Genomic DNA, 287,526 nt, shown 5'->3' on the forward strand with positions numbered 1-287,526 from the left:
TTCAGGAGTGATGTCAGGAACTACTTCACACAAGGAAGTTCTGCTCCAGCTTTGTGCTGATGCAACATGATTTAATCAGGATTCTTTTGAGTTTGTAAGGAGGCAGTTTCAGATGGTGATCCTGTTCTTAATAATTATTCAGTATCCATTTTCATGTTGCAGAGAATGAGAGTGAAACATGGATTGGGGGTGAGCTGGGTGCATTCCCATCCTGGTCACAGAGTGAACCAGGTTGTGAGGCTGCCTGTAGAATTCTATTCTGTTACTCTTGTGTTGGTTCTGGTCCTAGAATATCAGCAGGGACTACTCACAATGATACTGTACCTTTCACATGGTAAAATGTCTGTTATATCTAGTTTCAGGAGTTCATGAATACAAATACCAACAGAAGAGTTTTGAGTAAGAGTAGACAACTCACTAATAAGATCGTAGTGAATGACTCCACATTCTTTTCTCTGATAACCTTTCACCCCCTTACTTATCAAGAATCTGGTTCCAGCAAGAGAGTTCTAAAGGCTCATGACACTCAGAGAGCAAAGTTTTCCTCATTTGTCTTAAATGAACAAATCCTCATTTTTTAAAAGGTGGCTGCAGTTCTATAATTTGTAGAAATTAAGGAAGTTTCAGTATACTACCCTCACTACCTTTTAGTGCACCTTTATCAAAATCAAATACACCATCTCCACAGGTTCTCTCTCATTCATTCTACTTCTTATGTCCTCAAACACTGTTTCCCTTTCACAAATCCATGCTGATTTTGTGTAATATCATTGGTATTTTCTAAGTGTCCTGTCACCACACCCTTTACAATAGTCTCCAGCCCTTTCCCTGTCAGTTAATATTAGGCTAACCAGTCTGAAATTCCTGGTTTCCCTCTCCCTTTTTTGAACAGTGGGGTGAGATATGTCAGCTTTCAGTCTACTGGGACTGTTTCAGAATTTACAAAATTATGGAAGATGACAACTACTATTTTCATAGTTAAAAATCACACAACACCAGGTTATAGTCCAACAGGTTTAATTGGAAACACATGAGCTTTCGGAGCGTCGCTCCTTCATCAGGTGATGGTGGAGGGCTCAATCCTAACACAGAATTTATAGCAGATATTTACAGAGTGATGTAACTGAAATTATACATTGAAAAATTGATTGTTAAGTCTTTCATCTGTTTGAATACCATGAAAGTTTCACTTCTTTCATGTGTAAATCACAAAACCTTTTTTTAAAAGTTGCATTCTCAGGTTAGCTGTTAACAATGGGTGATAGCTAGATAATATGTTGAAGGTGTTCGCCCCCTGTGCTCTCTGTCTATGCCATGATGTTTAGATTGATTCTAACCTAAAAAGTGAGATAATGGAGTTTTACATGAATTCATGCAGTTTTTGAGCAAAGTACAATGTAACCCTGCAAATACAAATTCACCCCACAAAATATATGTGTGCATGTGGGTCTGTCTCTGTCTGTCTGGGTTAGGGGTTGTGAGTGTGAGGAAGTGTATGTGTGTGTGTAGTGAGTGTAGAGTGTCTTAAGTCTGCGAGGGGGTGCATGTGGGAGTGTGTGTGTCTGTAAGGGTGTCTGTGTATATGTGTGTCCGTGTGTATGTGTGTACAGGAATGCCTGTGTGTGTGTCCGTGTGTATGTGTGTATAGGAATGCCTGTGTGTGTGTGTGTCCGCGCGCATGAGCGTGTGTGTGTGTGTAGGAGTGTCTGTGTGTGTGTATATAGTGCGATGGGGTCACCTGTAATGTGACATGAACCCAAGGTCCCGGTTGAGGCCCTCCCTATGGGTACCGAACTTAGCTATCAGCCTCTGCTCTTAAACTTTTCGCTGCTGCCTGTCCCGAAGTCCGCCTTGGAGGATGGTCACCCGAAGGTCCGAGGTCGAATATCCTGGACCACTGAAGTGTCCCCCAACTGGGAGGGAACACTCCTGTCTGTTGATTGTTGTGCGGTGCCCATTCATCAGTTATTGTAGCCTTTGCTCGGTTTCCCCAATGTACCATGCTTCAGGGCATCCTTGCCTGCAAAGTATAAGATAGACAACGTTGGCTGAGTCACATGAGTATCTGCCATGTACAAGATGGGAGGTGTTCCCACGCGTAATAGTGGTATCTATGTCCACAATCTGACATGTCTTGCAGCGCCTCTTGTGACAGGGTTGTATAGAGATGTCCTGAGAGCCGGGCAGCTTGCTACGAACAATGATCTGTTTGAGGTTTGGCGGTTGTTTAAAGGCAAGTAGTGGAGGTGTGGGGAAGGTCTTGGTGAGGTGCTCATCATCATTGATAATGTGTTGCAGGTCACAAAGAACATGGCGTAGTTTTTCAGCTCCTGGGAAATACTGAACAACTACTGTCGGTTGCAGCATGTGTCTGTCTACTGAGGAGGTCATTACGGTTCCTTGCTGTGGCACGTCGGAACTGGCGGTCGATGAGCTCAAAAACTGCATGAATTCATGTAAAACTCGGTTATCTCACTTTTTAGATTAGAATCAATCTAAACATCAGGTCATAGACAGAGAACACAGGGGGCTAACCCCTTGAACATATTGTCTAGCTATCACCCATTGTTAACAGCTAACCTGAGTATCTCCTCTAGCTTACCAGTCCATTTCAAACTCTCCCCTTCAATAATATGGTCCCTCTCATTTGTAAATACTGAAGAAAAGTACTCATTCAAGACCTCTCCTATCTCTTCCGACTCAATACACAGTCTCCCACTACTGTTCTTGATTGGACCTACCCTCATTCTCATCATTCTCATGTTTCTTACATACGCATAAAAGGCCTTGGGGTTATCCTTGATCCTACCCGCCAAAGATTTTTCATGCCCTCTCTTAGCTCTCCTAATCCCTTTCTTCAGCTTCCTCCTGGCTATCCTGTATCCCTCCAACGCTCTGTTTGAACCTTGTTTCCTCAATCTTATGTAAGCCTCCTTCTTCCTCCCTACAAGACATTTAACCTCCCTCATCAACTAAGGTTCCCTCACACGACCATCTCTTTCCTGCCTGACAGGTACATACATATCAAAGACACGTCGTATCTGTTCCTTGAAAAAGTTCCACATTTCAACGACAACCTTCCCTGACAGCCTATGCTCCCAATTTATGCTCCTCAGATCCTGTCTTGCAGCATCGTATTTACCCTTTTTCCCCCCCCCCCATTGTAAAACCTACCCTGTTGCACGCACCTATCTCTCTCCATAACCAAGGTGAAAGTCACAGAATTGTGGTCACCATCACCAAAATGTTCACCCACTAACAAGCCCATCACTTGTCCCGGTTCGTTACCAAGTTTTCTGTTCCCGTTGCTACTTAGCTCCACCCATGTTGATTCCACGTCTAGATTTTCTGAACCAATATTCTTTTCTTGCTTTTGTACTGACTTCATATTTCACTAAGAATGCCTCACTTTTCCTTTTGTGTCTCTTTTCGAAAGTTTGAATATCCTTAGCAGTTCAGTTCCCAGCCTTTTTCATTGTGCGGCGACATCTGTCTAATCAAAATCATATTATATCTATATGTGCTGTTAATTTGTACACTTCGAATGCTTCACACATTTAGATATACCATTAGATTTGTACTTTTGACATTTTTGCACCATCTATTTGTGTTCCAGCTTTGTTGCTGCTAGCCCTTGTTCCTTCTGCATTTTACTTTTGCTTTCTACTTTTTTCATTTTCATTTCCATCTTTGTTTTCCTCATTCTTGTCTCTCTCTGCTTAGGTTCCCATCCCTCTGCCACTCCAGTTTTAACTCTTCTCTCTCTGTATTGGTGAACATCCCTCAGATGATATTGGTCTCAGAGCTGCTGGGAACTCATAAATTGAATCAGTCGGATGATTTGTGTTCTGGCACAGATAAAAATCATCATGAAAACCCATCTTGATGGCTGTAATTACCAGACTCAGAAATGTGGCACACAGTGAGGGTGATCCCAGTCAACTGCCACAGGGCATGGAGCTAGGGCAGACAAGTGACAGCGAGCATTTAAAAGGAAGAGGTGTGGGATAATAGACTTTTACAGAAGGAATAAGTAGGAGAAGAATAGACTAGTTTCCTCTTGAAGAATCTAGAACTAGAGGTTCCTATTTAAAAATCTGTGATCAACCATTCAAAACAGAGCTGAGGCAAAATCTTTTCTCTCTGGGTCATGAGTTTTAGGAGCTGTTTTGCTGAAAATGCAGTAAAAGCAGAGTCCTTGAATATTCATTTTTAAGGCACAGGTGGATAGATTCTTATTAAGTCAGGGGTGGGCAGGAATGAGGGTATTACATTACCTGACCTTATTGACTGGCACAGAAGGTTTAGGGGGCTGAATGGCCTATTCCTCCCTCTTGTTCATATATTTGTCTGTTCCAAGAACAAATGTAGACAAACTGAAGATAGACATGAAGCTCGGAAGTAGACAAATGCCATATGTTTGACCTTTGTCCTCTCCCTGTCATCCCTCCCCTTTTGCCTCCGCTAAGCCTAGCCCAATGCTATGAACTCCATGAGAATTCAGGGCTTTTGAACTTCTCAGGATTCACTTGAGGGCCAAGCAGAGAATAATGTTTGTGAACAAGTTAATCTCTCTGAAACTGTGGAGCCAATTTATTTATACAGAACTCATTAGCTGCTTGACATATTTATTTTAAAATATTCTTGCCATTCCCCCACTGATATTGTCAAGGTATTTATTTATTAATTTATTCTGATTTGGGAAGTTGTTCAACCCTCTTCTCATTAGCTGGACCTTACTTTCACACAGAGGCTGTTAAATGCTGTTAAACCATTACCTGTTGAATGAATTAAAGCTCCAGGGAAGCATAGGGAGGACCATTCACCAGATCAGTAGTCTGTTTGACAGCTGGATCTGAATTTAACCAGTGCTGGAGTCCACTCTGCCAGTTCTACCAGGTGAAAGCAATAATGAGCAGGAATTGTTGCTGAATTGTGATAGTGGGCAGTTTTTAGGCCTCACCCCACCATAATCACTAGAAGTAGGAGCAGGGTTAGGCTATTTGGCCTTTTGAGTCTGCCCACTCATCAATAAGATGATACTAGTCTGGTTTTGCCTCCAGTTTCCTGCCTGTCCTCCATAGCCCTTGACACCTTGTCAATGAAAAATTTATCTAACTCAGCCTTGAATATATTCTGTGCTCAGTCTCCATCACTGTCTGAGCTAAAGCATTACAAACATGTTTCCTCATCTCCAGTTTAAACTGGAGGCACCTAATAATGAAACTATGCCCCCTAGTTTTCAACTTCCCCAGAGGAGGAAACATCCTCTCAGCATCTATCCTTTTGAACCCCCTGAGAATCTTTTGTGTCAATAAGATCACCTCTCATTCTTTTAAACTCCAGTGAGTATTAGTTCAACCTGTCCCCTTCTTATTTCTCAGTTCTACCCATTTAGCTTCACTGGTCCAGCCCAGACATGTTCTCTCTAAATACTGCTGTGTTGTTTTTCCTAAGCAAAAATGCCACTCCCCCTCCTCTCTTACAGAGTTATAGAGTCATACAGCATGGAAACAGACCTTTCAGTCCAACCAGTCCATGCTGAAATTAATCCCCAACTGAACTAGTCTCCCTGCCTTTTCCAGGCCCATATCCCTTCAAACCTTTGCTATTAGAGTCATTGTCATAGAAATGTACAGCCCGGAAACAGATGCTTCGGTCCAACTCTTCCATGTCAACCAGATATCCCAACCTAATCTAGTCCCATTTGCCAGCACTTGGCCCATATCCCTCTCAACCCTTCCTATTCATGTACCCATCCAGATGCCTTTTAAATGTTGCAATTGTACCAGCCTCCTCCACATCCTCTGGCAGCTCATTCCATATACATACCACCCTCTTGTGTGAAAAAGTTGCCCCTTAGGTCTCTCATATATCTTTTTCCTCTCACCCTAAACCTATGCTCTCCAGTTCTGGACTTGGGGAAAATACCTTGTCTATTTATCCTATCCATGCCCCTCATGATTTTATAAACCTCTCATAAGGTCACCCCCAGCCTCCAATGCTCCAGGGGAACAGTCCCAGCATATTTAACCTCTCCCTGTAGCTCAAATCCTCCAACCCTGGCAACATACTTTTAAATCTTTTCTGAACCCTTTCAAGTTTCACAACATCCTTCATTTACCTATCCAAGTGTCTTTTAAACATTGTAATTGTCCACATCCACCATTTGTTCAGGAAATTCATTCCACACATGAACCACCCTTTGTGTCAAACATTTGCCCCTCTTATCTTTTTAAACCCCTCTCGTCTCACCTATCCTTCCTATAGCATCTATACCCTGGGACATCAAGTTGCCAGTCCTGTCCCTCCCTTGGCCATGTTTCTGTAGTAGCTATGATATGCCAGTCCCATGTTCCTAACTGTGCCTTGAGGTCATCTGCCTTACTTGTCAGGCCTCTTGCATTGACATAAATAGAGTTTAATCCATCAGTCTTCCCTCATTCTCTGCTGTGCTCTTGCCTGTCTAGTCTTTTTAACTTGCTTTTGTTAATTCCTGTACCAGTCTCAATCTTGTTTTGTCTCACTATTGCTTAGAGTCCCAACCCCACTGCATGACTAGTTTAAAGCCTCCCAAGTAGTTCTAACAATTTTCCTGCCAGGATATTGGTCCCCTTCCAGTTCCAATCTGTCCTCCAGTGCAGGTCACTTCTGCCTCAGAAGACATTGCAGTGATCCAAAAATTTGAATCCCTGCCCCTTGCACCAGCTCCTCAGTCACGCATTCATCTGCTCCATCCTTCTATTCCTACTGCCACTAACATGTGGCAGAGATTACTACCCTTGAGGTCCTGCTTTTTACCCTCCTGCCTAACGCTCTATATTCATTCTGTAGGACCTTCTCCCTTTTGTCTACCTATACTGTTAGTAGCAATGCGTGCAATGATCTCTGACTGCTCATGCACCTCCTGAAACGTAGTCAAATAGGACTAGTTCAGATTAGGAAACCTGGTCACGTGACCAATGGGTGTGTTTCCAGCTCTATGACTTGATGTTATACTGGATTGGATGATCAACCATGATTATATTGAATGGTGGAGCAGGCTCGAAGGGCTGAATGGCCTAATTCTGCTCTTGGTTTCTAAGTTACTGTTCCCCCAGTCCAGAAAATAGCAAGTACTCGATCACACTCCTTCCTCGTGCCTTATATTTATGAGATGATTTTTGGGGAATCAGGAAGTGTGTGTCTTGCTACTGAATGCCCAGGGATCTGACTTGCTGTTGAACTATGGCAGTATTGCTATGGCTGGTCAAGTCTGTTTTTGTCATTGGAATGATATATTGCTGGATCATGAATATAATATTTGCTTCTTTATGATGTCAAATGTCAAGATGTGAATACAATGGAGTAAAAGATCCGCTTCAGCAGTACAAAGTCCTGCTTACTCCATACCTGGAGTATTTTGATCAGATCTGGCGCAAAATCTGAGCACAAACAAATCTCTTGGTCTCTGACAGAATAGTGTAGCTCTGCCAAAATGGAGCCCACGGATTAAATTGCAGTGATAGATTATTTTAAAGATGTTAAGGAGAAGAGTTGCCTTCTGTCCATTTACCTTAAGTCCCTTTAGGTCTGGGGTATCTAGGACTAGAAGACACAGCTTGATATTTAAAATGTGATCTTTTCAGGAACAGAAGCATTTTGATGCAAACAGTATTTCCTGCATTTCCACCAGCTGTGCTATTATGCTTTTGCAGAATTTTGGAAATAGGTAATGTAAATAGCAATTAATGGTTGTTCAATTGTTAATTTTAAAGGTGTTTTTGATAGATTTTGTGAACCTAACGTCACACGTTGGTACACTCATGTGCTGCTCAAAAAGACGCATTTCTCAAGCCTTATCATTTTGCACTTGTCAGGACAATTCTCAGTAAATAACAAAGTAAATACCAGAAATAGGAGCAGGAGTAGGTCATTCAGCCCCTCAAGCCTGGCCTACAATTGAACAAGATCACTGCTGATCTGCCCCAAGCCCCCCTCCACTTTCGCAGCAGCTCATCATGGTCTTCAGCTCCTAGATATTTCAGAAATCTCTCTACCTCCTCTTTAAATACTGTGTTATCTAGCCTCCACAACTACCTGGGATAGAGAATTCCAGACATATCACCACCTTCTCAACATCTCAACCTCAACCTAGTCAAGCCCCGTCGGAATCTTGTATTTTTAAGATTCCACCACAAGTCCATTGACTCCTGCAATTATCTGGACTATACATCCTCACATCCTGCATCCTGAAAAGACTCTATTCTACTCTCCCTGTTTCTCCACCTCTGTAACATCTGTTCTGACGATGGCAGGTCCTACAATTGCTTGTGGCATCTGAAATGTCACCTCCTTCCTCAACTGAGGATTCTGCACCAAAGGGCCCTCAATTGGGTCTATCCAACTCCACTTCAGCCCACACCCCTTTTCTTCCCTTTTCCTGACAGTGAGAGAGTCCCCTTGGTCCTCACTTAGACCTCACTAGCAACTAAATCCAAAGGAGCATTAGCTGCTGTTTCCACCTCCAGCAGGATGTCACCATTAAATACATACTCCCCTCTCCTCCCCTCCTTGTCAGCCTCCAACCAGGACTGATCCCTCTGGGTCACACTGGTCCACCCTGACACTCCAACATCTCCCAACACCCCATAGCACCTTCCCATGCAATCACAGAAGGTGTAACATCTGCCCATTTACTTCCTCCCCCCTCATTCTCCAAGGCACCAGAATTTTCAATCTAGTCTAGATCCTGGAGAGTGTTTCTGAACAAAGAGATTTTGGAGTGCATAATTCCTTGACAATGGAGTGCCAAGTAGACAGGATAGTGAAGAAGGTATTTGGTATGCTGGCCGTTATTGGACAGTGCATTTGGGTATAGGGGTTGAGAGGTCATGTTGTGGCTGTACAGGACATTGGTACGGCACTTTTGGAACACTGCAGTGCTGGTCTCCCTGCGATAGGAAGGATGTTGTGAAACTTGAGAGGGTTCAGAAATGATTTAAAAATACATTGCCAAGTCGGACGGTTTGAGCTATAGGGAGAGGCTGAAAAATCTGGGGCTGTTTTCTCTGGAGTGTCAGAGACTGAAAGGTGTCCTCATAGAGGTTTATAAAATCATGAGGGGCATGGTTAGGATAAATATACAAAGTCTTTTCCATGGGGTGGGGGAGTCCAGAACTAGAGGACATAAGTTTAAGATGAGAAGAAAAAATTTAAAAAGGATCGAAGGGGCAACTTTTTCACGCCGAGGGTGGTGTGTGTATGGAATGAGCTGCCAGAGGATGTGGTGGAGGCTGGTATAATTGCAACATTTAAGAGGCATATGGATGGGTATATGAATAGGAAGTGTTTGGAGGGATATGGGCCAAGTGCTGGCAAATGTGACTAGATTAATTTAGCATATCTAGTCAGCATGGAAGAGTTGGACCAAAGAGTCTGTTTCTGTGCTGTACATTTCAATGACTCTATTCACTGCTCACAATATGTTGAAGGATCCTAATGAAGGGCTCCGGCCTGAAACGTCTATTCTCTTGCTCCTTGGATGCTGCCTAACCTGCTGTGCTTTTCCAGCAACACACTCTCAACTCTGATCTCTAGCATCTGCAGATCTCACTGTCTCCCTGCACACAATGTGGTCTTCTCTTCACTGAGGAGGCAAAGCCCAGACTGGGTGATTGCTTTGCAAAACACCTATGTTATGTCCACAAAATGACCCTGAGCTTCCTGTTGCTTGTCACTTTGACACACCACCATGTTCCTTGGGCAACATCTTTGTCTCAGCCCAAGATAGAAAAACAGTTTCATTTTCTGTCTGGGAGCTCTGCAGACTTCTGGACTCAATATCAAGTTCAACAATTCTCCTATGTCCTTACCCCAACCCCCACACACTAGGCCATGGCATCACATGGGCTGCTACCACAACCATCCCATTGTCAGCTACAAATGGTCCCCATTAGCAGCAATTGATTCTCCCAGGATGACCTTTATCCATTCCTTTGCCTGTCCAACTGTTGTTCACTCTCCCTGGGCTCCGTCTCTGCCTATTGTTAACTCTTCCACTCTCCCGTTCCCCATCTTCCAGATATATACCAACCTTTCCCTTGCTACAATCAATTCTGAAGAAAGGTCAGTGGACCCAAAACATTCACTTGCTTTCTCTCCACATGTTTTGCCAGACTTGAGTTTTCCCAGCAATTTCTGTTCTTTTTTTAAGGGGCTTGACAAAGTAAATGCTGGGTGGATGTTTCCCAAGGTTGCTGATGAGGCTAATCTTGCAGCATGTGTAAGAATCCCAATGTATATACATTGGGAGTCACTTGAGAATGTCAGTGAGCAGCTGCCTTTTATTTTGGTAGAGCAGTTGCAATTCTAATCTGTTTCTTGGTAAAAGAGATTGAGTGTTTATTCACATAACTAAAGAGTTGGAGAGCTGCATTGGTGGTAGAAAAGCTTGCATTAGTGTAGTGTCAAGGACTGTTTAATATTGCTATCAGTTTTTTGAATATTGTGTCATGGAGATGTACAGCATGGAAACAGACCATTCAGTCCAAATCGCCTATGCTGACCAGACATCACAAATTCATCTAGTCCCACTTGTCAGCACTTGGACCATATTCCTCTAAAGCTTCCAATTTATATACCCATCCAGAAGCTTTTTAAATGTTGTAATTGTACCAGCCTCCACCACTTCTGTTGGCAGCTCATTCCATACACGCACCACCCTCTGCGTGAAAACGTTGCCGCTTAGGTCCCTTTTAACCCTTTCCCCTCTCAGCCTAAACCTATGCCCTGTAGTTCTGGACTCCCCAGTCAGAAAACAGACCATGTCTATTTACCCTATCCATGCCCCTCACGATTTTATAAACCTCTATAAGGTCACCCCTCAGCCTCCGACGCTCCAGGGAAAACAGCCCCAGCCTGTTCAGCCTCTCCCTGTAGCTCAGATCCTCCAACCCTGACAACCTTCTTGTAAATCTTTTCTGAACCCTTTCAAGTGTCACAACATCCTTCCAATAGGAAGGTCAGAATTGCACGAATATTCCAAGAGTGGCCTAACCAATGTCCTGTACAGCCGCAACATGACCTCCCAACTCCTGTACTCAATACTCTGGCCAATAAAGGAAAGCATACCAAATGCCTTCTTCACTATCCTATCTACCTGCGACTCTACTTTCAAGGAGCTATGAACCTGCACTCTAAGGTCTCTTTGTTCAGCAACATTCCCCAGGACCTTCCCATTAAGTGTATAAGTTCTGCCCTTATTTGCCTTTCCAAAATGGAACACCTTCACATTCATTTAAATTAAACTCCATCTGCCAATTCTTAACCCATTGGCCCATCTGATCAAGATCCCATTGTACTCTGGAGGTGCAGTGGACAGTGAAGAAAGTTACCTCAAATTTTGGTGTCATCTGCAAACTTACTAACTACACATCCCATGTTCACACCCAAATCATTTATATAAATGACGAAAAGCAGTGGACTCAGCACCAATCCTTATGACACACCACTGGTCACAGGCCTCCAGTCTGAAAGGCAACCCTCCATCACCACGCTCTGTCTTCTACCTTCAAGCCAAATGGCTAGTTGACATGTAGATTAGATTAGATTAGATTAGATTAGATTACTTACAGTATGGAAACAGGCCCTTCGGCCCAACAAGTCCATACTGCCCCGCCGAAGCGCAACCCACCCATACCCCTACATTTACCCATTATCTGACACTACGGGCAATTTAGCATGGCCAATTAACCTGACCTGCACATCTTTGGACTGTGGGAGGAAACCGGAGCACCCGGAGGAAACCCACGCAGACACGGGGAGAACGTGCAAACTCCACACAGTCAGTCGCCTGAGGCGGGAATTGAACCCGGGTTTCTGGCGCTGTGAGGCAGCAGTGCTAACCACTGTGCCACCGTGCCGCCCACTAAAGTTTTGCAGGAGAATAGAAGAGTTGGATTAAGTATAACCTTCTTTATGTCGGTAAAACTTAACTTGCTTAGTCCCTACATTGTTGTGTGGATGTCAGGGTTATAGTAACACTAGAATAGGTTGACTAAGAAGCAGATATAGGCAGCACGGTGGCACAGTGGTTAGCACTGCTGCCTCACAGCGCCAGAGACCCGGGTTCAATTCCCGCCTCAGGCGACTGTCTGTGTGGAGTTTGCACATTCTCCCCATGTCTGCATGGGTTTTCTCTGGGTGCTCCGGTTTCCTCCCACATTCCAAAAATGTGCAGGTTAGGTGAATTGGCCATGCTAAATTGCCCGTAATGTTAGGTGTAGGTGGGTCTGGCTGGGTTACGCTTCGGCGGGTCATTGTGGACTTGTTTGGTCGAAGGGCCTGTTTCCACACTGTAAGTAATCTAATCTAATCTAAGATAATTCGATGGATCAGTCTTGGAACTTTGCAGCCAGAATATTATCAAAACTTGTAGTCTTTGATTTATCAACCATTCCCAGCCACATCTTGCTATCACTTGGTGTGAATTGAATTGATTATCAGAGCAGGTTCATGGTTTGTAGCTCTGTAACCTCTTAAACATGGACTGTTCACTTGCTGCTTTGCACTATGTTAACATCTTTAAGGGTGTAACACCATGTAGTTGAAATTAGCATAGAATGATGTGAAAGCATTATGCTATCTAACTCTAATCCATGCTATGGCTGATGGTTCACATTCTAATTTGCCATATTTGATATCTTAGGCCCAAAAGCACTCTCTCCTCCACTGTGGCTTATTGCTGAGATTCTGCACTCATTGTAACCCTACGACTGACAGCTCCATAATCTTTTCATTTTATCTGGCTGCGCTCCTTAAAATCTTCATTCTTGCAGCAGTGCATGGACTGATCCATTAAATTTCACTTAACCCACACTTTTTTTGACATAATCATATTCTGCTTCTTCAATTCTTCAAGGAGAGTTTCTTAATGCCCTAATAGGCTTTTTATCCTTGGTCCCTTTACTGTTCCAAAGCAAATTGTTGTTCAAATTATTTAGTTGATACATGTTGCTACTAATTGGCTTAGGCTATTTTCCCAGTGTCTTTTATTCATTTAAATCACTGATCAGTTTCCATTCATAGATTAGAAATTCTTGTCTCTGATCTCTGCATTTTTGAAATTAGTACCGCTTTAGCAGTGAGCCCTGATTAAGGTGAATTGGTTAGTTTAGTGTGATTCTTCTCCCTTACTAAATCATTTCTTCTTCTTCCTCAACACCTAAATGTTTTGTACTAGAGGAAATAGAAGGCTGTGTGATTTTTTTTAAAAAATCATTTGTGGGGATTTGGGTGTTGCTGGCTGGGCTGGCATTTATTGCCTGTCCCTAGTTGCCCTAAAGAGGTGGTGGTGAGCTGCCTTCTTGAATTGCTGTAGTGCATCTGCTGTGGGTTGACCCAGGATGCCATTACGGAGGGGGGTTCCAGGAGACAAAAATGAGGACTGCAGACACTGGAGATTAGAGTCCTGAGTGTGGTGCTGGAAAAGCACAGCATCCTCGGATGCTGCCTATCCTGCTGTGCTTTCCCAGCACCACACTCTCAACAGGGAATTCCAGGATTTTAACCCAGTGACAGTGAAGGAATGGTGATAAATTTCCAAGTCGGGCAGGTGAGTAGCTTGGGGGGGAACTTGCAGGCAGTGGTGGTCCCATGTATCTGCTGCCCTTGTTCTTCTGGATGTAAGTGGTCGTGGGTTTGAATTGTGCTGTCTGATGATCTTTGCTGAATTTCTGCAGTACATCTTGTAGATAATACACACTGTTGCTGTTAATTGTTTGTAATGGAGGGAGTGGATATTTGTGAATATGGTGCCAATCAAGTGGACTGCTTTGGCCTGGATAGTGTCAAACTGCTTGAGTGTTGATGGGGCTGCGCTCATCCAGGCAAGTGGGGAGTATTCCATCACACTCCTGACTCATGCCTTGTTGGTGATGGACAGGCTTCGGGGAGTCAGTTGGTGAGTTACTTGCTGCAGGATTTCTAGCCTCTGACCTGCTCTTGTAACCAAATGATCCGTCTCTTGAAATTCTGGGAACACATAAGTTATGCAACACTCAAAAATCAATTTTGGTTTTATTTCTGAAGTATTTTTATTAATTAAACTGAAATTTTGAATGTGGTCCTTTCAGGTAGAGTCGCAGTAAATCACGGAGTCACTAATTAATCAAGCCTGCCATTTCCCTGTCGAAACGTGGGATGTGTGTTTGCGTCACTTTACGGGAAATCAGAAGTGAGGTTACTGTTGGTACGAGACTCGAGGCTAACTCATGAATTAGAGGTGAGTTGCTCCAAATGTTTGTGCCTTTTTGGAGATTGTATTTAAGGATAATTAAATGTATCCGTGCTAAAAGAGCTACAGAGGAACCTTAATTATCTGGCATTCGAGTTATCTGAACAAGATCGCACGATCCTGATGCTTGGTTAAACTGTGTTATCTGACATTTGATTATCTGAACAAAATGCTCCCTGCCTGTATTGCTCAGATCGTGGAGGTTCCTCTATTCCGTTCCAAATTCCACTGAGTCTGAGCTGGGGAAGCTGGAGTCTGCTTGAACAGTGGTGAGGGTGAAGCAACGAAATCTTGTGATAATGGGGATAGGTCTCAGCTAGGGTTTCTATTCTAACACAGAAACTAAAATTGTTAAGCGCACATCTACAGCAAGAAAGAAATTGCACTCGTAGAGTTATACAGCTGTGCAGACCAGATATCCTAAATTAACCTTGTCTCATTTGACAGTATTTGGCCCGTACTCCTCTAAATCCTTCCTATTCAGGTATTTATCCAGATGTGTTTTAAATGTTGTAATTGTACCTGCCTCCACCACTTCCTCTGGCATCTCATTCCATACATGCATCACCCTCTGCATGAAAACGTTGCCCCTTGGGTCTTTTTTATATTCTTCCTCTCTCACACTTAAGCTGTGCCACTCTAGTTCTGGACTCGTCTACCTTGGCTCTTCACCCTATCCATGCCCCTCATGATTTTATGGACTTCTATAAGGTCACCCCTCAGCTTCTGATGCTCCAGGGAAAACAGCTCCAGCCTGTTCAGCTTCTCCCTATAGCTCAAACCCTCAACCCTGGCAACATCCTTGTAAATCTTTTCTGCACCATTTCAAGTTTCACAACATCCTTCCTTTAGCAGGGAGACCACAATTGCATGTAATATTCCAAAAGTGGCCTAACCAATGTCCTGTACAGCTGCAATATGACCTCCCAACTCCTATAGAGTCATGGAGATGTACAGCACGGAAACAGACCCTTCGGTCCAAATTGTCCATGCCGACCCAATATCCCAGCCCAATCTAGTCCCACCTGCCAGCACTCAGCCCATATCCCTCCAAACCCTTCCTATTCATATACCCATCCAGATACCTTTTAAATGGTGCAATTGTACCAGCCTCCACCACTTCCTGTGGCAGCTCATTCCATACACGCACCACCCTTGGCGTGAAAACATTGCCTCTTAGGTCTCTTTTATATCTTTCCCTTCTCACCCTAAACCTATGCTGTCTAGTTCTGGATTCCCCCACCCCAGAGAAAAGACCTTGTCTATTTATCCTATCCTTGCCCCTCATGATTTTATAAACCTCTATAAGGTCACCCCCCAGCCTCCGATGCTCCAAGGAGCCTGTTCAATCTTTCCCTATAGCTCAAATCCTCCAACCCTGGCAACATCCTTGTAAATCTTTTCTGAACCTTTTCAAGTTTTACAACATCCTTCCAAAAGGAAAGAGACAAGAATTGTACACAATATTCCAAAATTGGCCTAACCAATGTCCTGTACAGCTGCAACATGACCTCCCAACTCCTGTACTCAATACTCTGACCAATAAAGGAAAGCATACCAAATGCCTTCTTCACTATCCTATCTACCTGCGACTCCACTTTCAAGGAGCTTTGAACCTGCACTCCAAGGTCTCTTTGTTCAGCAACACTCCCTAGTACCTTACTGTTAAGTGTATAAGTCCTGCTCTGATTTGCTTTTCCAAAATGCAGCACCTCACATTTATCTAAAATTAAACTCCATCTGCCAATTCTTAACCCATTGGCCCATCTGATCAAGATCCCGTTGTAAGCTGAGGCAACCTTCTTGACTGTCCACTACACCTCCAATTTTGGTGTCATCTGCAAATTTACTAACTATAACTCTTACGCTCACATCCAAATTATTTATATAAATGACAAAAAGGAGAGGACCCAGCACTGATCCTTGTGGCACTCCACTGGTCACAGGCCTCCAGTCTGAAAAGTGCAGAACATAGAACATGGAACTTGTCTTTTGGTGTTGGAGGATGATTACTGAACGCACCACAGCTGTCCTTCTCTCTGACCAATACATTGGGTATCCTCAGCGTGTTCTGTTTTTAATGATGAATCAGGATGCTTATCAGTCTTCAAGGTTGGTCAAGATACAACGTGCTGGTCCTGTACGTTGCATTTCAGACTTTTCTCCTACCCATTACTGAATGTAACGTTAAATGGATACCCCATCTCCCTATTCAGGTGGGTGCCCTAGATACTATTCCTGGTGCTAATTAAAGATGACTGGGGTCTTTTCTCTGGTGTCTTGTTGCTTCTTGTTTCATAAAACATTGTCAACAGTTCCGATGTGTGAGAGCAGAGTTTTTAAATTTTTAATTAGACAGTAGTTATCCTCTGACAGTGAATTTGATTCTCTGCAGGAAAAGTGTGATTGCATGTTTTCCATCAGTGGATATGATGTAATGTAAACTGAATTTTAATAATGTAATATTGATTATTACTTGTGACTTTCAGTTCCTGATTTTTGAGTTAGAAAGCAGCAGGTTTTTAGTGTCTGAAGTTGATAAAACTTTTAAGTATTTCTGTAACCATGACGATTTCTCTCATAACAGATTTTGATGCCTGGCTTTAGAGAGATTGGGTTGCTAATGGACTTCTGTTTATTTGGATTGTTCTTTGACCCACCATGAAAATAATGGGACCACAAGGCTTTTCAAAGTATTCTGGAACTCGGGTTTTTAAGCTGAATGTAAATACCCATAGTTGAGAGAGAGACTTTTAGTTTCACTTTTGACTTTGAGAAGGACAGTGCTTTGAAGTCTTTTATAATAGAGTGGCTGTGTACGTGCTGACTGAGGAGGTGGTGGAAGCAGATACAGCAGCAGCATCCAAGAAGCACCTGGGCAAATACATGAATAGGAGGGGAATAGAGGGAGACAGATCCTGTAAGTGAACATAGTTTTAGTATGGAAGGGCAAAATGTGGTAGCACAGGCTTGAAGGGCCAAAGGGCCTGTTCCTGTGCTACATTGTTCTCTGTTGTTTAGATCCATTTTAAGAATTTTTCTCCCTGCAAACCTTTCACACTTTGTCCCACTTAATGTTGGAGAAAGTTGAAATCCGCTATCACTATCCTATTACTTTTATACATTTGAAATTTGCCTACAAATCTGCACTTCTATTTCTTTTGGACCAGCGGGCCTATCGTACATCCCAGCAATATGATTGCTCCATTTTGAGTTATACCCATATGGTTTCTTTGAGGATCCTTCTAAAATGTCACCCCTCCTTGCTGCTGTAATAGATTCCCTGATCAATTTTGCAACAATTTATCTCCTTCCCTGTCTATCGAAGACCCTGCATCCTGAAATATTGAGTGACCAATCCTGCCCCTCTCAGTGACAGCAGTGACATTATACTCGTTTTAATCTGTGCCCTTAACTCAGCTGCCTTGTTCATGTGCCTTTTTGCATTAAAATAAATAGCAAGTAACCTTCCTAAGCTCCCTGTGCCTTAAATAGCCTATATTTCTGTGCCTTCTTGATTCACTTGCTATCTTTTCTAATTTTGGTCTTCATCTTGCCCTTCCGCACATGCAGGAGGTGGGATCTAGATGCACTGTTAGTTTATATGCTTCCTTACAGCACAAGCAAATCTCCCTGCAATGGTGCTGGCTCCATTCTGGTTCATAGGTCTCACCACCCTACAAAACAGCCCCAATGTCCCAGAAATCGAAGGCTCTCTCTCCTGGAAACATTTCTCCAGCCATGCATATTGGTCTCAGTAGCAGGAGTACCAGTCAAACAAATAAGTATGAAATAGTAGGGTGCTAGAGATCTGAAATAATAACAGAATATGCTGGAGAATCTCGCAGGTCGAGCAGCATTTGCGGAGAGTTAACATTTCAAGTCAGATATGATTCTTCTTCATAACTGAAGAGCAGTTACAATGAAAAATCATTGGATTTGAAATATTAACTGTGGTTGCCTCTCTACAGATGCTGCCAGACTGCTTGAGATTCTTCAGCACTTTGTTTTTATACCTGGCAAACAAGTTGCTCTTTGCTTTTTGTGTTGTGCTGCTATTCATACTGTGTGGTATCTATTCCATCACACTCTTGACTTGTGCCTTGTAGGAGGTGGAGTGGTCTTTTGAGGTCGGGAAGTGAGTCACTTGTTGCAAAGTACCCAGCCTCTGAAATACGCCTGTAGGTGTGGTGTTGAAATTTAGGAAATGGCTGAACTGTTTTATATCAGACCAGATGGTTGGGCTTTCTTTTTGGAGGTAGTCATTACCTACCAGTAATATGATGCAAATCTTGGTTAGGTAATTGGAAACCCATTGTGTTGGCGGGAGTGGGGCGTTTTTGTCTGTTTTACACAACTTTTCCCATAACTTCATAAACTGTTGAAACTGGAGCTGAACATTAAAGGAATATTTCCCGTAATAAATGAGAAATGAGAAAGTAATTTAACACGCAGAAAAGGACGGGGGAAGGATGTGCTTGCCTCGGATTACTGAAGAAAATCTGAAGGATTTTGCTGACCCTTGCTGTCAGGATATACTGCAACTGAGAAAATGCTGAGGTGTGAACAGGGGCTACCTAATTTGACTCTCCTGTCAGAGCTTATTGTGGAAGCAATTCTTTACTTGGAAAGAACTTGCCTGTGAAACCTGAGCTGAACACTTTCCAACGTTTGTGGAATGTCAGGAGCTGTCTGAGCAGGTTTGTGAAGCATCCTGTGTGTGCATGTAGTATTTTGGTCATTGGTGCTATAGTTGTTTGTAAGTCCAGCCTGTCTTAACGTATAAATATTACAGGAAAGCTCTCTTTCTCACTGTTCTGATGGCCATCTTTTGTTCTACCTTACATTTGCAGAATCTCTCTCTATTCCTTAACGAATTGATTTAACATGCAGAAGGTAGAATAAAAGGTATGTTCGGTCTTGGGGATTTCACAAAGGCTGAGGCACTGTGTTTAAATCCTTGCTATCATTTTACAAACTGTGCGGAGCAGTTTCAAGGGACCAAATGGTCTCATCCTCCTACTTCCAATATTCTTTTCTTTGTTTCCTTTGTTCTGAACATTGTTTCTTCTCTCATTCTTTCTTGTCTTCATTTCACTAAATCTCTTTAAGTTTATCTTTCTTGTGCACTTGCTTGTTCTCTGACCCAGCATGAAAGCATTTCACATTTCAATCCTCCTTCCCAAGATTAATGTATCAGGTGTGGTTGAGTTGATGACACTTGCATGTCTGAGTCTAAAGATCACAGAATTGTTCTGGTGTAGAAGAATTTGTCCATTCAACCAACAATGCCTTCACTGACTACCTCAGCATATTGACTTTGTGCCAATTTGCAGATAGTTTCTATTTAAATTACTATCCAATGTTCTTCTTGAATGCCTCAATTGAACCTGAAATAGGAGGCTGGAAGAACACAGCAAGCCACCGGTATCATCAGGAGGTGGAGAAATCAACATTTTGGGTGTAACCCTTGTTCAGGACCCAACTCTTCTTCAATTGAACCTGCCCCCACCAAATTTCCAGGCAGTACCTTCCAGACCGGAACAACTCACTATGTGAAAATGTTTTTTCTCACCTCGTGCTGGCTTCTTTTGCAAAACATTTCAAATCTGTGCCCTCTGGTTCTCTTAGAAACATGAAGTTTCTCCTGATCTACTGTTGGCCTTCGCCATTTAAAAAAAGCAGTCCAATCCATTCTCATGTAGTTTCTCATTGCAAAGGCCATTCTTGTAACCCTATCCTACATTCTCTCCAATGCCTTCACATTCTCCCTAAAGCTTGGCACCCAATGCTGCCCACCGTTCAGAAAAAGATCCATTTATTTCTACTATTTGTTTCCTGTTTTCCAACTACTTTTCCATCTCTCAGTACCCTACCCCCAATTCCATGTGTTTTAATTTTACATACTAATCTCTTTTGTGTGACTTTGTCAAAAGCCTCAAAGTCCAAATAAACAACAACCCCTTCATCCAGTCCATTAAAACCTCGAAGAATTTGAGTAGATATATCAAACGTTGTTTCTGTTTTGTAAATCCATGTTGACTCTATCCAATCCTGCCATTGTTTTCCAAGTGCTCAGCTATATTTTCTTTATTCACTGGGGTGATGTGGACACCACTGGCTGGCCAGCATTTATTACCCATCCCTATTTCTTTCATAATGAATTCCAGCACTTTCCCCACTGCTGACTGGTCTGTCATTTACTCTCTTAAAGCAAAGAGAATCCAGTATTTCACTTTGTGATGAATGTTGTAGTGCAATAGAATGAGGCAGTGCTAATCTGCTCCTTCCAGTGATTTCAGTGAAATATGCTGCTATGGTGTGAAGCCTGTGGCTGAGCTCAGTGGACAGTCTTCATGTTTCACCCCTCTGCACTTAGCTCCCTGCAGCACAATGTGTGAGAGATTTGTTAATCATTAGATTGGTCATCAGAAAAGCTCAAAGCTGACAACAGGTTGCCAGGAGCTGTTGTACGGAGAGGCTTAGACTGACTGCGTTTGATGTTTTTTGGCACAGACATCAAATACTGCCACTCAAATATCTTTCAGCAGCTTTTGGATGCTTCGGAACAGGAGGTCAATTCTTGAAGAGTTTGTCCCTCCGTTCCGTTAGGTTGTGGTTGATCTGTACTTGAGTTTCTTCATGTGCCTCTCAATTCAGTCCTAAACATATCACCTAACTACCAGCTTTCTAAAGGATTTTGTGTCAATGAGATTTCCATGCTGCTTTGTGTGATTTCTTTCCTGACTTTTCTGAATGGCCTGGCTCTAACTTCAGCACACTTATTCTGGACTTTTTCACCAGAAAAAGTAGTTTTTCTCTCCCTACTTTATCAACTAAAAGCAAATAAGATCAGCTAATACCTTGATTTATGAACTAACTCAAAATCATCGGCCACTTCTGCTGCTAACCTTGCAGTTTTAACTCTCTGCTCTTCCACACGAGTTCTCAATACTTCAGGAAATGAATTTTTGAACTTCTCCAAAATAATAATCTCTCCAAGAGAGTAATATGTTTGATCTATTTTCAATCTCCTTATCAACCTATCAAAGTTACTTTGTTTGATCCATTCAAATTCTTTGTATGTTTGATCAGGCTCCCTCCTTAGATTCCTAAAATGTTGGCTGTCACTTAATGTGCACTTAAGTTTGCTTTTTTCACCTCGTCATACTCTCAGGTGGAGATGCAAATACCTACCAATTTTGTTCGGATCAACAATACCCAAATGGTCACCGGCCATTTCATTTCTTTAGCCACTCTCTCAAATGAAATGAAAAAGGCTTCTACGTCCTTCTCATCAAATGTTGGTAATGCTTGGACATATTTAAACAGATTCCTGCCAGGCTTTTGGCTATGATGGGTTTGCTCATCATCACTATCCTCCTCACTACTTCTACTTTCTACCTTTTTAAGTCGACTTTTCTCTTTCAATGCCAACGTCTGAAGTTCAAACTCTTTCTCTTTCTCTTATGTGTGGGCCATCCTTTCCGTTTTGTCCTGCCAGAGTTTTTCTTTCTTTTTCTTATTCCCTTGTCATTGCCTCTAATTCAAGCTGCTTCATTTACAATTGAATTTTAGCCATTTCCAATTATTCTAAATGCATTCCTGGCATATGTCAATGCTGAGCCATTGTCACAATTATCACCCCTTCCACACCGACATAGACAATTCCAACTTCAGTTTGCTTGCAATTTTGAAAATTTTGTCTTGCTCACTTTGTGTGAACCACCAAATGTAACTACTTCTACCACTAGGAAACTCTTAGCGACTGAAAGAGCCATTATCACACCATATACACTCTGCTTAAACCAACCAGGTGCGACACCCAAAGGTAAAAAAAACACTCGCCACTCACTGTCTTTGAGTCCATTAATCCTAAACCCAACCTAGAATTAGAGATTGTAATTCTGACAAGAGCCCCAATTTGTTATGGACCTGACCAGATGCCCTTCAAATATTTCAAGGAGAAAGGCTGGACTTTAACTTTTATCTCATTTAAAGGCAAATGTATTCCAGATGTAATTCAGTTGATTGCACTATTTGGCTTGAAGCAAAATACATTTTATTCTTACCTACAGATGAAAGAAAGAAGAATTGGTATAACTTTATTGGAAAACTTAACAAAATAATAGATTATTTAACTATTAAACAGCAATTGTTCCAATGTAGTGATATCCCATAAACACACCCTTGGCAAAAGCAACTTCAGTAAAACATTGTTTCACGTGCAATTCTGACAGCCGAGCGAGAGAGCTCCAGCTTTTTGCTGTGGCTGAGAGAGAAGTAGCTGCTTCCACAACCAACTTCAAAACCCCAACAACTAATGAAAGCTAACCTAAAACCCTGGTTTCTCTGGGAGCCTGACTGCACCCATTCATGCTGCTTCTATTCTTCCAACTTAAAAAGAAACAAGCTGTTTACTTAATTGGCTTGAAGAGGACAGCTCTGTATCTATGGCTTAAAACCTCTCTTCCAAAAAAAAAAAGGGAAAAGTACACCTCTTAACGTCGTCCTATCTGCACACCCGGTAAGGATGACAGATTTCCTTCCTTAGAGGACATCAGTCCAAATGGATATATTTACAACAATCGACAGTGGTCTTGAGTGACATTAGACGAGCTTTTTATTCCAGAATTTTATTGAATTCACATTTTACCAATTGCCATGGTGATATTCGAATCCATCTCCCCAGACCTTCAGTTTGGATTATTAGTTACTGACATTACCACTGTCTCCCTAATCTTCTTCTAAACTCAGATGATTAAAATGCAAGTTTATGGAACCTGCCCACGTGATTTAATTGATTAAATATTGGTATTCTACGTTATAGAGTAAAATCACAGCAGCATAGAATGTCCATCTGGCCTTCCCAGTCCATGTTGGCACTCTCTGGGGACCCTTTCTCTTGACCTACTCCCACAGACCTAAAGGTTTATTTCCCATGAGTCCCCATCAAATTTGCCTTTGAAATATGAATATCAGTTATTGAAAACATAAATCCAGATTCTGGTAGACCTGCTGAATAATTCCAGCATTTTCTGTTTTGATGTTTTATTCATCCATGGGATGTGGGCATTGTTGACTTGGCCTGCATTTATTGCCAATCCCTGAGGGCAGTTAAGATTGAACTTCATTGCTGTAAGTCTGGGATCACTGGTAGGCCAGACCAGCTCAAGTAGCAGTTATCTTTCCTTCAAAGACAATAGTGAGCCAGATGAGTTTTCCCAACAATCAACAAGGGTTTCATCGTCATTGTTAGTTTCTTAATTCCAGATTCTTTTTTAATTGGCTTCAAATTCCACTATATGCTGTGGTGGGGTTGGAGTGCAGTTGTACCCCAGAACGTGACCTGAGTCTCTGGGCTAATAGGGTCTGGTGATGATACCACAGTTCTATTGCTCGCTTAATCTTTGATTGCCATGGCTTCCAGCAACCCGATTTGAGTTTCTCTGGCATTCTCATTTTGCTTCATATTCCCAGAACCTGCAGTTGTTTGTTTTAATTCACTACAGGGATTTGAATTAAACTGTAGTGTAGTAAGAGAAGCCAGCCACCGCAGGCAGTAAATCATTACCATTATTAATGGCCTAATTTTATTTATCAAGCCTTTATGGCACAGGGAGGCCATTGACCTCACTGTGTCTGTTTTGGCCATGAAAGAGCCAACAAGCCTAGTTCCCCTTCCTACTTTTCAGACTGTAACTTTGTAGGTCGTGGAGCCTTTAGTTCATAGAACATAGAACAGTACAGCACAGTACAGGCCCTTGGGCCCTCGATGTCATGCTGGCCTTTTATCCTACTCTAAGATCAGACTAATCTACGTACCCTTCATTATATTAACTTAAGTGATTCATTTAAAGAGGGATGAGGGTTTTTGATTCTGCTACCTTTTCAAACAGAGTTCCAGACCTTCGCACCCTTTGGGTGAAAATATTTTCACCTTTCATTCTTCATTCTACCAATAATTTAAAATCGGTCTCTCCTGGTTGGTGATCTCTCCAAGTGGCAACGACGACACTTTTAAAAAGTGCTTCCTTGGCTGTCACACATGCTGTCCTTGTGAAAAACTTGATATATTGCAAGAATTTGTTTTCTTTTTCCTTGTCAAGAGGTCCTTTCTATCTATACTATGTATCCATCTCTATAAATTTGTAATATTCAATTATATTGTTCCTCAGCTTCCCATATTCCAGAGAAATCAAAGTTCACCATTTATTCTGAGCCAAAATTCTCTAGCCTTGTCCAACACCCACCTCCTCTGATTGCTGTGGAGAATGAGTACATCCTCCCTGACCACAGTGCTCTAGCTGCTGCCCAGCTAATGTTTTGCACAATCCCAACATCACCTTCTGGCTCTTATATTCTATGTCTCCACTAATAAAGAGCAGTATACTGTACATTCGCACTTAACCACATTATAACTACCTGTCCTTCTATCTTCAGGGATCTATGCATTCAAACATTCTATACTCCTCTGCACTTAATAATTCATTGCATTTTATGTCTTCAAATGCACTGCCTCACTTATTTATGATGAATTCCATTGCCATTTTGCTACCCACTTGAACAGGCTATAATATCTTTCCTTTGGTTTACAGCTACTCCTCACTATCAATTACATGACAAACTTTTTTTATCATTTAGAAACTTCCTAACCATGTACTCTACATTTTCTGTTGAAATGGAAGATTTACGGGGCCCCCGGTAAATTCAAGCCAAAAAAAAGCATAAAATAAATCTCAGATCCCAGTGAATGGGAAAATTCGAGAGAACAGGTCATGTCTTACAATGTTGATGAGGTGGCCAGGTGTATAGGTGAGGGTAGTGCGATTGATGTTGTTTAATGTGGATTTCATCAAAGCCTTTGACAAGGTTTCACGTGGGAGGCTGATAAAGAAGGTAAAAGCACGTAAGATCCAGGGTAATTTAACGAGATAAATCTAAAATTGCCTTAGTGGCAGGAGTCAGAGGGTGGCGGTAGAAAAATGTTTGTATGACTGGAAAATTGGAGGCTGATGTCCAGTGGTGTACCATAGGGATCAGTCCCTTATTTTTGTGTATATGGTTGAGAATATGGGACAGCGATAAGTAAGTTTGCGCATGCCAAGATGATTGGCAGGGTATTTAATAGGGAGGAAGAAAGTCTTTGGTCACTGGAAGATATTAATGATATGGTCAGACGGGCAAGCCAGTGGCAGATAGAGTGTGACCCTGAAAAATGTGAGGTGATGCACTTTGGAAGATGGAACAAGGCCAGGGAGTACTCAGTTATTGGCAGGACACAAAAAAGGAGGTTCAGGGAAACGGCGATGCATGTCCACAGACCCCTGAAGACAGCAGACAGATTAAGAGTGGTCAAGAAGGCACACGGGGCACCTGTCTTTATTACTTGTGGCATAGATTATAAAAGCAGGGAGGTTATCTTGAAGCTGTACAAAACTTTGGTGAGGCCACAGCTGGAGTTCTGGTACCCACACTATAGGAAGGATGAGATTGCAGTGGAGGAGGTACAGAGGAGACTCATCAGGCTGTTGTGTTGGATGGAGCATTTTAGCTCTGAAGCGAGACTCAGCAGGCTTGGGTTGTTTTCTTTAAAGCAGAGAAGGCGAGAGGGAACATTGTATCAGAATGTGATGCTGTGAGTGACATAGGCAGAGTCAATAGAAAGCAACTCTTCCCTTTAGATGAAGAGTCATTAACAAGGTGAACTTTAAGGGTGAAAGGCAGGAGGTTTCAAGGAAACTCCTCACCAGAGGTTGGTGAGAATCTGGAATGCCCCACATGGGAGGGTATTAGAGGTGAAAAACCTCACAACCTTCGAAAAGTGCTTGAATGAGCACTTGAAATGTCACAACATTGAAGCTATACTTGAAGGCGGTGTTCATGTAGATGGATTGTTGGGTTGAAAGGCCTATTTTGTACTGTCTGACTCTGAGAACAGCAGAGTATGAAAATAAACATCTTAAGAGTTCCAACAGGGAGTGTGAAAAGAAATTTGTAAAGGCTATCATATTAATGGGTGATTTTTATAGTTATAAACGATTGGCCTGGTTCAGAGAATTGGGGAGAAAGTGAGGGCTGCAGATGCTGGAGATCAGAGCTGAAAATGTGTTGCTGGAAAAGCGCAGCAGGTCAGGCAGCATCCAGGAAACAGGAGAATCGACGTTTCGGGCATAAACCGAGAAGGGCTTATGCCCGAAACGTCGATTCTCCTGTTCCTTGGATGCTACCTGACCTGCTGCGCTTTTCCAGCAACACATTTTCAGCTCAGAGAATTGGGGTCAAGATTAGAGTGGTGCTGGAAAAGCGCAGAGGTCAGGCAGCATCCGAGGAGCAGGCAAGTCGACGTTTCGGGCAGGAGCCCTTCATCAGGAATTCCTGCTTCTCGGATGCTGCCTGACTCTAATCTCCAGCATCTGCAGTCCTCACTTTTGCCTGATTCAGAGAATTGCTCAGTGAGAAGGAGATGGAGAGTTGGGGAATGGGCAGGGACTCCAATTTGACAGCATTGTGGAATCCCATAATAATCTGTATTTCACTCACCCATTGTAAAGCGATTAAATTCAGATTAACTGATGAGACAGGATAAATGGCATAGCAAGTAATGTAGATGGAAACATAACTTTGGAAAGAGATATTAATAAGTTGAATGAGTGCCATTGTGGTAACCATTGTGCCATTTTGGAAAGGAATCATAGAGTCCACAAAGAAATGAGAGAGATTAATTGATTGCGCTTGAGTAAGATTTAGTCTCATGTTAGATGAGTCTGAGTAAGGGGGAACACAGGAAAATTATGTTGCATGTATGTGAATGCACAGTGGGGTTTAAAGATCAGGTCGGTGAGCTGCAGATGGAGATAAATGTTTTGGTGTGCCGCCTGGCTGAAAGAAAAGCTAGACTGGATATGAAATATTCCTGGATCCAGGTGTTTATGAAAGACGGAAGGAAGGGAAGGGAAGTAGAGTAACAGGGTTAAGGATTACAGTACTGGAGGGATCAAGGCACAATCCATTTAGGTTGTAAAGACTGCTTTTTTTTGACTATGGACTACAAAATGGGGGCAAGTGCTGCTTTAAAGCAGAGAAACTGTTGAATCATAGAACTTATAGTACAGAAGGAGGCCATTCAATCCACCATGACAGTGCCATCTCCTGAAAGAGCCACTCAGCTTGTCCCATTCTCCTGCCCCATTTCCGTAACTTTGTAACTTCATCCCTTTCAAATATATATCCAGCTCTCTTTTGAAACCTCCTGTGGAATCAGCCTCCACCACTTTCCCAGGCAGCACGTTCCAAATCCTTACAACTGAGTAAAAATGTTTCACCTCATCTTACTCCTTGCTGTCTTGCTGACAATCTTGAGACTGAATCCCTAGTTACTGACATAACCAACTAGTGGAAACAGAATATCCTTCTTTACCCTATCAAAATTGTTCATTATTTTGGTCACTTATTAATCTTCTGTACTCCAAAGAGAATATCCCCAATTAGTCTGATCTATCCTTCTATCTAAAATCCCTCATTCCTGGGATTCATCTACTAAATCTCCTTTGTTCTCGCTCCAGGGCTTTAACATGCCCAAACTGAACATAATTCTCCAAATATGGTCTGACCAAGGATTTGTAGAGATATAGTATCACTTCCTCGCTACTCTGTTTTTATAAACCTCAGGATCCTTTAAGCCACCTTAACAATTGTTTCAACTTGCCTAGCTACCTTCAGGGAGTTATGAACATGAATCCTGAGATCCCACTGCTCCTGAACTCCCCTCAGTTGTACCATTGAGGCCTGTATTGTCTTTCTGTGTTTCTTCCACCAAAATGCATTCCCTCTCATTTCTCTGCATTGAAATTCATCAGCCAGGTGTTGTGGTTCTGTTCGCCAAGCTGGGAATTTGTGTTGCAGACGTTTCGTCCCCTGTCTAGGTGACATCCTCAGTGCTTGGGAGCCTCCTGTGAAGCGCTTCTGTGATCTTTCCTCCGGCATTTGTAGTGGTTTGAATCTGCCGCTTCCGGTTGTCAGTCCCAGCTGTCCGCTGCAGTGGCCGGTATATTGGGTCCAGGTCGATGTGCTTGTTGATTGAATCTGTGGATGAGTGCCATGCCTATAGGAATTCCCTGGCTGTTTTCTGTTTGGCTTGTCCTATAATAGTAGTGTTGTCCCAGTCGTATTTATGTTGCTTGTCATCTGTGTGTGTGGCTATTAAGGATAGCTGGTCGTTTCGTTTCGTGGCTAGTTGGTGTTCATTGATGCGGATCGTTAGCTGTCTTCCTGTTTGTCCTATGTAGTGTTTTGTGCAGTCCTTGCATGGGATTTTGTACACTACATTGGTTTTGCTCATGCTGGGTATCGGGTCCTTCGTTCTGGTGAGTTGTTGTCAGAGAGTGGCTGTTGGTTTGTGTGCTGGTATGAGTCCTAGTGGTCGCAATAGTCTGGCTGTCAGTTCGGAAATGCTCTTGATGTATGGTATTGTGGCTAGTCCTTTGGGTTGTGGCATGTCCTCGTTCGGTTGTCTTTCCCTTAGGCATCTGTTGATGAAATAGCGGTGGTATCCGTTTTTGGCGAATACCTTGTATAGGTGTTCTTCTTCCTCTTTTTGCAGTTCTAGTGTACTGCAGTGTGTTGTGAATCTTTTGAATAGTGTCTTGATGCAACTTCTTTTGTGTGTGTTGGGGTGGTTGCTTTCGTAGTTTAGGACTTGATCTGTGTGTGTGGCTTTCCTGTATACCTTTGTGGTGAATTCTCCGTTCGGTGTTCTCTGTACCATCACGTCTCGGAATGGGAGTTGGTTGTCCTTTTCTTCCTCTCTAGTGAATCGGATTCCTGTGAGTGTGGCATTGATGATCCGGTGTGTGTTCTCTATTTCTGTATTTTTAATGATTACAAAGGTGTCATCCACATATCTGACCCAGAGTTTGGGTTGAATTTGCAGTAAGACTGTTTGTTATAATCTTTGCATTACCGCTTCTGCTATGAGTCCAGAGATGGGTGAGCCGTTGATTTGTTCATATATTTGGTTGTTGAATGTGAAGTGTGTTGTGAGGCACAGGTCCAGTAGTTTGAGTATGCCGTATTTTTTTATAGGTTCACCGTCCTGTTGTCTGTTTTGTATGTCCAGCAGGTTGGCTATTGTTTCTCTGGCTAGGGTTTTGTCGATAGAGGTGAACAGTGCCGTTACATCGAATGAGACCATGGTTTCTTCCTTGTCTCTGTGTATATTTCTGATGATGTCCAAGAATTCCTGTGTTGACTGTATAGAGTGTCTGGATCCGCTGATCAGGTGTTTCAGTTTCAGCTGTAGTTCTTTAGCCAGTTTGTGTGACGGTGTCCCTGGTAGTGATACTATGGGTCGGAGTGGGATGTCTGGTTTGTGCACTTTAGGTAGTCCATAGAATCTGGGGGTGTTGTTGCTTTCAGGTTTCATTCTTTGTAGGTCAAACCTGGTTATCTGTCCGTTTTTTTGTAGGTTCCTCAGTGTGTTGTTTATCCTATTGGTGAGCTGTGGGTTGGGGTCAAACTCCCTCTTTTTGGATGTATGGTGATGGCCTGTTCTATGGTTCGGGTCCATTGCTGATTGGTGGTTTTTGAAATTAAAGAATGAAACCTACAAAGAATGAAACCTGAAAGCAACAACACCCCCAGATTCTATGGACTACCTAAAGTGCACAAACCAGACATCCCACTCAGACCCATAGTATCACTATCAGGGACACCATCACACAAACTGGCTAAAGAACTAAAGCAGAAACTGAAACACCTGATCAGCGGATCCAGACACTCTATACAATCAACACAGGAATTCTTGGACATCATCAGAAATATACACATAGACAAGGAAGAAACCATGGTCTCATTCGATAGAATGGCAATGTTCACCTCTATCGACAAAACCCTAGCCAGAGAAACAATAGCCAACCTGCTGGACATACAAAACAGACAACAGGACGGTGAACCTATAAAAAAATACGGCATACTCAAACTACTGGACCTGTGCCTCACAACACACTTCACATTCAACAACCAAATATATGAACAAATCAACGGCACACCCATGGGCTCACCCATCTCTGGACTCATAGCAGAAGCGGTAATGCAAAGATTATAACAAACAGTCTTACCGCAAATTCACCCCAAATTCTGGGTCAGATATGTGGATGACACCTTTGTAATCATTAAAAACACAGAAATCGAGAACACACACCGGATCATCAATGCCACACTCACAGGAATCCGATTCACTAGAGAGGAAGAAAAGGACAACCAACTCCCATTCCTAGACATGATGGTACAGAGAACACCGAACGGAGAATTCACCACAAAGGTATACAGGAAAGCCACACACACAGATCAAGTCCTAAACTACGAAAGCAACCACCTCAGCACACACAAAAGAAGTTGCATCAAGACACTATTCAAAAGGTTCACAACACACTGCAGTACACCAGAACTGCAAAAAGAGGAAGAAGAACACCTATACAATGTATTCGCCAAAAACGGATACCCCCGCAATTTCATTAACAGATGCCTAAGGGAAAGACAATGGAACGAGGACATGCCGCAACCCAAAGGACTAGCCACACTACCATACATCAAGAGCATTTCCGAACTGACAGCCAGACTACTGCGACCACTAGGACTCATAACAGCACACAAACCAACAGCCACTCTCATACAACAACTTACCAGAACGAAGGACCCGATACCCAGCATGAGCAAAGCCAATGTAGTGTGCAAAATCCCATGCAAGGACTGCACAAAACACTACATAGGACAAACAGGAAGACAGCTAACGATCCGCATCAATGAACACCAACTAGCCACGAAACGAAACGACCAGCTATCCTTAATAGCCACACACACAGATGACAAGCAACATAAATACGACTGGGACAACACTACTATTATAGGACAAGCCAAACAGAGAACAGCCAGGGAATTCCTCGAGGCATGGCACTCATCCACAGATTCAATCAATAAGCACATCGATCTGGACCCAATATACCGACCACTGCAATGGACAGCTGGGACTGACAACCGGAAGCGGCAGATTCAAACCACTACAAATGCCGGAGGAAAGATCACAGAAGCGCTTCACAGGAGGCTCCCAAGCACTGAGGATGTCACCTAGACAGGGGACGAAACGTCGGCAACACAAATTCCCAGCTCGGCGAACAGAACCACAACAACGAGCACCCGAGCTACAAATCTTCTCACAAACTTTGATCAGCCAGGTATCTGCTGATTTTGCCAACTTGTCGATATCCCTCTGAAGTCACTCATTGTCACCTTCATAATTCAGTATTCTCCCTAACTTAGTATCATCTGTACAGTTAGAGATTTTGCCCTCCATGCGCATCTCCAAATTGTTTATCTAAATCAGAAAAAGCAAGGGTCTCAACCCTGGTCCCTGAGGGACACCACTTTCAACTTGTCTCAGTCTGAGAACTACCCATCTATACTGACCCTCTGTTTCCTATCTTTCAGCCACATTCTAATCCATGCTGCTAAGGACCCATTGATCCCAGATGGTTCTCATTTACTAATCAACCTGCCATGTGGCACCGTATCAAATACTTTCTGAAACTCCAAATACACATCATCCACAGCACTGTCCTAATCCACTGCCTGTGCCACTTTGTCAAATAACTCAATCAGCTTTGTCAGGCGTGACCTGTCCTTGACAAAGCCTTGGTGACTGTCAGGCATTAACTTATTTTCCTCCAAGAGTATATTTACCTTATCGTATATTGTGGCCTCCATCAGTTCTCCCACTATTTACGTCGAGCTGATAGGTCTATGGGTTTCTGGGTTATCCTTTACCCCTTTCTTAAACAATGGTGTCATATTTACAATCCACCGCTTCCCCTGGGACTAATCCTGTGTTCAGAGAGGTCTGGAAAGTTTCTTGTCAACAGCCCTGCACTTTGCTCCTTCACCCCTCTCAGCAACCTAAGATGTATCCCATCCAGGCCTGGTGACTTCTCTATTTGGAGTGCTGCCAGCCTTTTAACACTTCTTCTTTGTCCATCACTATACTGTTCAGTTGCTCAACATCCACATTTCCAACCAGGCCATTGTTACCATTTTCTACTTTGGTAAAGACAGAAGCAAATTATTCATTTAATACCTCTGCCATTCCTTTGCTTCAATGAGCAGCTTACTCTGCTTGTTCGTTATGGGTCCCACGCTATCCTCTATTTTAGAGCAGCCTGCCATCCTTCCCTAATGCTTCCTCATGGCCTTCCTTATTCCAGCCGTAGCCTCTCTCCGGCACTTGAGATATGCTTCCTGATTTTATTATTTGGGCGTTCATCAACTGCCTCCTTTCTCTTCCTTATTCTCTCATCAACACCCTGGGTCATCCTGGGTTCTCTAGCTATGAGTACCTCGTATGTATTTCTCATGAGGATGTACCTAGCTTACACCTTTTAGTCGTCATGTTTTTGATGTTCTTCCGTTTCTTATCCACTATTTTATCTGTCAAAATGTGTTTCCAAACAATTTGCTCTAGTTCCACTTTTAGATCTCTCAAATCTGTCCTTTTCCAGCCTGGGATTTTAATCATTGACTGATTTTTATTCTTTTCCAATTTAATATTGAACCTTAATATGTTCTGATTGCTATTTTCCAATGCTCCCCCATTTGGCCTGCCTCATTTCCTAGGACCTGATCCAGGGTAGATTCCCCCCTGATAGGACTAGAAATGGACTGATCCAGAAAGTTCTCTTGCACGCGTTGCAGAGATTTCTCCCCTTCCATGCCACACATTCTATCATTTTACCAGCCTACCCTAGTGTAACTGAAATCATCAACTGTCACAACTCTGCTTGTCCTTCCAATTTCCATAATCTGCCTACAAATGCTCTCCTATACTCTTCCCACCCCCTCTCCCAAAAGAGCCAAAGAGGAAACATTTGCAGGTTTATGGGAAATAGATGTGGGAATGGGCAAGGGTCTTGCTCTTGCTGAGAGCCAGTATGAGCAAGATGGGCTAAATGCTGGCCTCCTGTGCTGTAACCATTTTATGATTACACCTGTATCTCTGGATACAAGTCATTAACTGAAAAACGTGTTGCTGGAAAAGCGCAGCAGGTCAGGCAGTCAGGGAGCAGGAGAATCGACGTTTCGGGCATAAGCCCTTCTTCAGGAATCCTGATGAAGGGCTTATGCCCGAAACATCGATTCTCCTGTTCCTTGCATGCTGCCTGACCTGCTGCGCTTTTCCAGCAACACATTTTTCAGCTCTGATCTCCAGCATCTGCAGTCCTCACTTTCTCCTACAAGTCATTAACGTAAATTGAGAAAAGGCAGTTGTCCTAATAACAACCCTCGGGGCACAGCACTGCAAACCTCTCTGCCTAAAATCACAACAGTTCACTGGTACTCCTTGTTGTGAAAATGAAGAAAAGTACTGAAATAAAGTGTTAATGAAGAGAAGAAGTGGAATAGTAAGTTGACAAGCAGTGAGTGATGACGTAATCCAACTCTAGATTTTTAAAAAAATCATCCCATGAGGTGGGCAACACTGGCTGGTCTAACATTTATTGCCCTTGCATAGTTGATGAATGTGCGAAGGTGGTGGTGAGCTGGCACCCTGAACCACTGCCAGCCAATTGGAGTACATAGAGACGCAATGTCATTATAGAGGGATTTCCAGGATTTTGACCCAGTGACACTGAAGAAACAGAAATATATTTAAGTCAGGATGGTGAGTGGATTGGAGCGGAACTCAAGTGAGCAGTGTTCCCTTATATCTGCACAGCTTCTAGACAATAGTGATTGTGGGTTTGGAAAGTGCTTTCTGAGGAGCTTTGGTGAATTCCTGCGATGTACCTTGTAGATGGTTCACACTGCTGTTCCTGAGTGGATGTGCCAATCAAGCAGACTGAGCTCTGCTTTGAAAGTTTCTCAATATCAGTTAAAACCCATAAAAGAATTTTCTGCTTCCTTTCATCCCAGTGTGATGAGGAAATCAAATTCTGTGCCTTTCAAAAGATGTGTCAGGCCACGACGTTGATCCTCCAACACTTGAGTTTGAATCCGACCAAAAATTTGTCAAATTAATGTCTCTGTTCAAGTCAGCTGGAAGGAGACTAAGATTAAAAGACTTGTTCCCAGTGTAAATAGTTTCAGAGATGAATGACCAGTTCATCTGTTTTTTTTGTCATGTTGGCTCAGGAATATATGTTGGTCAGGTCACTGCAGATAAATCCCAGCACACATTAACGATTGTACTGAGGGATAATTTGCATCTACCCAAAGAGCAGAAGGGGTGCCTCCCAAACATCTCATCTGAAAGATGTCAACTTTGACAGTGCGAAGCTCTGTCAGCACTTCCCCAGTACTGACCATCTGACTGTGTACTCCACAGTAAGTCTGACCCTTGAGAGTCTGGAGTGTGGCTTAACTCCATGAGCCTCTGACTCAGACTTGAGAGGGTTTACTGACTGAGCCACTACTGCTGGTAGGTTGGTGAGATGAAGAGGCTTGTTTTGGAGTCTCTCTCTCCCCTCCCCTCCCTTTCTTCACTGACCACAGTTTCCTAAGCAACTGGTTATGTGACTCATTGTTTTCTCACACTCTGTTCCTGAAAGATGCATTTTTTTTCGATGCAGAATACACAATAAATTCATTGACTGGTAATTATGGTGAGGATTAGTGAAACACAGCCTCTGATATCTCCCAGGCATTCTCAGTTGATCTGTGTGACAAGTAGCTTTGGGCGGGCGGAAACCAGCTTCCTGTTTGGGACCTTGTGAAATTTCCCTTGTCATCTGTCTGGTCTGCCCACAAAGGAAAGCAGCTCCTTGGATGATATCAGTGGGAACAGAATATTTGGAGTTACTTAAGTGTTTCTTTTTCTTTCAGATACTCTTTGCTTCTTAGGCAGGGCCTTTGGATTGAGTCAGTTTACTTCCATTCAGCTTCACTGGGCTCTGAGATGGCAAACGACAGACTCTGCCCCTGGTTGGCCAGATGGGGTGTTTGGAACTCTGGGTGCTCTTCGCCTCTGTGCCCTCCCAAACAAGTTTCTCAGTGTCTTTGGAGCCTTCCCAAATGAACCTTATATATTTTCACGGTAGGGATGTCTTGATGACATTCCTCAAGCATTCTGCCTTCCTCCTCGCAGTCTCCTGTTGTGACTGAATTTTGTATAGAACTGTCAATAGAAGATAAATACTGCAGATGTTTGAAATCTGCAGTAAAAACCATGTGCTGGAGAAACTCAGAAGGTCTGGCAGAACCTGTGGAGAGAAAAAAAACAGTAATTTTTGAGACCAGAATGAATTGAAAGGAGCTGAAAAATTGAGTTTTTTTTTAATGCTGTTGATATGAGGGAGGAGGAGCAAGTGAAGATGCCCAGTGAGAGGCACAAGGCAATGATAATGATGGTACAAGAGAGATAGTGATGTAAAATGTAGCATCAAGGAGCCCTAGCAAAACTGGAATCAGTGGGTGTTGGGGCAACCTGTCTGATTGGAGTCATACCTGACACATAGGAAGATGGTTGTCATTGTTGGAGGTCAGTCATCTCAACTCTAGAACCTCTCTGCAGGAGTTCCTCAGGGTAGTGTCATAGGCCCAACCATCTTCGGCTGCTTCGTTAATGACCTCCCCTTTAGGGTAAGGTCAGAAATGCTGATGATTTCATAATGTTCAGGAGCATTAGCGACTCCTCAGATAGTGAAGCAGTCCATGTTCAAATGCAACAAGATCTGGACAATGTCCAGGGTTGGGCTGACAAGTGGAAATTAACATTCATGCTACACAAATGCCAGGCTATAGCTATCACCAATAAAAGACAATCTAACCACTGCTTCTTGACAGCATTCAATGATGATAATATATTGAATGTCAGCATCCTGGGAGTTATCATTGACCAGAAACTCAACTGGACTCACCGCGTAAACATAGTGGCTACAAGAGCAGGTTCGAGGCTCAGAATACTGTGACGAGTAACTCATTTCCTGACTCCCCACAGTCTGTGCACCATCTACAAGGCACAAGTCAGGGGTGTAATGGAATACTCCTGACTCCCCTGGATGGGTACATCTCAACAACGCTCAAGAAGCTTGACACCATCCAAGACAAAACAGCCCACTTAATTAGCACCGCATGCACAAACATCCACTCCCTTCACCACTGACACTGCAGTGGCAGTGTGTGCTATCTAGAAGATGCACTGCAGAAGTTCACCAAAGATCCTCAGACAGCACCTTCCACACCTATGACCACTTCTATCTAGTAGGATATGGGCACACCTTGTTCCCCTCCAAGCCATTCACCATCCTGATTTGGAAATATATCACTATTCCTTCAGTGTTGCTGGGGGTCAAAATCCCTAAGGGCATTTTGGTCAACCCACACAGGTGGACTACAATGGTTCAAGAACGCAGGGCACCACCACCTTCTCAAGGGACAATTAGCGACAGGCAATAAACACTGGCCAGCCAGTGACACCCACATCCCACAATGAGAAATGAAAATGAAGGTATAAATAGGATAAACTAGATCCACTCTTGCTGGGAGTAAAGCCAAGAAGGCACTAACAATATTGTCTTGGTAGGTGGCCGTGAGCAGGGACACATGTAAGAAGAATGGAAGAGACGCGTCATAGTTGGGGGTTGTGAAACTCCGGATTGCATCCCAAAGTAGAAAATGAGGTGACTTTTACAGCTTGTGTTGAGTTTTGTTGGAAAACTGTTGCAGGTCCAAGATGGAAATTTTAGTGTGGAAGCAAGACAGTTTATTGAAACGGCAGGCAACCGGTAGATTGGGATTCTTCCAATGGCCAAAGTTACGCAAACTGGTTACCTAGTTTGTATTAGATTGATATAGGTCAAAGCCTGGTGTCTGGCATATGCCCTGCCCATATGGTTTTGAGCAATTAGTGCCTCTGTTGGTGGCAGACACTGTTGTCAAACTGCGTTTCTCATCATCGGATTTGGAGAATTACATGGAGGCAACTTTGGTTCTTCTCCATTCTGCCCAACAACCATAATCTTAGTTTCAGGTTTGAGATCCTCGCTCTCAGTATTTCAACAGTTGTATCCTGAGTGGGGTATTGTCTCTGATGTTTATGGCCCATACAGATGCTGAATGGGCAACTAACTCACTTCTCCATTGAATTTATGTCACTTTGGCCTCTGTGCTATTTGAAAGCTTTTGCAGTATTCTCCAACTGTCTAGCTTTAACACTTACATGACATGGTACCACCTACAGTTTATATCCTGGTTAAACCGAAGCCGTTCTCTTCAACATTCAAGAACCTTTCATTTCCCAAGTAGCTACCTCAGCTTCAAACTGTAAGATCTTGAATGCTGACATGAATTTCTGCCATTAACAGTGCTATTAAGGAGCAGTTGCTTAACAATCACCTGCTCACCAACACTCTGTTTAGGATCTGCCAGGCCAGCTCAGCTCCAGGTCTTATTATGGCCTTGCACCAAACAGGGACAAAAAGTGCTGAACTCTAACATGGCAAGTGAGAGTGTCTGCCTGTCAGGTTAAGGCTGCATTTGACCGAGTGTAGCATCATAGATCCCTACAAAACTGGGAATCAGTGGAGAAATTCTCTGCTGGATGGAATCATAACTAGCGATTTTTGAGAAGATTTGTAGCTCATGTTGATGATAATTATGTAAGTTAGCTCGCTGAGCAGGAAGGTTTGTTTTCAGACGTTTCGTCACCATGACGAGGTAACATTATCAGTGAGAGTCTCTGGTGAAGCACTGGTGGTATGTCCTGCCTGTCTATTTATATGTCTTAGTTTCTTAAGGCGGGTGATGTAATTTCTGTTTTTTTTTCCCCCAAGGGAAGGAGTCATAACTAGCACAGAGGAAGATGGTTGTTAAACTTGAAATTCAGTCATCTCAGCTACACCTCTGTAGGAGTTCCTCAGGGTAGTGTCCTGGGTCCAACCACCTTCATTAATGGCCTTCCCTCCATCATGAGGTCAGAAACTTGAGTAAACAGAAATCTTATCAGGTATTCCAGAGAAATCCCGTCACAGCAGTTGGAGCATTTAAATTTAGTTAATTATGTTATTCTTATCAATATCCTTTCTTCCAGTTGAGATGACAACCGTGCCGAAATCCATTAGCAATGGGGTATTTTCATGTGGTACCCCTTGAGCCAGGCTCTGCCATGGGGCTGCATACTGTATGAAGTGGTGCCAGTCTGGGGTACTGGTATGGTGTTGGTGCTTGTTGTCAAGCTGCTGATTATTTAAACCATCTGGATGTGCAGCTCAGAAATCTGCAAGCTGCAAGAAATGTCGTTAACATTCCCACCGAATCTGAACCACCCACAATCTGACGTTTTATTTTTAAACTTGTGGGTTCCTCGGGGACCCAGCTGGGGGAGTGGATTGATTTATTTCACCACCTTTTATGAGGCGTGGCAATGCTGTAGTGGTGATGTCTCTGGATTGTTAATCGAGAACCTCAGGCCAAAGTTCTGGAGGCATGCGTTCGAATCCCACCATGGCAGGTGGTGAAATTTTAATTCAATAAATCTGGAATAAAAACTTGACCCCATGCTGACTGTTATAAGAACCTGTCTGGCTCACTAATGTCTGTTAGGAAAGGAAATCTGCCATCCTTACTTAGTCTGACCTACATGTGACTCCAGACCCATAGCAATGTGGTTGACTCTTAACTGCCCTCTGGGCAATTATGGATAGACTGGCACCACATAATCACTTCATACAGTATGCTGACCTAGCCAGTGATTCCCACATCCCATGAATGAATTTTGTGGAAACTCTCCTTTTCACCTTCTTTTCTCCTTGTGCAACAATTTCACAGATTTCTAGGCTGAGAGAGCCAGTCACTTTATATCCTTATCCTGTCTGGCCCATGGCCCCATTTTATTTTGGCAAATTGTGTTTGATTTGTTGTAGGTATGATAGAACATAGAACAGTACAGCACAGAACAGGCCCTTCAGCCCACGATGTTGTGCCGACCACTGATCCTCATGTATGCACCCTCAAATTTCTGTGACCATATGTATGTCGAGGAGTCTCTTAAATGTCCCCAATGACCCTGCCTCCACAACTGCTGCTGGCAACGCATTCCATGCACTCACAACTCTCTGTGTAAAGCACCCGCCTCTGACATCCCCTCTATACTTTCCTCCAACCAGCTTAAAACTGTGACCCCTCGTGTTAGTCATTTCTGCCCTGGGAAATAGTCTCTGGCTATCGACTCTATCTATGCCTCTTATTACCTTGTATACCTCAATTAGGTCCCCTCTTCTCCTTTTCTCCAATGAAAAAAGTCCGAGCTCAGTCAACCTTTCTTTATAAGATAAGCCCTCCAGTCCAGGCAGCATCCTGGTAAACCTCCTCTGAACCCGCTCCAAAGCATCCACATCTTTCTTATAATAGGGCGACCAGAACTGGATGCAGTATTCCAAGTGCGGTCTAACCAAAGTTTTATAGAGCTGCAACAAGATCTCACGACTCTTAAACTCAATACCCCTGTTAATGAAAGCCAAAACACCATATGCTTTCTTAACAACCCTATCCACTTGGGTGGCCATTTTAAGGGATCTATGTACCTGTACCCCAAGATCCCTCTGTTTCTCCACACTACCAAGAATCCTATCCTTAATCCTGTACTCAGCTTTCAAATTCGACCTTCCAAAATGCATCACCTCACATTTATCCAGGTTGAACTCCATCTGCCACCTCTCAGCCCATCTCTGCATCCTGTCAATGTCCCGCTGCAGGCCACAACAGTCCTCTATACTGTCAATGACACCTCCAACCTTTGTGTCATCTGCAAACTTGCTGACCCATCCTTCAATCCCCTCATCCAAGTCATTAATAAAAATTACAAACAATAGAACCCAAGGACAGAGCCCTGTGGAACACCACTCACCACAGACTTCCAGGCAGAATATTTTCCTTCTACTACCACTCGCTGTCTTCCGTTGGCCAGCCAATTCTGTATCCAGACAGCTATGTTCCCCTGAATCCCATTCCTCCTGACCTTCTGAATGAGCCTACCATGGGGAAACTTGTCAAATGCCTTGCTAAAGTCCATATACACCACATCCACAGCTTGGCCCTCATCACCTTTTCTAGTCACATCCTGAAAGAACTCGATAAGGTTTGTGAGGCATGACCTGCCCCTCACAAAGTCGTGTTGACTGCATTTAATCAAGCCATGCTCTTCCAGATGGTCATAAATCCTATCCCTCAGAATCCTTTCTAAAACCTTGCAGACGACAGACGTGAGACTGACTGGTCTGTAATTGCCGGGGATTTCCCTATTTCCTTTCTTGAAGAGAGGAATTACATTTGCCTCTCTCCAGTCCTCAGGTACGACTCCAGTGGAGAGCGAGGATGAAAAGATCTTCGCAAGTGGTGAAGCAATTGCATTTCTCGTTTCCCAAAGCAGCCGAGGACAAATCTGGTCCGGGCCTGGCGACTTGTCAGGACCATCAAAACTGAGACTGTAGTTAAACATGAAATCACCTCTATTCATGACCAATCAGGTGTAGTGGGTAATTTGCAATAGATTACGTACAGTGTGGAAACGGGCCATTTGGCCCAAAAAGTCCACACTGACCCTCTGAAGAGTAACCCACAAAAACCTGTTCCCTTACCTTATATTTACCCCTGACTACTGCACCTAACCTATGGGCAATTTAGCATGGGCAATTTAGCATCTTTTGATTGTGGGAGGAAGCCAGAGTACCCAGAGGAAACCCATGCAGACACCAGGAGAATGTGCAAGCTCCATACAGACATTAGCCTGAGGTGGTAATTGAATCCAGGTCCCTGGTGCTGTGAGGCAACAGGGCTAACCACTGAGCCACCGTGCCGCACGATATTAATAGGAAATTCCATTCTTGTTTCCATCCCATCCACTGATGCCTCAGCTTATTCACAACCTCTGTCTCTATAACCCTCTCCAGCCTCGAAAAGCAGTGGAATCACTATACCTTTACAGTCTCGGTCAGTTAAATTCCCCATTTTCCATGGTTCCATCACTTAGAATTATGCTTTTAGCTGCCTGGGCCCTAAGCTATCAATTGCCATCCTCTGCCTTTTTGCCTTTCTTGCTTTCAATCCCTTAAGCTACTCCTTGGAACATAACCTTTTGACTAATGTCTTGGCCACCCTTTCAAATTTCTATCCCCTTCCTCCTTCCCATGCCCCTCTTCTGCTCCTTATTTTCACTCTGATTTTTCTCCCAATCTTCCTGCTCCTTTCCCTGTCTTTTTACCCAATCTTGTACCGCCCCATTCTGTCTCCCAGAAAGGTTCACTGGGCTGATAACAGGTATGGAGGGACTATCTGATGAGGAGAGTTTGGGCCTGTATACATTGGAGTTTAGAAGAATGCGAGGCAACCTTATTGAAACGTACAAGATTCTTCGAGGACTTGACAGCGTGGATGAAGAAGTGTTATTTCCCTTGTGGGAGACACTCGGTCCAGGCAATATAATCTCAATAAGGTACTCCTACTTCATGAAAAAGTTGAGAAATTTCTTGTGAATTTCTGGAATTCTTTACTGCCAAGGGCTGTTTAGGCTGAATGGATAACTATATTCCGGGCTAAGATGGACAGGTTTTTAATCAGTAAGACAACATAAGACTATAGAGGAAAGGTAGGAAAATGGAGTTGAGGGTTATCCGATCAGCCGTGATTTCATTGAAGAGTGGAGCAGACTTGATGAAATGAATGGCCTACCTCTCCTATCTATGTCTTATAGCAGTAGCCTGGTAGAACTCTGTACTGTGCTCACTTGTTTGTGTTGTGCTTGGGTCGAACTTGGAAAGCATCATGTAAGAACGTGGATGCAATAACGTTCGTTCTAATCGCTGGGCTGTGTCTAAGGAATTTGAATATTTGGCTCTGTCTTCAGTCATCATTCACTACACTTTCTCCAATTAACTGGGGAGCTCTGTGTCTGCCTACCGACTGCTCAACCATCCGTTCTCCACTCTGTTTGCCCAACCCTTGTTAAGTCTTTTAATGATAATTGTTAGTGAGCTGTGTGATTTCATTCTCCAGTAGTTTCCTTAGCAGGTAAGTATCTTGGACAAAGAGTAGTTTTATGTTAATTTTGTCAATCTACAGATTTGGAGCAAAGTAGTTTTTAAGGCGAAGTGGGTCTGAAGTGGAGTTAACAAATTCTCAGATGAATAGAAACGAATTAATGAATTGGAGAAGAAAACTTGACAGATTTACCGATCGCTGGTTAAAGGATTCGATTTGCAACTGACTGTTTAAAATAACCAATTTAATGTCAGTGGTTAAACTAACAGGTGGCTGGAGCCCAAGATGGACCAGCACCAAGTGGAGTGCGTGCCCTCCTGTAGCATGAAGTCCAGCATGTGGTTAGTTGGATTGTTCATGACCCTCATGGTCATGGAGGAGATTTTGGAACACAAGCTGTGCTGCAGTGGGGCAGTTGGGTTTCAGGTGTGGTAAAGGTCGGCTCAGAATCCTGATAGAACTATGTGACCAGTTGAACTTGGCAACAAACACAGATTCTTTTTGGTAATTTGATTTCTAGGATGGAACATCTGAACTGAATATATATATATATATATATATATATGATCAACTTTGTTACTTAAGGAAAGATATTATTTCCCTGAAGAAGGCAGTTCAAACAACGTTCCTGAGGATGATCCCTGGAATGGAGGGATAGTCTACTGATCAAAGGCTAACAGTTTGGGACTCTACTCACTGGAGTTTAGAAGAATGCGAGGTGATCTCACTGAAACAGACAGCATTCCTAAGGGGCTTGACAGGGTCAATGCTAGGAGAATGTTTCCCTTTGTGGGAGAGTCTAGGACCAGAGGGCATAGTCTCAGAATTACGTGGTGCCAATTTAAGCCTGAAATAAGGAGGAATTTCTTCTCTGAGGGTTGACAGTCTTTGGAGCCCCATGCCACAGAGAATTGTTGGGTAAAGTCCTTGTGTGGATTTAAGGCTTAGATTGATTCTTGATCAATAGGGGAATGAAGGATTATGGGGAAAGGGCAGGAAAGTGGATATGAGGAATGTTGGGTCAGTCATGATCCACCCACTTCATTTACAACTTTCCTTACAGCCACCACCAGTCCTGAAGAAGAGTTATACCTGAAGCGTTGACTTCTCCACCTCATGATGCTGTCTGGCTTGCTGTGTTCTTCCAGCCTCCTGCTTGTCTACCTTGATCCTATTAAATGGCAAAGCAAACTCAAGGGATTGAAAGGCCTACTGCTGCTCCTGTTTCTTATGATCTTATTGTCTTATGATGAATTAATGGTGTCTGGTCACTGCAGCATTTGTTTAGTAGCAGGTTAATGAATCTATTTTACTAAACGATTATTGAAGTTGAGAACCCAATATCGGGCACCGTCTTGAGGAAGTCTGTGCATTACGTGGTTTCATTAATCAGGTTATTGATTTCTCGAGACTGATCTGTAAGATCTAGAATATTGTTAGCCAAATCCTGGAGATTAAAGGCTGGGTCGTAGGTTAAGGAGGTTAGACAGGGACTGGAACTCTGCATATGCAGGTCGTTCTGCTGTAACACATGTTTCATTAACACAAATTTGCTGTAACATGATTGATGAATTGCGGACACTGTTTTTAAAGCGCAAACTTTTAAAAAGTGTGACTACTGTAATGTGATTGCATCGCCAGCATTTTAAGAGCTGTTTCTAAAGTGTGATTGCAAAAGTAGAGGACCTAGCACCTTGTGGCACTCCACTGGTCACAGGTCTCCAGTCGGAAAAACAACCCTCCACCACCACCCTCAGTCTTCTACCTTTGAGCCAGTTCTGTATCCAAATGGCTAGTTCTCCCTGTATTCCATGAGATATAACCTTGCTAATCAGTCTCCCATGGGAAACCTTGTCGAATGCCTTACTGAAGTCCATATAGATCACATCTACTGCTCTGCCCTCATCAATCTTTTTTGTTACTTCCTCAAAAAACTCAATCAAGTTTGTGAGACATGATTTCCCACGCACAAAGCCATGTTGACTATCCTAATCAGTCCTTGCCTTTCCAAATACATGTACATCCTGTCCCTCAGGATTCCCTCCAACAACTTGCCCACCACTGAGGTCAGGCTCACTGATCTATAGCTCCCTGGCTTGTCTTTACCGCCCTTCTTAAACAGTGGCATGACGTTTGCCAACCTCCAGTCTTCCGGTACCTCACCTGTGACTGTCGATGATACAAATATTTCAGCAAGAGGCCCAGCAATCACTTCTCTAGCTTCCCACAGAGTTCTCGGGTACACCTGATCAGGTCCTAGGGATTTATCCACCTTTAACCGTTTCAAGACATCCAGCACTTCCTCCTCTGTAATCTGGACATTTTGCAAGATGTCACCATCTATTTCCCTGCAGTCTATATCTTCCATATCCTTTTCCACAGTAAATACTGATGCAAAATATTCATTTAGTATCTCCCCCATTTTCTGTGGCTCCAAACAAAGGCTGCCTTGCTGATCTTTGAGGGGCCATATTCTCTCCCTAGTTACCCTTTTGTCCTTAATATATTTGTAAAAACCTTTTGGATTCTCCTTAATTCTATTTGCCAAAGCTATCTCATGTCCCCATTTTGCCCTCCTGATTTCCCTCTTAAGTATACTTAAGTGTTCGATAGTCAGCTTTTGCAAGGTAGATTTGTTTAAGATTGTGATTTAAAACAGTGTCAACACCAACGACAGTACTAGTTTCAGTCTGTTCAGTAGGCCATTCTTGGGAAGCATTGCCACCAATTAAAGTGTCATCAATTGATCCTTCAGTTCTGGAAATGACTTTATACTCTTCTAAGGATTCACTCGATCTATCCTGTCTATACCTGACATGTGTTTCCTTCTTTTTCTTAACCAAACCATCAATTTCTTTAGTCATCCAGCATTCCCTATAACTATCAGCCTTCCCTTCCCCCCTGACAGGAATATACTTTCTAAATGATTTGGATGTGAGCATAAGACGTACACTTAGTAAGCTTGCAGATGGCACCAAAATTGGAGGTGGAGTGGATAACGAAGAGAGTTACCTCAGATTACAACAGGATCTGAACCAGTTGGGTCAATGGGCTGAGAAGTGGCAGATGGAGTTTAGTTCAGATAAATGCGAGGTGCTGCATTTTGGGAAAGCAAATCTTAGCAGGACTTATACACTTAATGGTAAGGTCCTGGGGAGTGTTGCTGAACAAAGAGACCTTGGAGTACAGGTTCATAGCTCCCTTGAAAGTGGAGTCGCAGGTAGATAGGATAGTGAAGAAGCCCGTTTGGTATGCTTTCTTTTATTGGTCAGAGTATTGAGTACAGGAGTTGGGAGGTCATGTTTCGGCTGTACAGGACATTGGTTAGGCCACTGTTGGAATATTGCAAGCAATTCTGGTCTCCTTCCTATCGGAAAGATGTTGTGAAACTTGAAAGGGTTCAGAAAAGATTTACAAGGATGTTGCCAGGGTTGGAGGATTTGAGCTACAGGGAGAGGCTGAACAGGATGGGGCTGTTTTCCCTGGAGCGTTGGAGGCTGAGGGGTGACCTTATAGAGGTTTACAAAATTATGAGGGGCATGGATAGGATAAATAAACAAGAATGTCCTACTGAACAGGCTGAAATTAGTACTGTCAGTGGTGTTTTCCCTGGAGTCGGGGAGTCCAGAACTGGGGGACATAGATTTAGGGTGAGAGGGAAAGATATAAAAGAGACCTAAGGGGCATCTTTTTCACGCAGAGGGTGGTACGTGTATGGAATGAGCTGCCAGAGGATGTGGTAGAGGCTGGTACAATTGCAACATTTAAGAGGCATTTGGATGGGTATATGAATAGGAAAGGTTTGGCGCGATGTGGGCGGGTGCTGGCAGGTGGGACTAGATTGGGTTGGGATATCTGGTCGGCATGGACGGGTTGGACTGAAGGGTCTGTTTCCGTGCTGTACATCTCTATGACTCTAAGAACACAACCATCGCATTATAGAAGAACTACTTGTACAGATTCAAAAGATAGTGCAATATTATTTCAGCATGCACCAGTGGCTGAGGTTGATGTGGTGTACGTGATTGGCTTGCATGCAAATGTTGATGTCGTTCAATCGAAAACTACCATGGCAGCATGGATTTTCAACTTTCATTCAGGCTGTGCATGTTACTGGTTGGACAGGTTTCTTATTTCACATTCGTGATTACCCTTGAGAGGTTGGCTGCAGTCCATGTCGGGTAGATACTAACACAGTCCCGTTAAGAAAGGAGGTTCAGGAGCTTACCCAGCAAAACTGAAGGAGTGGATGTATTTCCACGTCAGGAAGGAGAGTGGCTTGGAGAGGAACCTGCAGGTGGTGGTGTTCCCATGTTTCTGCTTTGTTCTTTTAGATAATCACGGGTTTAGAAGGTGTTTTTAAGAGATCCTTGTTGATGATTCACACTGCTGCCACTGTGTGTCAGTGATGGAGGGAGAGAAAAAAATAGAAGGTTGAAGTTATTGATCTCTCTTGAGTCCTGAAGGTTATAAAATGTTTAAACTGAAAGTGAGCTGCTGTTCCTGCCATTCATGTTGAGCCATCCTGACTGCTCCTTCCTTGCTACTTTGCTGGTGTTTGTGACCACCCAAGGGTATTGATACTGTTTCTTTTCTTGGTGTCAGCTCACAAGTTGCCCAGTTTATTTACCCCCAGCTTCCCAACATGTCCTACTGGGGAAGAAACTCTGAATCTTTCACTTTCTCATCCCATACTGTAACAACTAAGTGTCAGTCCTATATTTGACCTCTCACCAGGGTGGGGTAGAGTGCACAAGGACAGGTTAGTACCTATGGGCGTTTTCCAAGTAAGAGTGAATGCCTGCATCTGAAATGTCACTCAGAGAAAGCATCGGAATGAGACAGAGAGCTGCATTATTTCAAGCAGAGGGAATCTGAGAGCAGTTCCTTTGTCCACAGGCAATGTTTTCCAGAAATGAATTGACTGTGTTCGCAAATCCATTCTTCCAGTTGACTGGAGTTTCTGGCCTGAGATTAATTGTGCCAGTGTGAAGTGCCCGCAGGTCACAGTATTTGAGAGTGAACGTTTTGTAAAGTCTGCCCCAATCTGAAGTAGTGTTTTGAAAACATATTTCCTGCCTGAGCCAAGATCGTTATCCCCATGAGTTTCTGTATGGTTCTGCTAGTCTCTGAAACCAAGTGAGTAGATACCTGTCAGCATAGCAGCTGTTTATTGTGACTATGTTAATTGTTGTGAATGTGAATGTACAAGGCATAATTAGTAAGTTTAGCAGATGATACAAAATTAGGAGGTATCATTGATAGGGAGGAAGGTTATCAAAACTTAGAGGGATCTGGATCAGATGGTGAAGTAGGCTGAGGATTGGCAAGTGCAATTTAATACAAATCAGTGTGAGGTGTTGCACTTTGGAAAATCAAGTTAAGGTGTGACTTACACAGTAAATGGTCAGGTCCTGAGGAGTATTGTGGAACAAAGGTACCTAGACATACATGTACATAGTTCGTTGAAAGCTGTGTCATAGGTAAACAGAGTGGTGAAGGAGGCATTTAGCATGCTAACCTTCATTGGTCCATAAGACCAGAAGAAATATGAGTGGAAGTAAGGCCATTCGGCCCATCGAGTCCACTCTTCCATTCAATCATGGCTGATGGGCATTTCAATGTCACTTACCCACACTCTCCCTGTATTCTTTAATTCTTTGCGAGGTTAAGAATTTATTAATCTCTGCCTTGAAAGCATTTAACATCCTGGCCTCCACTGCGCTCCGTGGCAATGATTTCCAGAGGCCCACCACTCTCTTGCTAAGAAATGTCTCCTCATTTCCGTTCTAAATTGACCCCCTCTAATCCTAAGGCTGTGCCCACGGGTCCTAGTCTCCCCGCCTAACACAAATTCCCAGCATCCACCTTTTCTAAGCCATGAATTATCTTGTAATTTTCTATTAGATCTCCCCTCAATCTTCTAAACTCTAACGAATACAATCCCAGGATCCTCAGCCGTTCATTGTTAGGCCTTCCATTCCAGGGATTATCCATGTGAATCTTCGCTGGACACGCTCCAGTGCCAGTATGTCCTTCCTGAGGTGTGGGGCCCAAAACTGGACACAGTGTCCTAAATGGGGCCTAACCAGAGCTTTATAAGGTCTCAGTAGCACATCACTACTTTTACATTCCAACCCTCTTGAGATAAATGACAACATTAAATTTGCATTGAGGACATGCAAGGTCGAGATATTGAGTATTAGAGTTGGGACAATGTTACAATTATATAAGTTGTTGGTGAGGCTGCACTTGGAGCATTGTGTACAGTTTTGGTCACCCTTTTATAGGAAAGACATAATTAAACTGGAAAGAGTGCAAAGAAGATTTACGAGGACGTTGCCAGGACTAGTAGGCCTGGATTATGGGGAGTGGTTGGCCAGTGTAGAACTTTACTCCTTGGGACATAGGAGAATGAAGGGTGACCTTTTTGAGATGTATAAAATCATGAGGGGCATAGATAAGATGAATACAAATAGTCTTTTTCCCAGGGATGGGGAATTGTAAACTTGAAGGCATAGGTTTGAGGTGAGAGGGGAAATATTTACGAGGGACAACGTCTTCACACAGAGAGTGTTGTGTGTATGGATTGGGCTGCCAGAGAAAGTGATTCAGGCAGGTACGATGGCAACTTTTAAAAAAAAAATTGATACCTTACATGAATAGGAAGGGTTTAGAGGGATATGGACTAAATGTGGGCAATTGGAACGAGCTGAGTGAGCACAATGGTTAGCATGGATCAGTTTGAATAAAGGTGAGATGTGTAATTAGGGGAAAATTACTCCTCCAGTTGCAGATTGAAAATAAGGAAATAGGGGAGAATGGAGGTGTTAGAACCTTTGCTGATTTTGCATTATTTTTGCTCTTTTATAAATTTTGAATTGTGAGCTGGAAATGGCAGATGTTTGGACAGCTTGTGTTAAAAGGAAAATAATAAACCACACAAGCTTTGTTTGTGAGGCCAGGCCTGGAGGCATCTAGCAGGTTGAGCCTTGATTTAAAAAGTTCTAAAAGACATGGTTTACCCTGGAGGAGCATTGTATTTTTAAACAGATAGCAGTAGTTGGCTATTAATGAGGTCAGTACCTGAGAATTGGTTCTGAGAAGTCTAAAAGAGATCCTATGTTCATGCAGATGACAGTTGTTGAATGGTAAATGAGGTTAGGAGAAGGCTATCAGGGTGGAATCAAAATTAAGGTTTGTTTTTGAACTATTTCTGAGAGATGGTTCTGAACTGCTGCTGAAACCGCATTAAAAAAATTAATATATTTTCAAATCGCCCTATTCAGAGACATTATTCCACACCTCTGGAGTAGGTGGGACTTGAACCGAACATGCAGATTTGAAAGCTCCCTGCGCAATCTGATACACCTGCAATGAGGGTGGGGAAGGATACATAGTTGAGATGTACAGAAAACATTGGAAACACAAGTATGGAAGGTGGCGTTGTTAGAACAGATGTGACAAATGATGGAAGTGAGACAATAACATTCTGGAGACTGCAGTTCTTGATCATTGTTTCCAGCCCATTGAAGAAAGAAGCAACGCAAACTAATTCTGGGAGAATGAAATGGAGCAGGTTTTAGTGGGGGAATGTTTGGGCAACAGTAATCACACTGTAATTGGGTTTTTGTGACTCAGCCGTTTACAGTACAGGAAGTCATCATTTGGCCCACTGTGTCCATGTTAACAAAGGTCTGACAGCACTAATTGCATTTTTCAGATCTTGTCCATAGCCCTAGAGACTCCGACAAAGCAGTTGAATATTTTAAAACCTATTGCAATGTTACAGCATGTTCTGACTCTCAGGCAGTGTGTTTCAGACTTCCATTGCCCTCTGGGTGAAAATATTTCTCCTCAACTCTTCCCTTTGCCTTCTACCTCTTAGCATAAGTCTATGCTCCCTTGTTATTCCCTTCATTAATGGAAAAGTATCTTACTCTCAAACCAAGCTGTGCCTCTTATAATCTTTTTCACTTCTCTAAGACCCCTATCAACTTTCATAACTTGAAAACAGCTCCAGCCTATCCAAATTTTCTTCATAGCTCAGGCTTCCAGCCCAGGCTGCATCCTGATAAATCTTCTCTGTTCAATCATCCTCCTTATAATGTGTTGACCAGAACTGGAGTTTTCTGGTTATGCTCAACTAGCATGTAATGCTGTTCAGTATAATCTCCCTACTTTTGTATTCTGCACTTGAAGTGATAAAGACAAGTATCCCATATCCTCTGTTAACCACCTTATCTATCTACCATGTTACCTTCGGCGATCTATGCATATGCACGCAACGCTCCCTCTGACCTTCAGCACTTTCCAGGCTCCTGCCATTCACAGTATAATGCCATGCCTTGTTCACCCTCCCAAATGTATTGTCTCTCACTTTTTGAGGTTGACTTCCATCTGCCACGGCCCTGTCCACCCCAACCAGTTCATTGATATCCCCCAGCACTTTACAGTATCCTCGCTGTATGCCAGCCTTCCAATTATTCTGTTCCACAAACTTCTTGATCCTGTTTAAGAAGGGTGGGAACTATAGTCCAGTGAGCCTGACCTCGGAGGTGGGCAAGTTGTTGGAGCGAATCCTGAGGGACAGAATGTACGTGTATTTGGAAAGGCAAGGACTGATTATGGATAGTCAACATGGCTTTGTGCGTGGGAGAAATCATGTCTCACAAACTTGATTGAGTTTTTTGAGGAAGTAACAAAGAGGATTGACAAGAGCAGAGCAGTAGATGTGATCCATTTGGACTTCAGTAAGGCGTTCGACAAGGTTCCCCATGGGAGACTGATTAGCAAGGTTAGATCTCACGGAATACAGATCTCACGCAGAACTAGCCATTTGGATACAGAACTGGCTCAAAGGTAGAAGACAGAGAGTGGTGGTGGAGGGCTGTTTTTCAGACTGGAGTGTCACAAGAATCGGTGCTGGATCCTCTACTTTTTGTCATTTACATAAATGATTTGGATGTGAGCATAAGAGGTACAGTTAGTAAATTTGCAGATAACTCCAAAATTGGAGGTGTAGTGGACAGCGAAGAGGGTTACCTCAGATGACAACAGGATCTGGTTGAGAAGTGGCAGATGGAGTTTAATTCAGATAAATGCAAGGGAAAGCAAATCTTAGCAGGACTTATATACTTAATGGTAAGGACCTAGAGAGTGTTGCTGAACAAAGAGACCTTGGAATACAGGTTCATAGCTCGTTGAAAGTGGAGTCGCAGGTAGATAGGATAGTGAAGAAGGCATTTGGTATGCTTTCCTTTATTGGTCAGAGTATTGAGTACAGGAGTTGGGAGGTCATGTTTCGGCTGTACAGGACATTGGTTAGGCCACTGTTGGAATATTGCATGCAATTCTGGTCTCCTTCCTATCGGAAAGATGTTGTGAAACTTGAAAGGGTTCAGAAAAGATTTACAAGGATATTGCCAGGGTTGGAGGATTTGAGCTATAGGGAGAGGCTGAACAGGCTGGGGCTGTTTTCCCTGAGGCTGAGGGGTGACCTTATAGAGGTTTACAAAATTATGAGGGGCATGGATGGATAAATAGGCAAAGTCTTTTCCCTGGGGTGGGGGAGTCCAGAACTAGAGGACATAGGTTTAGTGTGAGAGGGGAAAGACATAAAAGAGATCTAAAGGGCAACTTTTTCACACTGAGGGCGGTACGTGTATGGAATGAGCTGCCAGAGGAAGTGGTGGTGGTTGGTACAATTGCAACATTTAAGAGGCATTTGGATGGGTATATGAATAGGAAGGGTTTGGAGAGACATGGGCCGAGTGCTGGCAGGTGGGACCAGATTGGATTGGGATATCAGGTCGGCATGGACGTATTGGACTGAAGGGGTCTGTTTCCAAGATGTACATCTCTATGACTCTATCCTCTGCATTTCAGTCCATATCATTAATATACACCACTCGCAACACAGGTCCCAGCGCTGAGTCCTATGGAACCGACGGCAACCAGACTATCGTCACAGGGGTATACCTCTCCTGTCACCCTCTGCTTCCTGCTTTTCAGCTAATTTTGGATCCAACGTGCCACTTTCCCTTTGATCCCATGAACTCTTAATTCTTTGACTATTCTGCCATGAGGACAGAAACAAAACTTTGCTAAAATCTGTCTAGACCACATCAAATGCATAGCCCACATCAACATTCCTGTTTCCCTTCTCAAAACATTGCAGCAAATTTGTCAAGTACCTGTCCTTAAACAAATCTATGCTAATTATTCCTGATCAATGTGTGTCCATCCAAGTGCGGATTATTTATGTCCCTCAAAATTCTTTCTCATAACTTCCCCATCACTGAGTTTAGACTGACTGGCTCTTAATTTCCTGGTCTCTCTCTCATGCCTTTGAAATACTGGAACAATGTTGGCAGTTCTCAGGTGCCCCACCTGTGGCGAGAGAGGATTTGAAAATTACTGCCAGGGCACGTGATATATCCTCCCTTGCCTCCTTCAAATGCCTGGGAGACCTCTCATTCAAGCTTGTGGATTTATCCACTTTTAAGGCTGCTAAATTCTATAGTACCTCCACTCTCCCTTATAGTTATTTCAAAGAACAAGCACAAATCAAATGAGAAGCATTCAGATGCAGGAGGAATTGAAAAGGAATTTGATCAGGCCAGATTGAACTCAAATGTTGCATGTTATGTAGCAAATGAATTTCCAAAAAGAAGGTGATGGTTTGGTACACAGTGCCACAAGGAGTAGGAGGAAGGCTATCCAAAGCCCGAATGCCCAGAATGGTTAAAAAGTATAAATATGAATGTGAAACAGCTGACAAAAGATTGTGATAAGTGGCTGGCTGAAAATTTAGTAGGAACCAAGCTGAATACAGAGGCAAAAGTAGTGAGAAAGGAAATAACAGGAACAAACAGTCTGAGCGAGTACATTTAGTAGAAAAAAGAAACTAAAGATGTATATCAACGCAGAAGTCATAAAGGAGTAATTGAAGGGAAGGGTGAGATGCAGTGAGGACTAAAAAAGATGATCTTGTGGAAATATCGCTGAGCTACTGAATAAATTCTTTGCATCTGTCTTCACTCAAGACAGAGATCACCATGTCACAGTGAAGGAAGAAGCAGTAGAGAAGTTTGATCAAAGGAAAATAAACAGCAACAAATCTTTTTTCAGATTGTGCCCTTAACATAATAGAGGAAGAAGTTTAAAAGTCGGCAATCCTGAATTTAAAAAGGGCAGCCACAGTTGCTGGAGAAAGAAAAGTGAAAGTGTTGCAGGTTTTGGCTACAACTTTCCAATCTTTCCTGGAAAAGGAATTGTGCCAGAGGACCAAAATGAGAGGGTTAATTCTGGCAGGGACAGACCAATCAGCCTAAGGTCATAATGAGGGAAAACTTCGAAGATAATAATCTACGATCAAATTACTCAGCACTTGCCAAAGTATGGGTTAATAATAAATGAAAGTCACCATGATTTCTGAAAGGCATATTGTATTTGACTAACTTGATGAAATAAGAAACTAAGGAGGATTAATTTTGTAAATATTGACTTTCAAAATACCACTTAATAGTCTTGCAAAATCAGAATAATTAGGGATGGGTAATTAATGCTTGTGATGTCGATATGCCATGAACAAGAAAAATTGAAGTCCATCACAATGAAGGGGCTATTGTTGTATGGACAAGAAATTAGCTACATAGCACAAAAAAGAGACTAGTTGTGTACAGATTTGAACAAAATATGCAGGTCGTTCTGCTATAGCGCACGTTTCGTTAATGCAAATTTGCTGTAACATGATTGATGAATTGGGGACATGGTTTCTAAAGCGTGAACGTTTAAGGCACGTATTGGTTTTAACGCGATACAGGCTGCATTAGTTTAAGTGGTGCTGCTATTATGTGATTTGTTTTATATAACACGGGATTGCACAAGAAAGGAACTACCGGCTTATAGCAGAACTGATTGCACATTGGTTTTTCCCCAGGAGTCAGTTCAATGTAATTCTCTTTAATATATGTTTATGATCTGGGTTTGATGTACAGCATGTTTCCAAATTTGCTGATGATTTGGATCTCTGAAATGTAATAAACAACAATGAGGATAGTAATGGACTTCAGGATTAAAAAAGTTATAGCAGAGTCAAATAGCATGTAGGCCTTAATTGAAAGAGGGTTGGAGGAGAAGAAAGCAAAATCTTGCCACAATTGTTCAGGCCTTTTATGATACCACGCTGGAAAACTCTGACATTTTGTCCTCCATTTTAAAGAGCAACATGCTTGCATTATACGCAGTATAGTGGATATTACTAGATTTCTCCCTGTTGAGAGGTTGACTACATTAGACCTACCATCTCTGCAGTTTAAAAGAATGTGAGTTGTGTCTTATTGGAATATATGGGATTCTGGGGGGCTGGATAGGAGAGGTACTGAGACGTTGATTGCCACTGGCTGGACAATGTGAAAAATAAGAACTCAGTTTCATGAGAAGGGGCTAAACACTTTGAAGTGTGATGAGCAATTTTTAATTTAAAGTGTTTCCTTTATTGTGAGCATTGTTGGCTGGGCCAGCACTTATTGCCTATTTGTTATTGTCCTTGAGAAGGTGGTGGTGAGCTGCTGCCTTCAACTGCTGCAGTTCATTTGCTGTGGGGAGACTGAGTGCTGTTAGGATGGGAGTCCCAAGATTTTGACCCAGCAGCACTGAGGGAACAGTGATTTATTTCCAAGTCAGGATGATGAGTGGCTGAGAGGGCAACTTGTAAGGGGTTGGTGTTCCGATATATCTGCTTGTCCTTCTAGATGATGTGGTCATGATTTTGGAAGGTGCAATTGAGGGAACGACAGTGGAGAGTGCAGCAGACACAAGACCATGTCGCTTAGTAGTGGAGCCGGGAAGCATTTTATGAGAGTCACACTTGAAAGATGGCATCTACTTGCAGACTGAGTGCAACCAGAAACAGAAAGTGGTTTCCATGGTGGCAGATTTGCTGTGATACGATCTTCATTGGCCGTTCTCAAGAAGAATGCTGGGAATAAGTCATAGCTCTTTACCTTTTCATCGATCTCATTAAGCCATTCTCCAAGTGGGCAGAGCAGAACTCCACAGGATTTTGGGGAAAATAGGCCATCCATCAAAGCTGCTTAGTCTTATCTGCAACAATACAAAGTACTGTCTACATTTTGGTGGTCACATTTCGAACAGTTGCAAATTGAAAACGTCATCACTTATGGTCTGTGTTTTTGCCCCGACTGTTTGGTATCTTCTTGTTCCCAACCTTTGTACCTTGCAGAAATGGAAGGAGTCTACTTGCAGTGTCTGAGTCCATAAGGCCATTCTTAATTGGGCCATTCAGCCCATCGGGTCTGCTCTACCATTCGATCATGGTTGATATGTTTCTCACTCTCATTCTCCTGCCTTCTCCCCATTACCCTTGATCCCCTTACAAATGAAGAACCTATCTATCGCTGTGTTAAAGATATACAATGACTTGACCTGTGGTAGTGAGTTCCACAGCTTTCATCACACTCTGGCTAAAGAACTTCCTCCTCATCTCCGTTCTAAAGGGCAGTCCTTTCACTCTGAGACTGTGACCTTGGGTCCTAATCTTTCATACTAGTGGAAGCATCTTTATCATATTCACTCTATCTTATTATTCTGTAGGTGTCTCCTCATCCTTCTATTTCACTTTTGATATTGATTCAGTTTCATGTCTTACTAACAAGGCATCCCCACCCCCTCTTCCTATCTGCCTGCCCTTTTGATAGAGTGTGTGCCCTTGGATATTTAATTCCCAGCTCTGATCGCCTTGCAGCCACGTCTCTGTGATACCACACAACATACCTACCAATTTCAATCTGCTCTTCAAGCTCACTTACCTTGTATTGTGTACTGTGAGCATTTATGTACAACACCCTCATTTCTGTGCTGACTGTCCCCCTTCTCGTTGCTGCCCCCTCATCTGTGGCTGAAGTTAATTCCTGACCCTTTCCATATTCTGTCCTGTTACTTGTTCTGGAAACTTTAATAACCTCCGCTGAACTTCCTCCCCCACCCCCAAGGGATTTTGATTCGGTGGAGAAGAAGCTAGAATTGTACATGGAGAAGATTATGGAGATTTGAATGAGGTGCTCTCTATTATGAAGGCTTTTGATTATTTTGATAACTGTTTATCAAGTCTCCTGCCACGAGAATTCACATGGATGGATTGAAGATATTTGGCAAAATAACTGGATGGAACATGAAGAAAACCAATTTGATAGGATGAGGTATGGTTTAAAATCTACTGTTTGATTGGGCAGTGGAAATAGGTCCAAGAGTAAATTTCAAAAGGCAATTGGATAAATGAAGAAAGACTTGTCAGACTCTGAAGGGGAAAATGCAGAGGGGTCAGTCTAACTGGATTGCTATTTCAGAGAATGGGTACAGGCGAAATGTGCTGAATAGCTCCTCTTATAACTGTATGATTTGATTAAGAGTAGATAGGTTCTTCCCAATGACCTGAGTATCATTTACCCTCTGACCAAAACCACTAAAACAAATCATCTGGTTATTTTCATATTGCTCTTTGTGGGAGTTCACTGGGCACAAATTGACTGCAGTGTTTCCGGCCACAGCAGCTCACCGACACTTTCTTCAGTATAATTAGGGATGAGAGATATATTCGTTGGCCTTACCAGGAAGCCCACATCCCGAATGACTAAAATGACAAAATGATGAGAAGTAATTCATTGGCTGTGAAATCCTTTGTGACATGCTGAATGGATCAATATAAAAGTGAGAGCTTTTTCTTTATCACTTCCTGGTGTGATGATTTTTTTTCTTGTAACAATTCCTTTTAGCAAAACTTAGAGATTAGGAGCAATTCTGCATCTGACTTTATTCGTTGCTGTCTCTGTAGTGACCAGATATTTATCTGTGTCAGTGGGGGCCCGTGTTGATTTGTCTGTGGGCCTCTGTAGAGCTGTGTCTGAGTACAGGTATGTGGTACTGTTTGTGTTAATCTATGTGTATGTCTGTCAAGGTTGGTCTCTGTTGATCTGTTTGTATCTGTGTTGAGCTTTTTCTCTGTGTGTGTGTGTGTGTGTGTGTGTTTGTACGTGTGTGGTGAGTATTAGTCACAACCTCTGAATCATCAGCCTGTGAGCTGAATTGTCGACACAGGCTTGTTGCCCTAAGACAGGGAATGACGGCACTCATTCTGCTTTCTGGAAGATTTTGATTTCACTTGCCTATATACAAAGCTGTTCTGTGTGACTAAATTTCTTAAGATCAACCAGAATCTTTCCTCATGTTCATGACTGGATTTATTTACCAATTTGGTAAAGAGTAAACCTCTTGTGGACTGGATGTCTCAGGTATTTGTTTTTTGACTTGGGTTTTAACAATTGCTGTCTCCCTTTGCATGTTCCCATGGTGTTAGACTGAAACATGAGATACTGAGATCATTCTCATGAGTTGAGAGGAAATGCGTGGACATTTTGGAGAGTGTTTAAGTACAACTGGTTTTGACATGGTGTTTGTTTATTCACTCTCCCCTGTGGTTAGGGAGTTAGTGATGAGGGGACATCAGTTTAAGAAAGGAGTGAGTGAGAAGAAATTGCTTCACTGTTACTGGACTACGAAATTCTATGAGGGGGAAAGAATGATTTTCCTTTAAGGAAAGGTGATTTATTTGCAATTTTTTCAGGACAAGGGATTGATAGTCCAGGTTATAGGCTTCATTTGCTTTGGTTCAGCAAGGAGCTGGTATCCATTTGATGGGCTGAGTGGTCCTCCAGTGTTGAAGTTCTGGTTCTTATGGCCTATCAGAGTGTGGGATGGTTATGGATTACTGGCAGCAGGAACCTGGCTCTTCTGTCCAATAGTCCAGTCATTCTGAGGCTATTGTGGTCTTAACTGTTTTACAACAAATGAGTTAACTCAAGATTGTTGTTCTCTCTCATTCCTTTTCCCTTTGCTCTGCTCCCCTGCCTCCACAACCACAGCATCCTGCAGCAATCCCCTCCCATTCTCTAGCTGCTAGTCCCCCTACAAATACACTCAGCTCACTGCTCCTTCCTCTGCTGGTCCACTGATGCTGTTGGCTTCTGCTTTTCTCCCCTTGTTACTGGTCATTCTCTTGTTCTCACCCTGTCTCGCTCTGTCTCTCTCTCTCTAACCTCCACACCTTCCTGTTGGCTGTTAGCCATCATCTCTTGCATGCCACTGCATTTCTCCTTTCCTTTTAGACCAGCTCTGCTCCCTGCTTGCTAGAATTGAATTTGTTGTTGTGTAGACACATATAGTTGGACACATAAATACTATGACCCTCAATGCATATGAACTGGTGTTGACTGAAAGGAGAATGTTGGCTGAAAACTGGGAGGAAATCTTCAAAAATGTCACACGATCTTCAACATGCAGCTGAGTGGGCAAAGTCTGAATAATGACCAATTTGATGATGCATAGTGCCCAAGTTTGCACCTGACAATCCGTTAACGTTTTGGCTTTGGGTCAGTCACTTCATCCCCTTCACTTGGGCAATGTTAATGGTATTGAGGAAACTATTTTTAAGTTATGCAGAGGATGTTGACAATGTACTGAGTGCTGGACTCGATTGTTGAGCTGAGACTTGCTGAGCTTCCTGGTGTAACCTGGCATTACCATGAGACCAATGGACTGGCTCTTCAGGCCTTTTTGTTTTCCATCTATAAGAGCAAAAAAAAGGAAGCATCTCACTGGTTCACTCAGTGTTTATGACTGAGCTTTATTGGTAACTAGTCAGTGTGACATTAAGATATGAAAAAATAATGGGAGGCAGTTGTTAATTGGTTCCATGATGATGTAAGCATGTGACTGACCAAATTTGTGTAACCCCTTTCACCATCAGGATGTTTCAATGTGCGGTTTTGCCAGTGGATTATATTTAAAGTGTTGTACCAGAGACAAAATAGCTTTGAATTTATGCAAAACTAATTGATCTTGTCTTTGCAGCCTTGTGTTAAAGGATAAGAGTATGACTGATCCTCTTCAAGATAGTACTGTGCAAACTTTCACAGCCATCTGAGAGAAAAGATGGCGAAAGCGAGTACTGCTAGAGTCGAGAGTATGGTCCTGGAAAAGCACAGCAAGTTAGGCAGTATCTGAGGAGCAGGAGAGTCGATGCTTCGGGTAAAAGCCCTTCATGAGAGGAAAGATGGCCCATAGTGTGCACACTGGCTTTCCAAACAAAATTCCTGCTCGGTGCCATTCTTCTGCCTTCTCTCCATAACTTTGTCTGTTCTTCCATTTCAAATAGCCTTGTGGTGCAGTGGCTATGTTCCCATCTTTGGGTCAGAAGGTCTGGATTCAAGTCCAATCTGTGCCATACAAGTATCAGAGTATATCTGAACAGCTTGAATTAAAAAAAAACCATCCAATTTCCTTGTCAAAGCCTCAATTGAATCTGCCTCCAACACACTCTCGAGCAGACCCAAACACACTCTGCATGAAAAAGATTTTTGTCAGATTATTTTCACTTCTTTGCCTTATTACTTCAAATCTTTAGTTCATGATCCTATTATCAGTGACAACAGCTTCTCCCTGTGTACTCAACTTGGGCTGAGGTTGTTTCTTTAATTTGTTCAGGGTGAGCAAATAATCAGTCTGTGTGTGAATATCTCAGAGGTCATTAAGTTTCAAGCACACAGTGCAGGATCCCTATGGAGTGGAAGCAGGTCATTTGGCCCAATGAATCCACATTGACCCTCCAACAAGCATCCTCTCCTGTAACCCTGCAATTCCCTGGTTACTTTAGCACAGCCAATCCATCATCTTTGAACTGTGGGAAGAAACCAGAGCACCTGGAGCAAACCCTCGCAGACTTTGGGAGAATGTGTAAACTTGATGCAGTCTGAGTGTGGAATTGAACCCGGATCCCCGACGCTGTGCTGACCACTGAGTTACCATGCCGTTTTCAGTTCAGCTCCTATTGTCAGTTTCTTTCTCTGAAGGGCATCAGCAGTGATTTTTAGAACACAGCAACAGATTTTTGATCACCTTTTCTGGTGCAGGCCAGTGAATTACCAGATTTATTTAAATTGGTTTTATAATTTTTTTTGTGGAATGTGGGTTTTGCTGGCTAGACTAGTATTTGTTGTCCATTCCTAATTGTCTTGAGGGGCTTTTCAAGTTACCAACTGTGTATTGTTTGATTTGTTTTCAAATTGCCAGACTGTTGGAGCAGATTGCGGAAGTCTGTCGATATTCTGGCCATGTACGCGTTCAGTGTCTGTAAGGGCTACAGACTTTGACTAATCTTATTGCAGTGTAATCGTGTATGACTCACTTCTTGTTTTACTCTCATCACCAGTGCAGGAATCATCACCTTTCTTCTCCTTCAGACATGTCATAGTCTTCTTCTGCCAAAGTGAGCAAATATTGATCACCAAGCTAGTAATAAAACTTCTAGAATCTGCACAGTAAGCTCTCTCGCTCTGACTCATGCAGTTTCTGAAATAGAAGTTACCTACTATCTAGGAGAGATATGCCTATGCCTCGCAGAATGTTACAGCCGAAATTAAAGCTTGGAGGCAAGAGCACTCAGTATTTTGTGTAAGGTTGGGCACCTCATTCTCAAAGGTTATTCAGTGTTTATCTTGTTGTGCAGCATCCAAAATAATCTGCTTTCATCACCACCTTTGACTGTGCCTCCAGCTTTTACTGTCTACCACAGCAATTTATCCAAGGTTACTATGATAGCTCTCACCATAACCACAGCTACGATGGATCCAACCACCTGCAGGTTTTCATCCATGCCACTCACCAAATGAGTGTGACAGCCCTTGACATCAATGCTGCATTTGACTAAGCATGGCATCAAGGAGCCCTGGCAAAACTACAATAAATCCGTATTGGGATAAACTCTCCACTGATTGGAATCATACTAGGAATACAGGAAGATGGTTGTGATTATTGGGGGACAGTCATCTCAGCTCCAGGACATCTCTGCAGACGTTCCTCAGGGTAGTGAATTCAGCAGCCTCATCAATGACCTTCCTTCCGTTGTAAGGTCAGAAGTGGGGATGTTTACCAATAATTGCACAATGTTCTACACTATTCGCAACTCCTCAGATACTGAAGTAGTCCATGTGCAAATGCAACAAGATCTTCAGTATGCAGGCTTGGGCTGACAAGTGGCAAGTAACGTTTGTGCCACACAAATGCCAAGCCATTACCACCTCCAGTAGCAGATAATCTAACCATCAGATGTTACCATCACTGAATCCCTCACTATCAACACACTTGGGGTTACCATTGATCAGAAACTCAACTAATTTTGCCACATAAAGTGGCTATAAGAACAAGTCAGAGACTAGGAATACTACGTTGAGTAATTCACCTCTTGACTCTTCAAAGCTGGGCCACCATCTACGAGGCACAAGTCAGGAATGTGATAGAATACTCCCCACTGGTTGGTGGCAGCTCCAACAACACTGAAGAAGCTTGACATCATCCAGGGCAAAGCAGCTGCTTGACCACAGCCACCACTGATGCTTAGCAGCAGTGTGTATTATCTACAAGATGTACTGCAGAAATACACCAAAGATCCTGAGCCAGCACATTCCATCCCACAACCACTTCCATCCAGAAGGACAAGAGAGAGCTAAAAAGAGCCAGGAGACATGAGAGGTCTTTGGCAGATAGAATCAAGGAGAACCCTAAAGCTTTCTATAGCTCGATCAGGAATAAAAAAAAAGACTAGAGTATTAGGGCCAATCGAGCATAGTAGTGGGAAGTTGTTCGTGGAGTCATAGGAGATAGGGAAAGTGCTAAATGAGTCATTTTCATCACTATTCACACTAGAAAAAGACAATCTAGTCGAGAAGAATACTGAGATACAGACTACTAGACGAGAGGGGATTGAGGTGCATTAGGAGGTGGTGTTGGCAATTCTGGAATGTGTAAAAATAGATAAATCCCCTGGGCCGGATGGAATTTATCCTTGGATTCTCTGTGAAGCCAGGGAGGAGATTGCTGAGCCTTTGGCTTTGATCTTTATGTCATCATTGTCTACAGGAATACTGCCAGAAGACTGGAGGATAGCAAATGTTGTTCCTTTGTTCAAGAAGGAGAGTAGAGACAACCTTGAAATTATAGACCTGTGACCCTTACTTCGGTTGTGGGTAAAGTGTTGGAAAAGATTTATAAGAGATAGGATTTATAATCATCTAGAAAGGAATAAGTAGATTAGGAATAGTCAACATGGTTTTGTGAAGGGTAGGTCGTGCCTCACAAACGTTATTGAGTTCTTTCAGAAGGTGACCAAACAGGTGGATGAAGGTAAAGCAGTTGATGTGGTGTATATGGATTTCAGTAAGGCATTTGATAAGGTTCCCCACGTAGGCTATTGTACAAAATATGAAGGCATGGGATTGAGGGTGATTTAGTGGTTCGGATCAGAAATTGGCTAGCTGAAAGAAGACAGAGGGTGGTGGTTGATGGTAAATTTTCATCCTGGAGTTCAGTTACTAATGGAGTACAACAAGGATCTGCTTTGGGTCCACTGTTGTTTGTCATTTACACAAATGACCTGGATGAGGGCATAGAAGGATGAGTTAGTAAATTTGTGGATGACACTAAGGTCAGTAGAGTTGTGGATAGTAATGAAGAATGTTGTAGGTTACAGAGAAACATAAATAAGCTGCAGAGCTGGGCTGAGAGATGGCAACTAGAGGTTAATGCGCAAACGTGTGAGGTGATTCACTCTGGGAGGAGCAACAGGAATGCAGAGTACTGGTAAAATTCTTGGTAGTATAGATGAGCAGAGAGAGATCTCGGTGTCCATGTATATAGATCCTTGACAATTGCCACCCAAGTTGATCAGGTTGTTAAGAAAGCATACGGTCTGTTAGCTTTTATTGCTAGAGGGATTGAGATTCGGAACAATGAGATTATGCTGCAGCTTACAAAAGTGTGGCGTGACCACATTTGGAGTATTGCATACAGTTCTGGTCGCCACATTATAGGAAGGATGTGGAAGCTTTGGAAAGGGTTCAGAGGAGATTTGCTAGGATGTTGCCTGGTATGGAGGGAAGGTCTAATGAGGAAAGGCTGAGGGACTTGAGGATGTTTTCTTTAGAGAGCAGAAGGTTGAGAGGCAACGTAAGTGAGACATATAAGATATTCAGAGGGTTAAATAGGTTAGACAGTGAGAGCTTTTTTTCCTCGGGTGGCAATGGCTAGCACAAGGGGACATAGCTTTAAATTGAGGGGTGATAAATATAGGACAGATGTCAGAGGTAGTTTCTTTACTCCAAGATTAGTATGGGTGCAGAACGGCCTGCCTACAACAGTAGTAGACTCACCAACTTTGAGGGCATTTAAATTGTCATTGGATAGACATATGGACGAGAATGGAATGGTGTAGGTTAGATGGGCTTCAGATTGGTTCCACAGGTTGGCGCAACATCGAGGGCCGCGGGGCCTGTACTGCACTGTAATGTTCTATGACAGCAGATTCTTGGGAACACCACCACCTGCGAGTTCCCCTCCCAGCCACTCACCATTTGACTTGGAACTTTACCTTCTTAAATCAATGTTGCTGGGTCAAAATCCTGGAATTCCCTCCCTCAGAGCATTGTGGGTCTACCCACAGCAAGTGAACTCAGCTATTCAAGGAGGCAGCTCACCACAACCATAGAAAATCGAACGTTACGGTGTAGTACAGGCCCTTCTGCCCTCAAATTGGTGCTGACCTGTGAAACCAAACTGAAGTCTGTCTAACCTACACTATTCCATTTTCATCCCAAGTGTCTATCCAATGACCATTTAAATGCCCTCAAAGTTGGAGAGTCTACTACTGTTTCAGGCAGTGCGTTCCATGCCCCTACTACTCTGAATAAAGAAACTGCCTCTGACATCTGTCCTATATGTATCACCTCTCAATTTAAAGCTATGTTCCCTTGTGCTAGCCTTCACCATCTGAGGAAAAAGGCTCTCACTATCCTCACTATCTAACCCTCTGATTATCTTATATGGCTCCATTACGTCACCTCTCAACCTTCTCTCCAATGAAAAGAGCCTCAAGTCCCTCAGCCTTTCCTTATAAGACCATACCTCCATACCAAGCAACATCCTAGTAAATCTCCTCTGAACCCTTTACAAAGCTTCCACATCCTTCCTACAATGCGGTGACCAGAATTGTACACAATACTCACATGTGCGGCCGCACCAGAGTTTTGTACAGCTGCAACATGTCCTCGTGGTTCCGAAACTCAATACCTCTACCAATAAAAGCTAACACGCTGTATGCCTTCTTAACAATCCTATCAACCTGGGTGGCAACTTTCAGGGATCTATGAATGTGAACACAGATCTCTCTGTTCATCCACACTACCAAGAATCTGACTCTGCATTCCTGTTACTCCTTCCAAAGTGAATTACCTCACACTTTTCCATATTAAACTTCATTTGCCACCTCTCAGCCCAGCTCTGCAGGTTATCTATGTCTCTCTCTAACCTATAACATCCTTCAGCACTATCCACAACTCTACTGACTTTTGTGTCATCTGCAAATTTACTAACCCATCCTCCAACACTCTCAGCCAAGCAGCATTGGACCCAAAACAGATTCTTGCGGTACACCAGTAGTAACTGAACTCCAGAATGAACATTTTCTATCAACCACCACCCTTTGTCGTCTTTCAGCTAGCCAACGTCTGATCCAAACCACTAAATCACCCTCAATCCCATGTGCAATAGCCTACATGGGGAACCTTATCAAACACCTTACTGAAATCCATATACACCACATCAACTGCTTTACCCTCATCCACCTGTTTGGTCAGTTTCTGAAAGAACTCAATAAGATTTATGAACATGACCTACCTTTTACAAAACTGTGTTGACTATCCCTAATCTACTTATTTCTTTCTAGATGATAAATCCTATCTCATAACTTTTTCCAGCTATGAAAAAAGTTTGCCCACAACCAAAGTAAGGCTCACTGGTCTATAATTACCAAGGTTGTCTCTACTCCCCATCTTGAACAAGGGAACAACATGGGCAGCATGGTGGCTCAGTGGTTAGCACTGCTGCCTCACAGCACCAGGGATCCAGGTTCGATTCCAGCCTCAGGCAAGTGTCTGTGTGGAGTTTGCACATTCTCCCTGTGTCTCCGTGGGTTTCCTCTGGGTGCTCCGGTTTCCTCCCACAGTCCAAAAATGTGCAGACCAGGTGAATTGGCCAAGCTAAATTGCACCACTGTGTTAGGTGCATTAGTCAGAGGGAAATTGGTCTGGGTGGGTTAGTCTTTGGAGGGTTGGTGTGGATTTGCTGGGCCGAAGAGCCTGTTTCCACATTGTAGGGAATCTAATCTAATTATCTATCCTCCATCTTGAGGGGCAATTAGGGAAAGGCGATAAGTGCTACCTAGTCAGCAATACCTATGTCCCATAAGTGAATAAAAAACAACTTGAAAATGTATTGCTGTTTCTTTGCTGTCATTGGATCAAAATCTTGGAATTTGCTCCCTAACAGAATTGTACATGTCCCTCCTTCAGATAAACTGCAACAGTTCGAGGAGGCAGCTCATCGTACTTTCTCAAGGCCAATTAGATGGGCAATAAATTTTGACTTTATTTCATCCTCAGGATGGGAACAAAGCAAAAATTGCCATCTACCTCAATTCCTGAGGGCTGCTGGAAACCCTCAGGGCATTCAGTATCAACCATGACACAATGTGTGACATTGGAGCCATGTGTCCGCCAGACCAGGTGGGAGCAGTACTTCCTTTCCTGAGGACATTCGTGACCCAGGAAAAAGGGTAGGCCATTTAGGACTGAGCAGACAAAGAAATTTCTCACTCAGAAGGTGGCACGGTGGCACAGTGGTTAGCACTGCTGCCTCACAGCGCCAGAGACCCGGGTTCAATTCCCGCCTCAGGCGACTCTGTGTGGAGTTTGCACATTCTCCCCGTGTCTGCGTGGGTTTCCTCCGGGTGTTCCGGTTTCTTCCCACAGTCCAAAAATGTGTAGGTTAGGTGAATTGGCCATGCTAAATTGCCCGTAGTGTTAGATGAAGGGGTAAATGTAGGGGAATGGGTCTGGGTGGGCTACGCTTCGGCGGGTCAGTGTGGACCTGTTGGGCCGAAGGGCCTGTTTCCACACTAAGTAATCTAATCTAATCTAATCTAAATTTTGTTGGAATTCTTCTCCCCAGAATGCTGTGGAAGGACAACCATTAAACAAGTTCAAGACAAAAATCAACCGGTTTCTGGAGGCTAATGACGTTAAGGAATTTGACAATCATGCAGGAAAGTGGCAGGGAGTTCCAAAGATTTCCAAAGGCACTGAACCTTCTGGGAGAGGAAATTGCTCCTCATCTCAGTTTTAAATTGGCACCTTTTAATTCTGAGACTATGCCCTCTGGTCCTTTACTCTCCCATGAGGGGAAGCATCCTCTCAGTATTTCCCTGTCAAACCCATTAAGAATCCTGTATATTTCAGTGATATCACCTCTATTCTTCTAAACCCCAGTGAATAGAGTCCCAAACTGTTTCACCTTTGCTCCTAAGACAATTCCTCCATACCAGGGATTGTCCAAGTGAACCTTCTCTGAACTGTCTCCAATGAAATAATATTGGGGACCACAACTGCTCACAGTACTCTGGATGTGGTCTCAGCAGTACCTTGTACAGTTACAGGAGAAAGTGAGGTCTGCAGATGCTGGAGATCAGAGATGGAAATGTGTTGCTGGAAAAGCGCAGCAGGTCAGGCAGCATCTAGGGAACAGGAGAATCGACGTTTCGGGCATTAGCCCTTCTTTCCTGAAGAAGGGCTAATGCCCGAAACGTTGATTCTCCTGTTCCCTAGATGCTGCCTGACCTGCTGCGCTTTTCCAGCAACACATTTCCATCCTTGTACAGTTACAGTAAGACTTCCCTACTTTTATACTCCAACCCTCTTGAAATAAGGGCCAACATTCCATTAGCCTTCCTGATTATTTGTTGCCCCCATGTTCTAGCTTTCTGTATTTTGTACACAAGTACCCCTAAATCCCTTTGTGTTGCAACTTTGTGCAGTTTTTCTTTGTTTAAATTACATTCTGACATTCTGTTCTCCTTTCCAAACTGAATAACTTCTCATTTTCCCACATGATACTCCATTTACCAACTTTTTGTCCACTTCCTTAATCCGTCAATATGTCTTTAAGCTATTTGTGTTCCTCTCATAACTTGCCTTTCTACCTATTTTTGTGTCATCTGCAAATTTGACTGCATTCATTTCCCTCCCCAGAATCGTTAATATATATTGTAACAGTAGCGGTCCCAGTACTGATTCTGCAGAACCCTACTGAGCATAGGTCACCAACCTGAAAAAGAATCCCTTATGCCCATCGTTGTTTCCTGCTCATTAGCCAATTCTCTATCCATGCCAATATCCTACTTCCAACTCCATGAGCTCTTACGTTTTGACTTAACCTTTTGTGAAGTATCTTGTTGAACACCTTTTGCAAGACCAAATACAAACTATCTACTGGTTCCTCTCCCAAAGGCTGTTTATGGAGTTGGCCACGGATCAGCCATGCTCTCATTGAAAGGTGAAACAGGCTTGAGGATTGAACGGCATACTCCTATTCCTGTGTTCCTCTATCCACTCTGATTGAGACCCTTTCAGAAACTTTAATACATTACAGTCAGACAGGATTTTCCTTTCATGAAGCCATGCTGACTCTGCTTGATTAAATTATGATTTTCCAAATATTCTGCCATTACTTCCTTGAAAAACTATTGGAATAAATCATCAACAATAGATGTTGGGCTAATTCGCTTTTTCCCCTCACCCCCTTTCTGAAGAGGCATGTCACGTTGGCATGCGTACTTTGATACTTGTCCAGAATCCAAGGGTTTTTGGAGACTTGTAACCAATGCTTCCACCATCTCTGTAGCTACTTCCATTTCGATCCTTGGTGTAAGCAGTCAGGGCCAGGGGACTTAGCTGCCTTGTAGTTGAGAGTGTGTTGCTGGAAAAACACAGCAAGTCAGGCAGCATCCGAGGTGCAGAAAAATTGACGTTTCGGGCTGGAGCCATTTATCTGCCTTGAACCCCATTAGTTTGCCTCATACTCATCGAGAGTATGATCTGTCATGATCTTTTTAGGCCTTATTTCCTAGATTCTAAATTCATCCCAGTCTTCAGACTATCACAGACGTTTACCTCCTGATACGTTTTTTCTTTCAATCTAATGCGCTCCTTAACTTCCTGTTTCCTTGACTTGTTTGCTGTAAGGGTCTGGTCATACCTGAATACAGTGTGCTCCTCGGATTGAGACATTCATGAGTCACATCATCAACTTGGTTCCCCCTGATAGGAAGTCTGCACTAACTGAGCATCAGAACATTGAGGATTAGAAATAAGAACAAAAACCACACTGGCAGATGGATTCTGGGATATACGGACGAACCTCGATTGTCCGAATGACATGGGTGGGGAGTATTTTGTTTGGATAATCAAATGCTTGGATTACACAGTTTAGCCAAGCATCGGGACCTTGCGATCTTGTCTGGATAATCTGAAATTTGGATAATCAAATGCCAGATAATCGAGGTTCCTCTGTACTAAAGAGCATTTTAGCTTTTATTGAACCCTGTGCTGTTTGATAGAGGACAGAATAGGAGCTGAGCTGGGAGTGATTCACGTTGATATGAAATGCCTAAAATAGAAGATGTTCTATTTGAGGGTACAAATGTACCCCAACTCAATGCACTGAGAGAGAAGAATTGTCACTGAAGTTTGATTTTGTGTTGCTGTAATCGAGTCAACTGGAGTGTGCAGGATCCATGAGTTAGTTCCTAGTATTTGCAGTTCATTGAGGTGCAGGGGTAAATGTACACTTCACTCTGTGTCTGCAGAATATGAAAATACATTAACCTTGGCCGTCTCCTTGAGTGTCAGCAAGTTGCAGCGTCAGTGCTGGGAGAGAATTGGCAGAGACAAAACAGTGGGGGCAGAATTTCTTATTGCAAGTCACTCTTTACTTACAAACTTGACCTCGGCTGAAGTGTTGTTGCAGTATTGCTGACTGTAGTTTAGTTAAAATCCCTGCAGACAATCAGTACCTTTAAACCTGTACCAGATGTGGGCAAGACCGTATTTGTGAGTAGGTCTTCAAAGAATGTTAGGGTTTTCTCTTTCTTACAAATGCCGACTTAGACTAAGTCGTACTTTGTGTCTTGTCCGAGTGCAGTGTAGATGCTTGAAGATATTTGAGTGGCTGTATATTGTCATGTGTGTGTGACTGAGAGAATGTTTGAAAGTTACAGTCGCCTTTGCTTGCAGTGCACTGCTGCACTTGAAAATGAGTGTTCCCAGAACGAATTCAGTTCTTCACTGGTGCGAGTCCCGGCACAAAACTTAGCAGCGCACACGCCCCCTTCTCTTCTGGCACTGAATCCAGCAGAAGGCGAGGAGACATGGTGTTGTGTAGAGAGGGGGAGGGGGTGAAAACGGCATGCGAAGCGGGCTCGGGAGTGTTGCAATTTCCTTTGCAGGCTTAAAGTTGCTGAGAAAGTTTGCTGACTGCAATGAAAAGCCGTAGCTCTGGGCTCTGCTCATTCACGTGAAGCAGGCAGGCAGCAGCAAAGGGAGAGAATTCCACTGGGAGTCTGCACTGATGAGACCATGTCGCAGTAATTGCAGTCGTCAGAGACCTGTTGCTGAAAGCTCCTGTCTCACTTTGTGATTGCAGCAAAAAAGAAAATCGCGAACAGAAGGATGTGCATCTAAATGTTGGTGCATCTTCTGGCTATCACTCTGTGGGGAACACAGAGGCTTTCTTAAAGGCTGAAACACAACCTACAGGTAAAGGCCCTGATGTGGAAATGGAGGAGGTTGATTGAAGCTCAGTGTAGGAGGTCACTGTTAGCCATGTCCTATTGATCTGTTGGAATATCTATTGTGGGTAGGCTGGATTAGGGCATGGTGTTCTGCCAAAGGCTGGGAAGTGCTGAGACTGAAAGTATTTGTGAAAGTGACTCATGATTATATGGGCACCAGGAAGGAACTGTAAATCCTGTAAGGGCTCGACAAAAGCAGAGAAACGGTTACTTTCTACCCAGGGGGCAGACTTGACCAATATGTCTGACGTTAAGCTGGTTTACTCTGTTGTTTTTATAAATCGAAATCTCCCTTCCCTTTTAAAATCCAGTTTCCACCTCAAAATGTTTGCGAGATGTGCTCATGCTTGTGAGCTATGTTAGCCCACAGGAATAATGTCTGCATGCAGCAGACTCAAATACTTTTGCCACTGTCTTGGAGGTGACAGGGCCACTGGACAGAAGTAGAAAGGCCGTTTTAACATTTTAAACCCAAACTTGCCCAGCACTCAGGCGACCTGCAGCATTTCCACATTGAGAAAAGTACTTGCTGGAGACCCAGGGGTCCATTGGCCCCTGCTTTTGAGGTTGGAAACGTTCAGACGTTCAAAAGGAGCTTTCTGCCTTGAAGTTGGTATACGTTTGATAGCAGACTGGGTACCGTGACCAACTGCAGTCTATGCAATACCTGACTTGATACAATTGGTACTGACTTGGCTGAGCTTGGGACACAGGAGTAGATCATTTTATGGGTGGCTGCTGCGGATGATTATTCAGTGACCTGTACCAGGACATGTGTTTAGGAGCAGGTTAGCTGTTTTTGCTGTCAGTCATTTAATGTGCCCGTTAAAGCTGCAGACACGCTAAAGGAGCATCTATCACAAGATCAGTACAATTGCTGTTGCCTTTCAAACGTATATATGAGCAAAGTCATTCTCTTGTGTGTAGATAGTGATGGGGGTGTGTAGTTGAAAGATTGCCACGCCGTCGAGGTGCGGCACTCCCTCGGCACTGAGCCTCGGATGATGCTGAACTCTCCAACTTATATTGAATGATGGAACATCCTTGAGGGGCAAAGTATTTCTTTCCTATTCCAATGTTCTTGGTCTAGTGAGGATTGTCAACACATGACTCTAGACCCACAGCAATGCGGTTGACTCTTGACTGCCCTCTAGCCTATTGGGGATGGGCAATAAATGCTGGCAGATCCAGTAACACCCTCGTCCCATAAATGAATTGAAAAAAGAGTGGCTTCAGGATGGCTGGCTTTGGCTCCTGAGTATTGAGCGGTGCATGAGATTAAAAAAAAAGAAGCTGCTGTAGTGGTTGCAGAGGGGAGTAGAGCTGTTAATTAACAATCGCATTTTGCAATAACTAGAAATGATTTTCATCTTGATATCTGTTAGACCATAAGATCAAAGAGCAAAACCTCAATCCCTTCACTCTTGCTGAGATATTTGTATCATTGATAGTCACAGGTGAGATGCCGGAAGACTGGAGGTTGACTAACGTGGTGCAATTATTTAAGAAGGATGGTAAGGACAAGCCAGGAAATTAGAGACCGGTGGGCCTGACCTCAATGGTGGGCCTGACTTCAATGGTGGGCAAGTTGTTGGAGGGAAACCTGAGGGACAGGATGTACATGTATTTGGAAAGGCAAAAACTGATTAAGGATAGTCAACATGGCTTTGTGCGTGGGAAATCATGTCTCACGAACTTGATTGAGTTGTTTTGAAGAAGTAACAAAGAGGATTGATGAGGGCAGAATAGTGGACGTGATCTATATGGACTTCAGTAAGGCGTTTGACAAGGTTCCACGTGGGAGACTGGTTAGCCAAGGTTAGATCTCATAGAATACAGGGAGTAGTAGCCATTTGGATACAGAACTGACTCGAAGATAGAAGACAGGGTGGTGGTGGAGGGTTGTTTTTCAGATTGGAGGTGTAGCGGACAGCGAAGAGGGTTACCTCAGCTTACAACGGGATCTTGATCAGATGGGCCAATGGGCTGAGGAGTTGGAGATGGAGTTTAATTTAGATAAATGTAAGGTGTTGCATTTTCAGAAAGGAAATTTTAGCAGGACTTATATACTTAATGGTAAGGTCCTAAGGATTGTTGCTGAACAAAGAGACCTTGGAGTGCAAGTTCATAGCTCCTTGAAAGGTAGGTAGGATAGTGAAGAAGGCGCTTGGTATGCTTTCCTTTATTGGTCAGAGTATTGAGTACAGGAGTTGGGAGGTCATGTTGCGGCTATGCAGGACATTGGTTAGGCCACTGTTGCATGCAGTTCTAGTCTCCTTCCTATCAGAAAGGTGTTGTAAAACCTGAAAGGGTTCAGAAAAGATTTACAAGGATGTTGCCAGGGTTGGAGGATTTGAGCTATAGGGAGAGGTTGAATAGGCTGGGGCTGTTTTCCCTGGAGCATTGAAGGCTGAGGGGTGACCTCATACAGGTTTATAAAATCATGAGAGGCGTAGATAGGGTAAATAGACAAGGTCTTTTCCCTGAGGTGGGGGAGTCCAGAACTAGACAGCATAGGTTTAGGGTGAGAGGGGAAAGATATAAAAGAGAGCTCAGGGGCAACCTTTTCACACAGAGGGTGGTACATGTATGGAATGAGCTGCCAGAGGAAGTGGTGGAGACTGGTACAATTGCAACATTTAAAAGGCATCTGGATGGGTATGTGAATAGGAAGGGTTTGGAGGGATATGGGCCATGTGCTGGCAAGTGGGGTAAGATTGGTTGGGATATTTGGTTGGCATGGATGAGTCGAACGGTCTGTTTCTGTGCTGTACATCTCTATGGCTGTCTGACTCTAATCAAGAACCTCTCTCTGTCTTAAATACATTCAGTGTCTTGACCTCCACAGCTTTCTGAGGCAATGAGTTCAACAGATTAAGTACCCTCTGGGTGAAGAAATTCCTCCTCATCTCAGTTCTAAAGGGTCCCCCCTTCATTCTGAGGCTGTGATCTTGTCTCTCATACTAATGGAAGCATCTTTCCACATCCACTGTATCCATCTTCTCAGTATTCTGTAAGTTTCAATCAGGTGCCCCCTCACTCTTCTAAACTGCATGAGTACAGACCCAGAGTCCTCAAACTCTCCTCATATGAAAAGCTCTTAACCCCAGGATAATTCTTGGAAATCTCCTCTGGACCCCTCCAATGCTAGCCCATTCTTGTTTAGATATGGAGCCCACAGATGCTCACAATATCAAGTTGTAAGTTTGCTTCCCATTTGGACTCCATTTACAAGCCTCAGAAAAAGAACCGGAAATGATTTCATCCACCACAACAGACCAAGACACATAAATAGCGAGCGAGACAGAACACCAGCGCTTCATCGGAGGCTCACTGATGATGTTACCTTGTAAGTTGACAAACTTCTGAGAACAAACCGAACAGCTCAGTGAGCAAAGTTATAACCTGATCCACAACCTGAGTTACAAAGTTTCTCCAAAATTGCTCACAATATTTCCAAAGCCTTATACGGCCTCAGCAATACTCTTTTTGTATTCTAGCCCTCTTGAAATCATCAACTAAACCTGCATGTTAACCTTAAGAATCCTGAATTAGGACTCCTAATTCTCTTTGTGCTTCATATTTCTGAGGCCTTTCCCCATTCAGAAAACATTCCATGCCTCTATTCTTCCTACCAAAGTGCATAACCTGTTACTTTCCCACATTGTATTCCATTCTCCATGTGTTTGCGCATCTCATGGCCTGCCCAAGTCCTTTGGCACCTTTCCCAATTCCTCAACATCACCTGTATCTCCACCTATCTTTGTGTCATCTGAAAACTTAACAATGATGCCCTTAGTTCCTTTGTCCAAATTGTTAATGTATAACTTGAATTGTTATGGTTCCAATACTGACCCCTGCGGAACTCCACTGATCAGTGGCTCCCACCCAGAAAAAGACCTCTTTATCTCTACTCTCTGCCTTCTGCCAGTCAGCCAATCCTCTATCCATGCCAGTTTCTTGTGCCTAACATCATGGGCTGTTATATTATTTCACCGCCTCCAGTGCTGCACCTTGCTAAAGGCCTCCTGGAAATCCAAATAGATTGTGTCCACTGGCTCTCCTTTGTCTAACCTACTCATTACTTCCTCAAAGAGTTCTAGCAGATTTGTCAGGTATCACCTTCCCTGACAAAGCTGGCTGACTCAGCCCTATTGTACCATGCACTTCCAAGTACTCTGCAATCTCATTTTTAACATCTTACCAACAACCAAGGTCAGGCTGATAATTTCCCTCCTTCTGACTCTCTCCCTTTTTAAGCAGAGGTGTTGCATTTGTCATTTTCCAGCCGCTTTGCCCCTTTCTGACTCCAATGATCATCACCAATGCTTCTAAAATCTCTTCAGCTATCTTCTTCGGAACTCTGGGGTGTAGTCTATCCAGTCTAAATGATTCATTCGCCTTCAGACCTTTCAGCTTACCCCGCACCACCTCATTGATGGCCACTGCACTCACCCTGTGCCCCCTGACGCTCTCTCCCTTTCCTGCCTTAATTTATTTTTGGAATTTTAGATGCAACTGGGTTCAGGATATGGAAGTATTTTGGTGTAAGTGTGGGGAAGAAATTACAAGTTAGAGCAGTCGACAGGCCCCCTGACAAGTGCAATATGGCACAAAGTGTACAAGAAGTAGGATTGATTGTTTGTGATAAAGAGAGAGCACTCAACATGGTGCCTTAATCTACATCGAAACTGTGAAAGCCAGATTGGCAATAGTGTCCTGGATAAGGTCATAAAATACTTTTGAGAGAGTTTCTTACAATAGCATTTTTGAAGCTGACCTGAGAGCAGGTTATGTTAGACTTGGTATTGTGCAATGTCATAGGATTAATTAGCGACCTCAGAGTTAAGGCACCTCTCAGTAGCATCAAGCCCAGTATGATTGAATTTTACAACTAGTTTGAAAGAGCGAAGGTTGGATCTAAGATTAGTGATTTAAACCTAAATAAGGGCATCTCGGTTGGCATGAATGAGGTAGCTGAAGTGAGATGGGAAACGAGATTAGGAGATAGATCAGCAGAGCATTAGCAGGTACTCAAAAGGATATTTTGGCATCCTCAGAATACGTATTTTTCTATTATTAAAAATATTCAAAGGAAGGAACCATCATTCCTGGTTAATTGAGAAAGTTGGGGAACCTCATATTTATAGAAAAATGATCGACAAGTCAGATATTTGGTTAGAATATGACTGAAAGGGCACAGATTGACTAAAAGGTTAATCAGGATGAAGAAAGTGGTGTTTAAGAGGAAGATATCTAGGAGTGTAAAAAGGTATAGTAATAACTTCTGCAGGTATTTGAAGAGGAATCATAAAAATCAAGTGAGTGTTGGTCCTGTAAAGTCTGAGAAAGGGGAGTTAATTGTAGATAATAAGGAAATGGCAGATGAAATAAATATTTTGCTTCAATCTTTACAACAGAGGATACAAAAAAAATTCCAGTAATAACTGCTAATTGGGATGGATGGGAGAGGAAAACTTAGTGAAATTACAATCAAAAGGGAGGTGGTTCTGAGTACAGTGTATCAACCATGATCACATCGAATGGCAGAGCTGGCAGCAAGGGGCTGAATGGCCTATTCCTACTCTTAGTTTCTGTGTTTGGCTGTGATGAGATGTGGTACTTGAAAATGACATAGAAAAGTTTGTGAAGTGGGCAGCTCTAATGGTGGTCAGTTTGCAAAAGATTGAGGTGATGCATTCTGGTAGGAATAACATGTCTAAAATAAAGGGATTATTCTAAAGGCATGAAGGAGCAGAAAGATCTGTGTAAAGGTTCAAGACCGATTGAGAGAACAGTTAATAAAGCGTACAGTATCCTCGGCTTTATTCATAGGGGGCAGAGACAGCAAGAGCAACGAAAATATATTGAACTTGTATGAGATGCTTAGTTAGTCTTCAGCTGAAATGTTGTGCAGAAAGTGAAGACTGCAGATGCTGAAGATTAGATTCGAATGTGGTGTGCTTGAAAAGCACAGCAGGTCAGGTAGCATCCGAGGAGCAGAAGAGCCGATGTCTCGGGCATAAGCCCTTCATCAGCAATGAGAAGTGCTTATTCCTCATTCCTGATGAAGGGCTTATACCCAAAATGTTGCTTCTCCTACTCCTAGGATGCTGCCTGATCTGCTGTGCTTTTGAGCTAAAGGACTGTGTCGAACTCTGGGGTGACAGTGACCTGGTGGTATTATCACTGGACAGCTAATCCAGAGACCCAGGAAATATTATTTTGAATTTTGCCAAAGCAGATGATGGAATTTGCATTCAATAAAAGTCTGGAATTAAGAGTCTAATAATGACCATGAAATCTTTGTCAATTTTTGGAAAAAAACCCATCTGGGTCACTGATGCCCTTCAGGAAAGAAACTTACCTGGCCTGACCTACATGTGACAGCAATGTGGTTGGCTCCTAACTGCCCTCTGGGATGGGCAATAAATGCTGACCTAGCCAGTGATGCACTCATGCCGTGAATGAGTAAAATAAAATGAAGATAAATTGATTCACCCAGACAGTGGTGAGCCTGTGGAATTCACTATCGCAGAAAGCAGTCAGAACATTGCATCATCTCAAGAAGGAATTGGATACAGTACTTGGAGTTAAAAGGATTAAAGGATATAATGGAAAAAAAAACAGGAGCAGACAATCTATTTGGATGAACAGTCTTGATCATATTGAATAGGGGACCAAAGTCAATTGGCTTACTGCTCTAATCATGCTCCTAGTTTGTTTCTGTAAGTTTAAGTTTGGTGATTGGGAAACTTCTGGAAACAGTAGTTTGGGACAATATGAATACACATATAAAGAAATATGGGTTGGTTAAGGAGAGCCATCTTGGATTTCTAAGGGAAAACAAAGTTTAACTTCTTCGAATTTTAAGGAGAGGTAGTATAGAGGTTTGGTCAGGGCAATAAAGTTGATGTTATGCTCGTGAACTTTTAGAAGGTACTTGCTAGGGTGCCACACAACACTGAACAAAGTTAGAACTCATGGGGGAAACACAAATGAAAGGAGCAAAATGGATACAAAATTAGCTTAGCTACAGAAAACAAAGTAATGGTTTGTGGATGATTATTTTGGCTTGAGTAAAGATTGTACTCTAGTTCCACAGAATCAGTGATGGGCCCTTTGTGTTTCCTGATATATATATATATATATATATATATATATATATATAAAATATATAGTAATGATCTAAACCTTGCTGTACCGGGCAAATTTCAGAATTTGCATATGATACAAAACTTGGGAGCATTGTAAATTGAGGAGGATGCTGTAGCACTTGATAAGGACATAGAAAGATTTGTGGAGTTGGCAGCTCTGATGATCAGTGTGGAAAAAATTGAGGTGATGCACTTGGGTAGGAGTAACATGGGCAGACCGTTTAAAATAAAGGGGTTACTCTAAAAGGGAGCAGAGAGATCTGTGTGTAAAGGTTTAAGACAGATTGAGAGAACAGTTAATAACGTCGACAGTATCCTCAGCTTTATTCATAGGGGCAGAGAGAACAAGAGCAAGCACTTTTGGAAGAATATGAAGGCATTGGAGATAGTGCAGAAGAGGTTTACAAGAATGGTTCCAGGGATGAGGAACTTTGGTTACCAAGATAAATTGCAGATTTTAGGAGCTATTTGCTCAGGAAAAGAGAACACTGAGGAGATATGATTGACTTTTTCAAAACATGAGGAAGAAGAAGGCTTATGTGAGGATGAGATGTGATGGTTCAAATTGTGCACTTGAGAGTTAAAAGTTAGCCAGGAAAGACCTAAAGAAGGAGCTAACAAGAGCCAGGAGGAGACATGAGAAGTCGTTGGCGGATAGGATTAGCGAAAACCCTAAGGCTTTGTATAGGTATATCAGGAATATAAGAATGACTAGAGCAAGATTAGAGCAAATTAAGCATTGTAGTGGGAAGTTGTGCGTGGAGTCAGAGAAGATAGGGGAAGCGCTAAATGATTATATTTTGTCAGTATTCACACTAGAAAAAGACAATATGGTCAAGGAGAATACTGAGATACAGACTACTAGATTAGATGGGATTGAGGTGCATAAGGAGGAGGTGTTAGCAATTCTGGAAAGTGTAAAAATAGATAAGTCCCCTGGGCTGGATGGGATTTTTCCTAGGAGTCTGTGGGAAGCCAGGGAGGAGATTGCAGAGTCTTTGGCTTTGAACTTTGTCGTCATTGTCTATAGGAATAGTGCCAGAAGACTGAAGGATAACAGATGTTGTTCCGTTAGAAGGGGAGTAGAGACAACCCTGGAAATTATAGACCCGTGAGCTTTATATCGGTTGTGGGTAAAGTGTTGGAAAGGGTTACAAGATATTGGATTTATAATAATCTAGAAAGGAATAAGTTGATGAGGGATAGTCAACACGGTTTTGTGAAGGGTAGGTCGTGCTCACAAACCTTCTTTGAGAAGCTGACCAAACAGGTGGATGAATGTAAAGCAGTTGATGTGGTGTATATGGATTTCAGTAAGGTATTTGATAAGGTTCCCCATGGTAGGCTATTGCATAAAATACGGAGGCATGGGATTAAGGGTGATTTAGCGATTTGGATCAGAAGTTGGCTAGCTGAAAGAAGACAGAGGGTGGTGGTTGGTGGGAAATATTCATCCTGCAGTTCATTTACTAGTGTGGTACCACAAGGATCTGTTTTGGGGCCACTGCTGTTTTTCATTTTTATAAATGACCTGGATGAGGGCATATAAGAATGGGTTAGTAAATTTGCGGATGACACTGAAGTCGGTAGAGTTGTGGATAGTGACGAAGGATGTGATAGATTACAGAGAGACATGGATAAGCTGTAGAGCTGGGCTGAGAGGTGGCAAATGGAGTTTAATGTGGAAAAGTGTGAGGTGATTCACTTTGGAAGGAGTAACAGGAATGCAGAGTACTGCACTAATGGTAAGATTCTTAGTAGTGTAGATGGGCAGAGAGATCTCTGTGTCCATATACATAGATCCTTGAAAGTTGCCACCCAAGTTGATAGGGTTGTTAAGAAGGTGTACGGTGTGTTAGCTTTTATTACTGGAAGGATTGAGTTTTGGAACCATGCTGCAGCTGTACAAAAGTGTGGTATGGCCACATTTAGAGTATTGTGTTCAGTTCTGGTCACCGCATTATAGGAAGGATGTGGAAGCTTTGGAAAGGGTTCAGCGGAGATTTACCAGGATGTTGCCTGGTCTGGAAGGAAGGTCTTATGAGGAAAGACTAAGGGACTTGAGGCTATTTTTGTTAGAGAGAAGAAGGTTGAGAGGTGACTTGAGACGTATCAGATAATCAGACAGTTAGATAGGTTGGACAGTGAGAGCCTTTTTCCTTAGATGGTGATGGCTAGCACAAGGGGACATTGCTTTAAATTGAGGGGTGATAGTTATAGGATAGATGTCAGAGAGTAGTAGGGGTGTGTAACACACTACCTGCAACAGTAGTGGAGTTGCCAACTTCGAGGGCATTTAAATGGTCATTGGATAGACATATGGATGAGAATGGAATAGTGTAGGTTAGATGGGCTTCAGATTGGTTCCACAGGTCGGCGCAACATTGAGGGCTAAAGGGCCTGTAAGTGGGCTGTAATGTTCTATGAAGGATCTTGAGAGAGTCAATGTGGAGAAACCATTCCCACTTATTAAAGCTTTGAGAATGAGTGGGTGCAGATTTTATAGAGTTTGTTGAAGAAACAAAAATGATGTAAGGAAACTAGTTCAGCTCTGGATTGCACTGCCTGAGACTGGTGGTAGCGGTCAAAGCTTCTAAAGGGATTGAGATGGTTATTTGGGAAGGAAGAATGCATACAGTAACAGGGAGCATGAACTTGGGTGAGATATTCATTTGGAAAATCAATGCAGACATGATAGGTCGATTGGTCTCTTACACCGTAATACTTATGTGATTCTGGGAATGCAGATTGACTTGATCAGGAATGACAGACTGGGGTATCAGAAGTGAAAAGAGTCATTGATTGTGCTATTCTGCTGTAAAATCTTAATCTCTCTGACTAAAGAAACAAAGGTTATTGGGTGGAAGAGGCCAGTGAATGAAAGTGAGCTAAACACTTATGCTTTGTTGGATATTAGACTGTCCTATCTTGAACAACCTGTGCAGGTCTGAATTCCAGTTCCCAGCTAGCTCATTAACTGCTTTGTATGAGGCATGGTGCCAAGTAACTAAGGTGATCCCAGGAATCCAAGTTACGAAGAAAGGTTTTGGAATTCAAACTTGTTTACTTTCACTCGGCCCAGTTGAGGTTTCTGAGGTTATAAAGCGGATTGATGAGAGTCAGAGCAGTTTAATTGTTCAGTGTTGTGAAATAACTAATAAGGCACGAGCTTAATAATTACAACTGAAGCAGAGACTGCTGTCAAAGCACAGCATGACTGATGTTATGTGAAAACCCAAAAGGTTAGCTAGCAGTGGGAGAGTCTTAGAACTGGAGCCAAGAAACTTTGTTACTGGAATTCAGCAACTTCATAACTGAGGGAGGGAGAATCGGAAGAGGAAAAGACTTGCAAGGTATCCTCGCTACTTGTACTGAATTAGATATTCAGAATCTTGCAACATAGAAATGATAATCCATACCTCTCATGGCATCATTTGGTTTTTTTTTATCATTGATGCAATATGAGCATTGCTGGCTGGGCCAACATTTGTTTTTTGTCCCTGTTTGCCCTGGGATAAGCTGGTGGTAGGCTGCTGCTTTTAGTTGCTGCAGTCCTTTTGGGGTAGGGACACCCAGTGCTGTTAGGGAGGGAATTCCAGGATTTTGATCGAGCAGCAGTGAAGGAACGATGTTATATTTCCAAGTCAGGATGGTGAGTGGTTTGAAGAGGAATTTGCAGATGGTGGTATTTCCCTGTATCTACTGCCCTTGCCTTTTTAAATGGTTGAGGTTGCAAGATAATCCTCTACACAAGCAGCTTCTTGTTCCTCAGTGTTGAGACGCATCTGCTTCAGATGTGAGCTCTGGATATGAATAACAGACTGCAACACTCTTGAAGGGTTTCTCCTTTTGGTTTGTATTCATTGTCAGGACGTAGCTGTTGGTCGGAAAGTCTGTTTGTTAAATCGTCCTTTGTTACTATCTGATTGGCTTTCTGGACTACACCTGAGAAGGAGTGTCTTCTCCCAGACGAAAGCGAATGTCTGAAAATATTTTGAAAAAGAAGTCGGTAGAATTTTGAGATATCGGGGATTGATGGCTTTGTTGAGCTGGCGTGAAAGAAGAGTTGAGGCATGGAGCAGATCAGACATGATCTTATTGAATGGTGGGGCAGGCTTGAGGAGCTAAATGACTTACTACTGCTGCTGTTTCTTCACGTTCAGCTGATGCTTAAGGTTCAGCCACACTGGTGTGAGACAAAAGCAGATAGACCCATCAGTGGACTGGTCCAGGACAGCAATGTCAACAGACAACAAGGTCTTGCAGCAGTCTGACCGCTTCACAGTCACTTTTATTGTGAGCTGCTTCTTATCTCATAGTTTTAAAAGAAAACTTATTTCAATTTCTCTGATTTAGCAATGTATGTTTTGAGCTCACATTCACAGGATTATTAATCATTAGCATGGCTAGTACATTACCCTGTGTATATTCAAAATGTTTCTTGTATACTCTTTCTCATTCAAATCTCAATCATTTGCTTTCAACCCAGACCCTTCGATGAAGGGGAAGTCTCAGCACATGGAGTAGACCTTTTCGCACTGAGGTGAGGAAATGTTTCTTCACACAGAGGGTAGTGAACCTTGGGCGTTCTCTACCACTGAAGGCTGTGAAATCAAAGTCATTTGAACATATTCAAGAAAGAGATAGATAAAATTTTAGATGTTAAAGGTTTCCCGGGGAAAGGGAGAAAGCTGGAGCATTACATTGAGAAAGAGGATCAACCATGATCATATTGAATGCCAGAGCAGACTTGAATGGCCAAAAAGCCTATTCTCCATCCTAGTTTCTGTGTTAATAATTGTACAGGGCCTGCCAACAAGTGGAGAACTATGGCCGTAATACCAGCCATCACAAACAAGTATTCAAGTACATGCTTAAAGAGAAAAGTAAGCAGGAAAGGGAGATAACAGATTAGGTTTGTCCTGCATTTCAGCATGGTCAGCTTTTAATCTGTATTTAATTAGTTTAAATACATTATGACTTGCAGGTGCCGGTGTTGGACTTGTGATGAAGAGGCAGCGCCTTGAAAGTTAATGCTTCCAAATAAACCTGTTGGACTGTAATCTGGTGTTGTGTGATTTTTAACTCAAATACATTGAAATAGAGGACAGCATTCTGCTCACATCTGTTCAGTAATTAATTCATGGCTGATCTGTGCATCACTCCATCTTCTGGCTTGGTTCTGTATTCCCTTCATACCCTTACACAGAATGAATCTTCGCACTTCTGGAATGTACAGTTCACCTCCAATTTTTGCTTTTCTTGGGTTGAAAATGTTTCAGATTTCCACTCTTCACTCCCTTTTGTGTGAAGACGTGCTTCCTGACATCACCCCTGAACAGCCTATTCCTAATGTTAAGGTTGTGCTCCCTCGCTGTGGGCCCTTGTCTCTCCCTATCTCTCGTCCCCCATCCCCACAACAGTTTGTCTTGAACTTGCCCAGCAAATCCTTTAATCATTTTAAACACTTCATTAGATTATAACTTCATCCTGCAATGCTCTATCCCTGAGAAAATGTAAGTCTCCACTGGTAGAGCAATTTTGTCACTGGGAGATGGGAAGCACCACTAATGTAAATGCAGTGAATTTCTAGAATGTATTCAGGACAGTTTTCTAGAACATGATGTTTTAACAGCGATAAAAGGAACAGCCATAACAGGATTCAATGATAAACCCACTGATACAAATGTATCAAGTGAATGGGCAAAACTTTGGGAGTTGGGTTTGTTTTGGGAAACATGCATTTTGATCGGAAGAAGACAGATTGGGCTAGTTGCTTATTGGTGAGAGATTTGGAACTGATTTTGGTGATCATGCACACACATCACTAGGAATAGGACAAATCTGAAAAGAAACAAATAGGTTAATGCAGTTTTGGTATTTATTCCAAGGACACTGGGATTCAAAGACCAGAAAGTGGTGTTTTAGCTGCCCAGAGCCTTGATCAGATTCCCTCTGGTGAACTACATTCAGTTCTAGTCATCATACCTTGGCAATCTAAGTTGTACTATAAAGAGCATACATCAGATTCATCAGAATTGTAACATGGTTTAAAGGAATAAATTATGTTCACGGTTACATAGATTCGCCGTATAAACCCATGCGTTTAGAGGCTGAGGTATGGTTCGTGTCGGTTGAAATGATTTAGAGAATTTAATAGGATAATGAAAAGCTGGTGGAGAGGAACAAAGAATTAAGGTAAACTGTTGAGGAGTGAACTTAAAACAGGCACTATTCCACATAAAGCACAATGGAACTGCGCAAGTCTTCTCACAGCTGACTGTGAATAGGGTGGGTTTGAGGTGGTGTCAGTTGGAGCTTTAAAAACTGAAGATGGATTTGTTTTGGGGTGAGGTATCAAAGATATTGATCAAAAAACAGGTAAGTGGAGTTTAGCTGCTGAAGAAGCACAATCAAATAGATTGGGCTAAGCTCAAGGATCTAAATGCCCTCCTCTTGTTCCTGACATTCCTTGCAGCATCATGGGCATCAGAGTATTGGAGCTTTTGGAACAGTAGTGTTCCTCTGTGGTACACCATGAGGAACTGATGGATAAAATACTGAAGTACTTATGAAATACCGATGAAATAGTTCCTGTTGATGCCAAGGCAGGTATTGCATAGACTGTGGCCATTGTGAATGTGGACATCACATTTTATTGTGCAAAATGTGAAAATGAAAATGAGAAGGAAATAGTGACGATCTTTGTGTTTTTTAAATTACATTTTATAGGTTATGCTGTCCCAAAGACATTCACTGAATTTGCGTGAAAAGGAAAAAGGTTAAAAAGAGATATCTTCAGAAAAGTTGCAGCACCAAGTTGAACAGTACGATGGACTCACCGGTTTCTCCAGAGCTTCACGTCGTTGTTCAATGTGTGAGTATCCATGAGCTTCCAGTGTGGACAACTCACCTGCATCACCCTGAAAAATGAATATTCTGGGGAATGTTAGTGGTGTGGGAAGGTGAGAGTCGTATTCCAATGGATCACAAACAACAGCCTCAAAACAGCAGGAAAATACGATGAGTTAACTGCGCTCTCAGTTATGAGTTTATAAAATATCCAACAGTTTGTTACAATGAGGAGATTCACCTCCTGTTCAGATGCCCTACAAATTGGTAGAGATAAGCTGCTTGACCCTCCACTCTGACCTATCACCATCACTCCCTCCTATCTGCATCTACTTACTGCCTTCTCGACTACCTTCCCATGCCGTCCCACTCCTACCATCATATTTATTCCCCCCACTCCCACCCCATCCCACCTGCCAACCCACCTCATTCCCGATGAAGTGCTTATGCCTGAAACGTTGACTCCACTGTTCCTCAGATGCTGCCTGACCTGCTGTGCTTTTCTCAGCGCCACACTTTTCGAAACTCACATCCTCAGGACATTAGGTAAAGATGTTTCTCATAAGCTGCCAGTTGGATTTATTTGTCACCGACTTTTATACATGAACAAAGAACATTACGGCACAGGAACAGGCTCTTTGGCCCTCCAAGCGTGTGCCAATCCAGATCCTCTATCTAAATCTGCCGTCTATTTTCTAAGGATCTGTATCCCTCTGCTCCCTGCCAAATCACGCATTTGTCCAGATATATTTTTTTAAAATATATTTATTGAAAAAATATTTACTCTTTTACAAAAGGAAAGAAAAAAATTATGAAAATACAGAAAAATAGAAATGATGTCACAATATTTCAGTTGAATAAGGGGAACTATGGAGCTATGAGGGAGGAGCTGGCCAAAGTTCAATGGTGCAATACCCTAGCAGGGATGGCAGGGGAGCAACAATGGCAGGTGTTTCTGGGTATAATGCAGAAGATGCAGGATCAGTTCATTCCAAAAAGGAAGAAAGATCCTAAGGGGAGGCAGGGGTGGCCGTGGCTGACGAGGGAAGTTAAGGACCATATAAAGACAAAAGGGAAAAAATATAACATAGCAAAGATGAGTGGGAAATCGGAGGACTGGGAAGCTTTTAAAGAACAACAGAGGATAACTAAAAAGGAAATACGCAAAGAAAAAATAATGTGCAAAGGTAAACTGGCCATAAATATAAAGGAGGATAGTAAATGCTTTTTTAGGCATGTGAAAAGAAAAAAAATGGTTAAGACTAAAATTGGGCCTTTGAAGACAGAAACAGGTGAATTTATTATGGGGAACAGAGAAATGGCAGAAGAGTTGAATTGGTACTTTAGATCTTCTTCACTGGGGAAGACACGAACAATCTCCCAGATGTAATAGTGGCTGAAGGACCTGAACTGAAGGGAATTTATATTAGGCAGGAAATGGTGTTGGAGAGACTGTTAGGTCTGAATGCTGATAAGTCCCCGGGGCCTGATGATCTGCATCCCAGGGTACTGAAGGAGGTGGCTTTGGAAATCGTGGATGCATTGGTGATCATTTTCCAATATTCTATAGATTCAGGATCAGTTCCTGGGGATTGGAGGGTGACTAATGTTGTCCCGGGTGGCTAATGTTGTCCCGCTTTTTAAGAAAGGGGGGAGAGAGAAAATGGAGAATTATAGACCAGTTAGTCTGACCTCAGTGGTGGGAAAAATGCTGGAGTCAATTATAAAGGACAAAATTATGACACATCTGGATAGCAGTAACAGGATAGGTCAGAGTCAGCATGGATTTATGAAGGGGAAATCATGCTTGACTAATCTTCTGGAATATTTTGAGGATGTAACTCTGAAGATGGACAAGGGAGATCCAGTGGATGTAGTATATACACCTGTATTTTCAGAAAGCCTTTGATAAAGTTCCACATAGAAGGTTAGTGAGCAAAATTAGGGCACATGGTATTAGGGGTAAAATACTGACATGGCTGACAGGAAACATAGAGTAGTGATAAACGGCTCCCCTTCGGAATGGCAGGCGGTGACCAGTGGTGTGCCGCAGGGGTCAGTGCTGGACCACAGAGTTTTACAATGTACATTAATGGTATAGATGAAGGTATTAAAAGTAATATTAGCAAATTTGCTGATGACACAAAGCTGGGTGGCAGGGTGAAATGTGAGGAGGATGTTAGGAGATTACAGGGTGACCTGGACAAGTTAGGTAAGTGATGGATGCATGGCAGATGCAGTTTAATGTGGATAAATGTGTGGTTATCCACTTTGGTGGCAAGAATAGGAAGGCAGATTACTACCTAAATGGAGTCAAGTTAGGTAAAAGGGCAGTACAACGAGATGTTCTTGTACATCAGTCAATGAAAGCAAATATGCAGGTACAGCAGACAGTGAAGAAAGCTAATAGCATGCTGGCCTTCATAACAAGAGGAATTGAGTATAGAAGCAAAGAGGGCCTTCAGTTGTACAGGGCCCTGGTGAGACCGCACCTGGAATATTTTGCGCAGTTTTGGTCTCCAAATTTGAGGAAAGACATTCTGGCTATTGAGGGAGTCAGCGTAGGTTCACGAGGTCAATTCCCAGAATGGTGGAACTATCTTATGCTGAAAGATTGGAGCGATTGGGCTTGTATACGCTTGAGTTTAGAAAGCTGAGAGGGGATCTGATTGAGATGTATAAGATTATTAAAGGATTGGACACTCTGGAGGCAGGAAGCATGTTTCCGCTGATGGGTGAGTCCCGAACCAGAGGACACAGTTTAAAAATAAGGGATAGGCCACTTAGAACAGAGTCGAGGAGAAATTTCTTCACCCAGAGAGTGGTGGGTGTATGGAATGCTCTGCCCCAGAAGGCTGTGGAGGCCAAGTCTCTGGATACTTTCAAGAAAGAGTTAGATCTGTTAAGGATAGTGGAATCAAGGGTTATGGGGATAAGGCAGGAACAGGATACTGATTGAGGATGATCAGCCATGATCATAATGAATGGTGGTGCTGGCTCGAAGGGCAGAATGGCCTACTCCTGCACCTATTGTCTATTATACTACAGTAATGTTAACAACGATAAACTACCTACTACTCTACAGCATATAATAATCTCTTATTTACTTAACTCAAATTAAAATAAATTTGAATAAAATAAAATAAAATTACAACCAAATTAAGTTACATTTCTACATTACTCTACTTGGCGCACCTCCACCAAAGCTCCTGTCCACAGGAGCAACAGATATTATACCTGTATTTACGAGACCTCATAAATATAGGTCCATGTTTATGTAATTTTAAAAGGACTGCTATGTCTTACAAAATTACTCCATTGCATGGTGCACCATACTTGTCAGATAATCTTGGGGGACTCCATCACAAGTCTGTGCCACCCCAAAAGACCTGGCGTTTTTTCTGATATCCATTAGGATGTTCTTCCTAGCACAATGTGTAAGGATGTTAAATGACCTTTTCCTGTGCTCACCCAGAAAGGACAGTCCCAAAAGAAGGATCCGTCTTAACTTCAATTCCCAGGATATCTATATACATGTTAAATGACGTTATTATGTTCGCCTCTACCATCTCCACTGGCAACGCGTTCCAGACACCCACCACCCTAAGAATTTTCCACGCATATCTTCCTTAAACTTCTCCCCTCTCACTTTGAACTTGTAATCCCCAGTAATTGAGTCCCAACACTGGGAAAAGCTTCTTGTTATCCACTCTGTCTATACCTCTCATGATTTTGTATACCTCAATCAGATTCCCCCCTCAATCTCTGTCTTTCTAATGAAAGTAATCCTGATCTACTCAACTTCTCTTCATAGCTAGTACCCTCCATAGCAGGCAACATCCTCATGAACCTCCTCTGTACTCTCTCTAAAGCATCCACATCCTAGTACAATTGCAACATTTAAAAGACATCTGGATGGGTATATGAGTTGGAAGGGTTTAGAGGGATATGGGCTAAGTGCTGGCAAATGGGACTAGATTAAGTCAGGATAGCTGGTCGGCATGGACAAGTTGGATTGAAGGGTCTGTTTCCGTGCTGTACATCTCTATAACTCTCTGGCTTTTTCCATCAGCCTACAACGGGGGAACCTTATCAAACACCTTACTGAAGTCCATGTATATGACTTCTACAGCCCTTCCCTCATCAATCAACTTTGTCACTTCCTCAACGATTTCTATTAGTTGGTAAGACATGACCTTCCCACACATTTTTTTTTCCAAATCTAAATAGATCCTCTCCCTCAGGATCTTCTCCAGCAGCTTCCCTTTCATTGGCGTCATGCTTACCAGTCTATAATTACCTGGAATATCCCTGCTACCCTCTTTAAATGAAAAGGTAACATTAGCAATTCTCCAGTCCTCTGGGACCTCCCCCGTGTTCAAGGATGCTTCAGAGATATCTGTTAAGGCCCCACGTATTTCCTCTCACGCTTCTCTCAGAACCTGCCATCGATCCCATCTGGACCTGGGGACTTGTCCACCTTAATGCCTTTTAGAATACCCAACACTTCCTCCCTCCTTATGCCAACTTGACCTTGAGTAATTTCATGCCCCCAAGAGGAATCTTTTCTATATAGAATGCTTTGAAACTCTTGATAATTTTAAATATCTCAATGAGATCACCTCTTAGCCTTAAAATTATAAAATCATTTGGCCCATTGAATCTGCATCGACGAAACTACTCTCAATCTACACTAGTACTACTTTCTCGCACTTGACCCATAGCCTTGAATATTATGACATGTCAATTGATTTTTAAAGATTTTGAGGTTTCCCCCTCAACCACCCTCCCAGACAGTGCATTTACCCTCTGGGTGAAAAGCATTTTTCTCAAATACTGTCTTCACCTCCTGCCAATCACTATAAAATTACACCCCTTGTTTAACCAAGGGGAACAGCTGCTTCCTAGCTGTACATGCCCTCAATCTTATGCACCTGAATCAGGTCCCCTCTCAGCCTTCTCTACTTTAAAGAAAACAACCCAAGATTTTCACTCTTCCTAGATAAACTGTTCCACCACATGCAAACATCCTGATGGACTTCCTCTGCATTCTCTTCGTTGCAATCACTTCCTTCCTATAGTGTTGACCACAGTTCTCCAACTGTGACCTAACCAGAGTTTGTACAGCTCCAAAATAATCTCCCTGCTCATATAGAATATGCCATGATTAATTTTTTAAAAAGTGTCCCTTCATAGTCACCCTATTAACTTGCCCTGCTGCCTTCAGGGAGCTGTGGACAAACGCCCCAAGATGCCTCTGTCCTTCTGAATTCTTAGGGTCCTACCATTCATTGAATATTCACTTGTCTTAATGTTTCCAAAGTGCATCACTCACATTTATCATGGTTAAATTCGATCTGCCAATCTGACCAATCCATCTAACTTAAGATCTTCTTCCTCACTGTCAGCACTCTGGCCAATCTTTGTGTTATCTGCATGTCCTTATAATTGCTCCGGTATTTTATTCTATATCACATATATGAATAATATAAAGGACCCAGCTTTGATCCCTGTGGTAAACCACTGGACACTGGCCCATAGTCTCACAAACAACCTCCAAACCAGCATACTCTTCCTCTCGCCACTAGGCTAATTTTGGATCCAACTTGCCAAGCTATCCTGAATTCCATGGGCTTTTACCTTCTGTATGTCTCCCATGTGAGACCTTGTCAAAGACTTCGCTGAAATCTATATAAACTATATTAACCTCTTACTAAATAAAAACTGAAAGAACTGCAAATGCTGGAAATCAGAAACAAAAACAGACCTGAGGAAAGTTCACTAGACCCGAAGCATTAACTCTGAGATTTCTTCACAGATGCTGCCGGACCTGCTGAGCTTTTCCAGCAATTTCTGTTTTCATTTTAACTTCATTATCCTCATCTAGAAACCTGGTCACCCCCTTGAGAAAATCAATCAAATTTGGATGACATGATCTCCCTCTGTCAAAGCCATGCTGACTAACCCTAATCAAACCTTGCCTCTCTAAGTGGAGATTAGTTCTCTCCTTCAGAATGTTTTCCAGGAGTTTCCTTACCACTGATAGGAGACTCACTGGTCATAGAGATATACAGCACGGAAACAGACTCTTCGGTCCAACTCATCCATGCCAACCAGATATCCTAACCTAATCTAGTCCCATTTGCCAGCAATTGGCCCATATCCCTCTAAACCCTTCTAATCCCTCTAAACCCTTCTTATTCATGTCCCCGTCCAGATGTCTTTTAAATGTTGTAATTTATACCAGCTTCCACCACTTCCTCTGGCAGCTCATCCCATACACGCACTAATCTCTGTGTGAAAAAGTTGCTCCTTCGATTCTTTTAAAGTCTTTCCCCCCTCACCTTAAACCATGCCATCTAGTTTTGGACTCCCCACCCTGAGGGAAAGACTTTGACAATTCTAGCCTATCCATGCTCCTCATGATTTTATAAACCTCTGTAAGGTCACCCCTCAGCGTCTGATTTTCGAGGGAAAATAGCTCCGGCTTATTCAGCCTCATCCTATTGCTCGAACCCTCCAACCTGGCAACTTTAAATCTTTTCTGAATCCTTTCAAGTTTCACAATATCCTTCCTATAGTAGGGAGACCAGAATTGAATGCACTATTCCAGAAGTGGTCTTACTAATGTCCTGTACAGATGCAACATGATCTTACAACTCCTATACTCAATGCACTGACCAATAAAGGAAAGCATACCAAAGTCTGCCTTCACTACCCTGTTTACCTGCGACTGCACTTTCAAGGAACTATGAACCTGCACTCCAAGGATAGTTTTGATTGGCAATATGCCCCCACTAAGTGTATAAGTCCTATCCTGATATGCCTTACCAAAATGCAGCACCACACATTGATCTAGATCAAACTCCATCTACTCTGCAATTCACTAGTTTTGTATACCACCTTCTTGAGAAGTGGAATCACATTAGCTATCCTCATGTCCTCTGTGGTCAGAGAGCAATTAAAAACTTTATTTAAGATCCCCTGTAATTTCCTCCGTCATCTCCTACAGCAGCCTGGAATAGAACCCATTCGGATCTGGGGACTGTCCACTTTTAAGCCCGCCAAAAGCTCCTCGCTCCCTACATCAATCTGCTCACTTAGCTCACAGTCTCGCTTCTCGAATTCTGTATCTGCATCCTTCTCCTCCAAAGTGAAAACAGACATGAAGCACTTCTATAGGCTGTTCCAGACTGGGTATTGTGCAGTGAGGGTGTTGGTTAGCTCAGTTGGCTGGATGGCTGGTTTGTAATGAAGTACGATGTCAACAATGTGTTTTCAATTCTCACACTGGCCAAGGTTACCATGAAAGACTTTCTTTCTCATACCTCTGCCCTTGTGCAGCCTTGTGGTCTGGTAAGACTATGGCAACTCTCCTTCTTGAGGTAATCTTTTAAAGCCATCCCTGATCAAGCTTGAAGCCATCCATCTAAACATGTCCTTATATGATATGGTGTTGATTCTTAATTTATCATCCACCCTGGGGTGTTTCATTATGGTAAGGGTGTGTAGAAATACAAGTTGTTGACTTGTGTCGTTGAGGTTTTATGTGCTAATTTAAAGATGATGTAAATATAAGATAGAAATGTTGGGAGCATGTGGAGGCAGATGGAGCTGTGGTTTATGAGCAGGGCATGTAAATACAGTGGATTCAAGCAAATCATCATCTCTGTCTTATGCTAACATTGAGACACTCACCAAAACCTGTATGGCTTTTGTTAGATAAGCATGTTAAGGTTTACAAAATCAAGTTGTGTAAAAAAAAAAAGTACTTGGAGTCACAGGTCAGTCAACTAATTGAATAATGTGATAGGCATTTATAATTGAATGGCCACCTCCCTGTTCCTGTAATCCTCGGTGCATTGCAGCTTGCAGCATCAAGAGTAAAACTTCTTGTTGAGATAAGAGGGACTGATGACCTTGAAATGACAGTCTCCTTGAATGGCTGACTGTGTGAAGTTTCTTTGTGAAGCAGTTTCCTTCAGCATTTTACTTCTTGATATATAGTGGGGAAGATTTGAATGTTATAGTTTAAATACTCAAAAGAATCTGTGACTTTCCTGTTAAAATTTCACAGCGTTAAGAGTTTGAGTAAGCAGCCCATGCTCTTCTTTTGATTTTCGCTCAGTTTCTGTCGGAGTCATGTTTGGGCAAAGTACTGGAAAATGGGATCAAAATAGTTCGGCGATTATTTTTGATAGATGCAAACTTGATGGCTGATGGGCTTGTTTCTGTGGGTGCTATAGATCCCTCTGATCTATGACTCACTCAGTAACCCTCTGGTGTCTGAGTCAGAATATTCTCAATTATCCGCCTCTAGACTCTGGGCTGACAGTCCCAGAGCGGTACTGAAACTGTGTTCAATATTTATCTTTCAACCTACGCCTATTGCTATTTGTGGAATCTTGCTCTGCACAAATGGCAATGATGGTAGCATAGTGAAAATGTCAGCAGATTAATAATCCAGCAAACCTGGCTAATGCTCTGGAGAGATGAGTTCATACCCTACCCTATGCAACTGAGGAAATTCAAATTCAGTTCGTTGTGAAGTCTTAAGTGAAAAGCTGCTCTCAGTGACTGTGACCTTGAAACAACTGAATTGTTGTAAATACGCATCTGATTCATTGATATCCTTTAAGGAAGAAATGTGCCGTTCTTATCTGGTCTGACCTACATGTGACTCCAGACCCACAGCAATGTGGTTGTCTTTTAACTTCCCTTTCAAATATGCTAAAAAGCCAGTAAGTTAGAAGACAGCTCACCATTGCCATCTTGAGGGCAATTAGGGATGGCCAACAAAAAGTAGCTTTGCCAGTCTCTCACTCATTCCACTGCAAGAACAAAAGTAATTGCTTGGTAAATTACTGGGTTTAATTACTGCCAAAACAAAGTCAAAACTTGTAATTTTTCATTGATCAGGACTGTGACTGGTAATTACAAATAAATTGGTCTGACTATCCAAGTTTCATGTGCCCTAGTCCTGATGAGTGCAAGATAAAAAGCTTCACCTTTGTGCCCCTTATAAGCAAAAATTGAAGTGAAACAGGTTGATGGGTTCCTTACAATTACTTCAGTGTATATGCCTCACATTGTACTTAATTGGCACTGAACCATTTTGGAATGTCATAAGTTCTGAAAGGTGCTACAGAAATAGTGTTCCAATATAGTGGGTGGCACAGTGGTTAGCACTGCTGCTTCACAGCACCGGAGACCCGGGTTCAATTCCCGCCTGAGGTGACTGACTGTGTGGAGTTTGCACGTTCTCCCCGTGTCTGCGTGGATTTCCTCCGGGTGCTTCGGTTTCCTCCCACAGTCCAAAGATGTGCAAGTCAGGTGAATTGGCCATGCTAAATTGCCCGTAGTGTTAGGTAAGGGGTAAATGTAGGGGTATGGGTGGGTTGCGCTTCGGCGGGTCGGTGTGGACTTGTTGGGCCGAAGGGCCTGTTTCCACACTGTAATGTAATCTAATAACAGTGGATGGACCTTGAGGCTCCATTGTCCTTCAGAGCTTAGACCTCCCTGCCTTGTAAGTTACACTCAGCATTTGGACCTTCAGACCTATGAGAAGGTGACTGCTTCCGTCCCCCTGTCTGTGTGAGGGCTCTTTGGCTCGGGAGCAGCTGATTCCTCAGTGTGCTGTAAAGGACGCCATCTGTAAATATTTACCGTGTGCTGCGGGTGTAGCTTTTTGCATCGTGCTAATGGGTATCCCGTGGTGTGGGACACTGCACCGTGTCCTTCAATAAATGGCATGTTATCGGTCATTGTTAACAAAGCAGCCTGTTTCAGGCACGAGGGAGCTTGTCAGGTTAAATCTATGGTGATAAAAGTGGTTATCGCCAAAAGGCTATTATTTATGCTCTTAATGGGATTTGGCAGTGATGTTCCGACTGCCTTTAAGTCAGCGTCTGTGAGCATTACTAACGGATACTTAAGAGCTGGTTACTAACGCCAGTTATTTTCCAACATGAGTGAGGTAAGGACTGTTTCCACCTTCATCCAGGCATGATCAGAGAACGAGTAGCTTCAGATAACATTTGTATGGTTTTGTATCTGACATGGACTAAGTTGTGCTCAGGTAAAATGTGTAGAGCGAATGCAGAACATCTGACATCACTTTTCAAAGAAGAGTTGATTTCTCCTTATCCTGGCCAGTATTTGCCTTTCAAAGTAAAACCAGACTATTTAGTTCTTTTTGTTTTACTATTTGTGGGATCTTTCAGTGCACGTTTCTAACACTAAAGCTGCATCGACATTTCAAAAGTATGTCATTAGCCCTGAAGGACTTGGGGATGCTGAAATATTTGCATCAGTAATACTACGGATGAGGTGCCGAATGACTGGAGGGGGCTAATGTTGTACCTTTGTTTCAGAAAGGTTGTAAGGAGAAACCATGGACCTATTGACCCATGATTCTGACTTTGGTTGTGGGTAAATTATTGGAGGTGATTATAAAAGATAGGATTTATGGGCATTTAGAGTGGCAAAAATTGATGTGTGATAGTGTGGTTTTGTGCAGAAAAAATAATGTCTCGCAAACTTGATTGAGTTTTTTGAGGATAACGTTTATTTGGATTTTAGTGAAACCTTTGACAAGGTTCTGTATGGCAGACTAATTAGTAAAGGTAGGTCACGTTGGATTCAGGTGTGCTTGCCAATTGCATACATAATTAGCTTAATGGCAGGAGACAGAGAGTAATGGTGGAGGTTGCTTTTCAGACTGGAGTTCTGTCACCTGCGGTGTTCTCGTGATCGGTTCTGGGTTCTCTTTTGTTCGTCATTTCTGGAAATGATTTAGATGAGAATATAGAAGGTATAATTAGTAAATTTGCAGATAACACCAAAATTGGTGACATAGTAGACAGTGAAAAAGGTTTTCAAAGATTACAAAGGGATCTTGATCAAATAGGTCGAAAAATGGCAGGTGGAATTCAATTTGGATAAATGCGAGGCATTGCATTTTGGTACAACAAACAAGGGTAGGACTTAGACAATTAATGGTAGGGCCATGTATAGTGTTGTAGAACAGAGGTACGTAAGGGTGCAGGTACATAATTGTTTGAAGTGTGTATCACATGCAGACAGGATAGTTAAAAAGGCATTTGGCGCACTTAAGAAAAAGTGCGGATGACCATGGAGGAACAATGGCGGATATTTCTGTGTATAATGCAGAAGTTGCAGGATCAGTTCATTCCTAAAAGGAAGAAAGATCCCAGGAGGAGGCGTGAACGGCCGTGGCTGATGAGGGAAGTAAAGAAACATATAAAGTTAAAAGAGAAAAAGTATAACATAGCTAAGATAAGTGGGAAAACTGAGGACTGGGAAGCTTTTAAAGAGCAACAGAGGATTACTAAGAAGGAAATACACAGAGGAAAAATGAGGTACGAAAGTAAACTGGCCAAGGATATTAAGGAGGATAGTAAAAGCTTTTTTAGGTATGTGCAAGGCAAAAAAATGGTTAGGACAAAAATTGGGCCCTTGAAGACAGAAACAGGGGAATATATTACTAGGAACAAAGAAATGGCAGAGGAATTAACTGGGTACTTCAGATCTGTGTTCACTGGGGAAGACACAAGCAATCTCCCTGAGGTAACAGTGGCTGAAGGACCTGAACTTAAGGGAATTTATATTTGCCAGGATGTGGTGTTGGAGAGACTGTTAGGTCTGAAGGTTGATAAGTCTCCGGGGCCTGATGGTCTGCATCCCAGGGTACTGAAGGAGGTGGCTCGGGAAATCGTGGATGCATTGGTGATTATTTTCCAGAGTTCAATAGATTCAGGGTCGGTTCCTGAGGATTGGAGGGTGGCTAATGTTATACCACTTTTTAAGAAAGGTGGGCGAGAGAAAGCAGGAAATTATAGACCAGTTAGTCTGACCTCAGTGGTGGGAAAGATACTGGAGTCTATTATAAAGGATGAAATTACTGCACATCTGGACAGTAGTAACAGGATAGGACAGAGTCAGCATGGATTTATGAAGGGGAAATCATGCTTGACTAATCTTCTTGAATTTTTTGAGGATGTAACTATGAAGTTGGACGAGGGAAATCCAGTAGATGTAGTGTACCTGGACTTTCAGAAAGCTTTTGATAAAGTCCCACACAGAAGGTTAGTGAGTAAAATTAGGGCGCATGGTATTGGGGGCAAAGTACTAGATTGGATTGAAAATTGGTTGGCTAATAGGAAACAAAGGGTAGTGATAAACGGCTCCATTTCGGAATGGCAGGCAGTGACCAGTGGGGTACCGCAGGGATCCGTGCTGGGACCGCAGCTTTTTACAATATATGTTAATGATATAGAAGATGGTATTAGCAATAACATTAGCAAATTTGCTGATGATACAAAGCTGGGTGGCAGGGTGAAATGTGATGAGGATGTTAGGAGATTACAGGGTGACCTGGACAAGTTAGGTGAGTGGGCAGATGCATGGCAGATGCAGTTTAACGTGGATAAATGTATGGTTATCCACTTTGGCAGCAAAAACAGGAAGGCAGACTACTACCTCAATCAATTTATGTAAAGGGGCAGTACAGAGAGATCTGGGTGTTCTTGTACACTAGTCAATGAAGGTAAGCATGCAGGTACAGCAGCTAGTGAAGAAGGCTAATAGCATGCTGGCCTTCATAACAAGAGGAATTGAGTATAGAAGCAAAGAGGTGCTTCTGCAGCTGTACAGGTCCCTGGTGAAACCACACCTGGAGTACTGTGTGCAGTTCTGGTCTCCAAATTTGAGAAAAGACATTCTGGCTAATGAGGGAGTGCAGTGTAGGTTCACGAGGTCAATTCCTAGAATGGCAGGATTACCTTACACTGAAAGACTGAAGCGACTGGGCTTGTATACCCTTGAGTTTCGAAGATTGAGAGGGGATCTGATTGAGATGTATAAGATTATGAAAGGATTGGACACGCTGGCAGCAGGAAACATGTTTCCACTGATGGGTGAGTGCCGAACCAGAGGACACAGCTTAAAAATACGGGGTAGACCATTTAGGACAGAGCTCAGGAGAAACTTCTTCACCCAGAGAGTGGTGGCTGTGTGGAATGCTCTGCCCCAGAAGGCAGTGGAGGCCCACTCTCTGGATTCATTTAAGAAAGAGTTGGATAGAGCTCTCAAAGATAGTGGAATCAAGGGTTATGGAGATAAGGCAGGAACAGGATACTGATTAGGAATGATCAGCCATGATTATATTGAATGGCGGTGCAGGCTCGAAGGGCTGAATGGCCTACTCCTGCACCTATTGTCTATTGTCTATTGACTTGCCTTCATTGCTCAGTCTTTGGAGTATAGGAATTGAGAAGTCATGTTGAGGTTGTCTAGGACATTGATGAGGCCTCTTTTGGAATACTGTGACCAGTCCTGGTCACCCAGTTATACAAAGGATATTATTAAGCTGGAGAGGGCTCAGAAGAGATTTACCAGAATGTTGCCAGGTTTGGAAGATTTGAGTTATAAAGAAAGGCTGGGACTTTTTTCACTGGAGCGTAAGAGGTTAAGAGGCAACCTGATAGTAGTTTATAAAATAATTAGAGGTATAGATAGAGTTAATGGTTATTGTCTTTTCCCTAGGATCGGGGATTTCAAGACAAGGTGGCACATTTTTAAGGTGAGAGGAGAGAGATTTAAAAAGAAGACGTAAGAGGCAAATTTTTTACACTGGATGGTTCACATGTGGAATGAACTTCCTGAGGAAGTGGTGCATATGGGTACAAATACAACATTTAAAAGACACTTGGATAAGGACATGAACAGGAAAGGTTTGGAGAGATATGGGCCAGGAACAGGCAGCTGGGACTAGTCTAGTTTGGGATTATGTTCGACATGGGCTGGTTGGACCAAAGGGTCTGTTTCCATGCTATATGACTTGATGTCCAATGGTTGGGAAAGTGGACGTCTTTCTTGGGAAGTCTTCAAGTAGTTGATTATGTGTTCAAAATCTCCAGATGTTTCTGAGAGGTGAAATAGTGAGGTCCAATCGAATGCACCTGTTGTGGGGGAAATCACCAGCTTCGGAATCAGAGTCTGGGTTCAACGACAGAGTTTATTGTACAAGGAAATACCGGAGCTCCGGGGAGAGAAAGACACCAGCAGCACAATGGTCAGCTGCGAGTCTTCTCTCAACCCGGAGCACATGTCAAGATACTTTTATACATTTTGTAGTATAATAGATCAGTGATGAGGTTATTGTCTTTGTAACATAGTTTGTTTGTTGTAAACATTGCAGAATTGTTGATAGTTTCGGTGCAGTCATTGTTAGTTCCAGCACAGCCTTTGTTAATTTCAGCATGGTCGTTGTCAGTTTCAGCACAGACATTGTCAGTTTCAATGCCTGCACTGAAGTCCATTGCTGTAGTAATGGGCAATAATCACTGTTCCTGAGAAGGACAGTTACTGCAGCCCTGGCTATTATCACTCTGTATTGAGTCTGTATCAAACAGTTAGCATTTCTATCAAAGGTGTTAGCTGGACCCAGACATTTCAGCGGGGAGTATACACTACTCATGTGTATTCTCTCCCCACACCCGCCTTAAACTAATCAACTAGGTTGTGAGTGTATTGTGCTGGCATTCTGGTGGCCCCAGGCAGTACCTGTGTTTGTTCTGCTGTCTGTCTCCATATTGTAGTCTGGCAGCCATCTTGTGTGTCAAGTGGCCAACTTGTGGCTCAGTGGCCATCTTGTGCGTCCGTTTGCCTCGTGTCACCCTGCCCCATGCCATCTCCCACTTCACACCTATGTATCAGTCCTGGCCAGTTTGTACTGTGTGAAGCTTGAACTCTCAGTTGAGATTTGCATTTCCGTGGAAAAGATATCTTCCCACCTCATGGGAGTGTCACAGTCCGAGTAATCCTGAGACTTGTTCAGGGGACATGGATTCAAACTCCGCCATGTCAGCTGATGAAATTTAAATTTAATTTTAAAAAGTCTGAAATTAGACCGAGGTGGTCATGTCAGCACTACTAATTGTCATTAAAAACCCATCTGGGTCACTAATGTCCTTCAGGGGCTACATTTGACTCTGGACCCACAGAAATGAGATTCACTCTGAACTGCCCTTTGAAATGGCCTAACAAGCCACTCAGTTCCAGGGGCAACTGGCCTTGATATCAATCCCCACATCCCAAAGAATGTAGAATATAATAAAAACTTCCAACCTTGTAGTCAAGCTCAATCTGAAAGAATCAATTGTGATATCTAATGTTGAAGAAAGAAAGATTTTTTTTGCCCTGTGAAGATCTGTGCAAACTTTGCAGTTCCATTGCTTAGAACATAGAACATAGAAGAATACAGCGCAGTACAGGCCCTTTGGCCCTCGATGTTGCGCCGATCCAAGCCCACCTAACCTATACTAACCCACTATCCTCCATATACCTATCCAATGCCCGCTTAAATGCCCATAAAGAGGGAGAGTCCACCACTGCTACTGGCAGGGCATTCCATGAACTTACAACTCGCTGAGTGAAGAACCTACCCCTAACTTCAGTCCTATATCTACCCCCCCTTAATTTAAAGCTATGCCCCCTTGTAATACCCGACTCCATACGCGGGAAAAGGTTCACACTGTCAACCCTATCTAACCCCCTAATCATCTTGTACACCTCAATCAAGTCACCCCTAAACCTTCTTTTCTCTAATGAAAACAGCCCCAAGTGTCTCAGTCTTTCCTCATACGATCTTCCTTCCATACCAGGCAACATCCTGGTAAACCTCCTCTGCACCCGTTCCAGTGCCTCCACATCCTTCCTATAGTATGGCGACCAAAACTGCACACAATATTCCAGATGCGGCCGCACCAGAGTCTTATACAACTGCATCATGACCTCAGGACTCCGGAACTCAATTCCTCTACCAATAAAAGCCAGTACGCCATATGCCTTCCTCACCGCACTATTTACCTGGGTGGCAACTTTCAGAGATCTGTGTACATGGACACCAAGATCCCTCTGCTCATCCACACTACCAAGTATCCGACCATTAGCCCAGTACCCCATCTTTTTGTTATTCTTCCCAAAGTGAATCACCTCACACTTAGCTACATTGAATTCCATTTGCCACCTTTCTGCCCAGCTCTGCAGCTTCTCTATATCCTGCTGTAACCTGGCACATCCTTCCTCACTGTCAACAACTCCTCCGACTTTCGTATCATCCGCAAACTTGCTCACCCAACCTTCTAACCCCTCTTCCAGGTCATTTATAAAAATGACAAACAGCATTGGTCCCAAAACAGATCCTTGCGGAACACCGCTAGTGACGGCACTCCATGAAGAAACTTTGCCATCAACTACTACCCTCTGTCTTCTTCCATCCAGCCAATTCCTAATCCAAACCTCCAACTCACCCTCAATGCCATATCTCCGTATTTTCTGCAGTAGCCTACCATGGGGAACCTTATCAAACGCCTTACTAAAATCCATATATACCACATCTACCGCTTTCCCCTCATCAACCTCCTTCGTCACCTTTTCAAAGAATTCAATAAGGTTTGTGAGGCACGACCTGCCCTTCACAAAACCATGCTGACTATCCTTGATCACATTATTCCTATCCCGATGTGCATAAATCCTATCCCTTACAATTCTCTCTAAGACTTTGCCCACAACAGAAGTGAGACTCACCGGCCTATAGTTACTAGGGTTATCCCTACTCCCCTTTTTGAACCAGGGAACCACATTTGCTAGCCTCCAGTCGCCTGGCACTACTCCTGTAGACAAAGAGGACATAAAAATCAAGGCCAATGGCTCTGCAATCTCCTCCCTTGCTTCCCAGAGAATCCTAGGATAAATGCCATCAGGCCCAGGGGACTTATCTATTTTCACCTTTTCCAGGATTTCCAACACCTCTTCTCTACATACCTCAAAGCCATCCATTCTACTTATTTGTGACTCAGTATTCACATCGACGACAATGCCCTGTTCCTGAGTAAATACTGAAGAAAAGTATTCATTCAGTGTCTCCCCAATCTCTTCCGCCTCCACACGCAACTTCCCACTACTATCCTTGACTGGACCTATTCCTACCCTAGTCATTCTTTTATTCCTAAAAGAATGACTAGGGTAGGAATGCTTGTTGTTAATCAAACAATGTTAAAAGACTTTGACATTGTAAGATTCCATCAACCTCCATTGTGCATGGAGTCCAAGGAGATAGGGGAAGCTATAAATGAATATTTTTCGTTCGTCTTCACACTGAAAAATGACAATGTTGTCGAGAAGAATACTAAGATACAGGCTACTAGACTAGATGGGATTGAGGTTCACAAGGACCAATTCTGGGAAGTGTGAAAATAAGTAAGTCCCCTAGGCCGGATGGGATTTATCCTATGGTTCTCTGGGAAGCCAGGGAGGAAATTGCAGAGCCTTTGGCTTTGATCTTTCTGTCATCATTATCTACAGGAATAGTGTTAGAAGACTGGAGGATAGCAAAAGTTGTCCCCTTGTTCAAGGAGGGGAATAGTGACAACCCTGGTTTATAGACCAGTGAGCCTTACTTCAGATGTGGGTGAAGTGTTGGAAAAGGTTAAAAGAGATGGGATTTATAATCATCTAGAAAGGAATAAGTTGATTAGGGATAGTCAACACGGTTTTGTAAAAGATGCCTCACAAACCTTAGAGTTCTTTGAGAAGGTGACCAAGCAGGTGGATGAGGAAAAAGCGGTTGATGTGGTGTATATGGATTTTAGTAAGGCATTTGATGAGGTTTGATAGGCTATTAGACAAAATACAGATTGAGGGTGATTTAGCGGTTGGGATCAGAAATTGGCTAGCTGAAAGAAGACAGAGGGTGGTGGTTGATGAGAAATGTTCATCCTGGAGTTCAGTTACTAGCGGTGTACCGCAAGGATCTGTTTTGGATCCACTGCTGTTTGTCATTTTTATAAATGACCTAGATGAGGGTGTAGAAGGATGGGTTAGTAAATTTATGGATGACACGAAGGTCAGTGGTTAGTACTGAAGGATGTTGTAGGTTACAGAGAGAAATAGATAAGTTAGAGAGCTGGGCTGAGAGGTGGCAAATGGAATTTAATGTGGAAAAGTGTGAGGTGATTCACTTTGGAAGGGGCAACAGGAATAAAGAGTACTGGGCTAATGGTAAGATTCTTGATAGTATAGATGAGCAGAGAGATCTCTGTGTCCAGGTACATAGATCCCTGAAAGTTGCCACCCAGGTTGATAGCGTTGTTAAGAAGGCATACGGTGTGTTAGCTTTTATTGGTAGAGGGATTGAGTTTCGCAATCATGAGATCATGCTGCAGCTGTACAAAACTCCGATGCGGCCGCACTTGGAATATTGCGTACAGCTGTGGTCACCGCATTATAGGAAGGATGTGGAAACTTTGGAAAGGGTTCAGAGGAGATTTACTAGGATGTTGCCTGGTATGGAGGGAAGGTCTTATGAGGAAAGGCTGAGGGACTTAAGGCTGTTTTCGTCAGAGAGAACAAGGTTGAGAGGTGACTTAATTGAGACATACAAGATAAACAGAGGATTAGATAGGGTGGACAGTGAGAGCCTTTTTCCTTGGATGGTGATGGCTAGCATGAGGGGACATATCTATCACCTCTTAATTTAAAGGTATAGGACAGATGTGCGAGGTTGTTTCTTTACTCCAGAGTGGTAGGGGCGTGGAGCACATTGCCTGCAACAGTAGTAGACTGGCCAACTTTAAGAGCATTTAAATGGTCATTGGATAAACATATGAATGTAAGTAGAATAGTGTGGGATAGATAGGCTTCAGATTAGTTCCATAGGTTGGCACAACATCAAGGGCCGAAGGGCCTGTACTGTACTGTAATGTTCTATGCAATATAATAAGTGACCAATCCACTGTCTGGTGTCCTCCAATGCGGGAACACTCAAGCTGCTATTTGAATACACCATATTTATGCTGCAGCTGTTGATTTCTTGTAATGGTGTCACTCCAGGTCAGTGTTTGCTGATGGTCTCTAGTTTGGAGACGAAAGATAGTGATGGACTAGACAGCAGTTTGATATGTGTGCACACCTTGCACTTTGATCAAGAACATTGGTGACGTCACGCTTGGGCTAGACTGGGTGAAGACATCAACTTTCAAATCCCATTCTGACAACACCCTCTATACGGTCTCTTGTATATCCTGGAATCCCTTCCCCCACCATTGGCAGTCATGCTGAAGTTGTCATCTTCCTAAAATCTGGAATTCACTCTCTAAGTCTCTCTGGTTCGGCTGTCACAGAGGAACATTTAGCTCCTGTGAAGCAATTTTGAATCTTTTCTCAATTAGCACAGCTCTGTAATGCAATTTGTGGTTATGGAGGGGACATGATTGAACCAATTGTATTTCAGTGACTTTTCGTGATCCTGTGTGCAGGCCAGTCTGGTTTGACTGGGATTTATGTGTCTTTTGTTGAAGTGAGAGGCTGTTGTTCTAATGAATGGACATTGAACCCAAAACATTGACCCTGCTTTCTCTCCACAGTTGCTGCCGGACCTACTAGATTTTTCGAGCAATTTTTGTTTCTGTTTCAGATTTTCAACAACCTTATACAGTTCTTGGTTTTATTTTGTTTGATATCATATTTAGATTGTTGTTGTCGTTGTCGTAGTGGTCGGCTTGTTACTCTCTCCCCCACTGGTGATGTTGCCTCTGGCGTCCTGTGCTCTAAGCTCTGGAATTCCCTCCCTAAATCTCTTCACCTCTCCACCTTAGTTTCATCCTTTGAGATTGTTTGAAACCTACTGCTTTGACCATGGTTTTAATCATCTGTCCAAATATCTTTCTGTTTGGCTAAGTGTCAGTTACACTGCTCCTGTGAAAAGGTGTTAGAGAGTTCAAGCCAGGAGTAAACATTACCAGGAAGGAAAATGGTCATTTGAGGGTGGCAGAAAACAGCATAGAAACTTAAGTGCACCAGCAGGTAAAGATAAAATTTACAAAAATACTAAGAAGGCAGAACCAAGATCTCTGTATCTGAATGTAAGTCGTATTTGTAAGAAAGCAGATAAATTGACATTACAAGCGTTAGTAATTATATATGATCTGATAGCTATTACAGAGATATGGTTACATGGTGACAAGGACTGGGACCTAAATAGTCACGAGTACATGACATTTAAGAAGGTCAGAAGCTTGATAAAGGTGGAGGAGTAGCTCTCTAACTTAAATATTACGTTGGTACAGTAGAGTGAGATCATCTTATTTCTATAGATCAGTATGCAGAATCAGTTTCAGAAATAGTGAAGGTCAGAAGTTCCTTATGGAAGGGGTTGATAGGTCCCCAAGTAGTAACCGCACTGCAAGTTGGGAAATGCAGGGAAGTAAAGTAAGGACTTGTGAGGAAGTTATAGTGAGTATCATGGGTGGATTTAATCTATTTTGATATTTATTCACAGGATGTGGGTACCACTGACTGAACCAGCATTCATTATGCTTCTCTAATTGCCCCTTAACTTGGCATGCTAGACTATAACAGAGTAGACAGGCAGAAGGCTGGAAGAACACAGCAAGCCAGTCAGCATCAGGAGGTGGAGAAGTCGACATTTCGAATGTGACCCTTCTTCAGGACAGAGGGTGGGTGTAGGTGGAGCTGCAGATAAAGCAGGTGGCAGGGGCAGGGTGGTGAAATGGGGATGGGTAAAAGCAGGCAGAGAGGGTATGACCTGGTTGGTCAGTAGGAGGAATGAATCCGGTTGGATGGGAAGGGAGATTATTTGAAATTTCAACCCCATTCTCCTGCTTTCTCCTGCTCCTCAGATACTGCCTGACTGGCTGTGCTTTTCCAGTGCCACACTTTTTGACTCTGACCTCCAGCATCTGCAGTTCGTACTTTCTCCTATTACAGAGGGATCCCCTTGATACTCAAGAACCTATCTATCTCAGTCTTAAATATACTTCATGACTTGGCAATGAATTCCTTCGATTCGCCCCTCATTGGCTGAAGAAGTTTCTCCTTATCTCCGTTCTAAAAGGCCTTCCCTTTAGGATGTTGTGAAACTTGAAAGGATTCAGAAAAGATTTACATGGATGTTGCCAGGGTTGAGGAGATTGAGCTGTAGGGAGAGGTTGAACAGGCTGGGGCTGTTTTCCCTGGAACATCGGAGGCTGGGGAGTGACCTTATAGAGGTTTATAAAATCATGAGGGGCACGGATAGGATAAATAGACAAGGTCTTTTCCCTTGCATGGGAGAGTCCAGAACGAGAAGGCCTCAGTTCAGGGTGAGAGGGGAAAGATATAAAAGAGCTGTAAGGGGCATCTTTTTCACGCAGAGGGTGGTATGTGTATGGAATGAACTGCCAGAGGAAATGGTGGAGACTGGTACAATTGCAACATTTAAAAGGCATTTGGATGGGGACATGAATAGGAAGGGTTTAGAGGGATATGGGCCAAGTGCTGGCAGATGGGACTAGATTAGGTTGGGATATCTGGTCGGCATGGACGAGTTGGACCAAAGGGTATTTTTCCATGCTGTACATCTCTATGACTACTCTAAGGCTGTGCCCTCAGGTCCTAGTCTCTCTGACCAATGGAGACATCTTCCCAACATCTACTCTGTCCAGGCCAGTTGGTATTCTGTATGTTTCAATTAGATTCTCCCTTATCCTTTTAAACTCCATCAAGCATAAACCCAGAGTCCTCAAATGTTCCTCATATGTTATGCTTTTCATTCCTGGGACCATTCTTGAAAACCTCCTCTGAACGTGCTCCAGGGTCAGGACATTCTTCCGAAGATATGGGGCCCAAAGCAGCACACAATATTCCAAATGTGATCTGACCAGAACCTTATAGAGCCTCAGAAGTACATTCCTGCTTTTATCTTCAAGTCCTCTCAAAATAAATACCATCATTACATTTGCCTTTCCAACTATTGGCTCAACCTGCAAGTTCACATTGTGAGAATCCTAGACTAGAACTCCCAAGTCTCTTTGCACTTCAGACTTCTGAATTTTCTCCCCATTTAGAAAATAGTCCATGTCTGTATTCTTCCTACCAAAGTGCATGACTTCATACTTTCCCACATACTTTCCTCCATCTGCCATTTCTTTGCCCACTTTCCTAATTTATCCAAATCCTTCTGTAGCCTCCCTGCCTCCTCAATACTGCCTGTCCCTCTACCTCTCTTTTGGAGAAAGGCATACTATCTGTGGCTAACAAAAGAAGTTAAAGATAGCAACAAATTGAAAGAACAAGTATATAATTCCATAAAGATGAGTGGCAGGTCAGAAGATTGCAACACCTCCCCCTGCAAGTTCCCCTCTAAGCCACTCACCGTCGTGACTTGGAAATATATTACTGTTCCTTCACTGTTGCTGGGTCAAAATCCTGGAATTCCCTCTCTCAGCACATTGTGGGTCTACCCACAGCACATGTAGGTTCAAGAAGGCACATGTGGATATGATGCAGAGCTGGGCTGAGGAGTGGCAGATGGAGTTCAACCCTGCCAAGTGTGAGATTGTCCATTTTGGAAGGACAAATAAGAATGCGGAATACAGGGTTAACGGTAGGGTTCTTAGTGAGGTGGAGGAACAGAGGGATCTTGGGGTCTATGTTCATAGGTCTTTGAAAGTTGCCACTCAGGTGGATAGAGCTTGTAAGAAGGCCTATGATGTATTAGCGTTCTTTAGCAGAAGGATTGAATTCAAGAGTCGTGAAGTGATGTTGCAACTGTACAGGACTTTGGTTAGGCCACATTTGGAGTACTGTGTGCAGTTCTGGTCGCCTCACTTTAGGATGGATGTGGAAGCTTTGGAGAGGGTGCAGAGAAGATTTACCAGGATGTTGCCTGGAATGGAGAATAGGTCGTACGAGGATAGGTTGAGCGTGCTAGGCCTTTTCTCATTGGAACGGCGAAGGATGAGGGGTGACTTGATAGAGGTTTATAAGATGATCAGAGGAATAGATAGAGTAGACAGTCAGAAACTTTCCCCAGGTACAAGAGAGTGTTACAAGGGGACATAAATTTAAGGTGAAGGGTGGAAGGTATAGGGGGGGATGTCAGGGGTGGGTTCTTTACCCAGAGAGTGGTGGGGGCATAGAATGCGCTGCCTGTGGGAGTGGAGGAGTCAGAATCTTCGGTGACCTTTAAACGGCAATTGGATAGGTACATGGATAGGTGTTTAAGCTAGGACAAATGTTCGGCACAACATCGTGGGCCGAAGGGCCTGTTCTGTGCTGTATTGTTCTATGTTCTATGTTCTAAGGCAACTCACCACCTCCTTCTCAATGGTAACTAGAGACAGGCAATAAATCTGGTCAGCCAGCGACACCCACATTGCACAACATGAATTTTACAAAAAGGAGCATGTAAAAAGAACAGAGCAATAAATATTGGTGACCTTAATCTTCATGTTGATTGGGTTAATCAATTGGAAAGGGTAGCTAAGACAACAAATTCAGATGTATTAGGGATAGTTTCCTGGAACAATGTGTCATGGAGCCTCTTAGGGAGCAGGCGTTTCATGGATCTGGTAATAAGTAATGAGGCAAATTTAATAAATGACCTCAGAGTAAGACATTCCTGGGAAGTATGAAGATTGATGGAATTTGATGTTTTGTTCAAGAGTGAGAAATTTGAGTTGAGGAAAAAAATTATGTTTAACTTAAATCAAGGGAATTACAATGAAATGAGGCTAGAGTTAGTGAAAGTGAGCCTGGCAGATGGATTAGCAGGAATGACAGTAAACAAGCAGTGGCAGAAATTTTAAGGAGGTAATTCATGACCTTCATCGAAACCACGCAGACACTGGGAGAGCATGCAAAACTTCAAGCTCAGTGAGCTAACTTCCATACTTATCATCAACCTGAGCTATAAATCTTCTCAAAAATTGCTAACAGTGAAAAGTTTTGTTTTGTTTGCATAATATATAACTCACAAAGACACAGGGTGATTGAACAAAGCGAGAAATACAAATTTCAGCTGCAAAGAAAGTGCACAAAAATCAAGATAAACGATATTCGACTCAATTCTTGGAGCTGAACCACGGACTGTGAAGCTATCTACTATACTTGAACTTTTAGCTTTTGTCTTTTAATCATTCCTTTTCTGATTGGTTTTAAAAGAATCTCTGGATAAAACTTTTAAGTTCTAATGCCCTAGTCCAAATTCTAGCGTCCACTGGTGACCTTTCAAACTCTGTTCAACTGTGAACATCTGTTAATCATTCCAAAGCTGCACCAATGTGGATCTTCCTAGGTTGAATCGTCTGTCTTTTGCCCCATTGCAGCTGAAACTTTCAGTACTGACTTTGACTTTTTTTTAATAGAATGCTTACAGTGTGGAAACAGGCCGTTTGGCCTAACAAGTCCACACGCACCCACTCAAGAGCATCCCATCTAGGCCCCTATCTTAGCCCTGTAACCCTGCAGTTTCCATAACTAGCGCATTTAACCTACACATCCCTGAACACTGTGGGTAATTTAGCATAGCCAATCCACCAAACTTGCACAACTTTGGATTGTGGGAGGAAACCAGAGCACTTGGCAGAAACCCATGCACACACTGGCAAACATGCAAACTCCATACACGCAGGTGCCCGAAGCGGGAATCGAACCCGGGTCTCTGGTGTTGTGAGGCAGCAGTGCTAACCACGTTATGTCCGAGCCAGTTGTCCACTGATCTAACCTATTTGCTGGAGTTTTTGAAGAGGTAACAGAAAGGATCAGTGAATGTAAAGTTGTTGATTATGTGGTGGTTTGCATGGATTTCCAGGAGTCATTTGATAGTGTCACACAAGAGGCTTATGAGAAAAACTATAGGTCTGGGTATAAAAGGGACAATAACATTGTAGATCCAAAATTGGCTGAGTGATAGAAAACAGAGTAATGGTCAATGATTATTTTTCAGGCTGGAGAACATTTTGTAGGAGTTCCCTCGGGATCAGTATTAGGACCCTTGCTTTTTTTCTGATATGTATTACATTTAAAGCAAAATGAGCAAGGGTAATGTGAAAACAACATTATTCACACAATGAGTAGTTAGGGTACAGAATGCACTACCTGGAAATGTGGTGACAGGTTCAATTGAGACATTCAAGAGGGCAGTGGATTTAAAATTCAGTCATGGGGTGTGGGTGTCACTGGTTAGACCAGCATTTACTGCTTATTCCTAGTTGCCCTTGAGAAGGTGATGGTGAGCTGCCTTCTTGAACCACTGCAGTTCACCTGCTGTGGGTTGACCCACAGTGCCCTTTAGGAGGGATTCCAAGGTTTTGACCCAGTGACAGTGACGGAACACAATATATTTCCAAGTCTGGATGGTGAGTGACTTGGAGGGAAACTTACAGGGGATGGTATTCCCATGTATCTGCTGCCCTTGTCCTTCTAGATGGAAATGATTGTAGGTTTGGAAGGTGCTGTCTAAGGATGTTTGGCGAATTTTGTTTTTTGATTTTGATTTTAATTCACTCGTGCGACTTGGATGTTGCTGAATGAGCCAGCATTTATTGCCAATCCTAGTTGCATTTGAGATATCTTTCAGCTAGAAATGTTGTATAGAACATAGAACATAGAAGAATACAGCGCAGTACAGGCCCTTTGGCCCTCGATGTTGCGCCGATCCAAGCCCACCTAACCTATACTAACCCACTATCCTCCATATACCTATCCAATGCAAGAGGGAGAGTCCACCACTGCTACTGGCAGGGCATTCCATGAACTCACGACTCGCTGAGTGAAGAACCTACCCCTAACTTCAGTCCTATATCTACCCCCCCTTAATTTAAAGCTATGCCCCCTTGTAATACCCGACTCCATACGCGGGAAAAGGTTCACGCTGTCAACCCTATCTAACCCCCTAATCATCTTGTACACCTCAATCAAGTCACCCCTAAACCTTCTTTTCTCTAATGAAAACAGCCCCAAGTGCCTCAGTCTTTCCTCATACGATCTTCCTTCCATACCAGGCAACATCCTGGTAAACCTCCTCTGCACCCGTTCCAGTGCCTCCACATCCTTCCTATAGTATGGCGACCAAAACTGCACACAATATTCCAGATGCGGCCGCACTAGAGTCTTATACAACTGCATCATGACCTCAGGACTCCGGAACTCAATTCCTCTACCAATAAAAGCCAGTACGCCATATGCCTTCCTCACCGCACTATTTACCTGGGTGGCAACTTTCGGAGATCTGTGTACATGGACACCAAGATCCCTCTGCTCATCCACACTACCAAGTATCCGACCATTAGCCCAGTACCCCATCTTTTTGTTATTCTTCCCAAAGTGAATCACCTCACACTTAGCTACATTGAATTCCATTTGCCACCTTTCTGCCCAGCTCTGCAGCTTCTCTATATCCTGCTGTAACCTGCCACATCCTTCCTCACTGTCTACAACTCCTCCGACTTTCGTATCATCCGCAAACTTGCTCACCCAACCTTCTAACCCCTCTTCCAGGTCATTTATAAAAATGACAAACAGCAATGGTCCCAAAACAGATCCTTGCGGAACACCGCTAGTGACGGCACTCCATGAAGAAACTTTGCCATCAACTACTACCCTCTGTCTTCTTCCATCCAGCCAATTCCTAATCCAAACCTCCAACTCACCCTCAATGCCATATCTCCGTATTTTCTGCAGTAGCCTACTATGGGGAACCTTATCAAACGCCTTACTAAAATCCATATATACCACATCTACCGCTTTCCCCTCATCAACCTCCTTCGTCACCTTTTCAAAGAATTCAATAAGGTTTGTGAGGCACGACCTGCCCTTCACAAAACCATGCTGACTATCCTTGATCACATTATTCCTATCCAGATGTGCATAAATCCTATCCCTTACAATTCTCTCTAAGACTTTGCCCACAACAGAAGTGAGACTCACCGGCCTATAGTTACTAGGGTTATCCCTACTCCCCTTTTTGAACCAGGGAACCACATTTGCTAGCCTCCAGTCGCCTGGCACTACTCCTGTAGACAAAGAGGACATAAAAATCAAGGCCAATGGCTCTGCAATCTCCTCCCTTGCTTCCCAGAGAATCCTAGGATAAATGCCATCAGGCCCAGGGGACTTATCTATTTTCACCTTTTCCAGGATTTCCAACACCTCTTCTCTACATACCTCAAAGCCATCCATTCTACTTATTTGTGACTCAGTATTCACATCGACGACAATGCCCTGTTCCTGAGTAAATACTGAAGAAAAGTATTCATTCAGTGTCTCCCCAATCTCTTCCGCCTCCACACGCAACTTCCCACTACTATCCTTGACTGGACCTATTCCTACCCTAGTCATTCTTTTATTCCTAACATACCTATAGAAAGCCTTAGGGTTTTCCCTAATCCTACCGACTAAGGACCTTTCATGTCCCCTCCTTGCTGCTCTTAGCTCTAAAGGGATATGGGGAAATTGGCACTAGGCAATTAAACTGATGCAGGTACAATGGGCTGAATGGCCTCTTTTGGCTCTGTCACAAATCTGAGATCCTGTAAAATGGGCAACTTATATACCAACTAAATACAAACCCTACTGATGAATAGTTCAGTGGTCATTGATCCTTTTGGTCAGACAGAAATGAAAGATTGCCCATGTGGACCTGTAATTCCTGGAGCAAGTTGGATCAGCAGTGGGATATTTCCCGTAGGAAAGCCCATTGCTCTAAAGCAACTGTTTGACCTAGGGAGTGATGCTGAGTGTTTTGTTGGAAGGATTTTTATGGATGATGAGCAAGCAGCAGAGAGAATCCACATCCCAGAATGAGGTTTCTGAGCAGACTGTTTCTGTGCTGATCAGCTGAAAACTGTTGTTTTCTGAGACACGCCAAATGTTTGTGTGTCTTTTTCAGAAGCTACAGAGAAGTGACACAGAGGCTTAAGGGAGATTAGTGAAGTTCGTCTGAAATATGAGCTGCTGTGAAGTAACAAATAGAAAGGCTTGAGAACCCACACAATTATTTATTTCAGATTTAACAAACTATGGGTTGCTGGTGAGTCTCAAAAACAAAAACAGAAAATCTCCAAATAGTCAGCAGGCTGTTTAGTTAAAGGAAGAACAGAGAGGTTAGTTCTTTTTACTGAGACTAATCAGAACTGGTCACCTGTCTTTCAATCACTGTTTTCTGTTTCCATTATGAGTAGGATGTTTTCTAACCTTCAGCTGTTGTTATGGGGTGGGGTTTATAGAAATGGGAATGGAACTAGGTTATTGACTATTTTTTAAAGACTCCCTTCATTTCATTGTTGAATGTTTTGCCAAATATCTTTAAATCTGCCCCCTCTGTTCCTGATCCTCCTGTGTCTTGAGACCCTTTCAGAGAACATTTCAGAGTCGGATAAGTTGGTGTGGAACTGGAGTCAGACATGGGTCAGATCAGAGCTGAAAATGTGTTGCTGGAACAGCGCAGCAGGTCAGGAGAATCGACGTTTCGGGCATAAGCCCTTCTTCAGCATCTGCAGACCTCACTTTCTCCATGGGTCAGATCAGATCTGGCAAGGCAAGGTTCCTAAAGGACTAAGTTGTGTTGTCCCAATAATCAAATAAGTTACTGATTAGTTTTGTTGATACCAAGTTTTTAGTTCCAAATTTTTTACACTGTTTTCAATTTGCCTCGGTGGGAGTCATAGTCTCTGGATAATTCATGCTCTGACACTATTGCAACTCTGCAATACCTTTGTGTTCCTGTGCACTTAATGCCCATCTCCTATAGCCAGTGGCCCCCTTTCCCTTTGCACTCTCATACTCTCTCACCCTCTCCATTAAATAACTGACACATTAATTGTGGGAGGTATGATGTAGTTTGTGGAGGTTACAGCATTTCAACTTGCTGAGTGATGCTAAGTTTAGTGAGGATGTTGTTGGAACTTGTAGTGAGTTCTAATGTTGGGTGTTGCCTGTGGTCTCTCTGCGCTGTTGAATGGGACATAAATTGAGCTGTTGTAAGTCGACTGCAGCTGACTCATATTTGTGAGCATAGATTGTGTTGGCATTGGTCTGCTTTGATTCTGCGCAGAATCTGTCATCATGCCCTGTCAAAGACTGCAGTAATGACCAGGAGCTCTGTAATCTGTACTTGTCACAATAAGTTTAGTAGCATCACAAGTTTGAAGCTTTAAGGTGTGTGATCCAGAGGAGTTGAGTTCACTTGCAGCAGCCCTGAAATGGTTGCCCATATTCACTGAGATTGACCGAGTGAGTAGCACGTGGATGCAGGCGATTAGCACATTCCAGAGTGCTTTTATTAAGAGAAGATTGTTGTAACAGAGGGATTTTGAAACCAGGAGCTTTGGTAGCATACGAAAGAGTGTGGCTTAGAGACTCTGCTGACACAACTATGGCAGTGACAGTATCTTCACTGTTTGATCACATTCAGTTCCAGGTGAGACACAACTTAAGATTTACTACGTAAATGCTGTTGGGGTTGAATTAGTATTGAAAATTAATTAATTCTGATTCTAGTTGCATGTATCCTGACAGTTGAAGTCAAACTTGTTTAAGCAAATAGAGCAGGATAGGCTGTATCCTTGAAGATCTATAAATATGCATGCTTTCCCTGTTTGAGCTTCCTAACTCTGAGTTGAAGGTGGAGTGATGCACATGAATAAGCCCATTACTTGTGCTTCAGCGGGTATCCATCTCACTTCTTGAATCAAAAGGTGAGAGTTTGCGACCCACTTTAAAACTTCACAAAATCAAGGCTGACACTGCCAGTGCAAAGTTACAGGGAGCACTACAATGCTGAAGGGACAGTACTGAGGCAGCACCACCTTGTCAGACAGTGAGGACTGAATAACTGCCACAAGTGGCTGACAATTGACAAGTGACATTCGTGCCACACACGTACCAGGCTGTGACCATCAGCAATAACAGACAATCTAACCGCCATCCCTTAACATTCAGTGATGTTACGATCACTGAATCCCCCTCTGTCAACATTCTGGGGGTTACCATTGACCAGAACCTCAACTGGACCTGCCCCATAAATACAGTGTCTACAAGAGCAGGTCAGCAGTTAGTAATACCACAGTGACTAACTCCTGTGTCTGACTCTCCAAAGCCTGTCCATCATCTACAAGGCACAAGTCAGGAGTGTGCTGGAAAATTCCCCACTCGCCTTAATGGATGCAAGTCCAACAACGTTCAAGAAGCTTGACACCATCCAGGACAAAGCAGCTCTCTTGATTGGCACCATGGTTGGAAACAGTACTCTGGTTTATTGAGATTTAGTGCAGTTTGCCGAAAATTAGTGTAGTAGGCAAAAGGGACAGAAATCAGGGGTTTTCTGAGATCCGGGAAGGGAGAATCCCACAGCAGGGTGGTGTTTAGCCTGGCCACATGTTTTAACAATTGAACACCATCTCCCATTGTTCTTGGTGCATGGGCTGACTAGATATTTCACCTCAGATTCACAGTTTAGGTTGCACCGCCAAAGGATTGCACTGGAGTCTGCTGGAATTAATGATTAACTTCCAGTACATTGCTGCCAGCAAATCCCGGAGAGGGAAACTATGAAAGGGGCCTTTGAAAACACTTTCACAACTTTCTCTGTCCATTCTTTCTTATTAGTTGCAAAAACAAATCAAGAATGGGGTAAAAGTTGTTTCAACTGGGCAGTCAATTGCAAGGATGGAGGGCGTCTGATGATGCCTCTGGGAAATATCAGACCAAATATTGTGACCCAGCACTTGTGAGAATGTTAGAGAAGAAAATGCTGCCATGATCAGGAAGGACTCCTTGTCTGCTGCTGATGGAGTTAATCAGTAACCTATGAGCTGTGACGATCCTCGGCAGGATCAAGCCACACTGACATACAGTTCACCCTCCGGATCATTAGTAACTGCTAATGGCAGGTGCTGTTTACCTTAACCTGCGATGAACTTGAAATTCGTTTGGTAATTGATCTCGCGTATAGTCTGACCCTGGGTAGTTTTCAATGGACTTCCTCTTGACTCCTGAGGTAAGGCCTCGTCAGGCAAATCCAAAAGCTGCAGCAGACTAATTGAGAGTGTGAACTGGGCGAAGGACAAAATTGTATCGCTACAATAGCTCTGCTCAGCTGACTTCTGTTTCTAGATGAGAATATGATTAATGTTTGTTTTTATTCTGGAATAAGTACTCCTGCAACTTGCATTGAGTGTATTTAGAGGTCTCTTCCTGAAAGTTCAATGGAAGAAGAGTCTTTGACTATGTCTAAGGCAGAGTGGATGGATTCTTGTTAACACAGTGAGAGGTGGCGATGTGATCTTTTTGAATGGCAGGATGTGCATGAGGGGCCAAGTGGCCTACATTTCCTAATCCATACATTCCTATGGGTGTTTCTTGGACAGTCATTCTCCCTGCTGTGACTAAGGAATGTTTCTGGCTTTTTGTCATTTTTTTTGAGATCCGTTGAGTCATTTGTATCAGTGTTGGAAAGAAAAAGTGATTCTTACTCCTTGGATTTTTGAAGTCCTGTAATTATCAGGAAACAAAGTTCAAAATATTTGTTATCACGCTCTCAAATTGTATCCAGTGAGACTGTGATCATGGTAAACTGTACCTCCTTATCCTTCTATGTCTGCTGTCAACAGCTTCTGATGTGCTGAGCACACCATTTCCCTCCAGCCCCCCTCGGCTTTTCTCCAGCGAGGAGGGACTGCTCCTATTCATAAAAATCTAACCACGGCTGAAAAGGCTTCTCTTCCTGCTCTTCTACCACTCACTGTAGTGTTGCATCAAGAATCTATCTTTTGCCCCTTCTTACTTTTCACCCATGACAGCTTGGGGTGAGGCGATGACCTACTGGTATTATCGCTGGATTGTTAATCCAGAGACCCAGATGAAGTTCTGGGGACCTGGTTTAAAATCCCGCCATAGTGGAACTTGAGTTCAATTTTTTAAAAATGAAATTAAGAACCTAATGGTGACTGTGAAACCATTGCTGAGTATCTGGCAAAACCCATTTGGTTCGCTAATGTCCTTTAGTGAAGGAAACTTTACCATCCTTACCCGGTGTGGCCTACATGTGACTCCAGACCCACAGCAATGTGGTTGACTTTTAACTGCCCTATGGGCAATTAGGAATGGGCAATAAATGCTGGCCTAACCAGCAATGCACTCATCCCATGAATGAAAAAAATAAAAGACCCTTTGCAAAATGGTCACTTTTGGAATATTGCGTGAAATTCTGGTCTCATTCCTGTAGGAAGGATGTTATGAAACTTGAAAGGGTTCAGAAAAGATTTACGAGGATGTTGCCAGAGTTGGAGGGTTTGAGCTATAGGGAGAGGCTGAACAAGCTGGGGCTGTTTTCCCTGGAGCATTGGAGGCTGAAGGGTGACCTCATAGAGGTTTATAAAATCATGAGGGGCATTGATAGGATAAACAGACAAAGACTTTTCCCTGGGATGGGGGAGTCTAGAACTAGAAGGCATAGGTTTAGGGTCAGAGGGGAAAGATATAAAAGGGACCTAAGAGACAACTTTTTCATACAGAGGGTGGTGCGGGTATGGAATGAGCTGCCAGAGGAAGTGGGAGAGGCAGGTTCAATTACAACATTTAAAAGGCATCTGAATGGCTGTATGACTAAGAAGGGTTTAGAGGCTGGCAAATGGGACGAGATTAGTTGTGGATATCTGGTTGACATGGATGACTTGGACCGAAGAGTCTGTTTCTGTGCAGTACGTCTCTGACTCTGAGGCCCCTAGGTCACTGGCAATACCTGACTGTCTCTCACCACCATCTCACATCTAGTTCACAATGCTGATTGTTTGATTCGCACTGCAGTACTACATGACCAGAAATTCCCTCCAGTCAGATATTAGGAGACTGAATCATTCCCAATCACGATACCATTCTCCAGCAGCCAGTTTCATCCCTCTCGCTGCCCAATATCCGAGCCTGAATCAGAATGGTTGCCACCACTTGGGCTTCTCTGATTATATTCCTTCTGTCATTGGCTGAACCTTGAGCTGCTGAGACCCTAATTTCTGTAACTACTTTCCATCTCTCTCTCTCATTCCTCCTTTGAACCATTCCTGGGTTTTTTCCAAACATCGCTAATGGATTCATCATCATCATTTGATTCTTAATTCCAGACTTTTTATTGAATTCAAATTCCACCATCTGCCAGTAGTGGATTCAAACCCAGGTGCCGAGTTCATTACCTTGGTCTCTGGATTAACAATCCAGTGATAATAACACTAGGCTGTTGTTCCCCCACCTAATCTTGATGGTGTTGCAAAAATACTTTGTTAGTGAAGGAGACGAGGCACTCTATAGAGTGTGTGATGAGTCCAGATTTCAATGCGATGAGAATACAGGGAGAAGTCCTTACTGCCTCTGTGTAGGAATGGAGATTTCAAGTCAGGCTGTTCCTGGACATGAGCATTTATTACTCCAGAGAAGATGGTGGTGAGCTGCTTTCTTGAATCACTACATCCTTAAACCATTACAATATTGCTGGGAAGGGAGATCCAGGATTTTGTCACAGCTACAGTGAAGGAATGATGATGCTAGTACCAAGTCAGGATAGTGTGTAGCTCTGAGTGGAACGTTTTGATGAAGGTGGCTGTGTGGCAGTGCTGTGTTTGTTATGGGTGGGTGAGATGTTTATAGTAAGTTTTTGCTATACATCTTGTATTGTCTGGAATGAATGTTTAAGCTGGTAAATAAGATGTCAGTCAAGTAAACTGCTTTGTTCAGATGGGGCTAACCTTGAGTATTATTGGATATCTTACCTACATTTTACCATTAAAAAGGATTTTGCCTTTAGATCACCCTGGCATTTCCTCACAACCCTCCGTTCCCTTCTAATTCAGTCTTGAACATCTTAACAACCCAGAGTCAATAGCCTCTGTGTTAAAGAATTCCACAGATTTGCTACCCTCTGAGAGAAGTGTTTCTTCGTTATCTTTGTCTCAAACGAGTAGCCCATTTCTCTGAGATTCTGCCCTCTGTTCCTAGACTCTCCCATGTGGGAAAAATCGGTCTCTCCACATCTGTACGCTAAGTCCCCTAAGAATCTCTTCTCCTTATTCGAAACTCCAATGTCAATAATTCTGCTCAATCTCTTTTCTGTCATAACTACCCTAATCAATCTCTCCTCTTAAGAAAATCCACCTCTACTTGGAATCAGCTTACTCAACTGTTTTTCATTGGTGGAAGGAGCAAGAATCAGAGGGCACCAGTTGAAGATAATAGGTAAAAGAAGCAGTAGTGTTTTAAGAAAAAAACCTCTTCATGCAGAGAGTGATTAGGTGTGGATTGCTTTCCCTGCATGAATGGTAGAAGCAGGTACAATTGTGGCTTTCAAAATGGAATTGGATTATTATCTGAGTAAGAAGAATTTGCAGGGTTCCAGTGGGAGAATGGCACGAAGAAAATTGCTCATTTGGAGAGCCAACACAGATACAGTGGACCATATAGTCTCGTGTTGTGTATTCATTCTCTAATTTGCTTGTATTGGAGATAGTTTGCTGAGAGACTAAGCAAAATTTGGGCCTGATTGGTCTGGAGTTTAAAACAATGAGAGGTAAATCTATTCACAAATAAATTCAAACTCTTCTTCCCAGTCTGTTCTCCTCCTGTCATATTTAGCATCTCCAATAAGAGACAATTTAACCTCTACCCATCACCTCTAACCCAGTGTTACCATCACTAAATCCTTTAACATCATCATCCTGGGAGTTAGCACTGACCAGAAACTCAACTGTGTTCAACATGTAAACACAGTGGTTACAAGAGCAGGTGAAAGGCTAGAAATCCGGCAACAAGTAACTCATCACTTGACTCTCCAAAACCTGTCCACCATTTTCAAGGCACAAGTCAGGAGTGTGATGAAATATTTGCCACTTGCTTGGATGAGTGCAGCCCCAACAATACTCAAGAAGCTTAACACCACCCTGGGCAAAGCAGACCACTTGATTGGCACCACGTCCGCAAGCATCCACTCCTTCCACCACCAACACTCAGTAGCAGTAGTGTGTACTATCTACAAGAGGCACTGCAGAAATTCACCAAAGATCTTCAGACAGCACATTTCATACCCACATCCACTTCCATCTTTGAATGTTTGCACATTCTCCCCAGGTCTGCGCTGGATTTCCTCCATGTGATCCAGTTTGCACCCACAGTCCAACAATGTGCAGGTGAGGTAGGTTGGTCATGCAAAATTGCCCATAGTGTCCAGGGATGTGTAGGTTAGGTGGATTAACCATGGGAAATACAGGGTTACAGAGATTGGGGAGGTGCGCGGCTGGGTGCGATGCTCTTCAGAGGGTTGGAGTGGACTCTATAGGCTGAATAGCCTGTTTCCACAGTGTAGGAATTCTTTCATCTAAAAGGACATGGTCACCAGATACTTGGGAATACCACCACCTGCAAGCCACTCACCATCCTGACCTGGAAATATATTACTGTTCCTTCAGTACCATTGGGTCAAAATCCTGGAATTCCCTCCCCAAGGGCATTGTGAATTTACCTGTATCACACGGACTGCGGCAATTCTAGAAGGCAGCTCACCTCCACCTTTTCAAGGGCAACAAGGAACGGGTAAATAAACCAGTCTGCCAACAACGCCCACGTTCCTTGAGTGAATTTTAAAAACAAATCTTGATGAAACATGCTGGCCTGTGAGCTGGCCCTGTGGAATCTACACCACAGGGTAAGGAACTGACTAAAATGGGTAAAACTTGTTTCATTCAGAAGGGTGTGAATCTGTGAAATTCTTACCCTGGGGGTTGTGCATGTTCCATACTTTAGTCTCTTCAAGACTGAAATGGAGAGATTGTGAGGTCTGAGGGAATTAAATGATATGGGGAGAGAGTGGGAAAGATCAGCCAAACTTTTATTGCACCTTGGAGGCTGAACGATCTACTCCTGTTGCAATTTCTTAGATCTTTGGATCTTAAGAGGATCAGACAGAGGCGATAAACTATTTCCACTGGTTGGAGAAATCAGACGCAAAAGTGAAATTGGCAAACGCTGCTACACACACACAATGCTGGATTCATTGTTAATTTTCATCTCCGATTGCTACAGTGCTAGAACAGGCTGAATGGCCTTGCCTTTAACTGTGCTCTCCCAAGGAATGTTTATATTGCTCATCTTCCCCCAGCTGCTCAATCCCCATCATCTTTAAACTCGCAGGTATATTTTACACAATTCACGCTCGATTTCCAGTTCCGAATCTGTCCCAATCACCTTCACTAATTCGTTCCTGATCCTCAGCTCCCGTGTGCTCCTGGCCCATGACACTGCACCACTCTGTTTATTTGGCATGTGGTTTGTGTAACTGCGAGACACTGACAGAGCAAGTCCCTGTTACACTCAGTATGTTAGTGTCAGACTGCAGTATTGTAGAATCAGGTAGTCACACATTGTTCAGCAGCAGAAGTTTAAACAGTGATAAGGCCCTGAGTTATCAGATATTTATGTAGCAGTATTATGCTGACAAAGAACTATTGTTGAAGTTTGATCTCTGGGGCTCTGCTCTTCCGGAATTTTTCTGTTGCTCTCCCACACTTAAGGGAGTTTTGTGGCACATTTTCAATCTGTCTTCCTCACTTTTTCCTCATACACTCCTTGATGTTGTGCGATTTCATGTGGCCCAGCTAGAATGTTGAGGACTCCAAGGGCAACTCCGTCCCATCTGTAAACCCAAATGCCACCTCCTTTTATTTTTACATTTGTTTGTGGGGTGTGGGTGTTGCCAATGAGACAGAACGTCTTTAAGGATGGTGGTGTCTTGGACACTGTAAGGTATGATTTCATGAAATTGACTATGTTAGGCTGTTGGTCAGCTTCTCTGTGAGACAGCTGTTCCAATTTTGTTGTAATTTTGCAGATTTAAAGGAGAGAACATTGCAGGATGAACTGGGCTAGTAGGGTAGTTGTTTCCATTGCCTAGGTCAATGCCTGGTGATTGCTGTGGTTTATTCTACAGCTTTTCTGTAGCAGTTTTGATACAGCTAGTGGCTTGCTTGGCCAATTCAGCGGAGAATTAAAAGTCAGGAAGAGACCCACTGGGCGTCCCCGGCTGCGCTACAAGGACGTCTGCATGAAGGACATGAAGGCACTTGATATCATTACAGAGTCCTGGGAAAGGCTTGCAGCTGACCCCACGAGATGGAGAAGCACCCTGAACCAAAACCTCAAAACAGGGGTAAAGAAGCTGATGAGCTCCGCAGCAGACAAGCAGGCACAAAGGAAGGAGTGCAGCAGTTCTAGCAGATCAACGCCCGCATACAGATGTGACCTCTGCGACTGGGATTGTCACTCCAGCATTGGTCTCTTCAGTCGCAAGCGACATTGCTTCAGGGAAGCAGAAAACTAGAACAACAAGGATGCAACCCATGGTCAGCCATGACCGAAAGGGGCCTCTCTTTAAAAGTCAACCACGTGGGTCTCAAATCAAATGTCAGTTAAACTAGCTAAGGACAGCAGATTTCATTCTCTAAAGGCATTAGTGTTTTAAGATCACAGATTTATTAATTAATCAAATTTAAATTCATAAGTAATGATTTGGATGTGAGCATAAGAGATATAGTTAGTTTGCAGATGACACCAAAATTGGAGGTGTAGTGGACATCAAAGAAGGGTACCTCAGATGATAACAGGATCTTGATCGATGGGCCATTGGGCTGAAGAGTGGCAGATGGAGTTTAATTTAGATAGTTGCAAGGTGCTGCATTTTGGGAAAACAAATCTCAGCAGGACTTATACACTTAATGGTAAGGTCCTCAGGAGTGTTGCTGAACAAAGAGATCTTGGAGTGCAGGTTCATAACTCCTTAAAAGTGGAGTAGCAGGTAGATAGGATAGTGAAGAAGGCGTTTGGTATGCTTTCCTTTATCGGTCAGAGTATTGAGTACAGGAGGTCATGTTACAGCTGTACAGGACATTGGTTAGACCACTGTTGGAATATTGTATGCAATTCTGGTCTCCTTCCTGTCGGAAGAATGTTGTGAAACTTGAAAGGATTCAGAAAAGATTTACAAGGATGTTGCTTGGGTTGGAGGATTTGAGCTGTGGGGCGAGGTTAAATAAGTTGGGGCTGTTTTCCCCTGGAGCATCGGAGGCTGAGGGGTGACCTTATAGAGATTTACAAAATTATGAGGGGCATGGATAGGAAAAATAGACCAAGGTCTTTTCCCGGGGGTCGGGGAGTCCAGAACTAGAGGGCATGGGTTTAGGATGAGAGGGGAAAGGTATAAAAGAGACCTAAGGGGCAACTTTTTCATGCAGAGATTGGATTGGTGCGTATATGGAATGAGCTGCCAGAGGAAGTGGTGGAGGCTGGTACAATTGCAACATTTAAAAGGCATCTGGATGAGTATATGAATAGGAAGGGTTTGGAGGGATATGGGCCGGGTGCTGGCAGGTGGGACTAGATTGGGCTGTGATATCTGGTTGGCATGGACGAGTTGGACGGAAGGGTCTGTTTCTGTGCTGTACATCTCTATGACTCCATGTGGACTCAGGTTAGAGTTATTTGTGTATGAAGCAAAAGTGATATTATGAAATATTATTGCACAGGAAGTGGTTAGAATCAGGAATGTGTGATGGTGACGGACACAATTGAGTCCTTCAAAAGGGAATTATCCAGCTTTTTGACTCAAGGGGAATGTCAGAAATAGGAACGGGAGTAGGCCATTCAGCCCTTCAAGGCAAAAGTGAGGACTGCAGATGCTGGAGAATAGAATCAAGAGTGTGGTGCTGCAAAAGCGCAGCAGGTGAGACAGCATCCAAGGATCAGGAAAATCGATGTTTCGGGCAAAAGCACTCTGTTATCCTCTGCAGACTCTATGTCATCCGCACCACTTACCTTCTCACCTATTTATGTATCATCATTAAAATTGCGACAGGACACACACTTTCCTCATCCAAATCACTCATATAATTGCAGATAATTGTGGTCCCAGCACTGATCCCTGTGGGACTCCATCAGTTGCATGTTACCATCCTGAAAATGCCCACTTATCCCAACTCTGTCTTCTGTGAATTAGACAATCCCCTATCCATGCTAATATATACTACCTCCAACACCATAGTTTCTTTTTAAGCCTAATGTGTCATCTTATCAAATGCCTTCTGAAAATCCAAATCTATTATGTCCATTGCTTCCTCTTTATCCTGCTTGCTACTCCCTTAAGCAATTCTAGCAAGTTTGTCAGGAACGATTTCCCTTCTTGAAGACATGCTGACTGCTTGATCATGATATGTGTGTCTCAGTGTTCTGTGGGTACATCTTTCTCTGATGTCGAGATGCTGGTTTTGGACTGGGGTGGACAAGGTCAGAAGCCACACAGCATCAGTTTATCGTCCCACAGGTTTATTTGAAATCTTAAGCTTTTGGGGTACTGCCCCTTTGTCTATTTTTTGTCTCCCTCCCTTTTTAAATAAAGGTGTTAAGATTGACAGTTCTTTGCTCTGCTGGGAGTTTTCCAGATCCTAAGGATTCCTGGAAGATTACTCTCGGATGCATCCGCTATATCTGTAACTACTACCTTTAATATCCTAGGATGCATCGCATCAGGCAAAGGTTTATTGGTCTTTAGCTCCATTAGTTTCCCTGGCACTTGAAGTCATAGAGTTATAGAGATGTACAGCACAGAAACAGACTCTTCGGTCCAACTCGTCTATGTTGCCCAGATATCTAGTGCCGTTTGCCAGCATTTGACCCATATCCCTCTAAACCCTTCCTATTCATATGCCCATCCAGATGCCTTTTAAATGTTGCAATTGTACCAGCCTCCACCACTTCCTCTGGCAGATCATTCCATACACGTACACCCTCTGCGAGAAAAAGTTGCCTCTAAGGTCTCTTTTATATCTTTCCCCTCTCACCCTAAACCTATGCCCTCTAGTTCTGGACTCCCCGACCCCAGGGAAAAGACTTTGTCTGTTTATCCTATCCATGCCCCTCATGATTTTATAAACCTCTATAAGGTCACCCCTCAGCCTCCGATGCTCCAGGGAAAACAGCCCCAGCCTGTTCGGCCTCTCCCTGTAGCTCAAACCCTCCAACCCTAGTAACATCCTTGTAAATCTTTTCTGAACCCTTTTAAGTTTCATAACATCCTTCCAATAGGAAGGAGATCAGAATTGCACGCAATATTCCAGAAGTGACCTAACCAACTTCTTCTCTGTGGTAGTTTTGTAAGTGTTTCCTCTCTACCTTTTGCTCCTTGAATATTTGTAATTTCTGGAATGCTATTACTACCTTTACTGTGAAGACAGATGCAATGTTTTAATCAACTCATCTCTCATTTCCTAGTTTCATTTAAAAAGCTGTTGTCTTGATATTGCTTTGAGGTTTACCCACAATGTTTATGTTTTAAGAACATAGAACATAGAAACGTACAGCACAGAACAGGCCTTTTGGCACACGATGTTGTGCCGAGATTTAATCCTAATGTAAAATATAGTAACTTAACCTACGCACCCCTCAACTCACTGCTATCCATGTGCATGTCCAGCAGTCGCTTAAATGTCCCCAATGACTCTGCTTCCACCACCACAGCTGGCAACACATTCCATGTATTCACAACTCTCTGCATAAAGAACCTACCTCTGACGTCTCCTTTATACCTTCATCCTAATATCTTCAAACTATGATTCCTCGTACCAGTCAATCCTGCCCTGGGGAAAAGTCTCTGGCTATTGACTCTATCTATTCCACTCATTATTTTGTTTACCTCGATCAGGTCTCCTCTCTTCCTCCTTCTCTCCAGAGAGAAAAGTCTGAGCTTATTCAACCTTTCTTCATACGGCAAGTCCTCCAGTCCAGGCAGCATCCTGCTAAACCTTCTTTGCACCCTCTCCAAAGCCTCTGTATCTTTCCTATAGTAGGGCGACCAGAACGGGACACAGTATTCCAGTGTGGTCTCACCAGGGACTTGTAGAGCTCTAGCAAAACCTTGCGGCTCTTAAACTCGATCCCCCTGTTAATGAAAGCCAAAATACCATATGCTTTCTGAACAACCCTATCCACTTGCGTGGCAACTTTGAGGGATCTATGTACTTGCACACCCAGACCCCTCTGTTCCTTCACACTGCCAAGAATCCTTTCTTTAGTCCTATATTCAGCATTTGAGTTCGACCTTCCAAAATGCATCACTTCGTATTTATCCAGGTTGAACTCCATCTGCCATTTCTCAGCCCAGCTCTGCATCCTGTCTATGTCACACTGCAGCCTGCAGTAGCCCTTTATACTATCAATGACACCTCCAAGCTTTGTGTCATCTGCAAATTTACTAACCCACCCCTCAACCTCGTCATCCAAGTCATTTATAAAACCTACAAAGAGCAGAGGCCCGAGAACAGAGCCCTGTGGGACGCCACTCACTACTGACCTCCAGGCAGAATACTTTCCATCTACAACCACTCTCTGCCTTCTGTCCGCCAGCCAATTCTGAATCCAGATAGTCAAATCTCCCTGTATCCCATACTTGCTGACTGTATGAATGAGTCTACCATGGGTAACCTTATCAAATGCCTTGCTGAAGTTCATACACACCACATCCACTGTTCGACCTTTGTTGACCTGTCTTGTCACCTCCTCAAAGAACTCAATAAGATTTGTGAGGCATGACCTGCCCCTCTCAAAGCCATGCTGACTGCCTTTAATCACACTATGTTTTGTCAAATAGTCATAAATCCTATCCCTCAGAATTCTTTCCAAAACCTTGCTGACCACAGACGTAAGACTGACTGGTCTGTAATTGCCAGGGATTTCCCTATTACCCTTCTTGAAAAGAGGAACACCATTCACCTCCTTCCAATCCTCCGGTACGACTCGCGTGGAGATTGAGGAAGCAAATATCCTCGCCAGCGGCTTAGTAATCTCCTTTCTTGTTTCCCGGAGCAGCCTAGGATAAATCTGGTGACAATCTTAATGTTTTCCAAAGGTTCCAGCACATCAACTCTATCAGTCTTGATCTGGTCAAGACTGTATCCCAGCTCCTCTTAAGTTTTCATTTACAGCAAGTTCCCTTTCCTTGGTGAAAACCGAAGCAAAACACTCATTTAGGGCTTCCCCTATCTGCTCAGACTCCATGCACAAGTTCCCTCCATTACCCCTGACTGGTCTTACCTTCTCCCTGATCATTCTCTTATTCCTCACGTATGAGTAAAATGCCTTTGGGTTCTCCCTAATCCTTCTTGCCAAGCCTTTTTCGTGCTCCCTCCTGGCTCTCCTCAGTCCATTCTGAGCTCCTTTCGAGCAATCCTGTAATCCTTTAAAGCTGTGCTAGATTCTTGCTTTCTCCACCTTACGTAAGCTGCCTTCTTCCTTTTGACAAGAAGTTCCTCTGTTCTCATCATCCAAGGTTTCTTAATCTTACCCCTTCTTACCTGTCTCAGAGGAACAAATTTGTGTATCACTCACAACAACTGCTCCTTAAACAGTCTCCACATGTCTGCTGTGCCCTTTCTGTGGAACAATTGTTCCCAGTCTGTACTTCCCAACTCCTGTCTGATAGCGTCATAATTTCCTTTTCCCCAATTAAATATCTTCCCTCAGTAACTGCTCCTTTCCCTCTCTAAGGCTATGCTAAATGTGAGGCAGTTGTAGTCACTGTCACCAAAGTGTTCTCCCACTGGGAGATCTGACACCTGTCCTGGCTCATTGCCGAGCACCAAATCCAAAATGGCCTCTCCCCTCATCGGCCTGTCTACATACTGAGTAAGGAAACCCTCCTGAACACACCTGACAAAAACGGCTCCATCCAAACCATCTGCACTAAGGAGGTTCCAGTCGTTATTGTGAAAGTTGAAGTCACCCATAACAACAACCCTACTACATCTGCATTTTTCCAGAATCTGTCCGCCTATGAGTTCTTCAGTCTTTCTATTGCTATTAGGTGGTCTGTGGAAAACCCTTAATTCAGTGGCTGTTCCTTTGCTATTCCTAACTTTCACCATACTGACATTAGACAAACCTTCCTCAACAAACTTCGCTTCTGTAGCTGTGATGCACTCTCTGATTAGCAATGTTACACCCTCTCCACCCCCTTTTTCCACCCTCCCTGTTCTTTTTAAATGTTCTAAACCCTGGAACATCAAGCAACCATTCCTGCCCCTGTGAAACCCACGTCTCCGTTATGGCCACAACATCGTAGCCCCAAGTACTGATCCATGCTCTAAGTTCGCCACTCTTATTTCGGACACTCCTTGCATTAAAGCAGACACACTTTAACCGATTCCTTTGTTTCATCGCATTAAAAACCTTCCTGATAGATTCAATATATCCTGTCACTGCCCCATCTGCACATCTGCAACTGACCCCCTCTCAGACATGTGACTCTGATTCCCACCCCCCTGCCAAACTAGTTTAAACCCTCCCGAATCACACAAGCAAATCTCCCATCCAGGACATTTGTGCCCCTCCAGTTCAGGTGCAACCCATCCTTCATGTACAGGTCCCACCTTCCCCAGAAGGTATCCCAATGGTCTAGGTATCTGAAGCCCTCCCTCCTGCACCAGCCTTGCAGCCACATGTTAAGCTGCATTCGCTGCCTGTTCCTCACCTCACTATCTCGTGGCATCGGTAGCAAACCTGAGATCACTACTCGTCCTGCTCTTCAGCTTCCAACCTAACTCTCTGTAGTCACTTTTCAGATCCTCAATCCCTTTCCTGACTATGTCATTGGTGCCAATATGTACCACGATATTTGGCTGCTCACCCTCCCCCTTCAGAATCTTGTAAACTCGATCGGCGACATCTCGGACCCTGGCACCAGGGACGCAACAAACCTTCCGGGAGTCCCGTTCCTGACCACAAAATCTCCTGTAATTCCTTCTAACTATTGAGTCCCCTACCACTAGCGCTTTTCTATTTTCCCCTCTTCCATTCTGAGCCACAGTGCCAGGATAGTGCCAGAGACCTGACAACTATGGCTTTCCCCTGGTAGGCTGTCCCCACCAGCAGTATCCAGAACGGTATACTTATTGCTAAGTGGAACAGCTACAGGGGCTCCCTGCTCTGACCGTCGGTTCCATTTCCTCCCCCTGACAGTAACCCAGTTGTCCTTATCCTGTGTCTGGGGAGTGACCACCTCCCTGTACATCCTCTCAATTTCCCCTTCAGCTTCCCGGATGATCTGTAGTTCATCCAGCTCCAGTTCCCTAACTCGGTTTTCGAGGAGCTGGAGCTGGGTGCACTTCCCGCAGATGTAGTCAGCAGAGACATGTGAAGTGTCCCTCACCTGCCACATTCTGCAGGAGGAACATGCAACTGCCCTAACATCCATATCCCACTACTCTGAAAGCCCGCACAGGATTAAACAAGGGAAGGGAAGGAAAAAAAGAGAAACCTGAAAACTTACCTAGTTTACAGACTCTTAGTAAGGTTAGAGGAGGTGGGTGGGAGGGAGGCCCTATGGTGTAGGGTCTCGGATTTAGAGCTCACCCACTTAAAAACTTCCCAGCAGTTCTTCGCTCCTCCCTCTCACCTCTTGGCAAATGCCCATCACCTATTGGTCATCTGATGTTGGTTTTTAAAACTTGCTCAATCCTCTGCTTACCACTAACCTTTACTCTATTGTATTTTTTTAATTTTGATCTGATGTTTTCCTTACCTTCCCTGGTTAACCATGGTTGGCTTATTCCCTTCCTTGAATCCTCCTTCCTCAATGGAGAATTTTTTTGCCGTGAGCCATGAACTATTTGCCATTGTGCTTAACTATCTTTACTGCGAAACTCCATTCCCAGTCCAATTCGACCAGCTCTTCCCTCATTTCTTTGTAATGACCCTTATTTAAGTTTAGCATGGTTGCTTTTGACCCAAATTCCTCCCCATCAAACAGAATGCTAAATTCTACCATTAACATTAATGCTAGAACTGATCCAGTCCCACCAAGGCCCTATGCAACCGCAGCAAGGCATCCCTGCTTCTATACTTGAATCCTTTTGCCATGAAAACCAACATACCATTTACTGCCCGCTGCACCTGTATGCTTAATTTGAGTGACTCGTGAACAACGATGTCCAGGTCTCATGCACCTCCCCTTTTCTTGATCTATCACTGGACAGGTAATCTGCTTTCTTCTTTTTGTTATCAGAGTTGATAACCTTACTTTTATCCATATGATACTTCTTCTGCCATGTTTTTGCCCACTCACTCAGCCTGTCCAAATCCCACTGACACATCTCTGCATCATCACCCTGTAACCTTGCTTATTGTCATCTGCAAAATTGGGATATTGCATTTTATTCCCTCATGTAAATCATTCATTTACATGTGAATAGCTGGAGTTCAAGCACTGATCGCTGTGGTATCTCACTAGTCACTGCCAGCCACTCCAAAAAAGACCCACTTGTTCCTGTTCTTTGTTTCCTGTCTGCTAGCCAGTTTGCTATCCATTGTCAATGCGCTACCCCAATCCTATTTGATATTGGTTTACGCGCTAATCTCTGATCAACTCTAAGTTACATCTTTGAAGAATTCCAGTTGATTTGTCAAGCATGATTTTCCTTTTGTAAAACTATTCTGACTCTGTCTAAACCTGATACTGTTTTCCAAGTGCAATCTTACATATTTTATAATGGACTCGAGCATTTCCCCCAATACTGATTTCAGGCTAACCAATGTATATTTCCCAGTTTCCTTTCCACTTTTATTTAAACAGTGGGGTTACATTAGTTAGCTTCCAACCCAAAGGAACTGTTCCAGAGTCTATAGAATCTTGAAAGATGACCAGCAATTTCAGCAGCCACTTCCTTAATTACTCTGGAATGTAAATAATTGTGTCCTGGCAATATATTGACCTTCAATCCCAACAGTTTCCCCAACACCATTTCCCAACTAATGCTGATTTTCTTCAGTTCTTCCCTTTTGCTGGACCCTGTGTTCATGAATATTTATGAGATGCCATCCTCTTTGTGAAGACAGAATCAAAATAAGCTGGTCTGTTTTCACTTTCTTCCCTATTATAACGTGACCTTTTTTGGACTAGAAGGGACCTGTATTTGTGTTCATTTATCATTTAATCCTCATATTTCTATATGCATACTGTATATTACCTATAGGTTTATATTTGTCCTCTATTAACCACCACCACCATCTTTTCATTCTTTTGTCCTGTTTTTCTACAATTTAAACTGATTCCAATCCTTGAGTTTGTAACTTTTTTTGGCCGATTTGTATGTCACTTCCTTGGATCTAATACTACAAATTATTAATGGTCTAATTTTCCTTGTTATCCATGGATGGGTCACCTTTCCCGTTTTGTTTTTGACCAAGGTAGAAATGGCCAATTGTTGTATTTCTTTCATACTCTTTAACTGTTTGCTATTGCCGATGCACCATTTTTAAATTTAGAGTTTATTTCTTTTACCTGTATACTCAGATGTGTCTGGTTCTCAGCTGTGCCACTTCAGAGTAAACGTTGATGTTGACCCACAAGCTAGCACACTTGCATGCCAGCCCTCTAACGCACTGACACACAGAAACCAGCAATTGCAGTTGATTTTTAATCCCCTTTCTTGTAAAGTCCTAGAAGAGTAAAACATAAAAGTGTACTTTGCCCAGCACTGCTCCCTTTCAAGTCATATTATGTCCACTATCTAAGGCACAACCCACAGGAAGCTACAGTTCAGTTCTTTACATTGTGTTTGCTGATTTGAAGTGTTACTGTCTGAAGATCCCTTGACAGTATTCAGATTCAGGATTCAGTGTGCATCACATAGGGATTTTAGACAGCTGCTGAATTTACATCCTCTGTTGTCTTTGGAGTTTCTATGTTTTTCTTTGAAAAAAATAAGCATGTGCTTAAAAGTATAATATATCCATAATGCATTTCTGATTATAATGGAATGGATTGTGAACAACTATGGACTGTGCATTAATCTTGGCGGCATCCTAGTAGTAACAGTCTGTCATCCTGAGAGTTATCTGTTTATTCCAAAGGTCTGCTTTCCGTTTGTCATCCAATCCTCAGTCCATACCAGTATATTGCCACCGTAACATGCATATGAATTTTGTTGACTAACTGCGTGTGTGGGTCCTTATTAAAAGGCTTCTAAAAGTCCAAACACAAGCATCAACTGGTTTCCTTAGTCTGTGCAACAAGTAACATGTTTTAACAATTCCACCAGGTTTGTCAAATAGGCTTTCCCTTGCATCAATCCAAGTCGATGGTACCCTGTTTGATTGTTCTTTTCTGAATGCCCAATATTCACATCCTTTAAAGTAGATTCTAACATTTCCCCTGCTACTTATGTTAAACGAACAGATTCATCATTCCCTGTTTTCCTCTCTTCTTAATGTTGGGGTTATAGTTGCAACCTTCCAGTCTGTAGGAAGCATTCTGGAATCTATAGAATTTTGAATGATAACAACCAATGCATCCATTATCTTTCTACCCACTGCCTTTGACACTGAGGTATAGCTCATCTGTTCCAGGGAATTTAACAACTCATGCAGGATCAAAGGGTCAAGTGGCCTACTCCTGCTCTAAGTTTCTATGTTTGGTTATTTGGTAGTATAGATTTGTGCATTGCTAAACAAGGACATGTCTTGTCAAAGCTTTATTTCGTGCACTCATCAAGACAATTCACAAAAATAACAATGTAAAGGAAAAACCACCATTCATACTCAGAGGAAAATACAAGTAGACTCTGATTAATGCATTATTACCGTGGATGATGCATCTGTTAGTGATGATTGACAGTTAACTCCAAGGCTTTGTTTAAATTTTAAATCAGTCGAGTTGACTGCTTGGTCGAGGCATTGTCCTGAGAAATGAACCAGAGAATTGATGGCACCTAATTTATTGAGTTGAGTCAGGTACGGTGTGGTATTTTGTGTCAGCAAAGGAAGTGCTTCTTTGTATTTATATGTGTAGCTTCCAGTGCATTCAGATGTGCTGCAGTGAAAGCCCAAAGGACAATCATAAATTGGTCGTCGGTAAATTTCTTCACATACTCAAAATTATGCAGCAAAATATTATCCAAGTGCAGATTCGCAACTAACATTGGGCAGTATGCTGTGAGTTTTGCATCAGTGGGCTGCATGGATATGGTCAGTACTATGGGTGTTGCAAGCAGCTGCACAAATCCAGCTTTGGTCAAAGCTGTCAATGATGGCATTAAATACTTACCCCTTTCACTGTCAGTGCACCGTGGATGCAGCATCCACCTTTACAAGGTAGATTGTAGCAGAATCATGACTTTCAGAATGAATTGGATTAGTGTGAAGGGAAGAAAGTTCCATGGGGGAAATCTGGGATGTAAGACCAACTGGATAGTTATAGAGTCACGGAAACAGACCTTTCAGACTAACTCATCCCATGCTGACCAACCTTCCCAAACTAAACTAGTCCCATTTGCCTGTGTTTTTTACATTTGTTACAGTTTTTGTTACAGTTCTGGCATGGTATTTTGTAAATGACATTAGTTTTGTTTGTTGTCTGTATGGGGTCTTTCAAGTTCATTAGCTGCTGTTTTAGTGTGTTAATCAAACAAAGACACACATGAGAATTCCTAGAAGCATGGCATTCCAACCGGAATTCTATCAACAAACACATTGAGTTAGACCCCATCTAACACCCCCGAGAAAGAGAACAAGAAATGACATCACCACAGGAAATGACATCACCAATACAAAGAAACCCAAACATATAAATAGAAAGCAGGAATCATCAGGAGTGCTTCGCCCGGAGGCCCACTGAAGATGTTACCTAGTAGGGTGACGAAATGTCTGGAAATGAATTTTCCAGCTCAGCGAGCAAACCTACATCCAGAATCTCGATGTTGGGCTGATGCTGTTATCCTACTCTAAGATCCAACTCACCTACTTACCCTTCATTTTACTGTCATTCATGTGCCTATCCTTAAATGTCCCCAATGTATCTCACTCTACTACCACTGATGGCAGTGCATTCCATGCACCCACCATTCTCCGTGTAAAGAACTGACATCTGATATCTCCCCTAAACCTTCCTCCAATCACCTTAAAATTATGGCCCCTTGTGATAGCTATTTTTGCTATAGTCTCTGACTAATCACTCTATCTATGCCTCTCATCATCTTGTAGTCACCTCTCTTCCTTCACTCCAATGAGAAAAACCCTATGTCTCTCAACTTTTCTTCATAAAACAAGCCCTCCAGTCCAAGTAACATCCTGGTAAATCCCCTCTGCACCCTCTCTAAAGCTTCTACATCCTTCCTTTAATGAGACGACCAGAACTGGACACGATGTTCCACGTGTAGTCTAAATAGGGTTTGATAGAGCTGCAGCATAACCTCGCGGCTCTTAAACTCAATCCCCCACTATGAAAGCCAACACACCATATGCCTTCTTAACAACCATATCAACTTGTGTGGCAACTTTGAGGGATCTATGTAAATGGAACCCAAGATCCCTCTGTTCCTCCACACTGTCAAGAATCCTGCCTTTAACCCTGTATTCTATATTCAAATTCGACCTTCCAAAATGAATGACTTCACACTTTTCCAGGTTGAATTCATTCTGCCACATATCAGCTCAGTTCTGCATCCTGTCAAAACCCATTGTTACCTACAACAGCCCTGCACACTACTCTCCAACCTTCGTGTCATCAGCAAACTTACTAACCCACCCTATCACTTCCTCATATGGTATGCTTTCCTTCATCAGACAGGGTATTGAGTACAAGACTTGGCAAGTCATGTAACAGTTGTATAGGACTTTGGTTTGGCCACATTTGGAATATTGCGTACAGTTCTGGTCGCCACATTACCAAAAGGATGTGGATGCTTTGGAGAGGGAGCAGAGGACGATCACTAGGATGTTGCTTGGTATGGAGGACGCTAGGTATGAGAGAGGTTGCACAGATTAGGATTATTTTCATTAGAAAGACAGAGATTGAGGGAGGGACCTGATTGAGGTCTACAAAATCATGAGAGGTATAGACAGGGTGGATAGCAAGAAGCTTTTTCCCAGAGTGGCAGACTCAGTTACGAGGGGTCACAAGCTCAAGGTGAGAGGGGAAAAGTTTAAGGGAGATATGCATGGAAAGTTTTTTACTTAGAGGATGGTGGGTGTCAGGAACGCGTTGCCAGTGGAGGCAGTAGGGATGGGCACGATAGTGTCATTTAGGATGTATTTAGACAGATACACGAATGAGCAGGGAGCAGAGGGATACAGATCCTTAGAAAATAGGCGACAAGTTTAGATAGAGGATCAATGATTTCCAAATTTAAAATTGAACAGTGCAGTGTTACAGGGTGGTAGAGAATGCCAGAATTAGACCCATGGTTAAAAGCCATGGACAGTTAAAAATTCAACTGCAACATTAATACCAGAGGTTGCACAATTAATAAACAAGTTTAGATAGAGGATCTGGATTGGTGCAGGCTTGGAGGGCTGAAGGACCTATTCGTGTGTTGTAATTTTCTTTATTCTTTGTTCATCCAAGTCATTTGTTAAAAATAACAAAGAGCAGAGGTCCCAGAACAGATCCCTGTGGAATATCGGTGGTCACTGAGCTTCAGGCTGAATACTTTCCATCTACTACCACCCTCTGTCTTCTATTGGCCAGCCAAATCTGTATCCAGATAGCCAAATTTCCCTGTATCCCATTCTTCCTTAGTTTTGAATGAGCCTTCCATAAGGACCCTTATCAAATGCCTTACTAAAATCCATATACACCATATCCACTGCTCTACCTGCATCAGTGTTTGTCACATCCTCAAATAATTCAGTAAGGCTTTTGAGGCATGACCTGCCCTTCATAAAGCCATGCTGACTATCTCTATCTCTAATCAAACTATGCTTTTTCAAATAATCATAAATCTTGTCTCAGAATCCTCTCCAATAATAGTAATAATTTGCCCACCACGTACATAAGACTGACTGGTCTGTAGTTTCCAGGATTATACCTATTCCCTTTCCAGGGTTATCCCTATTCCCTTTCTTGAACAAGGGAATAGCATTTGCTACCCTCCAATCATCTGGTACTGCTCCAGCGGACAGTGAGGAACAAAGATCATCGCCAAAGACGCAGCAATCTCTTCCATTGCTTTCTGCAGTAACCTTGGGTATATCTCGTCTGGCCCAGGGGACTTATCTTTCCTTACGTTTTTCAAAATTTTCAGCACATCCTCCTTCTTGACATCAACCTGTTCAAGCATATCAGTCTGTTTCACGCTGTCCTCAGAAACATCAAGGTCCCTCTCAGTAGTGAATGCTGAAGCCAAGTATGAACTTCCCTACCTCCTCCGACTCCAGGCACAGATTCCCTCCACTATCCCTGATCAACCCTACCCTCACTCTTGCATCCTCTTGTTCCTCATATAAGTGTAGAACACTTAATCCTACCCACTACAGTTTTCCTTAATCCTACCCACTACAGCTTTTGCATGCCTCATTCTAGCTCTCCTAAGTCCATTCTTCAGTTCCTTCTTGGCTACCTTGTAACCTGAAGAAGGGCCTGTGCCCAAAACGTCGAATCTCCTGTTCCCTGGATGCTGCCTGACCTGCTGTGCTGTTCCAGCAATAAAGTTTCTACCTTGTAACCCTCTAGAGCCCTGTATGATCTCTGCTTCTTCAACCTTAAGTAAGCTTCCTTCTTCCGCTTGACTAGATGTTCCACAGCCCTCATCACTCAAGGTTCCTTCACCCGACCACCTCTTCCTTGCCTCAGTGAGACAAATGTATCCAGCACCCTCAGCAAGTGCTTCCTAAGCAACCTCCAGATTTCTGTCATGTATTTCTCTGAGAATATCTCTTCCCAATTTATGCTCCACAGTACCTGCCTCATAGCAGTATAATTCCCCCTCCCTCATTAAATACTTTCCCATACCATCTGCTCCTATCCCTCTCCATGACTACAGTAAAGCTCAAGGAGCTGTGATCCCTATCACTGAAATGCTCTCCCACCGAGCCACCATTTCTTCTCAAAACGTAGAAATTGAAAATAGAAAGAGTGAAACATACAGCCCTTCAAATCTGCTCCACATTAAGATGGTCTGATCATCCAACTCAGTAACCTGTTCCCACTTTCGCCACATAGCTTTTAATGTGTTCATGACTCCTCCTAAATATTCAATGTTGTGTCCTTAACTAAAGTGACAGAGAATTCCACAGGCTCACAGCTCTCAGGGTGAAGAAATTGCTTATTATTTCAGTCCTAAATGCCTACCCAGTATTTTTAGGCTGTGACCCCTGGTTCTGGGCTCTCCCGCTGTCAGGAACATCCTTCCTGCGTATACTCTGTCAAGTTCTGCAATTTGGAGGTTCCTATGAGATCACCCTTCATTCTCCTAAACTCAAGGGAATATAGTACTAAGTGAACCAATCTCTTCATTTGTCAGTCTTGCCACCCCAGGAATACTCCACATCCTCCACAGCCAAAACATTATTCCTCAGATAAGGAGACTAAAACTGAACACAATTCTATGCTCAGGAGTTGGCATATGGATGATGGGTGGAATTGCCTCTTTCTGTACTGTCATCGAGATTGCTAAGCCTCCAGTGCCTCATCTTCACCATGGACAAGCAGTCCCTCTACACCTCCTTCTGCCATGACCAGGGCCTTCAAGCCCTCCGTTTCTTCCAGTACCCTTCCACTGACACTCTTATTCGTTTGGCTGAACTGGTCCTCACCCTTAACGATTTCTCCTTCGAATCCTCCCACTTCATCCAGACGAAAGAGGTAGCCACAGGCACCCGTATGGGCCCCAGCTATGTCTGTCTCTTCGTTGGCTCAGTAGAACAGTCCATCTTCCGTCGTTACACTGGCACCACTCCACACCTTTTCCTCCGCTACTTTGATGACTGCATCAGCGCCACCTCATGCTCCGACAAGCAGTTCATCAACTTCAGCAACACATTCCACCCTGACCTTAAATTCACCTGGACCATCTCTGACACCTCCCTCCCCTTCCTGGACCTCTCCATCTCTATCAACAAAGACCGACTCAATACTGACATTTTTTTCCAAACCCACCGACTCCCACAGCTACCTGGATTACACCTCCTCCCATCCTGCCTGCTGCAAAAATGCCATCCCGTATTCCTAATTTCTCTGCCTCCACCATATCTGCTTCCAGGAGGACCACTTCCACCACAGAACAGACCAGATGGCCTCCTCCCCTCCCATGTGGTTAAAGATGTCCTCCAGCGCCTGTCATCCCACCCCTCCAACTGCAACAAGGACAGAACCCCCTTAGTCCTAACCTTCCACCGCACCAATCTCCGCATTAATCGCATTGTCCGCCGACATTTCCGCCACCTCCAAACGGACCCCACCACCAGTGATATATTTTCCTCCACACCCCTTTCCATTTTTTGCAAAGACCGTTCCCTCTGTGACTACCTGGTCAGGTCCATGCCCTCCAACAACCCACCCTCCCCTCCTGGCACCTTCCCCTGCCACCACAGGAATTGCAAACCCTGCGCCCACATATCCCCCCTCACCTCCATCCGGGGCCCCTCAGGAGCCTTCCACATCCATCAAAGTTTCACCTGCACATCCACCAATGTCATTTATTGTATCCGTTGCTCCCGATGCAGTCTCCTCTACATTGGGGAGACTGGATGCCTTCTCGCAGAGCTCTTTAGGGAACATCTCCGGGACACCCACCACCCTGTGGCCGAATATTTCAACCCCCCCTCCCACTCTGCCAAGGACATGCAGGTCCTGGGCCTCCTCCACCGCCACTCCCTCACCACCTGACGCCTGATGGAAGAATGCCTCATCTTCCGCCTCGGAACACTTCAACCCCAGGGCATCAATGTGGACTTCACCAGTTTCCTCATTTCCCCATCCCCCACTTTACCCCAGTTCCAAACCTCTAGCTCAACATCGCCCTCTGATCTGTCCCATATGTCAATCTTCCTTCCCATCTATCCGCTTCACCCTTCTCTCTGACCTATCACCATTACCCCCCACCTCCAAGCACCTATTGCACTCTCAGCTACCTTCTCCCCAGCTCCACCCCCCCTCACTCCCATTTATCTCTACACCCCGGCTCCCTGTCTCATTCCTGATGAAGAGCTTTTTCCTGAAACGTAGATTTTCCTGCTCCTCAGATGCTGCCTGACCTGCTGTGCTTTTCCAGCGCCACTTTTAACTTGACTCCAATCTCCAGCATCTGCCCAGGATATGTGTGTTGTCCCAGTCAAAATGGTTTCCTCCTTAGTCTGTATGTATAGAAACTGGTGATAGTGGGTCGTGTCCTTCGGTGGCCAGTTGGTGTTCATGTATCCGGTGGCAAGTTTCCTGCTAGTTTGTCTGATGTAGTGTTTTTACAGTTCTTGCACAGTATTTGTTTAGTTTTGATATTTTAGTTTTGCTGGTCATATCTAATGGTTGCTTTCGGTTCATTAGTTGCTGTTTTAGTGTGTTGGTAGGTTAGTGGGCTACCATGATGCCAAGAGGTCTGAGTAGTCTGGAAGTCATTTCTGATAGGTCTTTGATGTAAGGTAATGTGGCTATAGTTTTTGGTTGTGTTGTGTCTACTTTTTTGGGTTTGTTTCTGAGGAATCGGTGGATTGTGTTTATTGGGTACCCATTTTTCTGGAAAATGTTGTACAGATATTTTTCTTCTGCTTTTTGTAGTTCTTTGGGTGCTGCAGTGTGATGTAGCTCGTTGAAATAATGTCTCGATGCAGCTCTGATTGTGAGTGTTGGGATGATTGGTTCTGAAGTTAAGTATTTGGTCTGTGTTTGTTTTTCTGTAGACTCTGGTTTGAAGCTTCTGTTAACTACGTTGAACTGTCATGTCAAGGAATGGGAGTCTGTTGTCATTTTCCTCCTCTTTTCTGAATTTTATGCCTGTCAGGATATTATAGTCCAGTTAGCCTGACCTTGATTATTGGTAAGATTTTAAGGGTCCATTTTTATGGATTAAATTATGGAGAACTTGGAAGTGCGTAGTAAAATAGTACTGAGTCAGCATAGCTTTGTCAAAGGGAGGATATGTTTGACAAATCTGTTAGTTATTTAAGGGGATAATGAGCAAATTAGACAAAGGAGAGCCAGTGGAAGTGATGTATTGGATTTCCAAAGGCCTTTGACAAGGTGCTGCACAGGATAATGCTAAGTGAGGTAAGAGCACAGAGTGTTAGCAGCAAGGATAGACCATTGGCTGATCGGCAAAAGGCGAAGAGTAGGGATAAAGGGGTCTTTTTCAGAATGGCAACTGGTGACTAATGGAGTTCCGAAGGTGTCAGTGTTGGAACCACAACTATTCATGTTGTACATTAATGATCTGGATGAAAGAACTGAGGGCATATTTGCAAAGTTTTCAGATGGCGCAACGATGGATAAAGGCTTTGGTGGTGTTGAGGAAGCAGGGAGGCTGCAGAAGGACTTGGACAGACTAGGAGAATGGCCAAAGAAGTGGCAGGTGGAATACAATGTGGGAAAGTGTGAGGGTTTACACTTTGGAAGGAAGAATAGAGACAGAAACTATTTTCTAAATGGTGAAATCTAAAGAACAAAAGGACTTTAGGATCCAGACTTCAGGATCCTCTTAAAGTTAACATGGAGGTTCAGTAGGCAGTATGAAGGCAAATGCAATGTTAGCATTCATTTTGAAAGGGCTAGAATTCAAGAACAGAAATGTACTGTTGAGGCTGTATGAGGCTCTGGTCAGGCCACATTTGAAATATTGTGTGCAGCTTTGGGTCCCATCTATAGGGATGAATGTGCTGACCTTAGAGAGGGTCCGGAAAAGGTTTACGAGAATGATTCCATATGTAGGGGTTACCACACAAGGAGTGGTTGAAGACTCTGCGTCTGTACTCGATGGAGTTTAGAAGGATGAGGGGAATCTTATTGAAACTTAGAGAATACTGAGAGGATACTCGATTAGAGTGGATGTGGAGAAGATGATTCTTGTGGAGGGCGAGTTTAAAACCCAAGGGCACAGGGTTAGAGTGAAGGGATAACTCTTTAGATCTGAGGTGAGAAGGGATTTCTTCACCCAAACAAATGGTGAACTTGTAGCCTCCACAGTTGCCTGTGGCGAACAAATAATTGAGTGTATTTCAGACGGAAAAAGATTTGTAATTAGTAAGGGGATCAAAAGTTACGGGGAGAAGGCAGGAGAATGTTTAAGAAACATATCAGCCATGATCAATGGGCCAAATAGTCTAGTTCTGCCCTTATATCTTATGGTCAGTACGTATATCTGAAGAATACAGAAATGGTCAGTGCCTGAGGGCTTATTATATCAATCAACATTTCATGCCAGTGATTGGTTTTTAATGAACAGTTTCAGGCCCTTTTCACTGACAGATCTATTTTCAGTCATGCTGACACTAATAAATAGATTGCCCTTCACTCCTGGATTTTATAATGTCATCTGATTCCCGTGATGCAGTTTCTGTCTCGTCATTGCTAGCCATTCAGCATCCCAAGTCTGCAGTATCAGTTACGAACCTTTGTTTTAAATCAATTAATTTAGTATTTGTTTTCTTGGTATTAGATAGTTTTTCGATATTAAACCTGCCCGGAAACAGAATTCAATTTCACCGAATTTGGAAGCTTCAGGTTATCTTAAAACGATCTCTCTGTAATTCCTGCTGAGTCACTTCAGTTGTAGTTACAGGGACTTCGTTTAAAAGCTGCTCCTGCAAAACGCTCTCCAAACCAGTTAAGTCCCTCACCCCAACATAAAGCTATATGCTGAGCTGTGTAGTCCTCTGTCCACCACTTCATTTTTGTTTACAGGGTCATAAAGCATGGTCCAATTCATTCGTACTGACCAGACATCCCAACCTGACCTGGTCCCATTTGCCAGCATTTGGCCCACCCTTGTTATTCACAAACCCATCCAGATGCCTTTTAAAATGTTGTAATTGTACCAGCCTCCACCACTTCCTCTGGCAGCTCGTTCCATACACGTACTACCCTCTGCATTGTAAAAGTTGCCCCTCAGGTCCTTTTTAAATCTTTCTCCTCCCACCTTAGTTTTGGGCTATCCCACTCTAGGAGAAACACCTTGGCTATTCACCCTATTCATGCCCCTCATGATTTTATAAACCTCTTTAAAGTCACTCCATAATCTCCCACACTCCAAGAGAAAGAATCTTTCGCCTATTCAGCCTTGGAAGCATGCCTCAATGTTGTCATCATCTCACTAATGTCAGTAAGTGACATCTCTTGTTGTAAAAACCCATCTGGCTCACGACTGTCCTTTTGGGAAGGAAATATGCTGAGTTTTCCAGGTCTGCTCTGCATGTGACTCCAGACCCATAGATTCTGGGTGAACTGTAACTGCCCTTTGAAGTCCAAATCCATCAGTTTAAGGGCAATTATGGAAGTGGATATTTTGAATTCCCTACTCCAGAGTATTGTGAGTACTCCATTGTTAAATATATTTAAAGCCGGGATGGACAGATATTTGGTCTCTCAGGGAATCAAGGGAGAGGAAAGTGAATGGGAAAGTAGAGTTGAATCCACAGTTCAGAGGTGATCGTGTTAAATGGTGGAGGGAGCTTAATGGGTTGAGTGCTCAACTCCTGCTCTTCTTTCCTATGCTATTGAGTAGATGACGGGCTAACAAAAACAGACATTGCTGGAAAAGCTCAGCAGGTTTGGCAGCATCTGTGAAGAGAAATCAGAGTGAATGCTTTGGATCAGGAGACCCTTTCTCAGTTCTGAAACCCAAAATGTTAACTCTGATTTCTCTTCATAGATGCTGCCAGGCCTGATGAGTTTTTCCAGCAATTTCTGTTTTTGTTTCTGATTTACAGCATCTGCAGTTACTTCAGTTTTTAGATGACAGGCTACTTTAGAGAACTTGCTGAGACCAAATTGGTTGCTGCATTTCCTGCATTGTAAGAGTGTCTATGCCTCAAATTGTACTTAATGGACAGTGAACCATTTTGGAATGCCGTAAGGTTCTAAAAGTCGCTACAGAAATGCAGCTCTCCAGCATAGTCGATGACTTTGAGGCTCCATTGTACTTCAGAGCTGAGACCTTCCTGCCTTGTAGGTTACAGTCAGCATTTGGACCTTCAGGTCCACGAGAAGGTGACTACTTCCCTCCCCCTGTCTGTGTGAGGGCTCTTTGGCTCGGGAGCAGCTGATTCCTCAGTGTGCTGTAAAGGACGCCGTCTGTAAATGTTTACCGTGTGCTGCGGGTATAGCTTTTTGCATCGTGCTAATGGGTATCCCGTGGTGTGGGACACTGCACCGTGTCCTTAAATAAATGGCAATGTTATCAGTCATTGTTAACAAAGCAGCCTGTTCCAGGCACGAGGGAGCTTGTCAGGTTAAATCTATGGTGATAAAAGTGATTATCACAAAATGGCTATTATATGTGCTTTTGATGGGATTTGGCAGTGATGTTCCGACTGCCGTTAAGTCAGAGAGCGTCTGCAAGCCTTGCTAACGGATACTTAAGAGCTGGCTACTAACGCCAGTTATTTTCCAACATGAGCGAGGTAAGGACTGTTTCCATCTCCCTCCTGTTATTAAAGCATGAGATATAATTAATCAGCAGGCCAGGTCAAAGCAGTGGAAAGAGAAATGAGGACAATGTTTCACATCGATAAGTGCTCATCAGAGATGAGTGTGGTGTTGTCAGAGGGTCAGTGTTTTAGAAGTGCTGCACTGTCGGAGGGTCAGCGCTGAAGGAGCGCTGCACTGTCGGTGTCAGTGCTGAGGGAGTGCTGCACTGTCGGTGTCAGTGCTGAGGGAGTGCCACACTGTCGGAGGGTCAGTGCTGAGGGAGTGCCGCACTGTCAGAGGGTCAGTGCTGAGGGAGTGCCGCACTGTCGGAGGGTCAGTGCTGAGGGAGCGCTGCACTGTCGGTGTCAGTGCTGAGGGAGCGCCGCACTGTCGGAGGGTCAGTGCTGAGGGAGCGCTGCACTGTCGATGTCAGTGCTGAGGGAGCGCCGCACTGTCGGAGGGTTAGTGCTGTGGGAGCGCTGCACTGTCAGAGGGTCAGTGCTGAGGGAGTGCCGCACTGTCGGAGGGTCAGTGCTGAGGGAGTGCCGCACTGTCGGAGGGTCAGTGCTGAGGGAATGCCGCACTGTCGGAGGGTCAGTGCTGAGGGAGTGCCATGCTGTCAAAGGGTCAGTGCTGAGGGAGTGCCGCACTGTCGGCCAGTCAGTGCTGAGGGAGTGCCGCACTGTCGGAGGGTCAGTGCTGAGGGAGTGCCGCACTGACGGCCATTCAGTGCTGAGGGAGTGCCGCACTGTTGGCCAGTCAGTGCTGAGGGAGTGCCGCACTGTCGGCCAGTCAGTGCTGAGGGAGTGCCGCACTGTCGGAGGGTCAGTGCTGAGGGAGTGCCGCACTGTCGGAGGGTCAGTGCTGAGGGAATGCCGCACTGTCGGAGGGTCAGTGCTGAGGGAGTGCCATGCTGTCGGCCAGTCAGTGCTGAGGGAGCGCCGCACTGTCGGAGGGTCAGTGTAGAGGGAGCGCCGCAAAGTCAGAGGGTCAGTACTGAGGGAGTGCCATGCTGTCAAAGGGTCAGTGCTGAGGGAGTGCCGCACTGTCGGCCAGTCAGTGCTGAGGGAGTGCCGCACTGTCGGCCAGTCAGTGCTGAGGGAGTGCCGCACTGTCGGCCGGTCAGTGCTGAGGGAGTGCCGCACTGTCGCCCGGTCAGTACTAAGGGAGTGCTGCACTGTCGGAGGGTCGGTAGTGAGGGAGCACTGCACTGTCGGCTGGTCAGTGATGAGGGAGTGCCGCACTGTCGGCCGGTCAGTGCTGAGGGAGCGCTGTGCTGTCGGCCGGTCAGTGCTGAGGGAATGCTGCATTGTAGGAGGGCCAATACTGATGGAGCACTGCACTATCGGAGGGTCAATACTGAGGGAGTGCTGCATTGTCGGCTGGTCAGTGCTGAGGGAGTACCTCGTTGTCGGAGAGTTAGTGTTGACGTAGCAATGCACATTCAGATGGTCAGTGCTGAAGGGTGCTGTGCTTCTTGCAAAGCTGTCTTTTGAGTGAGATATTAAAATAAGTCTTCACTGAGATCTCTTCTCCCATCTGTGTGAGTTTAGTGGTAAAGGATTTCAGTATTTGTATTTGAAGAGTTTCTGATACGGTCACCCTCCAGTGGACATTTCCGGTTACATCTCCTCACTCACCTTTATTCCTGCACATGCCTCACATGCACATCATAACACACAATCTGTCATCCACCCCGGTATGTGAGAACACACAGACACTCACCAGTTCACACTATCCCTTACACCTTCCCTTATAAAACATAGAAAAGTACAGCACAGAACAGGCCCTTCGGCCCACGATGTTGTGCCAAGGATTAATTCTAATGTAAAATAAAATAACCTAACCTACGCACCCCTCAATTCACTGCTGTCCATGTGTATGTCCAGCAGTCGCTTAAATGTCCTGATGACTCTGCTTCCACCACCACAACTGGCAACGCATTCCATGTGCAAAGCACCTACCTCTGACGTCTCCTCTATACCTTCCTCCGAATATCTTAAAACTATGACCCCTTGTGCCAGTCAGTCCTGCGCTGGGGAAAGGTCTCTGGCTATGACTCTATCCATGCCTCTCATTACCTTGTATATCTCGATCAGGTCACCTCTCTTCCTCCTCCTCTCCAGAGAGAAAAGTCCGAGCTTCGTAAACCTTTCTTCATAAGACAAGCCCTCCAGTCCAGACAGCATCCTGGTAAACCTTCTTTACATCCTCTCCAAAGCCTCTGTATCTTTCCTATAGTAGGGTGACCAGAACTGGACACAATATTCCAAGTGTGGTCTCACCAGGGTTTTGTAGGGCTGTAGCAAAACCTCGCAGCTCTTAAAAGTGATCTCCCTGTTAATGAAAGCCAAAGCACCTTATGCTTTCTTAACAACCCAATCCAATTGGGTGACAACTTTGAGGGATCTATGTACTTGAACACCAAGATCCCTCTGTTCCTCCACACTGCCAAGAATCTTGTCTTTAATCCTATATTCAGCGTTCAAGTTTGACCTTCCAAAATGCATCACTTCGCATTTATCCAGGAAATAGACTATATGCATTCATCCTATCTATGCCCCTTATGATTTTATAAACTCAATAAGGTCACCTCTCCCTCTTCTACTTTCCAAGGAATAAAGTCCTACCCTGGCCAATCTCGCCGTATAACTCAGGCCTACTAGTTCTTCTAACAACCTCGTAAATCTTCTTTGCACTCCTTCCAATTTAACTATGTCCGTCCTATAACAGGGTGACCAAAACTGTACACAACGTCTACAACTACAACATATTGTCCCAACGCCTATACTCAATGTCTCGGCCGATGAAGGCCAGCATGGTGCCATTTCTCAGCCCAGCTCTGTATCCTGTCTGTCACGCTCCAGCCTGCAATTGCCCTCGATACTATCAATGACACCTCCAACCTTTTGTGTCACCTGCAAATTTACTAACCCATCCCTCAACCTCCTCATCCAAGTCATTTATAAAAACTACAAAGCGCAGAGGCCCAAGTACGGAGCCCCGCGGGACACCACTCAAGACTGACCTCCAGGCAGAATACTTTCCATCTACAACCACTCTCTGTCAGCCTACCAATTCTGAATCTAGATAGCCAAATCTCCCTCTATCCCACACCTCCTGACCGTATGACTGAGCCTGCTGTGGGGAACCTTCTCAAATGACTTGTTGAAGTCAATATACACCACATACACTGCTCGATCTTCGTCGACCTGTCTTGTCACCTCCTCAAAGAACTCAATAAGATTTGTGAGGCATGACCTGCCCCTCACAAAGCCATGCTGACTGCCTTTAATCACACTATGCTTTGCCAAATAGTCATAAATCCTATCCCTCAGAATTCTTTCCAAAACCTTGCTGACCACAGACGTAAGACTGATTGGTCTGTAATTGCCAGGGATTTCCCTATTACCCTTCTTGAAAAGAGGAGCAACATTCGCCTCCCTCCAATCCTCCGGTACGACTCCAATGGAGAGTGAGGAAGAAAGATCTTCGTCAGCGGCTTAGCAACCTCCTTTCTCGCTTCCTGGAGCAGTCTAGGATAAATCTGGTGTGGCCCTGGGGACTTGCCAATCTTGATGTTTTCCAAAATTTCTAGCACATCAACTTCATCAATCTTGTTCCGTTCAAGCGTGTTCCCAGCTCCTCAAAGTTCTCATTCACAACAAGGTCCCTTTCCTTAGTGAAAATCAAAGCAAAAAACTCATTTAGGACTTCCCCTATCTACTCAGACTCCACGCAAAAATTCCCTACGCTATCCCTGACCAGCCTTACCTTCTCCCTGATCATTCTCTTATTCCTCACTTATGAGTAAAATGCCTTTGGGTTCTCCCTAATACTTCCTGCCAAGCCTTTATCGTGGCCCCTCCTGGCTTTCCTCAGTCCATTTCTGAGCTCCTTTCTAGCAAGCCTGTAATCCTCTAAAGCTGTGCTAGACCCTTGCTTTCTCCACCTTATGTAAGGTGCCGCCTTCTTTTTGACGAGAAGCTCCTCTGTTCTCATCATCCAAGGCTACTTAATCTTACCCCTTCTTAGCTGTCTTAGAGGAACAAATTCGTGCATCACTCGTAACAACTGCTCCTTAAATAGTCTCCACATGTCTGCTGTGCCCTTTCTGTGGAACAATTGCTCCCAGTCTGTATTTACCAACTCCTATCAGATAGCGTCATAATTTCCTTTGCCCTAATTAAATATCTTGCCTCCGTAACTGCTCCTTTCCCCCTCCAAGGCTATGGTAAATGTGAGGCAGTTGTGGTCACTGTCACCAAAGTGTTCTCCCATTGCGAGATCTGACACCTGACCTGGCTCATTGCCGAGCACCAAATCCAAAATGGCCTCTCCCCTTGTCAGCCTGTCCACATACTGACTAAGGATACCCTCCTGAACACACCTGACAAAAACGGCTCCATCCAAACCATCTACACTAAGGAGGTTCCAGGCGATATTCGGAAAGTTGAAGTCATCCATAACAACAACCCTACTATATCTACATTTTTCCAAAATTTGCTGGCCTGTGTGCACACCATTGCTCACATTCTTGCTTCCTCTCACATTCACAATCATAATTACGCAGTCTTAGACACACGCTTCCCTATTTCTCATTCTCACACCTGTACCCCTGTGCATGGGCAGATTAACTGTTTCTATCTCAGCTGCACCCATATACCCAATCTCTATTGTAACTCCTACTGTCACCCTCTTACTCTCTCATTCCATCTGTAATTCTCGCTCATCGGTTCTTATGCTTACACTCCCAGTCTTGCTGTCTTATTCACTTGCTCTGTCACTCTTCCTCATTCACAGTCACTCACTCTGACTAATACTTACTTCTCCTCAGTCTCTTGCATGCACGGACACATTCTCTCACAAGTAAGAGCATGCTGTTACACACATTCACACAAACACTCAAAACTGCTCTTGATTAGGTAAGGTTAATATTGCTGACATGGGATAGCTAATGTGTACATCATGCAGGAATCATTCTGTTACTGTACATGAAAATCACAGGATGGCTGTGTCACTGGGAGGACAGAGAGGATACAGCAGAAGCTGAGAGAAGCATCGGGGCAGAGAGAGCAGAGCCATGGGGATTGAGATTGACTCTGAGGTGGTGGAGAGTGACGGTGAATTCTCTCCCACCAATAATGGAGTATCAACTGTGAGCTGAGGCATAAATACCAGGTATACATGGGGAGTCCAGACTTGCAATACGTCAAAGAATGGCAGAAGCTCAAACAATCATTGGAAGGCTGTGGTGGGTCAAACTGATGGAGGAGTGGGGTCGATTGTTGTTTGTGAGGGAGCTGGGCTGACTGAGCTCAGGTGCAGACCTGGTGTCTGGAAGGCACTTCAGCAAGACTGAGAAACAAGTTTGGGGGGAGATCAGTAACAGTCGAGTTCAGGAGGGTTTGTGAAGGATTGCTCTACCCATTCCCTCCCCCATCTTGATCCATCACCTTTTGCCACACATTACTGAGCGTTGTTCATGAATGGAAATTTTACTCCCAAATTGAGTGTGTCAAAGCCAGTGTTACTCCTCTGGTGTTATGGAAATCAGTAAACTTTGATATGAAAGCTAACTATTAAATCCTGGGAGTTAGTTTATATCAGAGCAGGTTACTGCACCTACCGAAAAGGCTGCACTCTATAACCTAGTGATTTCAAATAAACATGAGCATTGGACTATAACCTGGTGTCGTGTGACTTCTGATTTAGTAGGCCATCAGGGGGAGCTCTCTTTCCTCTATGTGTGCATGTCCCTCTCTCTCTCTCTCTCTCTCTCTCATTCTATCTCTCTCTCTCTCATTCTATCTCTCTCTCATTCTCTGTCCCTTTCTCTGTCTCTTTCTCATTCTGTCTCTCTGTCTCACACTGTCTCTGTCTCTCTCTCTCTGTCATACTCTGTCTCACTCTCTCTCATACTCTCTGTTTCTCATTCTCTCTCTCTCATATTCTCTCACTCTCTGTCTCTCTCTCTCTGTCACTGTCTCTCTCTCTCTACAGGCACCCTGCCTCTATTCCTGATGAAGGGCTTTTGCCTCCCTTTGTAACTGGATTCTGGACTTTCTGACTGGGAGAACTCAGTCAGTCTGAATTGGGAACAGCACGTCCAACACCATCACACTGAGCACTGGTACGGGCACCCCCACCCCCTCGATTTTCCTGCTCTTTGGATGCTGCCTGACCTGCTGTGCTTTTCCAGCACCACTCTAATCTAGACTCTCTCTGTCATACTCTATCTCTCTCTCTCTCTCTCATTCTCTGTCCCTCTCTCTGTCTCTTTCTCACTGTGTGTGTGTGTGTGTCTCTCTCTCTCACATACTCTGTCTCGTGGTGGGACGGGGGTGGGGGTGCCCTGTACAACCGATGTCCTGTACAGCCACAACATGGCCTCCCAACTTCTGTACTCAATACTCTGACCAATAAAAGAAAGCATACCAAATGCCTTCTTCACTATCCTATTTACCTGCAACTCCGCTTTCAAGGAGCTATGAAGCTGCACTCCAAGGTCTGTTTGTTCAGCAACACTCTCTAGGACCTTATCATTAAGTGTCTAAGTCCTGCTAAGATCCCAAAATGCAGCACCTCGCATTTATCTGAATTAAACTCCATCTGCCACTTCTCAGCCCATTGGCCCATCTGGTCCAGATCCTGTTGTAATTTGAGGTAACCCTCTTCACTGTCCACTACACCTCCAATTTTGGTGTCATCTGCAAACTTACGAACTGTACCTCTTATGCTCGCATCCAAATCATTTATGTAAATGACGAAAAGTAGAGGACCCAGCACCGATCCTTGTGGCACTGCACTGGTCACAGGTCTCCAGTCTGAAAAACTACCCTCCACCACCACCCTCTGTCTTCTACCTTTGAGCCAGTTCTGTATCCAAATGGCTAGTTCTCCCTGCATTCCATGAGATCTAACCTTGCTAACCAGTTTCCCATGGGGAGTCTTGACGAATGCCTTACTGAAGTCCATATAAATCACAGCCACCACTCTGCCCTCATCAATCTTCTTTGTTACTTCTTCAAAAAACTCAATCAAGTTTGTTCGATGTGGTTTCCTACGCACAAAACCATGTTGACGATCCCTAATCAGTCCTTGCCTTTCCAAATACATATACATCCTGTCCCTCAGGATTCCCTCCAACAACTTGCCCACCACCAACATCAGGCTCACTGGTCTATAGTTCCCTGGCTTGTCCTTACCACCCTTTCGTAAACAGTGGCACCACGTTTGCCAACCTCCAGTCTTCTGGCACCTCATCTGTGACCTTCGATGATACAAATATCTCAGCAAGAGGCCCAGCAATCACTTCTCTAGCTTCCCACAGAGTTCTAGGGTACACCTGATAAGGTCCTGGGGATTTATCTACCTTTATGCATTTCAAGACATCCAGCACTTCCTCCTCTGTAATATGAACATTTTGCAAGGTGTCACCATCTATTTCACTACTTTCTATATCTTCCAGATCATTTTCCACAGTAAATACTGACTTGTTCCCCACTACCCCGCACCTCGCCTCTGCTGGCTCTTCTAATGGGCACCTTCCTCTCTGCCATTCTACGCCTTCGCCATGTAACCTGTATGCCGAGCTGGAAGGTTTTGTTGCAAACGTTTCGTCCCCTGTCTAGGTGACATCCTCAGTGCTTGGGAGCCTCCTGTGAAGCGCTTCTGTGGTGTTTCCTCCGGCATTTATAGTGGCCTGTCCCTGCCGCTTCCGGTTGTCAGTTTCAGCTGTCCGCTGTAGTGGCCAGTATATTGGTTAGAACAAACGGTCTTACCACAAATTCAACCCAAACTCTGGGTCAGATACGTTGATGACACCTTTGTAATCATTAAAAACACGGAAATAGAGAAAATACACCGGATCATTAACTCCAAACTCACAGGAATCCAATTCACGAGGGAGGAAGAAAAGGACAACCAACTCCCATTCCTAGACGTGATGGTACAGAGAACACCGAACGGAGAATTCACCACAAAGGTACACAGGAAAGCCACACACAGACCAAGTCCTGAACTATGAAAACAACCACCCCAATACACACAAACGAAGTTGCATCAAGACACTATTCAAAAGGGCCACAACACACCAGCACACCAGAACTCCAAAAACGGATATCCTTGCAATTTCATCAACAGATGCCTAAGGGAAAAACAACGGAACGAGGACATGCCGCAACCCAAAGGACTAGCCACACTACCATACATCAAGAACATCTCTGAACTGACAGCCAGACTACTGCGACCACTAGGACTTATAACAGCACACAAACCAACAGCCACACTCAGACAACAACTCACCAGAATGAAGGACCCGATACCCAGCATGAGCAAAACCAATGTAGTATACAAAATCCCATGCAAGGACTGCACAAAACACTATATAGGACAAACAGGAAGACAGCTAACGATCCGCATCCACGAACATCAATTAGCCACGAAATGACACGACCAGCTATCCTTAGTAGCCACACACGCAGACGACAAGCAATATGAATTCGACTGGGACAACACTACCATTATAGGACAAGCCAAACAAAGAACAGCCAGGGAATTCCTAGAAGCATGGCACTCATCCACAAACTCCATCAACAAACACATCGACCTGGACCTAATATACCAACCACTACAGCGGACAGCTGAAACTGACAACCGGAAGCGGCAGGGACAGGCCACTATAAATGCCGGAGGAAACACCACAGAAGCGCTTCACAGGAGGCTCCCAAGCACTGAGGATGTCACCTAGACAGGGGACGAAACGTTTGCAACAAAAACTTCCAGCTCGGCGAACAGAACCACAACAACGAGCACCCGAGCTACAAATCTTCGCACAAATTTGGATGTAACCTGTATATTCATCCTTTCAAGCAACTGTTCATTTTCCTCTTGAGAACCTTGATTGAACCTGCCTGTACCAGAGTCAGTCGGTGCATTCGAGATCTTAATTAAATGCTGTGCAGAAATAATTTTGCTCACATTTCTTTTGCCAATGACTTTTGATATGTGCTCTCATTCTCGATTCTTTCACCAAGCATAACTTTCTTTCTATTCACTCTGTCCTTTTTTTTGATTAGGTTCCTAGAGTATGGAAACAGGCCCTTCAGGCCAACAAGTCCACACTGACCCTCCGAAGAGTACCCACCCAGACTCATTCCCTATCCTATATTTACCCCTGATTAATGCACCTTACACTATGGGCAATTTAGCCTGCACATCTTTGGATTGTGGGAGGAAACCAGACCAACCGGAGGAAACCCACACAGACATGGGGAGAATGTGCAAACTCCACACAGGCAGTTACCCGAGGCAGGACTCAAACCTGCATCCTTGTGCTGTGAGGCAGCAATGCCAACCACTGAGCCACCCTGCCGCCCCATTATCGCATGGTTTTGCAAACTTCTATCAAATTCCCTGATGGCACTTTCTGTTCTCCAGGGCTACTGGTTCTAACTTCTGTTAGTCTTCATAATTGAAGCTCCCCATTCTTGTGTTTTGTTATGGTTTGGGGACAGAGATGAATCAACCTCAGAGTCTTTGCATGAGCCGTTTTGCACAACCCACACATTCTGTTTTAGAGAGAGTGGGATGGTCCCGGAGACTGTAATTTCTCACGGCCACCCGTATGCTCCTTTTGTTTTATAAACACACAGCAGTTATTTGCAGTTAACTGCAAAACTGAATTTATGCAGTTAAGCTGATAGCATCTCGAGTCGTATTTCAATGTGAAGCTTTGTTGAAAAGACAAGAATTGATGAGGGAGATAAAGGATTTACCAACATGCAGCATTAAAAGAGTACAACAGAAACTAGTTTTGCCTGCGCTATCTCTGGCTCTTCAGTTGGTTAGCAGCGCAGCCTCCCAGCACCAGGGAACTGGAGTCGATTCCAGCTTCGGTCGACTGTCTATGTGGAGTTTGCACATTCTGCCCGTGTCTGCGTGGGTTTCCTCTGATGCTCCGGTTTCCTCCCACAGTCCAGAGATGTGCAAGTTCGGTGAATTGGCCATGCTAAATTGCCCATAGTGTTCAGGGATGTGTAGGTTAGGTGCATTAATCAGGAAATGTAGAGTAGTAGGGTAGAGGAATGGGTCTGGGTGGGATACTCTTCGGAGGCTCGGTGTAAACTTGTTGGGCCAAATGGCCTGTTTCCACACTGTAGGGATTATATGAATTCTATGAACTGGTACTTAGTACCCACTTAGTTCTGTCCCCATTCTTTTACATTTTTCGTTTTCAAATCTATCTTGACGCTATTCAATTTACCCAGCCATTTGGTGACCACTGGCCACAGGTACTTTTCACAATAATGGGTTTGTTCACAGAATGTAGCATTGCACCGACCCAAAGAATGTTCCACCAGTCTCTCTTTAGAAGTACTCTAAGTAATTATTTACACAATGTCCCTTCACCAATTTAGCATAATAATATAATTAACATACTATTAACAAATCCTTAATAACTTTTAAACCCTATGATGTCACATAAGATTTTTCAGGAGATAACGTTATCCCTTTGAACCCATTAATTCTGCTCTATCATTCACTGAGGTAGTGGCTGATCTGATAATTCTCAATTCCACTTTGCTGTCTTCTCCTTGTAACCCTCGATTTCCTTCCTGATTAAAAACCTGTCAATCTCAGTCTTGAATATATTTAATGACCCAGCCACAACAGCCCTCTGTGGCAAAGAATTCCACAAATTCACTACATTCTGAGAGAAGACGTTCCTCTTCATCTGTCTAAAATATGCAAACTCTTACTCGTGACCTTATCAAATCCCCTAAGAATCTTGTACAGTTCAATAAGGTCACCTCTGATTATTATAATTCCAATAAGTACAGACCCAACCTACTAAACCTCTCCTCTTAAGTAATGTCCCTCCATACCTGGGATCAGCCTAGTGAATCTTCTGTGGACTGCCTCTAATAAAAGTATTTTTTTTTAGATTTAGAGTCATGAAGATGTACAGCATGGAAACAGACCCTTCGGTCCAACTCGTCCATGCCAACCAGATATCTCAACACAATCTAGACCCACCTGCCAGCACCCAGCCCATATCCCTCCAAACCTTTCCTATTCATATACCCATCCAGGTGCCTTTTAAATGTTGCAATTATACCAGCCTCCACCACTTCCTCTGGCAGCTCATTCCATACAAGTACCACCCTCTATGTGAAACAGTTACCCCTTAGGCCTCTTTTATATCTTTCCCCTCTCACCCTAAACCTATGCCCTCTAGTTCTGGACTCCCCGACCCCAGGGAAAAGACCTTGTCTATTTTTCCTATCCATGCCCCTCATAATTTTGTAAATCTCTATAAGGTTACCCCTCAGCCTCTGACGCTCCAGGGAAAACAACCTCTCCCTATAGCTCAAATCCTCCAATCCTGGCAACATCCTTGTAAATTTTTTTCTGAACCCTTTCAAGTTTTACAACATCTTTCCGATAGGAAGGAGACCAGAATTGCAAACAATATTCCAACAGTGGCCTAACCAATGTGCTGTACAGCCACAACATGACCTCCCAACTTCTGTACTCAATAAGGAAAGCATACCAAATGCCTTCTTCACTATCCTATCTACCTGCGACTCCACTTTCAAGGATTTGTTTCCTTAAACAAAACAGTTCACAGTATTCAGTCGGCTAACTTGTGTCTTTTACAGTATATGGTTTTACTAAGGCCTCCTTACTTTCATTCAAAAACATAAATTGATGGAAAAGCTCAACAAGTCTGGCAGCATCTGTGGAGAGAAATCAGAGTTAATGTTTTGGGTCGAGTTCTGAGGAAGGGTCAGACCTGCTGAGCTTTTCCAGCAATTTCTATTTTTGTTTCTGATTTATAGCATTCATACTTCTTTCAGTTTTCATCCCTATTTTGATACTCGATTCTCTTTGTAATAAAGGTCAGTGTTCTGTTTGCCTTTTCTGTTACCCACTGGATGAGATGCTAGCTTTTTGTGATTTATGGATGAGGACTCCTAAATCCCTCTGTCCGGTCATTTTTGAGTCTTTCTCCATTAGGTAATAATCAGCTCCTGTATTCTTCCTGCCAAAGTGAACAATCTCACATTCCCCAGTGCCATGTTTTTGCCCACTAATTTAACCTGTCTATGTCCCTAGGTAGATACTTTGAGTCATCCTCATCAGTTATTTTCTCACCTATTATTGTCATCCACAGGCTTGAATATGGTGCATTTAGTTCCCTCATCCAAATCATTAAAAGTGACTGTCACAAAAATAAAACAGGAAAGGTGTCCTGACCATGGCGAACAAGGGAAATTCGAGATGGTATTAGATCCAAGGAAGGGCATACAAATTAGGCAAAAAGAGCAGCAGATCTAAAGATCAGGAGCAATTTAGATTTCAGCAAAAGTGGACAAAGGGATTAATTAAGAAGGAAGGAAGAGTGGGAGAGGAAGCTTGCAAACTGATTGTAAAAGCTTTCATCAATATGTGAAGAGAAAAAGATTGGTGAAAACAAATATAGGTCCCTTCCGCTAAGAGATAAGGCAAGTTATACTGGGGAGAAGGATGAGATGGCAGACAAAGTAAATAGTTATTTTTGTTCTGTCTTCAGAAAAGTGGACACAAATAATGTCCCAAACATGTTGGGGAACACAGGGTTTAGTGAGAGGAAGGAACTGAAGGCAATCAGTATTAGTAAGGAAATGGTGTTGTGGAAATTGGTGCGATTAGGGCTAATAATTCCCCGAGGCTTGATAATCTACATCCAAGAATGTTTATGGAACTGGCTGTAGAAATAGTGCATTTGTGGTCATCTTTCAAGATTCCATTGACACTGGAACAGTTCCTCTGGGTTGGAAGGTAGCTAATGTAACCTCACTGTTTAAAAAAGGAGGTGGATAGAAAATACAGAATTATAGATTGATTAGCCTGACATTGGTGTGGGGAAGATGGAGTTTATTATTAAAGATTTAATAGCAAAGCCCTTAGAAAACAGTGACAGGGTCGGCGTGGATTTTCAAAAGGGATTTCATGCTTGACAAATTTATATGAATTTTTGAAGATGTAACCAGTCCAAGCAGTGATGCCTGCGGTACACCACTAGTCACTGCTACCCACTCGGAAAAATGCCTGTTTGTTCCCTGTCTGCTGACCGGTTCTCTAATATCTTCAATTTTGCAGATGGCACAAAGGTGAGTGGGAGGGTGGACTGTGTGGAGGATGCAGAGATGATTTGGTGTGCTTAGGACAAATCAAATGAATGGGCAAGTATGTGGCAAATGAAGTATAACCTCTCAGTTATCCACATTGGTAGCAAAAACCGGAAAGCAGATTAATCTCTGAATAGCGATAGTTTGGGAAAGGAGGAAGTGCAATGAGACCTGGATGTCTTTTGTGCACCACTCACCTGAAGGTAAGCATATACAGGTGCAGCAGAAGAGGGCAAATGGTATGTTGGCCTTTATAGTGAGGGAATTCGAGTACAGGGGCAGAGATGCCTTGCTGCTATTGTCCAGGGCCTTGGTGAGATTACAACTCGAATATTGTGTGCACTTCAGTCTCCTTACTTGAGAAGGCTATTCTGGCTATGGAGGTAGTCGGACAAGAGTTTACCAGACAAATTCCTCGAATGTCACAACTAACTTATGAGGTGAGACTGGATTAACTAGGACTGTATTCACTGGAATTTCAAGGAATAACTTTGGCAGGGTTGGGGAGATCTCATAGACACTTATAAAATTCAACAGGACTGGACAGGGTAAACACAGGAAAGAGGTTTCAGATTTTTCAGGAAGTCCAGAACTAGGGGTCCCAGTGTGAGGATGCAAGGTAGGCCATTGGATTGCCTGAGGAAGTAGTGGATGCAGGTACCATTACAATGTCTAAAAGATATTTGGATGGATACGTGATAGGAAAGGTTTGGAGGGATATGGGCTAGGTGTAGGCAGGTGGCTCAGTGGTTACCACTGCTGCCTCACAGGGCCAGGGACCCAGGTTCAATTCCAGCCTCTGGTGACTGCGTTAAATTTGCACATCCTTCCCGTGTCTGCATAGTTTTCCTCCGGATGCTCCACAGTCCAAAGATATGCAGTTTAGTTGGTCATGCTAAATATACTAATAGCATCCAGGGATGTGTGTATTAGTTGGGTTAGCCATGGGAAATGTAGGGTTAAAGGGTTAGGGTAGGGGGTGAGTCTAGGTGGGGTGCTCTTCAATGTTGAGCCAAATGGCCTGTTTCCACACTGTAGAGATTCCATGATGATTCTAGGTGGGACTGGTTTAGTCTGGGATTATGTTCGGCATATATTAGTTGGACTGAAGGGTCTGTTTCCATGCTGTATGACTCTATGGCTCTATTTAAGACTGAAATGAGGAGAAATGTCTTCACCTAGAGAGTGGTGAGCCTGTGGAATTCTCTGTCACAAAATGTGGTTGAGGTAAAAAATTCCATGTTTTCAAGAGATATAGATTTTAGGACTAAAGGACTCAAAGGAGATACACTGAGTAGGATGAACAATCATGATCACAGTGAAGTAGGGCTGAATGGTCTATTCCTCCTATTTTCTGTGGTTCTATATTAGGCGGCTTCCTCCTTATGGAGCTAAATCCTGACACTGTGTAAACTGGTTGGCCATCCAGACAGGCCAAGCTTTGGGTAGATCCAAGGCAAAGAAACTGTTGTGACTAGAAGCGGGATTCTTAACCGCTGTTTCTGTTTGTTTTCCAGACCGACCAAGATGTGCAGCCTCCATCATTGTCCAAGATTGAAGATGAGGATGAGGGTGACCTGAACAAGACTTGGGGAGTTGAGAGATTTGATGATTTGCTACATGATGCTCCCAGTCGGAATGTGCAGGAAGTGCGGCGCACATTTGATGAGACAGATTTTGAGTGTGAGTTCTGTGTGTGTGAGATTTTTAAACTGCTACATTGTCTAATGTTGAGGGTCAAGATTCTGCAATGACCAGCTGGAGGCTCATGCAGCCTGGAACTGAGACCGTGAGGTCAAAGATATCCTGCTTTGGACAGAGCTACCCTGTGACAACCGCGCCTCAAAGTGAAACTCAACTGTAACTTCCAAAAGTAATTTAGAGAGATTGAGTTTGTTCGGATGGAAATGTAAAATTCAAGATATTGATGATGATCAAGTAAATGGCCAAAACTGTGACAAATATGTTTCTATGTAGGCAGGTGTAAGGACATCCACTTTGTACCTAAAAAAACATGGAGCAGGGTACCTTCGAAATGGTGAAGAGCTTGAAACTGTGAAGGCCCAAAGAAACTTAGGGGGTCCAAGTGCACAAATCGTTTAAATGCCAGGAATAGATACAGAAACTAATGCACAAATTAAATGATCCTGGAGAACTAGAATGCAAGGGCTGGGAGGGAGTGGCGGGAGGAAGCAGGGGCTGCTGGTGGTTGTACAATGTCTTGGGCAGACCACACCTGGAGCCACTGTGAGCAGTCCTCAGCTCCATATCTTGGAAGGTGATATTGAATTTGGAGGGAGCAGAGTGTAGACTCACCAGAGTGACACCAAGACGCAAACAGTTAAATTATGTGAAGATGTTACACAAACTGCTGACTGTATTCCCCGAAAGCTAGTAAGGTTAGGGGGTGATTTGATCAAAGTTTTCAATATGAGGAACAAATGCAGTAATCTCAAAACTGTTTTCACTTGTTGGAGTGAGAATGGTTGTGGGGTGTGGTTTTGGACTTGGACAAATTGTCCAAAAGCTAGTATTGGATTTTTCAGCAGTGAAATTAGTAACCAGTTCTCAGCATGCAGCAATACAAATGGCAACTTGAACTCAATCATTTGTTCATTTTAAATATGAGAGCAATAGATTTTTTGTTAACCAGTGCTTTTATGGATATAGGACGAAGGTGGCTAAATGGAACTTGGTCTCAGATCAGTTATGATCTGGTTGTGTGATGGAACAGGCTTGTGGGGCTGAAAGGCTCCTTCTGTCTCTCTGATGATCTTAAATGAGAAATGTGGCAGTTGTGGTGGAAATGCGGGTTTTCAGGTGGTCAGGGAGCAGTGGTTCTGGTGCTGACCTCACATCCTACGTCTGGAGAATTCCATCACACATTGTGAGGGCAGGAGGTTCTCAGCTGAGTTTTAGTAACGAACCAGCAGATTGCATGGCCTTGTTTAGCTTTCCAGGCTTGTTGAATTCAGACTGTCAATTTAGCCCAGTGGAATTTAAAGTGGGTATTAATCTATTGCGTTCACCAACTATGTTATGATATCACCAGAAGTCTTGCCTCGTACAAGCCCTTGGATTTGATAGGTCACCTCAACTTCTAAAAGTGAAAAGACTCTTCCTCAATTCCCCCTCCCCATGCTTTGGAAAACATCTTTCTGTTTGTGTGGAGCTTCTGCAATTATAGAGTCATAGAGATGTACAGCATGGAAACAGACCCTTCGGTCCAACCCGTCCATGCTGACCAGATATCCCAACCCAATCTAGTCCCATCTGCCAGCACCCGGCCCATATCTCTCTAAACCCTTCCTATTCATATACCCATCCAAATGCCTCTTAAATGTTGCAATTGTACCAGCCTCCACCACTTCCTCTGGTAGCTCATTCCATACAAGTACCACCCTCTGTGTGAAAAAGTTGCCCCGTAGGTCTCTTTTATATCTTTCCCCTCTCACCCTAAACCTATGCCCTCTAGTTCTGGACTCCCTGACCCCAGGGAAAAGACTTTGCCTATTTACCCTATCCATGTCCCTCATAATTTTGTATACCTCTATAATGTCACCCCTCAGCCTCCGACACTCCAGGGAAAACAGCCCCAGCCTGTTCTGCCTCTCCATATAGTTCAAATCCTCCAACCCTGGCAACATCCTTGTAAATCTTTGCTGAGCCCTTTCAAGTTTCACAACATCTTTCTGATAGGAAGAATTGCATGCAATATTCCAACAGTGGCCTAACCAATGTCCTGTACAGCCGCAACATGACCTCCCAACTCCTGTACTCAATACTCTGACCAATAAGGGAAAGCATACCGAATGCCTTCTTCACTATCCTATCTATCTGTGACTCCACTTTCATGGAGCTAAGAACCTGCACTCTTTGTTCAGCAACACTCCCTAGGACCTTACTATTAAGTGTATAAGTCCTGCTTGTTGAATCTGGGGACAGTCTGCAAACATATTTGACCACAGCTTCCAAGTATGTGTGCTGCATAGGGCCAGACGATCCCTACCTCATCCAGACTGGATTTGGCTCTTCGTGTGGGGGCGTTTTCTCCTGTCAATCTGTTCTTAGGTACAGGTCGCTGCTCCTAGGTTTTTTTTATTCATTCACGGGATGAGGGTATTGCTGGCTAGGCCAGCATTTATTGTCCAGAGGGCAGTTAAGACTCCATATCACATTGCCGTGGGTCTGGGATTGCATATAGGCCAGACCAGGTAGGGACGACAGTTTCCTTAAAGGACATTAGTGAACAAGATGGGTTTTTCCTGACAATCAGCAATGGATTTGTGGTCATCATTCGTCTCTTAATTCTAATTTATTTTTAATATTAAATTCAAATTGCACTGTCTGTTGTGGTGAGATTTGAACTCAGGTCCCTAGAACATTAGCTGGGTCTCAGAGTCCAGCAATAATACCATTAGGCCATTGCCTCTCCTGGTATCCTCTGGTCTCCCACCCAACAGAACTTCATTGATTTGTGATGCTGGGAAGCGTGTTGGGCTATTCTGCCAAGGGGATATTTGTTGCAGTGTCTGTATGGAGACTGTAACCTGTGGAATTCTCTCCCTAACCCTCTCTGCTATCCCCACTATCTGTTTAAGATACTGTTTTCAGCCTTCCTCCTTGACCCAGTCTTTGATCTCCCGTCCTTCGGTCTCTGTATATGACTATCTCCCCTTTGAAACCATTTAAGTGCAAGCTGTTGAGCTCATAATATAGTCTGCTGCTCCTGCACAGTATTGAGGGAATGCTGCAGTCAGGTGTTCCAGCTTCTGACTGAAATGTTACATTGAGGTATCAGCAGCTCTGTCAGGGGGATGCAAAACATCCCATGATGTGATGTTGATTAAGAACATATTGTTCATGTTCTTACTGATACTGTGACCAATAGTTAATCTTCAGTCTCCAGCTCTGAAGCCGGTTATTGGTTACTATCACATTAGTATCAGTGGGAGCTTGCAACGTTTGACTTGGTGGCCACATTTCTTACATCAACACTGACCACGCTTCTGAAAATACAGAATTGGCTGCGGGGAGGAGGAACGGTGCTCCTGAGGTTCTGAAAGGCAAGTCTTCCTTTATACAAGTGTTTAACATTATTTCTCTCTCTCTTTCCAAAAGACCATCGTCATTCCTCCCTTCACACTCACCACCCACTTTCCACGCACCTTCCGTCGGAAGGAAGGAGGAAGAAAGGGGCGCACCAGAAGAAAGTCAAAAAGACCGCCTCTTCTCCGACTGGCGCTCCTACCATAGAGGAAGGGGATGAAGAGGAGGAGCAGACAGATGGTGCACAGGTGAAGCTGGCTCCTCCAGAGGAATCCATCAAGTTAGACGATGTGCGTGATGTTCAGGTGAGAACCAGAAGGCAAATAGGGGCAAACAGGGAAATCAGTTCTGAGGCTCCCAAGTCATGGGGTCTCGACTTGACTGAAGCAGGGATGCAGATGGTAGACAGTAAACTGGTTAATATGAAGACGCCATGATTGTTCTCCTTGAAGCAGCAAGACCAAATGGTGACTAAATCGAAAACCAAGATCATGAAGGGTTTAGATAGAGTAAATAACAAGAAACTGTTTCTAGTAACACAGGGGTCAGTAATCACAATTTTTGTTTTTGTATTTCATTTATTCACAGAACGTAAGTTTCACTGTCTAGGCAGGTATTGATTTCCCATTCCTAATTAGTCTAAGGGCATTACGAGTCAACCACATTGCAGTGGGATTTGAACCCAAGTCCCAAGAAGGTTGGCCAATGGTTCTGGATTACTAGCCCAGTGACACTGCCACTAAACCATCACGTACCCGTTGGGATAACTGGCGAAAGAGGCAGGAAGGAGATCAGAATAATGTTTGCACTCCTAGTTCTAAAAAGCTGATGGAAGCATATTCAATATTAACTTAATCTATAACAAAAAGAGTAAGATGGACACCTAGTTTAGAGTGGTGGGAGGAGAGTTAGGTGCTGAAAAGTTTAGTGGGAATAGAGGTAAGAGAATGGTCGGTTGTATAATTTATATTCTCGGGGCTACATGGAGGAAAGCAGGAAGTAGGATTCGGTGAATTGCTTTTGCAGAGAACTGTTATGACTCCCTGCCAAATGTCTTCCTTCCATTAGTAACCATTCCATAATTCTATCATTCATGTTCTAACAAAAAATAAATTTTCAAGAATTTGTTTTTATTTACATTCTCTAATACCAGGGACTATCCTCGTGCATGTGTTCTGCACTCTCTCTAAAGCCTGAATATTTTTCCAGTATCACTGGAGATCTTAAAATGTTTATAGGTAGCTAAATCCCTGGTACTTGATCAAGTGTATTCCAGGACATTGTCAGTAAGCTAGGGAAGAAATTGCTGGGCACCTATAGATATTTGCATCATCGACAGCCGTGGGTGAAGTGCTGGAAGACTAGAGGGTGTCTAATGTTGTGCGAGGAAAAGCTGGAGAACTACAGACAGGTGAGCCTGATGTCAGTGGTGGTAGGTTTATGGTTGGGCTTCTGAGAAACTGGATCCACATGCATTTAGAAAAGCAAGAACTGATTAGGGATAGTCAGCATGGCCTTGTGCATGGGAACTCATGTCTCACAATTTTGGTTGAGTTTTTTGAAGAGACCAAGAAGACAGATGAAGGTAGTGCAGTAGCTGTTGTCTACATGGACTTGAGCAAGGCCTTCGACATGGTGGACTAGTTAGTAAGTTTAGATCATATGGGATCCATGGAGAGGTAGCCAGTTGGATACAAAATTAGTTTGATAGTACAAGGTAGAGGATGGTGGTCGAGAGTTGATGTTGAGACTTGGGGGCCTGTGATCAGTAGTGTGCCACAAGGATTGGTGCTGGGTCCACTGTTCATCATTTATATAAATGATTTGGATGAGAATATAGGAGGCATGGTTAATAAGCTTGCGGGTGATACCAAAATTGCTAGTATAGTGGACACAGATGAAGTTTATCTAAGATTACAATGGAATCTTGATCAATTGGGCCAGTGAGCCGAGGAATGGGCAGATGCAGCTTAATTTAATGAATGCGAGGTATTATGTTTTGGTAAGGCAATCCAGGTCAGGACTTTGCAGTTATGGTAGGGCCTTAGGGAGTGTTATTGAACAGAGAAACCTAGAGGTGTAGGTACGTATTTCCTTGAAAGTGTTGTCGCAGGTAGACAGCGTGGTAAAGGAGATGTTTGGTATGCTTGCCTTCATCCGTCTGAGCATTGAGGACAGGAGTTGGAATATCATGTGATAGTTGTACAAGACATTGGTAAGGCCACTTTTGGAGTACTGTGTACAGTTCTGGTCACCCTGCCTTAGGAAGGACATTATTAAAGTGGAAAGGTGCAGAAATGATTTACAAGGATGTTATTGAGAATGAAAGGTTTGAGTTATAAAGAGAGGCTGGATAGAATGGGTTTATGTTCCCTGGAGGTTCAGAGACTGAGAGGTGACATTATAGAGGTTGATAAAATCATGAGGAGCATAGATAAGATGAATAGCCAAGGTTTTTTCCCCAGATTTGGGGAGTCCAAAATTAGAGGGCATAGGTTTAAGGTGAGAGGGGAAATATTCCTCTCTCTTCTTCAGGATTCCTGAAGAAGGGCTCATGCCTGAAACGTCGATTCTCCTGCTCCTTGGATGCTGCCTGACCTGCTACGCTTTTCCAGCAACACATTTTCAGCTCTGATCTCCAGCATCTGCAGTCCTCACTTTCTCCTGAGGAAGTGTAGAAGCAGGTATAATTAGAACATTGAAAAAACATTTAAACAAGCATGTGGGTATGAAGATTTAGAGGAATATGGGCCAAACGCAGGCTCTGGGACTTGTTCACTTTTGGAAACCTGGTGGACATGGACGAATTGGGCTGAGGGGCCTGTTTCTGTGCGGTATATCTCTATGATCTATGGCTGTATAACTACAGATGCTGGAGATCTGAAACAAAAACAGAAAGTACTGTAGAAGCATAAACTCTGTTTCTCTCTCCACAGATATTACTGCGAGACCTGCTGAGTTTCTCTTGCACTTTGTTTTTGTTTCAGCAGTAACTTGCTATGGGACTTGGTTAACTAATTAAAAAGGTGAAATTTGTAGCAATAGCTGTACAGGGCTGTGGAGTCAATCGGGTTGCAGTTTTACAAAGGCAGCACCAGATCAATGGATCAAATAGCCGCCTCATGTGTGTGTGGATAATTGAGTTGTTCTGGTTTAGGCAGTGATCAAATAAGCTGTGTGTGTGAAGTTCTCCAACTCATCTTTGAGCAAGGAGAGGGGCGAAGGTGAAGACCACTACTTTTCATCATTTATATAAATTATTTGGATGTGAACTTAGCAGGAATGATTAGTAAGTGTGCAGATGATACTAAAATTGGAGGTGTAGTGGACAGCGAAGAAGGTTACCTCGGAGTACAATGGAATCTTGATCAGATGGGTCACTGGACTGAGGAGTGGCAGGTGGTGTCTAATTTAGATAAATGCGAGGTGCTGCATTTTGGAAAGGCAAAGCAGGCTGGGACTTATATACTTAATGGTAATGTCCTCAAGAGTGTTACTGAACAAAGAGACCTCAGAGCGCAGGTTCAAAGTTCCTTGAAAGTGGTGTTGTTGGTACATAAGATAGTGAAGAAGGCTTTTGGTATGCTTTCCTTTATTGGTCAGTGTATTGAGTATAGGAGTTGGGAGGTCATGTTGTGGCTGTACAGGACATTCTTTGAATATTGTGTGCAATTCTGTTCTCCCTCCTAACAGAAAGATGCTGTGAAACTTGAAAGGGTTCAGAAAAGATTTATAGGGATGTTGCCAGGGTTGGAGGGTTTGAGCTATAGGGAGAGGCTGAGTAGGCTGGGGCTGTTTTCCTTGGGTGACCTTATAGAGGTTTATAAAATCAAGAGGGGCATGGATGGAGTAAATATGCCTTTGCCCTGGTTTGGGGAATCCAAAACTAGAGGCCATAGATTTAAGGTAAGAGGGGAAAAATTTAAAAAGGACCTAAGGGGCAACTTTTTCACACAGAGGGTGGTGCATGTATGGAATGAGCTGTCAGAGGAAGTGGTGGGGGCTGGTACAATTACAACATTTAAAAGGAATCTGGATGTGTACGTGAATAGGAAGGGTTTAGAGGGATATGGGCCAAGTGCTAGCAAGTGGGACTAGATTGGGTTGGGATATCTGGTCGGCATGGACAAGTTGGACCAAAGGATCTGTTTCTGTGCTGTACATCTCTATGATTATGATTCTATGACTTCAGCTCAGAAGAGGGCAGCAGGTTGTAGCCCCAGTGACTCTTAGTTCACCGTTGATGTTTTTTTTGCTGTTTTCCAGTTCTTTGTGTCTGATGAGGAGTCAGAAAGTAGCTCTGCAGCCCCGCACCTCCCTGATCACAGCCCAAAGCAGCAAGATGCACAGCCTCTTGTCATCAAGCCAGGGACGGTCAGCCAGAGCAACAAACTTACCAGAAGCAATGAACAGATCACACCACTGTAAGTACCAGGATTTGCCAACGGTTATATTTCCCTTGAGAGCCACTGCCTGCCTGTGTACGTGACCACTGGGACCCTGTCATGCTTTTGTCAGGCCAGATTCACTCCCCAGCTGCACTTTTCCTGCTGATCCTTTCCATTGTTGTAAAGATCATATAATCATACATATAATCCCTACATGTGGAAACAGACTATTTGGCTCAACAAGTCCACACTGACCCTCTGAAGAGAAACCCACCCAGACCTATTCCCCTATCCTATTACTCTACATTTCCCATGATAATACACCTAACCTACACATACCTGAACACTATGGGCACTTTTGCACTGCCAATTCACCTAACCTGCACAACTTTGGATTGTGGGAGGAAACTCAGGGGCTGTGTGATTTGTGTCCCAGTCTGTACAGGGGGCATGAGGTTTGTGCTCCCGTTTGTACAGGGGGCATGAGGTTTGTGCCCCAGTTTGTACAGGGGGCATGAGGTTGTGTTGCTAATGACTCCTGCTTTGCGGTTGTGCTGTATCTCCAAATTGAATGAGATTCAGTTGGTTTGAAATGGTGTCTGGAGTGTGCAGAGACTGGGGCCCTTCCCTCACCACCTGACATCCAGCTTGATGCAAGGACACATCTGAAATGGACCCACATCTTGCGTGCCAGCAGAAAGGATCTCTTTCAAGGTGCCCGTTCCAGCCTGTACCACAGCGCAGAATGGAATGTAGTGTCCTGTGGGTCAGTGCCACATGAGGGTGCGACATCTTGTGATCCTGATCAACAACAGAGCCAGAGAGATGAGAACTTTTTGTGACGGTCTGGAACATGCTCTTTAAGAGGGTGACAGAAGCAGATTCAGTAGAATCAAACAGAAATTTGGGCTGAATATGCTTTATCATCCTAATTTCAACTCCCATCATTTCTCTATAAATCTGAGAGCTAGTTACTATATTCCTGACTTTCCCCATATTTCCCTGCCCTTTCTCTCTCCTCTCCTTTTACCTTCTATTTCCCTGCCCATCCTCCCTCCCTCCATTTCCTACCCACCCTCCCTCCCTTTCCTACCCACCCTCCCTCCCTTTATGCCCTCTCCCCTCCCCTCTTCCCCTCCCCTCCTGTTCCATATCTATTTTCTGTCCCTTGATTCCCCTCCTGATCCTTCCTTATGTTTCCTCTTCCCCTCCCCAAGCCTCCCCCCCTTTCATTGTCCACTTCCCTCCTAACCTTCTGACACTCTCCCTATTCCCAGCTCACCCTCCCCTCTAACCTGTCTCCCTCCCACTTCCTCTTCCTCTGTTTCCATTCCCCACTTCCTCTGACTCTCTCCCCATTCTCTTCTCACTCTTCCCCCTTTCCTTGTTTCCCTTTCATCCCTCTGTCTCCCTTCCCTCTCTTCCCCTCCCCCCATTTCATTCTCACTTTTCTGCCTCCTCCCTGTTTCCCTGTTCTCCCTCCTCCCTCTCTCCTCACCCCTCTCACACGCTGTCCTGCAGTGGCAATCCTGGACTGATCATACGCGTTGCAGTAGTGAGGCATTTACCTTGTGGCTGCTGCAGTCAGTCCAAGATCAGCAGATTACAGATTCCAGTTGCCAGCCCCCTGAGGGTTAGGGTGGGACTGCAGTTTGTTCCCATGTCAGCTGTTGATGGGGGTAGACAGTGACAGGCCACCCAGCAGGAGATGCAGTGCTGCCCACTCTGGTAGCCTAATAAGTCAGATAGTCCACAAAATGTTGTCTTCACTTTGGTAGTTATCCCTGATCTGTTTTCATAACTTGTCCTTTGTCCCTGGAGACAGCACTGTCACCACCCTCTGACTGTCGGTCTTCCCTTCCTCCCTGTGAGAGGTTCATACTCATGTATGCAAGTAGGGCACACTTTTTTTTATTCTTTAGCTTAGCTGCATTTGGCTGTGGCCTGGTCATCGACAGCTGTCTGCTATCAGAGGCTTCATATAATGCCTGGAGAGTAATCAGGAGGTCTTGGATCAAGCTTTACCTGCTCCAGAGGTGTGTCATAATATCTCTAAACAGGATGATCCAAGTACCTGGACAAACAGTGCCTCGAGAGACTCATTAAGTCACTTCCCAGCAGAGGCTCTAATTTATCCCATCAAGAGAGTGAGAATGACTGACCTTGACTTCAAACACTAATTGACTGAGTGTGGAATCAAAGACCTGTAGGAAAACTGAAGTCAATTGGAATCGTGGAAATCAGGATAATATCCTGGACCCAACCATATTCAGCTTTCATCAATGACCTTCCCACCATTATAAGGCAGGAAATGGGGATGTTCACTGATGATTGCACAATATTCAGCACCATTCACAACTCATTGGATACTGAAGCAGTCCAAGTACAAATACAACAAGATCTGAACAACATTCAGGCTTAGGCTGATGAAAATCAAATAAATATTGCACCACATAAGTCATGGGCAATCTTCAATGAGAGAGAATCTAGCCATCTCTCATCTGCATTTAATGACATTGTGAGATTTTCCTTCCCAAGCTCTCCTGTGCTCCATCAGCTGGTTCTTTCACCCTCCTGACCTCTCCTGTCACTTAAATCTGTCTTTGAGCTTCAGGGTGTATACATCCCTTTGGGAAATTGAGTTGGTTCACTCTGCTCATGTTTTCTGACTCCAGGAAAGGTCATCAACAATCTGCCAGGTTATCGTAACCCATCATGATGCAGAGATGGGTACATCACCCCTCCGCAGTCAAGGCCAACCTATGACACCAGTTCCACAATATAACAGACTCTGACAAGCCCAACATGAGAAGATGAAGAACTTTGCCCTTGCACCAATCCAGCCAGTAGTTAAGAGGGTGCATAGGAGCAGGTGGAAGCCATTTTGTCCTTCCAAGGGCAGCACGGTGGGGGAGGCACAGTGGCTCAGTGGTTAGCACTGCTGCCTCACAGCACCAGGATCCTGGGTTCGATTCCCGCCTCGAGGGACTGTCTGTGTGGAGTTTGCACATTCTCTCCATGTCTGCGTGGGTTTTCTCCGGGTGCTGCGGTTTCCTCCCACAATCCAAAGATGTGCAGGTCAGGTGAATTGGCCATGCTAAATTGTCCATAGTGTCAGGGGTAAATGTGAGGGAGGGGAATGGGGTCTGGGTGGGTTGCTCTTCGGAGGGTCGGTGTGGACCTGTTGGGCTGAAGGGTCTGTTTCCATACTGTAGGGAATCTTAAAAAAAACCTGTTCGACCATTCAGTTGTAGCTGATCGGTATCTTAAGTCCAACAATTCACCTTGATTTTATTACTTTTAATCCCTCTGCCCATCCAATCATCTCAGTTTTGAAATTCCCAAAGGTTCCTGGGTATCAGCAACTTTTGAGAGAAACTTTCAGATTTCCATAATGTTCAGAAACACTTCCTGACATCATCCTTGAAGAGCCTGGTTTTATGTTTCTGTTGTAGACCCACCCACCAGCTGAGAGAGTTTCTCTCCATGTTCCCTGTTAAATTATTAAATGTATAAATTATTCTAATATCCCTTTACCCTCTGACCTGAAGGAATGTAGCAAACTTCTATGCAATGGGTTCTTATGAGTAACCTTGCAAGCCTTGCCCTGTCTAAACACCCTATAATCTATTTGTCCTTGTATGTTATGACCTGCCTGTACTGTACGCAAAACAAAACTTTTCATTGTACTTAGGTACATGTGACACCAATAAATCAAATCAAACCGAGGTATGGAATGAGAATGTAGAAATAGTGAAATGTGTCCAAGATGGGATGGTGTGTGATTTGGGAAGGGAGAAAAGAGAACATGTATTTGTGACCCTGTGAAATCTTGAGTGCTCTCCCCAATGTATGTTACCAGGGGTGCAATGGCTGGTGATGCATCTGCATCGGAGGAGAACCGTGCCTTACAGAAGACACCTTTGGCACATCGCAGCAGTTATGACCTGAAGGAGCGGAGGAGAATTGGGAGTCAGACGAATGTGGATGAGGCCAAATTCCAAAAGATACCAACTGATGAGCTTGAAGCAGAGATGCTGGCTGTGGCTGACTTGGATTATATGAAAAGTAAGTGGTGGTAGAAAGAACTGAGTGGCATTTGTCCCCAGGTGATGTGATATTTACATCAGGGAGTGAGTAGTGGCATTGACAGTGGAGCAAGGACACTGCTCTGAGACTGACCGAGAAGGAAGGTAGTTCGTCAGTATGTTGAGTCTAATCAGAACCTGGTACAATTTTTTCAGACCACCCTCTGATTATTAATCTCCTGTTCTGACTCTGTATAGAAAAGCACAATCCGTATAATGCATGCAGTGTCGATCCCAACTTGAAAGGGTGTCATCAGCCGATTAATGAGTTGAAGTCGTCACATTTTTGACTGCTTGGAATTGACATTGTGAGCTGTGTATAGTTTTTTAAAACTTGCTGCAATAAATAGTGCATTTCACTCTTACTGATAGAAACAGATGGAGAAAAGATAGACTGTTAAACCACTCGGCTCAGCTCTGCCACTCTAGATCCTGCAGGCAGTGAATCCATACACTATTTGTAAATTCCTCTTTGGAAATAGAACCAGTCTGACTCTCACCTGTCAGGCCTTGTCTGAGCTGACATTTCACCTTTTATTATAAAATCTTAAATTATCTCGAGAAGGTGCATTAAAAGAAGTTCTGGGATTTACATTTTAAAGAACCAAAATCAGCAAATCCATTCTAAAAGATGATCTAGGTTTGCTCAATGTATCATTGTATCGCTGTAATCTTTTGTTATAAATTCTGTCTTATCCATTTGCCTCACAACCACCTGATGAAGAAGCAGAGCTTTGAAAGCTGGTACTTCCAAATAAACCTTTTGGACTATAACTTGGTGTTGTGGGATTATTAATATTCTCCACCCTACGGCTCTTCCAAATCGTTCTAGATCCTGGCTGACCACCTACCTCAACACCATTGCCTCACACTATCTCCATATACTGTGATGTCTTTAATATTTAGAAATCTATCAATCTCTTGAACATACTTAGTGAGTTTCCACAGCCCTCTGCAGAAAGATTTACCACCCTCTGAGTGAAGAAATAGGTTTCAATAAGGTCACCCCTCATTCTTCTAAACTTCAGAAAGTCCAAGCCCAGTTTCCTCAATCTCTTCTCACTTAAAAGTCCCACCATCCCAGGAAACTTATCTGGTGCACCTCTGTTGCACTGCCTCAGTGGCAAGTCCATCCCTCCTTAGGCAAGGGGATCACAGCTACAACTATCCTCCAGGTGTCGTCTCTTGCAATACGTACCAATTGCCATCTGAATTGCTTGCTGCACCTGCGTGCTACCTTTCAGTCATTCACAAAAAAAAGCACCAGGTTCCTTCATACAACAACACTTTCCAGTCTCTCTCCATTTAAGAAATACTCTGCACCTTCGTTCCTCCTACCAAAGTGAATAACCTCCCACTTGTAGATTATTTTCATCCACAAGGCTCTTGCCCCCTCAGCTGCAGCCTGTTTAAATCCCTTGAAATTTTTTTATGTTTTCCTCACAACTCGATTTCTCACCGGGTTTTGTATCCTCTGCAAATTTATAAAGATTACAATTACAGTAACCCACTAGTTGCAGCCTGCCAACCTGAGAATGACCCATTTATTCCTATTCTCTGCTTCTTGTTCTGTTAACCAATCTTCAGTCCATGCCCATTCATTACTACAATACCAAGATTGTTTTTTGTTCCCGTATCTATTGAATTGCAATGACTATTGTCCTTTATCCCCTTTATCCTAAACCAGTGTGCCTGAGCCACTGGTGGTGCCACAAACTTGGCTCTTACTACATTTGTCTGATGAACTATTGCCTTCAGCAGAATTCTAAAAGGTTAATGAGTAAGAGATACTCAAGAGACTCCTGTCTGCTCTAATAGGGATCAACCATTCCCTTTCTGTCTTGATCTGTGATGTGACCATTCTGTTAAAAGTGCTATCCACATAACTCCCAGACCTTGGTGCCTCATTGAGTCTTCATGAACAAACAAGAATGTCAACCTAAAAAATCCTAGACCTTTGATTCAAATAGGGCAAACAAGTATTTAGCAACCTAGAAACAATAGAATCATAGAATCCCTACAGTGCAGAAAGAGGCCATTCGGTGCATCGAGTCTGCACTGGCACTTTTGGAATATTGTGTGCAGTTCTGGTCTCCCTCCAATAGGAAGGATGTTGTGAAATTTGAAAGATTACAATGATGTTGCTAGAGGGTTTGAGCCACAGGGACAGTTTGAATAGGCTAGGGACATTTTCTCTGGAGTGTCGGAACTGAGAGGTGACCGTGTAGAGGTTTATAAAATCATGAGGGGCATTTGAAAGAGTAAATAAACAAGGTCTTTTCCCTGGTTTTGGGGGAGTGCAGAACTAGGGGGCATAGGTTTAGGATGAGAGGGGAAAGATGTAAAAGGGAGCTAAGGGGCACCTTTTTTCACGCAAAGGGTGGTTCTTTTATGGAATGAGTTGCCAGAGGAAGTGATGGAGGCTTGTACAAGGACAACATTTAATAGGCATCCAGATGGGAATATGAATAGGAAGGGTTCTTATCTTCTCCAATCTTTTCAATCCTCTCAAATCTTCTCAAAACTTGCTAATAGGAAGAGTTTAGAGGGATATGGATCAAGTACTGGCAAATGGGACCAGATTAGATTAAGATATCTGATCGGCATGGATGAGTTGGACTGAAGGGTCTGTTTCCGTGCTGTACATCTCTGTGATTCTGTGATCCTCCAAACAGCATTCCACCCAGAACCACATTAAGAATGTTAGATAACTTTCCACACCCTGTCCACATAATCTAATCCCTTTAGCCTTCATGAATTGAATTCAACAAATCTGATCAGTTTAGGCATTCTTAACCCTGTGACTTCCATTCTGTGGATCTTGTATTGGCTCATTCATGCTTTCAAGTCAGTGCATTGCTTTGCCACTCTTTTCCTTTGGAGTGTCCTGTATTGTCTGTGATCTCTGCATTTCTCTGTTTCTGGGTTTTTGAGCACCACAGATTTTAAACTGAGCCGCTAAAGGCTATCCCTTCCACTACCAAGATGCCTCGAGTTCTGGAATTCTCTTCCTAAACTGATGCGGAGGTGCTGATGTTGGACTGGGGTGGACAAAGTTAAAAATTACACAACACCAGGTTATAATCCAACAGGTTTATTTGGAAATACTAACTTTCGGAGGCTGCTCCTTCATCAGGTAGCTGGAGAATCATAAGACACAGAATTTACAGCAAAAGATCTCCAAGTCATGCAACTGAAACGGTATAATGAACAATATGTTGTGTGCCTGAGTGTGACGGAGTATAAGCCTGTGTAGGGGGGGTATGTCTGGGAGAGAGAGTGTGTTTGAGAGTATGTAAGAGTTTGCGTGTATGTGTGCTTGTGTGTGTGTGAGAGAGTGTGCATTGTGTAGTGGGGTCATCTGTAGTGTGACATAAACCCACAGTCCTGGTTGAGGCCATCCTCATGGGTACCGAACATGGCTATCAGCCTCTGCTTGGCCACTCTGCATTGTTGTGAATCCTGAAGTCCGCCTTGGAGGATGGTCACCCGAAGATCTGAGGCTGAATGTTCCTGACTGCTGAAGTGTTCCCTGACTGAGAGGGAACATCTTGACTGGCGATTGTTGAGTTGTCTCCATTCATATGTTGTCATGGAGGATGTATGTGTGTGTCTGAGAGAGAGAGAGAGAGAGAGAGCAAGCATGTGTATGAGAGAGTCTGTGTGAGTGTGTGAGTATGTAGGAGTGTGTGTGCATGTGTGTGAGAGCGTATACTGTCGTGCGGTCACCTGTAGTGTGACATGAACCCAAGGTCCTGATTGAGGCCATCCTCATTGGTACTGAACCTGGCTATCAGCCTCTAAACACTACCATGCATGCAAACACACTTTTTTTTTATTTCAAAAAATATACTTTATTCATAAAATAATTTGATGGTCTGTACAGTTGGTCATGCCATACATACGTAAACATTTACATACAGAGATCAGAATTTATCATTTTTATATACAGGTCTGTAGTTTATCAATCATATGTCCATATATTTAGCTGAGGTGTCAGCAGAGCCCAAATGACTGCATGGGCCCCCTGTTCTTCTTAGGCAGGCAGATGTTACATGGTGGTTTTTCCCCACCGCGCCTTGGCGCCAGCTGCCCCAAGCTTCAGCGTGTCCCTCAACACGTAGTCCTGGACCTTGGAATGTGCTAGTCTGCAACACTCAGTCGGGGTCAATTCCTGCAGCTGGAAGATCAACAGGTTTCGGACCGCCCAGAGAGCGTCCTTCACCGAGTTGATGATCCTCCAGGCACAGTTGATGTTCGTCTCGGTGTGCGTCCCGGGGAACAGACCGTAGAGCATGGAGTCCCGCGTCATGGCGCTGCTAGGGGCGAACCTCGACAAATATCACTGCATTCCTCTCCAGACTTCTTCTGCGTAGGCACGTTCCAGGAGGAGGTGTGTGACAGTCTCGTTCCCCCCCGCAGCCGCTTCGAGGGCAGTGTGCGGTGCAGCTGAGAGTCCGGGCGTGCATAAAGGGTCTCACAGGCAGAGCCCTTCTCACCACCAGCCAATCCATGTCTTGGTGCATGTTGGAAAGTTCTGGCGATGAGGTATTTTGCCAAATGGTTTTGACAGTCTGCTCAAGGAACCGCTCGATAGGATCTGCCCTCTCCTTTTCCCGAAGGGTCTCAAGGACACTAAGTGCTGACCACTTCCTGATGGACTTGTGGTCAAAGGTGTTTTTCTTCATAAACTTCTCCACCAAGGACAGATGATACGGAAAGGTCCAACTACTCGGAGCATTCTGCGGCAGCGAGGCCAGGCCCATCCTTCGCAACACCGGGGACAGGTAGAACCTCAGTACGTAGTGACACTTGGTGTTTGCGTACTGGGGATCCACGCACAGCTTGATGCAGCCACACACAAAGGTGGCCATCAGGGTGAGGGTGGCATTGGGTGTATTTTTTCCCCCGTTGCCCAGATCTTTGTACAGCGAGTCCCTTCAGACCCGGTCCATCTTTGACCTCCATATAAATTGGAAGATGGCCCAGGTGACTGCAGCAGCACAGGTTCTGGGAATAGGCCAGACTGTGCCACCTATAACAGCAATGACAGTGCCTCACACCTGATGACCAGGTTTTTTCCCACGATGGAGAGCGACTGTAGCTTCCATCTGCCCAGTTTCTGCCTCATTTTGCTGATACGCTCCTCCCAAGACTTGGCGCACGCTCCAGCACCCCCGAATCAAATACCCAGCACCTTCAGGTGGTCGGTCCTGACGGTGAAGGGGATCGAGGATTGGTCGGCCCAGTTCCCGAAGAGCATGGCCTCGCTCTTGCCTCGGTTTACCTTGGCCCCCGAGGCCCGTTCGAACTGGTCACATATGCACATAGTCTGCGCACGGACAGTGGATCCGAGCAGAAAATGGCGACGTCATCCATGTACAGGAAGGCCTTAACCTGCAGGCCCCCGCTGCCAAGAATAGTCACCCCTCTCAGGCTTGCATCCTTCCTGATGGACTCGGCAAATGGCTCTATGCAGCACACAAACAAGGCAGGAGAGAGATGGCAGCCCGCCTGACTCCAGATCTGACTGGGAAGCTATCTGATTCCCACCCATTGATTGAGACTGCACTAACAATGTTGGTGTAGAGCAGTCTGATCCAATTGCAGATTCCCTCCCCAAAGCCCATTTTGGAGAGAACATCTCTCATATACCTGTGTGATATCCTGTCAAAGGCTTTCTCCTGGTCCAGGCTGATCAGGCAGGTGTCCAACCCTCTGTCCTGCACGTAGGCGATCGTATCCCTGAGGAGTGCGAGAATCTCAGTGACATTCCTGCCCGGTACAGCACAGGTTTGGTTAGGGTGAATCACCGACCCCAGAGCAGACCTGACCCGGTTGGCGATTACCTTTGACAGAATTTTGTAATCTGCATTCAACAGTGAGATTGGTCTCCAATTTTTGAGTTCCTCTCTCTCCCCCTTCCGCTTGTAGATGAGGGTGATGATGCCTTTCCTCATGGATTCACTCATGGTACCTGCCCGAAGCATACTGACATACACCTCCAGCAGGTCCTGGCCAATCAAGTCCCACAGAGCGGAATAGAGCTCGACCGGTAAGCCGTCGCTTCCGGGAGTTTTATTCTTTTCGAAGGACTCGAGGGCTTTGGTCAACTCGTCCAGAGATAGCGGCTGGTCCAGCCTCTCCCGTGTTCTGTCGTCTAAGACCTCCGTGATAGAGGACAGGAACGACTGGGAGGCCGTGCTGTCGGTCGGCTTCGCGTCATACGGACTGGCATAGAAGGATTTGCTGATCCTCGTGATGTCAGCCTGAGCTGACGTTATCGAGCCATCTTCTTCCTTCAGGCTGCTGAGCACGGAGCTCTCTTTGTGCACCTTCTGGAAGAAGAAACGTGAGCACGTCTCGTCCTGCTCCACCGAGCGGACCGGAAGATTGTCTTGGGGGCCTCCGAGGCAAAGAGCGAGGCTTGCTGGCCCTTCACCTCCTTGAGGTCCTCCATGACATCGACCTCCATCGTCTGCAGCAGGAGCAGGTTCTGCATACATTCCTGGAGTTGGGACAGTTTTCCCGCCTCTCTCTTGCCTCCTGAACACCTTTGAGGATGAAGAACCTCTTGATGTTCCCTTTTACTGTTTCCCACCAGTCCGCTGGGGACTCAAAGAGGGGCTTCATGGTTCTCCAACCTCGTAGTCCCTCTTGAGCTTCTCAAATGTTTCCCGGGGTCAACAGCTTTGTGTTAAGCTTCCACGTTCCCTTACCAGCCTGCTGCTCATCCTGTAGGTGACAGTCGGCCAGCAGGAGGCAGTGGTCAGAGAAGAACACCAGCTTGACGTTAGTGGATCTGACCGAGAGCGTTCGGGACACAAACAGGTAATCTATCCTTGAGCGGATAGACCCATCTGCCCGTGATCAGGTGTATCTACGCTGCGCTCCGTCTGCAGGGGTGCTGAAGACGTCTTGTAGCTTGGCATCTTTTACCGTGTCCAATAGGGCTCTGGACGTGGTGTACAGTTTACTGTCCCCCCCGCCGGATCGTCCATCTGCATCAATGATACAGTTGAATTCTCCGGCCAGAATGACCAGCCTGGACGTAGCCAGCAACAGTGGAAGCTGCTGCAGGATGGCCAACTTTTCACTCTTGCCCACTGGGGCATACACATTAATCAGTCTCAGGGGAGCATTCCTGTACATAACGTCGGTGACGGGGAGGTGCCCACCCACCACCTCCTTAACCTCGGAGATGGTGAAGTTGCCTCCTCACAACAGGATTTAAAAATGTGTTGCTGGAAAAGCGCAGCAGGTCAGGCAGCATCAAAGGAGCAGGAGAATCGACGTTTCGGGCATAAGCCCTTCTTCAGGAATGAGGAGGGTGTGCCAAGCAGGCTAAGATAAAAGGTAGGTAGGAGGGACTTGGGGGAGGGGCATTGGGAATACGATAGGTGGAAGGAAGTTAAGGTGAGGGTGATTGGCCAGAGAGGGGATGGGGGCGGAGAGGTCGGGAAGAAGATTGCAGGTCAAGAAGTCTGCTGAGTCTGAGGGCTGGGACTGAGAAAAGATGGGGGATGGGGAAATGAGAAAGCTGGAGAAATCTGCATTCATCCCTTGTGGTTGGAGGGTTCCTAGGCGGAAGATGAGGCGCTCTTCCTCCAGGCGTCATGTTGCTATGGTCTGGCGATGGAGGAGGCCAAGGACCTGCATGTCCTTGGCGGAGTGGGAGGGGGAGTTAAAGTGTTCAGCCACGGGGCGATTGGGTTGGTTTACCCAGGCCGGAGGCGCGGCTGTCGTTGCCCCCCGACCAAACTGACAGCCCATGGACCCACAAGCTCAACCATCTCCTGTAGCTGCTGAGGTGCGGTATCCCACACTCCTGCAGAAACAGGACGTCGGCTTTAACGTTGGCCTGGAAGGCCATCGTAGAAACACATCGCATAGCCGATTTGATGCCACGCACATTGATGCTGGCAATTCTTATCCCCATTTTAACAGTTTACGAGGTTACCAGTGTCCATTTGCTGCTGGTCTTGCCCCTCTGGGGTAGCTCTGTGCATCCCCGTGGTGACGGCAAACTGCTGGACCCTCCCAGGGCTGAGGTACCTGTCCGGCTCCACGCTGGAGCCATTTCCCCGCTCTGGTGTCTTTGGGTCGGGCCCAGGGTCCGCACAGTCCAGTTCTCCATCTGACAGCAGGGCTGTCACAGGACCGCTGCTCCCAGTTACCTGGAGCTGTGGGCCGGTGGGTACCTATTGGTTCTCACCGGGTGGGGGGAGGCCTTTACCCATCCCCTCAGAGGGATCGTCTTTTCCTGCTTGGGCGGTGCTGCCCTCCTTTTTCCCCACGGCGCTCTGTCTCTTCCTCTGGTGATGACCCTCCTTGCGCCCGTCCTCCCCGTCGGTAGAGCTGCCTGTATCCTCGTCGTGTAGGTGTCGCTTCCCTCTTTGCTGTGTGGCTTTGGGGACCTAGTGAGGTTTCCTCTTCCTGCTTTTGACAGTAATCCAATCCTCTGCCTCCTTTGTTCCCTCTTCTTCCATTTCCTCCGTCTGTCTTGAAGGAGCTTGGATCGGCTGCTGCATCTCCCCGCTGTCTGCCGTCTGCTCCGCTACAGCCTGCCCTTCCTTCTGGGTGCCTCCAGACACCGTTCCAGTGCTGATTTGTGGTACCTTGCTGGTCTTAGGCGGTCCACGGCTCGTGTTGCCACCTCCGGCCATCTGTGCCTAGGTGGCGGCCCCTCGTCTTGGGCAGGCCTTGTACACGTGGCCCGCCTTTCCGCACAGATTACATTTCTTGGCCTCCTCATATTCCTTGGTCGGGTGGCCTTCCTACTTGCAGTTTCGGCAGACGGTCACCTTACAATCCGCCACCATGTGGCCTGACCTCCCGCAGGTTCGGCACACTTTCGGCTGCCCTGCGCATGTCAGGTAACCTCTGCTTCCTCCAATGGCAAAGCTGGAGGGTGGGTGGAGGATGTTCCCACTGGCGTCGACCCTCAGGGTTACCCTGACCTGTCGTTTGCTGGTCCAGATCCCGAAAAGATTAACTACATCGGTGCTTTCTCCCTCGACCTAGACATCTCTTCTCAGGAAGGTCAGGACATCCGCTGCTGGGACGTGAGGGTTGTACATATGGATTGTTACAACCCGACTCCTTTGCACAGGAAGCACACACGACGGGACTGCCGACAAGATGGAGAACAGAGGTTCCCCTTCCTTCTCCTTGAAGACCTTCAGGAGCTGCTCGCAATTCTTCATGCTCCTGAGGGTCATGTCGAAATAGCCTGCCGCAGGGAAATCCTGCAGGCAGTACACGTCCGCTTTTTTTTAAATTTCAAAATATACTTTATTCAAAGAAATAAATCTTTGGTACTTGTACAATTTGTCATGTCGTTCATAGATATATACATTGCATGTCTTAACATTACAAAGAACAGATTGAATTACTCGAATTTACAGTTATCCTATTTACAGTTCCTTTATTAACCATCCAGTCTCTTATTATTTAGCTGTGGCTTCAGCAGAACCCATCTACTGAGTGGGTGCCCTGTTATACTATAGCAAATGAACCTTTTTTTAATCCCAGTGTATGGGGTTACCGTTGTCTATTTGACTGTCCTGTCTCTGGGGAAGCTGTCTGCATCCCCATGGTGAGCACGAACTGCTGGACCCTCGCTGAGGTAGCTATCCAGGCTCTCACTGGGGTCATTTACGTGCTCTGGTGTCATTGAGCCAAGGCAAGGGTCCGCACCGTCCAGTTCTGTGTCTGACAATGGGACTGTCAGAGGATCGCAGCTCTCACTTACCTGTAGTTGTGGGGCAGTGGGTACCCCCTGGTTCTCACTGGGTGGAGGGTGGACTTCGGGGGGGTCCGTTGTTTCCTGGTTGGGAGGAAATGCCCTCCTCTTTATCTACGGCGCTCTGTCTCTTCTTCTGGTGGTGATGACCTTCTTTGTGCCCATCTTCCCCATCTGAAGACCTGGCCATCCCTCCCTCGTGCAGCTGTCTTTTCCCCCTTTGATGGGAGGCTTTGGGGGCAGGCAGTACATGTCCATTGCTTTGAACCCGCTGTCCGATCGACCAGCGTGTGCTCTTCCACCTTCTTCACAGTCACCCTGACTGTGTTGCGAATGCCCTGGCCTGGGCTGCGAGCGGCTGCTGAGGCCATAGCTCTGAGGTTGGCTGGTACTTGAATTGGCGTTAGGCCAAAGCCAGCATAAAGATCCACCGAGAACAGGTCAGCACAACCAAATGATCCTCCAATGTCCAATCACGATCCAGCGATGGTCTCCAGCAGCTCCGACGACTCACAACACAAACCCCGTGGTTTCTCCCCTGCCAGCAAACGTCCACTGTGTCGAACCTGCAGCACTCGAGCAGAATCTCTTCCTCTGGTCCTCAGGAACTACACATATTCCGAGCCAAAAGGCCGAGAAGCGATACCATCATGCAAACACACATTCTCTCTCCCACCACCTAGCCCCCCGCACCTGCACATGCACACACACCCACTCACTCTCTCCCTCCCTCATGTGCGTGTGCGCGCACACACACACACAAGTCTCTGGGGTGAATTTGCATTTGCAGAATTGTAATTGCAGATACATTCTATTTTGTTCAAAAGCACACAGTCTTCAGGCAGTCAATGCAGGCAGTTAACCCTTTGCAATATTTTATAACTTCCTACTTTGGAAATAGAACCAATCTGGCTCAAGATTGGGATACAGACAGACTCTAACCTCACACCTTTAATGCATTGTCTGAGCTGAGATGTCACTTTTTTTAAATAAAAGCTTAAGTCATCTCAAGAATGCGACTGGAAAGAAGTTCTGGGATTTACATATTAATGAACCGAAACCTGCAATCCATTCTAAAAGATAAAAGACTTAACAGCAATCTGGGTTTGTTCAATATATCGTTTCAGTTGCATGAGACAGATCTTTTGTTATAAATTCTGTGCCTTATGATCCTGCTCCACAGCTACCTGATGAAGGAGCAACAATGAAAGCTAGTACTTCCAAATAAACCTATTGAACTATAACCTGGTGTGATTTTTAATCTCTTGCTGTTAAACACTATCTTTTTGATAATATCTCTTCATGCGGCTCAGTGTTAAATTTTGTCTAAAAATGTCTGTGAAGTCCAGAGATGTTTTGTTTCAATGAATTGGAGACGCCGGTGTTGTTTCAATGAAGGCATTCTATAAATGCAGATTTGTGTAGAAGTAGAAAATGTATTGTTTACTGTGCTATCTTGGGTGGGAACATTCTGAGGAATGTTGCCAGGTATGAAACCAGAAGAAACTGGACACAGCAAATAATGGTCATTACAATTACGATAGCCTCGGGTGTTTGAACTGCACCTGGATGCTGTCTTCCTCTTATCTCTTGTTAATTGGTTCTTGTTACTGTGATGGTAATGTGTGGAGTTAGAGTAAATCACCAGCTCACTAATGCTCTGGGCTCCTGATGAAGCAGTGCTGCAAGGGCCATTCCCAGGATTGCTGTGGTGATGTTCCAGTAAAGAGTCAGGTGTTACAGCCCGGAGCTGACAATGTAGAGGAAGACAGCATTTGGTGCAGACTGGGTAAGCTTGGAATATTAATCAAAATGAACAGCAGGAAAAGAGCCAAAGTAACATTCGGACTGATGTGGCGACATTCATCCCCACGCAGAGGGTTATTGATTTGTAGAACAATCTTCAAGCATTCAATCTGCTGTTTCATCTGGCTGTACCATCACTGACATGAGGCAGTTTTAAATCCTCTGATTGAGGAGAAAGGTTAGAAAAAAATTGTGTACACGGAGAACTGTTAAGAGTATGGAGTGATTTGCCACAGGAATAGACAGAGTCAACATGGATTTAGGAAAGGGAAATCATGCTTGACAAATCTGGATTCTTCAAGCATGTGTCGAGTAGAATTGATTAGGGATGCTAATGGATGCAGTTTACTTGGACTTTGAGAAGTTGTTCAATGAGGTCCCACATTAGAGACTTGCATGTAAAATTAAAGTGGGATTGGAGTAGTGTACTGACATGGATAGAAAACTGGAATAAAGGCAAAAATATTGCGGATGCTGGAAAGCTTAACGAAACATACACAGTGCTGGTCTGGCATAATCTGTGGAGAGAGAAAGAGTTTCACATTTAAAGTCCAGTATCACCTTCCTTCAGAACTGTTTCTCCCCAGATGCTGCCAGACCTGCTGAGTTTATCCAGTGTTGTCTGTGTTTACTTTGGAGAGAGAACTGGCAGAAAACAACGAGCAGGAATAAATGGACCTTCTTCCGAATGGCAGACAGTGACTTAGCAGGGCTCAGTGCTAAGATCCCAACTATCCACAATATATATTAATAATTTAGGTGAGACAACTAAGTGCAATATCTCCAGGTTTGCAGATAATACTAAGCTAGTTTGGGTGGTGGGGAGGTGTGGGAGAGAACTGTGAGGAGGATGCAGAGATGCTTCAGTGTGATTGTGTGAGTGGACAAACAATGACAGTTGAAATATAACATAAATAAATATGAAGTTATCCACTTTGGCAGCAGGGCGCATATTATTATCTGAATGACCATAGATTGGGAAAAGGGGGAGGTACAATGAGTCCTGAGTGTCCTTGTGTACTAGTCTCTGAAAGTAAACATGCAGGTGCAGCAGGTAGTGAAGAAAGCTTTCATAATGAGAGGATTTGAGTGTAGGAAAACAGTTTTTATTTCTTTATCTGAGGAAGGATGCGTGGCTATGGAGGGGGTGCAATAAAGGTCGACCGGATAATTCCTGGGATAGCAGAACTGACATCTGAAGAGAGACTGAATCAGTTAAGAATGTATTCACTGGAGTTTAGAAGAATGCAGGAAGGCAGGGGTGGGGGGGATTTTCTATAAACCGGTTAAATTCTGACAGGACTATAAAAGGTTATATGTTCCCGATAACCTGGGGTTCACAGCCTAAGGCTACAGGGTGGGCCATTTGGGGCTGCGATGAGGAGAAATGTCTTCACCCAGAGAGTGGGGAACCTTTCTCTGCTACAGAAAGCAGTTGAGGCCAAAATACTCAATGTTTTCAAGAAGGAGATCAATATAGTTCATCGGGCTAAAGGGAGCAAAGAGCATGGGGAGGATGCAGGAACAGGGGACTCATCAGCCATAGTCATATTGAATGGCAGAGCAGGCTTGAATTGTCCACTCCTAGTTTTTGGACTTGAGGCATTAACCTTTGAACTTTAGTGAGACAGTTACTTCAATATTTAAATTGGATGGATTTGGAGGAGTTGGATGAAAAATGAGGCAATAGGGTTATCGAAGGAAGCACAGGGCATTGGATTTGTATTACATTCCCTTAACAAAGAAAGCTGGAAAACACGAGATGTGTGATTCCCAAGCAGTTTCAGCACAGGGGTTTTACACTTTGGCCCCCTTAGATTCACAGGGATTTGAGTCATAATCTGTTAACCTAAATGCCACCTTGGCTCAGTGGTAGTGTGATCAATTCTTTGGATGAGAAGATTGCAGGGAAAAAGCTCACTGCAAAACTTCCAGCAATATATCAAGAGAGTCAGTGCCGTGGGAGTGAAACGCTGTCAAAGGGTCAGTACTGAGGGTGTGCCATACTGCCAGAGGGTCATAATTGAGGGAGTGCCGCATTGTCAGAGGATCAGTGCTGTGGGAGTGCACACTGTCTAGGTTCAGTGCTGTGGGAGTGCACACTGTCAGAGGGTCAATGCTGAGGGATTGCCAAACTGTCAGAGGGTCAGTGCTGAGGGAGCACTGCACTGTCAGAGGGCCAGTGCACAGGGAGTGCATGCTGTTGGGAGGTCAGTGCTGAGGGAGCGCTGAACTGTCAGAGGGTCATTACTGAAGAAGTGCTGCACTGTTGGAGGATCATTGTTGAGCGAACACCACATTATCAGAGGGTCAGTGCTGAGGGTGCGCCGCACTGTCAAAGGGTCAATGCTGAGGGAGCGCCGCACTGTCGGAGGGTCAGTGCTGAGGGAGTGCTGCACTGTCGGAGTGTCAGTGCTGAGGGAGCGCCGCACTGTCAGAGCGTCAGTGCTGAGAAAGTGCCGCACTGTAGGAGGGTCAGTGCTGAGGGAGTGCGCAATGTCGGAGTGTCAGTGCTGAGGGAGCGCCACACTGTTTCAGGGTCAGAGCTGAGGGAATACCAGACTGATGGTCAGGCGGGGAGTGTGTGTATAATGTTGGTTGTGTGATTATTCAGTTGAGACATGAAACTGTAATCCACCTACTCTCCTCAGGTTGGGAAAGATGATTCCATGGCACTGTGTTGTAGAGTAAGTGTTCTACCCTGTGCCCTTATTAGAGTAGTGCTAGAAAAGCACAGCAGGACAGGCAGCATCCGAGGAGCAGGAAAATCGATGTTTTGGGCAAAAGCCCTTCATCAGGAATGATGACCCTGATGATGAAGTGCTCATGTATAAAGCACCTTGTAAAGTCCTGTGGCTGTCAAAGTTACAACCTAAATGCAAGGCTCTTGTTTTATCCGTTATGCTGCTACCTCTCTCTCTTTCTGTATGGGATGGGAATTCCTGTTTCCCTCAAACAAGGCATTTGCATTAACTGATGCAGGCACACTGGACTGAATGCCACCCTCCTGCAATTCTGAAACAATCCTGTAAACTGTAATGTACAGTTTCTGTCTGTCGGATTGTCTCAGCCTGAACTTTAAAGTTTCAGTTATCACCTCGACCTGTTGGAGTTATCATTAAACCCTCTGAGAGCAGACCTGTCCCCCTAATCTTATCTGCATTTGCTTTAACCCCCCCCCCCACACACACACACATAAAAACCCCTGGCACCACCACCCAAGCTCAGTGTCCATCAGAATTACCATGCAAGAAGCCATCACCCTGAAACATTATCTCTGTTTCTATCTGCACAGGTGCTGCCTGGTCTTCTGAACATTTCTAGCATTCTTCTGTTTTTATTTTGATGCTTATTCTTGCTTCCTTTGATGAATCACCTCTGTTCACTTTAATTACCTTGCCATTATATCTCTCTCAGTCCATTCATTGCTCCCTCATTTTGCAGTCTTCTCAGATTTTCTGACAAGTCTAACCAGTTTAACCTCCCTTTCCTTAACCCTTCGCTGATTGTAGCACACACACCACCTGCTCAGACTGGTTTTGCAGTTAGTTAAGAAAAAAGTGTAAGTGTGGAACCGTTCTCTGTTGACTTGGTGCAGTACAGATCAGACTTTACTCAGATTGTTCCTTGAAGCTAGTGCATATGTATTGAGTTTTGGATTGTTCTCAGAGATCTGTATTTTTTGGCTTCAGTATGCGTGTTATCTATCTTTCATGTATGTTTTATCATGGAGCCATCAGTACAAAGGTACAGTTTATCTCTGCTTTCATTGTGTGTGTGTGTGTGTGTGTGTGTGTGTGTGTGTGTGTGTGTGTGTGTGTGTGTGTGTGTGTGTGTGTGTGTGTGGACCGTAATGCGTAGGAATGTCTCTGGACCGACTATGGTGGATGTATATATCTCAGGGCTGCATGCAGCATGTGTACATTTCACCGGACCGAAGACAAGTAGCTGTTGTTTCTATCCTTGGCTGTTGGATTGTCCACTTTTTTTTTGCTCTTATGCCTCATGGTCAGAGCTGAAAATGTGTTGCTGGAAAAGCGCAGCAGGTCAGGCAGCATCCAGGGAACAGGAGAATCGACGTTTCGGGCATAAGCCCTTCTTCAGGAACCTCATGGTCATTCAGGGGAGGCGCTAGCCTAGTGGACTGTAATCCAGAGACCCAGATAATGTCCTGGCAGATGCTGGAATTTGAATTCAATTTTTTTTTTTAAATCTGGAATTAAGAGTCAAATGAAGGCCATGAACCCATCTGGGTCACTGATGCCCTTTAGGAAAGGAAACTGCCATCCTTACCTGGTCTGGCCAACATGTGACTCCAGACCCATAACAATGTAGTTAACTCTTAACTAGGCAATTAGGGATGGGCAATAGATGCTGCCTAGCCAGCAATCCCCTCATCCTGTGAATGAATAAAGAGAAAAGGTATCAAGTTCTACTGAGGTAACCAGACGAGGAAAGTCTTGCTGTTCCCAGTTTGATCGGTTGAGGGTTGCAACTTCTTTGAGGCTGTGTTTTAAATGGTAGTTTTAATCTGTGTAAGATTTTGTCTTTAAAAAGCAGTTTTTGCTTTAATTGGTCCCCTCACTGGTCTGAAGAAACATGTGACTCCAGATGGTATGTGTTCGTCTGAGCCCTCTCTTCAACACACAAACACACACACACTGCAGCATTTGTGAGAATCTAGGGTGAATAGTTCTCTCTCTTTCTCACTCTTCCCTTCCCCTCCAATCTCAAATGTTAGCTCGCTCAGTGATAAACATCTCACCTCCTGAGTGTGTGTTGTGTGTTCACACATCACTCCTGCCATTGGCCTGAGCTGACATTTTGGGACTGCACTGTTTGATGTTGCAACAGTGGTCATGGGTTATCTAAGATGGGCTGAATGACCTTCCCCATTCAGAGCCATTCTACTCTGTCTAGGACAGTCACCAGCATAGACTAGTTGGGCTGAATGACTTTGCAGGTCTTAACCGTAGACCGGTTGTAATTCTCGTTCTGGGATGCCTGCCCATTCTGTTGGGAGGTTTCTCACTAGACAGATCATGATCTTCACAGGTGGTTGGGAATCACAAATGTATCTCCTCTTCACAGGTCATCGGTTTGAGGATGTTCCTGGAGTTCGACGGCACTTGGTCAAAAGGAGCACAAAAGGCACAGTTGTCCATGTGGGAAAGGAGCATTCCGAAATCTACCCAAAGACCAAGCGAGCTGATCGGCAACCACATGAGGTACATTGTGTGCTTATAACTTTCTTTCTGAGTGGAGTCTTTGTGTGAAGGTGTTGACTTGTCCCTTGAGGTCCTGTGGTTGAGATGCACTTGTTGAAGGGGCGGATATCCCTGTGTGATTCTTATAGTGGGTGTAAGGCTGTGTTGGGGAAGGTCAGTGCTGTTGTGTCGAGTGCAGCTATCATCCAGACTCCACCCTGGGGACATTCAGACTCCACCCCTCTGTGGCTTTCACTGGGGATTGGCTGCAAGCTAGCAGGGGTGAGGCCCCTGCTGAGCTTCCCTTCCCTAAACCAAGTGCCTGTGTGCTAGTGATCAGTTAACGCAGCACAGACCAGAGATCAGAGCTACAGATCTGCTGCTCACTGATCACCTTCCCCTCCCGAGCTCTCACACCCCTCTGGAGGCTAGGAGCAGCTTCATGACAGGAGAAGAACAAGAGGCAATGGCTGCATACCTTGTGAGTTAATTTGTCAGAAGTGAGCTCAGTGTGATCTGAGATCCACTTCTTTACATTGTGAAGTGGATTCTGACCAATAGATGTGCCTGCGGACAATGTTTTGTAATTACAGATGCTAATTTTCAGATCGCTGCTTGGCCCCTGTAACCAGTGAGCGAGCACTTAAAGCTGTACAGGCAGGCTCAGCCTAAAACAGGTTGATTATCTATCACCATCGCAGCCAGCAACGTACTGTGATGTCTGTCATAGCCACTGATGTTCACGGTGGGACAGGACTGGTAAATGATAGACCCAAATCAGAGTGGCGACTTTGCCATCATGTGGGAAAAATAATCAGGCTATCGTTCTGGGGAATAGACTGTGCACTTTAGGTGAGAGCTTGGGATCAAAAGTTTGGAAACAAGTTTGTCTTTCAGGTCCTGAAAATATTGTATCAGATTGTGGCATTGTTTCATTAATGGGAAATGCTGAGCTCCATCACTGGGTATCTGGCAGGTGGTGTTGACTTGTGTCTGGATTTTTGATGGTGACATTGTTGAGTTGAATCTTTTGGTTCACGATGAGGTATTTTTCCATTCCTTGGTGGAATGTGAGTGTTGCTGGCTGATCCAGCATTTATTGCCTGCCCTTAATTACTCTGGAGAAGGTGATGATAAACTGCCCTCTAGAGCCACTGCAGTTCTTGAAATGTGGGGGGGGACACACAATGCCCTTAGGGAGTCAATTCCAAGTTTACCCAACAGCTGAAGGAACGGTAATATGTTTGTAAGTCAGGATGGAGGAGGAAAACTTACAGGGGCTTGTTGTTCCTCTACACCTGCTGCCCTTGTCCTGGTAGATGAGAACAGTCGTGGGTTTGGAAGGTGCTGCTAGAGGAGCCTTGATGAGTTATTGAATGCACCTTATGGATGGTAGAAAAATCACTTCTCACCTACCTATTCAGACATGTTATGACACTTCTGTGCTCATCACATCCTGAGGTGGGACTTGACTGATGCAGAGGTAGGGAAACTATAACCATGCCCCAAGACCCTTGTGTAGCTGGTATACACTGCTCTGTGAGCAGTGGAGAGAGTGAATGTAGACGGTGTTGGATGTGGTACCAATCAAGCGGGCTGCTTTTCCTTGGGTGGTGTCAAACTTCTTGAGGGTTGTTGGGGCTGCACTCATTCAGGCAAATGGGGAGTATTCCATCACATTCCTAATTTGTGCTTTATAGATGGTGGACAGGCTTTGGGAAATCATGGGATTTTGCTACTCGTTGTGATATTCCCAGCGCCTGACCCATTCTTGTAGCCACTGTGTTTATCTGGCAAATCCAGTTCAGTTTCTGGTCAATGGTAACCCCCAGGATGTTGATATTGGGCAGGTTAACAATAGGGACATAGGGCTTGGAGACAGGATGAGACCATCCAACCTCTTGAGCCTGCTCCAACATTCTGTAAGGTCATGGCTTGTTTGGTTCTGGTCTTGGCTCTATTTTTTGTTTCTGCCTCTTTGAGTGCTGGGGGAGTAGCTTGAGCTCTCTCTTATGAAGTTTGGTCATTGCCTGGCATTTGAGCTATGCAAATGTAACTTGCCACTTATCAGCCCAATTGTATGTGAGCCTGGATTGCTTCAGTATCTGAGGAGATAAGAATGGTGCTGAGTATTGTGAAGTAATCAGTGAACAACCCTACTTCAGACCTTATGGTAGAGGGAAGGTTATTGATGAAGCAGCTGAAAGTGGTTGGGTCTAGGACAGTCCCCTGAAGAACTTATCCAGAGGTATCCTGGAGCTGAGATGACAGTCCTCCAACAACCACAACTATTTTCCTTGTTGAGAGGGTCCTGGCTTTGGGCTGTACCTTTTGAGGTTAACTGCTGGTAGTTATCATCTGATGTTTTCTCATTGTGCTTCTGCTAAGGTGTTTGTTGAACTGAATGAGTTGACAATGGATAAGAATCATGAAATGCAGTGGAAGGAGACGGCTAGGTGGATCAAATTTGAGGAGGACGTGGAGGAGGAAACGGATCGGTGGGGAAAGCCCCATGTCGCCTCGCTCAGCTTCCGCAGTTTGCTGGAGCTCAGGAAGACCCTGGCACATGGTAAATGCTTTTTTATATCGATAAGTGGTGTTATACACAACTGAACTTTGTTTTTTCTCCATCACCAAAAAACAGTGACTTATTTTTCATCTATTAACCACTTCCAGTAAATCACCTGTGTTTCCAATTTACTAATTCATGTGCAAAGCCTGTTACTAGGACAATGCAAAGCATTGAAGGTGAGGGGCAGGTAAGGAGATTGGGAGGAGGCCATTTGATAAATGTTCATTGTCAATTCAAATAAAGTTTGTATGCAGTTGATCAGGATCTGAAGTACTTATGGCATCGTGAGAAAATGAATACTAATAGTAATGGGCTCGAGTATTTATGGCATGGGTTTGAGTTTTTATGGCATCAGTACTATTGAAGCATCTCCTGCCCTAATGTGCAGTTCCATCGCTCAAACATTATTAATTTGAACTGTTCAGACAGGTGAAAAAATTACTTCAGTTAAAATCCTTTGTTAATACAATGGAGTGTCTTCAATGGGCAGTTATCAGTGAACCACATTGCTGTCGGTCTGGAGTCATGTGTAACGTGGCAAGCTTCCTTCACTATTAATGAACCAGATGGGTATTTGTGGCTGTCCACCAGTGATTCTGTAACGGTGACCATGACAACTATCTCAGAGTTGTGACAGCACAGAAGGAGGCATTCAGTCCATCATGTCTATGCTGGCCCTCCAAATGAGCAATTCACCTTGAACAATTCTCCTGTCTCCTGCATGTAACCCTGCACATTGTTCCTTTTCAGTTGACCCTATTTGGAATGCTTCAATTGAATCTGCCTCCACCATGTCCTCAGGCAGCACAATCATGACCCTAACCAATCACTGCATGGAAAAGCATTTTCCCACATCTTTTTTGCTCCTTTTCCAGTTGTTTAAGTTGGTGCCCTCTTATTCTTGATCTTCCTCGATCTACTCTGTGCAGACCCCTCATGATTTTGAATATCTCTATCTTCTCCAAGGAAGATAGTCCAAGCTTCGCCAATCTACCTTCATAACTGAAGTTCCTCATCTCTGAAACCATTTGGTAAATCTCTTGTGCTCTCTCTATAATGCCTTCATATCCTGTCACCAAGATCTGTGTACAACACTCTGGCTGAAACCAAACTCAACATCACCCCCCTTGCTCCTGAAATCAATGCCCTTCTGAATAAAGTCAAGGAGGCTGTGTGCTTTATTAACTGATCTCTCAACTTGTCCTGCCATATTCAATGTTCTGTGCACATATAAACCCACAGATCCATCTGCTCCTGCACTTCATTTATATTGTCTATCCATCATCTTCACACCAAAATATATCACCTCTCTTTCCTGCATTGAAGTTCAACCGCCAATTTCCTGTCAACCAGCCAATTTTGTAGCCATGTTGCTGCTATCCATCTTATTCCATGATAATTTGGTACTGATACTAGTTTCAATTCCTGATCAATTTATTTATTTATTCATTCATTCATTTATTTATTGAGCTTATTCAATATGGTATGGTTGGTGTTGTGTGAGAGTTCGTTCTTCAGAACAGGATGGTATTGTAGCTCTTGTCATTGCGTACTTACAAACTCTCCTGCCAGCTAGTATCATCGGGCCATGTTTGGAGCCAGAATATTGGCTGATGTTTTATTTACATTCTTTCTCTGTTGTGGGCATAGCTGACAAGGTCAGTATATTTCACTGAAGTCAAACTGTCCTTGAGAAGCTGAAGGTGAGCCACCAACACCTTGAGTACAACAGCAAAAATGAACATATGAATTAGGACTAGGAGTAGGCCATTCAGCTCCTTGATTCTTCTCTACAATTCAGTAAGGTCATGACTGATCTGATTGTGGGCTCAACTCCATTTTCCTGTCTACCCCATACACTTAGATTGTTGACTAACAAGGGAATCATCTACTTCTGACTCAAAAATCTTCAATGATCTAGCCTGCACCACTCTCTGGGGATGTGTCCCCTGGTGTGACTGATGAGGCCATTTCAGAGGGTAGTGAAGAGTCAACCACATTGACGTGAGTCTGGAGTGATGTGTAGGCCAGATTAGATAAAGAAGGCAGATTGAATCCCTGAAGGACATTAGAGAGCTAGATGGGTTTTTATAACAATCTGGTAGTTTCATGGTCATCATCAACGAGAGTATGACTAGGTGTTCATTCTAAATATGTTTGGTTAACTGAATTGAAACCACCACCATGCACCCCCCCAAAAAAAAAAGCTATAGACACATCCAGTAATAATCCATTAAAACATAACCACGATGCTGCCTCTCTCAGGAACGTTCATTCTATCATTGGTCCTGATCATGGAGCTCAACACATTCCAAGAATCAAAATGATGACTCCTTAACTTGTGTGCCTCAGTACCATGCTGGGCTTAGTTAAAATTAACTGCTGGGGAAGCTTGAACTATGACGGTGTGTATATCTAACCTTCTCTTGTCCTCTCTCAGGCACAGTTCTATTAGACTTGGACCAGAAGAGCTTACCAGGAATTGCACATCAAGTGGTCGAACAGATGATCATCTCTGATCAGATTAAGGCCGAGGACCGAGCCAATGTGCTGAGAGCTCTGCTTCTCAAACACAGGTAGCATGACTGAGGAAGGTGCTTACATGAATGTTAGTCCACCACAGACACTAAGTCAAATTCCTTTCAATGTGTGGTGCAGAAAACTTTGACTTATCAGGCACCTTATGATCCAGCACTCTCGATAAACCAGCAAAAAATTCAATACCTGAAGTACTAAAACTTTACTGTATTTTTGCAATCTTCAGGTAGTCAATTGAAGGTGAAAGTGAGAAGGCTGTCTGCTGCTAAGTTTTATTTAAAGCAAAGTTTCATTATTATTCCAGTGTTTTAAAGTATAACACTGTGTGTACCTCCACATGACTTTTCAGTTACATTGATTATGTGGGCCTCTTGACACTGCTAGTCCTAGAGGTGCTGGTTAATAAAACATTTGATGTACATTGACCTCTTCTTTCATGCAAATAGTAACAGTATTAGTCAGCATTTTGGCTTTTTTTAAAATTGGAACTATCATAATAATCAGTTTAAGGGCTAACACTGTTTCTGATTAGCTTGTTTCCTAACGTAACTAAAAAGGAATTGATTTGTAACCACCTCAATGTCAATCTTCCCCAGCACTCTTGTTCTCTCACAGTCTGTCACCATGTGTCCTTACCTTATCTCTAACTTCTACAACTCTCACCGCACTTGCTTACTGTAACTTCCTCCATTCATCATTCTTACTCCACTGTAAGTACATACAAATTACTCCCTATCTCGCTAACTTCCCCCACTCCCTATACCCCTTCCCATCTCTGTAACCTCCTCTAGCCCCTACATCTCTCCCTACCTCTGTAATCTCCCCCAGACCCTACAACTCTCCCTAACTCTGTAATCTCCCCCAGACCCTACAACTCTCCTTAACTCTGTAATCTCCCCCAGACCCTACAACTATCCCTAATTTTGTAATCTCTCCCAGACCCTACATCTCTCCCTACCTCTGTAATCTCCCCCAGACCCTACAACTCTCCCTAACTCTGTAATCTCCCCCAGACCCTACAACTCTCCTTAACTCTGTAATCTCCCCCAGACCCTACAACTATCCCTAATTTTGTAATCTCTCCCAGACCCTACATCTCTCCCTACCTCTGTAATCTCCCCCAGACCCTACAACTCTCCCTAACTCTGTAATCTCCCCCAGACCCTACAACTCTCCTTAACTCTGTAATCTCCCCCAGACCCTACAACTATCCCTAATTTTGTAATCTCTCCCAGACCCTACATCTCTCCCTACCTCTGTAATCTCCCCCAGACCCTACAACTCTCCCTAACTCTGTAATCTCCCCCAGACCCTACAACTCTCCTTAACTCTGTAATCTCCCCCAGACCCTACAACTATCCCTAATTTTGTAATCTCTCCCAGACCCTACATCTCTCCCTACCTCTGTAATCTCCCCCCAGACCCTACAACTCTCCCTAACTCTGTATCCTCCTCCAGCCTGTACACCTCTCCCTATCTTTGTACCTTCTTAAGCCCTTCACCTCCCTTTATCTTTTGAACTGTTTTCACGATTCTAATGGAGGTGTAATATAGGTATACTTTAAAACCTTAGAATTGACCAGGCATTTGGTCACCGCCTTAAAAATCATTCATAGCTTAATTTCTTTTAAAAAATCTTTCATGGGATGTGGGCATTAGCTTGGCCAGCATTCACTGCCGGTTGGTCATTGCCCAGAGGGCAATTGGGAGTCAACCACATTGTTGTGGGTCTGGAGTCACATGTAGGTCTGACTGGGTATGGTCAAATTTCCTTCCCTGAAGGACATTTGTGAAGCAGTTGGATCTTTTATGACAATTTATTTACATGGTCACCAATTGACCGGCTTTTTATTCTTGATTTGAATTTATATAAATTTCACTATCTGCCATGGTGGGATTTGAACCAGTATTCCCAGAACATTGCCCTGGCGTTTTCAATTACTAGTAACCTCAGTGTCGTTACCACCTTACCACCAATCCCATTGGCCCGCTGTATGATGTCAGTCTTTAATAAAGACTGTTGTGAAATATCTCACGATGTATCCCGCTCTTAACATTTGCCCCATGAATTGGGCCAAATGGCTTGTTTCTCTGCAGTAAAGTTATTTTTAAGAAGTACAAGATGTTGTTGAGCTGAGAGTTGGGTGTCTTTCTGATTATGACCGTGTGTGCAATGTGGAATGAATCAATGTCAGAGAAATCTGGTGGTGATGGTGTTCTGCTGTCAAACATCGGAGAGGTGACAAACAGCAGAATATTCTCTCCAAAAGGCCAGGAATGTGGAGAGGCAGGTATGAGAATGACGGTATCAGAATGAAAAGACAAATGCTCCTCTTTGTTGATTTTAAAGCCACCCCAATAAGGACAAGGACTTCACGTTTTCACGCAACATCTCAACATCAAGTCTGGGCTCGCTCATGTCCCACCATCACAGCCAGAACCACATCGCTCAGTCTGCTGATCCCTCAGTCACCCAGCCACTGATGGACGAGAATCCTGACAACGAGACCAAAGTGACAGTGGACAGTGGTGAGGTCAGTTGGACTTGAGGTTTGTTCACTGTGTTTTGGTGAAAGATCTTGTACATATTAAAGCTTGTCGTCATCAAGAGCATACAGACCTCACAGGAGCTCTGGTGTAACCCAGGATACCATCTGATGCTGCAGCAAACACAGTTTCAGTTCTGGACGGAGTTCATCTCGTCTGGAGGTTGATGTAAGGCTACACTCATCATGTCCAAAGAAAGAGAGTAAATTGAGGGTGTTGCCAGAAATTGAGAAATTTAGATGTTACAAAAGACTGGGTAGAATGGGGTTATTTTCTTTGGAACATAAACAGGAGCAGGAGTAGTCCATTCTTCCCCTCAAGCCCACCCTGTTATTTGATAAGATAACAGCTGAGGTGCCCCAGACCTCAACTTCTGTTTAATGCGAGCTCTCCATCGCCCTCAACCCCTTGATATTTCAAAATCCACCTCCTCTCTAAATACTTTCAGTGACCTATTCTCCACACCTGTCTGGGGTCGAGAATTCCAGATATTCACTATTTTCTGGGAAAAGACAATCTGTAACTGTGTCTCTTATTCAAAGGTGGAATAATCTTCTCAACATCTACCCTCAGAATCTACTATCTTTCAATAAGATCACCCCTCATTCTTCTAAACTTAAATTAATAAAGGCCTAATTTGTTTAACTATTCTTGATAATCAACCCTTTCATCCCAGGAACAGCCTCCAATGCCAATGTATCCTGTCTTAAATATGGGGATCAAAGCTGTGTACAATGTGGCCTCGTTACCACCCTGTGCAATTGTAACAAGTCTTCCCTGTTTTTAGACTCCAATCCCCAAGTGATAAAGGCCAAAGTTCCATTTGTCATCTTAATTATTTTCTGTAGTTGCCTGATAACATTTTGTTTCACCCAGATCTGTCTTTTTTTGGAGTTGTTCTCCATTTAAGTGATAGTCTGCCTTTGATTCTTTGTACCAATGGGCACACCCTCACATTTTCCCACATTAAACTCCATCTGCCAACTTTTTGCCCACTCAGTCTATCTATCAGAATGAGAGACACAGTTACAGAATGTCACAACATGCCTTCCTATCTGTTTAGGTATCATCAGCAGAAGTGGATGCATTAGACTCTGTCCCATCCTCCAAGTCATTGATGTAGATTGTAAATAATAGAGGTCTATCCCTAAGTGCCCAGAAGGCAGTTAAGAGTCAATCTAGTGAATAGTTGCTATGGATTTGGAGTCACACATAGGCCAGATTGGGCCGATCTCCTTCCTAATTGACATTGGTGTACCAGGTGGGTTTTTTGGAACGCTGCTCCTTCATTAGGTAGCTATGGAGCAGGATCATCAGAGACACAGAATTTATGGCAAAAAATCACAGTGTCATGCAACTGAAATGATATATTGTGATATATTGAACAAGCCATTTCATACTTACGCTCTCTCTCATACATATATATATATATACACACACACACACAAACACTCTCTCACCCACACACACACCCCTCTCACTGGCTTATACTCCACTCTCACACATGCACTTTATCAAGCTTGCACACACGCAAACACATACACTTTAATATGCAGTCACTCTCTCTCTCTCTCTCTCTCTGTCTCTCTCTCTCTCTCTCTCTGTCTCTCGTGCATGTGCAGACACACATGGGGTGAGTTTGCATTTGCAGATACATTCGATGTTGCTCAAAAAATGCACAATCTGCAGGCAGTCAATCCCTATAATATTTTGTAAATTTCACTTTGGAAATAGAACCAGTCTGACTCAAGATTTGGGATACAGACAGATTCTAACTTCACACCTTTAATACATTATTTGAGCTGAGAAGTCACCTTTTTTTAATAAAACCTTGTTATCTCAACAATGTGACTAAAAGAAGTTCCGGGATTTACATATTAATGAACTGAAACCTGCAACCCATTCTAAAAGATGAAAGATTTAACAATAATCTAATTCACATTAGCAGTAATAGTGCATCAGAGTATAAGGCTCTGTATCTAAATGCATGTTACATTTGAATCAAAAGAGATGAATGTTGGTGCAAGTAGAAGTGAATAGGTATGAGCTGGTAACCTATACAGAGGCAAGATTGCAAAATGACATGGATTGTGATCTGAATGTCCCAGGACATTTAGGAAGGAGAGGGTGAATGGTTTTGTTAATACAGACGAACCTCGATTATCCGAATGACTCAGGCAGGGAGTATCTTGTTCGGATAATCGAATGCCGGATAACACAGTTTAGCCAAGCATCAGGACCTTGTGTTCTTGCCGAATAATCCAAAATTCAAATAATTGAATGCCAGATAATCGAGATTCTTCTGTATGTGATAATATCAGGCCAATGGAGAGGGATGATCTAAGTTCTGGATTGCAGGGTGGAGAGGTGGATTGAGTAGACAGGATAAAGATAAAGGCAGTAAGTTGCATGTGGAGGTGGTGCACATGCCATTTAACGGGAACCTTTCATTAAGGAAGAAATAATGGAAGGTGTCTGAAAGGTATTGGGGGCAGGGGGGGTTATAATCTGTAAATGAACAATCAAAAAAATCAGACAGGCAAACTGGTCTAGATGAAATGTTCATCAGACTTTTCAGGATATTTTCTTAAGAATAGCAAATTGTGAAGCCAACCAGAGAACTGAGCTGTACTGACCTGGTAATCTGCCTAATAGGAATGATTATTGACCTCCGTAAGGACACTGAGGGAGTAACAATCATAATACAATTGAGGGAGAGAAGAGGGGGGTTCCAGGCTGGTATTTTAAACTTAAATCAGGGCAGTTATGAAGCAGAATGGGCTAAAGTAAACTGGCACATTATGGTTCAGGGAAGGCGATGGCTAGTGGTATTGTCGCTGGATTGTTAATCCAGAGACCCAGATAATGTTCTGGGGACCCGGGTTCAAATCCCGCCATGGCAGATGGTGGAATTTGAATTCACTTTAAAAAAAATTTGGAATTAAGAGTCTAATGATGACCATAAATCATTTGTCGATTACCTTGTTGTAAAAATCCACCTGGTTCACTAATGTCCTATAGGGAAGGAAACTGCCATCCTTTCCTGGCCTGACCAATATGTGACTCCAGACCCATAGCAATGTGGTTAACTCTCAACTGCCCTCTGGGCAATTAGGGATAGGTAATAAATGCTGGTGTTGACAGTGACACCCTCATCCTGTGAATGAATGAAAAAAACATGAGATAGACAGAAGGTAGACTTCAACAGGCAATACTTTATTGTGTATCCTCTCAGGTCGGTCATGCACTGTCCTAGCCTGTCCTAGTTCCCATGCTGGATCACCAGACCAACACACTCAAAGGGACCACACCACACAACTACATACATGACATAGTAAGATGTGCAGTAGCAGATATTGAAAGGGATATTTCAGAATGCTCAGAAATTCTAATGAAGAAAAGTCAAAGGTAGGGACCAATCATCTGTTGTGTATTGGGAATGTCAAAGGTAGTATCAAGTTGAAAGAAAAGTTATAATTCCGTAAAGATAGGTAGCAGGTCAGAAGATTGGGCAGAGTATGAAAAACAGAAGAGAAAAATGACAAAGATTAATAAGGAGGGATAGTTTAGAATACAAGAGAAAGCTAGCGAAAGATGCAAAGACAGATATGAAGAATTTCTACAGTTATTCAAAAAATGAAAGAATTAACTATTGAGTGTTGGTCCTATAGACAGTGAGGCTAGCAAACTAATAATGGAAACTAAAGAGATGGCAAATAAACTGAACAATTATTTTGCAGTGGTGTTCAATAAACGATAGAAATAACAGGAAAGTATGTTAGGTGATATTCTAGTAGGAAACAAACTGTGCGCTACAGTGAACAGGCCTGGGATCTCGATTGTTTCAAAGATTTTTTTCTGCTACTGAAGCAAGGAGGAAGGGAGATAAGAGGCTAGTTAGTTTGACATCAGTCATCACAAAAACGTTGAAAATTGAGATTAGGGGAGTCTGATAATCTGCTATGGTGCACTCCGTCTCTATCTCTCTCCCTCTTTATGCTGGTAACTTGTCAAGCCTCTGCCTTTAACCTGTTTCTCTACTTCTTACAGAAGGAATGTCCACTTTCTGCAGAGATGACGAGATCAAGGTCAAAGCACGAACTCAAACTGTTGGAGAAAATCCCGTACAATGCCGAGGCCACAGTTGTACTCGTTGGTAAGTAACAAATGTTCATATTTTCAATGCAGCCAGGTATCTGTGGGGCCAATTTGAAGGAGCATTAAGCTGCATCTAACCCCATGCTGTAGCTGTCCTGGGGTATTTGATAGGGACAGTGTAGTGTTAGGATCCCAGCTGCTGTTCTGACCGGATAAGTCAGATCCCAGATAGAAATCTGCTTGAAAGATCATATTCTGTTTCTGTTTCTGTTTTTATTTAACAAGGTGATCTTTCACTGAAATGCAACCACACAATACAGCAGAGTTTTGCAGATATTTCCATAATAGTTCACCAGCCCAAGGAAAGACCTCAGCTCCAGTACGGACATGGGAGCCAGGGCACCTTTGATTGTCCTCACTTTATCTTCCAACAGGTATAAGCTGGCCTTGTCAACTGTGGTAGACCTTGTAAAATGTTCTCTGTCATCTGTTGAAAAATGGCACAGGCTGATGATATGGCTGTCTCATATATCAGTACAAACCCTTCTGGGGTGTTAACTGTAGCGTACGTCCGGGAATCCCCATCTAACTACAATTGCAGGTACACCCCATAGCTGATGTCCAGCATCATGAAGGACAGCCCCCCTGTCAGCTTTGTGTATGAATCCTGTATACCAGACACTAGGTATTTATCCAGCTGCGAGAAGAGGTTTACTGTTTGTTTAAAATCCCCACAAAGGTGAACCGTCGGGTTTCACAATCACTACGACCGGTGCTGCCCATTCCCCAAACTGGGCTGGTTTGAGGATTCCTTCACTTTCCAACCTCCTGGTTTTTGTCTCCACTTTTGCCTGTAAGGCAAATGGCACTGGGTGGGCCGTGCAGAATCCTGGGAGTGCATCCTGGTCAATATGCAAGATGGTCTTGGCCTTTTGACAGTCCTTAGACATTCCTGATAAACGTCTGGGTATTTGAAGAGGACTCCACTCAAGCAGCAATTTTCTAATTGAGAAGTATTAAGCCAATCAAGGTGACTCTTTCTCACCCAGTTTCACTCCATTACATTTGGGCCAGAGCCTTTTACTAGAATCAGTGCGAACTGAACCAGCTGCTTCCCATAACAGACCGGACTGAAGTTGTCCTGTTACTCTGTAACGGTTCCCCATTATAGGTTCTCAGTCTAGCTAAGGTCTTATGCAAACTTAAGGTTTTAAGCAAACTTAAGGTTTGGAGTCCAGAGCAAATTTTATTAAAGACTGGCTCTGCAAACATCGATACAGTCACGCCAATATCTACCTCCATGAGAACCAGGTGACCATTTAACCAAATGTTTATTTTGATTGGTTCTGATTTGGATGTTGCTAGGCAATGTAACTGTTCCAAGCCAGATGTACATGGACTTTTCATGGTGTGCACTCTCCTGGATACCAGCCTATGAGTTCGCTTACTCTGGTCTAATAGGTCCCTTTTGCAGTCTTGAGTCCGCATACCAGCAGTATCTACAATCGCTTGTCCGCATGGATCCTGAAGAAAATTTTAACCCTTTGTCTGAGGCTTGGCTTTGGTTTGGGGTTTTACTGTGGGCTGACCTAGACCACCTCTGTTCAGGATATGTCCTGAGTGAGGCTATGTAATTGCCTTCACTCAAGTGGTGTTCCCCAAGCTCAGTTGGACTGGTGATGGTATCCACTTCTGTCGGAATACTCTACAACTTATATAGTCCACTTGCTGAATTTTCCAATGATAAAGCCAGTTGTAGTGTCAGTTTAAAGTCCAGTTGGGCTTCAGCTTGTAGTTGCTTTTGCATGCTTATATCATTAATCTCACACTCCAAACAATCTGTCCGCATCTCATTAAGAGTTAAACCAGTCATCTGAACCTTGTCAACAATCCTAATATAGATTCCCCTGGTTCTTGAATTGCCAAGTAAAGACAACAGTATCTCAGAATTGGAGGAGGCTTGGGGTCACAATATTTCTTAACTAAATCTGTCAACTGTTGAAAGATTTTAGTATTTAGTGAATCAGGAAATGTCAGGCTCCTAATGACTGAAAAAGCTGTGGGTCCGCAAGCTGTCAGAATTACTCGTTGCATTTCTTCTGCCCCAATGTCATTTGCCCAGGGAAAATAACACATTCTTTCTACATACTGACCCCAGTCTTCAACAGCAGGATTGAACGAGTCAAGCTTCCCAACTAACAGCATGATGCCAGAATTGCTCTCCCAACTCACAGAGGACTGTTGCAAGCAAAATTCTTAAGGAGCGAATTTTTCTTCTCTTGTCGGAAATAACTCCTCAGAGGCAGGTTTCCTTTCACCGAGTGACCCTTTACATGTAGAGAGTCCTTGATACTAATCCAGCTCTCAGAGTGAACAGAACCTCTGACCCTCCTGTTTATCTGTCGACCAGGGCTCCCCAGTTGGACCAGATTTACAGCCCCAATCAGGGAACTCAGATTCTGTGAGGTCCACCTGGTTGACTTCATTACAATCACTACAGTCTTTTCCAAGTATATTCAAATCAAATAATTAATGGAATGGTGTGACTGATTAAGGACAGAAGAAGAAAACATTTTGTGGAGGCAAAGGGTTTGAGTGAGCTATTGACTGAGTCATGTAGATCAGTCTTCACTGAAGAAGCAGATGGAAATAGTACACAGTAAGGTGGTTCAGAGAAGATGGGACAGGATGAAAATAAATGAAAGGATTGTGTGAAATAGGATCACATAGGCCCAAGTTACCAAGCTCGAGGTAAATGATGTCAGAAAACTGGAGCAATGTAATTCTCACAGCCCGAGAACTGTGGGATGAGCTGTGCGCCTACCCAGCTGGGGGAGGGGAGGTAACAGCCTAGTGGTATTATTGCTCGGCTGTTAATCCCAAAGCTGAAAATGTGTTGCTGGAAAAGCGCAGCAGGTCTGGCAGCATCCAGGGAACAGGAGAATCGACGTTTCGGGCATAAGCCCTTCTTCAGGAATGAGGAAAGTTTGTCCAGCAGGCTAAGATAAAAGATAGGGAGGAGGGACTTGGGGGAGGGGCATCAGAAATGTGATAGGTGGAAAGAGGTCAAGGTGAGGGTGATAGGTCAGACTGGGATGGGGGCGGAGAGGTCAGGAAGAAGGTTGCAGGTTAGGAAGGTGGTGCTGAATTCGATGGATTTGACTGGGACAAGGTGGGGGGAGGGGAAATGAGGAAACTGGTGAAATCCGAGTTCATCCCTTGTGGTTGGAGGGTTCCTAGGTAGGAGATGAGGCGCTCTTCCTCCAACCATCGTGTTGTTATGGTCTGGCGATGGAGGAGTCCAAAGACCTGCATATCCTTGGTGGAGTGGGAGGGGGAGTTGAAGTGTTGAGCCACAGGGTGGTTGGGTTGGTTGGTCCGGGTGTCCCAGAGGTGTTCTCTGAAACGCTCCGCAAGTAGTCGGCCTGTCTCCCCAATATAGAGGAGGCCACATCGGGTGCAGAGGATGCAATAGATGATGTGTGTAGAGGTGCAGGTGAATCTGTGGCGGATATGGAAGTTTCCTTTAGGGCCTTGGAGGGAGGTGAGGGGGGAGGTGTGGGCGCAAGTCATGCACCTCCTGCGGTTACAGGGGAAGGTGCCGGGAGTGGCGGTTGGGTTGGTGGGGGGTGTGGATCTGACGAGGGAGTCACAGAGGGAGTGGTCTTTACGGAATGCTGATAGGGGAGGGGAGGGAAATATATCCTTGGTGGTGGGGTCCGTTTCCTGTTAATCCCAAAGACCTAGTTAAAGTTTTGGGGACCTGGATTTGAATCCTACCGTGGCAGATAGTGGAACTTAAATTCAACAAAAGTCTGGAACCAAGAGTCTAATGAAATGAGACCATTAATCCATTGTCAATTGTTGGACAAACCCATCTGGTTCACTAATGTCCTTACCTGATCTGGCCTACCTATGTCTGTAGGCCCACACCGAACTTACTTATGGCTGGGCAATAAATGCTGGTCTAGCCAGCAACGCCCTCGTACCATGAATTTTTTTTTAAAAACAGCTTGAGTATAGCTAGTACTCTGGCATCCTTCTGACAATGTGGAAAATTGCCCAGGTATGTCTTGAACATGCAATGTAATACCAGTCTGGTCTATTACCACCCCATCAGTCTACTCTCGATCATTTGTAAGGTGATGTGCACAGAGCAGCGCTTGCCAAGGAACAACCTGCTGACTGATGCCCAGTTCGTGTTCTGCCAGTTCCTGACCTCATTTCAGCCTTGGTCCAAGAATTGTGAGCATCTTTTGCAATATATGGGCTCCTGGAAGTGTTGGTCACAGACTAGGCCATCATTTACCAGCAGGGAATTCAAGTACAGAACAATCTCGACTATCCGAACGAGATGGGCAGGGAGTACTTCGTTTGCATAACGGATTGTTCAGATAACGGATAGCGTTTTTACGGGACCTTGAGATCTCATTCGGATAATCCAGAATTCGCATAATTGATGTTCGGATAATCAAGGATTTTTTTTAGATTAGATTAGATTCCCTACAGTATGGAAACAGGCCCTTCGGCCCAACAAGTCCACACCAATCCTCCGAAGAGTAACCTACCCAGACCCATTCCCCTACATTTACCCCTGACTAATGCACCTAATACTACGGGCAATTTAGCATGGCCAATTCACCTAACTTGCACGTCTTTAGAAACCAGAGCACCCGGAGGAAACCCATGCAGACACAGGGAGAATGTGCAAACTCCCCAGATAGTTGCCCGAGGTGGGAATTGAACCCAGGTCCCTGGTGCTGTGAGGCAGCAGTGCTAACCACTGAACCACCGTGCTGCCCATATTTCCTCAAGTTGAATGGCAGTCAGCATATACAAACAACTCCATACCACCGATTGTCCGATAGTTTAGCAGAAAGAGCGGGCCAAACTTTGAAGGCAGGCTTAAAGAAGCAGCCGAAAAATGTGTTGCTGGAAAAGCGCAGCAGGTCAGGCAGCATCAAAGGAGCAGGAGAATCGACATTTCTGGCATAAGCCCTACTTCAGGAATGCTCATTCAGGAATGCTTTCCAGCACACATTTTTCAGCTCTGATCTCCAGCATCTGCAGTCCTCACTTTCTCCTCCTTAAAGAAGCAGCCCACAGCTTCACTCGATACCAAACTGTCCCAGTTCATATTTGGTTATTGGACCCACGTGCACCTACAGGGATAGCTCCGGCGGAGTTTCTAATAGGGAGAAGATTCTGTACCAGGTTAAATCTGATCTTCCTGAACTTGGGGGTGCGGGTGAAACAACATCAGGAACACCTATGTCAGATACCAGACTCTGCTAAGTATGAGAGGCAGCTTACTTCAGGAGACAAGGTTTGGTGCCAAAACCACAGAAATGGCCCTGCATGGGTAAAGTCATGGTCAATGGTAGGTCAGATCCAGTGACGTATAAAATTTGGGTAGGTGAGGTGATCCTGAACAAACGTGGAGCATATGAAAGCTGCAAACTTGCAAAAGAGGCTGGAGTGAAACATACCCAGCCCCTCGGAACAGCCAGGAATGCCTCAATGCCTTTACTGCGTGTGGAAGAGAATGAATTTCTTCTGAGATTCTCTGGTTGCAAGCGGCTGGCTAAGGTCCGGTACACACCGCCTGTGTCTAAGACTGAGTCATGGAACTAGACCCAGTGCAAAAACGCCCCAGGAGAGGCTTCAAAAGAAAGAACAAGCCTACATCCCTGCACTCAGAGGGGAAGGGATGCAGAGATTGTATCAAGGTCAGCCAGGTGGACCTTATAGAATATGAGTTCGCTGAATGGGGCTATTAACCTGGTCCAATCAGGGAGCCCTGGCTGACAGATATAAACAAGAGTGTCAGACACCCTGCTCCCTCTGAGAGCTGGCTCTGAGGGAGTTGGATCAGTAACAAGGACTCTCCACGTGGAAATAAAGGGTAACTCAGTGACAGGAAACCGGCCTCTGGAGTTATTTCAAAGGCCGATGGGTTGTTTTTAGATTACTTGCTAATCTTTTATGCTTTTCTTTACTCGTATAGCACCTTTTATCATGTTCCTGGTGTTCTACTGAATTTCTGATGTTCCTCAGAAACCTTTTTCTGTTTAATGTTAATCTTTATTTTCTTTATCATCCAGGGTGCACTAGCTTTGAATCTCCCACCTTTCTTCCTCCTGAGAATATGTTTGGTTTGTACCGAGACTATCATCTTTACTCTGTATCTAACCCCATGCTGTACCTGTTTTGGAAGTATTTAATGGGGCAGTGTCGAGGAAGCTTAACCATGTAACTAACCTGTGTTGTACTTGATCTGGGTGTGTTTGGGGACAGTGTAGAGGAAGCTTTACACTGTGTTTAACCCAGTGCTGTAGCTGTCCAAGGAGAATTTGCTGGGAACAGTGTACAAGAGGTTTATTCTGTATCTACCCCCATGAAATAACTGTCCTGGGAGTGTTCAATAGGAACTCTGCAGAGTAGGGTGTGCTCTGAATCTAATTAATGTTTTGTATACTTTGAGACATTTTGATGTGACAATTCAGAGACAATTACTTTGTATTGAACAAGTTTCCCAATGTGCATTTTTATTCTCCATCTTTTGAGGCACATTGTGATGGTGAGATTGTTACCTTTTGTTTCCCTTCAGGCTGTGTTGAGTTCCTGAACCATCCGACCATGGCATACGTCCGCTTAAAGACGGCAGTAGAGCTGGAGTCAGTGCTGGAGGTTCCTGTCCCTGTCCGGTTCCTCTTCATCCTGTTGGGACCAAGCACAAGTAACATGGACTACCATGAGATTGGACGCTCTATCTCCACTCTGATGTCAGACAAGGTAATGGTGTGAATCCGTCCTGGAAAATGTACCTGATTGAGGCCTGAGGGCACTCACCTGCTTTGAGTCATGCCTGAAATGTAAACACTGCATGGAGCAGTTTGGCTGAGTGGCCTATTTCTGTCCTATATGCTTAGAGTCATAGAGATGTACAGCATGGAAGCAGACCCTTCGGTCCAACCCGTCCATGCTAACCAGATATCCCAACCCAATCTAGTCCCACCTGCCAGCACCCGGCCCATATCCCTCCAAACCCTTCCTATTCATATACTCTTCCAGGTGCCTTTTAAATGTTGCAATTGTACCAGCCTCATTCCATACATGCATTACCCTCTGCATGAAAATATTGCCCCTTAGGTCCCTTTTATATCTTTCACCTCTCACCCTAAACCTATGCCCTCTAGTTCTGGACTCCCCCAACCCAGGGAAAAGACTTTGTCTGTTTATCCTATCCATAATTTTGGAAAGTTCTATAAGGTCACCCCTCAGCCTCCGACGCTCCAGGGAAAACAGCATCAGCCTGTTCAGCCTCTCCCTGTAGCTCAAATCCTCCAACCCTGGCAACATCCTTGTAAATCTTTTCTGAACCCTTTCAAGTTTCACAACATCTTTCCAATAGGAAGGAGACCAGAACTGCACGCAGTATTCCAACAGTGGCCGAACCAATGTCCTGTACAGCCACAACATGACCTCCCAAGTCGGTACTCAATACTCTGACCAATAAAAGAAAGCATACCAAACCCCTCTTCACTACCCTATCTATCTGCGACTCCACTTTCAAGGAGCTGTGAACCTGCACTCAAAGGTCTCTTTGTTCAACAACACTCTCTAGGACCTTACCATTAAGTGTATAAGTCCTGCTAAGATTTGCTTTCCCAAAAGGCAGCACCTCGCATTTATCTGAATTAAACTCCATCTGCCACTTCTCAGCCCATTGGCCCATCTGATCAAGATCCCGTTGTAATCTGAGGTACCCTTCTTCGCTGTCCACTACACCTCCAATTTTGGTGTCATCTGCAAACTTACTAACTATATCTCTTATGTTCACATCCAAATCATTTATAAATATGACGAAAAGTAGAGGACCCAGCACCGATCCTTGTGGCACTCCACTGGTCACAGGCCTCCAGTCTGAAAAACAACCCTCCACCACTACCGTCTGTCTTCTACCTTTGAGCCAGTTCTGTATCCAATTGGCTAGTTCTCCTTGTATTCCATCAGATCTAACCTTGCTAACCCGTCTCCCATGGAGAACCTTGTTGAACACCTTACTGAAGCCCATATCGATCACGTCTGCCACTCTGCCCACATTAATCCTCTTTGTTACTTCCTCAAAAAACTCAATCAAGTTTGTGTGACATGATTTCCCACGCACAAAGCCATGTTGACTATCCCTAATCAGTCCTTGCCTTTGCAAATACATGTACATCCTGTCTGATAAATTTATACCACACGATGATCATTCCGAGTATAGAAGAACTCTTTATCAATTTGGCTTGGTATGATACTGGGAAACCTGGGTGAGAGAGCAGTCATACTGAGTGGAGTAGGTGCACATCGTGATGGTCCCCTTCCCTCAAAGACATGGTCTAATTCAGTTTTGACCAGAATCCTCCCACTTTGATGGTGTTCTTTTTAGACATTGAATATAATGTGACCTGCTGGAATTTGAATCCTCAACATTATGGCACTGGTACAACAACATTAAGAATAATAACCTGCCACTGGCATATATGACACCTTTCTACACAGTTCCAGCAGTTGCTGTTTAAGGAGACTCATTTACTGACATTAAAATGATGGGAGGATTTTGACCCTTGGCTTTCACATCACCATGCCATTGTGAATCTACTGTCTTATTATTGAGAAAGTTAACCAAATATAGGGGTTTCTACATATTCCACCTCACTCATTTGTTTGATAATAGGACTCAAATTCACAGGGTTATTGTTTCAAGTCCCACATGGTGTTACAGGTTTTACTTTTTACGTATTTTAAGTCCTTCTTTACATCTTCAAACTATTTACTGGGGGGAAAATGCCTACTTGTCACTCCAGGCATCTTGTAATCACTGCTGGAATAGCTTTTTGAAAAGTAGTATTGCTGCATTTAATAATTTGCCAGCCTTTGCCTTAAATAAAATGTTTGCTCATAGATAAAGTCCGTAATTTTGGCAATACATGGCTTGCAAAAGAAAAGCATCATTCAGTGACTGAAATCAGAGCTGCTCTTAAAGGTATCTCTCATATTAAATAATTACAGACTCTGAGACCTAATGCTGCATGTGCAAATGTAACGCAGAGTCTTAATGGCATAAAAGGAGGCCATTTGGTCTCTCAAAACTATGATGGCCCACTCTACAGTTAGTCAGTTAGTCCCATTCCTGTGCTATAATCCCATATTCTTGCAAGTTTGTTTCCCACCCAGTTGTCTTTTGAAATCATTCATTGTCTCTGGCTTCCTTGTCGACAGCTCATTCTGTATCATTGCCACCCACTGAGTAAGTTTCTTTCTCACCAGCACAGCCCTCGATTTCCCTTTGCTCCAAGGACAGTAACCCCAGTTTATCCAAATTACCCCATCGTTATAAAGTACTCAGCCATGACTTCAGAGTTTGCATGGGCAGGAGATATTCCCCTTGCGTAAGCACAGCTAACTTGCAATCCCTGAATTCTTAGTGCAGGGACCAAAAAACACTTGGCTTAATTGCCTCCGCTTCTTGGAGAGAAATAAGGTCAGGATTTACTAGCCCTTCGAAATCTGAAAGGACCAGTAAGTACTACCAATCCTAAACATGTACCAGATCAAAAGAAAATGGCTCACAGCTGGAAATGCATCATAAATCTGTCATGAGGAATACTAGCACAGTGGGAATGTTACTGAGATACAGGAGTTCAACTTCACATTATTGTACATGATTTCTTATTAACATGAAAATGGAAGTGATAGCGTAGTGTTCTTATCACTTAATGGTAGGGTCCTGGGAGTGTTGCTGAACAGAAACACCTTGGAGTGCAGCTTCATAGGTCCATGAAAGCTGAGTCATAGGTAGACAGGATAGTGAAGAAGGCGTTTGGTACACTTGCCTTTATTGGTCAGAGCATTGAGTATAGTTGCAGCTCCACAGGACATTAGTTAGGCCAGTTTCGGGATACTGCATTTGATTCTGATCTCGCTGTTATCGGAAAGATGTTGTTAAACTTACAAATTTTTTCTGAATCCTTTCAAGGATGTTGCCAGGGTTGGAGGGTTTGAGCTATATCGGAAGGTTGAATAGACTAGGCTATTTTCCCTGGGCCATTGGAGGCTGAGGGGGGACCTTATAGAGGTTTATGAAATCATGAAGGGCATGAATAGGGTAAATGCCCAGAACTAGAGGGCTTAGGTTTAAGGTGAGAGGAAAACAATTTAGAAGGGACCTCGGGCAACCTTTTCATGTGGAGGGTGATGTGTGTATGGAATGAACTGCCCTGCCAGAGGAAGTGGTGGAAGCTGGTACAATTACACAATTTAAAAGGCATCTGGATGGGTACATGACTAGAAAAGGTTTAGAGAGATGTGGGCCAAATGCTGGCAAATGGAATTGGATTAATTTAGGATATCTGGTTGGCATGGACAAGTTTGACCTAAAAGTGTGATTCCACGTTGTACGACTGTTAAGTACTCCAGAGACCCAGATAATGCAGTACAGCAACAAACTGGTATTTACCCAACAATGTGGAAAATTGTTCAGACATGTCCTGCCCACAAAAAGCAAGAAAATCCAACTCAGCCAATTACCAATCAGTTTACTCTCAGTCATCAGTAAAATCTTTGAAAAGGTTGTTGACAGTGCCATAATCTAGCATTTACCCCCTTTCACTCTCATTCTCCCCCTCTTCTGTTCCACTCACTGTTTAAGGGGTTGGCTTTTTAAAACCGAGATCAGGCAAAACGTTTTCTGAGAGTCGTGAGAACTGTTGTCTTGAAACAGTAGTGGAAGCAAAGTCCTTGAATGTAGTTAAGGCAGAGCTGGCTAGATTCTTGTTAAGCAATGGGGTGTATGTAAGATTATCAAAGGGAAGTGGGAGTATGGGTTTGAAGTTACATTCAGGTCAGTCATGGACTTATTGAAAGGTGGAGCAGGCTTGAGGGGCCGAATGGCCTATTCCTGTTTCTGTTCTTGTTTTTATGCCTCACTGTTCTCTTCCACAGTCCTCCTTTCAGTGAGCTGTACTCTCCTTTTGTCTTACAGAATTTCCATCGGGCTGCTTACCAGGCAGATGATCGAAATGACTTGTTGAGTGCGATCAATGAGTTCCTGGACAGCAGTATTGTTATTCCTCCCTCCGATGTTCCTGGGGAGGAGTTGCTGCTGTCTGTTGCTCAGTTCCAGCGCAAGATGTTAAAGAAAAGGCAGGCGAAAGAGGACAAGGTGCTGTTCAAGGAGATCAAGAGTCAGGAGGAGCGAGGTAGGCAGCCAGGGAATCCGGGTGTGCGCTGTTAAACCACAGCCTGCTGAGTGGGTACAGAGATTTGAATGGGGAGCCATCATCAGGTCCTCCTCTGAGCTGAGTTTTCCACACTCTAGTTTTACTAATCTGGCCCCTTATTCCTTCCAGCTCTGCTGAAACCAAAGAAGCTGGAAGAGGAAGACCCCCTCAGGCGGTCAGGGAAACCTTTTGGGGGGGTTATCAGAGACGCACGCCGGAGGTACCCTAAATACGTCAGCGACTTCAAGGATGCTCTGAACCCTCAGTGTATGGCTGCCATCATCTTCATTTACTTTGCTTGCCTCTCACCAGCCATCACCTTTGGAGGGTTACTCGGTAAGAAACTTTACTTCTGTCATCTGGACTGAATGGTTTGTGAATGGAGGCCCTGGGGAAAAAAAACCTGAGTTTCTGTAGTGCCTTTCACAATCTCAGGATGTCTCAAAGGGTCTGGCAGCTAATTAAATGAAGTGTAATCGTTGCAATGAAAGAAACAGTTCGATGGTTCAAGATTGCAGCTCTCCAGCGCCCTCTGAAGGACAGTTAGGGATCAGCAACATCTGCGTGCCTTGCAATTGATGCCCATGTTCAGCCAAATATCTATTTTTAAAAAATCTTACCAACCATTCTGCAAACTGCAAATCTTATAAATTGCAACATGTTAATACTGAAAGTTTGGTATTTCATTTATTTATTTCATTTGGCCTGTGCGCACTAACTTTCACACTGTCTTATGTTGTTAGCAACCGATGGCCTCTGAGTAAACATTGGCAAAAACAAGGACTGCAGATGCTGGAAACCAGAGTGTGGATTAGAGTGGTGCTGGAATTCCTGCTCCTTGAATGCTGCATGACCTGCTGTGCTTTTCCAGCACCACTCTAATCCAGACTCTGAGTAAACATTACCTTGTTAGCGTTGTTCTGAAAAACAAATAAGAAAGGATAAAGGAGGGCTGAACAGACCAGCCAATATTTTGTGGAGGTTATGTTGCACAGCAGCTAAACAGTATGTTGTTGTTAGAGAATGCAACAGACCCCAAAGCAGTTTATTCATTCCAACTCTATATGGAAAACAGAGCACCATCATCTATTCCAATTGCATGAGTAGACAATGATGGTTAGTTGTGATAATGCCTTTGTAGGACAGCCAGCCAGTGGTCAGTGTCTTTGCTGACACGCACACAGGGGTCAGTTTGGGTGAAAAACCAGAGAGGTGTCACATTGTGAGCCCATCCTGACCTTAACAATTGCATGGATGGAGGGAAGCTCATCCAGTGCTCTGGGTGTGGTTTGCACAATAGTTTAGTGCTTTCAATGGGTCTGTAATACTTACCTGGATGGCTGTGGGTGTGCTGCAGAATATTTACCTGGGTGGCTGTGGGTCTGCTGTGAAATATTTACCCGGGTGGGTGTGGGTGTGCTGGGAAATATTTACCCAGGTGTGTGTGAGTGTGCTGTGGAATATTTACCCGGGTGGGTGTGGGTGTGCTGGGGAATATTTACCCGGGTGTGGGCATGCTCTGGAATATTTACCCAGGTGGGTGTGGGTGTGCTGGGGAATATTTACCCAGGTGGGTGTGCTGTGGTATATTTACCCGGGTAGGTGTGGGTGTGCTGGGGAATATTTACCCGGGTGGGTGTGCTGGGGAATATTTACCCGGGTGTGGGCGTGCTCTGGAATATTTACCTGGGAGTGTGTGGGTGTGCTGGGGAATATTTACCCGGGTGGGTGTGGGTGTGCTGTGGAATATTTACCCGGGTGTGGGTGTGCTCTGGAATATTTAACCGGGTGTGTGTGGGTGTGCTGGGGAATATTTACCCGGGTGGGTGTCGGTGTGCTCTGGAATATTTACCCGGGTGTGTGTGGGTGTGCTGGGGAATATTTACCCAGGTGTGTATGGGTGTCCTGGGGAATATTTACCTGGGTGGGTGTCGGTGTGCTCTGGAATATTTACCCGGGTGTGTGTGGGTGTGCTGGGGAATATTTACCCGGGTGGGTGTCGGTGTGCTCTGGAATATTTACCCGGGTGTGTGTGGGTGTGCTGGGGAATATTTACCCGGGTGGGTGTCGGTGTGCTCTGGAATATTTACCCGGGTGTGTGTGGGTGTGCTCTGGAATATTTAACCGGGTGTGTGTGGGTGTGCTGGGGAATATTTACCCGGGTGGGTGTCGGTGTGCTCTGGAATATTTACCCGGGTGGGTGTCGGTGTGCTCTGGAATATTTACCCGGGTGGGTGTCGGTGTGCTCTGGAATATTTACCCGGGTGGGTGTGGGTGTGCTCTGGAATATTTACCCAGGTGTGTATGGGTGTCCTGGGGAATATTTACCCAGGTGTGGGTGATGACTGATTTCCAAGTAAATGATGTTTATTTTTCAGGGGAGAAGACCATGGGTTTGATTGGTGTTTCCGAGCTGATCATATCCACGGCTATACAAATGGTGATCTTTGGTTTGTTGGGAGCGCAACCACTGCTGGTCGTTGGGTTTTCTGGACCATTGCTTGTCTTTGAAGAAGCTTTCTTTAAGGTGCGTGTTTCAGGCTTGGATCCAATTGGGAAATGTTATGCACAAAGTCAGCTGTTCTAACCTTGCTCAGCAATCAGTTTAGCTCCAGCTAGAGCTTGAATCCATAGCCTGGTTTCACACTGACCAAAGCAGCATTGTTGGAAATGCTATCCTTTCAAACCTACAGCACTCCCTCAGCTGGACAGAGCTGGATGAGAGACTGAAATCTCTGGTGAACTGGAACTTCTGACTTTTGACAGAAGTAGAAAGAATGTGTAAGTTAAAAGGGAGATTGGAACCATAACATTTTAATTAATTCATGGAATGTGAATGTCACTGGCTAGGCCAGCAATTATTCCCAATCCCTAGCTGCCCACTAGCCTGGAGGGAAAATGTAGCCGGTGGTATTCCCATATCTCTCCTGCTCTTGTGAAGGGTCAGTCACATTGCTGTGTCTGGAGTCACACATAGTCCAGGCCAGGTAAGAAAGAAAGATTTTCTTCTCTAAAAGACATTAGTGATCAATGGGTTTTTATCACAATTGGTAATGGTTACATGGTCGCTATTAGGCAAGCCATTTATTCAAGATTTTATTGAACTAAAATTTCGCCATCCACCACGTTGAGATTTGAATCCATCTCCTCAGAATATCAGTCTGGCATTCTGGAATCAACAGGTGGAGAGAGCTGTTAATAAAGCACACAGTGTCCTCAGCTATACTCGACAGCTATCGTGTATAAGAGCAAGGAGTGATAATGAACTTGTACAGGGCACTTGTTGTACCTCCGTTGGAGTGTTGTATACAGTTCTGGATGTCACCTTATGGGAAAATGTGAATTGAAGACAGTGCAAAAGTGATTTACAAGAATGATTCCAGGAATGAGAAACCTTAATGATGAGAATAGATTGAAGAAATTGTGACTGTTCTCATTGGAGAGAAGATTTGCTCAGGGTTTACAGAATCATGAGTGGGCTGGACAGAGAGATGCTGTTCTCGCCTGTGAAAATAAAACGAACAAGATGGGGCTGGTGAGTGGGACTAGCTGGGCAGCCGGTACACAGACGAGTCAAAAGGCCTCTTTCTCGACTGTAAAACTCTACGATTCTATGAAGAGGGCGTAGATGGAAATCATGTGCAAATAAAGCAAAGGTAATGTAATGTGTAGTTAGGGTCTGGAATGCACTGTCTGGAAATGTGCTGGAGGCATTTGACTAGAAATGGGGTGCAGGGATATGGGGAAAAGGCAGAGGATTGGTCGAGATAATGAAACAGGTGCAGGCACGATGGGTGGAATAGTCTCCTGTGCCATAACAATCCTGTTCTTATAAAAGAAATTTGGTGCACCAGCATCTGTAATTTTTCCTGCAAATATCATTCCGTGCATATTTAGAGCTGTACAGGAAGTCACACAAAAGCTGCAAGAGGGAGAGAGAGTGACCACAAACCATAGGGGAGTCAAAGAAGACTGAGTCCACAGTGGGAGGATCAGGCAAAAGGAGCGGCTGTAAGTCAGAGGGTCGGGGAGAGGCATCTAGCTAGAGGGTGAGGGAGGATCCAGGAGTATCCTTAAGGTGAGGTCTGAGGTGGTGCTGGCGGTGACGAGTGAAAGGCTGGGGATTGGAGACTGGTCATGTCAGAGAGCAGAAGAGGCCACTCCACATTGGAAGGGAAAAGTGTTGAAAATTATTTCATGGAACTGCATCAACATCTATTAATTTAGCCCATTAATCTACTGAAGTTCAAGTGAAACACTGTTAAATGGGACTTGCTTTATCGCTGTTGCTTCAACTGTTGCTGGATCAAAATCTTCAAACTTGCTCCCAACAGCATCATGGGGAGCCAGTTAGCTCAGTTGGGTTGGATAGCTGGTTTGTGTTGCCGTGTGACACCAACACTGGCTTTACTTCCCATAACCATTGAGGTTACTGTGAAGGATTTTCCTTCTCAAGCTGGCATATCACCCTCAGGTTGAACTACCATCAGCCATCTCTGTCTGTAATGAGAGAGCAGCCCTATGGTCTAATGAGAGAATGGTGACCCTTGCCCTACACCTTAAGGATTGCAATGGTTCAGGAAGGCAGGTCACCACCATATTCTCAAGGGCAGCAGAGACAGACAGTGTAAATTGGTGATGCATATATTCCCTGAAGAAACAAAGTAGATGGAGAGAGGGTAAGAGACAGTAAGAACAGAGGGGAATCTGGTCAGGCTCTGTGCTGTGATCCTTAACTATGTTTTTTCACTGACCTCTTTCTTTGTGACTTCAATGACGGTCTGATGGTCAATTTCTTCCTCCAGTTCTGTAACTCAAACAACATGGACTACCTGACTGGCCGTGTATGGATTGGGATCTGGCTCATTGTCATCGTGGTGGTGATTGTGGCCTTTGAAGGCTCTTTCCTTGTGCGGTTCATATCCAGATTCACCCAGGAAATCTTCGCCTTTCTCATCTCACTGATATTTATTTATGAGACATTTTATAAGCTTTTTAAGGTAAGACAGACTAATTGGACGAATAACACCTTTTCTCCTCATCCTCACAGAGGAACAGAACCTGCAGGGTTAATCCCCTTATCCATACCCACTCTCATTTTATTCATTCACGGGATGAACGTGTCACTGGCTACACCAGCCCATCCCTAATTTCCCAGAGGGCAATTAAGGGTCAACCACATTGCTGTGGATCTGGAGTCACGTGGATCAGACCAGGTAAGGATGACAGATTCCTTCCCTAAAAGACATTAGTGAACCAGATTGGTTTTTCTGACCATCAGATTTTCCATTGACTTCAAGTTCCATCATCTGCCATGGCAGGATTTGAACCCAGGTCCCCAGAACATCCCTTGGATCTGTAGACCAAAGGATGAGCAATAATATCACTAGGCCTTGAGCTCCCCTGAAATGAATCCCATTTTCCTTCACAATAATATCCCCTCATTCATGCTGAGAAGCTTAGGTTATATGTGCCAGGCCACCACCCCAAAACCTCCCCTCCAAACCCAGGGCCTGGAACTATAACTTCACTGAAACCTGTAGTGATCCCCCTCCCCCTCATATCTGAATCATTCCCCTTCACTTCCTCCTAAACACATACAGTCCCACAAAAAGATCAGTCATTATACTTTTCCAGAATGCCTGGAAAATGGAGCTTTAATCCACCCCCTAAATATTGGTGACCCATCTCCTCCTGCCACAAAGGTGGTATTCTCTAATAGCTTCAGCCCACAAACAATTCAAGAATAACAGATCTTTTCCCACTCCACATGCCAACACCACAACTAACAGACCTTGAATGCTGACTGTATGTTCCTCATGAGAGTGCACACCAATCTTTTCAAGCATCAACATTTTGAAGTTCATATCTCTTAAAAATGTTTTGTTTTTCTGTTCTTATAACCAAATTGATGAACCTCACACTTTGCTGCGTTATTCTGCAGAGTAACACACCTGGGTTCTGTAGCCTGAGAGTGAAATGACTCAACCCCAGTCCCTTAGAATCTGGTTTTAATGTGACATACCCCATGGATTCACCCTGAGAATCGCACCCACGCAGACCACCCTGACGCCTGACCCTGCCAAATGGATTTCGGTGGTTCTCCAGGGTTGGATATTTAGATTAGAATAGATTCCCTACAGTATGGAAACAGGCCATTTGCTCCAACAAGTCCACACCGACCCTCCGAAGAGTAACCCACCCAGACCCATTCTCCATACTTACCCCTGACTAATGAACCCAACACTATGGGCAATTTAGCATGACCAATTCACCGAATCTGAATATCTTTGGACTGTGGGAGGAAACTGGAGCACCCGGAGGAAATCCACGCAGACAGAGGAGAATGTGAAAACTCCACACAGATAGTCGCCCGAGGCTGGAATCGAACCCGGGTGTCTGGCGCTGTGAGGCAGCAGTGCTAACCACTGAGCCACTGTGCCGTCCCTATTTTGGGAAGGATAGAGGATTGATGTGAGATGAGTTTTTAACCTTTGCTCTAATAAACCTTCACTCATATTTTGTATAGATTTTCCAAGACCATCCTCTTCGTGGCTGTTCCAATATGACAGAAAATGTGACTGTGCCTTCCATTGTCCCTCAAAACACAATGAATGGTACAAGAGGAGAGAGTGGGAAGCGGAAAGGGGAGCCAAACACAGCATTGCTCTCTCTGGTCCTGATGGCTGGCACCTTCTTTATCGCCTTCTTCTTGCGCAAGTTTAAAAATAGTCGTTTCTTGCCCGGGAGAGTAAGTGTCACTGGTGAGGGCCTGAGAGAAATTCTTCCCTCTGTTGTGTTTTTATTTGCCTTTGACAGAGTTGTTTTTATCGTCCCTGCTGCCTGTGGGTTTGGAGAAGGTTATTCCAGCTCTTGAGTCTCTTTCACCAGTCAGCAAAGTTGTGACCGACCAACACGTTAACTCCATCCAGAAATTAGATGACTCCAGGAAACCCATCAATCTTGGTTTTAAACCTTTCAGTTGAGCCCTCCACTACCGTGGTTTTTGAGGGGGTGGGTCGGGGAGAGGAGTTGCAGATTTCCACTCCGTGGTCTGTGAAGGAGTGCTCCCTGCTGTCAGCCCTATGCAGCCTGGCATTTAGGTTCTGGCCCTTCAACTTGGACTTGGCTGCAGCGGGAATAGCTCCTGTCTTTTTCAAAATCACAAAGCTGTTTTTTTTCCCAGTATCCACTCCTTTAATTAACTGCAGTGCTTCAATGGGAATATCCCTTCATCTCCTCCCTCTGAGGGATGGCAAGCTCCTCTGTTTTACAAATCAGTGCTTCACATCCTCCTTTCCAGGGTGCTCTGCTGCTTTCTCTGTCACTAACCGGCCTCTAATACTATGAGTACAGGACGATGTGGGTCTAGAAATCAGGGAGAAGTACCATGATTTAATTAGAGAAATTAGCATAGACAGAGAGGAGGGTCTGCGTGGCCTGACAGCCTTAAAAGTACATAAATCTCCAGGCCCAATGAAACATATTCTAGGCTGTTTACTGAAGCAAGCAAGGAAACAAAACTGGCACAATTTTTCAATTCCTCTCTGGCCATAGGAGATAATCCCAGGAACTTTTACTTCCTGATAGCAGTGCAAGATGGAAGCTCACCACCACCGACTGGTGACAGCCAAAGCCTGGGATTGGCATAAAAGTAAAAGTCAATCAGGTTGTTACAATCAAACATGTGAGTTGATTGGTCACTCAGTGAGTGACATTCACAACTTGAGAGTTAAAGATTATGGCCTCTTGGGGGATAGTAGTAATGTCCCTACCTCCTTGCCAAGAGGCCCATGTTCAAGTCCCACCTGCTCCAGAGATGTCATAATATCCATGAACAGATTGATTTTTAAAAAAATTAAAGCTTAATTTAATAATTAATCTCTCTCTCCTCTCTCTCTCTCTGTCAGTGTGTCCCTTTCTGTTTGTCTGCTTGTCTGTCTCTCACTGTGGTGTGTACGTTTCTGTCTGCTCGTCTGTCTGTCTCACTGTGGTGTGTACGTTTCTGTCTGTCTGCTTGTCTCTCACTATGGTGTGTACGTTTCTGTCTGCTTGTCTGTCTGTCTCTCATTGCGGTGTGTACGTTTCTGTCTGTCTGCTTGTCTCTCACTGTGGTGTGTACGTTTCTGTCTGCTTGTCTGTCTGTCTCTCACTGTGGTGTGTACGTTTCTGTCTGTCTGCTTGTCTGTCTCTGTCTCATTCACTTCCATCCGCCTGCCTGCTGTCTAACACCCATCTTTGGATTCTTTTCCACCAGACCCCCACCAAAGGATAAACTGACAGCCCCCTCTCTAACCCAACATCTCACTCTGTAGTCATCAGTAGAACTTAAAATGTAAGACCTAGTATTGGTATAACTTACAAATAAGTGGATTTTTCTGAGAAGTGTATAGGAGGGCATTGATTGAATGTTTTCCCACATGTCTTCATTGTGAAGGATATAGACTGTATTTCCTTCCACATACTTCACATCAAATAATGTAGCTCTTGGTTTGAGGCTGTGGGTGCTTTTGTAAGCAGAGAACAGTTTGCAATATGTCTTGCTGATGTACAGAGTACAGATTCTCTGTTACAGTCCTACAACAAAAGGGACTGCCTTGCACAGCATCTGTATGTCCCAGAGTATTTACTGTCAAATGGTTCAGTTGCAACAGCTTGCCACAGGACTCCGAAGGTTATAATTTCATGTTCCGCTTTAGATACGTCAAATCAAATGTCTCAGTGTAACACTAGAGTGTGGTACTGAGGGAAAGTGCAGTAATGTCTTTTGGATGAACAGTAAACCCAAGGCCTTTGCCACTCTTTCAAAAGGTTGCAGAAAATACGACTGCACTATTTGAAAGAAAACTAGAAGAGCTCCTTTTATACAGATTTTCTATTTCTGGATTCATATTGGGCAGGTCATTGGAAGAATTTCCATTATCTGTTCAAAAAGAGCCATCGTTTATGCCATCTGAGAGAACACTTGGACCTTCAGCGCTGACCCTCGCGTTAGTACTGTGGCACTCCCTCAGCACTGACCCTCCCGACAGTACTGCGGCACTCCCCAAGCGCTGACCCTCCCGACAGTACTGCGGCACTCCCTCAGCGCTGACCCTCCCGACAGTACTGCGGCACTCCCCAAGCGCTGACCCTCTCAACTGTACTCTGACACTCCCTCAGCGCTGACCCTCGCGTTAGTACTGTGGCACTCCCTCAGCGCTGACCCTCGCGTTAGTACTGTGGCACTCCCTCAGCACTGACCCTCCCGACAGTACTGCGGCACTCCCCAAGCGCTGACCCTCCCGACAGTACTGCGGCACTCCCTCAGCGCTGACCCTCCCGACAGTACTGCGGCACTCCCCAAGCGCTGACCCTCTCAACTGTACTCTGACACTCCCTCAGCGCTGACCCTCGCGTTAGTACTGTGGCACTCCCTCAGCGCTGACTCTCCCGACAGTACTGCGGCACTCCCTCAGTGCTGACCTTCTCAACAGTACTGTGGTACTCCTTCAGTGCTGACCCTCGCGTTAGTACTGCGGCACTCCCTCAGCGCTGACCCCCTCAACAGTACTGCTTTTTCTCACAACTGTGGTCCATCTAACCACAGTCTATGCAGTGAAGTGTAAACCAATGGCATTACCACGTAGGCAAGAATGTTACTATCTGACATGTGCTGGACTGTAAGTGACACAGGGCCATTCTGGGGCTAGCGTTGGACGCACTGTGTTCAGGATTGATTAAGAGATCAGTTTGTGCTGTGACCCTCAGTCATGGGAGCAGTGGAATATGGGGCACTTTGAAAGAGTAATTTTTATCACACATTTACAAATATTCTGTATAAGTTAATATATGTATGTGTTACAGATTCGGCGTGTGATAGGAGACTTTGGTGTTCCAATAGCTATCCTTGTCATGGTTCTGGTCGACTATTCCATCCAGGAGACCTTCACTCAGGTGAACAGTAACTTACAAATCCCCTTCACTTTATGGCAAATCGGGTCATTTTCTAAGTGCCAACCACTAACTGCTGTATTACTCGGGTACTGCACAGATCAGTGCTGTGACCCAGCTATTCACTATGTCTTTTAATGACCTCGCCAGGTGAACTTAGTATACTATCTCCAAGTTTATAGATGATACAAAGCTGGATAGGAGGGTAAACTGTTAGGAGATGCAGAGGTGTTTCACTGTGCTTTGGACAGGCTGAGTAAGTGGGTAAATGCTTGGTAGATGCAAGGAATACATATAAGTTTATCCACTTTAGCAAAAACAGGAAGGTATAAGATTGGGAAAGAGGGAGGAGCAGTGAGACCATGGGTGTCCTCTTACACCAGTCACTCAAAGTCCGCGTGCAGGTACAGCAGGCGGGCAAGAAGGTGTTGGTCTTCATCATTAGAGGACTCGAGTACAGGTGCAGGGATGTCTGCCTGCAATTGTACAGGGCCTTGGTGAGACTACACCTGGGGTACTGAATATAGAACATTACAGCACAGTATTGACCCTTCGGCCCTCAATGTTGCGCTGACCTGTAAATTAATTTGATGCCCTTCTATCCTAGACCATATCATTATTATCCATATATATATGTCTAGTGCCCATTTAAATGCCCCTAATGTCGGCGAGTGTACTACTGTTGCAGGCAGGCCATTCCATGCCCTACTACCTTCTGGGTAAATAAACTACCCCTGATATCTGTCCTAATCCTATCACCCCTCAATTTAAAACCATGTCCCCTCGTGTTAGCCTTCACCATCCAGCTATTACAAGGGGGCATAGCTTTAAATTAAGGGGGGGTAGGTATAGGACAGATGTTAGGGGTAGGTTCTTTACTCAGCAAGTCGTGAGTTCATGGAATGCCCTGCCAGTAGCAGTGGTGGACTCTCCCTCATTATGGGCATTTAAGTGGGCATTGCATAGGCATATGGAGGATAGTGGGCTAGTGTAGGTTAGATGGGCTTGGATCGGCGCAACATCGAGGGCCGAAGGGCCTGTACTGCGCTGTATTCTTCTATGTTCTATGAAAAAGGTGCTCACTGTCCACTCTATCCAACCCTCTGATTATCTCATACGTCTCGATTAAGTCACCTCTCAACCTTCTTCTCCCCAATGAACACCAGCCTCAGTTCCCTCAGCCTTTCCTCATAGGACCTTCCCTCCATACCAGGCAACATCCTAGTAAGTCTCCTCTGAACCCTTTCCAAAGCTTCCACATCCTTCCTATGATGCGGTGACCAGAACTGCACGCAATACTCCAGGTGTGGCCTTACCAGTGCCCTGTACGGCTGAAGCATGACTTCGTGGCTCCGCAACTCAATCCCCCTACCAATAAACGTCGACACACCATATGCCTTCTTAACAACCCTATCAATATGAGTCGCAACTTTCAGGGATTTATGCCACATGGACACAGAGAGCTCTCTGTTTATCTACACTGCTAATAATTTTACCATTAGCCCAGTACTCTGCATTCTTGTTACTTCTTCCGAAGTGAACTACCTCTCACTTTACCGCATTAAACTCCATTTGTCACTTCTCAGCTCAGCTCTGCATCTTATCTATGACCCTCTTTAACCCACAACATCCTTCAGCACTACCCACAGCTTTGCCTGTCTTAGTGTCATCTGCAAATTTACTAACCCATCCTTCTACACCCACATCCAGATCATTTATAAAAATGACAAACAGCAGTGGCCCCAAAACAGATTCTTGCAGCACACCACTGATAACTGAACTCCAGGATGAACATTTTCCATCAACCACGACCCTCTGTCTTCTTGCAGCTGGCCAATTTCTGATCCAAACCGCTAAATCACCTTCAATCCCGAAACTCTGTATTTTGTACAATAGCCTACCATGTGGAACCTTATTAAACGCCTTACTGAGGTCCATATAAACCGCTTTACTTCATCCACCTGTTTAGTCACCTTCTTGAAGAACTCAATAAGGTTAGTTAGGCACGACCTACTCTTCACAAAACCGTTTTGACGATCCCTAATCAAATTATTCCTTTCCAGATGATTACACATCCTATCTCTTATAACCTTTTCAAACACCTTGCCCACAACCAAAGTAAGGCTCACTGGCCTATAATTACCAGGGCTGTCCCGACTCCCCTTCTTAAAAAAAACATTTGCTATCCTCCAGTCGAGATGTGTGCAGATTTACTCTCCTCTGGGGAAGGGAGTCCTGGCTATCGAGGGAGTGCAGTAAAGGAGGAGAGAGTGAGGACAGCAGATGCTGGAGTTCAGGAAATGTTTCTCAGACTGATTCTCGAGATAATGAGACAAACATATGAAAAGTGTCTGGATCTGTTACAAATATATTTATTGGAGTTTAGAAGAATGGATGAGGAAATCTCATAGAAATTTATAAAGTTATAGCAGGACAAGACAGGGTAAACACAGGAAGAATGTTACCAATGACCATGGAGTACAGAACCAGGGGGTGTAGTCTGAGGATACGCGGTATGCCATTTAGGACTGAGATGAGGAATTTCTAGGCCCAGAGAGCGGAGAGCCTGTGGAATTCTCTGCCACTAAAAGTGGTTGAGGTAAAAATATTGTTTGTTTTGAAAAAGGCATTATATTTGTTCTTAGGGCTAAAGGGATGAAAGGGTATGGGGAGAAAGCAGGAACAAGGGACTGTTGGATGATCAGCCATGATTGGATTGATTGACAGAACAGTCTCAAAGGTCTGAATGAATCTCTCCTTGTATTTTCTATGTTTCTGTGTGACCCTGTGCTGTTTTTGTCCTGGGAGTGTTTGATGGGGCACTGTGGGAGGGAGCTTTCCTTTCATTTTAAGAAAAATGAGGGTAAAGCAGTTGATGTGGTGTATATGGATTTCAGGAAGGTGTTTGATAAAATTCACCACAGGAGGCTATTGCACAAAATATGAAGGCATGGGATTGAGGCTGGTTTAGCAGTTTGGATCAGACAGTGGCTAGCTGAAAGAAGGCAGAGGGTGGTGGTTGATGGGAAATGTTCATCCTAGAGTTCAGTTACTAGTGGTATACCGTAAGGATCTGTTTTGGGACCATTGTTGTTTGTCATTTTTATAAACGACCTGGATGAGGGTATAGAAGGATGGGTTAGTACATTTGTGGATGACAGTAAGGTTGGTGGAGTTGTGGATAGTGCTGAAGGCTGTTGTAGGTTACAGAGGGACATAGATAAGCTGCGGAGCTGGGCTGTGAGGTGGCAAATGTATTTTAATGCAGAAAAGTGTGAGGCGATTCACTTTGGAAGGAGTAACTGGAATGCAGAATACTGGGCTAATAGTAAGATTCTTGGTAGTGTGGATGAACAGAGCGATCTCTGTGTCCAGGTACGCAGATCCCTGAAAGTTGCCACCCAGGTTGATAGGGTTGTTCAGAAGGCATACAGTGTATTAGCTTTTATTGTTAGAGGGATTGAGTTTCAGAACCATGAGATCATGCTGCAGCAGTACAAAACTCTGGTGTGGCCACATTTGGAGTATTGTGTACAGTTCTGGTCACCGCATTATAAGAAGGATGTGGAAGCTTTGGAAAGGGTCAGAGGAGATTTACCAGGATGTCGCCTGGTATGGAGGGAAGGTTTGGTGAGGAAAGGCTGAGGGACTTGAGGCTGTTTTTGTTAGAGAAAAGAAGAGTGAGAGTTGACTTAGAGTCATAGAGATGTACAGCATGGAAACAGACCCTTCAGTCCAACACATCCATGCCGACGAGATATCCCAACCTGATCTAGTCCACCTGTCAGCACCCGGCCCATATCCCTCCAAACCCTTCCTATTCATTTACCCATCCAAATGCCTCTTAAACACTGCAATTGTACCAGCCTCCTCCACTTCCTCTGGCAGCTCATTCCATATCCGTACCACACTCTGTGTGAAAAAGTTGCCCCTTAGGTCTCTTTTATATCTTTCACCTCCCACCCTAAAGCTATGCCCTCTATGTCTGGACATAGACTTTGGACATGTCTAGACTTTGCCTATTTACCCTATCCAGGCCCCTCATAATTTTATAAACCTCTATAAGGTCACCCCTCAGCCTCCGACGCTCCAGGGAAAACAGCCCCAGCCTGTTCAGCCTCTCCCCATAGCTCAAATCCTCCAACCCTGGCAACATCCTTGTAAATTTTTTCTGAACACTTTCAAGTTTTCACAACATCTTTCCGATAGGAAGGAGACCAGAATTGCACGCAATATTCCAACAGTGGTCTAACCAATGTCCTGTACAGCCGCAGCATGACCTCCCAACCCCTGTACTCAATACTCTGACCAATAAAGGAAAGCATACCAAACGCCTTCTTCACTATCGTATCTAACTGCAACTCCACTTTCAAGGAGCTATGAACCTGCACTCCAAGGTCTCTTTGCTCAGCAACACTCCCTAGGACCTTACCAGACTTAATTGAAACATATAAGATAATCAGAGAGTTAGATAGGGTGGACAGTGAGAGCTTTTTTCCTCTGATGGTGATGGCTAGCACGAGGGGACATAGCTTTAAGTTGAGGGGTGATAGATATAGGACAGATGTCAGAGGCAGTTTCTTTACTCAGAGAGTAGTAGGACCGTGGAACGCACTGCCTGCCACAGTAGTAGACTCGTCAACTTTAAGGGCATTTAAATGGTCATTGGATAAACATATGGACGAGAATAGAATAGTGTACGATAGATAGACTTCAGATTGGTTCCACAGGTCGGCGTAACTTCCAGGGCCAAAGGGCTTGTACTACACTGTAATGTCTATGAACAAAGAAAATTTACAGCCCAGGAACAGGCCCTTTGGCCCTTCAAGCTTGAGCCAAACCAAATGTACTGTCTAAACCTGTCAGTCAATTCCTAAGCATTTGTATCCTCTGCTCCCCACCTACTCATGCATCTGTCCAGATGCATGTTAAATGAATCTACCGTGCCTGCCTCTACCACCTCTGCTGGCAATGTGTTCCAAACGCCCAGCACCCTCTGTGTTAAGTACTTGCCGCGTGTATCCCCCTTAAACTTTCCACCTCTCACCTTGAAAGGGTGACCTCTTATTATTGAATCCTTCACCCTGGGAAAAAGCTTGTCTCTATCCATCCTGTCTGTACCCTTCATGATTTTGTAAACTTCAATCAGGTCCCCCCTTCAATCTCCTATTTTCTAGTGAAAATAAACCTAACCTACTCAACCTCTCTTCATAGCTAGCACCTTCCATACCAGGCAACATCCTCGTAAACCTTCTCTGCACCCTCTCCAAAGCGTCCACATCCTTTTGGTAATGTGGCACCCAGAACTGTACACAGTATTCTAAATGCGGCCAAACCAATGTCTTGCATAATTTTAATGTGACTTGCCAGCTCTTATACCCCGACCAATGAAGGTAAGCATACTATATGCCTTCTTGACCACTCTATCCACCTGTGCAGCAACCTTCAGGGTACAATGGACCTGCGCTCCCAGATCTCTCTGTCCATCAACTTTTCCCAAGGCTCTTCCATTCATTGTATAATTCGCTCTGGAATTAGTCTTGCCTAAATGCATCACCTCACATTTGTCTGGAGTGAAAGCCATCTGCCACTTTTCCACCCAACTCTCCAGTCTATCTATATCCTCCTGTATTCTCTGACAGTCCCTTATGCTTTCTGTACTCCACCAATCTGCAAACTTGCTGATCATACCAACAGTGCCCTCTTCCAGATCATTTATGTATATCACAACCAACAGTACCCCAACACTGACCCTGTGGAACACCACTGGTCACCTTTCTCCATTTTGAGAAACTTCCTTCAACTACTATTCTCTGTCTCCTGTTGCTCAACCAGTTCTTTATCCACCGAGCCAGAACACCCTGCACACCATGTGACTTCACTTTCTCCATTAGTCTACAATGGGGAACCTTATCAAACACCTTACTAAAGTCCATGTATATGACATCAACAGCCCTTCCTTCATCTATCAGCTTGGTCACTTCCTCGAAGAACTCTACTAAGTTGGTAAGGCACGATCTCCTCCGCACAAAACCATGTTCCCTATCACTGATAAGCTCATTCTTTTCTAAATATAAATAGATTCTATCTTTTAGTACCCTCTCCAGCAACTTCCCCACCACCGACGTCAGGCTCACTGGTCTGTAGTTACCCAGAATATCCCTACTACCCTTCTTGTACAGAACAACCTTCCAGTCCTCCAGCACCTCACCTGTATTTAAGGATGCCACAAAGATATCTGTCAGGGCTCCAGCTATTTCCTCTATCTCCTCCCTCAGCAACCTGGGATAGATCCCATCCGGTCCTGGGGATTTGTCAACTTTAATAACCTCTAGCCTACCCAGCACATCTTCCCTACTTATGCCAATGTGATCCAGACTAATAAAACTTCTATCTCTAATCTCAACATTCATCATGTCCCTCTCCTCAGTGAACACTGATGCAAAGTAATCATTCAGAATCTCACCCATTCGCTTAGGTTCAACACACAGCCTTCCTTCGTTATCTTTTAGTGGACCAATCCTTTCTCTAGTTACCCACTTGATTTTTATATAAGAATAGTGGGCGGCACGGTGGCACAGTGGTTAGCACTGCTGCCTCACAGAGCTAGAGACCCGGGTTCAATTCCCGCCTCAGGCAACTGACTGTGTGGAGTTTGCACATTCTCCCCGTGTCTGCGTGGGTTTCCTCCGGGTGCTCCGGTTTCCTCCCACAGTCCAAAGATGTGCAGGGTCAGGTGAATTGGCCATACTAAATTGCTCGTAGTGTTAGGGGTAAATGTAGGGGAATGGGTGGATTGCGCTTCGGCGGGGCAGTGTGGACTTGTTGGGCCGAAGGGCCTGTTTCCACACTGTAATGTAATCTAATCTAATCTAATGTAATCTAATCTAATATAATCTAATCTAAAAAAAAATCTAATCTAATGTAATCTAATCTAATGTAATCTAATCTAATAAAATGCTTTGGGATTCTCCTTAATTCTGCTCACTAAAGCTATTTCATAACCCCCTTTAGCATTCTTGCTTCTTCGTTTAAGACTTGTCCTACTCTTCCGATATTCCTCCAGGGCTGTTCTGTTCTTAGATGCCTAGACCTTATGTACGCTTCCCTTTTCCTCTTGGCTAGTCATACAATTTCTGCTGTCATCCACGGTTCACGAATCTTGCCCTTCCTGCCCTTTGCCTTCAATGGGACATGCCTATCCTGCACTATCTTTAACCTATCTTTGAAAGCCTCCCACATCTCAAATATGGACTTCCCTTCAAATAGCTGTGTCCAATCCACACTTCCCAGCTCCTGCCTAATTTTGATATAATTGGCCTTGGCCCAGTTTAGAACTCTTGCCTTAGGGCCACTCTCTTCTTTATTTACGAGTATGCTAAAACTTACAGAATTGTGGTCACTGTTCCCAAATAAATCCCCCACCGCAACTTGTATCACTTGTCCTGGCTCGTTCCCCAGTACCAGGCCCAATGTGGCCCCTTCCCTCGTCGGACAATTGACAAACTGTTCTAGAAAACTCTCCTGGACGCTTCGTACAAATTCTACTCCATCCAGACCTCTGGCGCTAAGTGTATCCCAGAGTGTATCTCACCTTGTGCTGAACTTGTCTTGGAAATGTTGAATTGGGGCAGTGATTTACTTTCAATTTAAAAGAGTAGAGGGAGGTTTACTATTTATAAAACCTGTCCCTGTCCCAACAGTATTTGATGGGGATAGTGTAGAGAGAACTTTACTTTCAGTTTGAAAGAGTAGAGGAAGTGTACTCTGTATCTGACCTCGTACTGTAACTGCTTGATGGGAACAGTATAGTTTGTGACTCTTTGTTTAAAAGTGTAGATGGAGCTTTACTTTCAGGAGGTGAGAGTAGAGGAAGTTTACTCTGTGTCGAGCCCTGAGCTGTAGCTGTCCTGGGAGTTTTGATGGGGACACTGTCAAGGGAGCTTAACTTCTTGTATACAAGAATAGAAGGAGCTTTACTCTATCTGAACCCATATCCTATACCTGTCCTGGGTGTATTCGATGGGGACAGTGAAGGGGATCAAAAAGGGTGGTGCTGCAAAAATACAGCCGGTCAGGCAGCATCCGAGGAGCAGGAGAGTTGACATTTGGAGCAGAAGCTCTTCTCGAAACATCAACTCTCCTGCTCCTCAGATGCTGCCTGGGTGGCTGTGCTTTTCCAGCATCTGCAGTGCTCACTTTCTCCCACTGTGTGGGGAATCTTTACTTGCAGTTTAAAACTGTTGAGGGAGCATTTCTCTGTATTTCATCCAATGTTGGAAGAGTTTGATGGAGACAGTACTGAAAAAAACTTTACTTGCAGTTTAAAAGGGTAGAGAGTGTTTTACTCTGTTTATACCCTGTGCTGTATCTGTCCTGGGAATATTTAATGGGGACAGTGTAGAGGGAGCTTTAGTCTGTATCTAACCCCATGTTGGGAGTGTTTGGTGGGCACAGACAGAGGACTGGTGCCCAGCTTCCTCACCTTTAAGTTAAGTGAGGATTCTTCACCAACTTTCTGGGTGCTTTTCTTTCAGAAACTGAGTGTTCCTACAGGCCTGTCTGTCACCTCCCCAGAGAAGAGAGGTTGGTTCATTAATCCTTTGGGAAAGAATGCGGATTTCCCCATCTGGATGATGTTCGCTAGTCTGATTCCTGCTATCCTGGTCTTCATCCTCATCTTTATGGAAACCATGATCACCACGTGAGTACCTCATGATGAAGAATTTGTGCTCAGTGATGCTGTTTCTTAAAATGTGTTTGTGGAATGTGAATGCTGCTGACATGGCCAACAATTACTGTCCTTGTTAAGGGGACTAGTGAGTTAGTGGGCCTACATGTGACTGCATGTCTGGAGTCACATGTAGGCCAGGCCAGTTAAGGACAGCATTAACCAAGGTGACCAGGTCTGCTTTCCAGGTTCTAATGAATTTAAATGTCACTGTCTGCCGTGGTCGGATTTGAACCCATGTTTGTGGAACATTAGCCTGGGGTTCTGGATTCCCAGCACAGTGACAATACCACTACACCACCATCGCTCCCTGTTGGGTATGTTGTCGTCATCAGCATAACACGCCAAGCTGATTCCAGACAGTGCCCTTCGAAGGATTGTGAGCAGAGTTAAGGCCTTAATCAGTTCCTGTCCATATCGGTCTGAAGCGAGCAAATGTCAATTCAGTCAGGGTGCCACTGACCCCCAGCTAGCGAACAATTCGACAGTATTTCAGTCCTTTGCAATACATTTCAATTTTAATTTGAGTTGAACTGGCTGGTTAATCAAGTGGTTAGATCAGTCTACCAGCAACTTGAAAAGAATACATATGTTGGTGATCACCGATATCATACCGTAACAACCAAGGGTCTGCGCTGTGGAGGGGTCTGTGCGGGAAATCAGTGTTTGGGGAAGGGTCCGTGCTGGGAATCTGTGTCTGCGGAGGGGTCTCTGCTGAGAGACAGTGCCTGTAGAGGGGATTGAGCTGTGATGTTGATGGGGTATTCCAATGCTACACAATTCTGTGTCTGCTCTGGCACTCTCAGCAGCACCAGGCTCGTTGACATTATATTAGTGCAATCTCCCCATGTCCTCTGTACGTGCAGGTTGATCATCAGTAAGAAAGAGCGCATGCTGACCAAAGGCTCCGGATTCCATTTGGATCTTTTGATCATTGTGGCATCAGGAGGTGTGGCAGCCTTGTTTGGTTTACCCTGGCTCGCTGCTGCCACTGTCAGAACCGTCACCCACGTGAATGCACTGACCGTCATGAGCAAATCCGTGGCTCCTGGTGACAAGCCCAAAATCCAGGAGGTCAAGGAGCAACGGGTCACGGGGCTCGTGGTAGCTGTCCTCGTGGGTAAGTGACCGTCACTGTCCCTCTCCAGCTCCATCATCACACTCACTCTCGCTGTCCCTCTCTGTCACCGCGCCCTCCCTCTCTGTCACCGCGCCCTCCCTCTCTGTCACCGCGCCCTCCCTCTCTGTCACCGCGCCCTCCCTCTCTGTCACCGCGCCCTCCCTCTCTGTCACCGCGCCCTCCCTCTCTGTCACCGCGCCTCCCTCTCTGTCACCGCGCCCTCCCTCTCTGTCACCGCGCCCTCCCTCTCTGTCACCGCGCCCTCCTTCTCTGTCACCGCACCCTCCCTCTCTGTCACCGCACCCTCCCTCTCTGTCACCGCGCCCTCCCTCTCTGTCACCGCGCCCTCCCTCTCTGTCACCGCGCCCTCCCTCTCTGTCACCGCGCCCTCCCTCTCTGTCACCGCGCCCTCCCTCTCTGTCACCGCGCCCTCCCTCTCTGTCACCGCGCCCTCCCTCTCTGTCACCGCGCCCTCCCTCTTTGTCACCGCGCCCTCCCTCTCTGTCACCGCGCCCTCCCTCTCTGTCACCGCGCCCTCCCTCTCTGTCACCGCGCCCTCCCTCTCTGTCACCGCGCCCTCCCTCTCCGTCACCGCGCCCTCCCTCTCCGTCACCGCGCCCTCCCTCTCCGTCACCGCGCCCTCCCTCACTGTCTCCCACCCTCCCTCACTGTCTCCCACCCTCCCTCACTGTCTCCCACCTCCCTCACTGTCTCCCACCTCCCTCACTGTCTCCCACCCTCCCTCACTGTCGCCACACCCTCCCTCACCGTCTCCACACCCTCCCTCACCGTCTCCGAGCTCTCCCTCACCTTCTCCATGCCCTCCCTCACCGTCTCCCTCACCCTCCCTCACCGTCTCCACGCCCTCCCTCACCGTCTCGCCCTCCCTCACCGTCTCCGAGCTCTCCCTCACCGTCTCTGAGCTCTCTCTCACCGTCTCTGAGCTCTCTCTCACCGTCTCCGAGCTCTCCCTCACCGTCTCTGAGCTCTCCCTCACCGTCTCTGAGCTCTCCCTCACCGTCTCTGAGCTCTCTCTCACCGTCTCTGAGCTCTCTCTCACCGTCTCTGAGCTCTCCCTCACCGTCTCTGAGCTCTCCCTCACCGTCTCCGAGCTCTCCCTCACCGTCTCCGAGCTCTCCCTCACCGTCTCTGAGCTCTCTCTCACCGTCTCTGAGCTCTACCTCACCGTCTCTGAGCTCTCCCTCACCGTCTCCACACCCTCCCTCACCGTCTCCGAGCTCTCCCTCACAGTCTCCGAGCTCTACCTCACCGTCTCGCTCTCCCTCACCATCTCCGAACTCTCCCTCACCGTCTCCGAGCTCTCCCTCACCGTCTCCGAGCTCTCCCTCACTGTCTCCACACCCTCCCTCACCGTCTCCACACCCTCCCTCACCATCTCCACACCCTCCCTCACCGTCTCCACACCCTCCCTCACCGTCTTCACACCCTCCCTCACCGTCTTCACACCCTCCCTCACCGTCTCCGAGATCTCCCTCGCCCTCCCTCACCATCTCCATGCCCTCCCTCACCGTCTCGCCCTCTCTCACCGTCTCCACACCCTCCCTCACAGTCTCGCCCTCTCTCACAGTCTCCACGCCCTCCCTTACCGTCTCCGAGCTCTCCCTCACCGTCTCCGCGCCCTCCTTCACCGTCTCCGCGCCCTCCTTCACCGTCTCTGAGCTCACCCTCACCGTCACGCGCTCTCCCTCATCGTCTCGCCCTCTCTCACAGTCTCCACGCCCTCCCTTACCATCTCCGAGCTCTCCCTCACCGTCTCCATGCCCTCCCTCACCGTCTCCGCGCCCTCCTTCACCGTCTCCACGCCCTCCCTCACCATCTCCATGCCCTCCCTCACCGTCTCGCCCTCTCTCACAGTCTCCACGCCCTCCCTTACCGTCTCCGAGCTCTCCCTCACCGTCTCCATGCCCTCCCTCACCGTCTCCGCGCCCTCCCTCACCGTCTCCGCGCCCTCCTTCACCGTCTCCGCGCCCTCCTTCACCGTCTCCGCGCCCTCCTTCACCGTCTCCGCGCCCTCCTTCACCGTCTCCGCGCCCTCCCTCACCGTCTCCGCGCCCTCCTTCACCGTCTCCGCGCCCTCCCTCACCGTCTCCGCGCCCTCCTTCACCGTCTCCGCACCCTCCCTCACCGTCTCCGCGCCCTCCCTCACCGTCTCCGCGCCCTCCCTCACCGTCTCCGCGCCCTCCTTCACCGTCTCCGCGCCCTCCTTCACCGTCTCCGCGCCCTCCTTCACCGTCTCCGCGCCCTCCTTCACCGTCTCCGCGCCCTCCTTCACCGTCTCCGCGCCCTCCTTCACCGTCTCCGCGCCCTCCTTCACCGTCTCCGCGCCCTCCCTTACCGTCTCCGCGCCCTCCTTCACCGTCTCCGCGCCCTCCCTCACCGTCTCCACACCCTCCCTCACCGTCTCCGTGCTCTCCCTCACCTTCTCCGTGCCCTCCCTCACCGTCTCCCTCACCCTCCCTCACCGTCTCCACGCCCTCCTTCACCGTCTCGCCCTCCCTCACCGTCTCCGAGCTCTCCCTCACCGTCTCCGAGCTCTCCCTCACCGTCTCTGAGCTCTCCCTCACCGTCTCTGAGCTCTCCCTCACCGTCTCTGAGCTCTCCCTCACCGTCTCGCTCTCCCTTACCGTCTCCACACCCTCACTCACTGTCTCCGAGCTCTACCTCACCGTCTCGCTCTCCCTCACCATCTCCGAGCTCTCCCTCACCGTCTCCGAGCTCTCCCTCACCGTCTCCGAGCTCTCCCTCACTGTCTCCACACCCTCCCTCACCGTCTCCACACCCTCCCTCACCGTCTCCACACCCTCCCTCACCGTCTCCACACCCTCCCTCACCGTCTCCACACCCTCCCTCACCGTCTCCACACCCTCCCTCACCGTCTCCGAGATCTCCCTCGCCCTCCCTCACCATCTCCATGCCCTCCCTCACCGTCTCGCCCTCTCTCACCGTCTCCACACCCTCCCTCACAGTCTCCGCGCCATCCTTCACCGTCTCTGAGCTCACCCTCACCGTCACGTGCCCTCCCTCATCGTCTCGCCCTCTCTCACAGTCCCCACGCCCTCCCTCACCGTCTCCGCGCCCTCCCTCACCGTCTCCGCGCCCTCCTTCACCGTCTCCGCACCCTCCTTCACCGTCTCCGCGCCCTCCCTCACCATCTCCGCGCCCTCCCTCACCGTCTCCGCGCCCTCCCTCACCGTCTCCGCGCCCTCCCTCACCGTCTCCGCGCCCTCCCTCACCGTCTCCGCGCCCTCCCTCACCGTCTCCGCGCCCTCCCTCACCGTCTCCCTGCCCTCCTTCACCGTCTCCGCGCCCTCCTTCACCGTCTCCGCGCCCTCCCTCACCGTCTCCGTGCCCTCCCTCACCGTCTCCGCGCCCTCCCTCACCGTCTCCGCGCCCTCCCTCACCGTCTCCGCGCCCTCCCTCACCGTCTCCGCGCCCTCCCTCACCGTCTCCGCGCCCTCCCTCACCGTCTCCGCGCCCTCCCTCACCGTCTCCGCGCCCTCCCTCACCGTCTCCGCGCCCTCCTTCACCGTCTCCGCGCCCTCCTTCACCGTCTCCGCGCCCTCCTTCACCGTCTCCGCGCCCTCCTTCACCGTCTCCGCGCCCTCCTTCACCGTCTCTGAGCTCTCCCTCACCGTCTCTGAGCTCACCCTCACCGTCACGCGCCCTCCCTCACCGTTTCCATACCCTCCCTCACCGTCCCCGAGCTCTCCCTCATCCTTAGCAACATTGTTCTCTCCCTTCCTTCCTCAGCAGCTAACACTTTACAGAGCAGAACCAAAATCAGAATCAAACACTAAATCTGTTGTCTCTGGACCTTCCTTTTGATTTATTGGCTTGTCTGCAGGATTTGGACTTCACTGGCTTGTTACCTATCCAACGTAGCTTCGACATCTGAGATTGCTGCTGAGCTGTGCTGGAATCTGACAGCACAGAAACAGGCTCTTTGGCCCATTGTAGCTTTGCTGGTTCTTTATCCACTTTCTCTGCCACTTTCTCATAGCCCTGAAGAGTTTCTTCTTCCAGTATTATCCAGATTTTTAAAAATGTTATGATTTAATCCATTTCCATCACCTTGAGTGTTAAATGAAGTTAACCTCTTTCCCTCTCCCATTTTCTTCTTAATTTGTTTCATTTCTTCTTTGCCGCCATCTCTTTGTTTTTCCCTTTTAGTTGTTCCCAGCAGTTTTTGTTGTAAATCTCTGGAACCTTCTGTTTTCTAGGTCTGTCCATTGTAATTGGTGATCTCTTACGAAAGATCCCACTAGCTGTGCTTTTTGGGATCTTCCTGTACATGGGTGTCACCTCTCTGAATGGCATTGAGCTGTATGAGCGGCTGCAGCTGCTGCTGATGCCTTCAAAGCATCATCCGGATCATGTTTATGTCCGGAAGGTGAGGGGGTTCCCAATTCACTGTCGGTGGGTAAGAGGGATGGGCGAGAGCAGGAGGCAAGCAGGGAAGCAGCGGGTGGTTTCAGGGGATGTGAGAGTGAGGGTGGGGGGATGTGGGAGTGAGGGTGGGGGATTGCGGGAGTGAGGGTGGGGGGATGCGGGAGAGGGGATGTGGGAGTGAGGGTGGGGGGGATGTGGGAGTGAGGGTGGGAGGGATGTGGGAGTGAGGGTGGGGGAGATGAGGGAGAGGGGATGTGGCAGTGAGGGTGGGGGGGATGCAGGAGAGGGGATGTGGGAGTGAGGGTGGGGGGATGCGGGAGTGGGGATGTGGGAGTGAGGGTGGGGGGATGCGGGAGTGGGGATGTGGGAGTGAGGGTGGGGGGATGCGGGAGTGGGGATGTGGGAGTGAGGGTGGGGGGATGCGGGAGAGGGGATGTGAGGGTGGGGGGGATGCAGGAGAGGGGATGTGGGAGTGAGGGTGGGGAGATGCGGGAGAGGGGATGTGGGGAGATGTGGGAGAGAGGATGTGGGAGTGAGGGTGGGGGGGATGTGGGAGAGAGGATGTGGGAGTGAGGGTGGGGGGGATGCGGGAGATGGGATGTGGCAGTGAGGGTGGGGGGATGCGGGAGAGGGGATGTGGGAGTGAGGGTGGGGGGATGCGGGAGAGGGGATGTGAGGGTGGGGGGGATGTGGGAGTGAGGGTGGGGGGGATGTGGGAGTGAGGGTGGGGGGGATGTGGGAGTGAGGGTGGGGGGGATGTGGGAGTGAGGGTGGGGGAGATGCGGGAGAGGGGATGTGTGGAGATGTGGGAGAGAGGATGTGGGAGTGAGGGTGGGGGGGATGCGGGAGAGGGGATGTGGCAGTGAGGGTGGGGGGATGCGGGAGAGGGGATGTGGGAGTGAGGGTGGGGGGATGCGGGAGAGGGGATGTGGGAGTGAGGGTGGGGAGATGCGGGAGAGGGGATGTGGGAGTGAGGGTGGGGGGATGCGGGAGAGGGGATGTGAGGGTGGGGGGGATGCAGGAGAGGGGATGTGGGAGTGAGGGTGGGGGGATGCAGGAGAGGGGATGTGGGAGTGAGAGTGGGGAGATGCAGGAGAGGGGATGTGGGAGTGAGGGTGGGGTGGATGCGGGAGAGGGGATGTGGGAGTGAGGGTGGGGGGATGCAGGAGAGGGGATGTGGGAGTGAGGGTGGGGGGGGATGTGGGAGTGGGGATGTGGGAGTGAGGGTGGGGGGGATGCGGGAGAGGGGATGTGGGAGTGAGGGTGGGGGGGATGTGGGAGTGAGGGTGGGGGGGATGTGGGAGTGAGGGTGGGGGAGATGCGGGAGAGGGGATGTGGGGAGATGTGGGAGAGAGGATGTGGGAGTGAGGGTGGGGGGGATGCGGGAGAGGGGATGTGGCAGTGAGGGTGGGGGGGATGCAGGAGAGGGGATGTGAGGGTGGGGGGGATGTGAGGGTGGGGGGGATGCAGGAGAGGGGATGTGGGAGTGAGGGTGGGGGGATGCAGGAGAGGGGATGTGGGAGTGAGGGTGGGGGGATGCAGGAGAGGGGATGTGGGAGTGAGAGTGGAGGGATGCAGGAGAGGGGATGTGGGAGTGAGGGTGGGGTGGATGCGGGAGAGGGGATGTGGGAGTGAGGGTGGGGGGGATGCAGGAGAAGGGATGAGAGAGTGAGGGTGGGGAGATGCAGGAGAGGGGATGTGGGAGTGAGGGTGGGGTGGATGCGGGAGAGGGGATGTGGGAGTGAGGGTGGGGGGGATGTGGGAGTGAGTGTGGGGTGATGTGGGAGAGGGGTTGTGAGGGTGGGGGGGATGCGGGAGAGGGGATGTGAGGGTGGCGGAGATGCAGGAGAGGGGATGTGGGAGTGAGGGTGGGGGGGATGCGGGAGAGAGGATGAGAGATTGAGGGTGGGGGGGATACGGGAGAGAGGATGTGATGGTGGGGGGGATGCGGGAGAGAGGATGAGAGATTGAGGGTGGCGGGGATGCGGGAGAGAGGATGAGAGATTGATGGTGGGGGGGATGTGGGAGAGAGGATGTGAGGGTGGGGTGGATGCGGGAGAGAGGATGAGAGATTGAGGGTGGGGGGGATGCAGGAGAGAGGATGTGAGGGTGGGGGGGATGTGGGAGAGAGGATGAGAGATTGAGGGTGGGGGGGATGTGGGAGAGAGGATGTGAGAGTGGCAGGGGATGCTGGAGAGGCGATAAGAGAGTGAGGGGTTGCGGGAGAGGGGATGCGGGAGTGAGGTTGTGGAGCGTAGAGGGGACGTGTGAGTGGAGGAGTGAGGGTGGGGGGATGCGGGAGAGGGGATGTGGGAGTGAGAGTGGGGGGGATGCGGGAGAGGGGATGAGAGAATGAGGGTGGGGGGATACAGGAGAGGGGATGTGGGAGTGAGGGTGGGGGAATGTGGGAGTGAGGGTGGGGGGGATGCAGGAGAGGGGATGTGGGAGTGAGGGTGGGAGGGATGCGGAAGAGGGAATGTGAGGGTGGGAGGGATGCAGGAGAGGGGATGTGGGAGTGAGGGTGGAGGGGATGCAGGAGAGGGGATGTGGGAGTGAGGGTGGGGGGATGCGGGAGAGGGGATGTGGCAGTGAGGGTGGGGGGATGCGGGAGAGGGGATGTGGCAGTGAGGGTGGGGGGATGCGGGAGAGGGGATGTGGCAGTGAGGGTGGGGGGATGCGGGAGAGGGGATGTGGGAGTGAGAGTGGGGGGGATGCAGGGGAGGAGATGTGGGAGTGAGAGTGGGGGGGATGCAGGGGAGGAGATGTGGCAGTGAGGGTGGGGGGATGCGGGAGAGGGGATGTGGCAGTGAGGGTGGGGGGATGCGGGAGAGGGGATGTGGCAGTGAGGGTGGGGGGATGCGGGAGAGGGGATGTGGGAGTGAGGGTGGAGGGGATGCAGGAGAGGGGATGAGAGAGTGAGGGTGGGGGATGCAGGAGAGGGGATGTGGGAGTGAGGGTGGGGGGGGATGAGAGAGTGAGGGTGGGGGATGCAGGAGAGGAGATGTGGGAGTGAGGGTGGGGTGGATGTGGGAGTGAGGGTGGGGGGATGCGAGAGAGGGGATGTGGGAGTGAGGGTGGAGGGGATGCGGGAGAGGGGATGTGGGAGTGAGGGTGGAGGGGATGCGGGAGAGGGGATGTGGGAGTGAGGGTGGGGTGGATGCGGGAGAGGGGATGTGGGAGTGAGGGTGGGGTGGATGCGGGAGAGGGGATGTGGGAGTGAGGGTGGAGGGGATGCGGGAGAGGGGATGTGGGAGTGAGGGTGGGGTGGATGCGGGAGGGGGGATGTGGGAGTGAGGGTGGAGGGGATGCGGGAGAGGGGATGCGGGAGCGTGGGGGGATGCGAGAGAGGGGATGTGGGAGTGAGGGTGGAGGGGATGCGGGAGAGGGGATGCGGGAGTGAGGTTGGGGACGATGCGGGAGGGGGGATGCAGGAGTGAGTTTGGGGAGCGTGGGGGGATGCAGGAGAGGGGACGTGTGAATGAGTGTGGGGGGGATGCTGGAGAGGGGATGTGAGGGTGGGGGGGATACTGGAGAGGGGACGTGTGAATGAGCGTGGGGGAGATGCGGGAGAGGGGATGTGGGAGTGAGAGTGGGAGGGATGCGGGAGAGGCGATGTGGGAGTGAGGGTGGGGGGACGCGGGAGAGGCGATATGCGAGTGAGGGTGGGATTGGAAATGGGAGGGGGCGTGTGCGAGTGAGGGTGGGGGGGAAGCGGGTTGAAGGGGGGAAGAGGGGTGTGTTTTGGGGGTTGGGTGTGGGCGATGCAGGGGGTTGGATGTTGGAGTGAGGGAGGGGGGATGTGAGGCTTGGGGTGTGTGGGAGGGGGGTTGGGTGTGGAGTAGGTTGGGTGTGGGAGTGAGGGTGGGTTACAGACGGGTGGGAGTGAGGGTGGTTTGGTTGATGCGGGAGTCAGGGTGGGAGCCTAACCATGTTTTCCTGTTTGCAGGTTAAGACACTTCGGATGCACTTATTCACCATTATCCAGGTCTTTTGTCTGGCGATTCTCTGGGCTGTGATGTCCACTGTTGCCTCTCTTGCTTTCCCATTCGTGCTCATTTTGACCGTTCCTTTGAAAGTTTTTGCACTCACCAGAATCTTCACAGATCGAGAGATGAAATGTGTAAGTGTTCTTCAGGAGATATCAAGCTTTGTTTACTGTGTACTCAGGACACCCTTCTCTGTCATGTCTTTCACTGAGACCCCCAGTCCTGGAGTCAGCACTGATCCCACCTGCTGCTGTTAGTATCCCACTATCACACGGTGCGGGATAGAGATCATTCCATGGAGCGGTTTGTAAACAAGGATTCCAAATTTAAATTCAAACTGGGACAGGAGCCCAGGTACATTAGCAAGCGCAGAGCCGTGGAATTTACTGCGAGTAAATCAGGGTGGCACAGTGGTTAGCACTGCTGCCTCACAGCGCCAGGGACCTGGGTTCAATTCCAGCTTTGGGTGACTGTGTGGAGTTTGCACATTCTCCCTGTGTCTGCGTGGGTTTCCTCCAGGTGCTCCGGTTTCCTCCCACAGTCCAAAAAATGTGCAGGTTAGGTGAATTGGCCATGCTAAATTAGCCGTAGTGTTAGGTGAAGGGGTAAATGTAGGGGAATAGGTCTGGGTGGGTTGCAGGTCGGTGTGGACTTGTTGGGCCGAAGGGCCTGTTTCCACACTGTAAGTAATCTAATCTAATCTAATCTTATGATATATGAGCATTTGAGTTAGGAGCTGGACTACGTCATTATGCCTTTGAGCCATGTGTTGAGCTATCTGTAGGTCTGCAAGTGTCTGCTTTCTCCCTCCTCCTTGCGCAGACCAGCTAAAGACGCCAGATTTCCAGCTGTAAAAGACATTAGTGAACCAGATGAGTTTTCACATAATCATCATTTTTTAAAGCCATATTTTTTAAAATTTAAATTTCACCCTCAGCCATGGTGGGTTTGAACTCACATCCCCAGAACATGAACCTGGTACTCTGGATTACTAACCCAGTGACATCACCATGACACCACTGATTCTGGTTCACCTTCAGGCAGCTGCCAAGGAGAGGAATGAAATATGTCAAGACCAGTGAAGTTTGACAAAGGCTTTGACCTTTCCAGTGTTTAATTCAAAAATAACTTGTTAAATTTCAGGCTTGCAGCATGATGACTCTCAGCCAGCAGAGGGATTCATGATGTGGAGGTGCCAGTGTTGGGTGGACAAGGTCAGAAGTCACATGACATCAGGTTATAGTCCAACAGGTTTACTTGAAATCACAAGCTTTTGGAGCATTGTGTCTTCCCTGATGAAGGAGCAGTGCTCCAAAAGCTTGTGATTTCAAACAAACAGGTTGGACTATCACCTGGTTTCACGTGACTTCTGACCTGTGGAGGGATTGAGAGAGGTGGTGATGGGATGGAGCTGGATATTACCAGGATACATATGGAACCAGACATTGCATCTTCAGATACTGTTGCCAAGGGGCAGATGAGAAATAGGAGGAGGCTGAAGACAGCTCTTTGACAGTCACCAGAGCTAATTGCACAAGACAGGATGAGAAGCCATTGCCTTACATCCTGTGGTTGCGACTGGATAAGAATGAAAGCAGGTGAGAGCAGATAAATGCAGGCAGGATGAAGGGAGAGTCCACAATGAGGGGTCAGGGTCGAAGGATACAGGGTAGGCCATTTAGGACTCAGATGAGGAGAAATGCCTCCACCCAGAGAGTGGGGAGCCTGTGGAATTCTCTGTTACAGAAAGAAGTTGAGGGCAAAATATCATTGGTTTTCAAGAAGGAGTTAGATATAGTTACATATGAACTAGGAGCAGGAATAGGCCATCTGGCCCCTCCAGCCTGCTCTGCCATTCAATAAGATCGTGGTTGACCTCAGCTCCACTTCCCCGCCTGCTCACCATAACCCTTAATTCCTTCACTTTATCTTTACCTTAAAAACATGCAACAACGTAGCCTCAACTGCTTCCCTGGGCAGGGAATTCCATAGATTCACAACCCTTTGGGTGAAGACGTTCCTCCTCTACTCAGTCCTACATCTGCTCCTCCTTATTTTGAAGATATGTCTCTGATTTCTAGTTTCATCCACCACTGCAAACAGCCTCCTTGCTTCTATCTTATCTATTCCCTTCATAATTTTATCTGTTTCTGTAAGATCCGCCCTCATTCTTCTAAATTCCAGTGAATACAATCCCAGTCTCCTCAATCTCTCCTCATAAGGCAACTTTCTCATTCCAGAATCAATCTAGTGCACCTCCCCTGCACCCCCTCAGTGCCAGTGTATCCTTTCTTAAGTAAGGAAACCATAACTGTACACAGTACTCTGGGTGTGGGCCTACCTTCCTGCAGCATAACCTCCCAGCTTTTAAACTCCATCCCTCTAGCAATGAAGGACAACATTCCATTTGCCTTTTTCATTACCTGCTGCACCTGCAAACCAACTTTTTTGTGATTCAAGCACAAGAACACCCAGGTCCCTCTGCACAGCAGCATGCTGCAATTTTTCACCAGTTAAATAACAGCCCACTTTGCTGTTATTCCGAACAAACGGATGACCTCACATTTCCCCAACATTGTACTCCATCTGCCACACCCTTGCCCACTCTGCAGACTTTGTGTCCTCTGCTCACTTTGCTCTTCCACTCATTTTAGTGTCACCGCAAACTACTCTCTAACATCTATGTAAATTGTAAACAATAGTACGCAGACTCAAAGGCCTGAATGGCCTCCTCCTTTCAGTTTCTGTGCCAACGTTGGAAAGGGTTTAGAGGAGAAGGTGTAATCACCTAGTTTTGATGAGTACAAGATGTCCTGTTTTAGCAATATTTTACGTTTTGTACTATCAAGCGAAGGTTGGATAGCTAGGGCTGGTACTCATTAGAGTTTAGAAAAATGAGAGGCTACCTGATTGAAATATTCTTAGGAACTTGGCAGGGTAGGTGCAGACAGGTTGTTAACCCTGTGGGAGAGTCGAGGTCCAAAGGGAACAATCTCAGAATAAGGAATCAACCATTTATGAGAGAGATGAGAAGGAATTTCTTCTCTTTGAGGGTAGTGAATTCATGGAATTCTTTACCGCAGAAAGCTATTAATTCTGAGTCATTAAGGATATTCAAGGTTGAGAAAGACAGATTTTTAATCACTCAGGGAAACAAGAGTTAAGTGAACGAGAAAAGAAAGCGGTTAAGATTACCAGAACTGGCATGGTCTTCTTGAATGGTGGAACAGAGCAGATGGACTGAATGGCCTACTTCTGTGATGTATTAGGCTTTACATGGGTTTTATGATGAGTCCAGTAGTAAGGTACTGATCTGTCCTTATTCAACTACTGCAGCTGTTAGTGGCTTAGTATTTGTAAAGACTGGACCTGACCAAACTCTGACTATAAATCCTATCAAATTTATTGATGAAAAGATAAATTTAGGGCACAGATGTTTACAACTTCAGTGCAGACTATTGAAATGTTGATCAGATTCACCCTGTTAGGTCGCTGATCTCCATCTCAAACACATTTGTGGAGCCTGGCGTGTCTTCATATTGCAGTCTCCAAAACCTTTGCAGTAATAATACCTGACTGATCCCTGTACCTGATAATTGTTTGACACTCTGATCGTGTTAGAGTTATATTGTTGATGGTTTTACTGATTGACTCTTGCTGTCACAAGATAAATTTGTTTGGCTATCATTTGTATTGAGCCCTGAGACACTCTGGCCTCTGTCTCAAACAGAAAGACCTTTATTTTGCTCAGCCTCTGAATTTCATTTTGAATAACTCTTCATTCATTAAGCTAGATTCTTGCAAGGCCTTAGTATACTGTCTAGATTTTCCTGGGGTTCTGAATTGATTGAGCTGAAGCTGATGTACCTTGGCTTCCCTTCCTGCTGACTGACTGATGGCTTTCTCTTTCTGCAGCTCGATGCTGACGATGCTCAGCCTACCTTTGATGAGAAGGACGGTGTGGATGAGTACGATGAGCTGTCAATGCCGGTCTGAGTGGACACTAAGGCCTTAGAACAAACTCTAAACCCAGCATGGTGCTGGTTGGGAACAAAAGAGCAAGGACTGGTGCCTATTCAGCATCGTTCACTACCAACATCTGTCAATGTCATTCTTGGTCAAAAATTCAGGATCAATATCTGTCAGCTTGAACCTTTGTCAGTATCTGTGTCCATATTGATCAACTTTTCTTCAGTGAGAGAAGAGGGATTGGTGGGACCACACTCTGGCATTAGTAACAATAGAGCATTCTTACTGTAACAATCAACAATGGATCAAGGGACTGTTACTTTCAAAGTCAATGTCATCAAAATGAAACTATAAATGATGCCATACCAGTGTTCAAGAAACTTCTGTGAAGGTCATTCAAATACCAAAGGCAGTCTTTCTCTCTCTCTCTCTCTCTCTCTCTCTCAACTTCCCTAAGCAGTGACCTGTAGAGAGTTTTGCTCATGTTGTCAATTCCTAGAGATATTTGCCTGGTTGTGTGATGGGTTGAGCCAGTTAATTATTGAGGTCCAGGAACCATTATTGTCCTGTCACAGCCTTGAGATTCAAGTCCCTCAACCAGACACAACCAGGGGTGCCAAGCTATATCAAGATATTGTCCGATTCTCAATTCAGTTTCATCTCACTCCCAAATGTTTTAATTCAACAGCAGTCTGACAGCTTGTTTGGTTTGATTGTAATTGAATCATTTCATCTTAAGTCCTTGAGGCCAAACCTATTTGGGGGTCAAAGATAATGGCAGGTTTTGGAGTGAGTTGTAATTTTTGAAACCCTTAGTTTCATATCTCCGGACTAGAGGATTGTCTTTGTTTTCTAAATTTGATTCTTGTTGATTATTGAGATGTATCGACTCATGATGTACTCTGTGAACAGTCCAACAGCAGCTGAGTGTGTCTATAGAATGGCGTTGACTCCCTCAGTGAATGAAACAGTTGTTGTCTCGAGTTCTCATTTCAGGATCAGGGTTAAATGTTTCCAGTCCAGGTTGAGATGGGATCTGTGATCACTGGAAAGTTTGGATGTGAGATCACCCCGACAGTTTCTAACCAATGTCTAATGTGACTGGTCACAGACTTTAATTGGCAACGTAATAGCGAGGGAGTGTCTAATCCTGTGCTGTGCCTGTCCCAAGAATGTTTGATGGAGGCAGTGTTGAGGAGCAATATGTTCTGTTTAAAAGAATAGAGGGAGTTTACTCTGCTTGTATCTAACCCTGTGTTGTCCCAGTCCTGGGACTGTTTGATGGAGGACAGTGAAGAGGGAATTTGCTCTGTATCTAACCTTATGTTTTCCCTGTCTTTGGAGTGTTTGATGGGGAAAGTGTGGAGAGAGTTGCTGGAGATGAGTGTTTTTTTTAAATCTTCCACATTGTTCATTCACAAAATGCAAGACTAAGTCTTGATTTGCTCGAGTTACTCCACTTTTAGACAGCGATCTGTTGGATTTGTTTGTTTTAGTGAATGACGTCACGGAGGGGGCTGGGGCTGCTGAGTTACTGAAGGTTTAGTCCCAGTGCTGTGTAACATAAACAGAATGATCCCACAGCCCCTCTGATTGATGTACTCAGAAGGAAAAAAAAACGCAATCAGATTTTGGAAACAAATAAATAATCTACTGATCAGTTCAGTAATTTGCATTTGAAATCTGCCACTCAGGAGGCAAGGATATTTGATCAGATACTTTCATATGCAAACCTTTTGTGGCCTCGTACTTTGCCCTCAATGAGGATTTCAAACGGCCGTTTATGTCGGTCAGAGAGACGATGAGAGCGACAGTCACTGTGACCATCAGTGAGATTCATGCGGCACTGAGTTTTGTGGTCAGCATGAAATTGGCAACATAGTGAGTGTGGTAGACGGTGTAGGGACAGTGGAAATGGACCTTGCGGCCATTCATGTGAGAGTGTGATAGTCCTGAGGGTCCGGTGAGGTGGTTTTGAGGGACTGTGTGAGACCAGCCCGAGGGTCCATGTGATGGTCATTGTGCTGTCAGTTCCTGTGTTGGAGCTTCCTGCTGTGGGCTCCATAATCCTTGGATTTTGATGTCACTGACCTGCCTTCCTCACTCTTCCCACTCCATGTTCTCTTTTCAGAAATCAGTTATATTATTTTGTATTCGTACAAGCCAATGTCAATCACTCTAGATTTCTAATTAAAACGCAAGTGATCTTTTTGTTATCCTGTATATTTGTATCGTAGGTGATCACCATGGGTAACTTGTGTACAAAAATCATTTTGTAGTAGAAACAAAAGTGTATCATTAATGAAAAACCACATGTTTAGAGCGGAATAGGAGTCCTTTTCATGTATGTACATCTATCACTGTATCTCAGTGGGGTACTATGCTGGTGGGGACAGGTCTGTTACTGTGTAACATTGGGGTTCAGTGCTGGTGGGGACATGTCTGTCACTGTAACACTGGGGCTCAGTATGGATGGGGACACATCTGTCACAGTATAACACTGGGGAACCGCACTGATGGAGACAAATCCATCACTGTATAACACTGGGGTACAGTACTGGTAGGGGAAAGGTCTGTCACTGTATAACACTGGGGTACAATACTGATGGGGACAGATCTATCAATGTATAACACTGGGGTACAGTTACTGGTGGGGACAGGTCTGTCATGTATAACACTGGGGTACAGTACTGATGGGGACAGATATATCACTATACACTGGGGTACAGTACAAATGGTGACAGATCTGTCACTGTATAACACTAGGGTACAGTACTGGTGGGGACAGATCTGTCACTGTATAACACTGGGGTACAGTGCTGGTGGGGACAGGTCTGTCACTGTATAACACTGGGGTACAATACTGGTGGGGACAGGTCTGTCACTGTATAACACTGGGGTACAGTACTGGTGGGGACAACTCTGTCACTGCAAACACTGGGATAGAGTACCAATGGGGACAGATCTATCTCTGTATAACACTCTGGTACAGTACTGGTGGGGGCAGATCTGTCACTGTATAACACTGGGGTACATTACTGATGGGGACAGATCTATCACTATACACTGGGGTACAGTACAAATGGTGACAGATCTGTCACTGTATAACACTAGGGTACAGTACTGGTGGGGACAGATCTGTCACTGTATAACACTGGGGTACAGTGCTGGTGGGGACAGGTCTGTCACTGCATAACACTGGGATAGAGTACCAATGGAGACAGATCTATCTCTGTATAACACTCAGGCACAGTACTGGTGGGGACAGGTCTGTCACTGTACAACACTGGGGTACAGTATTGGTGGGGACAAGTCTGTCTCTGTATACCACTGGGGTACTGTACTGGTGCGGACAGGCCTGTCACTGTATAACACTGGGGTACAGTACAAATGGTGACAGGTCTGTCACTGTATAACACTGGGCTACAGTACTGGTGGGGACAGATCTATCTCTGTGTAACATTGGGGTACAGTACTGGTGGGGACAATTCTGTCACTGTATAACACTGGGCTACAGTATCGGAGGAGATAGGTCTGTCACTGTATAACACTGGGGTACAGTACAAATGGGGACAGATTTATCGCTATACACTGGGGTACAGTACAAATGGTGACAGATCTGTCATTGTATAACACTGGGGTACAGTACTGGTGGGGACAACTCTGTCACTGCATAACACTGGGATAGAGTATCAATGGGGACAGATCTATCTCTGTGTAACACTCGGGTACAGTACTGGTGGGGACAGGTCTGTCACTGTATAACACTGGGGCACAGTACTGTTGGGGACACGTCTGTCACTATAACACTGGGGTACAGTACTGGTGGGGACAGCTCTGTCACTGTGTAACATTGGTGCACAGTACAGGTGGGGACAGGTCTGTCACTGTATAACACTGGGGCACAGTATGGATAGGGAAACATCTGTCACTGTATAACACCTGGGTACCGCACTGATAGGGACAGATCCATCACTGTATAACACTGGGGTACAGTACTGGTGGGGACAACTCTATCAATGTATAACACGAGGGTACAGTTACTGGTGGGGACAACTCTATCAATGTATAACACGAGGGTACAGTACTGATGGAGACAGATCTATCACTATAATGGGGTGCAGTGCTGGTAGGGACAGGTCTGTCACTGTATAACACTGGGGTACAGTGCTGGTGGGGACAGGTCTGTCCCTGTATAACACTGGGGTACAGTACAAATGGTGACAGGTCTGTCACTGTATAACATTGGGGTACAGTACTGTGGGGACAGGCCTAACACTGGGGTACAATACTCGTGTGGACCGGTCTGTCACTGTATAACACTGGGGTACAGTACTGGTGGGGACACGTCTGTCACTATAACACTAGAGCACAGTACTGATGGGGACAGATCTATCACTGTACACTGGGGTAGAGTACAAATGGTGACAAGTCTGTCACTGTATAACACTGGGGTAAAGTACTGGTGGGGACAGGCCTGCCACTGCATAACACTGGGGTACAGTATTGATGGGGATAAGTCTGTCACAGTATAACGCTGGGCTACAGTACTGGTGGGGACAGGCCTGTCACTGCATAACACTGGGGTACAGTATTGATGGGGATAAGTCTGTCACTGTATAACGCTGGGCTACAGTACTGCTGGGGACAGGTCTGTCACTGTATAACACTGGGGTAAAGTACCGATGGGGACAGGTCTGTCACTATTTCACACTGGCGTACAGTGCTGGTGGGGACAGGTCTGCCACTGTATAACACTGGGGTACAGTACTGGTGGGGACAGGTCTGTCACTGCATAACATTGGGCTACAGTGTTGGTGGGGACAGGTCTGCCACTGTATAACACTGGGGTACAGTACTGGTGGGGACAACTCTGTCACTGCATAACACTGGGTTAGAATACCGATGGGGACAGATCTATCTCCATATAACACTCGGGTACAGTACAGGTGGGGACAGATCTGTCACTGTATAACACTGGGGTACAGTACTGGTGGGGGCAGGTCTGTCACTATTTAACACTGGGGTACAGTGCTGGTGGGGACAGGTCTGTCACTGTATAACACTGGGGTACAGTACTGGTGGGGACACGTCTGTCACTATAACACTAGAGCACAGTACTGATGGGGACAGATCTATCACTGTACACTGGGGTAGAGTACAAATGGTGACAAGTCTGTCACTGTATAACACTGGGGTAAAGTACTGGTGGGGACAGGCCTGCCACTGCATAACACTGGGGTACAGTATTGATGGGGATAAGTCTGTCACAGTATAACGCTGGGCTACAGTACTGGTGGGGACAGGCCTGTCACTGCATAACACTGGGGTACAGTATTGATGGGGATAAGTCTGTCACTGTATAACGCTGGGCTACAGTACTGCTGGGGACAGGTCTGTCACTGTATAACACTGGGGTAAAGTACCGATGGGGACAGGTCTGTCACTATTTCACACTGGCGTACAGTGCTGGTGGGGACAGGTCTGCCACTGTATAACACTGGGGTACAGTACTGGTGGGGACAGGTCTGTCACTGCATAACATTGGGCTACAGTGTTGGTGGGGACAGGTCTGCCACTGTATAACACTGGGGTACAGTACTGGTGGGGACAACTCTGTCACTGCATAACACTGGGTTAGAATACCGATGGGGACAGATCTATCTCCATATAACACTCGGGTACAGTACAGGTGGGGACAGATCTGTCACTGTATAACACTGGGGTACAGTACTGGTGGGGGCAGGTCTGTCACTATTTAACACTGGGGTACAGTGCTGGTGGGGACAGGTCTGTCACTGTATAACACTGGGGTACAGTATTGATGGGGATAAGTCTGTCACTGTATAACGCTGGACTACAGTACTGCTGGGGACAGGTCTGTCACTGTATAACACTGGGGTAAAGTACCGATGGGGACAGGTCTGTCACTATTTCACACTGGGGTACAGTGTTGGTGGGGACAGGTCTGTCACTGTATAACACTGGGTTACAGTGTTGGTGGGGACAGGTCTGCCACAGTATAACACTGGGGTACAGTACTGGTGGGGACAACTCTGTCACTGCATAACACTGGGATAGAGTACCGATGGGGACAGATCTATCTCCATATAACACTCGGGTACAGTACTGGTGGGGACAGATCTGTCACTGTATAACACTGGGGTACAGTGCTGGTGGGGACAGGTCTGTCACTGTATAACACTGGGTTACAGTACTGGTGGGGTCAGGTCTGTCACTGTATAACACTGGGTTACAGTACTGGTGGGGTCAGGTCTGTCACTGTATAACACTGGGTTACAGTACTGGTGGGGTCAGGTCTGTCACTGTAGTACACTGGGTTACAGTACTGGTGGGGTCAGGTCTGTCACTGTATAACACTGGGTTACAGTGTTGGTGGGGACAGGTCTGTCACTGCATAACATTGGGGTACAGTGTTGGTGGGGACAGGTCTGCCACAGTATAACACTGGGGTACAGTACTGGTGGGGACAACTCTGTCACTGCATAACACTGGGATAGATACCGATGGGGACAGATCTATCTCCATATAACACTGGGGTACAGTACAGGTGGGGACAGGTCTGTCAATGTATAACACTGGGGCACAGTATGGATAGGGAAACATCTGTCACTGTATAACACTGGGTTACCGCACTGATAGGGACAGATCCATCACTGTATAACACTGGGGTACAGTACTGGTGGGGACAACTCTATCAATGTATAACACTGGGGTACAGTTACTGGTGGGGACAGGTCCTTCATGTATAACACAAGGGTACAGTACTGATGGAGACAGATCTATCACTATAATGGGGTGCAGGGCTGGTAGGGACAGGTCTGTCACTGTATAACACCGGGGTACAGTACTCGGAACAGGTCTGCCATCATATAACACTGGGGTACAGTTACTGGTGGGGACAGGTCTGTCACTGTATAACATTGGGGTACAGTACTGTGGGGACAGGCCTAACACTGGAGTACAATACTCGTGTGGACAGGTCTGTCACTGTATAACACTGGGTTACAGTACTGGTGGGGACACGTCTGTCACTATAACACTAGGGCACAGTACTGATGGGGACAGGTTTGTTGCTGTATAACACTGGGGTACACTGCTGGTGGGGACAGGCCTGTCACTGCATAACACTGGGGTACAGTGTTTGTGGGGACAGGTCTGTCAGTGTATAATACTGGGTTACAGTACTGGTGGGGATAGGTCTGTCACTGCATAACATTGGGGTACAGTGTTGGTGGGGACAGGTCTGCCACTGTATAACACGGGTACAGTACTGGTGGGGACAACTCTGTCACTGCATAACACTGGGATAGAGTGCCCCAATGTTATAGTGGGGACAGATCTATCTCCATATAACACTCGGGTACAGTACTAGTGGGGACAGATCTGTCACTGTACAACACTGGGGTACAGTACTGGTGGGGACAGGTCTGTCACTATTTAACACTGGGGTACAGTGCTGGTGGGGACAGGTCTGTCACTGTATAACACTGGGGCACAGTATGGATAGGGAAACATCTGTCACTGTATAACACTGGGGTACAGAACTGGTGGGGACAACTCTATCAATGTATAACACTGGGGTACAGTTACTGGTGGGGACAGGTCCTTCATGTATAACACAAGGGTACAGTACTGATGGAGACAGATGTATCACTATAATGGGGTACAGTACTGGTGGGGACAGGTCTGTCACTGTATAACACTGGGTTACAGTACTGGTGGGGTCAGGTCTGTCACGGTATAACACTGGGTTACAGTACTGGTGGGGACAGGTCTGTCACTGCATAACATTGGGGTACAGTGTTGGTGGGGACAGGTCTGCCACAGTATAACACTGGGGTACAGTACTGGTGGGGACAACTCTGTCACTGCATAACACTGGGGTACAGTACTGTGGGGACAGATCTATCTCCATATAACACTCGGGTACAGTACTGGTGGGGACAGATCTGTCACTGTATAACACTGGGGTACAGTACTGGTGGGGACAGGTCTGTCACTGTATAACACTGGGTTACAGTGTTGGTGGGGACAGGTCTGCCACAGTATAACACTGGGGTACAGTACTGGTGGGGACAACTCTGTCACTGCATAACACTGGGATAGAGTACCGATGGGGACAGATCTATCTCCATATAACACTCGGGTACAGTACTGGTGGGGACAGATCTGTCACTGTATAACACTGGGGTACAGTACTGGTGGGGACAGGTCTGTCACTATTTAACACTGGGGTACAGTGCTGGAGGGGGCAGGTCTGTCACTATAACATTGGGGTACAGTACAAATGGGGACAGGTCTGGCACTGTATAACACTGGGGTCCAGTACCGGTGGGGATAGGTCTGTCACTGTATAACACTGGGGTATATTGCTGGTGGGGACAGGCCTGTCACTGCATAACACTGCGTACAGTACTGGTGGGGACAGGTCTGTCACTGTATAACATTGGAGTACACTGCTGGTGGGGACAGGTCTGTCACTGTGTAACACTGGGGTAAAGTACCAATAAGGACAGATCTATCTCTGTATAACACTGGGGTACGGTACTGGTGAGGACAGGTCTGTCATTGTATAACACTGGGGAACAGTACTGGTGGGGACAGGTCTGTCACTGTATAACATTGGGGTATAATGTTTGTGGGGACAGGTCTGTCACTGTATAACACTAGGGTACGGTACTGGTGGGGACAGATCTATCGCTATACACTGGGGTACAGTGGTGACAGATCTGACATTGTATAACACTGGGGTACAATTCTGGAGGGGACAGGTCTGTCACTGTATAACACTGGGGTACAGTACTGGTGGGTCAAGTCTGTCTCTGTATACCACTGGGGTACTGTACTGGTGCGGACAGGCCTGTCACTGTATAACACTGGGGTACAGTAAAAATGGTGACAGGTCTGTCACTGTATAACACTGGGGTACAGTACTGGTGGGGACATGTCTGTCACTGTACAACACTAAGGTACAGTACTGATGGTGACAGATCTAACACTATACATGGGAGTACAGTACAAATGGTGACAGGTCTGTCACTGTATAACACTGGGCTACAGTACTGGTGGGGTCATTTCTGTCACTGTATAACACTGGGGTAAAGTACCGATGAGGACAGATCTATCTCTGTATAACGCTGGGGTACGGTACTGGTGGGGACAGGTCTGTCATTCTATAACACTGGGGTACAGTACTGGTGGGGACAGGTCTGTCACTGTATAACATTGGGGTATAATGTTTGTGGGGACAGGTCTGCCAGTGTATAACACTAGGGTACGGTACTGGTGTGGACAGATCTATCGCTATACACTGGGGCACAGTATAAATGGTGACAGATCTGACATTGTATAACACTGGGGTACAATACTGGGGGGGACATGTCTGTCACTGTACAACACTAAAGTACAGTACTGATGGTGACAGATCTAACACTATACATGGGAGTACAGTACAAATGGTGACAGGTCTGTCACTGTATAACACTGGGCTACAGTACTGGTGGGGTACAGTACTGGTGGGGTCAGGTCTGTCACTGTGTAACATTGGCGAACAGTACAGGTGGGGACAGGTCTGTCACTGTATAACACTGGGGTACAGTACAAATGGGGACAGGCCCGTCCCTGTATAACACTGGGGTACAGTACTGGTGGGGACAGATCAATCGCTATACACTGGGGTACAGTACAAATGGTGACAGATCTGTCATTGTATAACACTGGGGTACAGTACTGGAGGAGACAGGTCTGTCACTGTATAACACTGGGGCACAGTACTGATGGGGACAAGTCTGTCTCTGTATACCACTGGGGTACTGTACTGGTGGGGACAGGCCTGTCACTGTATAACACTGGGGTACAGTACTCACGTGGACAGGTCTGTTACTGTATAACACTGGGGTACAGTACTGGTGGGGACATGTCTGTCACTATGTAACACTGGAGTACAGTACAAATCGTGACAAGTCTGTCACTGTATAACACTGGGCTACAGTACAGGTGGGGACAAGTCTGTCTCTGTATACCACTGGGGTACTGTACTGGTGGGGACAGGCCTGTCACTGTATAACACTGGGGTACAGTACTGGTGGGGACAGATCTATTGCTATACACAGGGGTACAGTACAAATGGTGACAGATCTGTCATTGTATAACACTGGGGTACAGTACTGGAGGAGACAGGTCTGTCACTGTATAACACTGGGGCACAGTACTGATGGGGACAAGTCTGTCTCTGTATACCACTGGGATAATGTACTGGTGGGGACAGGTCTGCCACTGTATAACACTGGGGTACAGTACTGGTGAGGACACGTCTGTCACTGTATAACACTGGGGTAAAGTACCGATGGGGACACGTCTGTCACTATTTCACACTGGGGTACAGTGTTGGTGGGGACAGGACTGTCACTGTATATCACTGGGTTACACTGTTGGTGGGGACAGGTCTGCCACAGTATAACACTGGGGTACAGTACTGGTGGGGACAACTCTGTCACTGCATAACACTGGGATAGAGTACCGATGGGGACAGATCTATCTCCATATAACACTCGGGTACAGTACTGGTGGGGACAGATCTGTCACTGTATAACACTGGGGTACAGTACTGGTGGGGACAGGTCTGTCACTGTACAACAATGGGTTACAGTACTGGTGGGGTCAGGTCTGGCACTGTAGAACACTGGGTTACAGTACTGGTGGGGACAGGTCTGTCACTGCATAACATTGGGGTACAGTGTTGGTGGGGACAGGTCTGCCACAGTATAACACTGGGGTACAGTACTGGTGGGGACAACTCTGTCACTGCATAACACTGGGATAGAGTACCGATGGGGACAGATCTATCTCCATATAACACTCGGGTACAGTACTGGTGGGGACAGATCTGTCACTGTATAACACTGGGGTACAGTACTGGTGGGGACAGGTCTGTCACTATTTAACACTGGGGCACAGTGCTGGAGGGGACAGGTCTGTCACTATAACATTGGGGTACAGTACAAATGGGGACAGGTCTGGCACTGTATAACACTGGGGTCCAGTACCGGTGGGGATAGGTCTGTCACTGTATATCACATGGAGTATAGTGCTGGTGGGGACAGGCCTGTCACTGCATAACACTGCGTACAGTACTGGTGGGGACAGGTCTGTCACTGTATAACATTGGAGTACACTGCTGGTGGGGACAGGTCTGCGACTGTGTAACACTGGGGTAAAGTACCCATAAGGACAGATCTATCTCTGTATAACACTGGGGTACGGTACTGGTGAGGACAGGTCTGTCATTGTACAACACTGGGGAACAGTACTGGTGGGGACAGGTCTGTCACTGTATAACATTGGGGTATAACGTTTGTGGGGACAGTTCTGCCACTATATAACACTAGGGTACGGTACTGGTGGGGACAGATCTATCGCTATACACTGGGGTACAGTGGTGACAGATCTGACATTGTATAACACTGGGGTACAATACTGGAGGGGACAGGTCTGTCACTGTATAACACTGGGGTACAGTACTGGTGGGTCAAGTCTGTCTCTGTATACCACTGGGGTACTGTACTGGTGCGGACAGGCCTGTCACTGTATAACACTGCGGTACAGTACTGGTGGGGACATGTCTGTCACTGTACAACACTAAGGTACAGTACTGATGGTGACAGATCTAACACTATACATGGGAGTACAGTACAAATGGTGACAGGTCTGTCACTGTATAACACTGGGGTACAGTACTGGTGGGGTCAGGTCTGTCACTATGTAACACTGGAGTACAGTACAAATCGTGACAAGTCTGTCACTGTATAACACTGGGCTACAGTACTGGTGGGAACAGGTCTGTCACTGTGTAACATTGGCGAACAGTACAGGTGGGGACAGGTCTGTCACTGTATAACACTGGGGTACAGTACTGGTGGGGACAGATCTATCGCTATACACTGGGGTACAGTACAAATGGTGACAGATCTGTCATTGTATAACACTGGGGTACAGTACTGGAGGAGACAGGTCTGTCACTGTATAACACTGGGGCACAGTACTGATGGGGACAAGTCTGTCTCTGTATACCACTAGGATAATGTACTGGTGGGGACAGGTCTGCCACTGTATAACACTGGGGTACAGTACTGGTGGGGACAACTCTGTCACTGTATAACACTGGGTTACAGTACTGGTGGGGACACGTCTGTCACTGTATAACACAGGGGTAAAGTACCGATGGGGACAGGTCTGTCACTATTTCACACTGGGGAACAGTGTTGGTGGGGACAGGTCTGTCACTGTATAACACTGGGTTACAGTGTTGGTGGGGTCAGGTCTGCCACAGTATAACACTGGAGTACAGTACTGGTGGGGACAACTCTGTCACTGCATAACATTGGGATAGAGTACCGATGGGGACAGATCTATCTCCATATAACACTCGGGTACAGTACTGGTGGGGACAGATCTGTCACTGTATAACACTGGGGTACAGTACTGGTGGGGACAGGTCTGTCACTGTATAACACTGGGTTACAGTACTGGTGGGGTCAGGTCTGTCACTGTAGTACACTGGGTTACAGTACTGGTGGGGACAGGTCTGTCACTGCATAACATTGGGGTACAGTGTTGGTGGGGACAGGTCTGCCACAGTATAACACTGGGGTACAGTACTGGTGGGGACAACTCTGTCACTGCATAACACTGGGATAGAGTACCGATGGGGACAGATCTATCTCCATATAACACTCGGGTACAGTACTGGTGGGGACAGATCTGTCACTGTATAACACTGGGGTACAGTACTGGTGGGGACAGGTCTGTCACTATTTAACACTGGGGTACAGTGCTGGAGGGGACAGGTCTGTCACTATAACATTGGGGTACAGTACAAATGGGGACAGGTCTGGCACTGTATAACACTGGGGTCCAGTACCGGTGGGGATAGGTCTGTCACTGTATATCACATGGAGTATAGTGCTGGTGGGGACAGGCCTGTCACTGCATAACACTGCGTACAGTACTGGTGGGGACAGGTCTGTCACTGTATAACATTGGAGTACACTGCTGGTGGGGACAGGTCTGCGACTGTGTAACACTGGGGTAAAGTACCAATAAGGACAGATCTATCTCTGTATAACACTGGGGTACGGTACTGGTGAGGACAGGTCTGTCATTGTACAACACTGTGGAACAGTACTGGTGGGGACAGGTCTGTCACTGTATAACATTGGGGTATAACGTTTGTGGGGACAGGTCTGCCACTGTATAACACTAGGGTACGGTACTGGTGGGGACAGATCTATCGCTATACACTGGGGTACAGTGGTGACAGATCTGACATTGTATAACACTGGGGTACAATACTGGTGGGGACAACTCTGTCACTGCATAACACTGGGATAGAGTACCGATGGGGACAGATCTATCTCCATATAACACTGGGGTACAGTACTGGTGGGGACAGGTCTGTCACTATTTAACACTGGGGTACAGTGCTGGAGGGGACAGGTCGGGTACAGTACTGGTGGGGACAGATCTGTCACTGTATAACACTGGGTTACAGTGTTGGTGGGGACAGGTCTGCCACAGTATAACACTGGGGTACAGTACTGGTGGGGACAACTCTGTCACTGCATAACACTGGGATAGAGTACCGATGGGGACAGATCTATCTCCATATAACACTGGGGTACAGTACTGGTGGGGACAGGTCTGTCACTATTTAACACTGGGGTACAGTGCTGGAGGGGACAGGTCTGTCACTATAACATTGGGGTACAGTACAAATGGGGACAGGTCTGGCACTGTATAACACTGGGGTCCAGTACCGGTGGGGATAGGTCTGTCACTGTATAACACTGGGGTATAGTGCTGGTGGGGACAGGCCTGTCACTGCATAACACTGCGTACAGTACTGGTGGGGACAGGTCTGTCACTGTATAACATTGGAGTACACTGCTGGTGGGGACAGGTCTGTCACTGTGTAACACTGGGGTAAAGTACCAATAAGGACAGATCTATCTCTGTATAACACTGGGGTATGGTACTGGTGAGGACAGGTCTGTCATTGTATAACACTGGGGAACAGTACTGGTGGGGACAGGTCTGTCACTGTATAACATTGGGGTATAATGTTTGTGGGGACAGGTCTGCCACTGTATAACACTAGAATACGGGACTGGTGGGGACAGATCTATCGCTATACACTGGGGTACAGTGGTGACAGATCTGACATTGTATAACACTGGGGTACAATACTGGAGGGGACAGTTCTGTCACTGTATAACACTGGGGTACAGTACTGGTGGGTCATGTCTGTCTCTGTATACCACTGGGGTACTGTACTGGTGCGGACAGGCCTGTCACTGTATAACACTGGGGTACAGTACTGGTGGGGACATGTCTGTCACTGTACAACACTAAGATACAGTACTGATGGTGACAGATCTAACACTATACATGGGAGTACAGTACAAATGGTGACAGGTCTGTCACTGTATAACACTGGGCTATAGTACTGGTGGGGTCAGGTCTGTCACTGTATAACACTGGGGTAAAGTACCGATGAGGACAGATCTATCTTGTATAACACTGGGGTACGGTATTGGTGGGGACAGGTCTATCAGTATGTAACACTGGGGTACAGTACTGATGGCAACAATTCTGTCACTGTATAACACTGGGGTACAGTACAAATCGTGACAAGTCTGTCACTGTATAACACTGGGCTACAGTACTGGTGGGGACAGGTCTGTCACTGTCTAACACTGGGGTACAGTACTAGTGGGGGTCAGGTCTGTCATTGTGTTTCTTTGGCGAACAGTACAGGTGGGGACAGGTCTGTCACTGTATAACACTGGGGTACAGTACAAATGGGGACAGGCCCGTCCCTGTATAACACTGGGGTACAGTACTGGTGGGGACAGATCTAACGCTATACACTGGGGTAGAGTAAAAATGGTGACAGATCTGTCATTGTATAACACTGGGGTACAGTACTGGAGGAGACAGGTCTGTCACTGTATAACACTGGGGCACAGTACTCACGTGGACAGGTCTGTTACTGTATAACACTGGGTTACAGTACTGGTGGGGACATGTCTGTCACTATGTAACACTGGAGTACAGTACAAATCGTGACAAGTCTGTCACTGTATAACACTGGGCTACAGTACAGGTGGGGACAAGTCTGTCTCTGTATACCACTGGGGTACTGTACTGGTGGGGACAGGCCTGTCACTGTATAACACTGGGGTACAGTACTCACGTGGACAGGTCTGTTACTGTATAACACTGGGCTACAGTACAGGTGGGGACAAGTCTGTCTCTGTATACCACTGGGGTACTGTACTGATGGGGACAGGTCTGTCACTGTATAACACTGGGGTACAGTACTCACGTGGACAGGTCTGTTACTGTATAACACTGGGGTACAGTACTGGTGGGGACAAGTCTGTCTCTGTATACCACTGGGATACTGTACTGGTGTGGACAGGTCTGTCACTGTATAACAATGGGGTACAGTACTGGTGGGGACAGATCTATCGCTATACACTGGGGTACAGTACAAATGGTGACAGATCTGTCATTGTATAACACTGGGGTACAGTACTGGAGGAGACAGGTCTGTCACTGTATAACACTGGGGCACAGTACTGATGGGGACAAGTCTGTCTCTGTATACCACTGGGATAATGTACTGGTGGGGACAGGTCTGCCACTGTATAACACTGGGGTACAGTACTGGTGGGGACAACTCTGTCACTGTATAACACTGGGGTAAAGTACTGGTGGGGACATGTCTGTCACTGTATAACACTGGGGTAAAGTACCGATGGGGACAGGTCTGTCACTATTTCACACTGGGGTACAGTGTTGGTGGGGACAGGTCTGTCACTGTATAACACTGGGTTACAGTGTTGGTGGGGACAGGTCTGCCACAGTATAACACTGGAGTACAGTACTGGTGGGGACAACTCTGTCACTGCATAACACTGGGATAGAGTACCGATGGGGACAGATCTATCTCCATATAACACTCGGGTACAGTACTGGTGGGGACAGATCTGTCACTGTATAACACTGGGGTACAGTACTGGTGGGGACAGGTCTGTCACTGTACAACACTGGGTTACAGTACTGGTGGGGTCAGGTCTGTCACTGTAGAACACTGGGTTACAGTACTGGTGGGGACAGGTCTGTCACTGCATAACATTGGGGTACAGTGTTGGTGGGGACAGGTCTGCCACAGTATAACACTGGGGTACAGTACTGGTGGGGACAACTCTGTCACTGCATAACACTGGGATAGAGTACCGATGGGGACAGATCTATCTCCATATAACACTCGGGTACAGTACTGGTGGGGACAGATCTGTCACTGTATAACACTGGGGTACAGTACTGGTGGGGTCAGGTCTGTCACTATTTAACACTGGGGTACAGTGCTGGTGGGGACAGGTCTGTCACTATAACATTGGGGTACAGTACAAATGGGGACAGGTCTGGCACTGTATAACACTGGGGTCCAGTACCGGTGGGGATAGGTCTGTCACTGTATAACACTGGGGTATAGTGTTGGTGGGGACAGGCCTGTCACTGCATAACACTGCGTACAGTACTGGTGGGGACAGGTCTGTCTCTGTAGAACATTGGAGTACACTGCTGGTGGGGACAGGTCTGTCACTGTGTAACACTGGGGTAAAGTACCAATAAGGACAGATCTATCTCTGTATAACACTGGGGTACGGTACTGGTGAGGACAGGTCTGTCATTGTATAACACTGGGGAACAGTACTGGTGGGGACAGGTCTGTCACTGTATAACATTGGGGTATAATGTTTGTGGGGACAGGTCTGCCACTGTATAACACTAGAATACGGTACTGGTGGGGACAGATCTATCGCTATACAGTGGGTACAGTGGTGACATTGTATAACACTGGGGTACAATACTGGAGGGGACAGTTCTGTCACTGTATAACACTGGGGTACAGTACTGGTGGGTCAAGTCTGTCTCTGTATACCACTGGGGTACTGTACTGGTGCGGACAGGCCTGTCACTGTATAACACTGGGGTACAGTACTGGTGGGGACATGTCTGTCACTGTACAACACTAAGGTACAGTACTGATGGTGACAGATCTAACACTATACATGGGAGTACAGTACAAATGGTGACAGGTCTGTCACTGTATAACACTGGGGTAAAGTACCGATGAGGACAGATCTATCTCTGTATAACACTGGGGTACGGTACTGGTGGGGACAGGTCTGTCATTCTATAACACTGGGGTACAGTACTGGTGGGGACAGGTCTGTCACTGTATAACACTGGGGTACAGTACTGTTGGGGACAGATCTAGCCCTGTGTAACATTGGGGTACAGTACTGGTGGGGACAGGTCTATCACTATGTAACACTGGGGTACAGTACAGGTGGCAACAATTCTGTCACTGTATAACACTGGGGTACAGTACAAATGGTGACAGGTCTGTCACTGTATAACACTGGGCTACAGTACTGGTGGGGTACAGTACTGGTGGGGTCAGATCTGTCACTGTGTAACATTGGCGAACAGTACAGGTGGGGACAGGTCAGTCACTGAATAACGCTGGGCTACAGTACTGGTGGAGACATGTCTGTCACTGTAACATTGGCGAACAGTACAGTTGGGGACAGGTCTGTCACTGTATAACACTGGGGTACAGTACTGTTGGGGACAGATCTAGCACTGTGTAACATTGGGGTACAGTACTGGTGGGGACAGGTCTATCAGTATGTAACACTGGGGTACAGTACTGATGGCAACAATTCTGTCACTGTATAACACTGGGGTACAGTACAAATCGTGACAAGTCTGTCACTGTATAACACTGGGCTACAGTACTGGTGGGGACAGGTCTGTCACTGTCTAACACTGGGGTACAGTACTAGTGGGGGTCAGGTCTGTCATTGTGTAACATTGGCGAACAGTACAGGTGGGGACAGGTCTGTCACTGTATAACACTGGGGTACAGTACAAATGGGGACAGGCCCGTCCCTGTATAACACTGGGGTACAGTACTGGTGGGGACAGATCTAACGCTATACACTGGGGTAGAGTAAAAATGGTGACAGATCTGTCATTGTATAACACTGGGGTACAGTACTGGAGGAGACAGGTCTGTCACTGTATAACACTGGAGCACAGTACTCACGTGGACAGGTCTGTTACTGTATAACACTGGGTTACAGTACTGGTGGGGACATATCTGTCACTATGTAACACTGGAGTACAGTACAAATCGTGACAAGTCTGTCACTGTATAACACTGGGCTACAGTACAGGTGGGGACAAGTCTGTCTCTGTATACCACTGGGGTACTGTACTGGTGGGGACAGGCCTGTCACTGTATAACACCGGGGTACAGTACTCACGTGGACAGGTCTGTTACTGTATAACACTGGGCTACAGTACAGGTGGGGACAAGTCTGTCTCTGTATACCACTGGGGTACTGTACTGGTGGGGACAGGCCTGTCACTGTATAACACTGGGGTACAGTACTCACGTGGACAGGTCTGTTACTGTATAACACTGGGGTACAGTACTGGTGGGGACATGTCTGTCACTATGTAACACTGGAGTACAGTACAAATCGTGACAAGTCTGTCACTGTATAACACTGGGCTACAGTACAGGTGGGGACAAGTCTGTCTCTGTATACCACTGGAATACTGTACTGGTGCGGACAGGTCTGTCACTGTATAACACTGGGGTACAGTACTGGTGGGGACAGATCTATCGCTATACACTGGGGTACAGTACAAATGGTGACAGATCTGTCATTGTATAACACTGGGGTACAGTACTGGAGGAGACAGGTCTGTCACTGTATAACACTGGGGCACAGTACTGATGGGGACAAGTCTGTCTCTGTATACCACTGGGATAATGTACTGGTGGGGACAGGTCTGCCACTGTATAACACTGGGGTACAGTACTGGTGGGGACAACTCTGTCACTGTATAACACTGGGGTAAAGTACTGGTGGGGACATGTCTGTCACAGTATAACACTGGGGTAAAGTACCGATGGGGACAGGTCTGTCACTATTTCACACTGGGGTACAGTGTTGGTGGGGACAGGTCTGTCACTGTATAACACTGGGTTACAGTGTTGGTGGGGACAGGTCTGCCACAGTATAACACTGGAGTACAGTACTGGTGGGGACAACTCTGTCACTGTATAACACAGGGATAGAGTACCGATGGGGACAGATCTATCTCCATATAACACTCGGCTACAGTACTGGTGGGGACAGATCTGTCACTGTATAACACTGGGGTACAGTACTGGTGGGGACAGGTCTGTCACTGTACAACACTGGGTTACAGTACTGGTGGGGTCAGGTCTGTCACTGTATAACACTGGGTTACAGTACTGGTGGGGACAGGTCTGTCACTGCATAACATTGGGGTACAGTGTTGGTGGGGACAGGTCTGCCACAGTATAACACTGGGGTACAGTACTGGTGGAGACAACTCTGTCACTGCATAACACTGGGATAGAGTACCGATGGGGACAGATCTATTTCCATATAACACTCGGGTACAGTACTGGTGGGGACAGATCTGTCACTGTATAACACTGGGGTACAGTACTGGTGGGGACAGGTCTGTCACTATTTAACACTGGGGTACAGTGCTGGAGGGGACAGGTCTGTCACTATAACATTGGGGTACAGTACAAATGGGGACAGGTCTGGCACTGTATAACACTGGGGTCCAGTACCGGTGGGGATAGGTCTGTCACTGTATAACACTGGGGTATAGTGTTGGTGGGGACAGGCCTGTCACTGCATAACACTGCGTACAGTACTGGTGGGGACAGGTCTGTCACTGTATAACATTGGAGTACACTGCTGGTGGGGACAGGTCTGTCACTGTGTAACACTGGGGTAAAGTACCAATAAGGACAGATCTATCTCTGTATAACACTGGGGTACGGTACTGGTGAGGACAGATCTGTCATTGTATAACACTGGGGAACAGTACTGGTGGGGACAGGTCTGTCACTGTATAACATTGGGGTATAATGTTTGTGGGGACAGGTCTGCCACTGTATAACACTAGAATACGGTACTGGTGGGGACAGATCTATCGCTATACACTGGGGTACAGTGGTGACAGATCTGACATTGTATAACACTGGGGTACAATACTGGAGGGGACAGGTCTGTCACTGTATAACACTGGGGTACAGTACTGGTGGGTCAAGTCTGTCTCTGTATACCACTGGGGTACTGTACTGGTGCGGACAGGCCTGTCACTGTATAACACTGGGGTATAGTACTGGTGGGGACATGTCTGTCACTGTACAACACTAAGGTACAGTACTGATGGTGACAGATCTAACACTTTACATGGGAGTACAGTACAAATGGTGACAGGTCTGTCACTGTATAACACTGGGCTACAGTACTGGTGGGGTCAGGTCTGTCACTGTATAACACTGGGGTAAAGTACCGATGAGGACAGATCTATCTCTGTATAACGCTGGGGTACGGTACTGGTGGGGACAGGTCTGTCATTCTATAACACTGGGGTACAGTACTGGTGGGGACAGGTCTGTCACTGTATAACACTGGGGTACAGTATTGGTGGGGACAAGTCTGTCTCTGTATACCACTGGGATACTGTACTGGTGCGGACAGGTCTGTCACTGTATAACACTGGGGTACAGTACTGTTGGGGACAGATCTAGCCCTGTGTAACATTGGGGTACAGTACTGGTGGGGACAGGTCTATCACTATGTAACACTGGGGTACAGTACAGGTGGCAACAATTCTGTCACTGTATAACACTGGGGTACAGTACAAATGGTGACAGGTCTGTCACTGTATAACACTGGGCTACAGTACTGGTGGGGTACAGTACTGGTGGGGTCAGATCTGTCACTGTGTAACATTGGCGAACAGTACAGGTGGGGACAGGTCTGTCACTGAATAACGCTGGGCTACAGTACTGGTGAAGACAGGTCTGTCACTGTAACATTGGCGAACAGTACAGGTGGGGACAGGTCTGTCACTGTATAACACTGGGGTACAGTACTGTTGGGGACAGATCTAGCACTGTGTAACATTGGGGTACAGTACTGGTGGGGACAGGTCTATCACTATGTAACACTGGGGTACAGTACTGGTGGCAACAATTCTGTCACTGTATAACACTGGGGTACAGTACTGGTGGGGACAGGTCTGTCACTGTCTAACACTGGGGTACAGTACTAGTGGGGGTCAGGTCTGTCATTGTGTAACATTGGCGAACAGTACAGGTGGGGACAGGTCTGTCACTGTATAACACTGGGGTACAGTACAAATGGGGACAGGCCCGTCCCTGTGTAACACTGGGGTACAGTACTGGTGGGGACAGATCTATCGCTATACACTGGGGTACAGTACAAATGGTGACAGATCTGTCATTGTATAACACTGGGGTACAGTACTGGAGGAGACAGGTCTGTCACTGTATAATACTGGGGCACAGTACTGATGGGGACAAGTCTGTCTCTGTATACCACTGGGGTACTGTACTGTTGGGGACAGGCCTGTCACTGTATAACACTGGGGTACAGTACTCACGTGGACAGGTCTGTTACTGTATAACACTGGGGTACAGTACTGGTGGGGACATGTCTGTCACTATGTAACACTGGAGTACAGTACAAATCGTGACAAGTCTGTCACTGTATAACACTGGGCTACAGTACAGGTGGGGACAAGTCTGTCTCTGTATACCACTGGGATACTGTACTGGTGCGGACAGGTCTGTCACTGTATAACACTGGGGTACAGTACTGGTGGGGACAGATCTATCGCTATACACTGGGGTACAGTACAAATGGTGACAGATCTGTCATTGTATAACACTGGGGTACAGTACTGGAGGAGACAGGTCTGTCACTGTATAACACTGGGGCACAGTACTGATGGGGACAAGTCTGTCTCTGTATACCACTGGGATAATGTACTGGTGGGGACAGGTCTGCCACTGTATAACACTGGGGTACAGTACTGGTGGGGACAACTCTGTCACTGTATAACACTGGGGTAAAGTACTGGTGGGGACACGTCTGTCACTGTATAACACTGGGGTAAAGTACCGATGGGGACAGGTCTGTCACTATTTCACACTGGGTTACAGTGTTGGTGGGGACAGGTCTGCCACAGTATAACACTGGGGTACAGTACTGGTGGGGACAACTCTGTCACTGCATAACACTGGGATAGAGTACCGATGGGGACAGATCTATCTCCATATAACACTCGGCTACAGTACTGGTGGGGACAGATCTGTCACTGTATAACACTGGGGTACAGTACTGGTGGGGACAGGTCTGTCACTGTATAACAGTGGGTTACAGTACTGGTGGGGTCAGGTCTGTCACTGTAGTACACTGGGTTACAGTACTGGTGGGGACAGGTCTGTCACTGCATAACATTGGGGTACAGTGTTGGTGGGGACAGGTCTGCCACAGTATAACACTGGGGTACAGTACTGGTGGGGACAACTCTGTCACTGCATAACACTGGGATAGAGTACCGATGGGGACAGATCTATCTCCATATAACACTCGGGTACAGTACTGGTGGGGACAGATCTGTCACTGTATAACACTGGGGTACAGTACTGGTGGGGACAGGTCTGTCACTATTTAACACTGGGGTACAGTGCTGGAGGGGACAGGTCTGTCACTATAACATTGGGGTACAGTACAAATGGGGACAGGTCTGGCACTGTATAACACTGGGGTCCAGTACTGGTGGGGATAGGTCTGTCACTGTATATCACATGGAGTATAGTGCTGGTGGGGACAGGCCTGTCACTGCATAACACTGCGTACAGTACTGGTGGGGACAGGTCTGTCACTGTATAACATTGGAGTACACTGCTGGTGGGGACAGGTCTGTCACTGTGTGACACTGGGGTAAAGTACCAATAAGGACAGATCTATCTCTGTATAACACTGGAGTACGGTACTGGTGAGGACAAGTCTGTCATTGTATAACACTGGGTTACAGTACTGGTGGGGTCAGGTCTGTCACTGTAGTACACTGGGTTACAGTACTGGTGGGGACAGGTCTGTCACTGCATAACATTGGGGTACAGTACTGGTGGGGACAGGTCTGTCACTGTATAACACTGGGGTGCAGTACTGGTGGGGACACGTCTGTCACTGTATAACACTGGGGTACAGTACTGGTGGGGACAACTCTGTCACTGTATAACACTGGGGTAAAGTACTGGTGGGGACACGTCTGTCACTGTATAACACTGGGGTAAAGTACTGGTGGGGACACGTCTGTCACTGTATAACACTGGGGTAAAGTACCGATGGGGACAGGTCTGTCACTATTTCACACTGGGGTACAGTGTTGGTGGGGACAGGTCTGTCACTGTATAACACTGGGTTACAGTGTTGGTGGGGACAGGTCTGCCACAGTATAACACTGGGGTACAGTACTGGTGGGGACAACTCTGTCACTGCATAACACTGGGATAGAGTACCGATGGGGACAGATCTATCTCCATATAACACTCGGGTACAGTACTGGTGGGGACAGATCTGTCACTGTATAACACTGGGGTACAATACTGGTGGGGACAGGTCTGTCACTGTACAACACTGGGTTACAGTACTGGTGGGGTCAGGTCTGTCACTGTATAACACTGGGTTACAGTACTGGTGGGGTCAGGTCTGTCACTGTATAACACTGGGTTACAGTACTGGTGGGGACAGGTCTGTCACTGCATTTCATTGGGGTACAGTGTTGGTGGGGACAGGTCTGCCACAGTATAACACTGGGGTACAGTACTGGTGGGGACAGGTCTGTCACTATTTAACACTGGGGTACAGTGCTGGAGGGACAGGTCTGTCACTATAACATTGGGGTACAGTACAAATGGGGACAGGTGTGGCACTGTATAACACTGGGGTCCAGTACCGGTGGGGATAGGTCTGTCACTGTATAACACTGGGGTATAGTGCTGGTGGGGACAGGCCTGTGACTGCATAACACTGCGTACAGTACTGGTGGGGACAGGTCTGTCACTGTATAACATTGGAGTACACTGCTGGTGGGGACAGGTCTATCTCTGTGTAACACTGGGGTAAAGTACCAATAAGGACAGATCTATCTCTGTAAAACACTGGGGTACGGTACTGGTGAGGACAGGTCTGTCACTGTATAACATTGGGGCATAATGTTTGTGGGGACAGGTCTGCCACTGTATAACACTCGGGTACGGTACTGGTGGGGACAGATCTATCGCTATACACTGGGGTACAGTGGTGACAGATCTGACATTGTATAACACTGGGGTACAATACTGGAGGGGACAGGTCTGTCACTGTATAACACTGGGGTACAGTACTGGTGGGTCAAGTCTGTCTCTGTATACCACTGGGGTACTGTATTGGTGCGGACAGGCCTGTCACTGTATAACACTGGGGTACAGTAAAAATGGTGACAGGTCTGTCACTGTATAACACTGGGGTACAGTACTGGTGGGGACATGTCTGTCACTGTACAACACTAAGATACAGTACTGATGGTGACAGATCTAACACTATACATGGGAGTACAGTACAAATGGTGACAGGTCTGTCACTGTATAACACTGGGCTATAGTACTGGTGGGGTCAGGTCTGTCACTGTATAACACTGGGGTAAAGTACCGATGAGGACAGATCTATCTCTGTATAACGCTGGGGTACGGTACTGGTGGGGACAGGTCTGTCATTCTATAACACTGGGGTACAGTACTGGTGGGGACAGGTCTGTCACTGTATAACACTGGGGTACAGTATTGGTGGGGACAAGTCTGTCTCTGTATACCACTGGGATACTGTACTGGTGCGGACAGGTCTGTCACTGTATAACACTGGGGTACTGTACTGTTGGGGACAGATCTAGCCCTGTGTAACATTGGGGTACAGTACTGGTGGGGACAGGTCTATCACTATGTAACACTGGGGTACAGTACAGGTGGCAACAATTCTGTCACTGTATAACACTGGGGTACAGTACAAATGGTGACAGGTCTGTCACTGTATAACACTGGGCTACAGTACTGGTGGGGTACAGTACTGGTGGGGTCAGATCTGTCACTGTGTAACATTGGCGAACAGTACAGGTGGGGACAGGTCAGTCACTGAATAACGCTGGGCTACAGTACTGGTGGAGACAGGTCTGTCACTGTAACATTGGCGAACAGTACAGGTGGGGACAGGTCTGTCACTGTATAACACTGGGGTACAGTACTGTTGGGGACAGATCTAGCACTGTGTAACATTGGGGTACAGTACTGGTGGCAACAATTCTGTCACTGTATAACACTGGGGTACAGTACTAGTGGGGGTCAGGTCTGTCATTGTGTAACATTGGCGAACAGTACAGGTGGGGACAGGTCTGTCACTGTATAACACTGGGGTACAGTACAAATGGGGACAGGCCCGTCCCAGTATAACACTGGGGTACAGTACTGGTGGGGACAGATCTAACGCTATACACTGGGGTAGAGTACAAATGGTGACAGATCTGTCATTGTATAACACTGGGGTGCAGTACTGGAGGAGACAGGTCTGTCACTGTATAACACTGGGGCACAGTACTCACGTGGACAGGTCTGTTACTGTATAACACTGGGTTACAGTACTGGTGGGGACATGTCTGTCACTATGTAACACTGGAGTACAGTACAAATCGTGACAAGTCTGTCACTGTATAACACTGGGCTACAGTACAGGTGGGGACAGGTCTGTCTCTGTATACCACTGGGGTACTGTACTGGTGGGGACAGGCCTGTCACTGTATAACACTGGGGTACAGTACTCACGTGGACTGGTCTGTTACTGTATAACACTGGGGTACAGTACTGGTGGGGACATGTCTGTCACTATGTAACACTGGAGTACAGTACAAATCGTGACAAGTCTGTCACTGTATAACACTGGGCTACAGTACAGGTGGGGACAAGTCTGTCTCTGTATACCACTGGGATACTGTACTGGTGCGGACAGGTCTGTCACTGTATAACACTGGGGTACAGTACTGGTGGGGACAGATCTATCGCTATACACTGGGGTACAGTACAAATGGTGACAGATCTGTCATTGTATAACACTGGGGTACAGTACTGGAGGAGACAGGTCTGTCACTGTATAACACTGGGGCACAGTACTGATGGGGACAAGTCTGTCTCTGTATACCACTGGGATAATGTACTGGTGGGGACAGGTCTGCCACTGTATAACACTGGGGTACAGTACTGGTGGGGACAACTCTGTCACTGTATAACACTGGGGTAAAGTACTGGTGGGGACACGTCTGTCACTGTATAACACTGGGGTAAAGTACCGATGGGGACAGGTCTGTCACTATTTCACACTGGGGTACAGTGTTGGTGGGGACAGGTCTGTCACTGTATAACACTGGGTTACAGTGTTAGTGGGGACAGGTCTGCCACAGTATAACACTGGGGTACAGTACTGGTGGGGACAACTCTGTCACTGCATAACACTGGGATAGAGTACCGATGGGGACAGATCTATCTCCATATAACACTCGGGTACAGTACTGGTGGGGACAGATCTGTCACTGTATAACACTGGGGTACAGTACTGGTGGGGACAGGTCTGTCACTGTATAACAGTGGGTTACAGTACTGGTGGGGTCAGGTCTGTCACTGTAGTACACTGGGTTACAGTACTGGTGGGGACAGGTCTGTCACTGCATAACATTGGGGTACAGTGTTGGTGGGGACAGGTCTGCCACAGTATAACACTGGGGTACAGTACTGGTGGAGACAACTCTGTCACTGCATAACACTGGGATAGAGTACCGATGGGGACAGATCTATCTCCATATAACACTCGGGTACAGTACTGGTGGGGACAGATCTGTCACTGTATAACACTGGGGTACAGTACTGGTGGGGACAGGTCTGTCACTATTTAACACTGGGGTACAGTGCTGGAGGGGACAGGTCTGTCACTATAACATTGGGGTACAGTACAAATGGGGACAGGTCTGGCACTGTATAACACTGGGGTCCAGTACCGGTGGGGAAACGTCTGTCACCGTATAACACTGGGGTATAGTGCTGGTGGGGACAGGCCTGTCACTGCATAACACTGCGTACAGTACTGGTGGGGACAGGTCTGTCACTGTGTAACACTGGGGTAAAGTACCAATAAGGACAGATCTATCTCTGTATAACACTGGGGTACGGTACTGGTGAGGACAGGTCTGTCATTGTATAACACTGGGGAACAGTACTGGTGGGGACACGTCTGTCACTGTATAACATTGGGGTATAATGTTTGTGGGGACAGGTCTGCCACTGTATAACACTACGGTACGGTACTGGTGGGGACAGATCTATCGCTATACACTGGGGTACAGTGGTGACAGATCTGACATTGTATAACACTGGGGTACAATACTGGAGGGGACAGGTCTGTCACTGTATAACACTGGGGTACAGTACTGGTGGGTCAAGTCTGTCTCTGTATACCACTGGGGTACTGTACTGGTGCGGACAGGCCTGTCACTGTATAATACTGGGGTATAGTACTGGTGGGGACATGTCTGTCACTGTACAACACTAAGGTACAGTACTGATGATGACAGATCTAACACTATACATGGGAGTACAGTACAAATGGTGACAGGTCTGTCACTGTATAACACTGGGCTACAGTACTGGTGGGGTCAGGTCTGTCACTGTATAACACTGGGGTAAAGTACCGATGAGGACAGATCTATCTCTGTATAACGCTGGGCTACGGTACTGGTGGGGACAGGTCTGTCATTCTATAACACTGGGGTACAGTACTGGTGGGGACTGGTCTGTCACTGTATAACATTGGGGTATAATGTTTGTGGGGACAGGTCTGCCAGTGTATAATACTAGGGTACGGTACTGGTGGGGACAGATCTATCGCTATACACTGGGGTACAGTACAAATGGTGACAGATCTGACATTGTATAACACTGGGGTACAATACTGGAGGGGACATGTCTGTCACTGTACAACACTAAGGTACAGTACTGATGGTGACAGATCTAACACTATACATGGGAGTACAGTACAAATGGTGACAGGTCTGTCACTGTATAACACTGGGCTATAGTACTGGTGGGGACAGGTCTGTCACTGTATAACGCTGGGGTAAAGTACCGATGAGGACAGATCTATCTCTGTATAACGCTGGGGTACGGTACTGGTGGGGACAGGTCTGTCATTCTATAACACTGGGGTACAGTACTGGTGGGGACAGGTCTGTCACTGTATAACACTGGGGTACAGTATTGGTGGGGACAAGTCTGTCTCTGTATACCACTGGGATACTGTACTGGTGCGGACAGGTCTGTCACTGTATAACACTGGGGTACAGTACTGGTGGGGACAGATCTATCGCTATACACTGGGGTACAGTAGAAATGGTGACAGACCTGTCATTGTATAACACTGGGGTACAGTACTGGTGGGGACAGGTCTGTCACTGTATAACACTGGGGCACAGTACTGATGGGGACAAGTCTGTCTCTGTATACCACTGGGATAATGTACTGGTGGGGACAGGTCTGCCACTGTATAACACTGGGGTACAGTACTGGTGGGGACAACTCTGTCACTGTATAACACTGGGTTACAGTACTGGTGGGGACACGTCTGTCACTGTATAACACTGGGGTAAAGTACCGATGGGGACAGGTCTGTCACTATTTCACACTGGGGTACAGTGTTGGTGGGGACAGGTCTGTCACTGTATAACACTGGGTTACAGTGTTGGTGGGGACAGGTCTGCCACAGTATAACACTGGGGTACAGTACTGGTGGGGACAACTCTGTCACTGCATAACACTGGGATAGAGTACCGATGGGGACAGATCTATCTCCATATAACACTCGGGTACAGTACTGGTGGGGACAGATCTGTCACTGTATAACACTGGGGTACAGTACTGGTGGGGACAGGTCTGTCACAGTATAACACTGGGTTACAGTACTGGTGGGGTCAGGTCTGTCACTGTAGAACACTGGGGTACAGTACTGGTGGGGACAGGTCTGTCACTGCATAACATTGGGGTACAGTACTGGTGGGGACAGGTCTGTCACTGTATAACATTGGAGTACACTGCTGGTGGGGACAGGTCTGTCACTGTGTAACACTGGGGTAAAGTACCAATAAAGACAGATCTATCTCTGTATAACACTCGGGTACAGTACTGGTGGGGACAGATCTGTCACTGTGTAACACTGGGGTAAAGTACCAATAAGGACAGATCTATCTCTGTATAACACTCGGGTACAGTACTGGTGGGGACAGATCTGTCACTGTATAACACATGGGTCCAGTACTGGTGGGGACAGGTCTGTCACTATTTAACACTGGGGTACAGTGCTGGAGGGGACAGGTCTGTCACTATAACATTGGGGTACAGTACAAATGGGGACAGGTCTGGCACTGTATAACACTGGGGTCCAGTACCGGTGGGGATAGGTCTGTCACTGTATAACACTGGGGTATAGTGCTGGTGGGGACAGGCCTGTCACTGCATAACACTGGGGTACGGTACTGGTGAGGACAGGTCTGTCATTGTATAACACTGGGGAACAGTACTGGTGGGGACAGGTCTGTCACTGTATAACATTGGGGTATAATGTTTGTGGGGACAGGTCTGCCACTGTATAACACTAGGGTACGGTACTGGTGGGGACAGATCTATCGCTATACACTGGGGTACAGTGGTGACAGATCTGACATTGTATAACACTGGGGTACAATACTGGAGGGGACAGGTCTGTCACTGTATAACACTGGGGTACAGTACTGGTGGGTCAAGTCTGTCTCTGTATACCACTGGGGTACTGTACTGGTGCGGACAGGCCTGTCACTGTATAACACTGGGGTACAGTACTGGTGGGGACATGTCTGTCACTGTACAACACTAAGGTACAGTACTGATGATGACAGATCTAACACTATACATGGGAGTACAGTACAAATGGTGACAGGTCTGTCACTGTATAACACTGGGCTACAGTACTGGTGGGGTCAGGTCTGTCACTGTATAACACTGGGGTAAAGTACCGATGAGGACAGATCTATCTCTGTATAACGCTGGGCTACGGTACTGGTGGGGACAGGTCTGTCATTCTATAACACTGGGGTACAGTAAAAATGGTGACAGGTCTGTCACTGTATAACACTGGGGTACAGTACTGGTGGGGACATGTCTGTCACTGTACAACACTAAGGTACAGTACTGATGGTGACAGATCTAACACTATACATGGGAGTACAGTACAAATGGTGACAGGTCTGTCACTGTATAACACTGGGCTACAGTACTGGTGGGGTCATTTCTGTCACTGTATAACACTGGGGTAAAGTACCGATGAGGACAGATCTATCTCTGTATAACGCTGGGGTACGGTACTGGTGGGGACAGGTCTGTCATTCTATATCACTGGGGTACAGTACTGGTGGGGAAAGGTCTGTCACTGTATAACACTGGGGTACAGTATTGGTGGGGACAACTCTGTCTCTGTATACCACTGGGATACTGTACTGGTGCGGACAGGTCTGTCACTGTATAACACTGGGGTACAGTACTGGTGGGGACAGATCTATCGCTATACACTGGGGTACAGTACAAATGGTGACAGATCTGTCATTGTATAACACTGGGGTACAGTACTGGTGGGGACAGGTCTGTCACTGTATAACACTGGGGCACAGTACTGATGGGGACAAGTCTGTCTCTGTATACCACTGGGATAATGTACTGGTGGGGACAGGTCTGCCACTGTATAACACTGGGGTACAGTACTGGTGGGGACAACTCTGTCACTGTATAACACTGGGTTACAGTACTGGTGGGGACACATCTGTCCCTGTATAACACTGGGGTACAGTACTGGTGGGGACAGATCTAACGCTATACACTGGGGTAGAGTACAAATGGTGACAGATCTGTCATTGTATAACACTGGGGTGCAGTACTGGAGGAGACAGGTCTGTCACTGTATAACACTGGGGCACAGTACTCACGTGGACAGGTCTGTTACTGTATAACACTGGGTTACAGTACTGGTGGGGACATGTCTGTCACTATGTAACACTGGAGTACAGTACAAATCGTGACAAGTCTGTCACTGTATAACACTGGGCTACAGTACAGGTGGGGACAGGTCTGTCTCTGTATACCACTGGGGTACTGTACTGGTGGGGACAGGCCTGTCACTGTATAACACTGGGGTACAGTACTCACGTGGACTGGTCTGTTACTGTATAACACTGGGGTACAGTACTGGTGGGGACATGTCTGTCACTATGTAACACTGGAGTACAGTACAAATCGTGACAAGTCTCACTGTATAACACTGGGCTACAGTACAGGTGGGGACAAGTCTGTCTCTGTATACCACTGGGATACTGTACTGGTGTGGACAGGTCTGTCACTGTATAACACTGGGGTACAGTACTGGTGGGGACAGATCTATCGCTATACACTGGGGTACAGTACAAATGGTGACAGATCTGTCATTGTATAACATTGGGGTACAGTACTGGAGGAGACAGGTCTGTCACTGTATAACACTGGGGCACAGTACTGATGGGGACAAGTCTGTCTCTGTATACCACTGGGATAATGTACTGGTGGGGACAGGTCTGCCACTGTATAACACTGGGGTACAGTACTGGTGGGGACAACTCTGTCACTGTATAACACTGGGGTAAAGTACTGGTGGGGACATGTCTGTCACTGTATAACACTGGGGTAAAGTACCGATGGGGACAGGTCTGTCACTATTTCACACTGGGGTACAGTGTTGGTGGGGACAGGTCTGTCACTGTATAACACTGGGTTACAGTGTTGGTGGGGACAGGTCTGCCACAGTATAACACTGGGGTACAGTACTGGTGGGGACAACTCTGTCACTGCATAACACTGGGATAGAGTACCGATGGGGACAGATCTATCTCCATATAACACTCGGGTACAGTACTGGTGGGGACAGATCTGTCACTGTATAACACTGGGGTACAGTACTGGTGGGGACAGGTCTGTCACTGTATAACAGTGGGTTACAGTACTGGTGGGATCAGGTCTGTCACTGTAGTACACTGGGTTACAGTACTGGTGGGGACAGGTCTGTCACTGCATAACATTGGGGTACAGTGTTGGTGGGGACAGGTCTGCCACAGTATAACACTGGGGTACAGTACTGGTGGGGACAACTCTGTCACTGCATAACACTGGGATAGAGTACCGATGGGGACAGATCTATCTCCATATAACACTCGGGTACAGTACTGGTGGGGACAGATCTGTCACTGTATAACACTGGGGTACAGTACTGGTGGGGACAGGTCTGTCACTATTTAACACTGGGGTACAGTGCTGGACGGGACAGGTCTGTCACTATAACATTGGGGTACAGTACAAATGGGGACAGGTCTGGCACTGTATAACACTGGGGTCCAGTACTGGTGGGGATAGGTCTGTCACCGTATAACACTGGGGTATAGTGCTGGTGGGGACAGGCCTGTCACTGCATAACACTGCGTACAGTACTGGTGGGGACAGGTCTGTCACTGTGTAACACTGGGGTAAAGTACCAATAAGGACAGATCTATCTCTGTATAACACTGGGGTACGGTACTGGTGAGGACAGGTCTGTCATTGTATAACACTGGGGAACAGTACTGGTGGGGACACGTCTGTCACTGTATAACATTGGGGTATAATGTTTGTGGGGACAGGTCTGCCACTGTATAACACTACGGTACGGTACTGGTGGGGACAGATCTATCGCTATACACTGGGGTACAGTGGTGACAGATCTGACATTGTATAACACTGGGGTACAATACTGGAGGGGACAGGTCTGTCACTGTATAACACTGGGGTACAGTACTGGTGGGTCAAGTCTGTCTCTGTATACCACTGGGGTACTGTACTGGTGCGGACAGGCCTGTCACTGTATAACACTGGGGTACAGTACTGGTGGGGACATGTCTGTCACTGTACAACACTAAGGTACAGTACTGATGATGACAGATCTAACACTATACATGGGAGTACAGTACAAATGGTGACAGGTCTGTCACTGTATAACACTGGGCTACAGTACTGGTGGGGTCAGGTCTGTCACTGTATAACACTGGGGTAAAGTACCGATGAGGACACATCTATCTCTGTATAACGCTGGGCTACGGTACTGGTGGGGACAGGTCTGTCATTCTATAACACTGGGGTACAGTACTGGTGGGGACAGGTCTGTCACTGTATAACACTGGGGTACAGTATTGGTGGGGACAAGTCTGTCTCTGTATACCACTGGGATACTGTACTGGTGCGGACAGGTCTGTCACTGTATAACACTGGGGTACAGTACTGGTGGGGACAGATCTATCGCTATACACTGGGGTACAGTACAAATGGTGACAGATCTGTCATTGTATAACACTGGGGTACAGTACTGGTGGGGACAGGTCTGTCACTGTATAACACTGGGGCACAGTACTGATGGGGACAAGTCTGTCTCTGTATACCACTGGGATAATGTACTGGTGGGGACAGGTCTGCCACTGTATAACACTGGGGTAAAGTACTGGTGGGGACAACTCTGTCACTGTATAACACTGGGGTAAAGTACTGGTGGGGACACGTCGGTCACTGTATAACACTGGGGTAAAGTACCGATGGGGACAGGTCTGTCACTATTTCACACTGGGGTACAGTGTTGGTGGGGACAGGTCTGTCACTGTATAACACTGGGTTACAGTGTTGGTGGGGACAGGTCTGCCACAGTATAACACTGGGGTACAGTACTGGTGGGGACAACTCTGTCACTGCATAACACTGGGATAGAGTACCGATGGGGACAGATCTATCTCCATATAACACTCGGGTACAGTACTGGTGGGGACAAGTCTGTCTCTGTATACCACTGGGATACTGTACTGGTGCGGACAGGTCTGTCACTGTATAACACTGGGGCACAGTACTGATGGGGACAAGTCTGTCTCTGTATACCACTGGGATAATGTACTGGTGGGGACAGGTCTGCCACTGTATAACACTGGGGTACAGTACTGGTGGGGACAACTCTGTCACTGTATAACACTGGGTTACAGTACTGGTGGGGACACGTCTGTCACTGTATAACACTGGGGTAAAGTACCGATGGGGACAGGTCTGTCACTATTTCACACTGGGGTACAGTGTTGGTGGGGACAGGTCTGTCACTGTATAACACTGGGTTACAGTGTTGGTGGGGACAGGTCTGCCACAGTATAACACTGGGGTACAGTACTGGTGGGGACAACTCTGTCACTGCATAACACTGGGATAGAGTACCGATGGGGACAGATCTATCTCCATATAACACTCGGGTACAGTACTGGTGGGGACAGATCTGTCACTGTATAACACTGGGGTACAGTACTGGTGGGGACAGGTCTGTCACTGTATAACACTGGGTTACAGTACTGGTGGGGTCAGGTCTGTCACTGTATAACACTGGGTTACAGTACTGGTGGGGACAGGTCTGTCACTGTATAACATTGGAGTACACTGCTGGTGGGGACAGGTCTGTCACTGTGTAACACTGGGGTAAAGTACCAATAAGGACAGATCTATCTCTGTATAACACTCGGGTACAGTACTGGTGGGGACAGATCTGTCACTGTGTAACACTGGGGTAAAGTACCAATAAGGACAGATCTATCTCTGTATAACACTCGGGTACAGTACTGGTGGGGACAGATCTGTCACTGTATAACACATGGGTCCAGTACTGGTGGGGACAGGTCTGTCACTATTTAACACTGGGGTACAGTGCTGGAGGGGACAGGTCTGTCACTATAACATTGGGGTACAGTACAAATGGGGACAGGTCTGGCACTGTATAACACTGGGGTCCAGTACCGGTGGGGATAGGTCTGTCACTGTATAACACTGGGGTATAGTGCTGGTGGGGACAGGCCTGTCACTGCATAACACTGGGGTACGGTACTGGTGAGGACAGGTCTGTCATTGTATAACACTGGGGAACAGTACTGGTGGGGACAGGTCTGTCACTGTATAACATTGGGGTATAATGTTTGTGGGGACAGGTCTGCCACTGGATAACACTAGGGTACGGTACTGGTGGGGACAGATCTATCGCTATACACTGGGGTACAGTGGTGACAGATCTGACATTGTATAACACTGGGGTACAATACTGGAGGGGACAGGTCTGTCACTGTATAACACTGGGGTACAGTACTGGTGGGTCAAGTCTGTCTCTGTATACCACTGGGGTACTGTACTGGTGCGGACAGGCCTGTCACTGTATAACACTGGGGTACAGTACTGGTGGGGACATGTCTGTCACTGTACAACACTAAGGTACAGTACTGATGATGACAGATCTAACACTATACATGGGAGTACAGTACAAATGGTGACAGGTCTGTCACTGTATAACACTGGGCTACAGTACTGGTGGGGTCAGGTCTGTCACTGTATAACACTGGGGTAAAGTACCGATGAGGACAGATCTATCTCTGTATAACGCTGGGCTACGGTACTGGTGGGGACAGGTCTGTCATTCTATAACACTGGGGTACAGTACTGGTGGGGACAGGTCTGTCACTGTATAACACTGGGGTACAGTATTGGTGGGGACAAGTCTGTCTCTGTATACCACTGGGATACTGTACTGGTGCGGACAGGTCTGTCACTGTATAACACTGGGGTACAGTACTGGTGGGGACAGATCTATCGCTATACACTGGGGTACAGTACAAATGGTGACAGATCTGTCATTGTATAACACTGGGGTACAGTACTGGTGGGGACAGGTCTGTCACTGTATAACACTGGGGCACAGTACTGATGGGGACAAGTCTGTCTCTGTATACCACTGGGATAATGTACTGGTGGGGACAGGTCTGCCACTGTATAACACTGGGGTACAGTACTGGTGGGGACAACTCTGTCACTGTATAACACTGGGTTACAGTACTGGTGGGGACACGTCTGTCACTGTATAACACTGGGGTAAAGTACCGATGGGGACAGGTCTGTCACTATTTCACACTGGGGTACAGTGTTGGTGGGGACAGGTCTGTCACTGTATAACACTGGGTTACAGTGTTGGTGGGGACAGGTCTGCCACAGTATAACACTGGGGTACAGTACTGGTGGGGACAACTCTGTCACTGCATAACACTGGGATAGAGTACCGATGGGGACAGATCTATCTCCATATAACACTCGGGTACAGTACTGGTGGGGACAGATCTGTCACTGTATAACACTGGGGTACAGTACTGGTGGGGACAGGTCTGTCACTGTATAACACTGGGTTACAGTACTGGTGGGGTCAGGTCTGTCACTGTATAACACTGGGGTACAGTACTGGTGGGGACAGGTCTGTCACTGCATAACATTGGGGTACAGTACTGGTGGGGACAGGTCTGCCACTGTATAACATTGGAGTACACTGCTGGTGGGGACAGGTCTGTCACTGTGTAACACTGGGGTAAAGTACCAATAAGGACAGATCTATCTCTGTATAACACTCGGGTACAGTACTGGTGGGGACAGATCTGTCACTGTGTAACACTGGGGTAAAGTACCAATAAGGACAGATCTATCTCTGTATAACACTCGGGTACAGTACTGGTGGGGACAGATCTGTCACTGTATAACACATGGGTCCAGTACTGGTGGGGACAGGTCTGTCACTATTTAACACTGGGGTACAGTGCTGGAGGGGACAGGTCTGTCACTATAACATTGGGGTACAGTACAAATGGGGACAGGTCTGGCACTGTATAACACTGGGGTCCAGTACCGGTGGGGATAGGTCTGTCACTGTATAACACTGGGGTATAGTGCTGGTGGGGACAGGCCTGTCACTGCATAACACTGGGGTACGGTACTGGTGAGGACAGGTCTGTCATTGTATAACACTGGGGAACAGTACTCGTGGGGACAGGTCTGTCACTGTATAACATTGGGGTATAATGTTTGTGGGGACAGGTCTGCCACTGTATAACACTGGGGAACAGTACTGGTGGGGACAGGTCTGTCACTGTATAACATTGGGGTATAATGTTTGTGGGGACAGGTCTGCCACTGGATAACACTAGGGTACGGTACTGGTGGGGACAGATCTATCGCTATACACTGGGGTACAGTGGTGACAGATCTGACATTGTATAACACTGGGGTACAATACTGGAGGGGACAAGTCTGTCACTGTATAACACTGGGGTACAGTACTGGTGGGTCAAGTCTGTCTCTGTATACCACTGGGGTACTGTACTGGTGCGGACAGGCCTGTCACTGTATAACACTGGGGTACAGTACTGGTGGGGACATGTCTGTCACTGTACAACACTAAGGTACAGTACTGATGATGACAGATCTAACACTATACATGGGAGTACAGTACAAATGGTGACAGGTCTGTCACTGTATAACACTGGGCTACAGTACTGGTGGGGTCAGGTCTGTCACTGTATAACACTGGGGTAAAGTACCGATGAGGACAGATCTATCTCTGTATAACGCTGGGGTACGGTACTGGTGGGGACAGGTCTGTCATTCTATAACACTGGGGTACAGTACTGGTGGGGAAAGGTCTGTCACTGTATAACACTGGGGTAAAGTACCGATGAGGACACATCTATCTCTGTATAACGCTGGGCTACGGTACTGGTGGGGACAGGTCTGTCATTCTATAACACTGGGGTACAGTACTGGTGGGGACAGGTCTGTCACTGTATAACACTGGGGTACAGTATTGGTGGGGACAAGTCTGTCTCTGTATACCACTGGGATACTGTACTGGTGCGGACAGGTCTGTCACTGTATAACACTGGGGTACAGTACTGGTGGGGACAGATCTATCGCTATACACTGGGGTACAGTACAAATGGTGACAGATCTGTCATTGTATAACACTGGGGTACAGTACTGGTGGGGACAGGTCTGTCACTGTATAACACTGGGGCACAGTACTGATGGGGACAAGTCTGTCTCTGTATACCACTGGGATAATGTACTGGTGGGGACAGGTCTGCCACTGTATAACACTGGGGTACAGTACTGGTGGGGACAACTCTGTCACTGTATAACACTGGGTTACAGTACTGGTGGGGACACGTCTGTCACTGTATAACACTGGGGTAAAGTACCGATGGGGACAGGTCTGTCACTATTTCACACTGGGGTACAGTGTTGGTGGGGACAGGTCTGTCACTGTATAACACTGGGTTACAGTGTTGGTGGGGACAGGTCTGCCACAGTATAACACTGGGGTACAGTACTGGTGGGGACAACTCTGTCACTGCATAACACTGGGATAGAGTACCGATGGGGACAGATCTATCTCCATATAACACTCGGGTACAGTACTGGTGGGGACAGATCTGTCACTGTATAACACTGGGGTACAGTACTGGTGGGGACAGGTCTGTCACTGTATAACACTGGGTTACAGTACTGGTGGGGTCAGGTCTGTCACTGTATAACACTGGGGTACAGTACTGGTGGGGACAGGTCTGTCACTGCATAACATTGGGGTACAGTACTGGTGGGGACAGGTCTGCCACTGTATAACATTGGAGTATACTGCTGGTGGGGACAGGTCTGTCACTGTGTAACACTGGGGTAAAGTACCAATAAGGACAGATCTATCTCTGTATAACGCTGGGGTACGGTACTGGTGGGGACAGGTCTGTCATTCTATAACACTGGGGTACAGTACTGGTGGGGACAGGTCTGTCACTGTATAACATTGGGGTATAATGTTTGTGGGGACAGGTCTGCCAGTGTATAACACTAGGGTATGGTACTGGTGGGGACAGATCTATCGCTATACACTGGGGTACAGTACAAATAGTGACAGATCTGACATTGTATAACACTGGGGTACAATACTGGAGGGGACATGTTTGTCACTGTACAACACTAAGGTACAGTACTGATGGTGACAGATCTAACACTATACATGGGAGTACAGTACAAATGGTGACAGGTCTGTCACTGTATAACACTGGGCTATAGTACTGGTGGGGTCAGGTCTGTCACTGTATAACACTGGGGTAAAGTACCGATGAGGACAGATCTATCTCTGTATAACGCTGGGGTACGGTACTGGTGGGGGCAGGTCTGTCATTCTATAACACTGGGGTACAGTACTGGTGGGGACAGGTCTGTCACTGTATAACACTGGGGTACAGTATTGGTGGGGACAAGTCTGTCTCTGTATACCACTGGGATAGTGTACTGGAGCGGACAGGTCTGTCACTGTATAACACTGGGGTACAGTTCTGTTGGGGACAGATCTCGCCCTGTGTAACATTGGGGTACAGTACTGGTGGGGACAGGTCTGTCACTGAATAACGCTGGGCTACAGTACTGGTGGAGACAGGTCTGTCACTGTAACATTGGCGAACAGTACAGGTGGGGACAGGTCTGTCACTGTATAACACTGGGGTATAGTACTGTTGGGGACAGATCTAGCACTGTGTAACATTGGGGTACAGTACTGGTGGGGACAGGTCTATCACTATGTAACACTGGGGTACAGTACTGGTGGCAACAATTCTGTCACTGTATAACACTGGGGTACAGTACAAATCGTGACAAGTCTGTCACTGTATAACACTGGGCTACAGTACTGGTGGGGACAGGTCTGTCACTGTCTAACACTGGGGTACAGTACTAGTGGGGGTCAGGTCTGTCATTGTGTAACATTGGCGAACAGTACAGGTGGGGACAGGTCTGTCACTGTATAACACTGGGATACAGTACAAATGGGGACAGGCCCGTCCCTGTATAGCACTGGGGTACAGTACTGGTGGGGACAGATCTATCGCTATACACTGGGGTACAGTACAAATGGTGACAGATCTGTCATTGTATAACACTGGGGTACAGTACTGGAGGAGACAGGTCTGTCACTGTATAACACTGGGGCACAGTACTGATGGGGACAAGTCTGTCTCTGTATACCACTGAGGTACTGTACTGGTGGGGACAGGCCTGTCACTATATAACACTGGGGTACAGTACTCACGTGGACAGGTCTGTCACTGTATAACACTGGGGTACTGTACTGGTGGGGACATGTCTGTCACTGTATCACACTGGGGTACAGTACTGATGGTGACAGGTCTGTCACTGTATAACACTGGGCTACAGTACTGGTGGGGACAGGTCTGTCACTATTTAACATGGGTACAGTGCTGGTGGGGACAGGTCTGTCACTGTACAACACTGGGGGACAGTACTGATGGGGACAGATTGACCACTATACACTGGGGTACAGTACAAATGGTGACAGGTCTGTCACTGTATAACACTGGGGTACGGTGACAGTAATAACATTCCAAAAAGGGAAATACGCAAAGAAAAAATAATGTACAAAGGTAAACTGGCCAAGAATATAAAGGAGGATAGTAAAGGTTTTTTTAGGTATGTAAAAAGAAAAAAAATGGTTAAGACTAAAATTGGGCCCTTGAAGACAGAAATGGGTGAATTTATTACGGGGAACAAAGAAATGGCAGAAGAGTTGAGTTGGTACTTTAGATCTGTCTGCACTGGGCAAGACACGAGCAATCTTCCAGATGTAATAGTGGCTGAAGGACCTGAACTGTAGGGAATTTATATTAGGCAGGAAATGGTGTTGGAAAGACTGTTAGGTCTGAAGGCTGTTAAGTCTCCGGGACCTGATGGTCTACATCCCAGGGTAGTGAAGGAGGTGGCTCTAGAAATCGTGGATGCATTGGTGATCATTTTCCAATGTTCTAAATGTTGTGGGTGGCACGGTGGCACAGTGGTTAGCACTGCTGCCTCACAGTGCCAGAGACCCGGGTTCAATTCCCGCCTCAGGCGACTGACTGTGTGGAGTTTGCAAATTCTCCCCGTGTCTGCGTGGGTTTCCTCCGGGTGCTCCGGTTTCCTCCCACAGTCCAAAGATGTGCAGGTTAGGTGAATTGGCCATGCTAAATTGCCCGTAGTGTTAGGTAAGGGGTAAATGTAAGGGTATGGATGGGTTACGCTTCGGCGGGTCGGTGTGGACTTGTTGGGCCGAAGGGCCTGTTTCCACACTGTAATGTAATGTAGTCTAATCTAAACATTCAAGATTAGTTCCTGCAGATTGGAGGGTGGCTAATGTTGTCCCACTTTTTAAGAAAGGAGGGAGAGAGAAAACAGAGAATTATAGACCAGTTAGTCTGACCTCAGTGGTGGGAAAAATGCTGGAGTCAATTATAAAGGACGAAATTATGACACATCTGGATAGCAGTAACAGGATAGGTCAGAGTCAGCATGGATTTATGAAGAGGAAATCATGCTTGACTAATCTTCTGGAATTTTTTGAGGATGTAACTCTGAAGATGGACAAGGGAGATCCAGTGGATGTAGTATACCTGGACTTTCAGGAAGCCTTTGATAAAATCCCACATAGGAGGTTAGTGAGCAAAATTAGGGCACATGGTATTAGGGGCAAAATACTAACATGGATTGAAAATTGGTTGGCTGACAGGAAACAAACAGTAGTGATAAATGGCTCCCTTTCGGAATGGCAGACGGTGACCAGTGGTGTGCCACAGGGATCAATGCTGGAACTGCAGCTTTTTACAATGTACAATAATGATATAGATGAAGGTATTAAAAGTAATATTAGCAAATTTTCTAATGACACAAAGCTGGGTAGCAGGGTGAAATGTGAGGAGGATGTTAGGAGAATACAGGGTGACCTGGACAGGCTAGGTGAGTGGACGGATGCATGGCAGATGCAGTTTAATGTGGATAAATGTGTGGTTATCCACTTTGGTGGCAAGAACAGGAAGGCAGATTACTACCTAAATGGAGGTAAAAACATCCCTCTACACCTCCATCCGCCATGACCAGGGCCTCCAAGCCCTCCTTTTTTTCCTCTCCAGATGTCCCCAACAGTACCCTTCCACTGACACTCTCATTCGTTTGGCCGAACTGGTCCTCACCCTTAACAATTTCTCCTTTGAATCCTCCCACTTCCTCCAGACCAAAGGGGTAGCCATGGGCACACGTATGGGCCCCAGCTATGCCTGTCTCTTTGTTGGCTATGTAGAGCAGTTGATCTTCCGTAATTACACCGGCACCACTCCCCACCTCTTCCTCCGCTACATTGATGACTGCATTGGCGCCACCTCGTGCTCCCGCGAGGAGGTTGAGCAATTCATCAACTTCACCAACACATTCCACCCTGACCTTAACTTTACCTGGACCATCTCTGACACCTCCCTCCCCTTCCTGGACCTCTCCATCTCCATTTGTGACGACCAACTTGACACTGACATTTTTTACAAACCCACCGACTCCCACAGCTCCCTGGATTATACCTCTTCCCACCCTACCTCTTGCAAAAATGCCATCCCGTATTCCCAATTCCTCCGCCTCCGCCGTATCTGCTCCCAGGAGGAGCAGTTCCACCATAGAACACACCAGATGGCCTCCTTCTTTAGAGACCGCAATTTCCCTTCCCACGTGGTTAAAGATGCCCTCCAACGCATCTCGTCCACATCCCGCACCTCCGCCCTCAGACCCCACCCCTCCAACCGTAACAAGGACAGAACGCCCCTGGTGCTCACCTTCCACCCTACAAACCTCCGCATAAACCAAATCATCCGCCGACATTTCCGCCACCTCCAAACAGACCCCACCACCAGGGATATATTTCCCTCCCCACCCCTCTCCGCCTTCCGCAAAGACCGTTCCCTCCGTGACTACCTGGTCAGGTCCACGCCCCCCTATAACCCACCCTCCCATCCTGGCACTTTCCCCTGCCACCGCAGGAACTGTAAAACCTGTGCCCACACCTCCTCCCTCACCTCTATCCAAGGCCCTAAAGGAGCCTTCCACATCCATCAACGTTTTACCTGCACATCCACCAATATCATTTATTGTATCCGTTGCTCCCGATGCGGTCTCCTCTACATTGGGGAGACTGGGCGCCTCCTAGCAGAGCGCTTTAGGGAACATCTCCGAGACACCCGCACCAATCAACCAAACCACCCCGTGGCCCAACATTTCAACTTTCCCTCCCACTCTGCCGAGGACATGGAGGTCCTGGGCCTCCTTCTCCGCCACTCCCTCACCACCAGACGCCTGGAGGAAGAACGCCTCATCTTCCACCTCGGAACACTTCAACCCCAGGGCATCAATGTGGACTTCAACAGCTTCCTCATTTCCCCTTCCTTCACCTCATCCTAGTTTCAAACTTCCAGCTCCGCACTGTCCCCTTGACTTGTCCGTACTTGTCCGACCTGCCTAGCTCCTTTTCCACCTATCCACTCCACCCTCTCCTCCCTGACCTATCACCTTCATCTCCTCCCCCACTCACCTATTGTACTCTATGCTACTTTCTCCCCACCCCCACCCTCCTCTAGCTTATCTCTCCACGTATCAGGCTCTCTGCCTTTATTCCTGATGAAGGGCTTTTGACCGAAACGTCGATTTTGCTGCTCGTTGGATGCTGCCTGAATTGCTGTGCTTTTCCAGCACCACTGATCCAGATACTACCTAAATGGAGTCAAGTTAGGTAAAGGAGCATTACAACGAGATCTAGGTGTTCTTGTACATCAGTCAATGAAAGCAAGCATGCAGGTACAGCAGACAGTGAAGAAAGCTAATAGCATGCTGGCCTTCATAACAAGAGGAATTGAGTGTAGAAGCAAAGAGGTCCTTCTGCAGGTGTGCAGGGCCCTGATGAGACCGCACCTGGAATATTGTGTGCAGTTCTGGTCTCCAAATTTGAGGAAAGACATTCTAGCTATTGAGGGAGTGTAGCGTAGGTTCACGAGGTCAATTCCCGGAATGGCGGGACTATCTTACGCTGAAAGATTGGAGCGACTGGGCTTGTATACCCTTGAGTTTAGAAGGCTGAAAGGGGATCTGATTGAGACATATGAGATTATTAAAGGATTGGACACTCTGGATGCAGGAAGCATGTTTCCGCTGATGGGTGAGTCCCGAACCAGAGGACACAGTTTAAAAGTAAGGGATAGGCCACTTAGAACAGAGTTGAGGAGAAACTTCTTCACCCAGAGAGTGGTGGGTGTATGGAATGCTCTGCCCCAGAAGGTTGTGGAGGCCCAGTCTCTGGATACTTTCAAGAAAGAGTTGGATAGAGCTCTTAAGGAGTGGAATCAAGGGTCATGGGGATAAGGCAGGAACAGGATACTGATTGAGGATGATCAGCCATGATCATAATGAATGGTGGTGCTGGCTCGAAGGGCAGAATGGCCTACTCCTGCACCTATTGTCTATTGTCTATTGAAAACCGAATGTTGGCCTTTATTTCAAAGAGAATAGCATATCAACAGCAGGAATACTGTACAATTTTGGTCTGCTTTTCTAAGGAAAATATACTGGCATTGGAGACAGTAAAGAAAGTTCACTTGAGTAATGGATGGACTGTCTTATGAGGAGAGGTCAAGTAGGCTGAACCTGTACGCACTGCAATTTAGAAGAATTACAGGTGATCTTATTGAAACATGCACGATTCTTAAAGGGAAAAGAAAACCAAGATCTGCAGATGCTGGAAATCTGAAACAAAAACATAAATTACTGGAGAAACACATCAGATCTGACAGCATCTGTGGTGAGAAAGCAGAGTTAATGTTTTGGGCCCAGTGATCCTTCTTCAGAAAACCCAGGGTCACTGGACCCAAAACATTAACTCTGCTTTCTGTCCACAGATGCTGCCAGACCTGCTAAGATACTAAGAGGACTTGATATTTTAAGTGGAAAATTTGTTTTCCCTTACGAGAGAGTCTAGGACTAGTGGGCATTATCTCAGAATAAGGGGTTGCCTAGTTAATACAAAGATGAGGATGAATTTCTTCTCTCAGTGGGCAGTCAATTTATGGAATTTTTCTGTGATTGACTTTTAATCAGAAAGGAAATCATGGGTTACAGGGAAAGGCAGGAAAGTGGAGTTGAGGATTGTCAGATCATGATTTCATTGAAAAACGGAGCACACTTGAAGGGCCAAATGATCTACTCTTACTCATACATCCTGTGGTATTATACAAAATAGCAATAGATTAAGGCATTAGCTGTTGATAGAATAAGAGGGAATGCACTAAGTATGAATGCAGTTTCAAGGGCATGAGCCTCAGTGGAAAGTGATAAACTTTGGAGGGTTTTTTAAATTCACACATGAGATGTTGGCATCGCTGGCTGGCATCTATTGCCTATCCCTAGTTGCTCTTGGGAAAGTGGTAGTGAGCTGCCTTCTTAAACCACTGCAGTCCATGTCTTCCAGGTAGATCCAAATACCTTTAGGGAGGAAATTCCAGGACTTTGACCCAGCGACACTGAAGGAACGGCGATACATTTCCAAGTCAAAATGGTGAGAGGCTTGGAGGGAAATTTGCAGGGACTGGTGTTTTCATGTATCTGCTGCCCTTGTCCTTCTAGATTGAAGTGGTTGTGGGTTTGGAAGGTCTGTCTAAGGATCCTTGGTGAACTTCTGCAGTTCACCTTGTAGACAATACACACTGCTGCTACTGAATGCCGATGGGGGAGGGAGTGGCTGCTTGTGGATGTGGTATCAATCAAGTGGGCTGCCTTGTCCTGGATGGTGTCAAGCATCTTGAGTGTTAGTGGGGCTGCACCCATCCAGGCAAATGGGGACTATTCTAACACACTCCTGAAATGTGTCTTGTAGAGAATGAACTGGCTTTGGGGAGTCAGAAGGTGAATTACTTGCTGCAATATTCCTCATCTCTGACCTGATCTTGTTGCTACTGCATTTATATGGCTAGTCGACTTCAACTTCTGGTCAATGCTAATCCCAGGATGTTGATCGTGGGGGATTTAGTGATGCTAATGGCATTGAATGTCAAGTGGCAGTGGTTAGATTGTCTCTTATTGGAGATGGTCATTGCGTGGCATTTGTGTGGTGTGAATGTTACTTACCATTTGTCAACCCAAGACTGGTATTGCCCAGATCTTTATGCAATTGAACATGGGCTGCTTCAGTATGTGAGGAACCACCAATGGTGCTGAACATTGTGCAATCATTGGTGAACGTTCCCACTTTTGACCTGGACAGAAGGCCATTGATAAAGTAGCTGAAGATAGTTCGGCCTAGGACACCTTCCTGAGGAACTCCTGCAGAGATTTCCATGAGCTGAGATGACTGACCTCCAACAAACACAACCATTTTCCTATATGCCAGATATGACTTTAAACAGTGGAGTCCTCTGATGCCTACCAATTCTAGTTTTGCTAGGGTTTCTTAATGCCACAATCATCAAATGCAGCCTTGAAGTCAAGACTGTCACTCTCACCTCACCTCTGAAAGTCAGCTCTTTTGTCCATGTTTAAACCACAGCTGTAATGAGCTGAGTTACAGCTCTGGGTCTTCCTGATGA

At 45.4% G+C, this 287,526-nt stretch overlaps 1 protein-coding gene across 11 annotated transcripts; it reads left to right on the forward strand.

Moving 5' to 3' along the window:
• Window positions 1-14,114: 14,114 nt before the first annotated feature.
• LOC122548789 (anion exchange protein 2-like) lies at window positions 14,115-243,348 on the forward strand. Of its 11 annotated transcripts, none has more exons than XM_043687558.2 (24): window positions 14,115-14,263; window positions 83,996-84,140; window positions 157,084-157,249; window positions 160,688-160,920; window positions 164,882-165,039; window positions 168,866-169,071; window positions 185,734-185,870; window positions 188,238-188,418; window positions 190,862-190,997; window positions 193,310-193,493; window positions 197,557-197,662; window positions 203,709-203,759; window positions 204,215-204,399; window positions 208,634-208,850; window positions 209,001-209,207; window positions 211,250-211,398; window positions 213,677-213,871; window positions 215,401-215,622; window positions 218,718-218,807; window positions 227,342-227,508; window positions 228,402-228,655; window positions 232,897-233,066; window positions 237,012-237,185; window positions 240,967-243,348. In XM_043687558.2, the coding sequence occupies exons 2-24, from the start codon at window positions 84,096-84,098 to the stop codon at window positions 241,045-241,047; spliced, it is 3,714 nt and encodes a 1,237-aa protein (XP_043543493.1). In that variant the 5' UTR covers window positions 14,115-14,263; window positions 83,996-84,095; the 3' UTR covers window positions 241,048-243,348. The 11 variants fall into 11 exon arrangements, with proteins under 11 accessions (XP_043543493.1, XP_087842904.1, XP_043543496.1 ...); XM_087986778.1 differs by having other exon boundaries at window positions 197,560-197,662; XM_087986776.1 differs by lacking the exon at window positions 14,115-14,263 and adding an exon at window positions 18,835-18,975.
• The last annotated feature ends 44,178 nt before the right edge of the window (window positions 243,349-287,526 follow it).

The sequence above is a fragment of the Chiloscyllium plagiosum genome, unplaced genomic scaffold, assembly GCF_037043375.1.
Source record: "Chiloscyllium plagiosum isolate Xiang-an unplaced genomic scaffold, Cpla_swu_hap1 HiC_scaffold_4, whole genome shotgun sequence".
Lineage (NCBI taxonomy): Eukaryota > Metazoa > Chordata > Chondrichthyes > Orectolobiformes > Hemiscylliidae > Chiloscyllium > Chiloscyllium plagiosum.

Coding starts and splice junctions, on each gene's coding strand:
- LOC122548789 (XM_043687558.2), top strand. CDS start 84,096: ATGGACTCACCGGTTTCTCCAGAGCTTCACGTCGTTGTTCAATGT. Junction 185,871..188,237: donor CTGATCGGCAACCACATGAG/GTACATTGTGTG, acceptor GCTTCTGCTAAG/GTGTTTGTTGAACTGAATGA. Junction 193,494..197,556: donor TGACAGTGGACAGTGGTGAG/GTCAGTTGGACT, acceptor TACTTCTTACAG/AAGGAATGTCCACTTTCTGC.